At 43.8% G+C, this 249,796-nt stretch overlaps 2 protein-coding genes across 4 annotated transcripts; both read right to left on the minus strand.

The window, feature by feature from the left end:
* Positions 1-14,894: 14,894 nt before the first annotated feature.
* On the minus strand, positions 14,895-167,354 carry htr4 (5-hydroxytryptamine receptor 4). Of its 3 annotated transcripts, none has more exons than XM_040043188.1 (7): positions 167,147-167,354; positions 112,177-112,255; positions 83,479-83,592; positions 75,690-75,890; positions 61,474-61,627; positions 56,950-57,551; positions 14,895-19,377 (listed from the first exon to the last, which is right to left on the minus strand). In XM_040043188.1, the coding sequence occupies exons 2-7, from the start codon at positions 112,230-112,232 to the stop codon at positions 19,290-19,292; spliced, it is 1,215 nt and encodes a 404-aa protein (XP_039899122.1). In that variant the 5' UTR covers positions 112,233-112,255; positions 167,147-167,354; the 3' UTR covers positions 14,895-19,289. The 3 variants fall into 3 exon arrangements, 2 of the variants coding, with proteins under 2 accessions (XP_039899122.1, XP_039899121.1); XM_040043187.1 differs by lacking the exon at positions 167,147-167,354 and adding an exon at positions 166,914-167,125; XR_005697448.1 differs by lacking the exons at positions 14,895-19,377; positions 167,147-167,354 and adding exons at positions 55,279-55,365; positions 166,914-167,125 and having other exon boundaries at positions 55,770-57,551.
* Positions 167,355-231,899: 64,545 nt separating this feature from the next.
* LOC120740702 lies at positions 231,900-234,243 on the minus strand. Its single transcript, XM_040043197.1, has 2 exons — positions 233,047-234,243; positions 231,900-232,607 (listed from the first exon to the last, which is right to left on the minus strand). Exons 1-2 carry the CDS (start codon positions 233,254-233,256, stop codon positions 232,149-232,151), a joined length of 669 nt encoding a protein of 222 aa, XP_039899131.1. The 5' UTR covers positions 233,257-234,243; the 3' UTR covers positions 231,900-232,148.
* Between the last annotated feature and the right edge of the window lie 15,553 nt (positions 234,244-249,796).

The raw sequence follows: 249,796 nt of genomic DNA on the forward strand, positions 1-249,796 counted from the left end.
GTCACGACCGGGTGGCCAGACACAGGTAAGTGGACTCAAATGCAGACACCACACGGAGGCGTAGTGCAAACAAACAATTTAGCACTCAAAAATGGCACACCATGAAAGAGGTAAATGAAACAAAAATGCTATACGTGAACTAAGGGCGAGAGGGAAAACAGACCTCTGAATATTAGTTACCTACTAACGTAAAGTTTCAGATTACGGTACTAAGAATCTGTAGCTACAAACACACTGATTGGCAAGAGCTAGTAGACAAAACTGTGACTAGGGATGCTGTGAAAGTAAACAAGACTTGGCTAGGACTATCTCCACAAGTAAACAGGGGTCACACTGCATGTGCAGCAGCAAAGTCCAAAGGAAATAGTCTCTTTATCCGGCTGGGCGCATTATTTGGTATTTTCCAGAGCAGGCACACAAGGTACAGGGTCACAGGGTTTCTCTCTCTGAATTATTGTAATGAAAGATGTGTAGAGTCAATACGAGCCCCACGCAGCAGTCAAAAAAATGGTGGCAACAAAATACATAGTCTTACTTGTCTGGGTTGAAGGCGAGGCTTGGAGAGGATTAAAAGGTCCAAGTGAGGCTAAACCAGTTCGTGTACACTCACTGTGAGGTGTTGGGCAGGGAGGCAGGCAGGTGAATAACGCCGAGAATAGAAAGCAGACCAGCGACGGGAAGTAGAGTGGTTATTGACAGCAAGATCCAATCCACTGTGAAGCTGCAGAGGCAAGTAGGCAGGGTTAGGGTGACAAAACAGCAAACGGGGGTTTACCGAGCGATGACTCACTCACTAACGTGAGTTAGCTGACATTCTGGCAAGGAATGTTTGAGAACGCTGGTCTTAAGAGCCTCCCAGCAAATTACACACAGGTGCCACAAACGAGGGGTGTGGTGACTCTGCCCAGTGATGGATTTACTGACACGCAGGAAAACCCAGCACTCACCCGGACCATGACACTCTGGCTCTCTGCTCTCTTCATGAACAAACATAAAGTGGTCACTTCTTATGCAGAGAGTCATCGTGAGTGAAGACGATCTCTGAGCAATTAACAGGAAGCCAAGAAGTGTCTAATCCACGCAGGATTAATGAGCCATGACTGCAGCCGCTGAAGCGGCCTCCATTGGGCCGGAGGGGACACTCTCTGGTGCTAAGCAGATGACAGCAACACACGGACACATGAAGGTCCCTCCAAGCTACACAACGCACCTCGGCCAAACGCCGCTTTATCAGCTGACTGTGAATGAGGCTCTGGGTCCAGCAGCAGAGGCTCTGACCACAAGTCAGCTGAATAACATGAGCTGGGCCTGTGGGCCAGCTTGTCTGTGGTCGCTGCGTTAGCTTGTTAAATCACTGCCAAGTCCGACCTCACCGTGCTCTTATGAAAAAGGTAAAATATATGGTCAGTTTGGAAAGTAAGTGCCTTTTATCCTCGGTTCCTTCCATCCTCTGTCAGTGCCTGGCTCCCTCTGAGGTGTACTCTATCATCTCTGACCTTGGTCTGCTCACTAACATTACACACAAATGACTGTTTAATGAGAAAGACTCCCCAGAAAGGTTCAGCCCCCATGTTGCAGCAACACAGAGAAATCGTCTCCTCTCTGTTCTTTAGCGAGTCCTCGCTTTCATTTCCAGGAGAAAATGCTTTTAGTTACGGAGGTTTCCTAATGCATTCAAACCTGGCCTGTGTGTTTTAGTGGGTCAGCCTTAATGCAAATATAGATGCTAATGGAATCTACAGAACAACATTTACACTCCATCCATTTCCATCTTCTTCTGAGGCTGCCCATTTCAGCAACATCTCATTATCCAGAAAGTCGTGGCATGCTGCTACACCACATTATGTATAGCTGGAACATAAACTGTATACGACAGATGGATGTAGCATTTTATCTTAGCTCAGTTTGGGAGCCAGAAGGGACCATATTTGGACAAGAGTGTCTGCATTCACAGACTCAGATATCTGCTAATCAGAAACATCCGATCAAAGCTGAAGCTCAGAGCTCTTCTTCTGTTTGTGCTCAATGCAGATCAGTGCAGCCAAATTATTGGTCAGATAATGCTGTTAATCTATCTCTGGTAAAGCCTAGCACACAGTTCAATTCAATTTTATTTATATAGCCCCAAATCACAATAAGAGTCACACACACGTTATATTGTAAAGGTAACGACTATACAATAACAGAGAGGAACACAGGTTGAAATTCCAACAATCAGGCTTTGGTGACAGTGGGAAGGACAAAGACACGCTGTGCCAGAGATTAATAATAACTAAGGTTTAAGTGCAGAGAGGTATACTTATATAAGAATAAATAAATAATGAGTGAGAAAGGTGACTGAAGGAGAAACACTGAATGCATCATGGGAATTCCCCAGCAGCCTACACCTATTGCAGCAGGGAGGATTCAGGGTCACCTGATCCAGCCCTAACTATATGCTTTATCAAAAAGGGAAGTTTGAAGCCTAATCTTTTAGATATTTTGGATTAACTGAAGTCTTTTCAGGGAGTCTTTAGGACATACTGATAATAATGAATTACAGTAGTCCAGCCTAGAAGTAATAAATGCATTAACTAGTTTTTCAGCGTCACTCTGACGCTGAATTTTTGAGATATTGCACCAATGAAAGAACGCAGTCCTACATATTTGTTAAATATGTGCGTTGAAAGACATATCCTGGTCAAAAATGACTCCAAGGTTCCTCACAGTGTTACTGGAAGCCAATGTAAGAATCTAGTTAGATACCATATTTCTAAGGTTTTCTTGGCTGAGTACAATAACCTCAGTTTGATCTGAATTAAAGTATAAAGTAGTATAAAGCTGCAGTGCCTGTAATACCTACAGCGTGCTCTAATCACGCTAATAGGATATTATGGTCAACAGTATCGAACGCTGCACTGAGGTCTAGCAGGACAAGCACAGAGATGAGTCCACTGTCAGAGGCCATAAGAAGATCATTTGTAACCTTCACTAAAGCTGTTTCTGTGCTGTGATGAGCTCTGAAACCTGACTGAAACTCTTCAAATAAGCCATTCCTCTGCAGATGATCTGTTAGCTGTTTGACAAATACTATTCAAAAATATTTTTTTATATGAAAGGAAGGTTAGAGATTGGCCTATAATTAGCTAAGACCGCTGGGTCTAGAGATGGCTTTTTAAGTAACGGTTTAACTGCTGCCAGCTTGAAGGCCTGCGGTATATAGCCAAGAGATAGGTTGATCATATTGAAGCTTTTTGATAAACCAGCAAAAAAAAAGGAAAATAAATCTGGTTATTGGAGCATCGTTAGCTCCCTGGTGAAAACTCAGGGTGAGGACAGCACAGCTTGCATTTTTCTTGTTGCTGTACTTCTGCTTTCAATTTAGGCTGTTAGCTGCTTTTGGTTCTAAAGCAGATGGTGATAAATTACCACAATATAGAAAAATATTAAGTACTGTTGGCTTATGTAAAGTGAGCATGAATGTGTGTAACCTAGGCTGTAGTGCAGATGTGAGTTTGTAGTGGGAAATGTGGCCTTGGTCTCGACTGCTGCATTTGATCATTTTAATGTGTTTATGCTCTCTTTGATCTAAACTTTAATTTTCCTGAAAATCTGTGCGAATTTGTTGTAAGCAGACACTGACAGCAGCCACAATGGAAGTGCTCTGCTTTCACCGAGCTCGTGCTGGTTTCTTTCTTCTACACAACACAAAGCAGAGTTAGAGAGGTTATCCCTACTGAAAGCTGGAAGCTTCTGCCTACTACTGTGATAGCTTACGTCAACTATAATTTCACTACACAGTTTCTGAAAAGGACTCTTAGTGCTGTTCCAAGTGGGAACTCATCTCCGAGGACATTTATGAAACAGTAGAGGATGGTAGCATGAACCAAAGGTAAGAGATGCTCCCAGAACATGACAGAGGTTTTTCTGGTTTTGATGCTGCGACTGACTGATGACTGCGAAACTTCAACACTAAAGATCTGTGTGAACTTTCGCTGCTCTCATCTCCATTCATCTAAAGCTGCTTCCACACACAGGAAGTGAATCGCAGGGACATGGCGACCACAGACCAACAGACCAATGACATTCAGTGAACTGAAGCAGGTATTGGTAAAAAACTCCCAATGGCCACGCAAAGTGGGCGTGAATGTCATTACTTTTATTTTGCACAAAAGAACAAGAGCATCATGGTGAAGTGCTAACAGCATACAGGAAAGAAACATCTGCATTTTTGAGCTAATGCTGCATGTTCACAGATAGCATGCTAATGTTAAGCTAGCCAAGAACCCAGACTGAATCTGGGTGTATGCAGACCCTGGCCCAGACACCAGAGCCTGAACTTCAGCAGGTAACGGAGGCAGAGCTTCAGCCTCTGTTTCTACTTTCTACAGTAGAATCACCGTGACGACCGCTTTCACCTTTGCTTTATGCTCATAGGTTAAAAATTAAAACAAAGATGGTGTGTGTCCTCTATGACAAGGGCGACTGTATCCTCAGGTTTATGTTCTTAAATGGTGATTGTGAGACAGTTTCAAGTCTTTTTACAAAGTAATGAGCAAATAATGTAACAAATAGTGTAACGAGTTACTTTCTCCAGCTAGTAATTAACTAATGTACTGTGTTAACTTTAAGAAAAGGGCAGAGTAATGTGTAATAGATTACTTCTTGAGTAACAACCCCAATGCTGCTGATTCCTGTGATTTCTCTCACATGTACCGAATCCTAACCTCCTGCATGAGCCAGCATTTTAAACAGACCAGCGAAAGCAGAGCAAGGTCTGAGAACACCGGCAGCTGAGTGCCGCCCTCTATGATCACCTGCTACATCAAGAGGAATCTATTTACCCCGACGCCCCACAGCGATGCCCCATTATCGCCCCGCCAGCGCGTAATCTACTGAGACTTCCCGTTATTTCCACTGCCTCTGACGTTCACAATGAAAGCACATTATTTTACACCATGCTCTCAGAGTATGACAATAAACACACACAAACACCACCTTCACAGCAGATGTGTGCAACGACAGCAGGCTGCGTCCTTCTGAGAAACAGACTCAGAATCAGAGCAGATGGGCACCAAAGATCAGTACCACCAATTCAGCATCTCACAAAATCTCTACTGTTCACTACTTCATTGCACTGAAATGCTCCCAGAAAAGTTAATCCATCCATTTTCTTACTTATACAATGAGGGAGCAGGCGGGGAGTGGAGCCTCCCCCAGGTGACATCAGGTACAGGTACACCCAGACAGGCTGACAGTGAGTCATAGACAAAAAAGCTTTTACTGAAGATGATCTTTCAACCTTCGAATATCATGCAATCTGTTTTGGAAATCTGTGTGGAATTTTGTCCTGATTGTCAAGTATTTTTAATTTTAATTTTCGTTTGCCTTTGGAGCAAAAATGTGCTTTGTGAGGTCACAGTGGCCTTGGCACAGATACACGAAGTATTCTCACTGCAGAAATGTTAAGTCAAAGTCAAGCCAAAAAAACTTTATTTATCCCCAAGGGGCAATTAAGATAGAATATACCTTGCCGACCACACATACAATACACAAACATCACATCGGGGAGACAGGTCAGGCTAGGTAGCACTGGCCGGTCGACCACACGAGCAGCGACCCGAACTGAAACCATAGAAAATGCACAGCATGATGAAAGGCGAGGAGAAAAAAAGAACTCCTCCCAGACTGAGCTCCAACAGGGAGATCAGTTTGAGAACAGAAAAAAAATACCTCAGCACAGACACATAAATCATCACATCTCACAACATAGAAGACATAGCTTCGAAGGCGTTTGGAGGGGGTGGGGGGGTGAGTGTAGGTATGTGTCAGTGTACATGCATATGTGTGCGCGTGTGTGTGTTTGATGTTCCGCCGAGAGAAAGTGTCCCTTCACCCGGTTAGGGAAAAGTCAACAATCTTCGGTTGACGTGGGGGGCCTTGAATGAGGAGGGAGAAAGTCACAACAAACAGTCTTATTATCTAAGGGAGAATTGTTAACGTATGAAAGATGAGTTAAAAATACTGACATGATGAACTATTTTAAACTTAATTACAGAAACTGAAAAGACAGATGAAAGACAGCCTGAAGTGTTCTTAATATTATGGACTTTGAGCTCTGTACTCTGACTAAACAGACTCGATGTTCCTGCGCTGGGAAGCATGGTCAGTCCAGATGAAGATAATCAGGCTCAGCTCTGTAAAGCATGTGTTACCAATGTTATTCCAACAGGACTGATAAATGATATATCTGCCTAATGTCTTAGAGAGCAGCTCCTTTGATTCATGCAGCCCTTTCACACCTCTGACCACATTAACACGTGTACCTGATACTGTCACACATCAAAGATCATATTTAGCTGGATTTATCATAGTCCGAGTTTCCAACAAACTGTTTGGTATTTCTGGGACAATTCTAGCACAAACTCTCACAAAGTTTATTAATCCACTCATCACATATTCTCACTGCCCACCAGCTCAGTTCTCATGTTCTATTTAGTTTTCTTTATATATATATATAGTGCCAAATCACAACAACAGGAACCTCAAGATCCTTTATAATTTAAGGTTAATACCCGACACTAACACAGAGAAAACAACAAAAATCAGATGATCACTTTTGAACAAGCACTTGGCGACAGTAGGAAAAGTCAGTAAGAAATTCACTTTATTTTTTGATACTTGTAGAGGATGCTCTGCCCGCTATCTAATCAAGTTCAGGACAAACCAGACCTTCCAAGTATTTATGTGCTACATCACAATATCTGTCAGTTTAATAAAGAAATACATTATGTTTAATGTCATATATTAGACATTATGAAAAGCTCCCCCTGTAGGAGGATCCACACTGACATGCTGTGACAGAAAACAACCTTCAGCACTTCAGCGACAGCAGGCGTCCTCATAGGATGCTGTCAGCACGCTAGCAATACCGTCTGTCTGCAAAGAAAAAGACTTTGAAACCTAGAAGAGGCTGAAAGTGTGAGAAAAGGCTGCATGAGGTCAAATAATTCTAAAGGTGAGGACAGGTTTGTTTACCTGTGTCGATCAACTGAAATACTAAGACTTAAATCCTTGAATTACTTAAAAATTTGAATAAAACTGAAACTTCAATATATCGTTCTGTGCAAAAGTCCCAAATCACACACTCAAGACTTGGTTCAAATTTTCTAAAGTGCTCTTTCAAAAATTAGGAAATCAGGAATTTTTTGGATTGTTGAGCATCTGAACTCTGACATGTGAATCATTCAAGCATAAAAAGACTCCTAACTCAAGGATGAACCGGTGTTGTGTCTGCACATAACAGACACCTGGTTAAAGAACCAGTTTTAAATCTTAACTTTAGGCTCTTTGTTTCCAGCAAGCAGCCAGTCACACAAACATTTAATTTGTTCCCATTTCTTTAGTTCAATCTTTGAAAAATGTTAAAGATTACAAATTTTGAAATAAAATAGTATTTTTGCTCCATGTAAATTAAATGAATAGTATCTGACACAGGAGCTGAGAGATGATCTCATCAGAAATGTCTCAGTGAAGGACGGCTGTCAGGAGGACATTGTTGATGAAGGGAAACGGGAAAATGACACAAGAGCTGGACTGAAGATCAGAGGAACAGGTCTGATGGAGAGATGGATCCACATCATGGTCAGTATGAGGAGGTCAGGAGGAGGTCTGACGCTGAGTCTGCAGCCATCTGTGAAGCACGGTGGAGGCTCTGTTATGGTTTCAGCTGCAGGTCAGTCAGTGGTGTTGGAGATCTTTGATAAAATGATGAATTATGAAAAGTACCATGAACAGTATCAGTCATGGATGGGCCTCCCCAGAGCCCGGAGCTCAACATCACTGAAGCAGTGTGGGGTCATCCTGACAGAGGACACAATAAGGGAGAAATATCCAAAGAAGAGCTGTGGATCGGTCAGACGAGTGAAAGTTCCCTCGCTGTCAGTGTAAAGAAGTTACACTACTTTAATGTACATTTAATCCTTGGACTTAAATTCACTGCAAATGTCCCATTTTATTTATTTATTTATTCTGACTCTAGAACCAATGTACAAAATAGAGAAAAGAAATTACTGTAATTATTACAGCCAATTACAGTCAACTTAGAAGAAAGTTGGTTTAAAAGGGGGAGTAGTTTCAGGATAAAATAAAGAAGGGTTATTTTGAACTGTGACTCATGCAAAGCTCCTGGAGAGTAGTCCAAGGATAAAATTGATCAGTATAGATCTGCCTGAAGTTAACTACTCCCAGCAACAGCTGCAGGAGGAAATACATGAATATAATGACAGGCTAAACTTTAAACACAGCAAAAACTCAAAATCTTACCAAGTATATGTGTCCTATTTCTAGTCAAAATAATCTCACCACACTTAAAATAAGACAAAATCAGTTAAAGAGTAACATCTCAGTAAGATATATGAACTTGTTTTTGGACAGTGGATCTTGAATCTAGAAGATTTTCACTTGTTCCATTGGCAGATTTCTTCACTTAATACAAAATATTTTGACTAGAAATAAGACAAATATACTTGGTAAGATTTAGAGTTTTTGCAGTGAAGGGCCATGCTTAAGTCAGCCCTGGTATAGTGCTAATCTGACCCCCCTTTAACTCAAACGTCACCATATCCAGATTTAAAGGTGAGTTAAAATTGACCAAGCCTTCTGATATTATTTAAATGTCAGGCTGTCGTGTTGTTATGTCTCCATCCACGGTGGTAAGAGCACAGCACGAGGGTGTTCCCGACCAAAGCCCCAAATCAAAGTCAGGATGGTTTACAACAGCAGCTAAAAATGTGACAATAACTGAAAGCCTCTCCGGGGTGAACCGAGGCCAAAATAACAAACACGGCATCAGAGAAGTGCTGACTCTAAACTCCAACCCAGCTCCCCGAAATAAACTAAACAGTGCAAAAGGAAGTGGAGGTTCACCCCTGCAGCTTCAGCGCTATTTACAGCCAAAGGAGGCAAATATTTGGACAAAGGATTGACACAAATACACCAATCGTCACTAACCACAGGCAGCGGGGCAATGACATTCACACAGGGCTGGAGGAAGCACCCAATACTTTACACAGCACCTCACAGCAACAGTTATCTGAAGATTCTTTATACGCTCAGATAAAGACTGACCAATCAGACGATCCTCTTTAAATGCACATGGTGACACTGGGGAGGAAGAACTCTGTTTAAACAGGAAGAGACCTCCAGCAGGACAACAGCAGGGTCAAAGAGGTGCAGCGGAAGGCAGGACCAATAAACTGACGGAGAGACAAGACAAGATAGTGACAAGTACCTGTGGTGTATAAACACCACATGCAGCACATGCAGTGCATCATGGGAATCCCCCAGCAGCCTACACCTATTGCAGCATAACTGAGGGAGGATTTAGGGTCACCTAATCTTAAAAGTGGAGATAGTATCTGTCTCCTGAATCCAAACTGGAAGCTGGTTCCACAGAAGAGCAGCCTAAAAACTGAAGGCTCTCCCTCCCATTCTACTTTTAAACACTCTAGGAACAACAAGTAAGCCTGCAGTGTGAGAGTGAAGCGCTCTAATAGGGTGATATGATACCAAAAAAAACAGGACTTTGTATATGAGGAGAAAATCACACACAGTCAGAGAGGGAGGTAGACTCAGGTGAAAATGGTGTTCACTGATTGGTTGAGCATTGGATGTGACTGAGAAACCAAAGACACTGCAGCTCATACAGGGGCACAACGTGGCCCCATAAATGACCAAATAATGTAATTTTGGATTGACTAAATCTTGAAACTAGTAACTGAGACCATAAACCCACCTGGGAAGTGTTTACTGAGGTCAGAATACTCTACTCTGGGTGGAGGCTTCATGTTTCAGGCAGCTTATAGAAAACAATCGGTGTGGATCAGAAGTTAGTGAGGGTGGTTTCTGCCTCTGCAGCTTCCTGGAGTTACTCTTGTAAAAAAACAGGAACCTGCTCTGATGGGCGACAAACCAAAGCTTTATTGATATACACCGATGTGCACGGGGAGGTCATCAGATGTCGTCTTTGTGGGGGGAAGGGTTAGGGCTTTGTCCTGACGCTGGGAGAAAGGACCCGACAGCAAGTGGTGCTGATGATGATCCTGAAAATAAATTGACTGTGTTTCATTCAATAATCAGAGCTGTTCCCTGAGCTCATGATGTGCTCGTCCAGCATTCTGTTCCTAATCTTCAGTCCGGCACGAACACACTGAAGCAGCTCGGGTTTACATTCATCATTCAACCAGGATTTGCTCCTGATATTTTAGATGTTGACTCGGTAAACAGAACAAGGAAGCGGGATTTAATATGACTCATCACGGCGGGCCAAACCTCAAATCTGGCAAAACGTCACGAAACACAAGCTGCTGTAAGAGTTCCCGTGTTTACGGGCCTGAGCTAGAGTCTAATTTGAATCGGAGCCGTTCAAGAAGCTGAATGTTTCCATGCTGGGTTTGGCTTTCCGACTGAGGGTCAAACACAGAGGCAGTCTTCTCAGCTCCTGCCCTCTAAGTAGTTCCTCTTGTCTTCCTCTGACTCTGCTGACTTCAACCTCACCTTTACCTCTCCAAAGACATAAACCTGAGAGCTTGGGCGATGAATACAGAGCATGAAAAGCCTGAGCTGTGTCCACCAAAGCTGGATTCACAGATAGACGGATACGCATGACCTAAACATTAGAAACAGTCTATCTATAGTCAATCTATAACTTAGTTCCAGTTCAGCTCAGAAAAACCTCAAATCCAAAATCTGGAGTTTTTAAATAAAACTGCTGACCCAGTCTGACCTGGTTTTTATAGTCTTGTTAGTTTTTTTAATCAAAATGAACACATCTAATCTCAGACTGAAATCTTTTCTTCTTTTACTGAAGGCCTGGCTGCACCACAGTGTTATACACAGCCAATAATAATAATAATAATAATAATAATAATAATAATAATCATCATCATTATATAAACTGTCTCAGCGGTCCTGGTCTGGTCCTTTGCTGAGCACTGCTCCACCTCCAGACCCACACTTCCTATGACCCAACGTATCCTCAAATTTGAGACACTGCCACGATCGTCTGATGTCGACATTAAAACCAGGGTGGGGTGGGGTGGAGAGCACTGATCATCCCGTCACAAACAGCTGGAAGTCATCCTGATGCTCAGGCAGCAGTTCTGATCTGCAGCGATCAGCAATGCATGCGCTGCCCCGAGTCTGAAGGATTAGCTAAAGTAATCACACAAACTTTCTTACCTCTGTGATGACCCACTCCACTCCAGTCCTTCCTTTAGGCCCGTTAGTGTGGCAGGTGAGGGGTGTGGCTGTGTTCCCAGAGTGCTGTGCTCTGTAAAAGCCCTCAGAGCTCAGAGCTGGGTGGCTCTCCTCTCTCTCAGACACCTCCTTGGATGCTGGCTGTTCTTTTGTTTTCAGACTAAACAGTCGTGCAGTCAAATCTGACTGAACCTACACACAACAGGGTCCTTGTTTCTTTCTTTTTAAATAAAGCTTTTTAGGTGAGTTTATGTATCACACAGACGTCCCACATGCTGCACTGCGACTTCCGGGTGGTTTGATTGGATTGATTGGGTGGTTTGGGATTTGACCAATCAGAGTCTCTGCACCTTTCTGAGAGACCTGAGCTGAAGGGTGCATTAAGTGCTGTGGGTTAATTGCTGAACAATGAACTGCAGCTTAGATCCACCTGAGGTTTCAGCAGCAGAGACGCCCCAGCTCCATGTCACACACACACGCTACCGATGACACGAAGGAACAGGATAAATGGATGACTTCAAAGTCATGTATGAGATGTCCCTGCATGAAAAAGCATGGGCTCGTATCTGACAGGTGTTTGATGAATGAGCCGCAGCAGGGGCAGTTTTGCTGCTTTGTGAGGACAGCGGTTGGATTGGACTGTGATGAAGATGAAGCGAGGACATAAAGACAGAGAAGTGTCCATGAAAATGAAAATCTTTAGGATGAGGTTTCAGTGATGAAGTCTGGACAGCAGAACACCGTGACACATGGATGTGAAGGATGCAGAGTTCACAGAAGCTGTTTTCATCACGTCACACAGAGGACTCGGCCTCTTTGTTCTATTTGTTAGCTCATCAAAAGGCATTTTGTGCCTTTTCCCCTCGTCTGCCACTAGACTGTAAATGTCAGGCACTCAGGACAGCCGCCGATGGAGCCGCTCTCTTTGTTTCTGTCTTCTAAAGCCAGAACAATTACAGCGGGGGCTGAAAATGGACTTTTGCTGTGAAAATCCATTCAATATGTTGTTCCAGAAATGAAAGGACTCGGTGTGGATGAAGAAATAATGGCCCACTGTCAGTCTATCTGATGGACCAGAGGAGAGGAATGAGGGTTTCCTCTTTAAGCACACAGTGTGGGAACTGCAGCAGATGTTTTATTAAGTCTGATGAAGGACATTTACATCTAAACGTACCTTCATTCTCTGATGACCTTCTGAGGCCCTAAAGTACTAAAACACACAGAGCAAGTCATCATGAGAGGCAAGTGTGAGAGCTTAGATACAGGCGATAGACATCGGGCAGGCAAACCTTCAGAATAAAACAAGATATAAACAACTCACCGTGTGGCGCACTCGTTGTTCTCTCACAGCAGGCAGACTCAATTCAACCAGAGAAAGTCCACACCCACTCAGTTCATCCGCATCACCTATACTGTAGTTGTTGACCCCACCATTCATCCGTCTGAGTCACGAGAACCGTCTGAGTGTCATCCCTCACCATTGTGAATCCTGCTTTTATTTCCGTTCCAGCCTCAATCCAATCATGCAGCCTTGATGAATCCCACAGGTCATCTGAGTCTCGTTCAACATCATGAATAGTCTCACTAAAGTCTTTGCACGTCTAATTGATTTCATGCTTTACAAGCCTGTGGAGATTTAGCGCTCACATCCAGCCCAGACGTGGACGATGATCACATCCAAAGCTAATTTGCTCCAGTTTATCCAGTTTGCCCGCTCACCTGTCTCTGCTCCTGCCTTCCTCCATCAGTCTCAGTGGACGCCGCTCTTTATCAGCATACACACACCTATCACAGAGTAAAAGTTACTGCTGTTACAATAACTAGTCTGTTACAGTTACTGTTAGCTTCTTAGATTCTCTTACTGTGACGGGGAGTTCTCTGCACACTCTGTCTGCAGGACCTGCAACATACCTGCATGAAAACACGCAGACAGGCACACACCTTTCTTTCCTACATACTGACTGTAATTAATAAGGTAAAACAGCCTCAGTGTGTCATGTTACTAGTGTGCTAACGTCCCTTTCTGTGCTTAAGCACGGCTGAACTGTCATTTGAGCTTTTTAGTTTTGGAGCAAATGAATCATCTTTTTTTCTGTTTCAGGTTGACTCTGAGCCGAGGGGCATAGGCACGCTCCTCGGCTCAGGTTTAACAGAGGGAACAGTGAGCCAGAAGGCGTTCTCAGAAGTGGAGAATGCTTTCCCCGCACCCCTTGGAACACTAAGCAGAGGTCAGTGTGAAGTTGGATGGAAATGGGAACGGTCAGCTCCGTCACATCTCTCTTTCCTGTGCACTCTGTTGGGTCCACAGACAACGAGCTGCCGGTAACCACATTAAACTCTCATCAGGACGGATTTTCTCCTCCTGATTGAATTGACTCGGCGTGTTGACCGGCTGCTTCATTAACTTCGCTGTCTCTGACTGCCAGTCTCAGCCCCAGCTCTGCGCCTGCTGTTTTCGTTGTTCTGTCTGCTTCTGATTGGCAAAGATCTGCTGTTGGCAAAGAGCTCGAGATCACTTCCATCAGCTGTGTTTGAATGTTGGGCAGACATGAGGGCTAACACAGATTCTCTGCAGGCAGTCATGTGGAAAACTGCTGAGACAAACATGCTTAATGTTTCGTTATATTAAACCTCAGAATGCAGTACTTTAATAGCACCACGGATAAAGTACACAGTACACAGATGTGCTGGTTCTGCACACCATCCTGATGCTGCTGCACGCTCACAGACCTGCACAGAGGAGCGTCAGCTGTATCAGACTCACAGGCCTGAATCATTTTCTGCCTTGATTTATTTTTGCATAACAGAGAAAATGTAAAAATAATTTCAGTGTCAGTGAAATCATTTTTTATAAGTGAATGATGCTGAAGCAAGTCTGCATTTCCTCTAGTGATGACTGGAGGGTCACCGCACCCCACTGTTGATCATGTTGTTTCATTCAGAGAACTCAAGAACCTTTGTAATAACTGTAACTGTAATGTGATTACTTGATCTAGTGTAATAACACCATCACCGGCTCTGTCATGTGACCTGTTGAGATGATCTAACTAAGCTGTGGGTGGGGGGTTAAAGTCAACACCCCCATCATCTTTGTTCACACGCAGCGAATAAAAAAGATGGGGCGTGTCCTCATGAGCACAGGGTCTGTGGGTGGGACCGCAGCCTCAGATTTACAACCAAGGGGTGGCTGTAGCTCAGGTGGCAGAGCAGGTCAGCCACTAATCAGAAGGTCGGTGGTTTGATCACAGGCTGCCTCCTGGCTGCATGCCAAGTATCCTTGGGCAAGATACTAACCCCGTGTTTGCCTACTGGTGGTGGTCAGAGGGCCCGGTGGCGCCAGTGTCCAGCAGCCTCACCTCTGTCAGTGCGCCCCAGGGCAGCTGTGGCTACAATGTAGCTTGCCATTGCCAGTGTGTGAATGTGTGTGTGAATGGGTGAATGACTGAATGTAGTGTAAAGCACTTTGGGGTCCTTAGGGACTGAGTAAAAGCGCTATACAAATGCTGGCCATTTACCATTTACCATAATTATAAGACAATTTCATCTTACAGAGTAAGATGACCTGAAGAAAGTAACTAATTACGTTCTTCAGTGAGTAATTAAGTATCATACTCTTAAGAAAAGTAAAGAGTAATTAGTAATCCATTACCCCACACCTTGGCTATGATCATTAGCGAGTCCTCTGAGGGGACAGCTGGGACTCTTAGGCCAAAACAATAAGCACGCCTGACCCTCTGAGCTCTGCTACACCTGTACCTGTAGAGCTGGATGCAAAGGTGTGGGAGATGCACGTGTGCCGAGCCCGGCCGAAGTATCACATGCCCTCTGGCATCCATCTACATGAGTATACCTGCAGCCCTGAGCACGTCTCATCGGCACTTTAAGGATGACTTTGGTTTAAATGGTAAAACACAGAGTGAGAAAGCAGAGGTGAGCAATACTTCCATTCATCACTGACTAGTGATGAAGTCCTGTCTGGGCTTTATCATCAAGTTTCAGTTCGCTAAACTGAAACTTCATCTTTATGAGCTTCACGTATCAAAAAGGAAAGCGAGCTCGGCTTAGCTCGGCGGCGGTAACGAAGCGCTTTCATTACGTTTCGATCAGTCGGCTGATGCCGTCTCTGTGTTCAGACTCACAAAGAAAATCAACAGCAGGCTTATCAACGTTTCTTTAATTCTCCTTTATCAGAACTGTCACATAGCAACAGAAACAAAGTCATACATATGTCAGCTCCCTGAAAGAGAAGCTTTTCTGCTCTTTTAATACATGAAAATACCCATTTTGTTCTGTCAAAATAAATACTGAAGAGTTTTATAAAAGTCATTTTGTCTCCTTTGGACAGGTTATGGGAGTTATATGTTTAGTTTATATACACATTCATGCTGCAGGCTGTGAACAGAAGTTAAAGAACCCATCAGAGGTTTGTTCCAAACCTCTGACGGGTTCTGCAGACGTGATTCAGAGAAGGAGGAAGACGCACCAGACGTGCAGCTGGCAGCTGCTGTTCACATCCTGCTGCATGCATACATTCTGCACTCTGCTGGAAGTCTTTATCCTGATTCTGTCAATGCCATCAATGAAAGATCCAGCTGTGTTTCCTATAAAGCAGGACTTGGACAGCAGCCATGAAACGCTGGAGCATGTGGGGGGCGTCCTCCGCCTGCTCTGCCGAGAACCTTGGTCCCAAGATGATGTGTGAGCTCACGAAAGCAGAACCCTGTTGATCGCGGTGGATAAACTGAAGGTTATGAACACACTGAAGGTGTAGTGCAGTCACAGCCCCTCAAGATAAGATTTGTTGTGTTTTTGTGTTTCTCTCTCTAAATGCTTTGAACAAGCTGAAATTTAACTCATCTGTTTCCTTCCTTTAACCGCAGGAACAAACTTTGTGTGGCCAGATTAATAAATACCCACTACATCCTGCTGCTGCCTGTGCTTTTAGGCTCTAGTGAGAGTAGAAACAGAGAGTAGAAACTGACCTCTGTAGTCACAAAGCCAAATTTAAACGAGCTCCTCTGCAGAACTCTGAGCGTGAGCATGCAGCACTAATCCAAGGCTGTCGTCAGACTTGATAAGGCCTACATGTCCTCACACGTGGGATCATGGAGGTGTTTCCAGTTTGGCTGCATGTCCCTCTGACCTCACACTTGCTCTCCAAACAGACAGGTGATGCTTTTGGTCTGTTTAAAAAAAACTGTCCCATTAGAGTTTGCAAAGGTTGGAGAGCCCAGGTTTCCAACACACACAAGGACGGGCACCGACTGATGTCACAGAGAGACAGTTAAAAGGAAGACTGATGATTCAGAGACACTGTCTGTAGCGATGTTAGCGAGGGACGGATCAGCTGCTTAAAGCCAGAATTCACTTTAGAAGGAGGCGATGCTGCTGCCCGCCAACTGGCTCGGATTATCTTGCCCGCACGCTTCTTGTCACCGATGCTCAGAACACTGGACGACTTAAAGATCAGCTGTGTGAGGACTCTGGTGCCACACTCATAATAACAATAACAATAAATGAGAAATCATTTTGATAAACTGCACACTTCCTGTTTGGGCTCCACATCAGGAACAGTTCAGGAAAAAAGCAGCTTTGAAGAATATTTTCTGTTTGCTAAAATCTTCACGGCCCTTTACGAACCTTTTGCCCTGCTCTCCCGCTCTCAGGGGCACTGGCACAGAAACAGGCAGCCTGGGTTGGAGCTGCACCTTCAGAGAAGCGAGCAGTGAGAACAGCATCTGATCCGGCTACAGGAAATTACTCCAAATTGCAAAGGATTGTGGGCAGAGGTGGAACGCGTCTGAGCCCTGAAAGCCAACTGCTTTTCAATTTTGGAGAATCGATTGCAAGTACATTATGAACCGAGGTCTAACCACGGTCTGGGCACGCTGTTTTCTCATAAATTCTTATGAGTTGGTGTAAACACGGAACAATGAGGCCTTAATTTCAATGTCTTTTAAATTTAAAGTGATTCTCGAGTCCACAGATACGCGTAGGAACAAAACACGCCCACGTTACCGGCCTCGCCGTGCATTTGCAGGCCAAAGCATAACCGAAAAACTGTGTTTATGACCACACTCACCATCTGCACATATCCAACTGCAGCTGACATCCACCCGTGTGCCGGAGCAGCATGGGTGGATGTCAGTCTGGGAACTTGAACGTGGTTGGATATTTCCACTTAGCCATCTCTGATGATGTCTAACTACCTTTCCGTGTCAAGAGCTCCTCGTCTGTCTTTGTGTTGCAGCATCAGCGCTCAGCAGTGTGTCCCTCTGATTAAGAGATCTGAGAGGCCTGCTTGCCTCTGCCTCTGTATGACATCAGCCTTGGTCTCTGAATTTTGTTGCTTTACAGATATCTTTTCATTAACAACTCTGTGCAGTGAGAGGAATGTTTTTATCAGCAAAAAAAGAAGAGCCAGAAACAAGAAGTAGAATTAGCTGAATGTGCTCCAGCACCACTGTTTCCAGTAAAGAGAGCAGGAGGAGAGCCTGCTCCAATGTTAAACTTTCATGTTTGCTCACAGTCAAACCTTCAATCGTTTTTTTGTGAAGAACATTTTGACCAAAAGAGGACCACAAATCTCCACAGTAAGCAGATACTAAGCAGCCCTGGAGTGACCTGGGTTCGTTGGACTGTCACGACCACAATGTTAGCAAAAAGGCCAATTTAAATCAGCGGCAGAGAAGCTGCGGCAGCAACATTAATTTCATCATTGTCCCGCCAAAGCACAGGATCTGCCTCTGGAACGTGCTTGTCTTTCGCCTCCTGCTATTTTCTAACGCTGTGTGTGTTTTGGAGCTGGGTCACCATTTAACCGGGTGTGTCAGACCTGCCACCGACTGTAAAATGAAGATGTACACGTCGCAGAGCTGCAGTTCGAGCCTCACATGCCCAAGTCTCTCAGCCACCTTCAGCACAAGTGAGGGTGATAGGGGACGACAGCGGTGACATTCATGCTCTGGTGAGTTTACTTTTAACCGGCGTCCAGCGTGTCGTAGTGCTCAGAGACTCTAGAGGTGCTGGGCCGCGTAAAGCTTCCTCGACTCGAGGCGTTGCAAAAAACTAAATTTGGAATTTTTCACATGCTGTGATTTGTTATCAAACGCAGTGATCCGATTGGTCAGACTCAGTTTAATCTGGAAAAACAAACGGGACAAATTGATTGTGTGAAATGACACGGCCGATGTGTGACAGCCTTTAATCCGATTTCTTGTGCTAATGAGAAAAAACACAACAGCAGCAGCAGGAAGAGTCCTGCATGGAGGCACGCAGGGAAACAGACGTGACTGCGAGCGGTCGGCTTGTTCAGGTTTCATGAGTGCAAATGCTTGTTTATGCAGAGGGGACGTGGTGCGTCAGGGTGGGATGGATGTAACACGGGCTGAATCACCTTTGAGAGCCTCACAAACACCTCTGACAACACCGAAATGACCAACACTTCCAATCACTCATTGCAGCTCCCACTGTGGAAGAGAGACAATCACTCAGATGGTGGCGTATGAGCACAGCAGCCTCTGTAATAATGCACTTGGACAGTTTAAATCAAGGCTTAAATGCAACGTTTTGCTCTCGGCCGAGTGAGGATTCATGAGACTTTGTGTGGATATTCAGAAAAAGCAGTTAGAAACTGAAACACTTGGTTTAAAGGCTCATTTACAGGGACATCGTGGAAACAACGCAATCACAAACGGGTCTGCTGAGTGTCATCGGAAAGCTTTGGCCACTTCCAAGTCATTAATCACATCCTCCTACAGACGCCACCGCCATGTGCAGTGGCCAGCGGCCTACTGATGACATTGCCGTCCTGGTTCTGCTCAGTGTCATCCGGCCTCTGCAGACGACAGGACCAATGCGACACAGCGCTGGCTTTATATGCTCGCCTCACGGGCGGGTCAAGTCTCGGCAGAGCTTTGAAACCAGATGGCCCACTGGCAGTGCCCCGCCCCTCTGACACACCGCTAAAGTCCTGCTGAGCTCTAGATTCGTAGCATCGATGACGGATTTCAGCTCCAGATGTGTGAAGGCGGCGGTGTCCGTGCTGTTGGTCACAAGCAGGACTCGTGAGACTCTATGTGGGTGTGCAGGGACTTCTTCTCCTGCTCTGAGTGGTTCCCATTGTGGAGCACGCAATACCTGAAAACACAGACGGAGGGAGTTAATTTAACAGGCAGAAAGAAGCAGCCTCCAAAATGACAAATCTGTTCCACTATTCACACAGCTTTCAGTGTCTGCTGAGGAGCACGTCACGGCTGTAAGACAATTCAAATAAGCAGAATACGGAGAATAAGGAGCGCATCGAGAGGAGGAAAGAGCTTTCAGTGAGTCTGTCTGAAACACTAAACCAGCACACATGCACAGGCTTCTGCTTTACTGTTGCATTTATGCTGAAAGCTGACACTGACTGGGCCACCACAAAAATCCATGAGCTCATCGGAGCAAAAGTAAAACACCTGAAAAGTGAAGGAAGGGTCTGAATGAGAAGTCGGAGCTGAGTGGATGAGATAAGTGGTGTGGAGTTACATTAAACCATCTGCAACCTGACCAACACTCAGAGGAGAGGACGGGAAACCCGAGCTGGACTCAGATGAAGCAGCTCTGAGACTCAATTCAATTCAATTCAATTCTATTTTATTTATATAGCGCCAAATCACAACAAAAGTCGCCTCAAGGCGCTTCATAGATGCAGAGAAAAACCCAACAATCATATGACCCCCTATGAGCAAGCACTTTGGCAACAGTGGGAAGGAAAAACTCCCTTTTAACAGGAAGAAACCTCCGGCAGAACCAGGCTCAGGGAGGGGCGGGGCCATCTGCTGCGACCGGTTGGGGTGAGAGAAGGAAGACAGGATAAAGACATGCTGTGGAAGAGAGACAGAGATTAATAACAGATATGATTCAATGCAGAGAGGTCTATTAACATATAGTGAGTGAGAAAGGTGACTGTAAAGGAAAAACTCAATGCATCATGGGAATCCCCGGCAGCCTACGTCTATTGCAGCATAACTAAGGGAGGATTCAGGGTCACCTGGGCCAGCCCTAACTATATGCTTTAGCAAAAAGGAAAGTTTTAAGACTAATCTTAAAAGTAGAGATAGTGTCTGTCTCCTGAATCCAAACTGGAAGCTGTTCCACAGAAGAGGGGCCTGAAAACTGAAGGCTCTCCCTCCCATTCTACTTTTAAATACTCTAGGAACAACAAGTAGGCCTGCAGTGCGAGAGCGAAGTGCTCTAATAGGGTGATATGGTACTACAAGGTCATTAAGATAAGATGGGGCCTGATTATTTAAGACCTTGTATGTGAGGAGCAGGATTTTGAATTCAATTCTGGATTTAACAGGAAGCCAATGAAGGGAAGCCAAAACAGGAGAAATCTGCTCTCTCTTTCTAGTCCCTGTCAGGACTCTTGCTGCAGCATTTTGGATTAGCTGAAGGCTTTTCAGTGAGTTTTTTGGACATCCTGATAATAATGAATTACAGTAGTCCAGCCTGGAAGTAATAAATACATGAACTAGTTTTTCAGCGTCACTCTGAGACAGGATATTTCTAACTTTAGAGATGTTGCGCAAATGGAAGAACGCAGTCTTACATATTTGTTTAATATGTGCATTGAAGGACATGTCCTGGTCAAAAATGACTCCAAGGTTCCTCACAGCGTTACTGGAGGCCAAGGTAATGCCATCCAGAGTAAGAATCTGGTTAGATACCATATTTCTAAGATTTTCAGGGCCGAGTACAATAACCTCAGTTTTATCTGAATTAAGAAGCAGAAAGTTAGCAGCCATCCAGGTCTTTATGTCTTTAAGACATTCCTGCAGTTTAACTAATTGGTGTGTGTTATCTGGCTTCATGGACAGATTGGACTCCAACACAAATAAATAAGAGCAGTCACACACAAACGGAAAAGTCACTTTCTAATTAAAGAGAGAGGGACGTCAGACCGGGGAGTGATCTCAGCTAACGCCTTTTATCGTTGTCATAATGTGTCATAGTGTGTGAATGTGTGTCTGAATGGGTGGATGACTGGATATGTAAAGCGCTTTGGGGTCCTTAGGGACTAGTAAAGCGCTATATAAATACAGGCCATAATGGGAAAAGAAGTATTTCAGGAGCTTTTTAACGCCGACAGCAGTCAGACTGGGAGGACAGTGTTCACCAGCTGAGCTAAAACACACTCCATCTCCAAACCAGAGCTAAATACAAACGTGAAACCAAACTGCTGCACTTCATATCGATATAAAAATGAAATAATGAGAGGAGCTGGAGGGAGCAACCATCTTTAAACACGTGCAAAACCAATGAGATGCAGACTCAGAAAAAAGATCACCTAAAATAAGTTTCATATTAATGTGGACGAACGTAATAATCGAGCAAGCTGTTGTGGTGTGCTGCATTTTCAGCTGTGAATCAGCTGAGAGTATTATTATTAGTATTACTGAGAAGAGAAAAAGGAAACATCAATGAACTTTAAGTTTGAAAAGGCCAGTGAAGATGTGCCTTCTGCAGCTAATAAAAAACAGGTGTCTGATATTAGAAAATGACCCAGCTGGGAGGAGGTCCTGGGTTCAATGTGAGGGCTGACGTTCAAGTGCTCAGTCTCATTCTGAACGCGCTGATTCCAGCATGATTTCCTCCTGCAGCCCGGAGCTGCTCACAGCACAAAAGATCCTTCCAGCAGGAGGACTCACAAACCTACAGAGAAAACTCAGGACCCTGCTCCAAGAAATGTGTGTGCACCATGTGCGGCACCTGTGTACACGCACTGTGTGCACTCACAGGTGTGTGCATGCACAGAGTACGTGATTGCATACATGTTGTGTGTACGTAGACAGTGTGTGCACAGGCTAAAACTATTACGAGCTGTTTACGCAAACACCCCGGCCCAACACACTTCCTGCCGACTAACTGGCCGTGAAATGCGTCTTCCAGACAGCCGCGAACATTTAAAGCTTCTCAAATGCAGACAGCTGCACATTCTCGTCATAGCACTACTCCAAATTGCTGCCACATTGTGGCGTTCAACCCTCGCCAGCCTCGCTGAGGGGGGAACAAAGATGCTGGCTGAATCGGGACCCTCACTTTGATTCCAGGGCCCCCCTCCCCCTTACCTGCCAGCGTCTGCACTACAGATAAAGTTCAATAGGTACAGGATGTGACATCAATGGATCACCCCGTGGGTATTCAGTCTAATTATTAACGTGTTTATGTGAAAGAGGCGGAGTTTACAGTACGTAACCAATCAGGAGCATGGACAGGTGTACAGAGAGCAGAGTATTGTAATTATGTAACAGTTGCCTTAAGGTGCATTAATATCTTTAAAGGCAATAAACACTAAAAAAACAAAGGAAGATAAAAGGAACATATTAGAAAATGTTCCATATTCACTTAAATTAAAAGACGTGTAAGACAGTTAAAGTTAACCAGTCTCAGGGGAAAAATTATTTAAGCATTAGTTTTATTTTATTAGTCATTTTTAGAAGAGTAAATATGCTCAGTTATACATTTTATATGAGTGAAACATGTGCTAGGCTTTGTAGTGTCTCACACAGTCAGCTGTCATCTTCAGTGACTGTGGTGGGGATGAGATGGAGTCAGTGTGTGACTGAATGTGGTCATGGTGCCAATTACACTCGATTACCTGCAAAAATCACAGGAATTCAGTTCAAGCTCAGAGCTCTGAAGCAGAAATTCCTCCACCCACAGTGACGTAGTCGCTAAAGCAGCGGTCCCCAACCCCCTCAGACCGGTACCGGTCCGTGAGTCGTTTGGTACCAGGCCGCGAGAGTTGAGGCTCAGGTGTGAAATGTATGGTTTTCAGGGTTTTTATCGGTTTTCAGCGTTATTTTGTTATCGTTTTTATCGTTAACTCGGTTTTCCTGGGTCTTTTCACGTGTGTTATGAATAAATCTTCTTTTTTTCGGTACCGGTACTAGTTTTATTTTGTTGTATTCATCCGCGACACCTTAAAGGCCGGTCCGTGAAAATATTGTCGGGCATAAACCGGTCCGTGGCGCAAAAAAGGTTGGGGACCGCTGCGCTAAAGAGCTGACCCCAGTCTCACGGATCGTTCGTGATCATGGCGAGGCTGCGGTCCTGTTTTCACTAAGGTCTAAGGAATCCTCCAGGAACCTTTGAACCACAGAGCTGAACCTGAAGCATCCCTCCTGCTTCACCTTGCATCCTCGAGTTTGCTACCGGTTGTTTCCTGGCTTCTGCTCCTGGATTTCAGGCTGCAGGTCTGGTTTGTGCTCAGTTCAGATTTGCCCCTTTAGTCCCAATTATCCAGCCCCGGCCTGTTCACTGGTTTTTCTGTGAGCCTCAGACTGTGGCAGAGCTTCTGTGTTTTTTGTTTCTCCACATTGCCGTTAAATTAGAGCTCGCCTTCTGTTTGCCATCGCTAACTTCGACACCCTGCAGAGGCGTCCTCGTGTCGCATAGCTGTGGATCCTGTGGCAGCGAGCCGTCATGTGAGCAGACTGTGCTGTGCTTTCTGCTTTGCTGGACAGACGTCAGTCCAGCTAGCACCTTTGTGAAGCAGCCCAATCAGATACAAGGAAACCAACCATAATGCATTAACATGTAACAAGCAGCAGTTTCATTCATCAGAATCAATGAAGCATCCCAGTGTTTCGTTGAAAAGCTCAAACTGAAGAAAACTAAAAGCTCAAAAAACCGCTCAGCTCTGCACGAACACAGACAGCGGTTCAGGAAGTCGACCAAAGGCAGGAATGCACTTTCATATCTGGAAGAAGTGAAACTGTGGAAACGGATCCGTCCTGTGTTTAGTCGAGGCTTTGTTTGTACACAGCTGAGCCAACGGGCCAACTGGCAGAGCAGGACGGAGAGGCCGGGGAGGGAGACACGAGGCCCGGATCACAGGCAGACTAAACATTTCTGCACATTCTGGGCACTGGTGTGGCCAGCATTCATCTTGATGAAGTGCCCTGAGCAAAACTTTGAACGTGCTAAGCAACGGACATGATGGCCCATGTGGGCGGGAGTTGAAGACGAATATCAGCCAGATAACGCAGAAACACATATTTCATACGCTGTGATCTGGACTGTGTCACACTTACAGAAAATAAACAACATTTTCTCTGAGCTCACAGGAAACTTCAAGTTCCCGATGTTCCCGATGCTGATGAAAACAGCGAGCATGCACATCTGCGGAAAAAGGAAGAGATGGTGGCATCGTTGTGCCTCTGTAGAACAAACTCTGGGATCGTCTCATTTTTCATTGATTTTCCTGCTGAAATCAGAAGAAAGTTTGATAAATTGAATAACTGAATTTAGAGCCAAGACTCAGAGTTTCAGTAAGTGTCGCCATTCGTCCTCGTGTTCTGTGTCAGCTTATTAATGCTGTTAAAGCTCATCCAATCACTGTGCACCTGCTCTGACACTCACAGTTTCACGTCAGGCGTGCAGCGGTAAATAAATCACTCTGAATGTCGCGGCATCTTTCAAGAGCACAAGCAGGGATGGAGGCAAACCCAGCGTCATGCAGCACCTTTATGGGGGCGTGGCCAGTCTGGCGTGGTAAACTGACGCATGAATAACAGTCTTTCTAAGGCTACATGTTTCTGTTTTTTCACCTGTCATTTAACGTTGTCAAGTATGAAAGCCTCAAATCGCTGCGTGCCGCGGCACATTTTAAACCTCACGACTAACTGAGACACGATCAGAAGGACTGCGGCCACCCGAGGGAGGAAAATTATGTCAGGAATAAGTCGTTTAAAAAAACAGATTAGAAATGAGTTCCTGATCTGCTGCAGTCTCCTCTTTAGAGGCTGACACACTCATTTTAACTCGACATTAATCTTTTAGAAGTGAACAGTGCTGCTGACACGTAAACTCCCTTACCTTTGTCGAGTCCGTGTATCACGGAGGCCTCCAGCAAAGTGCTCTCACAGAGGCTCCACAGAGCTCAGAGGTTAATTAGCATATCCTCAGTGAAAAGTTGATATTTGGAAGAAAAACCTCTGTGTTGGAATTATTATTTTATATTTACACTTATATTCAGGTGCGCACCAGTTTCATGTAATTCACCTTTGCAGTTTAATTTACAGGCTCAGGGATGTGCTTTACTCAAGCTCTCTCAAACTCTTCTCTTGTTTTAATTTCAGGTTACTGCAGACACACAGGTGTGGCCCCACGTTCTCTCACGTTCTCTCCACCGTCTGTGACAGGAACACATCTGCTGATGGTGAGGATCACCAACCCTCACCATCGAACCGAACCGATGTGAAATCAGCTGCTGAGATGTTCTAGCATTTGAAGCAGCCAGCGTCTCCACAACGATCCGACCCCACGGACGGCCGCTTGATGTGTCGTCCCTGCTCTGTTTCCTCCAATCACAGGTGATCGTTACAATCAGGAAGCTCTGTGTGTGTGTCTGTGTGTGTGGTCTGTTTCTCCCCAGTTTAACTGTTAAGAAAGCAGAAGTGAGTCTCGAAAACACGTTGGGGCGCTGATACAGGCGGGGGAGGTGTGTGTGTAATAGATTTGAAGGGAATACAATAGGCAGGAATTTGAATAGGAAAGAGATTACGCTGTATTGAGCTAACCGAAAAGAATGAGACGGAGAATTTTATGCAAAAATTATTCAAACTTCACGCCCACGAGGAATGCCTGTTTCCATCTCAAATACAGTCTGGCATAAGAAATATGAGTTTCTGAGAGGACTGAATATGGAGAGGAAATATATTCTACATAAAGCACTGATGTGAACTCCTTTGACCTTCAGGAAGATTTATTTGTTACTATGCAGGTAAGCACGAGCACTCCGAGCACGCAGAACGCCATCACCTCGACTGCAGTAACGCCAGTTTGGGAACAAAAAGAGGTGATAAGGGACTCATTTACAAAGCACCACTGGAAGCAAACTTTTCCCTCTGAGCTGGAAGAAGAAGCCAAACTTCCTGAGTAAAGCTTCACTGCTTCAGAGCCAAAAGGAAAAGCCTGAAAGTGCTAACACAGCTGACGTCAGGTCTGCAGAGGGCATCAGAAGTTTGGACTTTCATAGGATTACATCTGCTCACATTTTTAGAAAGGATTCGACCTGCCGCACGTAAACAGACACAGGAAATCCTGGAGGTACGTGCTGTCTGCACAGCCATCGAGCACCATGTCTTGTACATGCTCTGAAGGATGACGGTTAAGGAGAAACCGACGATGACTGGAACTTTCTGCTCAAAGCTCACAGAAGCTAAAAAAGAGAGGGTAAAAAGGGCCAAACAAAGGCCCGTCCCAGCTCATTTAAACCTGCACAGCTCTTTCACGATGTTTGAATCGATGCTTTTAACAGCAAGTAGAAAGACAGCGGCTGTGTTCCCGGTGCCACACACAGCTTCAGCTTTTCCTTTATTTCTCCTTGTTTAGCGGTTCGATTAAACTCCTTTCAGCAGGAAATACACCTGTGTCTACTAAAGAGCTCATCCTGGACCAGTCCACAGAGACATTTAACAACATCCTGCAGAGATGCTGCCACGCATATAACACAACTCATAGAACTCGACACAAACAGAACAAAACTCTACATTTAAACAGGAAGTTAAGTAAAAGAGGAAGATATTCAGGAGCAAATAAGAACTGAGCACCATGAATGGAGCTGACGACGCCTGTGAGAGCTGATTAATCCAGAAGTGTTCCTCGGTGTGTCTGCAGCTCCTGCTTTTTGAACCTCCAACCAGAGATGGTCCTCTTTGGCTCCCCCAATTTTTTCAGAGGATCAGATCAGCCAGGCAGCGCGTCGAACCAAAAAGATTGTCGTTCATTTCCTGGGACACACCTGCTTTGGCTCCTCTCCTCTGGTTTCCACCCAGGTATCAATTTCAGGATCCTCCCATTTGTCTAAAAGTCAGTCATGGTCTCCGACCTCTCACACGCCTCTCCAGCTTACAGGTTCCTCCGGTCAGCTGGTCGGATGCTCCTGACTGTCCCCACTCTAGATTTAGCCTGCTGAACAGCATCCAAACATCCTGTGGGCTCACTGTGTCTCCTGCACCTCTTTTAGCCACATCTTTATAATGAGTGTTTCCCTCGTGTACTTGTACCCAGTATAGGTGTCTTTACAAATGCATTTAATCTGAGTTACTCATGCTTGATTTTAATCTTGATCACCTGATTAAAAACCAGCTCTGTGGTCTTCATGAAGCTTCAGCTTTAAATCAAAGAAGTACAGACAGCCTGACTGCAGCGCAGAAATGAAATGTTTATGTAAAAATATGGCTGCGATTCATTAAGTCCAACAAAGTGGAAGCAGCAAGTTTGACAGAGATAAAGCAGGAGGTGTGTGTGTGGTCAGCGTTCCCTGTTAAAGCTCAGACAGCTCATCAGCATGTTTCACCCAGCAGCGTTTAAAGCCAAAAACAAAGCGCAGGGACGCTGCTCAGAGTCTAATCAGCTGCTGCGAGGATGCCTCCTCTGGGCCCGACGTGCACATCGCAGCACACGATGCATCACTGTCTCCCACATCTTCTCTGCTGTCATGGTGATAGCCAGCTCCCCGCTGAGCTGCGTGGGATTGAAGCGCAGCTCGCTGTATGTGGCATCACTCTGCAAACGGAGCTGAAGACAGCAGCTGAACTTCATTTTTTTCTGAGAGGCGACCCTGACCATGTCAGTGAGAAGCAGCTTCCTGAAACAGAACAGCTGCTCATATGAACAGTGACACAAACCAGCCAGTCGCCGGCATGTCTTTATCTGCTCTGTGCAACAAGTTTAACTGCACAGAACAGAACTGCAATTCTGCTTTTTGCTTGAAAGTCCCAGAACCACTCAAACAGGCTCTTATTCTGAAACATCTGAAGGTGAACACTCAGTGCTTCACTGTAAACATTACACCTGGGGTCCCTACCTGACCACTCACTGAAATCTACGTCCTCAGCGACCTGACCAGGTGTGCCCCGCCTCCCAACCCATCACAGCTAGGGCAGGCCCCACACCCTGTGACCCCCAACGGAATAAGCTGAATAAACTTCACAGTAAATAAAATATAGACAGAAAAAATGAAAAAAGTGTAAAAACTTAACATGAAAACACAGACCTTCTTATTAAAAATATAATAAACAACCAGCCACATTTTCTTTGTGTCACTGTTTTTTAAATGGTGTAACAAAATCTCAAAGAATGAGGCAGCGAGGGAAAGAGCAAGAACCGGGACCTGGTCCAGCACCGAGCCTGCAGCAGTGAGTGGTCATACCAGGAGTCTCTGGTACTACAGAGGAGTTATAGCAGAAGACGAGAGCTCCAGACATGACTCTGAAACGCTAAAGTCAATAAACCCGATTGATTTGAGCTGTTTATCATAACTCAGCGTTAACTATAAAACTCAAATAAAAAGCAGTGATTTATGACACTTTCATTTGTCCTCATAAATCACTCGACAGGCGGGGCCAAAAATCTTATTTTGGCACAAACAGGTTGGTATTCCTCTCTCAAAGGAAATGAGCGCTTCTGTTGGTGGTCATGAAGCGTACTGATGGGATGGAGGCACGTGCTGCTACTTATATGAAGAAGTCAGTGTGGAAGCCTCTCAGCAGATAAAACACACCTAAAAAAATATATACACACTCCTGCACAGCCCGATGGTCCTTTGGTTTCTCAGCTCTCTACAGTGAGCCACAGTCTAAATCAGAGACGCTGGAGGCGCGCTGAGCTGAGCAGCACCAAGGCTGAAAACACTCACAGGCAGGAGGAGGGGGAAGAATGCAGGCGGGTCGCAGGGAAGTAAACACAGCACACGTGCATGCTTCACTGCATCTATACATGCATGCATACTGTACACAACATGGGGGTGGCTGAAAGATGCTAAAAATATACAAGCAGAGCTGTCTGAGCTTCCAGGTGACTTTCACATAGTGTGTGTGTGTGTGAGTGTGTGTGTGTGTGTTTTCTAGGAATGAGAGTGCTGGCTCTCAGCAGATCAGAGGTTTGATTATTTTTGGATGACTGACTTCTGCAGCGTTCCTCGGCTAATTGCCTACATGACTGGAATGAGGACAAAAAAGCAGCGTGTGTTTGCACGTGTGCGACTGCACGTACACACTGCTTTAAAACAACGAGATAAAATTACTTTTATAAATACTCTACTCCTTTTTGTCACTACAGATCCCTCAGCCCCACCTAAGGCCTAAACTACAGTAAAGTATTTGGATTACACCACCAAACAGCTTGTTGTTGACTTCAGCACGTTTCCACTGTACACTGCTGACCCATGATAACACTTATCCCTAAAATGGAGATGCAATGAAAGCGACTTATTTTCACGTCACTGGTTTGATGTTGATTATTTGTTGTTGGCTAACCAGTCGTTTTGGTCGTCGGGACAAATAAGCTCCAGCGACCAAAGAGTTCTCTGTCCTCAGATGATGGAGACGATTCACACTGACACCTCTGAGATCTACAAGACTCAGAGGCTAACATGACGAGCTAACACGATTGTGGTCAGGTTTATGCAACTTTATTCATCTACCGTACTTTTCTGTATATATTATCTGGAAATGTTGCACCCTTTCTGCACAATATGCTGAATTCTTGTGTTAAATCCATTTCTACACAGACTTTCAGCAGTAGCAGCAACGTGTGCCTGTTAAAATGCCAAATAAAGATTCATCACAGTGTAAAAGAGGAAATATTAAATATGTTCATTTAGTTGAATCACAATATTTGTACCATACACAAGCACCCATCCATGTGCATGCATGAGAACTGAAGATGGGAATGGAGACCCGGTTCTCAATAGTTAAGTTCCTTGGAGTTGTTAGTCTGCTTGCCTGAGATCCGCAGTCAGCTGATCTCAGTCGGTGTGCTGGAGGAGGAAACAGTGGTGGATATGAAGGGATCGTTTGTGTGTCGTCATTAGGATGGGGTTTGTGTTGCAGTGTGCAACGGCAGCCTCAGGTTTATATTATTAAATGTAATTATGAGACTGTGTGTTTACAGAATAACATGAATATAAGACACACAGATGAAACTACTTTCTCTGGTGAGACACTAAAATAACACGCTGCATCAATTTGATCAAAAGTAATGCTTAATGTGTAATATAATGTTTTTAGAGTAATGACGCCAGCACTGATCAGAACAAAGATGGGAAAACCTCGAATAGGCACAAATGTGCAACGTGCTGTCTCTGATACGCTGCTGAGAGTATAAACTATAATAGTCACATCACTATGAAATATGATAAAATGAGGGGATACGTATGAATGTGCACGTATCACCTCTGTGGTATGTAAAGTACTGCTGATTCAAAGTTAATATGTCGGTTCAGTTAAAGTTGACATTATTTGATATATTTGTGGGAGACAAGTCAGCTCATTCCATTTTACAGTGCATGCCTTCTTCAAGTGTTTTACTGAAGCAACAGAGCATGAATAAAGCCAGAGTGACCAGTAAGGACACTGGAAGTGACAGATCTGGGTCTCCACAAAAGATTTGTTTGTGAAAAAAAAATCACAGAAATCCAAAAATTCATCGTCTTCAGTGGTGAAACTTTCATCGTCCACAGGAACAACAAAAACACCGATGTCAGTGGTGGTTCATGCTCCGACGACAGCTTTCTAAAAATGGACCGGCTGTTTTCTCAGAGAGCTCGGCAGCATTCGAATTTAAACCTGATTCAAATTAAAACTTGATATTTGTGTGGATTTGACAACCAGTCTTTGTTTGCTCGTTTGTGCGACTGGGGATGAATCCAAGCACCAGTTTACAGAAAAGTCTGAAAGCATACTGTGTACTTGTTCTTGGTCCCGGGATGATGACATCTGACTGGACTGTAAACACTTGTTTTGACATGTTATTGTAAATATGTCATGTTTGCCACGGTCCTCTGGTTTTAAAACCAACGCTTGGTACTTTTTCTGCATGAACGATCGCCCTGTGTCACCGGGAGAAGACTCGCTCAGCATTTACGTTGCTTCAGCGCCGCCACGTTTATCGGTGCTGAGCTCACAGATATTTATTCACACGCGGCTTCCTCAAACAGAGACCGGCTCTCAAAGAGCTGATTTTTGATTTACTCTGAGGTGTTAGACAACTCCTGTATACACACCATATTGTTCTGCTAAACATACAAGTGAACACTTGCATTGTATTCTGCAGCCAAGCTGTCATTTGATCCATTCTCAATATGAGAATATTGAACTCCCCGGAGTTCCCCAAAGCTCCCGGAGGACTATCATTAGAGGACTGCGCCTCAGATGAAAGCTACAAATATGTCACTGAAGGTCTCCATCTATCCATCTCATTTATTCCAGCTGTCATAGGCCAGACGTTAGCAACTGCAAGAATACAAGGCAATTAGGGCTGCCACAAACGATTATTTTGATAGTCGACTAGTCACCGATTATTTTTGCAATTAGTCGACTAATCAGATCATGCATCCATTGGACGTAAAATGTACAGCTTATTGCACCAGCATGCATCTGCTCTTATATAACTACCATTAGCTTACAGCTTTAAGTGTTTAAGGTATGTGCTAACTAAAAATAAAGACAAGATGATAGTTTATTAAATTTTAATGAAATCTGCAGATTGTTTAGGTGAAGTTTAATAAACTCAGCTGTCTGCTGAAAATATGCTAAACGTTTATTTTGTGACCCAGAAAGAATAATAAGAGTAATATTAAAACTAACTAGCTGCCGCCATTGTTGGAAACTGAGCAGGGCCGCATTATGAATTCTGGGATACAACTTCTTCTTCTTCTTCGGGGTTTAACAGCAGCTGTCATCCTTCTTCATGCAGTGCTGCCATCTTCTGTTTCAGTCCGTTATTACACTCTTAAATCCTCTTACAAATCTTACAAAGCTTCAAACGACGCGTCGACTATTAAATTAGTCGTCGACGATTTTGATAGTCGACGTAATCGTGACTAGTCGACTAATCGTGCCAGCCCTAAAGGCAATACTAACCTCTATGGGCTGCAGCTTGTAAAGGTTTTCCCACATAGGATATAAAAATTCTTTATTTCTTTTACTATTAATAAAAAGGTAAACTGTCGCACATGAGAGGACTGAAAGACAGAAACTATTAAACAGAGTCATTGTCATTCTTTGATGGCCAAAATTATGTTGCCGTCTCTTTATATATGAAGTAAAGCCAAAAACAACTGACAGCACAAGTATCTGTCCGACCAACAAGAACAATTGCAGCCACATAGTTTCACTATGAGGCCTCAAGACTGTCATGGCAGGTTTCTGGTCAGTCTGGTGGACAGAAGCTCCATCTTTTCCTGCTGTAGAGTTACTCACAGCTGCTATCCAAACGAGTCTATAAAATGACTCGTAAAAACAGTGGATTTAATCTTCATGTTGTGCCACATAGATGAGGTCAGAGTGGATGGTTATGTGTCCAAAGCACACTTCATAAAAATTCTTACATTATTAGAAGCTGCATCCACAGACTGTATGGCAGCATGACACAGACAGGTACCTGCTAATCAGTGGCATCCTGTTAACATGGGAGTCTATGGGTACTGACTCACTGCTGCCTCTGCTGGACACCAGAGGAACTGCAGTTCTTAATGTTTCCATGGTTGAATTTTGTTTTACTTGCAGTTTGTCACCAGCCCACTTTGCAGTTTAAAAAAGCTGCTTGACTCATTTTTGCTGGTGCATATAGATCAATCACTACATAGCTCCCTTTCTTTTCATCTGCACGTTTTACTCAGATCTCTGTTTGAGACGGCGCGAATGGTGGATAGTGAAGGAAGGAGAATGGAAAATTTCCTGCCAACCCGAGCTTTCTACCTGGCAGGGAGAAAAACATTACATTTGTGAAGCCTGGAGTCCCACGAGACCAGGGGAAATATCTTCATATTTATACGACGCTCGGAAAAATAAACAGACCTCCATAAACAGAAGACGGTAATCATGAATGAAACCTCAGAGAGATTCAGTGCGTGTCTGTGTGTCCAAACTGGGTTTGTGTTCAGATTTGTGTGTCAGTAAAATGAGGAAATAGAAGACAAAAAGACTGTGTGTGTGTGTGTGTGTGTGTGTGCATGACAGTAAAACAAAGAGAAGGGAACAGATTCTTTGTTTTCCACCTCATAGTGTGCAGCCTAAAAAATTGAAATGTAATATATATATATATATATATATATATATATATATATATATATATATATATATATATATATATATAGTGCTTTCATGTGTATTTCCAATCACAAACTGCCCAGTGCAGCCATAGCATTACCCCTGCCAACATGCGCCGTTCAATTTCACCATCAGCATTGAAGAAAAGTTCAGACGGCTCATGTGTGACCTTTTAAACTCAAACACTGATGCCGCTGCTGTGACTCATGCCAGCAGGTGTCAGAAACAAATAAGAATGATTTCTTCTGCTCCCAGAAATAAAAATTCAATAATGTGAGAAGTACAGGAAAATCGAGACTGGTCACAGTGTTGGTGTTGATGACACACCAGGCTGTTAGTTAATGTGTGATAAACAAAGTACAGAGTGCTGATCAGCTGTGAAGCTTGAAACTTTGGTTCAGAAGAATCTTTACATGCTCTTCCATCCATCATCATCATCATCCACCTATCCATCCATCCATCCATCCATCCACACAATCACCCATTTATCCATCCATCCATCCATACAATTATCCATCCATCCAACCATTCACGTATTCATCCATCCATCTATCCATCCACACAACCATCCATTTACCTTTGTGGTCAGATGTTTCCATCCACTCATCATTGGCATGAGCGTCAGGGTTATTTTGGAGTTTTAATTATGTTTTTGGGCTGTTGTCATTCTGACAACTCCTCTTGGCAGAACTCTTAGATTTCATTTACCTAGATTCCTGGTATAGATTCTGGCTTTATTAATAGCTGAGATCAGGGCTTTGGGAAGGTCATTCCAGAAGCGTAATGTTAGCCTACTTTATTCAGAAACCAGTTGTGATGTGTGCTTGGGATTATTATCCCGTTGGTACACCAACAAAATCCAAGTTTAAACTGTCTACCTGCTGATTTGAGGTGTTGAAGAATTTTACAGTTGTCCTTCTTCCATATTCTATCCATTGTGTGCAATGTACCAGACCTAACAAAACAGCCTAGAGCATGATGCTACCACCATTCATCTGATCATCAAACTTTTCTCCAGAAGGTGTTTGGCTCATCCATGTGGACAACTGCTCTGATTTTAGTAGATCTCAGTTTCCAGTTCATGGCCAGCTTGAGCCTTGGTGGTTCTTAAATTGATCCTCAAGATCATAACCAATTTACTGTCATCTGACGGTACTGAGTATCATTTTTAATGACAACAACATTAAAATAGATTAGACAACTGTGTAACTATATAACACACACACCAATATTATGATTGATGTAATCAGCTATGAGGTCACCAAGGTCTTAAAACAAGACAGTAAAATTTGGCATGTATCAATGTCTCACGCTCGAGGTAGCTTTTACTTTAAAGATTCTATGTGAATTCGACAAATTTAAGGCCTGCCCTACAGAGCCTCTGATTGGCTTGTGTTTAGGGGTTAGGTTGATGTGTGATAATTGATACCTGGTTGGTTCAGATCTGATGTGTGAATCAGAAGCACCGCAGGGCCAGAGCTACTGAGTAGGTAACATTTTCTATTTAGTTTTACTTAAAGGAATAATTCTGTATTTTGTTTTATGTAATGTTGTAAACACACAGCACTCATCTTCCATATTTCCTATACACAGTTGGTCCTGCAAAAGGTGGAAGCTGTATGAAATGAAGAGCTGTCTTCAGTTCAGTTTATAGAACTGCAGAGAAGACAATATTTCTGATGGAAATCCTGTCTTCTGGGTTTAGAACTACTGGTGAATATACCTTTTGCCTTTCTGAATGGCCACAATAAGATGCCTTCCTCAAATGTACTGTACATACAAGACTTAAAAAGACTTCATTAGGACCACAGATGTTTAGATGGAGGTGATGGACACTAACCGACAGCCACATGTGGCAGCCGTGAACCACATATGGACTGTTTATCCTGAATTTAAATTGTGTGTGTATGCAGATGTGAACCAGATGTATCTATGTTGTTTATGGGGATTGCCATCTTTCATCTGTGCAGAGCTGACAGAGAGACAGAGAAGGAACAAACAGAGAAGAGAGAAGTGAAGTTAGCGAGGCAGCGGCCCACACAGCAAGTCCATTTAATTAGGAAGAGAAAAGCCCTGCAGCCCAGTTTACTGCAGTTACTGACTGAAAACAGCTAGCTGCTCAGTGCACATGTAAAGTACTTACTGCTGAAACTAGTTCTACTGTAGCTGCTGAATAACAGCACCAGAGCTCAGGCTGAAGCTGGTTTAGAGCAGCGATGTTGTTAGGGATGGGTGGTGAAGGAGCGTCGGCTACAACTGCACCAAACCTCTTTATGCAACAGAGCTTTAAGGCCTACTAATCAAGTCAGGACTTCAAGGTGTCAGAGCCAGTTAATGGGGGTCAACTGTGGTGGTGGTTCTACCAAGACAATAAGTTACAGAAACCTGTACCAGTACTGAAGCTGATCTTTATTTTATAATTTTAATTAATATTTTTACTTCTGGTGTGCAGGTTTGAAACATTTAATAAGCTCCAATATCAGTTTTCATTGTCTGTGGTCTCAGTTATCCAAGCCACTGTAGTCTTAACTGCTGAAGACAGCTGGACTTTTATTTGGTTCATGAAGCTTTTAGCATAAATTTCTTACAGAAATTTCAGTTTGACTTTAGTTGGATTGCATTGTGCGAGATGTCCAGCCTGTCCAGGGGTAGTCTGCCTCTCACCCTAACAGCTGGGATAGGCTCCAAACTAACATTATTCGGAATACTTAATCATGCAAAACTGCACTAGTAGACACAAATCCACAGTGGAAGCCACGAAGTAAGAGGAACTTCCTTCTCCTGGAACATGGAGAGAAATCCGAGTTGTCTCATCTGCAGCGTCTGGAGAACTTCTGGTTGGACGTCTTGCTTTGACACACTGATGATGTTCCTGGGTTTCAGATGGCTGCTTATCTGAGTGCATACAGCAGTACCATTTAAAGAGCTATGATAACTTTCACTCTTATAGCTCTGAAAATGGCGCTGTGGTCTGCAACAAGTCTCTCAGTCGCATTTGTTCAGATGCAAGTACATCAGCAATCAGTAGTCTCTTACTCACATGTCACATATGCACCCTTAGAACACCCAGTGACAGCTATTCAGTGCTGGTCAGATGATACTCTGATGGTTTTTAGTTTTGCCCTGGGATTCATTCCAGGAAGGGATAGAAAACAAAAGTCACAACAGAAAGAAAAACAACAGCGAGAGGTTTGCAAAGAGCATTGTTCTGTATGTCAACACGTTTTAGGAGAAGAAAATAGAAAAAGTAAATTAAAAATTATTAATTAAAAAGTAGCAATAAAGAGAATATGCATCTTTTGCCAGTTGCAGATTCAAAAACACTTATACCACATTGTTTAAAAAAAAAATCATAATAAAGAAACTGACAAAACAAGACAGCACCATGCACCACACAGGTTCATACACCAATTCGTATACAGCTATTTAAAGCTATTTTAAATCCTATTACTGGTGAGCCACCAGGTAACTGAAGTAGTTCAATGGATCAGACTGTTGCTGTACACAAATACAGGTCCACATGAAGGAGAACCAATCAGTACTTTGGGCTGTATAAGCTGGAGAAATGGCATCTACTAACTGCTATTTCTTTAGGTACACAGTGCACAACCTGATTTGAGTTTGTTTTGTGTGTGTGTGTGTGTGTCAGTATTAAGAGGTCTGGCAGTCTGAAAGCCCTCAGGAAGGTGAGAAGTGTTGAGGAGTGGTGTAATTAGACCTGAGCATCCTGCCAGCAGCAGCAGAGAGAGGCAGACAGACTCAAGTGGCCAGTGCAGGGTAAATAAAAAAAGATGCTCTCTTTCAGGAGTCTGAAACCTCTCAGTCTTGTCAAGGTTCTTCTAATTCTCCATACAGCTTCCTACTCTCGTTCCAAATTAACATGGAATTATCATCTAAAATGACACCTGTGGTTTATCTGCTGTGTAATCTGATATTTCTGCTCCGAATGACCAAAAATAAAATAACAGAGGAGTTTTCTGTCTGCCAGGCATCTTTAAAGGAAACTCCACCTGTTTGCAGGTCTTAGGGAGCCTGGCTGCATCTTCTGCTCATTGTCCTCATGACACACCAATGGTATCAGTCTAAAGCTCCCACGTCACCTCGTTCACCAGTTTTTACATGCCTGCCCATGCCTGAGGACAATGCCTCATCAACCTGCTATGGCTGAGCGGTTTGAAAAAAGTAAAAACAGCAATACATTGAAATCAGGAAATGCCACCATTTACCCGAGTTGACCAGTTTCAGACCAAAACTCTGATTACAGGTAAAGAAAGAATAATCCTGACTGTGCACAGCCGTATATGTATTAACAACTAGGGCTGGGACATATCATACCGTTCACGGTAATATGGACTGGACTGATTCTTATGTAGCGCTTTTCTACTCTCCCGGAGTACTCAAAGCAACATGCCACATTCACCCAGTCACACCCATTCTCACAAGCACTTTCTCTGTACTTAGTGCAGTCTAACTACATTTACACACATTCATACTCCGATGGATGCATCGGAGAGCAACTTGGGGTTAGAATCTTAACCAAGGATACTTGACATGCAGACTGGAGGAGCCAGGGATCGAACCCCCAACCTTCCGATCAGTAGGTGACCTGCTCCACCTCCTGAGCATACAGCCACCCCTAATACCGGTATAATGTTAAGCAATGATAAGAAAATGAAATATCGCGATAGAATATGGGTAAAACGCGCATGCGCAGTGCCCCTGTTTTCATATGCACATGGCAGAAAAAGCATGGTGCCGACGGAGAATGAGAAGGGCGAAAGCGGATCGTTTAATGAAACAGATGAACCAGAATTGGTTTGTAAAAACGCTGCAACTTCAGTGATGTGGAACTGATGTGATGTGGAGCTGTCCGTCAGATACACACCAAAGTACAATTTTTGGTAGAGCATGCAAGCAGGCTGTCGTTATTACCATGTTTTTTGGAAAATAAGTCACTCTTAAAATCCTTTGATTTTCTTAAAAAATCGACAGCGCCCCTTATAATCTTATGTGTGAATTCCGGTTGTGCTTACTGACCTCAAACCAATTTTATGTGGTACACAGCGCTCGAAAATCTGTCAAAAAATGTCTTAGTACGACTTTGGTAAGCTACGAAGCCGCACCACATGATGGGTTGTTGGAGCATTATGGCTATCGTAGTCAGGCGCCTCGCGGAGTGATACATACAGTGCTTCAACATAATATTACTGTATTGTGTGTGTATAACCGCTTTTTAAGTTTTGTGGATATTATACATGGTTATGCTGAGGATATGTCGGCCAATTTCCACTGCAAATGCCTTTTGGTTAAACTGTCAGCAAGGAATTTACATCTGCACTGTTAAATTTTTATATAACTTTAATGCTCATAAAAACCCAGCTGCTTGTTTAAGTGAAAAATACATTGATGAAGTATTTTCTCTCAGTCAATTATATATCGTCAGTTATATTGTTATCGCAAATTTTCAAATATATATCGTGATAAATATTTTTGGCCATATTGCCCTACCCTATTAACAACCACGTTATTGCATGCATTAAAGATAAAAGAGAATATAACATAACACGTTAATGTTATGTTATATTCTGTTGTATGCAGTGTCTGCTACAAGCTACAGAGACTCTCTTAAATAATTGCCACTGTAATTTCTGAGAATGAGGGCAGACACTAAACAGCCAAATACTATAAAAACATGTAAATGTGAATCCCTAAAGTCATTAAACACAACAGCCGAGGTAAACCGAATCAATTTAAAACAGCCTCTGTGCTTCATCCTCTATTCATCTGTAAAGAAGGTTAGAAAAGAAGAGAGCTCAGCATTAAATTTGTTTCTGCAGCTCCCCCCCCTCTGACTCTCACCATGCACCATTCCTGTATGTTTTGGACACTGATATGTTTCTCGAGGGTTAAAAATCACCAGAATCAAGGAAAAACATATTGGTGGCATACAGAAAATGTTAAATATCACAGAGCTGCAGTTTTATCACCAGAAACTAAAACCACTTTTATCTCACAGTGAAAACAGAACAATATTTTCACTCTGAGCTGCAGTCTGAGGGTCCGTCTCCCTCACTGGGAAACTCAGATGGGCTGCAGATGAGCTGTGCAGACGGAGATGTGACTGTGTGGAGGTTTTCTGGGGTTTAGTCAGGTTTAAGAGGAGGTGGGAAAGGCCAGCAGAGCCACACATGAGGAGTGTCAAGGGGCTCATACTTAAGACGAGCCCTTCAAGGGCTGTCAGTAAAATCTTAATATCAGTTCTTAAATATTGATGTTTATTAGATTATTAGTTTTTGTTAATATCAGCCTGCCTGGGAATTTTATTTGGAGTTTTGTTAATTTTCTTCTTCTCATACCAATGACACTCAGCTTTAAAACAGGAACCACACACACACACGATTCTTCAGTCGATTACACTGTTATCGCTGCAGCAAGAACTCTTTTGTCGGAGCTGGCTGGGAATGAAAAGCCCCCCTCACTGCCATTCTTATCATCACATCACTTATCCTCACACTCATCACCACTCTTCATCCTTCTCACAGGGTAAAGTAAAAGTAATGATCAAGCCGGCAAAGAGCCATTCAGAAACATTTCAGGGAAACCATCTCCAGAGGCATTCATGGAAGGAGTAGCCTTTCAAACAGTCTGCTGCAACAAGAGGACGATTTTTAACAGATAAAAAGCGGCGCTGCTGTTTGGAGCTTTTTTAAGACCAAACCGATCTAAGACAATCGGCATCAACAGGCAGGAAAGATTAGCAGCCACACACACACACACACACACACGCACACACACACACACACACACACACACACACACACACACACACACACAGAGATAAGGAAGGACAAGAAAAACAAAGGGCATTGAATACACAGCTACATTCAAAATAGAAATCCAAATACTGATGCTGTGTTAGAGTGAGGGGCGAGAAGAGAAGATAAACCAAAAGAGGCGTGGAGATACAACACACTCCTACATCTGCATGTACACACACACACACACACACACACACACACACACACACACACACAACTATGAGGATGTCTCCAGACCCAGCTTGTGCAACAACATTTAGCTAAAACACAGACCCCCGGTTGTACACTGAAGTCGTGCACCACAGCAGAGCTCTGTTTACCTGAGCTTTACTTTTCTTGTTGGTGATGAATATTTTCTACTGTTAGGACAAAGAAATGAGAATCTATTGGAGATTATGTATCTGAATTTCAGGAGCGGGACCGCGCCTCCCAACACACTCCTTCCGGTTGCCACCTATATTGGTTCCCCCAGTTCTGCAACTGTTCGTTCTCGTTTACGTGCCCCACCCTCCCTCCCTCCTTTTTCTCAGTTCTTTAACTTCTTCACTTCTATTTAGTACACGGGGATCAGCCTGGCCCGGGAGCCATCGCCAGTCCCCTTCGAGGCCTTCCCCAAGCCGCAGCTCAATTCATGTCCAAGCATTCACCTTTACCTACTAAAACACTGTCAATCCTAAAATGAGGACGTGGGCCCAGCTAGTGAACTGGGATTTTTTAGCAGTACTCATTTATTTCACTCAGATAAAATATCTGCGTGCACATTTGCATGAGGAAATGGTGCGCACTAAAACACGCCTGCAGGTGATTTAAGTTTCCTACACAAAATAACTAGAATTATAATTCCAGCTGTTTGGATTCCAGCTGTGAGTCAAATCATCTGTGGGAGCAGGTTAGCAAAGCATGAAGGAAAACTACGCCTGACTAATATATTGAGACTGCTCAGGTTAGTTTGCAGACTTTCTAAACCTGCATGCAGAGAAAGATTTCACTGCTCTGAAGCTGCACACAGTAAAAACCTGCACAGTGACCTTTAAGAGGGATGATTCCAGCAGGGCCTCAGTTACTTTGGATCAACACATCTACACGTGCAGTCGGCAGTCCACACATGTATGTTCAAAATTAAATACCTGGATAATAAATGCTGTAATAATCTGACTGCTCCCACGACTGAGCCAGAGTGAATCATCTCTGAGTCTCTGGCACTCACACTTTCAAATATTCAAACTTTTTTAACTGTAAAAGATCCAAGAAATACATCACAGTTACGCCCATTTGAGTCCAAGTGGTGTTCAAAATACACCTGATGGCCTTTAAAGTTGGTGCTGGTTGTATTTTCATACCAGATTCAGGCTGACCCTGCGGGTTGGAGGGCGTAAAGTGCAAAAAGTAAATCAAATAGGAAATTAAAAGTCTGCGTTGGTGGGTGTGCAGCTGTAAAAGGTCACGCTTTAACCTCACCGTCCTCTAGAGTTCAACCTTCACCCACGCCTGATGTTAAAAAATACTTTAGAAAAAAATTTGAATACACACATGCTGAGTTATGAAAGGAAAGTATGACTAAAGCTTCGTCACACATATAACTTCTGTCTGTTTTAAAAAGTTCGTGCATGAGTTTCAGCATCATTGTTTATCGTGATCGACACAGTGGGAAATCGATGAGTCTCAGTGATCTCAGATCAGATGTTGACGTGTGTGTGTGTGCGCACGCGCGCGTGTGTGTGTGTGTGTGTGTGTGTGTGTGTGCGCACGCGCGAGAAAGCAGACTCACTTGATAGAGCCTTGAGACAGACAGCAGCTAGACAGGCACTGGTCTGGTGTTGCAGAACCAGAGCAGCAGCTTGGAGGCAGAGGAACAGCCGCTGGAGAGACAGGAGGAGGAAGAGGGAAAAACACACAGGAAGGATGACAAAGCAATATCAGAGGTGGCAGGTGCAGCCGGTGAGGAGAGGAAATAAATGACAAAAGGAATAACAAAAATAGAAAAAAAACATGTGAAAATATAGAGATAAAGGATGACAAATGGAATAAAGAGCAAGAAAGTAGAAACAGGGTGACATCAAGAAGAAAAAGACAAAGTTAAATAACAGAAGGAAGAAATTATGAAAGGATGGCATAAAATTGAGAAAAAAATGTGATTTATGTTCATAATGTAGTAAAAAAAATGAAAATATGAGCAGAAAAACAGCAGGTCAGAGGAAGGAGAGAGGGAAGGAAACAAAATAGGAAAGGAGTAAACAAAGGCAGAGAGAGAGAAAGGGAAAAACAAGGTTAGTTTACACCCAGACTAGCCATTGGTCAGCACAGGTGTGTGTGCGCATCATATTCAGAAAATAAGAACTGAAAGGATAAACAAAGCTCACGCAGACACCACACTCCCTCCGCTGACTTGTTCCCATGTATTTCTCATCTATATTAGCTTATTGGGGGTGTTGGGTGGTTAGGGTGGTGGAGGGTGCGGTGTGATGGTCCCAATGATTCTTACGTTTTCTCTGCAGAGCGTTCAGAGAAAATAAAATACCAGCACATCAGCACAGCTGCAGTCTGACAACTTCTACAGCAGCTTGATCACGATGACTGCCTTTGTGTGTGAAAGGTGAGGTCAGTCAGTCAGTCACACACACACGCACACGCACGCACACACACACACACACGCACACACACACACACACACACACACACACACACACACACGCACACACACACACACACACACACACACACCATGTCCACAATAAAAAAAGTGGTGGTGAAAACACACAGCGAGACCTCAGAGAAGAGCTGTGATATGAGATGTGCAGTCTGTGGGGGATTTCTGGTCATCGGGCTGAACGATTCTGCAGACTACTGGAAGTGCTGTTCCTATAAACACCATCCATCACTGTGATTCCTGTGGCACAGGTAAACGAGGGACATGTAAATGCCCGAACAGCTGTGTATTAGTGCGGTTTAGGGGTGTTGGTGCTTCCACGAAGGCTATAACCTGCTCTGGGAGCTGCAGCGTCAGCCTCGATCAGCTGAATTTTATGGTTTTTTTAAATACTTTTTGGTAAATACTGAAAATCTGACAATATCTGCAGTGCTGTCTCTAATCATCAATCACTCATCAATCCTTCCAGCACTGTGGCTGTTTTTACATCGCTGCCTGGAAAACCACTCCAATGTAAGCTCCGATGCATACGCAATGAACACCAGCTTCAACCTTTCAACCCGAAGGATGAGGGAAGGAGCCAGATCTGGCAATCAGGAAAGGATTTTATCTGGATGTAGCCACACAGCTTGGGTTAAAATCCACCAAGGTTAGAGGGCTCACAGAGGGCAATAAACCACGCTGCTAACGCCACTCGTGCTCATGACCTGATGGACTCCTCTGGGCTTGATGCTGAAAGCATCGCAGCCAGAGATCCACCATGACTGCAGAGATGAATGAAATAAAATTCGGACCAGCTCTAAACACAAGCTGGAGTCTGAGGTTGAAATTCCAGGTCAGCAGGTGCAAGTGGTCTGAGTGGGAATTCCATGGAGTGGCTGGAAAATAGGAGCTGCACTGGAGACACTCCAGAGTTGGATAAGAAGAACGCTCTGAAGGGAAAACAGGGATGGTTTTTAGATCCAGATGCAACAGCCTCCACAAAAACGTCCCACAGAGACGGCAGCCAGGACGATGAGACGGAAACTGTCCAACGGTGTAAGACATGGACACGAGTCCGGCTGTTTCTGGGTCTGAATACATGATGCTGCTTTAAAGCTGCGGCATGTACACGGCGAGGACAGACACAGTCCAGAGTCTGGACACATACGGGCCTCCTCCTCTAGCCTCTCCACTATAAGCTCCTCCCACCCCTTCAAGGTACACCTTGTCCTGCCTTTGTGCTGACATTTCATTGATTAGAATTTTTATAATAGTTAAGCAGTGCCCACAGTTGAAGCCATCAGCTCATCACACATCACTGACGTGCGGTTGCTTAAAAATGGATTGGTTTGCATTTATATAGCACTTTTCAAGGCACCTAAAGCGCTTTACAATTCATTCACTCTCACATTCACACACTGGTGGAGGCAACCTACAGTTGCCGCAGCTGCCCTGGGGCAGACTGACAGAAGCGAGGCTGCCATATCGCGCCATCGGCCCCTCTGGCCAACACCAGCAGGTGGTAGGGTAAAGTGTCTTGCCCAAGACCCAAGGACACAACAACCAGTGGCCTGCAGTTGCTTGAAATCATGCTATATTATTCACCTTTACCTGAGCTTGGAGTCTTTAGATCAGACTTAAATTCAGCTGACTCCTCTCAGCTTAGCCTATCACAGGTTGTTACTGAAGCTGTCATATGTGCAGGCGGAGCCTCAGTGTGAGCAAGTGCAGTAGTAGCTGCAGCTGTGAGTCCGGGGCTGAATGCAGCCGACAGCATTGTCAGCATTCATCCCGGAGCTTGTAGGCACTTCCTGTTTGGATTTTCTCTGATTTTGTTTATATCTGCAAGACAATGCAATCCAGACACACACACACATATGCAGCTACACACATGCAGACAGACAGACAGACAGACACACACACGCAGACAAGCAAAAATGTAGATGTGAAACATGATGCAGAAACAAATATAGGAACTGGAACAAGAATGCAAAAATACAAATTTTGCATCTCTTTTCATCATCTGCAGGAGTGCCCATGGAAAGATACACTAGCCACACACACACGGGGCAGTGTGTGTGGTATTGCTTCAGGTTAGTATCTGTGTAAATTGTGTAACCAAACACAGGGACACACACTGAAAATGTGCCGTCAGTAGGAGAGAAGCAAACAGGGAGAACATCAGGAGAATGGCAAAAAGAAAGAGATGAAAATATGAAGAGGGTGGAAAGAAATGGAGACAAAACAGGAAGTATGCAGGAAAGGTGGAAAAGTTGAAGAATATTTGTAGAAAAACAGAGCAAGACACAAATGAATGGAAACCATGGCACAGTGAAGGGGCTCAGAGCCTGCGCTGTTAATTCAGCAGCTGTGAGTAAAAGCTGAAAGTCACCCAGAATAAGTCCACTCACTTAGGTCTTTGTCACTCAGTTCTACCTCACTCGGGTCTTTGGTAACGAGCACGGTAACTAGTTATTATTCCAAAATCAGGAACGCGTTAGTCGTTACTGGGATTTAGATAGGGTCGTTACTCGCTACTTCGTGTGGTGGCTATCGCGGAGGTGGAGGAGGGAAAGTGGACGCAGAAGGAAAAGAGATCCGAGGCGGCCGCCGGTCCAAGTGTGAACTGAACTTCAGGTAAGAAGTTATGACCTGCAGTCTCTCTGGGTCAGATATGAACCAAGTTTAGGTGGAGTTTATTTTCGTTATTCTGACTTTTTCCGTACTGCGTGCTAGCTAGCATGACGGAGTTTCTATACAGCTGGGTGGGTGCTATGATGTTAACGATGTTAAACTTTATTTTGTTCATAAGTTATTAGAATTGCCAACTGTCCCGTCTGGTATTCAGAGAAAATATTACGCATTTCTTATTGAGGTGAAAAGGAACAGTTTGTCCCGTAATTCAGCTACAATGAAAAAGACACAAAGCTGGAGTTATTCTGTGTCTTTGCTGCACAGCTGCCTCTTCTTCTTTCATTCTCCCCCTCCCTCTCCTGTTTCTACTTCAATCATGAAACTGATAAATGATCAGCTGATCGGCTTTTCTCTCTTGTTTGTTTATCGCCCACTTTGCGCCAGAAAGAGGAAACCAGCCGATGTCGCGCTAAACAACAGCAGCACGTTTAAGCTTGATCAGCTGTTGTTAGAATTTATTTAATATTAATCTCTATTATCAGCTGATGTTTGCTGGAGCCACAGCTGTAAAGCTGCTGGTCATGATGTCGGTTTGGTTATCTGGTGAGAGGGAAACATGAAGATGAAACCAGGAGATGTCCTTACTGAATCATCAGAGCTGAACAGGTGATGGAGAAACAGGTTTACCTTTTAGGTGACATGAATGAGTTGAAGGGAAGTTATGAACTGTTTCTGAGAGACAAATAACACCAGGATCCTTTTTTACGTAGCTGACAGCTGGTAACTGTGCAGGTGCGGATCTAGCAAAGTTTTGCCAGGGGGGCATGTAGGGCATTAACAGGGAGAGGTGGGCACAAAGAAATACTTTTCTTTCTTATTCTCATTTAAAATGTCTCACTTTTAGAAAATAATTATCTGAGTCTTACAACAAACGATTGATAGATTGATACATATATACCATCAAGACAGTGAACATCACTGTTACAACAGCGTTTGTTTTCATTCAAAGGCTTTATGATTTTTCCTATAATGGTGGGCCGGTCTCTAGTCAAAATGCCCGGGCCAATTTTCTGTCCCAGTCCAGCCATGTATGCAGCTCATCCGCAGTCTGGTGTTACCTACATCTTCCTATTCAGAAGGCAGAATTTCAGAGTTCTGAGTACAATCAAAAGCACCACGACTGCAGTTTTTGTGTTGGATGTAAAAGGCGCACATGACTCTGTGACGTAGGCTAGAATCATGGCGGCGGACAACGACGGTCCAGGCGTGGGATTTCTCTCGTGGAAATATGCACATTATCTTTTCCTTTCTATTGGTAGGTGGCGCAGTGCACTTGTGGCAAGTAAGCAAGCTAGAAGACTGGCAAAGTTATGGAAGCAACACATTAACAAGAGAAAAGAGTAAAACCAAAGTTACTTTCCCTAGTAACTAGTTACTTTGAAAGTAACGGGTAACTTGAAGTAACTGAGTTACTTTTGATAGAAGTAACTAGTAATGTAACTAAGTTACTAATTTAAAGTAACTTACCCAACACTGATTATGACCTAACAGTTCTACCTGCACAATCTAATAGAAACAGTTCCAATGAGGCAGAAAATGGCCATTTTGGCAGCAGTGCTCAGATCGATAAATGACACTTTTTATTCTAAGCAACGAGACGCACAAAGCAGAGGCCAAAGGTGAAGATGTACAGCGTCTTCACCTTCTTTCATTTCGTTGAATTCTTTAATGAAGTCAGAATTAAACTTTCATGGAAGATTTTGTCCCTTCTCCCAGATCTGTCACTGCTTCCACAGCGTCCTGCTCTGAATAACGCTCATCACGTCTTCATTTAGAAAACTTTGACACATTTGGCTGAAGACAGCCTGAGGTGGTGTGTCTCAATGTAACACGCTCAGCTGCATCAGTCACATAATAAGCACATCAATAATCCCTCTCTTAATATGATGAGGCGCCGTGTTGAAATGAGCCACTTTTCCATCCAATATGAGATGCTAATGCGCTGATTTTCTCCATCTGAAAAGACAATTAGCTGCTAATTGAAGTACAGAGTGTTTCAGTGTTTTGTGCGTCTGTCAGAGGGAGATTACCCTCGCTGTGCGTCGTTGGAGAGTGCCTCATGTTTTTACAGAAATACAAAAAGCTGCAGAGGAATTCTGTATGCGGAGAGAAAGACCGAAGATGAGGTTAAAAAACATCTCTAAGTGTGAATATCAGAACAGTTCTCTCAGACACAGATACAACATTCATTAATCAGCACGAGGCCCTGGAGTCATTACCGGGAACATTTCTACAGCTTTGGAGGCTCGTTTGAGGGAGTGATACAGGCTTAAAAAGCATCCTTTAATAAGCATTAAAGAGATGTCTGGTCTCCTGGGACCAATAAGTCGTATGGTCGTATGATGGAGATCTTCTCAGCCATGACTTCTGAGGGACAAGCTGGAGCTATCAGGAGTGGACCACCACATGTCCCAGTGGATACTGGACTACCTCACAGGACGCCCACAGTATGTGAGGTCACAGGGCTGTGTCTCTGATACGCTGGTCTGCAGTACGGGGGCCCCACAGGGAACTGTGCTGGCACTGTTCCTCTTCACCCTCTACACTGCAGACTTCTCCATGAACTCCCCATGCTGCCACCTACAGAAGCTCTCTGACGCCTCTGCCATAGTCGGCCTCATCACAGGTAAGGATGTCTCAGAATACAGACAGTGGACTCTGGACTTTGTGGACTGGTGCCAGCAGAACCACCTGCTGATCAACACCGGGAAAACCAAGGAGTTGGTGGTGGACTTCCGGAGACGCAGACCCACCACACTGGCACCGGTGAACATCCAGGGAGTGGACATTGAGAGTGTTCACCTGGGTGTTCACCTGAATAATAAACAGGACTGGAGTCACAACACTAATGCTCTTTACAGGAAGGGTCAGAGCAGACTCTACCTGCTGAGGCGGCTGAGGTCTTTTGGAGTCCAGGGAGCGGTTCTAAGACATTCTATTACTCTGTGGTGTCATCCGTCATTTTTTACAGTGTTGTATGTTGGAGCAGCAGTTTATCGACAGCTGAGAGGAAGAGGTTGGATAAACTCATCAGGAAGGCCAGCTCTGTTCTGGGATGCACCCTGGATCCAGTGCAGGTGGTGGGAGACAGAAGGACTCTGGCCAGAATAACTTCTCTGAGGGACAGAGTCTCCCACCCCATGCATGTAAATGTTGCTGAACTGCAGAGCTGCTTCAGTGACACACTGCTGTATCCTAGATGCATGAAAGAGTGTTTCCACAGGTACTTCCTCCCTGCAGCTGTGAGACTGTACAATCAAAACTGCTCCCAACAAACATAGATGTTCAGTGCTGTAACAACTTCCACTGTTATAACTTGCACATTACTTTTCTCAGTTTATATATACACCCACTTATTGGGAGTTACATGTCTACTTTTTAATGCACAAGTACGATACACAATCTGCAGTTTTCTAATTATTCTAAATATTCCTAACTATTTAAACATCTTTCAGTATCCTGCTCTGTTTGCACACTACAACCTGGGTTAGCCACTTATCTGTACTCTAATTTTAATAACCTACAGTACTCTGCTTTGGTAACTATTGTCCATGATGTAAATATGTAACAATTGTGTTTCTGTTCTGTGTCCTGTTCTGTTTGTATATGTGTGTTTTTGCTCCTGATACAACCAAATTTCCCCTTGTGGGAAAATTAAAGGATTACTCTATTCTATTCTATTCTATTCTATTCTATTGTCCACCTCTCACCGGCTAGTTTGTGATGTTTGGTGTGTGAAGAGTCTGCTAGGATCTGCTGCTGGAAACCAAAACCACCCGAAGGCTCATCAGCACCAGAGACTGTACACGGAGGAATGAAGCTGACGTCACACACCAGTTTAAACTCTTAAAATCAGCTTTTAGAGCCAAAGGTGGTCGTATTTGTGATGAGGGTGGACCACGAGGCAGGCTTTGTTAGCATCCAGCTAAAATGACTCCCTGGTCACCATCACAGCACCAACCCAGAGGTAAATTTTGTTACCATCTTCAGAAAAAGCCCACAAACTGTATTAACTTGGCTTTATATTCATAATTCATGGCAGTGGCTCGTGTTTAGACCATGATCTGGATTTCCTGCCTCGCCGTTGGTCTGCTTGTAGCTGCTGTGTGTTTAACCACCTCTGTGACTCAAACTCAACGTGTCACTAATGATGGAGATCTTCCATTAAGTCAGGGTAAAATGTACTTCAGGTCGCTGTCACGGATCCAAAACAATTATAAATATTCGGATATTAAATTCTGAAATATTTCCATTCATCTTTCATTTCCTCAGGATGCTTTTACCCTCCATCTCATGTTCTTTACTTTTTTCTTTCTTCTTCTCGCTTCCTCAGTCTTTGTTCTGCACCTCCTCTTCCTCATTTTTCTCGCCTCTTAAATCGCACCGGCTCGTTTTAACTCCTTACATTCTCCCGTTTGGTTCTTCTTCCTGCTTCCTTCTTCGTGTTTCTCTCTTTTTAAATAATTTTCTCATACTTATTTTCTTCCTGTTTTTTCCTTCTGCACAGTCAGTGTTTTTCTGTTTTCATCTTTGTGAAGAATTATTTATCCAGTTTGTTCTTTCAGCACCAACGACTTTCAGATATATGACCCCAGAGACCTGCAAACACTCTGCAGGCTAATGTGTGTGTGTGTGTGTGTGTGTGTGTGTGCATAGACTATAAGTATTGTGTATTATGTTTTCCTTCAGCTGCTTCATCATAATCAGAGTGTGTATCAAACAAACAGCTGATCTTCACTACACAATAACACATACATTCATCATCTTATTTTATCGTCAAAGTGAAAACTGGACCAGTCTGCTGACTGTGCATGCAGCAGTGAAGCCTGATGAAGAGGCCAGTAAAGAATAAGAGACAGTGTGAAACAGGAGCCAAAGCACAGGTTGTGTTCACGCTGCTGTCACTGCGACAGGTTTCCTCTGTAACTGTGCGCAGCTCTGTGTGAACGGAGCGGCTTGACTCAGTGTTTGTGTCCTGGTTATGTCTCTGCTGGTTCTAATTATTACCGTCAGATCAAAACAAATTATAAGTCCCAGCTCGTCTTTGAGACATTCATCTTCCTGCGTGAAGCTCCAAACTTTCTTCTTCTTATTTATAGAATCTAATATGTTTGTGTTCATCCACTACATGTGATTTTTTTCCACTAGATTTATTTCCTGTAGCAGGAGCGAGAAGTCACATAACTTCCTTTGTCTCTTCGTATGCGTCAGCTTCCTTCACCTCCACGTTTATCAGCCGTCTCAGTCAAATTCATAAATGTACAGTAACAACGGGACAGTAACGGGCCATGTCATTATCTGCCTGACTGAGTCGTGACTTTCCTGCAGTCTGTGAATAGCTCTGGTACAGAGAGCACGCCCTGTCGAACCGGAATGAACTCCAATCAGAGCGAATGAGCGCCGAGCGCCGCATCTATCAACACGTCATTTCCCAAAAGGCAGCTTCCATGACGTCTTCCTACACATGGCCAGTTTGTTAGATGAAGTGACACCTATGCACACACACACACACTAAGATGGACCTGGTGACAGCACAGGCTCGGGTGACTCTGCATGGAGGAGTCGCTGAAGACGAATGTGTCGTCACTTCCTGTGGATAATGTCAGAGCGCAGCAAGAGCTCGACTCAGCGCCCTGTGTGAATCAGACACGTATTAATCCCGCCGTGGGCCTCGCTCCTGAACACTCGCTGTAATGTTACAGACAAAGAAGCCATCTCAGAGCGTGCTGACACACCTCTGGCATTTGGCAGTGATTCCTCCTCCGGCTCTGTCAGGCTAAAGGTCTGCTGTAAAATCCAGCCGGTGTAGGCTTCAGGGCTGGAACATAATATACATAATTGTGTTTTCATTAGTGTGAAGTCACCTGGAAATAAAAACCATGGTGGTGTAATTACTGCTTTAAACCTCACAGAGTGTGAAACAGTGCAGTGGTGGAAGTGACGCCAGTCTGCTTTTCACATAAATAAACCCGGCGGGTATGACGAAGATGATGAACGAGGTGTACACCCACTCCGTTGTATTTGATGCTGCGATATGTTAACACAGCCTTATGCAATTTTAATAACCGCGTTCCTCCCAGCCACTTTCGCTCTGACTATTTAAATGAATTCACTTCCTGCATGTTGCGGCACAAACGGGTCCAAGACTTCTTTAAAGCAGGATGCCACCTTTCCACTGACTGCTCACAGCAATGCATCAGCAGCAACACCAGGCCAGGTGAAGTCCTCCTAAAAGCAGCTGCTGAGGACTGAGCTCAATCCCACCATCTCATAATGGACCAGAGACGCTCTAAACCTGAAGTGTTCAGCAGTCGACGTGTCAGGCTGCGCGGATGCTGATTCTGACCAGCAATAAGCTTATTGCTCACATTAACATCCACTTATTCATAAAAAGATTTTTGAAGACAGAAAGAAAAAGAAACAGCAGAAAATGGAAATGTTCTTTGCCTCCATTCTCCCCCCCTGCCCTGTGCCTGTTTTGTCCATGAACGATTAATCAGTGAATGACTTCCTGTGTAAACACTGAGCACGGTGTCACCTCACAATGCTGCACCGCAGTACAAAACACAAAAACGCCTCAAAGCTGTGAAAACTGCTTTGGCCTGTTCGACTTCATGAGCCAATGAAGGAAGGTGACATGGGGGTTGTGCCCCATGCTCGCAGATTGTTTTGCTGGCCGTGCATGCAGTGGTGAAGCCTGATGAAGTGGATAGGTACCTCAGGTTACGTTTATATTCCTTTACTGTCACGACGTGCAGGAGGAAGATTACTCAGGCTAAACTTTAATCAGACTCATGTGAGGACATTAAAAAATCCGATCCCAAGCAACAACACAGGAAGTAAAACCAACGAGGAGTGACAGAGTGAATAGCAAAGGCACACACAGACAAAGTGTCGGTGGCTTCTGACTTCCTGTCTGAATAACAGGCTGTGGCGTGTTTCATGATGTGGGCCACAGCCCCTTCAGATACGGTTGAGTCTCCGCCCAGTCATCGTCAGCCTCAGGATCAATGATCACTGGAGACGTCTGTCCGCTTCTTTTTGAGATCTGTTAATCTCACTTAGCTGGACTTCTTTATTTCTTTAATCTCATTTCTAATCCAGACTGAACATATATGATTATTTATATTAATATTTCCACAAATAAGAGGTGATGTGCGATGTCACTGATAAACACGTGTTATTGCCTGCAAGGAGCTTCACATGAATCCAGTTTTTATAGAAAACCTCAGCAGGTTTAACTGTCCCACAAAGACAACCACTGTAAATGTAATCTGATTACATTACTCAATGAGGTGATAGGACTGACACACCTGCTCTTCTGTCTTTGCACCAAGAAACCTGTTTTGATTTGAAATTTTTTCATTATTTTACATTTAATTTTGATGTTATTTTAAACTACTTTGATTATGTAAATTGATGTTAATTACTTGATTATCATCTCTCACACCCAAAGTGCTTTATCTGCGATCAGTGAATCAGAAGCTGATTCGAGTCTCACCATCGCAGACAAGGTGATCGTTTACCTGCAACATGATGCTAAATATTAACTATGGATGCTGCGTCTGTTTTCTCCATGTCTTATCAGCCATATTCATCACTAGTTGTGGGAACAGCAACAACAGGTAATTCTGGTAAGAGTGATGGTAATAAGCTGAAAATGTTCTTTAGCAGTGTGGAGCATACAGAGTACGACACAGAGACATGAGGAGGAAAATCTTGGATCCCAAAGGGATCCAAAAGAAAAAGAAATGATGGACAGAGTGATGCATCATTTATTTGTCACCTGCCAGGTGTGTGCAGATGTAGCTGGTATCCTGGGAATCACATTTGTATGTTTAGGTTCTTTGTGGGTGTTTGAGCGTGACTGTCAAACTCTGAAATGTGGATATTTTTAATCTGAGAGGTCACACAAGCACCAGATACAGTATAGTATACAGCAGCGGTCCCCAACCCCCGGGCCTCGGACCGGTATTGGTCCGTGAGTCGTTTGGTACCTGGCCGCGAGAGTTGAGGCTCTGGTGGAAAATGTATGGTTTTCAGGGTTTTTATCGGTTTTCAGCGTTATTTTGTTATCATTTTTATCGTTAACTCGGTTTTCCTGGGTCTTTTCACGTGTGTTATGAATAAATCTTCTTTTTTTCGGTACCGGTACTAGTTTTATTTTGTTGTATTTATTCGCGACACCTTAAAGGCCGGTCCGTGAAAATATTGTCGGGCATAAACCGGTCCGTGGCGCAAAAAAGGTTGGGGACTGCTGGTATACAGTACATTAGATCACACATTGTTGTGCCTCCACAGAGCCCACAGATCCTGATCATTCACCAGGGAGCGCAAAACTAACTGACTAATGAATGTCCTCCAGTCCAGAGGTGGTGCTGCACGGAGTGTCACACCAGGAGGCTTAATTATGTGTTTGTGGTGAATAACATGCCTATAACACCGGTATTACAGTCAAATATTAGTACAGGATAAGTACAAATATTTTAAAAAGTCACCACGCAGGAAATCCAACTTCTAATGACGTTCATTATGGAACGCCATGGATTCTTCCTCCCGAAAGCAAATAACATGCGCTGTTGGAAAACTCTGCTATGGAGGTATAGAATTTTAATATGAGTGCAAAATTAAATTTAGCATGCAGTTCTGCGGACTAAATTTAATTTGATGTTAAGTTTGAACATTTGTGGATGAAAACAGTTTGATTCCACAGTGGCAGGAACACAGCAGAGCCGACAGGAAACACAGAAACGCCCCGCGACTCAAACATGAAGGCTCCAGCAATATCTGACATCCATGTGTGTGTCCTGCAGAGAATGAACAGGTATGGCAACGGTCGAGAAAACTGAAACCACACAAAAACCGTAGCTCACAGTCGTGTAGAGCTCAACGTCTGCCTGAGCAGGAGCGTGCTTCACATTCTGCACACAGCACCTGAAATACTCCTGAAATACTGCACAGCACCTGAAATAGTCCTGAAATACTCCTGAAATACAACACAGCAGCTGAAATACTCCTGAAATACTTTCGAAATACTGCTTAGTACCTGAAATACTACCGAAATACTGCATAGTACCTGAAATACTCCTGAAATACTGCACAGCACCTGAAATACTCCTGAAATACTACCAAAATACTGCACAGCACCTGAAATACTCCTGAAATACTACCAAAATACTGCATAGTACCTGAAATACTCCTGAAATACTGCACAGCACCTGAAATACTCCTGAAATACTACCAAATTACTGCATAGTACCTGAAATACTCCTTAAATACTACCGAAATACTGCACAGTACCTGAAATACTCCTGAAATACTGCACAGCACCTGAAATACTCCTGAAATACTGCACAGCACCTGAAATACTCCTGAAATACTACCAAAATACTGCACAGTACCTGAAATACTCCTGAAATACTGCACAGCACCTGAAATACTCCTGAAATACTGCACAGCACCTGAAATACTCCTGAAATACTACCAAATTACTGCACAGTACCTGAAATACTCCTGAAATACTGCATAGCACCTGAAATACTCCTGAAATACTACCAAATTACTGCATAGTACCTGAAATACTCCTGAAATACTACCAAAATACTGCATAGTACCTGAAATACTCCTGAAATACTGCACAGCACCTGAAATACTCCTGAAACACTGCACAGCACCTGAAATACTCCTGAAATACTACCAAAATTACTGCACAGTACCTGAAATACTCCTGAAATACTACCGAAATACTGCATAGTGTACCTGAAATACTCCTGAAATACTACCAAATTACTGCATAGTACCTGAAAATACTCCTGAAATACTCCTGAAATACTACCGAAATACTGCATAGTACCTGAAATACTCCTGAAATACTGCACAGCACCTGAAAATACTCCTGAAACACTGCACAGTACCAGAAATACTCCCTGAAATACTACCGAAATACTGCATAGTACCTGAAATACTCCTGAAACACTGCACAGCACCTGAAATACTCCTTAAATACTATCCAAAATACTGCATAGTACCTGAAATACGCCTGAAATACTACCGAAATACTGCAATAGTAACCGGAAGATACTCCTGAAAATAACTTCACGCAACCTGAAATACTCCTGAAACACTGCACAGTACCAGAAATACTCCTGAAATACTACCGAAATACTGCACAGTACCTGAAATACTCCTGAAATACTGCACAGCACCTGAAATACTCCTTAAATACTATCAAAATACTGCATAGCACCTGAAATACTCCTTAAATACTACCGAAATACTGCACAGTACCTGAAATACTCCTGAAACACTGCACAGCACCTGAAATACTCCTGAAATACTACCAAAATACTGCACAGTACCTGAAATACTCCTGAAATACTGCACAGCACCTGAAATACTCCTGAAATACTACCAAATTACTGCATAGTACCTGAAATACTCCTGAAATACTACCAAATTACTGCATAGTACCTGAAATACTCCTGAAATACTACCAAATTACTGCATAGTACCTGAAATACTCCTGAAACACTGCACAGTACCAGAAATACTCCTGAAATACTGCACAGCACCTGAAATACTCCTTAAATACTATCAAAATACTGCATAGCACCTGAAATACTCCTGAAATACTACCGAAATACTGCATAGTACCTGAAATACTCCTGAAATACTGCACAGCACCTGAAATACTCCTGAAATACTACCAAAATACTGCATAGTACCTGAAATACTCCTGAAATACTGCACAGCACCTGAAATACTCCTGAAACACTGTACAGTACCTGAAATATTACAAAAATACTGCATAGCACCTGAAATACTCCTTAAATACTACCGAAATACTGCACAGTACCTGAAATACTCCCGAAATACTGCACAGCACCTGAAATACTCCTTACAGAGATCCTTCTATTAAAACACACTGAAAAAATAAAATATTCAACACACGTGTCCTTATTGCTGTTAAACACGTTTCTACCTTCACACACTGAATTAAGTGGACGAGTCAGAAGCCAAGGCAGCGTTTGAGTGTGCAGGGACAGGAGAGGGTACTTACAGAGATAAGGTCGTCTCTAACACACATGGAAACACAGTTTTCTCAATTCAACCCAGGCGTGATGAAAGATTACTACTGAAATACCAATAAACAGAAATACTGCAGTAATACACTAAAGTCTGGGGTGACTGTAAAACCCTGCGCTACATGTGCTCTAATACCAACAAGCTACATTCAAACTTTAAAATGCCTGCGTGCACCAGTTGTCGTGCAAGTTTTCCTAAATGTTCAATTAGTTTTGAATGTTTTCCCAACATTTAGAGAAAAAAGGGGCAACAGCACCCACACCCACAGCATCCAGGTCAAGCTTGTCTGTGTGCAGACCAATAAACACTGTGCTGTATGACTGTAAATGAGTGGGCCGAGTATGACTGCACACCTTCGGTCTCTGGGTGGGACAGGACTTACTTGAGCACGTGCGTGGAGCCGTTTATCTGCGTGGCCGTGCACGGAGCGCCGGAGCCAAGGATGGACGGTCTGCGGTACCTCTGCCTCCCACAACACAGGATGATGAGGAAGGCACGGCGGAAGGACTTGTTGAGGAACGCGTAGAGGATGGGGTTCAGCATGGAGTTGATGTAGCCCAGCCACAGGCAGGCAGCCCACAGCTGTTCGGGCACGGTGTAGTCTATAAAGGGGTCCACAACATTGGTAACGAAGAACGGCGCCCAGCACAGGCAGAAGCAGCCCATGATGATGCACAGCGTCTTTGCCGCCTTAGTTTCTGTTCGCATGCGGTGGTTGCGCTGATGGTCGGCAGAATCCGGTGCACTGGCGCCAACCCCACCAGAAGTCCCGGCGGCACTGGTACCAGCTCCTCCGGCCCGCTGCAGCATACTGATCTGCAGGGCGTGCGCCCGGGCTGTGATGTAGATCCTCTGGTAGGCCAGCACCATGAGGACCAGAGGGATGTAGAAGGCCACCAAGGAGCAGGTGAGCGCGTACGGCTTGTTGACCATGAAGACGCAGGACGTAGTGTTGCTGCTGTTGTTGAAGCGCCGCTCGTTAATCTGGTGAAAGAGCAGGGAGAAAAGTCAGTGCGCACACAGGCTCAGCTTGCTGCTGCGACCAGCTGACCTTGCTGTCCGTAACATGCGACCAGCTATTCCACTTTATCTGTTTTTCTCTAGTTATACTCTTATTTCATTTGACCTTTGGTTTTAAATTCAGTTTCCTGGGTGATTTTTCTTATTTGAGTTCAGCTTTTGCTACATTCATCGTTTTTAATGATTGTATGCAGGGCACGTGTCAGAGGCAGGAAAATCTGTGCAGGATGTCTGTCTCCAGAAACACATCCATCAAAGCCCGTAATGACTGAACTAACGGGGACCAAAGCGCTCTCTGCAGTCGTTCATTCTAATTTGATCATTTTTATTTTATTCTAGTGCTTTTAGTCTAAAAGCACTAGAATAGTGCTTTTAGTTTTCAAGAGTCTAGTTTGTCTGTTTGGCGTGATACGGGATTTGGGCATTTTTAGGAAAAGCACTGAACCTGCTCAGTGACCCATGATGTGATCAAAAGGTCCATTTACAGTGTAGAAACACGGTATATCTGATATTTATTCCTATAAAATATGCTGCTTACATTTTGTTGGTAGAGCCTTGCTATGCTCCGGTTCTGATGCTCAGGAAGGCAAAAAAATAGAAAACTAATCGTTGGCTGTCAGGCGAGTTCCTTCCACAGTGCAATGATGTGACATTAATCATGGATCAAATCTTTCTTCAAATACTACACGACTGCTCGCTGTACCACTTATAACAGCTCCATTTACAGTCAGCAAAACTCTGGGGACATTCTTATTTGCATGTGTCCTTAAAATGTAATTAATGTAAGCATGCAAAGAAACTTCCAAACTCCTATGAGGACACGTCGGTCTAATTTATGAAGTTACACAAAGCTGAAATGATCAGAACATTAAAAGAACATTATAATAACAGTAAATGTTAGTATGGCAGAGTGTTTCAGAAAACGCTCAGGTGACACAATGAAGGAACACCTGAAAGACTCAAACCTCACTGATGGAAATGATCAGGATAAACCACAGAGCTGTCTTCATAAAGTCATCAGCACATCAGAAACAGCAGTGACACAAGCCCCAGCTGCCTGACAGGTCTGCACAAAACACTCGTTTCCACGTGATCTGTGCCAAAATCACTCGCAACACTCAGCAGCTTAATGAGCCCCACAAGAGCTGCTGCCACTGTGTGAGTGTGTGTGTCTATGACTTTATGTGTGTCTGTGTGACCCCGGTCCTTGTGTTGACAGGCAGCTCAGAGAAAGTTTTGCTGGCGTTTCGATGAAGATGGACGGGGTGAGCGAGGTTAAAGGTGGCAGGGGACAATCTCTCTCTCTTTCACAGTCTCCTCGTGCACTCGCTCTCTAACCTTCCCTCTGTGTTTGTTTTCGGTCACACACACATGTGAGAATGATTTCCACAATGCTCATGTTGTTAAAGACTTTATTTATCAGACTGTTTATGACACCAGAGCCCATCATCTCTGAAAACATCGAGCAGCAGCCGAGACAGCTGGAGGAATATAAATGAGTGTGTAAGGCAGGATGGACACACGCAGACATGCAGACACACACACACACACACACACACAGACAGGGACACACACACCCACACATCTCACTGACTGTGTGGTCACGTCATGGCTACACTGCATCACCTTACACTGACTGATCCACTCATCACAGAGGTAGTAACCTGCTCTCGCCTGAATCAGTGGATTTATACAGACTGACAGTAAATATTAGGGCTGGGTATCGTCACTGATTTCTAGAATTGATTCGATTCCGATTCACAAGGTCCTGAATCGATTCGATCCACGATTTGATTCAATTCGATTCGATTCAATTCGATTTGAATCTGGGAAATTTTGCCTCAGACAATATTATAATTCAGATCAGTACATTTACATATTTTTGCATCTATAAAAAGGAAGCTGACACTTTCCAGTCTTTACCAAAGGTGTGAGCGTCACAGCAGATGCCTTTGTGTCAAAGTAGGTGAAGATAAAACACAGAAAAACATGAAGATGATTTTCCTGGCCTGGGATTTTATAAAAATATTCTGCAGTAGATCAAAAACGAAAGAAAACCATTAATCAATTTATGAACATTACCCCTGAAGTTACAGAGGTTTTATTAGAGACACGGCTAAGCGTTTTGCATTTTGTATAATTTTAAAAAGTTTCAACCTGAAACATCAGAATCAGCGAGCTGTCGGCTTTCAGCCCCGACTGTGTCCGTGCGGGTGAGAAAGGCGACATCTCACTGATTCTGATCTGCGGTCCGCGCTTTGTGTTTACGTCTTTGTGCAGAAGCCGTGTACCTGCTCTCATTTACTGTTTTAAATGTTTGGTGGTTGTCAAAATTTTGTGACATTTCACCTGAGATTCTGGAATTTTGGGCAAAATACATTTATATAAAAAAATCGATTCAGGATTTTAATAAATCGATATCACGTTATCCAAGCCAGAATCGATTTTAATCGATGAATCAATTATTAAAACCCACCCCTAATAAATATGATCAGGGGGAGATGGTGGAGAGGATGAAGGTGCTCTGTGGGCCAGTGCTGCTCTTCAGGCTGTGTGTCGGGCAGAGTGGAATCACTTTTACTGAGTCACAGCTAAGTGAGAATGTTATCTGCCCCGTTCTCGTCCCAACATCAGGGCAGCCCGATCCACATCTGCAGGGGGGCGCAGGAGCAAATCGTCTCTGTTCCTTGTGATCACTGTGGCTTATATGGAGCGAAACACCTCAGTCTCAGTGGACTGTTTTCACCGAGTGGAAGGTGGATGGGTTAAAGCAGAGATTTCCACATTTAAACAGCAGAGAACACAGAGTATATCTGACATGCTTACAAAGCAGAGGTTTGGCAGTAAGGTTAACTTTTTACCCCTGAACTCAGAGCATTCTCCATATTTAAGGCAGCTTATAGTCAGAATGACTGCGTGTGCATCAGAAGGCAGTGATGCTGGTCTCAGGAACTATTCTAATGACTTCATGGATATACACTGAGGGGTCAGAGGTCATCGAGCTGCTGAATGTTGCCTTCACATCAGTGAGCCTCACCTGCAGCTTCACAGGTGTACCTCTGAAGTCAGAGACGCCCACGTTTCTGCACATGACACCAAAGCTGTGACCTCATTAATACTCAGTCAGTTATTCCCGACACGCGGAGAGAAGATCAGAGAGTTTTTACACCTGAGACAGGTAAGGTGTGGTCATCGTCAGGCAGCTGAGCTCCACACTGACCTCTCTGCTCACACTGTTTCCATCTGTCTTACATCTGGATGTTAATCATCCACAGTATAATACACAGGAATATGTAGGCTGGTGGGAGGGAAACACACGTGTAAATATTCTGGGATGTTCCAGGGAAATTAGTGTTTCCAGAGTGTCCCGGGTGCTCGTCTCAGTGTTTAGGAACTCAGTGATTTTATGAATTTTCTTTTTCAGATGGAAAACTTTCAGAGGGCAAGAAGAAATAAACATTTAAAGGGAAGAGGTTTTTCCTGAAAGCCTCATAGACGCCGGTCTGAGTGAAACCCGTTCGTCCAGACTGAATCTGTGAGCGCGTCATTTTGTTTCCGTTCTTTGCATGGCGCTTGTGTCACAGCGGATCTTAAACTGAACTCAAACACAACTCGACCCTGTGTCTGTGGTGTCGGCAGCCTCGTCTGTCTGTCTCTGTGTCTGATATGCTGTTGTTGTTGTTGCCACAGCGACGCATGAAGCATTTCTTCTTCGTGTAAACAAAACTTCCCAGAATCCCATTTTTTTTCTGTTTATGCTAAACATATTTTGTTCAGCTTTTTTCCATCTTTGGCTCGTCTTTGTGTCTCCTCGGGCAGCTTTCACTTCCACGAACTTGTGAAAAAGATCCCCCCTCCCACACGGACGCCAGCCCGCAGCACTCACCAGGTGGTCGATGCCGATACTGTTCCAGCCCTGCATGATGGGCAGGAAGGAGATGAAAGTGGGAATGACCCAGCAGCCGCCGATCATTAAAGCCACTCGCATGGGCGTCATTTTGTTCCGGTAGACCAGAGGCTGGCAGCAGATAGCGTAGTATCTGCAGGGAGATGACAGAGAGAGAGCGTAAGTATGATTACAGGAATCAGACTCACACACACTTATTAAAAATTGCCACAAACACACAGTTTCACCCCAAACCTGACAAAGAGAAGAAGAAGAAAAGGAAGCGAGCTGTGAAATGGTTCGATAGATAGAGCACAGGTAGAGCACGTGAAAGTTAAAGGAATCGACGAGTCCGAGCATCTCTTATTTTATTTTCTGTTGCCTGGAATAAATGAGCAAATCCATGAATAGAGCCAAAAACAAAAAGAGTCACTGTGAATAAACTGGCTTCTGTCCCCCCCCGACCTCCTGGCTCTGTTTTCCAGTTTCAGAGAGCGAGACAAGAGGACATTTCCACCATCCTGCATTTACAAAAACATGCTAACCGCGAATAAAAGCCACCAATTAGCACTGACTTCAGCAATGAAACGGTTCCCATTACCTTCCCGTAATGTCTCTTTCCACTCTGTCTTTCTTTGAGCCTGTCTCTCATCATCATCCATCATCATCATCATCTCTGTACCTCTTCTCTCATCCCGCCCTCACGTCTCGCCTTTCTGCTTTTGTCCTCCATCTGTTCTGCTTTGATCCCACCCTTCGATCACAGTTTTATTGCCCCATTCTGCATCCCGAAGGCTCAGCTGAAGACCAGAGGAGCCATGCTGACACCATCACCGACCATCTGAGGCCTTTTCTCCACACTGTTCAGCCACTTGTCTCCCAGAGGCACAAACCCGGATCCTCTGCTGCATCTGCCAGTAACCCAACACTGCACACAGGGGGCTGGGCCTGTGGTGGGGTATTCCTTTAAATATTATTTAAAATCAATAATAATGATGATTCTGGCCTAACTCTAACCCTACCCTATTAAACACAAACTCCTCCCTGTGATGTTCAATCAAACTTCTGCCTCTTCACACACTTGAGGGAAGCTCCACGTCTCACTCTAAGCAACAGACTGGGAGAGACATGAAACCAAAGGAAGGAGAGGAAGCTATTAAAAAAGGAAGTAAAGATAAAAACAAAGGAGGAAGAGGAAAAGAGAAATGAGAAGGATGAGGATAAAGAGGTTGATTAATCCTTTTATCAAAGCTCTGATGACAGATGTGGTGTTCCTCATGGGAACAAAGCCTCCATATCTGCACTTTTATCTGGTCACTGAGCTCAAGCCTGTTCCACCGTGACAGGAAACAGATAAAGTCAACCAACCAAAATGGACCTCCTGACCTCCTGCACACAAAGTGCTTCTGTGAGCCGCCGTATGTTTGTTTCAGGTGTAAAACTTCTTCCTGTGCTGAAGCTGCAGAGTCTGCAGACTTGTGTGGATGGTTAGAAGGTGAAGACCCAGAAACAGGAACCCGAAAACACACAGTGAGGGTAAGCAGACACCCTCACGCACTGAGGAGTAATGAGGATTGTCCACAGCTGGGAGGAAACAAGACAGAGGCGTACTCAATTATCAGAAATGCAAGTGAAACAGGAAGTGAACAATAAGAACTAAAGAGGGAAATGCAGACCACCAACAAATAGGAGAATGCTGTAAAAGTCCAAAAATATAACTAGAAGTCAGAATACGAGGAATACAGAACAGAAGACTCCCACGAGTTCTTCTACTTGATTTAAGCTATTGCGTTAAAGGTGGTGTTTGATATTCAGGTGATAAAATAGCAGTTTAACCAATCAGTATACTGCAATAGTTTTTGCACATGCCCACAAGTTTTACAGGGTAAAGTAACATGTCAATCTTATTGTAACAGACGTAGCAGACCCAGCCACATATTGCACACGTTGACTTTTCAACACTTTCTTTTATTTCCGGTTGTCGTAACTTACACGCAACTGCAGCTTTTCAGTTGCCAGCCAAACACACCAACAACAACGACGCCCCCAGGACCCAGTTCATTCTGCTTTAAGCAGAGTGTGATTGCTGATGCTGCTCAGGTGTGTCCGCCTCCCCCACAGCTGCACCACAGACCATGCCCTGCCACACTTATATATTTCAGCTCTGTAATATTCTTGATATTTAATTTGAAAATATTTGTATATATATTAGAGCTCTTTGTTATACTTTGTAAACTTTGTAATATAAAGTATTATTTAATTAGTTCAGCCTGTTACTGTTTTTATTGTCTTTCCTCGGGGACTATTAAAGTGTGCTTAATCTGTGTGTGTGTGTATTTACATAGCTACATCCAGCTTGTTGTGTGTGAATTTCCTGGTTTTTCTGTTTTTTGATGTTCTGAAGTTTGGTTTCTTATCTGGCTCTGCTCTGAGTACTCCTGTCTAATCCCATTTCTGTATTTGGTCTCTCGTCCCTCTGTGTCAGGTTGACATTTGAGCGCCTGGTTCTCTCCTACCTCAAGACCCTCACGGCCCCCCTCCTGGACCCCCTGCAGTTTGCATACAGAGCCAACAGGTCTTTAGATGACGCCATCAACATTGCTCTACACTTCATCCTGCAGCATCTGGACTCCCCAGGAACCTACGCCAGGATCCTGTTTGTGGACTTCAGCTCTGCCTTCAACACCATCCTTCCAGACCATCTCCGAGGCAAGCTTTCCCAGATCAATGTGCCTGATCCCATCTGCCGGTGGATCACTGACTTCCTGACGGACAGGAAGCAGCATGTGAGGCTGGGAAAGAATTTCTCAGACTCCCGGACCATCAGCACCGGCTCCCCTCAGGGCTGTGTTCTTTCTCCTCTGCTCTTCTCCCTGTACACCAACTGCTGCACCTCCACCCACCAGTCTGTCAAGCTAATCAAGTTTGCAGATGACACCACCGATATTGGACTCATCTCGGACGGGGATGAGTCTGCCTACAGGAGGGAGGTTGAACGTCTGGTGTCTTGGTGCAGCCACAACAACCTGGTGCTGAATGCCCAGAAGACAGTGGAGATTATTGTGGACTTCAGGAAGCACACAGCCCCACTCCCCCCCATCATCCTGACTGACACCCCCATCACCTCTGTGGACTCATTCCGCTTCCTGGGTACCACCATCACCCAGGACCTGAAGTGGGAGCCCACCATCACCTCCGTCATCAAGAAAGCCCAACAGAGGATGTACTTCCTGAGGCAGCTGAAGAAATTCAACCTACCTACACGGACGATGATGCAATTCTACACTGTAATCATCGAGTCCATCCTCATCTCCTCCATCACCGTGTGGTATGCTGGAGCCACTATCAGGGACAAATAGAGACTGCAGCGTGTTGTGCGCTCTGCTGAGAAGGTGATTGGCTGCAGACTCCCATCTCTGCAGGACCTTTACACCACCAGGACACTGGGGCGTGCAGCTCGGATCTCAGCTGACCCTTCTCACCCTGGACACAGTCTGTTTGACCTGCTCCCCTCAGGCAGGAGGCTCCGGTCCATTCGCACCAGAACCTCTCGCCATAAGAACAGTTTCTTCCCCTCTGCTGTTGGACACATGAACAATAACCGTATGACTGTTCCCACCACTAACACATGACCCTACACTGTGTTCACTGCATCATTCCATGTTTGGCACTGATCACCACCTGCACTCATGTATATATCTATCTACTTAGCACTTTTAATTCTTATTCTTATTTTTATTTTCATGTCTATTTAAGCGTTATATGACAGTATGTTTGCACTAATCACCGCAGCAATTTCCTAATGTTGTAAACCTGCTCAACATTTGGCAATAAAACCCTTTCTGATTCTGACATCATTTCTTAGTGTTTAGAGTTTCTCTTATCTGGGTTTTGTTCTCAGTTGTTTTCGTTATCATGTTTCCCCGTGTTCTCTGTGCGTTGTCTAGTAATCGCCTGCTTGTGATTCCAGGTTTTGTTACTTCGTGTTGTCCGTTGGTAGTCGTTTGTCTCCTGTGCTTGTGTATAGTTTAAGCCTCGTGTCTCTTTTCGTTCCCTTCCATGTTTCTTTGTGTCCCCATCTCATCTACTTTTTCCTTTTGTCTCCCCCCGGTCTAGTCGTCTTGTTCTCCTCCAAAAAGTTGATTCTGTTCATCTGGACGTAGCATTTTGTGGGAGAAACGTTTCGTCACTCATCCAAGTGACTTCTTCAGTCTCAGCTGACTGCAGGTTTCCCAATCTTATAAACAGTACATTTGCATAATGACTGAAACCAGCCCACTGAGGAACAATGGGCTGGGAGGTCAGTTCCTTAATCTTAATTATGCAAATTCTCATGACCATTGATCAACAACCACTGACCAAAACCCACTGACTTACTTGTTGTACGTCAGAAACCGCCGCAAAATACGGAGAGTGTCCTCAGCGACCAGAAGAGACAAGGATGCGACACCGAGGATGTGGGCAAGTGGGTGAAGAATTTGTCTGACAGACAGCTCACCCATACAGAGAAAAACATCCTTGCTAAAGGGCTGAATTTTGCTTTAACACCGAGACAAATCCCACTAGTGGAGCTGATCACAGCCACAGAAACAGCAATTCGTAACAACAATATTGCAGAAGTGGAAGCAGAGCAACTACGGACGAAAGTTTCGGCCTGTCCCAGCAATGCAAAGCCCCCAGCATCCAACATCACCATGGAGGAGAGGAAGGCACTCACATCACTTAGTGATGACAACAACATTATCATCCTTCCGGCAGACAAGGGTAGGTGCACAGTACTGCTAAACCAGAAAGACTATCATGAGAAAATTTTGTCACAACTCAGTGACGAAAATACTTATGAGCCCCTGAAACGAGACCAAGTAAGTGGTTACAGGAAGAGGGTGATAGACTGTCTGAAGCAGTTAGAACAAGACAAGGCTATTGACCGGACCTCGTACCACAGGCTATACCCAGGGGAGTCTACACCAAGTCTGTATGGTTTACCAAAAATACATAAACAGGGTGCACCTTTAAGACCAATTGTCTGCATGATCAACTCTGTCACCTATAACATCTCCATATTTCTGGCTTCGATCCTCAACTCGCTGGTGGGCAGCTCTGAACACCACATCCAGAACACCCTGGATTTTGTTGAGAAGGTGAGAGATGTCATTATGGAGGCAGATGAAACCATTGATCAATGGTCATGAGAATTTGCATAATTAAGATTAAGGAACTGACCTCCCAGCCCATTGTTCCTTCAGTGGGCTGGTTTCAGTCATTATGCAAATGTACTGTTTATAAGATTGGGGAAACCTGCAGTCAGCTGAGACTGAAGAAGTCACTTGGATGAGTGACGAAACGTTTCTCCCACAAAACGCTACGTCCAGATGAACAGAATCAACTTTTTGGAGATTTACTTCCCTGGATGATTGAGAATGCATCAAGACGTCTTGTTCTCCTCTTCCTTGAGTTCCCGTTGTTCCCTGGTCAGTCTCTCTGTGCCAGTCACTCATGTCTCCATGCCTGTTCACCTCTGTTTCTGTGCCAAGCCCATGTGTCTTAGTCCCGGTGTTTATATTAGTTACTTCCTGTTTTGTTTTGATAGTCCCTCCCCTCATGTGCATTATTTTCAGTTTTGCTTCCTCTGTCTTGTTGTCCCTGGTTTGTTCCTGCCTTGTTTCCTGCCTTGCTGTGCATTTACTGTGTCTGTCTCCCTCTTGTCTTTGTCACGGCATCCCTCGCACCTTTCTAGCTGAGCTCCCAGCTCTGAGGTCCCACTGGATGTGTTTTCACTTGTTTTAGTGTTTAGATGGCAAATCTGCTCCACTCCTGAGTTCTGCATTTGGGTCCGGCAGCTGCTAAGATAGTTTGACTTCAGCACTCTGAGTTTAAGAGCAAAGTTCACCCTCAGCATTTGTCAAGCTTGTTTCAAGCAGCAAACACACAGAAAACTTTTCTCTATGATGGTGGAATCAAAGCTTTCATTGATCAGGTCAGCAAACGTGTACGACTTCTACTTGACTCCACAGCGTGTGATGACACAATCTTGTGCTCTCACATTTTGACACACACAGGCTTGTTCTGCTTATACCGGACAGCTGTTCCAGCTGTGGCAGAGACAAGAACATGCTGTATGCAGATGTTTGCACACAGCATAAACTTTTTTATTTCAAATATTCATGTACTGTCACTGAGTGTTTCTGTGGTGTGCACAGTGCGGTGTGGGTCACAGACTTTGCCATCACTCAGTTTTGGCTGGAGCTCAGGTTTGTGCTCAGCTGCTGCGTGTCGATGCTGTATTGCTCCAAAGTGATAAAAAAGCAAATATTGCAGCTTCTAGAAATAATCAGCGCCCGGCCTGACTGTGGTTTGTCCGATGAACTCCAAACTTGGTATTTCTGTGGCCTTTGTGTGTCCTCATAAGTCTGACTGAGGCTGCTCTGCTGCTGTATCACAGCTGTATTCTGTGGACATTTTATTTCTGCCTCCTCTGCTGTGATCCTCCCTCATTACCTACTTGCGGCAACTGGCATTTCACAGCCATCAGTAATTTGGAGTGAGAGTGTGGTCTGCATGTGCAGTGGCATTAAAAAAGGTCAATAAGGCCTTTTCTATCTGAATCCCTAAAATAGTCGTGGAGAAAGGTTGCAGATTGATTATTTAAGTGTGGATGTGGAGGTCTGAGTGACACAGCTCCCCGGTGTGTCCAGCTCCACTGTCAATCCCGGTATTGTATGAAAGCTGAAATACACACAAAGAGCCAACAGTGGGCACAAAAGCACAAAGACACACAGTGCAGTTAAATGTCGTGACCGCGGGCCTCCAATTCACTCCCCCTGTTCATTTTCTACATTTTAATTCATCATTTATTTGAGAATATCAGAGCTGATTTCTGGAAACAAGCAAACCCGCATGCCGCCAAATGTTCCTTCACATGCGTATCTTCTCGGATGGAAATGTAAAAATAGGAAAACAGCTTTAAGACAATTTTCTGCTACTCCGAAGATACACGTGTCTGAGAGCAATGAAGTTTTCAATAAAAAAAGTATGATGCTTTGCTTTAAGACCTCGCTATAGATTTCCTCTCCATGGCCCACAGCAACCTGATAAACCTCATTCTGTTGTGCAGACAAAAATAAAATGACTGTAAAATTCAGCACAAATGAAATCATCTAAAAACGCAAGAATAACTTAAATCCACTTCAGTATTGATTTCTATGGACTGACTCCACCAGGGAGTCTCCATGAATAACACATTTCACATGAATCAATGCAGATAAATATATAATAACAGTCCTGGATGTCATGGATGATTACAGCAGGCTCTTTATTTATGAACTCTGTTTCAGCTTTCAGACCGGCTGCTTTTATTGCCTCTCACTGAGGCTTTGATGGTCATTGGGCTTTATGATCTCTGAACACTGTGTTACTTTCATGAGTTATGTGACTGACAGAGCTGGGGGTGTAATCGCATTACATTTTCCAGTGATGAATTCAGAAACCACACTACAGTTACAATTATGTTGTTACTCACGTTACAAAGGTTCTTCAGTTACGTGTCTGAATGTCAGGTGGGCAGCTGCTGCAATCAGCTGATTTCAGCTCACGATTGACAGCGCTGAGGTTACAATTTTTTATAGCATTAAGGACAAATTTGAGATATGAAGTGCGAACTTTGTCCAGGACAGAAACATCTGTGCTGAACGCATGCTAATGCTAAGCTAACCAAGAACCCCGAGTGTATGCAGACCCCAGCCCAGCAGCCAGAGCCTGAACTTCAGCAGGTAACAGAGGCAGAGCTGAGCAGTCAGACTCATTTCTACCTGTGCAGGTTTTCTACAGCAGAATCACCATGACTACCTCTCTGAAGTCTTTTTGGATGATTTCATATTTGCTTTTAGTTCATTGGGAAAATCAGGTAGCATCAGGTCATTTTATGGAGTAATAAAAAGTAATGTAAGAAATTACTTTCTCTTTGATTACTTAAGTACTATCCTACATTGCTTTTAAGTAAAAGTAAATTGTGTGTAATAGATTACTTTTACATTGGTCATGAACATGACCAACTTGCTTTCAGACTGGATCATTCACAAACCACTGACAGCAAAACTTTCCAGTAATATTATAAGACTGAGATCTGTTTAATGTGTTAATGTGATGACATCTTTGATCAGATTCTGTGAAAGCAGAATTCATGATGATAGAGACTGTTCTCTATCCTGTTCTTTAAAATGATTTGATTCAGCTCTGAGTGTTTTTGTGCCTTTTACTCGTAGCATCGCCCTCGAGGTGTTTCTGCTATTTTTAGTCTTCATTCACTTCTTTTCAGCTCAGCAGATGAATAAGAAGCTTTCTTGTGCAGCTGCTCTCTTCTTTTCTCTTCTTTTCTTCTCCAGCTCCCTTCAAATATATATTTTTGTAAAATTGGCGAAACACTTGATGTCTGATATTCTTTTTGTTGCACCCCTCCAACCTGCACACACACAGCTTCTGTTTGAACTTGAGTGTTTTCAGAATCTCAGCTTTATTTGGTTCTTCCAGCAGCCACGGTGACCTCTGACCTGTTTCAGGCTGACGGAAAAAGAATCCAGCTGCTGTTCAAATGTCCCCGTTCACTCAACATGTTTGGACAAGTTAAGCTCAAATATAAATGACTGGATAATGGCTGAATTCCATTTCGCTTGGATCCGGGTGACTCCAGTCAGACTGTCATGGATTACTGCCACAGCCAGTGAACAGTGGGCAACTCTAGTTTTATTCCAGCTTCTCTGTAATCCATGTTATTAGCCACACCTGTGCTTTTCTTTCTGGTGGCCTTCAGGCAGCAGTACTGCTGGAAACAGGTGCTGTGTCTCAGTTCAAGCACTTCCACGTACGAACTTCCTGTGTATAAAGACGGGTGTAGTCGTCTGTCAGTTAGTGCTTTACCCCACACTGGGAGTTTTCTGGAAGGATCTTGTTTGTGGAGAGGATGGAGTGATACAGTGATCAGACACTAGCTTGGATAGCAAGCTGGAACCACAGACTGTACCGCTAAGCAAAGTCATGGATATCTCCCAGTTTATTCAAACAAAATCCCAAAACCGACCAGCCTTCAACAAACAGCTGCTGCATATTCGTCCACAGCGGACTAATGACCCTGAAGGCTCGAGGACTCTGGATGGACCTAATTATACACTGGCTGGGATATGAAGCTCTCTGCCTCCCTCCACATTTAGTGTGAGACTGTGGCAAAGATGACGGGTCCAGAGGTGTGATTTGAGAGCCAACTTTATTCACACAGTGCGACTACAGCTCTCAGCTGCAGGCCGCACATAGTCCTTGCCACCACACACCCCAACAACCCTGAATGTCTTAACTCGGTGGCCGTGATTGCGGATGACCACGCCCCACCACAGAGACATCCTCGTAGCTCATAGCTGTTATGTTAAAGTAGTTTTCTGATTTCTGATTTCTGATGTGATGATATAACGATTTATAATCAGACTCGATGCTTAAATGTTTAAATGCTTAAACAGTGAACTGTGCACATAAACCTTGCAATTCTGTGAATAACAGTTCAGGATTCGGTTTGTGTCTGTAACATCTAATGAACAGTCATTCCAGCCAATAAAAATGATCCTTGGGGCCTGTATCCTCGCCACTAAAGCAATAACCCAGCATCACGGCTAGAGCTTACATCATTAAGAGGAGAGGAAGCAGGGCAGGCGCTCAGATGAAGGCAGCTAGGAGCTGATCGTGCCTCCTCATCGCTGGATTCAACTCTCAGCTTATTCAGACCCTTCAGATGGAGAGCCAGTCCAGATGGCCTGTACAGGTGTGCCTGGAATCTAAAGGGGGTTATGTACAATGAGCCTGATTATTTGTGAGGTCAAGAAGCTTGTGCAGCTTCTACATGGCTGACGGTCATTTTCTGGACAAATGAACGATAATGAGTGAGCGACCCAGAACAAGAAATACCTATAGCAAAGCAGAAAAAAATAACAAGACGTGTGTTTCTATGAAGGTTTGGCCGAGTCGCCCCATAAAAACGATTCGCTGGAGGCAAACATACACTCTGCCAGTCTGTGTGTCATAAACACGTGAAAAATTTAATGTTAATAATTTTAAAGCTGAAAGGAGAAATGAAAAGTAATTTTTTCACAGATGGAAGATAAAACATCTCTGCATCTTTCATCTGTCTTTCATCACTTCATCATATTTTCTACATACTGAATGTAGTATAAAACAAAGGGGAGAAATGATACGTTAAGATGGAGACATTTGCGTTTCTTTCATGGACATTCTGTTGTGTTCCTGCTGTGTTTATGCTTCCTTCCACACATGCAGTCAGCAGACGCTTCTATCACAGATTTATAATTCATAACTTCTCTGGTCTGACATCTGACATCTTTTTGGGTGCAACAGAAGATCTTCCCTCTCTGTAGTGGTTTTCCGTCTGCTGCTAGCTCACTTCTCCCCACACGCTTTGAGATGTGATGGTTGTTTGAGCTGCAGGAGCACTGACTCTCCCCCCCAGCCTGGTTTCTTTCTACTAGACTCACGATTAGCACTGAGCTCAGCCCGGGTCAAAGTTCTTCCTGTGAAATCCAACTTGCTCCACAGGTTTCTGCACAGTGGAACATGCTTTTGTCTCTGTACAGCATCTCAGCAAGCCGTGGGAGCGATTCAGGTTACAAGTTTCTGTTCAGCATTCTTTTATTGAAAGCAGAGCCAGAACCAGAGCACCCCTCCCCCCTGCAGAACCAGAGCCCCTAGTCCTGTGAAAAACTATGTCCATCGCTGCGCTGCCATGGGAATTAGGAGGGAAAGGAGCAGCTGCTAATCAAAGTTAGCTGATCATCAGCAGTGAACACGTCTATAAAAGCTGAGGTTAGGTATCGTGGACGTCGCAACACATTCAGCCCATCCTCAGACAGTGCAAAGACAAAAACCCAGGAGCACAACCTCAGATCTGTAGCTGTCAGTTAGCAGGTTAAAGTTCATGACAGCACAGCAGGAGAAGTCCAGTCCTGAAGCTACACTGTGAAGAGGAGCGGACCAAAACTCCTGCACAGTGATGAGAGAGACTGATGACGTCTCGCAGGAACCATCACTGTGAGTTACTGCGGCTGAAGGAGGACCTACAGCTGTTGGATCACAGACTTTTTCCATTTTCTGATTTCTCCTGTAACGATTTCTCCTGTAATCTCTGCTGTTTCTACAGAGCAGCACACTGGCTCTCATTAGCATTCCCAGAACATCAAATACTGAAGTTTAGTTAGGAAACTCTGCCCAAGTGTGCCCCCCCCCCCCCGGGTGATCACATACTGAGGATAGTTCACAGTGATTAATGCAACTTAAGCCAAAGCAACTGAAAAACCAAAAGCAAGCCTCCAGGTTAACTTTTATGCATTTCCAAAAAAGGCTAACCCTCAGAGTCCAGAACAACATTTGACACCCTGAGACCAGAGAGCATCGGCGTGCTTTGCCCAAACTTGGATCTATTGGACAGGATTACTGCTTTTATAAGGACCTGCAGACTGTGCTCCACCACGGCTTCAACATGAGCTCAGCTGTACTTTACAACATTCCCTATCAGGTGTATATATTCATGCTCACTATAAATGAGGACCCTCTGGTTCAGCTCCACAGTTTCTCCTTCAGTTTCCGTGCCATGGTTATTCTACACATTCACATTGTCTCTGTCGATAAATGTTTTTCTGACACACATGATTTCTACCTCGAAAGGAGTGTGCCTCCGAGACAACGGGGCACAGCTGACCCGTCGGTTCATGAAGAGGTTTGTTGTCGGGGCTAAAGTGTGCTAGCAGACGCTACGTTACATGTTTTACAGATTAAACTTCATATGAAGTAAAACTGCATATGAAGAATTTCTGCTTTCCAGTTGTTGTAACGGAACCAGTGCTCACATTTGTTTCTGCTGTCCTCTGTCCATGTGTCTGTTTGTGGGATGTTACCTACACACAGTATCAGAGGAACATTTAATCTGGGCACCATATGGAGCTCCAGCCTCTCTCTGCCTGACGGATAGAAAACTGCTGCACTTTCACACTGTGACATCCGTCAGGTTTTCAGCACAACAGGCAGACACATGACAACCTGTGATTATTGCTCTACGGTTTACAAACTGCTCTGAAGCAGCTGCCTCTTCTTACAGTAATGACATGTTATTAAAGCTCACCAGCCTTTCTCATTAATTATCACATTACCTGTAACTCTTAATCAAAATGACGGTATGTTTTCACACGTGTGGACGGTTGTGTCACGTATGCGATTTGTAGCGTGTGCACTTCAGTGGGGTGGCTGTAGCTCAGGAGGTAGAGCAGGCCACCTACTGATCGGAAGGTTGGTGGTTCGATCCCTGGCTCCTCCAGTCTGCATGCCCAAGTATCCTTGGGCAAGATACTAACCCCAACTTGCTCTCCGATGCATCCATCGGAGTATGAATGTGTGCGAATGTACTTAGAAAGCACTACGTTTAGATAAAGTGCTTGTGAGATTGGGTGAATGAGGCATGTTGTATAGAGCGCTTTGAGTACTCCGGGAGAGTAGAAAAGCGCTATATAAGAGTCAGTCCATTTACCATCTAGCTACTGTTAGGAAAGCACAGACTCGGCTGGCCGCATGCGGAACAGCAGGAACTTTATAATCGAGAAGCCGAACAGAATGATGCACTCTGTCACTCACATTAAAAGCAGGAAGTGTGTGTGCAGCTAATTAGCAGGTAGGGGAGGAAAATGCAGCGCACAGTAGATTTGATCATACACAGGGGACGGGGCACTCGAGGGTAACGGGGGGCGATTGCCTTGCCATGAATTGGTAATTGAAGCTGTGCCAGGATGCAGAGATAGCTGTACATACACAGGAATACAAAACTCCTGAAGCCAGATAATTTAATAAAGAAACCATTTCCTCCTTTGCTGTTTGTGGCTCTGCATTAAAAATACATGCACACACATGTGAGAGACGGAGCTCACTGGTGTGAAACAGATAAATAACGGTCAGAGTCATTAAACATTTATTCTGCATTCAGCCTGCAGGCCTCAGACAGGTCACCGAGTCCTGCCTGTTTTCTGATTATGGACACATCATTAGTGAATGATGCACAGCACAGCGCTCGTCAGCATCCAGCACCGGCCCGCAGGGCCACACAGCAACTTGTAATGAGGATTGCTCCACGTGAAATCATTCAAATCCAAACAGTCCAGCCTCGGCCCGCTCACAACCAGCTGAATCTTTGTACAATAACCTAATGAAGACGTGCAAAATGTTCCCTTCATACTGTGAATATTTTCACAGGAGTTCAAGTTACTTTACCAGCCTTCTCATAACTTTGTCATGTATGACATTTTCAGAGCTGAAAAACACATTTAGGCTGTGTTTGCCACTGAAACCGGTTTTATATCTTTTCCCAGAGTCCGTGTGAAGATTAACTGTGCTTTGTCTCAGCAGCTCTGCTTTCACCCACATCTCACTGCTTAGCTGTGATTGCTACAGACTCATTTCAATAGTGCTGCTGCTCACACTTGTACACAGATAGCATGCACCGACTAATCTGATTACTTTCAAACGTCATTAGATTAGATCAAAGTTTGAGTGAAACCAAATACATATTCCACAAACTCTGACTTTCAGAGCTCCTTCAGGTGGAGGAGGCTGTGCAGCTTAATTTGTTCCCTCAGGATCACTTTGGTGGGATTTAAAACTGTGTTTGAAAAGTCAGGAAGAAATGCTGATGTTCACTCCAGCTGTCTGCAAAAACCTAAACAACATGATACAAGCAACTTTAATAAAAGACAAGAAAACACAAGCTATGAATATTTGACTTAAAGGTTAAAACATGTCTTCACCCTGAAATTAAAGAAGAGCTGCTTTTGGCTGCGAAAGCAGAGAAAAACCGTCAAAATATTTCTCTCTCCCTCTCTCTCTTTCGCACATGTGCACACACACACACACACACACACACACCTCAGTCTCCTGCAGGATGATGAATAATTAAGAACAGAAAACGAGCCCCTCCATCAGAGGTGTGGGAATTGATAGCCTCGAGCCAGCCAATCAAAGCCAATGGTTTGATGTGGCCTGTAGCCAATCGTTATATTCAGTATATGTGCACACATGCACGAGAGACCCCGACCAATGAGAATGAGAGTGGTGCAGGTTAAGTGGTAGATTCCAGCAGATCAGACACGCACACACATAGAGGACAGACAGTCAGACGGTCTCACCTGTCCAGGGCGATGCAGCACAGGTGCAGTATCGACGCGGTGGTGAGCAGAACGTCCAGAGAAGTCCTCACCAAACAGAAGGTCTCGCCGTAGATCCAGTGCTGGTGGACCAGCTCAATGGCGCCGAACGGCATCACCAGCACCGACACGAGCAAGTCGGCAAACGCCAGCGACACGATGAAGTAGTTGGTCTTGATTTTCCTGAAGAAAGAGAGGCGGGATCAGTTAGGTCATCATAAATGCAAACATTAGGAGGATGTCCATGCGTTGTCAGAGTTGCACGCACTGACTGAGAGCACTTACTCTCTGACTGAGGTCATACCCATTGGAGCCTGTCAGGTTTAAGAACGTGAAGTATGTATTTTAGAGAGCACAGTGCTTCCATCTGCGTCCTTAGACCCGAGCTGGAAGCAGTATTTTACCCAGCGACCACTAGTCCCTGTAGTCAGGGTCCACACCTATCTGGCTCCTCCCACAGCATGGCTATTTAAAACTCTAAGGTCTTTAAAGATGAATAAATGCCTAAAACTAAAGCTCTTCTCCTGCAGCACACCCTCTCAGAATACTCCTATCAGAGTCAGCATGCATGTTTGACAGGTCAAACATGCATGCTGTCCTGGGGAGGTCAGGGAGGACTGTGACTGGCCAAAGGCTCACAGGTGAGAAGCGGGACAGTGTGTCATGGTTTGCTTTTGGTTTTAAGAAGGATTTGTGTCTGTGCTGTGACCTTACGTTCATGTTATGGGTTTGGTGCCTCAGGTTTGGCTGATTAAAGGTTTGTTGGTTCCCGTTCGCGTGTGTGAGTCTGTCCTCTTACACTGCTCCCGTTACTCCCCCCCCCCCCCCCCCCCCCCCACCCTTTGTTGCGTCCCTTTGTTGTATGTGTGCTTTTCACACAGTGGTGCACGATCAGCTGCTCCTGCTGTAAATGTAAGAAACAGAAGCAAAGGGAATGACAATCTTTACACACACTGAAAAGGAATACACACACACACGCACGCACGCACGCACACACACACACACACACACACACACACACACGTACATGTCTGAGTGAAGAACATGAGATTTTGGGATGAATCCTCACTGATTTCTAAGCTCCTGCTGAGTCTTTGTTCCTTTTTTCTGTGTTAAGTGACTGTCTTTATCCAGCAGCACGGATCCCACAGACGAGTCACACTCCTCCAATTTCACCAAGATAAAGACGACAAACTTTACAAAAACCACAGACAGTTACTCTCATCTTCTTCACCAATTGCTACAGCGGGCTCGTGCTAGTCAGCAGTTCAGAGAGAGGAGGTTGATAACGCTTTGCTCACATTTTTATTGATTTGATGAGTCACATGTTGTCAGAAACACAGCCCATTTCATTCAAAGCATAAACAACCTTCACTTTTTGATGAACCACTTGTCTCTGAGTGATTCTGTGTCGCCTACACGTTTCTTAACAGTTCTGGGCAGGCATGGGGGTCTGTATGGAAATGGTAAATGGACATGTTCTTATATAGTGCTTTTCTACTCTGTCTGAGCACTCAAAGCGCTTTATACAACTACTTCATTCACCCAATCACACAAGCACTTTTTTCTGACCTAAGTGCTAAGTAGTCTACCATTCATACACATTCACACTCTGATGGATGCATCGGAGAGCAACATGGGGTTAGTATCTTGCCCAAGGATATTTGGCATGCAGACTGGAGCAGCCTAGGATCGAACCACTGATCGTCTGGTTAGTGGCTGACCTCAAATAGAGAAATGTGGGTGTGGCTTCAGCACGAGTCTGCTAATGTGGGATGAGCCTGATTTAGTAACGAGCATGTGGCGGCGTCTGTTATCACCATCACAAACCTGATGGTGATTTTGTGTGTTTTAGCACATGTTAGCACATGTCGCACTCTGCAGCATCACACACACAAACAAAAATCACTTATTCTCTCTTATGTTTTGGATTATCTGCTGGAGTTTGAGTCTCTTGGTTATACTTTAGTCCAGTTAATGTCTACTTTCTGTTAGCTTTCTGCTTCAGGTGATTTGGTTTAGTTGGTGTTTTGTGTTTCCTGTGTGCAGTGTCGCCCCGTGTAGGTGTTCCCGTCTTCTGTTACTTCCTGTTTTATTTTGTCACAGCCGGGTTAAAGTTTCGGACGCGTGCTGAGCATGTCTGAACCTTTGGAGCTGCACAGCACACCTCCCAGTTCATCCTCCGTCTGAAACATGATGCTTTAGCTCCTCCCCCTCTAAGACAACTGTAGGTGGGATGAATGAGATGACCTCATTAGAAATAGCCACTCTCTATGACATCACACTGATCCAGGTGTTAAAAAACTACCATAAATCATCTATTTTATCCCACGATGGGCCATCATATTCATCATTTCTAACATTCTAAATGATGGAGCATTCACCCCCCCCTCCCCAAATCAGCTTTACTTCCATCTTTTTAAGTACATTCTATGGATTTCACTCTGCAGGTTTTAAACTGTGCCTCACTGCTCACACACCTTGGACAGACAGACGCACACACACAGACTTACTGCAGTTTGACAAAACAAAGAAATCCTGAGATGAGGTGATAGCTTGCCACTCTCAGTCAGCTGTAAAATCCTGGATTTGTGTGTGCAAGAAATCAATTTCAGCTATTGATTAGTGGCATCACAGTTTGTCTGTGATGCCACTAATAACCTGACGGACAAAAAAGCAGCTGCACAGCAGTCAGCCAGTAATTCACTCAAAGGCAGAAAACACCACCACTAACAGCTCTGCAGACAAAAAGTCGGTCAGTCAGCTGCCTCGTCTCTGCGCTGTCAATGTCCGCGTCTATAAATAACCTGAGTACGAGGGAAAGGCCGCGAAGGCTTTCCATCCGCCTAACCCAAACACTGCTCTGGGACAGGCCGGTACACCTCTGCCTGCAGTAAATCCTGCACACACACGCACACACACGGAGCTGTGTTGGCTATAATTCAGAGCAGTTTAGAAGCATTAAGAAGCCCTGAGGTGGAGGAGGAGGCACTGTGTTTAGTCAGGATGACAGACTGTGTTTAGCTGAAAGTCCTTTGAATAAATAAACTTTATTAGCAGGGACTGTGTGACGAGGACGTCCAACATGTAAGATCTAAGAAAAGATGATTCAAACAGAAAGGTCAGAGAGGAGAAGCAAACATGTAGGAATCATTTCAGATGCTCTCATATTCATCACGTTTCTGTCCTGTCCAATCAAACTATTTCTGGCTGGGTCACCTCCTGATGGCGAAGCCACGTAAACTAAACAACAATCTGCATTTATAACAAATGCCGATAAAAAGCACAAAGCTTGTAATCTTGTTTTGCAGAATAGAGCCGGAGGCCTCGACGGCGTCTGCAACAACACAATCACAAAGACGAGCTTTAATGGGAATGATAAAACCTACAGTTCAATTAAATCCCCATAACTGGATTTTTATTTCATTACTGCCTTTGAGGAATTTCTGAGAGGTGCAGTCTGGAATAATAATAAAGGAATTTAAACTTTAATGTTTTTTTTAAAAAACAGCACGAAACCCTGAAATCAGCAATTACACCGAATTAATCCTTGGAGGATACACAGTTATTTATTTCATTCATTTAAAGCAGAAAAAATCATTTCAAACTCAATTAAGTCAGCCAAATATTTTATGACTACAACTAAAAACACGACTCCAAATAGCACTTTAACGAAGTGCAGGGATAATTTAACGACAATCTCAAAGGCAGAAATAAAACAATGGAAAGAATGAATGAATCGTTTGGAAAGGTCTTTTCTTTCATGTTCTTTTTTACTTTTATTTTATTTGATGAATTTAGTTCTTACTTTTGTAAATGATGTAAATAAACTTTGATGTTAAAAGACAAAATCAGAAATGTGGAAGCAAAGTTTCTGCTGCGACCCGTTTATAACAGCGAGTGCTCGCAGAGCTGCTCAGTGTCTATAAACACACACACTGTGTGGCAGCGTGTGTGTGTGTGTGTGTTCACACACTCGACATGACACACAGAGAGAAACAAAAGGTGGTAACAGTGATTTTGTTTGTGTGATGTTTCATGATGAGTGCTTTACCACCCTCTGAATCACCCTCTGCTGGTGTTTACTGTGTGTGTGTGTGTGTGTACTGTACATTAGGTAAACATGTAAAATGCCTCTAAGCTGTTGAGCTCCCTGCCTCACACAGACCTGGCTGCTGTGGAAAAACCCGACCTCTGCCTCGATGATTTGCTGGTTACGAGAATAAAGCGCTCAGGTTATTTCAAACCACAGATGAAAGATTATAAGAGAAACAGAGACTTACTCAGCAGTTTTTATTATTTATAAATTATTCTGACTGTGACATATTGAGCTGCTAATGTTATCATGGTGCTCTCGTCTCTTAGAGAGCACCAGGTTTACTTGTTGTTCCTAGAGTATTTAAAAGTAGAACGGGAGGCAGAGCCTTCAGTTTTCAGGCCCCTCTTCTGTGGAAGCAGCTTCCAGTTTGGAGACAGACACTATCTCTACTTTTAAGATTAGGCTTCAAACCTTCATATAGTTAGGGCTGGATCAGGTGACCATGAATCGGGGGTTCCCATTAATTTAGTAACTGGGATTATAAATTTGGAAAAGCTGGTCCCAGACTGAGTGAGAGCGACTGTGCAGTGAGGGATGAGGAAGACGTTTACAAAGGCACATGAAAAGCAGCTTCAGGAGGAATGGGCATTATGCTGTAATCTGAGTTTCTCTGACTACAACAAGACTACAAACAGACGGGTGATAGTCATCCATGAGCTGCTGGAACAGTTTTTTATTCATTCACATGGATTCTCTGAAAAACATCTCCTTAAAATAATGATTTCCACCATAAAAATAGGGGTGGGCGATATAAACGATATACGATAGAAACGATATAAATTTGGCCAATGATAGAGATTTTGACTATATCGCTCTACCGCGATAGTGCATGTTGAAGATGTCATCAAGCTGTGTCTGTTTTGGTCGAAAGCATTGCAGCGGCTACAACCATTATCATCTACAAATCATCACGACAGTCATAGCAAAGAGATGAAGCACTTTTGAAATATGGGGAAAGCCAAAAACTGCGCTTCCTCCACTTCCGTAACATTGATTCATTAATGTTGAATTCTCTCGCAGCTGCTCTATTCCCATATTGTTGCAGTATATTAATAACTCGTATTGTGGATGAATAATCTCAGTTGTTCTCCTGACTGAAGTTTGGCCCGTGTATAGCATCCTGCTATGTGATTGCATTTGTCCCTGACCACCAGAATCCCTCACGTTAACTTTTATCAAGTGGAAAAAAAAGTTGGGTTCATGCTCCAGCTTCACTGTGCTAATGTTATGCTAACATAGCTGTGTCGCTAGCAATCACGTAGCACAACATTATATACCAGGTAGTCCAACTTCAGGAACCCTGCAAACGTCACTGCTGTTTAGTTTTCTGTCTTCATTTATGTTGGAAGTGATAGCAGAGCTGTACGTTTTAATTAGTTTCAAAAATCTCTCAGTCGGAAGATGGTATGTCATGTTTAGGTGGAAACTAGCGAGCTAACTTCCTGTTAACTTCTAACTCCGTTAAATTTAATAAATTCTGTTTTCATGGATACATGGATGTTAAACTTAATTGTTACACCTGGTAAAGCACCAACGCTGATGATTTCATTAAAGATGAAAGAATTTAGACCGTTTTTAACTCTCAGTGTTCGTTTGACTTTGGGACCTGAAGTGGACGGAGTTTTGGACCCAGATTACTCCACGAAGCTCCTCGCTACGGCAGCCATAATGCTCTGACAATCCATCAAGCAGTGCGGCTTACCAAAGTTGTACTAAAACATTTTTTAACAGATTTCTGCACGCCAAAATCTGTTCGAGGTCAGTAAGCACAACCAGAATTCATACATAAGGAACACTCTCGATATTTGTGAAAATGAAAGGATTTTAAGTGTGCCTTATACTGTGGAAAATATGTTATACAGAAGAAAAGAATATATCGCGATATTTATATCGTTACCGCACGTGCTTCAAATTATACCGCGATATGGATTTTAGGCCATATCGCCCAGCCCTACATAAAAATTAATTCATTAATTCATTAATCTACTCATCATTGTTTAACTGAGTTGAGATCTGATGACTGCTGTATGATTCACTTTCACTTTAAACTCTTTTAAACTCCCATCAGGACAGAAATATTTGAACGTAAGCTACTGTTCGTCTGTCTCACAGCGACTCTCTTCTCTCGCTGTCAGGTGTCAGCCTCCAGGTCTGAAAAACGAAGCCAACGCGTACCTGCTAAAACACACAGCCCCGATTCTATTGACAGGTGGAGGCGACACAGGCGGCTGGAGTTCCTGAACTGGACCTCTGGGCCAGGTTTGCACTGTTTGAGCCTTTTGAGGCACTTTTAATAACATCATGTGACCAATACCATGGCTGCTGTGAGGTCACTGTACTAACATTATTGTCCAAGACTTTTTGGGGCACAGTGAGATTCAATGATTTTATCTGAATGTTACTGAGCTCAGCATCCTCCAAATATGGTCAGTTCTGGCTCCAAAAAGCCAACATGACTGATTAATGTTAGGCTGCAGAAAATAATGGGAGATGTGACACTGTCCATCTTTTGTTTACAGTTTTTGGTTTGCATAAGTACTTGTCCCACATATAAACCCAAAACCACACAAATCACACACCAACTGTATGTGAGCCTTTACAGACCGACAGGCACGACCACCGTCACAGTGACTGATCTCACCACTGGTAATCTAACAGCTGTTCCTACCTGGGATACTCATGATTCCTGTAAATGATGTGCAAAGAGTTCCTATTTACTTTATCGCCCACGTTCACCAGAGGGACGTCCCCACTGAGCATTTCTGTCTGAGCGATCCCAGTGGACAGAAGGACAAAGACATAAATGTTCCCACCTCAGCAACGTAAGACATCACAGCAGACACGCCGTCACTCACTGACTTCAACATGCCACACACACACACACACTCACTACATCCCATGAGTCAAAGGTCATGAGAGGGGCAAAGAAAGAAAGATGAGAGACGTCAGACAGAGAGAGGGACAAAGAGAAGGGCGAGGTGAAGACGGAGGACTGAAGCACTGAGGTGACAGCAGCTCCCACATGACCCTCCATCCTCAGCCTGACCCTCTGACTCCGCCTCTAATTCCTTCACTGTTCATACACCCTTCTCCTTTGCTTCATGAAGATCAGAGCTGCAATGCTGGAAACCACTTTAGAAAATACAGACACACACGAAGAAGCAGTTTCTGCCACGGTTCTGTAGATGTTACAGACCGTGGAGGCAAACACAAAGTCCATAAAGGAGAAAATAGCACATACACATCACACACTGAAGAAGGAGTGACAGCAAACATTAATACACACAGAGGGGAGCTGGAGGAAGAAGAGACAGCAGGGAGAACAAGACACAACTGAACCAAATCACAGGATGACACGAGGAAGCAAAACTAGCAGCAAGGCACAAGGAACACTATCAAAATAAAGGAAGTGAGATCACTAAATACAGACGTGAACGTAACACAGACTCATCACATGAGGATGGAACACAGGGAGGGATTCACATCTAAAGCAGCTAAGAAAAAACTGAATCCGCTAAAGATCCAACAATAAACATTACCAGGAATCAAAAAAATATTTAAATAAGAAACAGGCAGTGAAAAAAAAATGTGCTGCTCTGACTGTTGCTGATTTACTCTCATGCACATCAGCCAATCACACAGAAGCGCCTTTAAGAAGAAGGTCGTTCCCACCTGAGTTGTCTGTCCTTGCAGACGGCCACCATGACCAGCAGGTTTCCAAAGATGCTCATCAGCATGACCAGAGACAGGAAGCAGATCAGGGCCATCCGCTTTGGCATGCTATCGCTGCAGGGAGATAAAACAACACCATGTCAGTTTAAGTCTAAAAGCCTGCTAGGATTCTGAACTGAGAGGATTCTGTCACATTTCAGGCGCCTTACAGTAAAAGAAGTTAGCGAGGGTGGTCTCTGCCTGCGTAGCTACCCTTGGAAAACACTGCTCTAATGTTTATTGATATTTACAAAGGTGTCAGAACTCGTCAGGCAGGGTACAGAGAGGCCGTCAGCTCTCATTTTATGTGAGAGAGAGTTAAAACTGCAGAGTGACCCCTCATGTGGCATTTATTACAGACAATATTACAATCTTTCTTTCATCGGCCTGCACCACGCGGGGGAGCAACAAGAAATCAGCCCTGCTCCCTGCTTGCGTCGGCTCATTAAGTTCAGCCTCTGGAGCTAGTCATTAGCGGTAAAAGCTCCATTCAGGTAAAGATGGATTTACCTGTTCTTGTTTGGTGTCTCTGGCTAAGAGGATGTCACTGAAAACACTCGGATGCAAATGAGATTTATTTCCATCTCCAAGGTAGCTTGCTGAACCCGAACAAGCAGCCAGGTGCAGCAGTGATGATATCCTGTGTATTTAAAAGCAGAGGTCTCTTCCTCTGCTGCACTGATTGCTTCCACCTACATAAGCACTCGGAGAGGCTTCAGGATGCATGGATACGTTTCACAACAACAAAAAGAGTCACAGCGAGGAACAAACTCCCCTGCAGGTAGAACACTATGGAGCAGAAGCTGAGAGCCAGAAGCATCTGCACACTCAGAAACAAAGGCGGACACATTTATGCTGTACCTATCTGATCAGTTTGAATCGTCACCAAAGTTCGCAGCAGACATTTTGTCATTTGGGTTTGATAAATGAGCGTGAAAGAAGCACTGAAACCAATGCAGTGCAATCGTCTTCTGTGAAACCATTCATCTGCACAACACTGCTGCACGTCGAGGGGAGGCGTAAAACGGGCATTTCACAGGTCTGACCCTTCTTCAGCTTTAAGTGGTCCCTGTGAGCGCCCCCTGCTCCAATCACGGACACTATGTGTGATCATGTTTCATGGTGATGATTCGACGCTCTTAAAACAAGAATCAATGACGACGTGGTACTTCCAGCTAGCTTTAAACAGAACCTCTGAACATGACCTGCTGCCAACCAGGTGATCAGTTCAGCACCAGTTACCATGGTAATCTAGCCAGGTAAAAAGAGAAACCCTTTAAGAAGCAGAAAGCTCACACAGCTCAGTAATACACTAGTCTGGCTTTGTAGCACAGGATAGTCGAATCAAGAGCAACAAACCAAAGTATGAGTGCATCCTATCGAGCAGAAGCAAAATAAATAAAGTCTGCAGCAGCAGGTGACCAATCAGAAACCTGCACAGGTGTACCAACCGCATGGGATTTTACAAAGAAAGAGATAAAACAGAGAATTCAGTCTGAAAGTAATAAAAACAGCGACACAGGAGGTCTAAAAGCCTCCAGGCCCTTCTAGCTATGTGCAGCCCACAGGACCACACAGGGATCTGATGCTAATGTCCTGGTTAGAGGTCTTCAGAGGTCCCGAGTCTGCCCCCGCTGCGTCAAAGCCCTTTTAGTAACAAAGGGGCCTAAATCAAAGTGCTTTCAGCGTTTGGCGGATTCATGCTATTCATGGCAGAGGTGCTCATGTCCTGGCTCCAGCGTTGCTGCTGCACCTCAAAGCTGTGCTCTGATTTTCTATATCAACTTTCATACACAGCCTGTTTGAAAGACCCCATTTCCACCTCCTGGGGTCGAGCTGTGCTGAGCCTGAGACACGAAAAGGTCAAAGCAGGCGAACGATCTTTGTATAATCCACAGAAACCCGGACACAGAAACCCGAACACAAATCACTTCTCCCCAAAACACAACAAACAGCATTTACTGAGGTTAAACTGTCATCATCAGGAGCATAAACACAAAAACACACTCGCCTGTTTGACAAAGCCCATCTTCCAGCGATAACCGAGACATCTTTGGTCATAGATACAGAACTGACATGTTGCGTATTCAGTATCCAACATGGGGAATATGATATGATAAATAATACAGGCTAAAACTACAGGCATTGCATTTTCGCTCCCACATGTGTATAAGCTCTAGAAAATGTCTCGGGTCCAGCCAGCGTGAGTTATGAGTTATGTTAGCTCCTGGAGCCACTTCTGTGGTTTGAGAGATCTCAGAAAGCGACTCTTTAAACTCACACTTGTTTGACATCGGTAATGCATCACAGCAATCCTTCTGAGGTTTGCTGTCTCTCTCACAGCTCACAGCCTGGCGGGGAGGTGGGAAAACACGATGAACGACAGCGACTGACACGGCTGGGTGGGCAACATCTCCCCACGTGAGAAAATGCAAATTTCTACAGGAGAAAGTGACGTTTAGAGACGTTTATCTGTGGCTTTTATGTACTGTCCACATTATCGGTAACATGCAAACATGAGCCTCTGTGCTGAATTCAGGAACCTGTCCCCGTCTGCCAAATGATTTCCCTCTCAGCATCCGAGGTTCAAAGGCAAAGTGATAGTGTGCAAATGAGGCTTGTTCTTTGATCCGTGATGCCAGTGCACTAATCAGATCAAACGGGAACGCTGACTTCTCAACAGAAGCATCGTTACCAAGAAATAATCAAGAGGCTTCACAATAATCCTTCACGTCGAGTTTGTCACGCACACCTTTCCCCTAAATGAGACATTGATACGCTCATTATGGCGGTATCACCTGGCTTCTAACATGGCGACAGGTACGAAAGTCGCTGTGCAAATATTGGCTTTGGTGAGAGAGTCTCGGCTCATTTTGCTTTTATAATTAATGGATCAGCTGCAGAAGCTAGAGCAGTGCTGAGCGCACACACTTACTGATCATTAGCTAGAGTCATGTTCACTCGCTACAACTGCTGGTGGTCTGCTCCTTAATGAACAATTAGGCCACACCGTCCGATGAAAAGGATTTTATTTAGGATTTAAACTCCACTGTCAAAACCTTAAACACAAACTTCCACAGCAAACTTTCAGAGAACTGACGCTTTGACACTTAAACTAAGAGGTTCAACATTTCCAAGCACAACACTGTTGTTGTTATATCATAGTTTTTTTCTAAAGTGGGAGTAAAGTTTGAGTAAATCATATGACGATCCACCTGTCACCAGGTTTACAGCTGTTCTCAGTGTTTATGCTCATGGGCTGGGCACAGAGCTCGCTGCCATAAAAAAGGGACGGTGCAGCAATCACATTAGCACATTAGGACACACACCTGACCCATACCTGGGGATACACACACACCTGAGGACAGCCTGCTCTTGAAGCCATTATTTTAAAAAGTGACAGTGAAGTGCAGCTAATCCAACAGATGGATGAAATATGTGATAACCCTGTGATATTTATACCGTGCTGATAGGAGCATGTCTTGTTCTTGTCTCGAACTTGTTCAAGGTCAGCACGGGACCACATTCAATACTGTTTAGTCTCTGAGTCTGAACCCAAGAGGACGTCTGTTTAGGTTCTCAGTGTTCCAGGTCAAGGTAGCATGAAGAAAACTGCACTTCTTCAGGTTTGTCAGGCCCTCCAGCTCTCATCCAAGTGGCTTCTACAGTTCTAAAGGCTGATGTCCCGCCTATTTAACCCTAACGCCCAAACCCCAATCAGTGTGTGGAGTGGTTGTTCTGTTCTGTCTGATGGAACATTGGTTCTCGCCTGAGCATCTTCGCTGATTTAATAAATGCACAGTTTGGACAAACACGTGTTTTCAGTGGTCACATGATGATGGGGGACATCAAGGTGACAACACCAGTAAGGGTTAAATAGCCGTCACTGTCCATCAGTTTTTAGGATGGAGGACGTCTTCAGGATGAGAAGCGAGAATGAAGGCCAGCTGCTGGGAGGCAAACACACACCAGGACACCTGCATCTGTGTCTTGTTTGGGACTGTGACTACACACCTGACAGAAGGCTACACCCCAGCATCACACACAGTAACCCGGCTCCTGATCACTCTTCAAAACACGCTTAATTAAGCTGTGACTTCTTCAGATTGAGTCTCATCCAAGTACGTTATAAGGTAAAGGGTTTGGAAAGAACACAGCTGACGTCCATTGGAAGCAAATGTGCTTAAAAACAGACGACAGAGGCAGGAATTTCCTCTGCTGCTCCTCAACGATTCTGCAGACGTACAAAAAGGGCTTTCTGCTGTTGAAGCAGAGAGACTGAGAAAGACAAACAGAGAAGCTGTGGAGCTTCTCTGTTTGTCTTGAAGTCTTGAAGGATGAAAGACATCAGATACACGTGAACTTTGACCTGAGTTGAGCTGGGTAATGCTGGGTATGCTAGGTAATCAGCACAGAGCAGCCTCAATTAGGAGCTCAGAGGGGACAGATGAGCGGGGAAATAACTCCATCATCCATGACCGAACATCTGGTTTCTCTTACTCCTCGTGAAGACTAAATGCAAATAAATAATGTTTTTGCACATTCTTGGCTCTGAGCTTGATATTCTCAGTTGGTCTGACTCTGGTGAGTGACAGCTGGAGAGCCAAACCTTTGAAATATGAACACACACGTATAAAAAAATGCTTTTACAGCTATAGGGGATACCATATCATGTGGCTGAACTAAATGAGCTGCCACTGATTGGCTGCATGGAGCTGACTGTTAGTGAGAGCTGGACTGAGCTCTCAGAAGTCTTCACTGAGGTCCTCTCAGCGCTGAAGCTGCCCGACTCTTACCGTGTCAAGCAAAAAATGCCACGTGACAGCGTGCACGGGATCTGTCGACTCAACTGAGGTGGGCCGACAGAACCGGTTCAGAGATTGTTTTGTTAGTTCCACCTGCTCGCAGTCATTTCCCCTCCTCACCACCTGACCGCAGCTGATGCAATCAAATCTGCAGAAACGCCACAGGGTGTGGTGACGCAGCTCGTCTACACAGCATAAAAACACACCAAAACCTTTTTTTTCTGTTCTCTGTGACACACATTTACGCAATATTAAAGAGAGCATTTACAAAATGTTATCAACAAATAAAATGAACAAAGAATCTGAGTGGGGCTGAGTGCACAGTGGTCTCTGAAGTGCAGCAGCCAGGCTTGATGCATCATTTAAATGCTTCTCTAGAAAGTTCATGTTCATCTGAGGACACAGCGTCAGGAAACAAGCTAAATTTATTTCTGGGTGAGACATCCAGCGGGACTCTGAGCTCTCTGTCAGAGAGATGAAAATTAAAGATGGAGGGAGCAGGAAGTCCTGGCCACATCCACGGGGAATTTCAGAGAAGAAGAAGAAGGGAAACGTGAGAACATGTGAATCAGTGATTTCATCTCCAAACTGAACTTCCTCCAGAGACACGGCGCTCTGGCTTTGACAAATTTCCACGATGACGATGCTCGCAGTGCATTAGCGGCTGTGCAACCAATAGACACTGATCATCTGAACCGAGATACCTGAAATGATTATCGCTTGTCAGAAACCTTATTTGGGCTTTCAGCTCATTCATTTTCATTACTTTTAGGTTTTCCTCCATGTCAGCCTGTGAGATGCTTATTTTAATCAGAGTTCACCGAAATCTACTCAACAACTTTCCTTTAAAAATAAAGAAACTGTTTTTAAGCAGTTTTTAAAGAGCTTAATGACTGAGATCTTAGTAGTGACCATCGCTGGCAACAACAGCGGAAATACTCTCAAGAATCGGTCAAGCGGCATTTGCCTCCCTGGTGGGAGCCGTATCTTCATTATTTGCCTCTCCATTGATTTGTTGGTCCTTCGGGCGTCCATGGTACTGATAAAATCTGTCTAAGTTTCAGAAGCACTGATTCATCGATTGTCCGGTTTTCTTTTTTCAGCTTTCACAGCTATAGGTGAGCATAGAGAAAATAAAACTGTACTACAGCCTTTTTAATTTTATTGGCCGAGAAACGTCCTTAGATTCGAAGACTTTATCAGATGACTTCATCATTGCTTTAGCCATTGCGATTCTCCTTTGGCAATTTCTCATGGACAAATAATGATAATTGTTGATGAATAATCACTGGATAATGATCTCACTGATAATTAAAAATTAATCATTAAAATAAAGTTCTTGACCTTTCATTGTCATCTATGTGGAAGCTGCCATCTTTGTAGTTTTCAGTCGTCAGGATTTTGGTTTCAGACATACATATTCCCATGTTCTGGCTTTCTCGTTAAACAGTGGTGTTCTCCGCAAATCTGAGGTTTCCAATATTTCATCCACCAATCAAAAATCTTTCTTGATTATCCGGTCAGCATTCCAGAAGAGCACATTTCAACATATAGGATGATTGGATGCATCCTGTTCTGACGCATGTTCTGAACCATTCAGTGTCTCCATACTCAGTCCAGAAGCTTCTTGGTCTACATACAGCGTTCTTATGAGGTTAATCAGTAGAAACGCACACGACCTTTAATGTCTTCCAAAAGTATTGATGGTCCCCACAGTTAAAACTTTACTGTAATATATAAAGCATAGGTTGAAACTTTGCTGATATTCTTTGGGATATGTCTGGTCACCATGTTGTCGTAAGAGGCTGTATGTCATCCATGAACCAAAACAAGTTTGGTGCCTCTGATTTAACCTTTGGAAGACCTTCAAATTTTAATCAGGAGTTAGTCCTTTACAGCAGGCTCCTAAAACTAATTCTTCTTTAACATCATCTAAACATACCATGCTCCTCTGAGAGCGCTGTCTCTAAAAGCAAACTGTTTCACATTATTTTATTATAACAGTGAGAAAAAGACTCCATTGTCTGCTCTCAAATGCCATTTCAGCCTCACACCTCACCCTGTCCATCCAAACCCGTTTTCTCTGTTCTGCTCACCCAAGCGTGGCCACAAGTTTACGCACACACACAAGAAGAGTGTGTAAACAGCGAGGATGGCCTCCAATTTCCAACCAACAGCTGCCTGTGTGCTGCTCAGTCAGGGTCAGATTATTTTCTTTGCTCTGATGGGTCTTTTAAGTCTGGCTGCAGCTGCTGAGGTTTACTTCTGAACGACAGGTTTTGGTTTCTGAGTTGTGAGACCGGAGTTTGGGTCTAATTAAGTTCTGTTATCTTTACCTCACCAATGAAACGCGTTTAAAGCATAAAGGAGTGCAGGCGAGAAGCAGCAGAAAGGTAGGAAACACAATGTGCTTTCCAAGCGTGGCTGTCAGAGCTGAAAGCGCGGTGAAGTGTTTGTGACAGCTCCGGCAGCCTCAGCTAGGGGCTATTCCCGTATATGCAGACAGACGAACATTGTAAGTGACAGACAGTCAAGTGTGACAGCAAAGAACTTCCTTTATTACATTTTTGTTTTCTTTATAGTCATGAGGGGCTCAAACCGGTTAATTAGGGAAAAATTCTGGTTTTATGACACCCCATCGCTTCATATGGCCGCCCTGAGCTTGGTTCATCCTGGAGGTTTCTTCCTGTTTAAAGGGAGTTTTTCCTTCCCGCTGTCGCCAAAGTGCTTGCTCATAGGGGGTCATGTGATTGTTAAGTTTTCTCTTGTATGTATTATTGTAGGGTCTGCCTTACAATATGAAGTGAGATATATAAAGAATGAGATCACAGATACAAGCAGCAGATGTAAGATGAGCACTTTGCTCATTTGGAAGGAGCTCAGAGCTGATACTGGTGTTTTGGACATGACTGGTACTGGCTTGGGAACACCTCAGTGTCCCCTGAGAAGAAGTGAAGTAAGTGGCCAGAGGATGGATATACAGATGGGTGGAAGTATGTATTGACAGATGGATGGGTGGATGTTAGACATGTTAGAAGGACAGCCTTAGTCTTATACAAATCTGTGGTTGGTTTAGGATTGTAAAGACCAAAGCACCTGTTTTAATGAACGAGAAGCCAGAAACTCCAGCATGTTCCACTGATGAGCTTCTCGCAGTTTGTCAGTAACACTTGTCATTTATGTAATTTCATCACTGCTGTTCCTGAGAATCCATGTTGCTCTGTGCTGGAGCCTCACAAATGGATGGAGACCTTCACACTGTTGATATTTTATCAGATTTTAAGCTCGTTTTGCATTTATTTCAGCCCACTTATTTCAACTGCTGAGACTGGTGTGTGTTTCTGCTACAAATAAAAAAAAAAACACCAGTCTGTCGCAGGGCCCAGAATGAAAGCACTAATATATATTTATAATAATCAGTTTCTATTGTCTGTGATCAGAAACCTGAAGCACTGAAATAAAAGAAGCGCGGTGACGACCTGACTGCACCTGACATTTACAGCGATGCATCATCAGGATATTTCTGGCTGTGATGATGGGTGATAGCAGCACAGAGTTCAGTGGATTGTTTGCACAGATAAATTAAGCTCCTCCAAGCTTTCTGAGTGTCGCTAACATCGTGATTGGAAATGTCAAGTAACTCTGTCAAGTGTTTCAGCTGCAGAGCTGCAGAGCAGAGAAATACATTGTTTCAGTCATCACAGTTTGCTACACAGAATTTCAGTTTCAGAAAATCGAAAACGTTTGAAGGTGTCTGATTGAATACTGTTTATAATCAGACCCAGTGGAGAACTTTGAGACAAATTTTCCTCACAAAACAGATAAAAACCACGAAAATCAGGAACAATTTAAGATTCCACAGGAGAAAAAAACACCACCTGAATCAGACGAACTGCAGAACACACAAGAGAAGCAATCACCATCATGATCACTGCAATCATTCAGACACACACACACACACACACACACACACACACACACACACACACACACAGGTTTATTTGTCTCGATCATGCAGAAACACCCTTCCTTAAAAATCCTCCTCGTGTGTGTTCACACATCTATTCACATCTATTCACATCTTTCCCAACGGCGCACCTTTAATCAGCACAATGGCAGTCGTCCACTTCAACACTGTTTTTAAAGCTAGACCGAATTTACACTGAAAATCCCTCCAGTTCATTTAAAAGGGAGCAGGGCTACAAATGAAAGGTCATTTTAAATTAAACTTCCAGACGCTTTGAAATCCAAACTGTTCCTCAACAACAACCGGTCTCATCATGTATCCTGAACACGTCGCCCCAAGGCTGCATGCCGTCCACTAACGCCATTCTTTTAGGCTTCGAGCAAAATTTTTAGCCAACTGCGTCGCAGTGCTGCCTGCGCTCATTTTCCTCGGCTCATATGCGATGCAGCATCAGTGCTTTCACGTCAGGTTCAGCGATTGGACTGACAGATGACTGGCAGGAGCTCTCTTTGCAGAAACACCAGGACGGGGACCAATGCTTGACTTTGTAATTCATGCTCTGAAACCGGACAGGCATGAAAGCTGTTTAGAAAGATTGACAACTTGCACAGAAATTGGTTTCAGTTCAAGGCGGTTACTCATGCTCAGGTTCAATAAAGCTTGATCAATTTTAGGCACGCAAAGAGACAAACGGCCTCTGAGATCAAAATTTGCTGACTGTCCAAACCGACAGTCTGGCTGTGACTCCGTCGCCTCCATGCAGACGTAGACTATCCAGCTTTGAAACAATTTTAAGCCGATTGGCTCCTACAGTACGTGCTGGACCACCCGGAGACTTGGTATGTTCTCTGTTAGAAATCCAAACCTCCTGCAGATGAGCCTGCCTGTAACCATAGTAACAGTAGTTTGGCCTGTTGCTGTGATTCTGACAGCAGACCTCTGATTAGCTGCCCATGTTTCAGGTACGTCTGCTGCTTTTGTCCACTGGCAACTCTGAAAAATGCACTCATACACAGAAGAAAGTGTGTTCAGATGTCTTTGACAGTAATTAGACATGTCAGACTAACAATCAGTTTATAAACTCATGCGTTGGTCTCTGACAATGAAGCTCTGTTTGGAGCACTTTTCTACAGCACTTTGTACAACATGCCTCATTTACACATTCACGCTCTGAGAGCAGCTCTGGGTTCCTTCTTGCCCAAGGGTACTTTGGCATGCAGACTGGATCAGCCAGGGATGGAACAACCCACCTTCAGCAGATGACCTGCTGAGCTCCAGTAGCTCCAGTAGCTCCTTTTCTACCTTTGAATCTGTATGAAGTCATGAGGGACAGCCAATCAGAAGAACGTTGGTTTGAAATGGGAGGAGCTTGCTCCAGACAGAGAATGAGAGGCCCTTTCACAACAAATATTTCAATTTTTAACAATGGTCGGATAATTTGACTGCCATCATTGATTACAGTCCTCTGACATGCTGTAACACATGCACTGCCGTTACATTAACCTGACGGTCCTGACGCATCGTACACAACTAAAAGAAGTGTGCCTTGCCCTTATGCACCTGTTTTCATGATGATGACTCATCATCTGTTACTACTTCCCTGACCGGTAGAGCTGCCAAAGCTTTAAATAATGCAGAGAAAGAAGCTAAATTAAGAGAAAAGTCCAGGTCTGTTTTTAATTGAATGATCAATCAACACTAATGTGATAAATTTTGTAATTACTGAATATAGTTGATGTAAAACTTCACTTAAGCCTTGTGAAATCACAGATGTGATTTTCATAAATGGGTTATAAATTAGAAGTACCTTCGAAAAATCCAGTTTGCTGGAAATAATAGAGGATATTTTCAGTGTAATAATATAATCAAGGGCCAAGAATAACTGAGCACATTTCACAGCCATAAAGCTCGTCTAAACTCAGAGGATGATTGCCTGAACATAATGCGATGACCCAGTCTGCCTGAATGGGATAGGTAATGATGTGTGACCAACGGAGGAGGCAGAGAAGGACAATAAGAGTCCACGAACCAACCCAACATCAGAATAGAAAAGGCCCACGCAGTCTGTGTGAAATCTGCCTGGAGATAGAAACGGTCAGGAGGCCTGGGACGCCCACTCTGTGTGATTATGTTAAGACATCATCACTACTGAGTCCTTCTCAATGAATCCTCTGCTTTCCCCGGTGGGGAAGGGTTACTTTGGCCCCGGATAAATGAAAGCGCAACACAGACTGCATGCAGACACAGCCGAGCAGCAGTCCAGATTAATGGCATCGGTAACGAGGTCCGTTTTCTCCTGAACTTCCTGGGTGTGATGAGTTTAGCAGCTCTGGTGCCACTGGCTACACCTCTTCATTTTGCTAAGCAATACTGGCTCCAAAGTGAAGGTTTCATTGGGTAAGCAGACCAGTGTCATGTGTGAAGGAATGTGGACCCGAAACCTTTATTTAGGCGAAGAAAGAGTCCACAGATATAAACAGAAGACACACTGGAGATAAAAACTGCTGGGAAATAATAACAGACATCACAAAGAGCAAGGCGAGAGCTGGAGCTCTGAATATACAAAAGCTGATTGGGCTAACACGTTAACACCGGTGTGGACAATCGCCACAGCGAGGAAATAAAACTAAAGACGGTAAAGTGAGGAGCAATAATTAACATTCATTTAAACAGAAGCCCACGAATATAAAACACTGGTTAAAAGAGCCAGGACCACGAAAAGCAGAGGACATGATTTATCTATGAGGAGTTCTCCCTGGGCAGCCGTGATGGTGGGAGTGAACCAGTCTCAGTCACTGTGGGAACCCACAAAATAAAAAGAGTGAAAAAGATTAACACAGGTGGAAAATTTCACCTTAGGCGGGCGTTCACGTAGTCATTTCTACTGTAAAACATACCAAAATACCTTCAAATAAATCCTCAGTGGCTCACTTCGACGACCTCTTTCTGATCACAGAGCAAATCTCTGGACACTCCATGGTTTTGGTTTAAACATGAAAAGTGCCTTCAGGTTTGCACTTACTTCATAAAACGTCTTAAAACAGAAAAGCATCTCCGTAAAACTCTGTTTTCATTCAGCACAAATGTTAATATTGTCATTTGTATTTATTGAAACACAAAGACCGCTCAGTGAGTTTACTTCACTGTCAGCAGCACAGTGAAACAAACCAGACTGAGCTCTAAATAACTTCCTCCTTTCAGCTGCAAGTAAGATAAACCTACCAAATGTAGGTCGCCAAAGGTCACGTGTTACAAAATGCACTTTTAAATAAGTGAGAACACAGAGACCATTTCAGACTGAGTCACAGTCCTGAACTAAGGCATCAGCTCCCCACCATAATAAGAGTCACTGACTAATTCAAACGTTGTGTGATTCAAACTCAAAATTAGTGACAGAGCAGCATGAGCCATCAGTCAGCCGTCAGTGCTAATGTGGAATAAAAAGCCCTGCAAGTCATTTCAGGCTAATTGTCTCATAACGATTTCCCGAAGGCGCGAGGCGTGATTCTGGCAGCTTCCCACATAAATGCATTCCAAAGGCGAGGAAACAGGCTTCAGGCAATCAAATATGAGCTCAGCTACTTTACATCAGCTGGTTTGGTAGGCCGTTTCCTCCCAATTATCAATCATTCATTGGCCTCTTCTTGCAGGCTTTGCCCTGTAAGGGGGGTGTATCTGGAAATGGGTTGCACCTGGGGCCAGGTCTAAGCTGATGTTACCACATGTGACCCACCGCACGTCCTCGTCTCCGCCCACAGACCGGGTGAAGGGGTGAGGACGCCCTGACAGGTATGCCAGGAAGGAAGGAACAGGAAGTGTGTAAGTCCTAAACAAAGCTTTAGCTGACCATGTGTTTGAAAGGAGAACAAATGGCTCCTCAGACAGTGGAGCGTGGGACAGACTGAATCCATGAATTATTCCACCAAACACGGCATAAGGAGACTCTGGGACAAAGTGAGGCTTTATGGTAATGTACCGGTACACAATGATAATGCCCACATCATCATGCTGATGTTTACCAGGTTCAGTGTTAACCCTGTTCACCGTTTCAGTTTAGGGTGTGACATCACCAAGGGCCTTGTGGACTGTAAGATGTGGGCTGTCATCATTTTAGGAGTCATAAAACGTGTTTTTTAAAGTGGGATAGTGGAGCGCATGGTTTGAGAAAACAAACGGAGGTGAGCTCCATTTTTGGAGAGTGGGAAAGCGATCGTTGTCGGCACCGACTTGTCAGAGGAGCTGTGGTTCTTCGCGCTCTCATGTCTGCTTATTTTCCACAAAAAAAAACAAAGGAAGTTCTCTATGCTGCTCCGACCTGCCAGCTATCTCGGAAACTGGCATATAAAGTGTTTACCTTGGAGGCGTGGTGTAACGGTAAGGTTCAAATCAGGACTTCTGGTATAAAAAAAAAAAAAAAAATATCCAGAGGTTTTATTTTGGTGCCTCAGAGGTTTGTGTAGGTTCTCACAAATATATAATATAAAATTATGCAACACTGAAAAGAATTCCCTTCTAATGGTGAGCAGCCAACAGCCAAGTTCTCATAACAGGAACACACAGCAGACTCAGTATAATGTACTCAGCGTGCCGCGTGATGATACGTGCGGCAGAATTCTTGAAGCATCTTATTTACATACTGACAGAGTGACGATAACACTTTCTTAGTAATAAACTGCATCCATCTGCTGAAGGCTCCTGGCAAAATTCAAACTGGCGACAGCCGCAGTCAAACACCGGGTTGGGTTGCCAGGCAACATGTTTTGACCAAGTGTACATGAGCCTGATTTTGTTTGGTCCACCAGCAGAGAGATGCCCACAGACCAGCCTGGCGATTAAAGTCACCCACAGAAGACTTTGAGTCACAGAAGGTGTGGAATCGTATCCGAGTGTCGCTTAAATGTTGAGCATGTGTCCCGACATGATGGTGAAACAGAAAATCAGGAAAAGATACTGCATGATCTACTAAAACAATACTGTGCTAGCGTTTAATGACTCTGGCTCCCCTGCACTGAAGCAAAGGAGTTTGCAGTACGTTTGCAGCGCTCCGAGTTATTTACTACCTCTGACAACTAACTGACTGACTGACTGTCACTGACTGTTTACTTATCATAAAAAGTGTAATTGGGAGTCACAGCTTGGGCATGTAACACGGTCAGTTTATGCTGCAAGCACAACAATTATCCACAACTGTGTAACTACACAAAACTTCAAAATGTCATTTCAAAGGACTTATTTATGAAAATTATTATTTGTAATGAAAAAGAAACTTCTCTTCTAACATGCAGAGAAGGGTTGAAATTTGTAATCAATATGCAGCACACACACACACACGCGCACACACACGCACACACACACACACACACACACGCACACACACACACACACACACACACACACACACACACACACACACACACACTTTCAGGTCTTTACTTGTTTTGAAGCACATGTGAGGGGAGACGTTCAAAACACTCACTGAGGAAGATTAAGGTGGAAGCTTCTTTGTTTCTGTCTCCAGGAAAGTACCTGACATTACCAATGCAGTTATGGGTGTACTGATATTCCCTGAACTTGTTTTATGGTTTTTTCATCCTTCCACCACCCATCCTATCATACACATCACATGCTCAGCCATCAAATATCACAATCAATCCATCTCTACCTCAGGCTTAACTGGTTAGGCTCTGACCAATCAGCTTCAATACACGCTCAGATGGACTCTGTGGATGCTAACCCATCAGATAGCACCTGGCTGCATGCAGAGCAAACACCTTTGAAATAACGTGAGAGTTTCAGTTCCAGTCAAACAATCAAACAGCGTCTTTGCTTCGAATCATGACACGCAGCAGCAGCAGCAGCAGCAGCAGCTCTGACGGCCTGCTGGAAATTTCACTCAATCATAAACACTCCTCTCTTTTTCAAATTTAGTCTCATCTGGCAATTAGAAAGAAACTACACATGGACTAAAAAAGGCTTCACACGTCTTCAACATATTATTCATATTAACATCCTGAAAAGGAGGTCATTCATAGAGTCATTTACGTTTTCTGTTCTGGACTGAACAGAGAACTGCAACTCCAATCATCCATCCAAGTAAAATCCAAAAATGCAAATACCTCAGAGCTAATCAACATCCTGCACAGAGAAACATGATAATCTCCCAAATAAGTAACTCCTGGAGTCACAGAAACATCGATTTCATGGTGAGGAATGCAAACCTACAACTCAGACAATATAATTCACAGAGGGGGGGCTCACATCACAAAACACACCACATGACTATATCCACATAGATGGCTTTGCACATCAGCGAGTCGCCTCCCCCCCTCTGCACCCATCCATCCGAACAAACAACCTCAACGTGGCTGGTTACGCTCCGGTTCTAAGGAGGCGGAGCTCTCATCATCAGCAGGAAAACTACAAGTGTGGTCAGCATGGAGCGTTCGCACGAGCAGTCTGACAAAGTTTTCCAATGCATCAAGGACGATGACTTAACTTACTCGACTTCCCTCTGGGCTTAATAAAGTCTCTCTGATTCTGAACGTTATGCATGCGTGTATGTATTAACACAGGAAAACAGACCTGAAGCATAAAAATATGCATTAAATTGTGTTTGCTGGACTGATTCCAGTGTTATATTCTATCAGTTTCGGAGAGGAAGTCTCTGAAGTAGAACAGAATGAAATTCACTGCTACTGAAACAAATTCCTGCTGATCCATTTTTTACTGCAGGACTTTGGGAGGTTGCTTTGTGTTGTAGAGGAGTCTCCTGCCTGGGGATTAATGTCTGCTGATGCTTTTTAAGTTCTGATATTGAGTGCACATAATGCCAAAGGGATTCCCAGACAGTATTCACTGAGCCCAGAGAAACTGTCAGAGTCACTGAGAAGATTAATAAAGGGGAGACATAAATAGAAAGACAAGCAGACAGAGTAGAGAAAAAAAAAGCAGCAGTCCCAGGACATTCTCCGGAATAGACTGAACAAATAGAGGTGATGGAGGAGAAGCAGGACTGGAGCGGCAGCTGCAGACTCTGTCCACATCTTACCTCAGTGTGACTGACCCACATTAATCCATCATTCTGTGTCATTTCATTGGCTCAGTCCAGAGAGGCCTTCAGACTTCACCTCACGCAAAAGAATTGGGGTCAAACTAATGTGAAACTGCTCCTTCCACCGTTTCACTCGTGCACAGAACAGCATCTTTATCGAGTATCTGAGTTCTTCAGACGACTGTGACTGCAGGAAGCAGAGCTCATTTCCTCCTTACTGTTCACACTGTGGGAAAAGTGAGTCTTCCTGATTTAGAAGAAATGATGTGATCCACATTACAGCACATTCACATGTGGCTATTTTAATGAGGAGCTGGTAACATGATAATTACTGAAGCATTTAGTTTCATGCACGGCGACATGGTGCTAAAACTGTCACCTCACAAAGGTTAAAGACAAAATCATCTTTGCATTTGTGATGTAGTTCAAACTTTAGCAATGAAACACTTCTTTGTTGTTTTCTTAAATTATGGCTGGAATTCCCCAAATGTTAAACTCTGTCTGCTGAATTTCTTGGAGCATTTAAGTCATAAAATACTGACTGATAATATTTGTTCCTCAGAAAGGACGATGCTCCAGTGAGCATGGGGTTCTGACAGACTCCTACATGTGTCACATGTTTTTCTAGTCTTGTGTTCTTGTAAATGCTGTTGCCCAAAGTCCTGATCTGGGGAAATAGCTGAAATTTGGAGAGCTGCAAATGAGACGTTCTGGAGACCTGATACATCATCATCATCAGAGACCTGCAGCGTGCACCACCTAAGCTTTGCCAGAGTAATCAATGAAAGCTGGTGCACCTCCTACAGAGAGCACACATTCCTGCTGCTACGCCACACTCCAAAGTATGAACTTCTCGTTCCTCTGATGGACTCGAGGGAGCTGACGCTTACCCGTCGCTGCCTCAGGCAAAAGCTCTGCTCTCATGTTGAGGCCGAATATTTGTCTTGTGCACGGAGCTGGATTGTACAGCGAATGGTTTATTCACCAACATTAGACTGACTATAGATTTGAAAAGATTCTTTGTGGCACAGGTGGACAGAGACACAAATGTCCTCACTGCCAAAGCTCTTTAACTACTGTCCACCCCGTGACCCAACAGCTAGAGATCCTCCTTCAGCAGCAGTAACTCACAGTGATGGTTCCTGTGTGACGTCATCAGTCTCTCTCATCGCTGTGCAGGAGTTTTGGTCCGCTCTTCTTCACAGCGTAGCTTCAGCTCTTTGAGTTTTGCAACATTTATTCATGCACATGCTGAGGCCTGGACTTTGGACCACTAGACCCCACATGGGGCGATCGTGGCTCAAGAGTTGGCAGTTCGTCTTGTAATCGGAAGGTTGCTGGTTTGAGCCCCGGCTCTGACAGTCTCGGTCGGACCGAGGCTGGGCAAGGCACTTCACCCGTTGTCTACTGGTGGTGGTCAGAGGGCCCGGTGGCGCCAGTGTCCGGCAGCCTCACCTCTGTCAGTTCGCCCCAGGGTAGCTGTGGCTACAATGTAGCTTGCCATCACCAGTGTGTGAATGTGTGTGTGTGAATGGGTGAATGACTGAATGTAGTGTAAAGCGCTTTGGTGTCCTTAGGGACTAAGTAAAGCGCTATACAAAATGCAGGCCATTTACCATTTATTCACTGCAGCAGCTCCGTTCTTTCCTGTTTCAGCCGTTCTAGTGGAGATGTGCTGCTGAGCTTGGATCTTTGTCCGGGTTGGTCCGAGCTTTAGCTGTGGGACAGACGGCCTCACGCTGACTCTAGAATACTTGGTGCACTCAGGTCATCATCCCTCCACCGCCGTGCTGCCGTTCTTTTGGAGACAGACGCTTTCTTCTGCAGCCCTTCAAACCAACCGCAACTTTTTTCTTTACACCAGTTCAGCACTTTGTTTTGTTGGTGTGTTCTGACATGCTTGTGTTCTCTCTGTTGCTTAGTTACCTGATTTTTCCCCCCGTGTGTGTGTGTGTGTGTGTATTGCAGGTTATCTAGTATCTTTGTTTAACAGCTCAGTTCAGAGCACTCTCATTTCTCAGAGTGGAATTAAACTAATTAAATAATAATAAATTATCTTACAAAAGGAAAAAGTTCAACATTCAACAGATTTTTTTTGTTTGACTGCTGCAACATCTCAACATGTCAAACACTGGTTTTACCCAATGCCACATAGCCAGGGGATAATGCAGTACTGTTACTGTATTGTTACAGTACCTTTACTGCAGTATCAATCAGAGAATTCATAAGAATAAAAACATAATTCATGCATTTATTAGAGAAGTTCTCGTGCTACAAATACAGCCTCGGCATTAATTTTTGGCCTTTTGAGATTCTACATAAATCAATATCATACTGTCATCTTAAAAGCATGCTATGGTCTGTGTTGAATCAGCTTTAAGCTCCACCTTTTCACCCACTTCTCGATCTGGTTGGAGCAAGATCGCGGAGCTTCTCTGCGAGCCTCCATGCCCACTCAGCCGCCGTCGAGCTGAGACGGCAGCGAGCAGCAAACCTGTGCCGCTGTGGTGGATCAGAGCCTGACGTGCTCATGTCCAGCCTTCATGTTTGATTATTAATAAACCACAATGAAGGCAGGCAGCTTTTTCCTACACAGACACACACCATTTTGCATTATTACCTCTAGTCTGACCTCCTTGTAGGGCTTGAATGATTTCTTCATTAATGGTAATCCCTTCATATCTGCATGTGCATATCTACAGGTTTATGAATCTATGTGTAATGTTTTGTTTCACAAGCAGTCAGAGTTCCCCAATATTATTTTGACTCCTCTGTTGCTTTATGTCCACAGGATGAATATTATAATGAAGGAAGGACAAAGAAAGGAATCACCCGCTGAGCCGCTCACATAACTAATATTAACTATGGCTGCTTTGACACCACAGGAACTTAGGTCCTCTCTAAAGGACACTCCAGATGGATGTGACGAGATGGTCCTGCAGCTGAAGGACAACTGTCTTCGTTACTATGCAGCACTTAAGCAAATATTAAATCAAGCTGAACAATTAGAATTGACTGGAGGTCAAAACAGCTGTTCTTTCCACAACTCAGGACACGTTATTTGCCTTTCAAACTCATCACTTTGAAAAACTGGCACACACCGAGCACAAAAAGCTTTCAGAAGGAGGGAATGAAAACACATTCAGACATTAATAAATCATAAAAAACCCACCAAATCAGACAATCTTTTATTTCTGGTCAGGAAACACATCGTCAGTGTGCCTCTCACACATATTCACTCAAAATCCCACAAAAGCCAGACTTTATAAAGTTTTCTGTGCAAGTTGACATCAGCTTTCTAAAATCACAATCACAAGAGGAGATAAGGGGAGCCGATCGCTTTGAAGGCAAACTTTAAAATGAACTAGAGAAGAAGAAGCAGTTATGAAAACACTGCAGGTGTAACAGCAGGAAGCCACTGGTCTTCTTTCCAGATGTGCGAGTCGTCACACATTTCATTTTTTTTGTCTTTTATCTAAAGAGAATGAGTCTCGTCCACTAAATGTTCTTACACTTTATGCAAAATCACCATCAGATTCGGGACATGACTGATCGCAAACAAGCGGGCTCATGCTTGCCGTCCACACACCATCACACCTGCATTACTCTAAATGAGGAAACAAGTTTATGTTCAGGTGAAGGGCAGAGAGCAGTGACGATGTTGGAAGACTGTCATGAAATTCAGACTGAAGAAACTTAACTTTCCAAATCAGAGAGACATTGGGGATGAAATCACACGGATAATAAATATTTTAAAAAGAGAGAAAAACTTGAACATCAAAGCTGATGTGAATAAAAGAGTGTAAGACACGGACACGGAGCAGGGGATCTGTCAGATGGGAGACAGGAGACAAAAATCCAGATGTTTCACAGTTGTGGGACACAGTCAACAGTTTGTAATGGAAGACAAGATCGTGTTTATCAAGATTTAACTAAACTCAACTTTTCCTACAAAAACTAAATGATTGGTATTATTAGGAGTAGCAGTAATAGTAGTAGGAGGAGGAGGAGGAGGAGGAGGAGGAGGAAGAGTATTATTAGTAGTAGTAGTATTAGGAGTGATGTTGGATTTATAAGTGTAAAGAACTTTTCTCTGACTGTCAGACCTTTGTACTTTCTCGACGTGTTTGTAAAGTGTGAACACATTCACATATAGAAACAGTGATGAATGTGTGAAACATACAGGAGCAGCACACAGATCTGTGCACAGCTTTAATGCAGCGTGATGGGCAGTGCAGGTATGGAAGAGTGTGAATAAAGTTTGTGAGGACGGATAGCAGACGCTACGAGCAGCATGTTTCAAACCAAAGGGCGCCATTAGCCGTCCAGCGGGTGAATAAACGATGGCATCAGCGCTCTGATGTGATAACAGAGGATGTGGTTTTAAATAAATTCTGGACGCCGTCTCCAGTTTCACTCTGTTCATGTAATGAAGGAGCAGGTGTCCCGTTTCTGAGAGGGCTGTCCGGAGATCACAGGTCTCTCTTTTTACTCATATCACAGGATGTTGCTGCAAACTGAAAACCTAAACCAGGTTTTAGCTGAATGTGCATCAGGACAGACTGCAGGCTCGGTTGCTGCACGCTGCGCTGTGCTAGATTCAGTTACTCCAACTCACTCTGATTCCTGGCGTATAGAGAAGCGTGGCGGTAAAATTCTTGTTAAATAAGGCCGTTATAGCGTTACATACAACATCAGGCAAAAGGAGGAGCTTCCTGTCAGGTTTTTAAAAAAAGAAGCCAAATGAGTCATGATGGCAGGAAAGCGTGCACTCATGTTTCACAGCTCTGACTTTAAACTGTGCCTGATACCGACCTCAACATGTCACAGTGTGGCTCCTCTTCCAGCACATCAGAGTAACTTATTTATTTGAACTGCTGATCTTGAATCTGCAGCTGTGTGGAAACAATTTCCTTCCCAACTTGTGCAAATCTGCAGTTCTCCTTCTGAGAGTTCCTCAGATTCCTCGAGCAGGCCAACGAGCTGCAAAGAGAAACTACCAGCTGGACTCAGTCATGCTTATTATCAAGAAGTTAACAGGCCTTAAAGTCACTGCAGAGCTATGTATGGGTGTATGGGTGTATGTCTATGTTTGACCCTGTGTGGATTAAATCCTAAATAAACACAATTTGATGACAAAAGTCATTAAAGATGTGTGCTGCACCATCACTCCACCCTGGGAACACCCACCCAGGTCCACGATGAGTTGATGGAACCTCTGGTTATAACTGTATATACATATTACTGCCTGCTGAAAGCTACAACGCTGAGAGACTGCAGTCACATAAATTTGTATGAAGCTAAACACAAAGAAATGAGAGAAAAACACGGAGCAGCTTTGGTCACATAAAGAAAACAGCTGATAGGAAAACGATCAGCTTCAGCAGCAGCAGCAGCTCGTTACCTTCGGTGCTGGTCGGGTACAGCGGAGGTTTTACTGAGCCCAGAGGATTTACTGCTCGGTTTTTGTTAGAAAATAAGATTCATGACTGTGAGGCATCTTTGATGAAGAATACAGAACTAAAATACAAAGTAGATCTGCAGGCCTCAGAGTTTCTGCCAGCAGCCCCTCGTATATCACATGGAGTCATCAGTGGTCAACAACTCTAACAAAAAATGGTGAAAAAGGATCCTGACGGGATAATCACCTGGTCGGGCACGAACGGGAAGGGAACGATGGAGCGCTCTGGCTCAGACTCATCTCCGTGGGAAGGAAGAGAGATTCAGCTGCTTCACAGATCCCATCACTGCAGATTTTGACAGCATCGCTATGTGTGCGCGCTCAGCTTTTATGCATCAGCAGGTGCCTTTTATATGAATGGAGGGTTTCTTATTGACATTACATAAGCAGTTGCTGAATGAATTATTTAGTCTGTGAAAAGTGACGGTGCAGTGCGTCGCCTGCCAAGTCCTGACTGTGCAGCACAGCCACCATGTGTAGTCTGAACGGATGGATAGAAAAACAGTCAAATACACTGAGACTGTGCCGTCAGCTGCTGCCAAAGTGGCAGCGACCAATCAATGTGGCAAAATGATGCCTCGGAGGAGAAGCCGAGGGATGCTGAATGGATTTCTGATGCTAGCACGCCTGGCAAACATGCAGTATGTCATGAGTCAAAATTCAGGCTAAATGTTGGACTTACATCTGGGTTTTCTTACTGTTTTCTATATCTGTGTAACCCCCGGCAGCAGCCGTGTGTGTCGTTGTGTGTGCCGACCTGCCAGCGCTCTGATCGGATCATTATTCCTGAAATACTAATGCCACTGCTTTAGTTTACAGTCTGTTGTTACTGTCAGAGATTTTCTGCATCTCAAAGTCCCTGCATTGTCAGGCACGAGCTTTTACTTTTCATACTACGACAAGAATTTCTGGTGTTCCTGATAAAACGTACTCGGTGGGCTCGGCTGGAGCTCAGCTGCGTCACAGTGCGAGCAGTTCCTCGGTTTCGTGTTGGCTCATTTCTCTCCAGCGCTCTTTATCTGCAGCGCTGTGCTGGAATTTGTAGCAGAAGAAGAGTGTGGCACGTCTGCTCGCCCTGATAGTGTTTGTTAAAGTTGTGCCAGCCGGGCAGTGGCAGGACGCACGGCTTTGTGTTTAATTTTTCCTGGTGTGCAAGAATAAATACTGTTGACTGCAATTTATCTCTCGTCTGTCCTTAAAGGAACCCACAACTAGAAAAATATCTTCTTAACAGGAAAAGGAGAAAAGGAGAAGACGGCGGTGTGGGATTTAGAGAACAATGACTTTGTGCTCTTTATCTTTCGCCTCTGAAACATTTGAACTAAAGGAAGGAGCGAAGTGCGCTGACAAATGTGCTGTACGGACGGACCAGGCGGAGGCGACCTGAGGCTTCGGGTTGGGTCTTCTAGAGCTTGAGGCTCCTGTTGGAAGCAGTCATGCAGAAAACAGGATCTGTCACAGGACACCTGAGGTGACGCGGGAAGAGGCAGTAGCTCATTCGACGAGAGGGAAGAGAAGCTCTCTCTCCGGGATGACTCCTGCTGCTGAAAGTAGTGACTGCACTGCAGGATGTAAGCTGAGGAGAGCTCTGCACACATCTTTGTGGACTCCATGAACACTTTATCTTTTCTTATCACAGTCTGAGTTATGGACCGGCCGTCTGTGACTTACAGCATGAAATGCACACAGCTTGACTGAATTATACAAATAAACCTCAGATAAGCTGCATAACTGTGCACCCACAGCAGAAGCTGAGAAACTTTGGTGTCCATTTCTAGAACTCAGTCCTAAGCATCGACATTCGATGAACTCCCTGAAGCCTCTCACACCTCAGTATAAATCAATAAATATCAATAAAGTCGAGCTTTGACAACCAATAGGATCATTTCTGTTTTTTCCAGGGTGGCTGCACAGGCACAGACCACCCTCACTAACTTCAACTCAGGAGAGAGAAACAACGCTTAGTCCAACAGCTGAAAATCTGCACATCTCAGCTTCCTCATGTCATTTCACGGAAGCAAAGTTAAATATTTAACCTTCTTGGACGTGTCTGCATTCACGGATTATAGCACAGCATAACATAGAACAGCATAGCATAGCATAGCATAGAATAAAATAAAATTGAATTGAATTGCCCTTTATTGTCATTGTACATGCACAATAAAATCGTGTGTACTCCACCTGACTACTGTGCAAGAAATATAAAGAACAAAACGGATTCTGTACACTTCGTTAGTGTGTGTAAAAACTGAAACACAGTTTATTATCAATGTTATTATCATTGTTTCGGATCAATGCACGCTCAGCACTGACCTACACTGAGCTACTTTACAAAGTCTAACGGCAAAGAGCTCCGGCGCAGTGTCATGCCCTGACACGTGGAACGTAAATTTAAATTTAAGTGAACAAATGACCGAGTGGAGAAAAACACGCAGCTCCAGTTTGAGGGTGGAGCTGCTGGCACTGAGGCTGAGTCCATATCCAGCTGTTACAACAGCTGTATTACACACACGCACACACTGCTGCCTGTGTGTGTCAGTGTTTAAAACCAAACAGTAACAGCTGGGTTACATGATCAGCCTCAGCTCAGCGTGCACGACTCTCTGCAGTAACAACCGGCAGCACAAAACATGATCCCAAATCACACGGCTCAGGCTGTCACTGTGAAAAGGCCCCACTATAACAACCACTCACATACAGTACACATTCATAAGCAATGAAAAGATGATGAATAACATTTATGAATAATTATCAATGTTGAAGGGCAGTTTGAGTGAAGTGGCGGGAACGAGACTGAGAATCTCCAAGACTCAAGCTAGAAAATGGCGGGGACACCAGCCGGCATGAAGAGGAGTGTAAGTGCTTCCCATTCCCGGGGAAACACGAGTCTGCAGCTCACTGTGGGAACGACAGAATTGACCTAGTGATTTACTGCTCAGTCTACAGTCACACCCTCACCGATGGCCACGAGCAGCAGAAATGAATTTCTCTGAAGGTGTCTGCACTCAGAGAGAGGGTGAGGAGGAGGAGGAGTACACCTGCTCCTCCTTAACATAAGGAGAAAGTCGTTGTTGCTCAGCATCTGACCAGGACGCCTCCTCGGTGACTGTCCAGGGTACTCAGATATTGTTCTAACCAAAAATCAACCAATCACTGAACATCCATATGACTTCAGTGCTTTTAGCTTAAATGAATGTGTGTTATAAATTGTCACCAGTGGAAGTGTGATTGTGAGGAATGCTCATTTTTGTGTGCTGGACCTTTACACACACGCACACTCTTCTTTAAGCCAACAGCACACAGTGGGGGAAATAAGTATTTATTATCACATCGTTACCACATTAATGTAAGTTGAAGCCGAGCTGTTCAGAGTCAAATTTCAGTCTCCAACAGGGACCCCATTTGGCATCTGTATGATTAAAAACTGTGAGACACAAACTGAGTGCCGTGCAGAGACAGATGTCTGCCCCACAGCAGCAGCTCCAACAGGAAACTGTGCACAGAAAGATTTTCTCACATGTTTCCTGCATCTGCGACTGAGCGTGCCTCTCTAGGATGATGGATAAAGACTCAAAGCCAAGGCTGGAGAGGAGATCAGACCACAAACCTGATTCCACCTTAAGCCCATCACTCTATAAGTTGGAGACAGAAAGTCAAAGAGCCACAGGTACTCTGTTCATTTTTATTCTGAGTGCACTCGTTTCATCTCTCATCATATTTGAAGGTAAGTCACCTGCCCACCACCTCTGACTGATATGTGCCACTCGTGTGACCACATTTAATGTATACGGGCACACGCTATGATCTCATGTATGTCAAGTGCAGCGTGAGCCTCTCCAAACGCTGCTGGAGGCAGTCATCACATGACACGGACCCCATCCATAACAGCACAGCACACAACTAGGTCATGTAGTACTACCTCATAGCTGAGCCTGAGTAACTACTGTACTGCGACCTCCTGCTTCACGTACAGTGGGGCAAAAAAGTATTTAGTCAGCCACCGATTGTGCAAGTTCCCCCACCTAAAATGATGACAGAGGTCAGTAATTTTGCACCCGAGTACACTTCAACTGTGAGAGACCGAATGTGAAAAAAAAATCCATGAATCCACATGGTAGGATTTGTAAAGAATTTATTCGTAAATCAGGGTGGAAAATAAGTATTTGGTCAATAACAAAAATACAACTCAATACTTTGTAACATAACCTTTGTTGGCAATAACAGAGGTCAAACGTTTACTATAGGTCTTTACCAGGTTTGCACACACAGTAGCTGGTATTTTGGCCCATTCCTCCATGCAGATCTTCTCGAGAGCAGTGATGTTTTGGGGCTGTCGCCGAGCAACACGGACTTTCAACTCCCGCCACAGATTTTCTATGGGGTTGAGGTCTGGAGACTGGCTAGGCCACTCCAGGACTTTCAAATGCTTCTTACGGAGCCACTCTTTTGTTGCCCGGGCGGTGTGTTTTGGATCATTGTCATGTTGGAAGACCCAGCCTCGTTTCATCTTCAAAGTTCTCACTGATGGAAGGAGGTTTTGGCTCAAAATCTCACGATACATGGCCCCATTCATTCTGTCCTTAACACGGATCAGTCGTCCTGTCCCCTTGGCAGAAAAACAGCCCCATAGCATGATGTTTCCACCCCCATGCTTCACAGTAGGTATGGTGTTCTTGGGATGCAACTCAGTATTCTTCTTCCTCCAAACACGACGAGTTGAGTTTATACCAAAAAGTTCTACTTTGGTTTCATCTGACCACATGACATTCTCCCAATCCTCTGCTGTATCATCCATGTGCTCTCTGGCAAACTTCAGACGGGCCTGGACATGCACTGGCTTCAGCAGCGGAACACGTCTGGCACTGCGGGATTTGATTCCCTGCCGTTGTAGTGTGTTACTGATAGTGACCTTTGTTACTTTGGTCCCAGCTCTCTGCAGGTCATTCACCAGGTCCCCCCGTGTGGTTCTGGGATCTTTGCTCACCGTTCTCATGATCATTTTGACCCCACGGGATGAGATCTTGCGTGGAGCCCCAGATCGAGGGAGATTATCAGTGGCCTTGTATGTCTTCCATTTTTTGATGATTGCTCCCACAGTTGATTTTTTCACACCAAGCTGCTTGCCTATTGTAGATTCACTCTTCCCAGTCTGGTGCAGGTCTACAATACTTTTCCTGGTGTCCTTCGAAAGCTCTTTGGTCTTGGCCATGGCGGAGTTTGGAGTCTGACTGTTTGAGGCTGTGGACAGGTGTCTTTTATACAGATGATGAGTTCAAACAGGTGCCATTCATACAGGTAACGAGTGGGGGACAGAAAAGCTTCTTACAGAAGACGTTACAGGTCTGTGAGAGCCAGAGATTTTCCTTGTTTGAGGTGACCAAATACTTATTTTCCACCCTAATTTACGAATAAATTCTTTACAAATCCTACCATGTGAATTCATGGATTTTTTTTTCACATTCTGTCTCTCACAGTTGAAGTGTACCTCTGGTGCAAATTACTGACCTCTGTCATCATTTTAAGTGGGGGAACTTGCACAATCGGTGGCTGACTAAATACTTTTTTGCCCCACTGTACATCATTTTAATTCTGACTCAAACGTCCTGAGGGAATCAAATCCTGTGTGTGCCTGGTTTAGTAATGAACTCTCTTTTTCCATGAAGCTGAAAGGAAACGTTAATGTTGGATCCACATTTTATATTTCATGCTGTTGCTGTTTGTGTCACAGTTCTTCTTTGGGTTCAGCATTCGTAGTTTCAGTTTCAGATTCACTGTTGACACGCAGGAAATATCTGAACGTGAAAACAACACGATGCGCGATCAGCAGGTCTCTTTAACCTTCTTCTGATCAGCTGACCTTTGGAGTGGGTGGAGCTTGTGTGTTTAATAAAGTGAGATAAGCTTAGTGGGATAACCATCTATGCACCCACCTCATTATTAGAAACCTTATGACTAATATGGAGCAGGAAGCAGAAGCTTACCCATATGGAAAAGAAATAGTAAAAACATATATGATTTACTCATGAAAGTGGCCACTTTCATGAGTAAATCATATATGTTTTTAGTAAGTATCCAAAACATACAAGTTTCATTATATAATTTTTCAAGGGATCTTATATGTGTTTTCACTCTTGTATGCTTTTCATACAAGTTTCATACAAGACAGATAAAAACTTTATAAGATTTATATATATCTTTTCCATATGGGTAGTGCAGTTAGAGGTGCTGAGTGCTGCTTCACACAGAGTGGAGATCACACTGAATAATCACACCATCAACGATGTTTTCTCACAGAAAGGCCCACAGCAAAGAGGAAATATTTAATGTAGAGATGTAAAAACCTCAGCTTTCACTTGGTTCTGTGCTCCAGCTCCAGACTGACGCTCCCTGTCTCTGGCTTCTTTGAGAATTGTGTCTGTGGATCTGTGAGGCAAAGAAAAGGAAGCCTTCCCACTGATGATTTCTGAACAAAGTCTCATCCGTCTCTCATCCTCCAGGCTAAAAGTTGTTAACCAAGAACAGAAAAATGACCTCTTTGCATCCCAGCACAGCAAAAACAGACCAGCCAGCACTTTCAGCAGGATCAGTGTTTTAATCAAACCCACAAGCCGGAGGCAAAGACAACTACAGAGGCAACGAGAACCCCCGGCTAGCTGATGTTTCCTCAGCTAAACCAAATATCTGAAGATGAGGATGTCCCTGAAGAGGAAACCAGAGCTGTCAAAATACATTTGAATATTGCTTTTACATAATGGACACCAGCGTGTGTGTGAAACCATGAGCACTTCACACTCAGCGTGACTTACAGGACTGAAGTGTCTGTTGGAATGAGATTAATTATGAAGCGTTTGGGCAGTCGGTTATGTTTCACAGTGTTTCATGTGAACATTAGTGAATTCATTCAGGTCTCAGAGTGAAGCTCACCACTGCAGCTCAGCTGATACACATGCATATGCAAATCTGCAAGCCACTTTGTAACTGGCCTCTGCACCCTCTTTTCTTGCTGTTTCATATCTGTTGTCAATGATGCTGTTTAGTTCTGTGTTGTATGAACCTGAAAGGCTGCAGAGCCACAGTTTCCTGTACAGGAGTAAGATGACATATCCAAACTCTCATTTTTGTCAGGCAGCTTGCCTGACAAAAATGAAGAAAACGTTTTGATTCGTACTATAAAAAAGAAGCGTCATGTCACATCTCTGATGCATCCATGCAGCGTCAGCATCTACGAACAGTCAAAGCTCTCATCACTGAGTCTGACTGAACTAACAGCTAAAAGGTGGATTTTGTGTTGTGTATTAATCAGCGTGACCATTGTCAGGAAGTGTGTAATCACACATGGTGTGATTATTCTCCGTAAAAGTTGATTAACTCTCACCTCTCACCGCCGAGCTCCGCCATCGCCGGCATCTGGCCTGCAGCGCTGACATTCATGTGACCATAAATGCTGAGAGTCCCTGCAGACAGAAGACCACTGTTAAAACATGAACATGATGATTTACATTATTAAAGAGGGAACTTTTAATTACAACTATCACACCAGTCAAGGTCTCAGCAGATTACATTAACATAGGTGAGTTAAACCACATCAGGATTATGCAAATGCAACAATTTTGGTTGACATTTGCCGTGTGCTGATGAACGACTTGCCGCTGCACGTGCAGCTTTGGATTTGGGTCGAACGAGTTTGAATTCAGAGGATTTCAAACTGACTGTAAGTCTGAGTCTGTAAGGAAAGGTGATTACTAAACATCTGACTGACCAGCAGTTGGAGGTCAAAGACTGAGGATATAACATCCAATGTTTTATGAAATCGACTGTCGATTTAAGCATTCAGGAGACTCAGGTACCACAGTAACATTTATTACATTTCAGCACCAAGGATAAGAACAAAAAACAGAGCAGAGTCCAGGACACTCACTGAGTGGTTGAGATCAAAGCCACTCAGGCTGGCCTTTAAGTCTCCACAGATATAAATCTAAAAGAAGACCACAGAGCAAAGGTCTCGAGGTCATCCACGGAGTCAGGGCATCAAATTTCAGAAAGCAGATCTGCTGTGCAATTCAATTCAGTTTCATTTATATAGCGCCAAATCACAATGACAGTCGCCTCAAGGTGCTTTATATTGTAAGGTAGACCCTACAATAATACATACAGAGAAGAACCCAACAAACACATGACCCTCTATGAGCAAGCACTTTGGCGACAGTGGGAAGGAAAATCTCCGGCAGAACCAGGCTCAGGGAGGGGCGACTGGTTGGGGTGAGAGGAGGAAGACATGAGCCTTTCATTTCTCCAGTGGAAAATGCGACGCTGTCAGCTGATTGTGTTTTTCCAACATCGAGAAGAAAGTCGTTTTTACTTTTAAAAAAAGACTTTCTCACATTTAAGAAAACATGCTTTGTGTTTTGGAGTATCAGGAAACCCGGATGTTCAGTCAGGTAAGACAAGATCGCCGACGAAGTGCAGCATCAGTTAAAAATGTTCCCAAAATAAAAATCCATATAAAGCAAAACTCGTTTCTATTCATGCAGAATTAAACAGAAACAGTATTGGAAGGCAGCCCGAGGCTGCAGGTGGGATGAACGGGGGCGGGGCAGTGAAGGTCAGCCTGGCAGAGAAAGAGGCAGAGGAGGGTCACGCCCCGCAGATTTACCCCCGTTCAGCCGAGCTGGCAGCTGTCACGGGCGCTTTGCCGTGTGGACGTTTATATCTGCACAAAAACGAAGCTGAAAGAACAAAATCCTCACCTAATCTACATCCCATATGCTGACAGCTCAAAGTGTTGCACAGCATTGCAGAAAAATGTCTGCACAACCACTTATTTTTCTGTCACAAGGAATCAAAATCTGCTGCACACAATCTCCCTACACCAGCGTTTATATTACATTATGCCAGGATCATGTGCAACCACACGCACAGCCAGAACGATCTGCTGCAGTTATTCTGTCCAGAAACAGTTGATACAGACTGATCTGAGCTCTGTTAATAATCATACTGTCACATGATTCACCAAACCTCCCAGACGGCTCATTTATTACAGCATAAACAACAGCTGTACTGAAGAGCAGTGACCCTCTCCGTTCGAGGACACGCAGGCCCAAACCGTGCCAATGAAATGCCACTCGCAGCAAAGCAGGGCCCCAGGTTGACCTCCAGGGGGGGGTCAAAGGTTCAGGGTGTTCTCTCTAATCTGTGACCCATCTGTACGACACGGCAGTCGTGAGAAAGGCGCCCGAGCAGCAGAAACGATCCTCGCGTGTTTGTGTGATGGTGACTGAAAAACCTTCTAATCTGCACAAAATACTGAATGTTGCAGGAACAAGGAGGATTACAGATTTAAAAAGTGCTCTGTGATATATGATTAGCCAATGTCTGTGCATCACGAACGAGAAAAAACTGCTTTTATGAGATTTTAAATAATTCACAGTCCTGTCACAGCAGAGTCCAGCGATCTGTTTGTGAGGAAAGGACAAGTGTTAACACAGAGCCACACCTACTGGGACCCCGTAGAGAGAATAAAAGCTGCTCTGGTGGTTAGAGGGGATTTTATTGTTGTGGCTGATCTGTGGTTGTATGCAAGTGTTAGTACGGAGGACGTGTTGTTTACATATTCCATCCACATGTGAAGAGAAAAGCCTGGATACACAGAAACTTACAGCCTGCTTTGGTTTTAGCCTTAACCTCTAAATATATTTAATCTATCTTCAGTCAGAGAGAAGGTAATTTATCATATAGAGTCTGAGATTTATTCAGGAAGCGTGATGTACTAAATGTAGATGCAGAGCTCTTTATTAGCTCTGCAGCATCGCTAACAATGCAACCATGCCACCTGCACATGTGAACAAACAGCTCAATGCATGCGTAATGTGCACAATCCATCACAATACACATCTGTACAGTCCAGCTAATCCATAACTCATCTGCAGACAGGTTAACACAGACTGAATGAACCCAGCTCAGTCCATGTAGCCTCAGCTGGAGCTGCTCTTAATTATTCTGTCATGAACCGGGTTTCCATGCGCTCACATAAACTGGAGCACACGTCACCTTCACAACAAAAACATACTGACCAAGAACATTCCTCTTCAGGACTTTATCATCTCGTCTCTAATCATTATTATATCATCACTGATTCGCTGTGAGTCAAAAACGCCTTGGAACCGTCTCCAGGTCGCTACGGGCTGCCGACTCTGTTCTATAATAGCCTCAGTCGGGGAGGTGAGGTGAGCTGAACGCATGACAGAGCTAATGGGCAAGGTTGCTAAGAGGGTTTACTGGAGTCTGTCAGCTCTCTTCCAGTCACACGGAGCTCAGAGAGTAGAAATACAAGCAGAGCTAAGACGGTGGGAGATGCTGACAGGGAGTCCAGGGAAGAAGATAAAAGACTGCTGAGCAAGAAGGAAATGAGATGACAGCAGCTCAGGTGAGCTCAGGCTGCAGGGCTGGGACATGCAAGGCTTCCTTTTGAGGCATCGAAGTCGGCCCTGACAACACGCTGAGGCAGGCCAGCCAGGAAAGCCTCCAGTGTTCCTGCTGCCAGCTGCTAAAGCGGTGGGAGGGACATCACAAGTGGACAGAAAGATGCTGCTAAGAGATTTATTCACAGCGACGTGAATGAGAGTCTCGGCACGGAGGATCAGAAGTGCACATCAGCGTTTAAAATGACGACCCTGAGTCGAGCCAACAAGCCAGTGAATGCAGAGATGTTTGGATGTTTGGACTGAGTTACGATGAGTCTGGCAGGAATTCCTGCATGTAGAGCAAGAGCTGGCAGACTGGACCTCATGAAGTCTTCCACATTCAGCCACGGGCTGCCTCTTACGTTCACACAGCGCCGCCATTGTTTCGATGGGATATTCCCGTCATGGGGTGACTTTAACACAGCTCTGCCCACATGCAGCGGCCTGAGGGCAGGACGTGCACGCGTGTGGCTGGGCGAGGTGACGTCTATCAAAGCACATTTACCTCACACACACTTTCACATGGATCTTTGTTCACCACAGCTCTGCACTTTAGAGTCATCACGTTATCTAACATAACCGACACATCGTGCAGGCATCGTCTCACTACCACCACCACAGGAGGTCTCGGTGAGTTTGAGCTTATCACCCAACTCCCCAAATGTGCTTCCACACCTACGTCCCTCAGTTACCCTCACCTGCATGTGATTGGACTGTGTGGGGAAGCTAAAGAACTCAGAGAGAAGCCTCACACACACAGAACCCAGCTGAGCCGGTACCTGACGTCACTTCACATCACTAATAACATCTGTAAGAACTTTGTCATGTGATGCTATAGACTTGTAGTCAAGACCGCCTAAACCAAGACCAAGACAATACCAAGACCAGAGGGTATCGAGACCAAGACAAGAACAAGACCAAGACAAAGTCGAGATGAGACCGAGTCAAAAAAGTCTTTAAACTGCAGCCAGATGCTGCTTCATTTACAGGTGTCAGGCATATTTATGTGTTTTTGCGATGCACTCGCACGCTCCACTTGACTGTCGCGTCTCTCACCCTCTCTGTTTTTCACATAATGATATTATCCTATATCCTCGCATGTGATTGGCCACAATATGGAGGGATTGGAGCATAGCTGAGCCACTGTGTGAGAGCTGAGCAGTGAAAGGAAATCAAGTGAGGAGCCGGCTCTCGCTCAATGGGAGTCGACTCTTCTGATTCACTACTAAGCACTCTCTAAGCACGGCTCTTAGAGCTGATGCTTTTGCACATGACACATTATCGGACGTTACGTTGTGTGTCATGGATACTGTTGACTCCAAATCTCCCGACCACTACGTGGATCTGAGACAGCAAGACCGAGACAGCGAGACCAAGGCAAGACCAAGACCACGTAAAAGGGGTCCGAGACATCCAACTCTATGTGATGCTTCCGATGACAGCCGTGCAAAAGTTTCTCACATTTTCACAGGATCAGAGCACCTGTCATAAAAAGAAAACTCTGTCAAAAACCACTTTAAAGTTTATAGCCAAACACAAGCCGGCACACTGGACGCCAACATGCAACCTTTAACATATCTGGAATCTGGCATCTTAATAAAAATAATATGCTTTTTAAAACAGTAAACAGCAATAACTCTATTATAACTCTAATAATAAAAATTAGTAAGCATGAACATAAATGCATAAAAATATTAAGTAAGTCAACCCTTTTAACATTTTTCGTGCCACAGCGCGAAATGCTGAATATTAGCGATGCCGTGTGTCACATGACGTGCACTTTCCAAACGGCAGCACAGCCTGTGACCCTTCCTGGGCCCCTGTGTCCTATTTAGCTTTGCTTGAGTGTTGCCGAGCATGGATCACTGCCTAGGGCTTCAGTGTCAGTAAAGCTGGTTTTCCATATAACCCACAAGTGTTTGTGCAATCGGCGTGATTTTATTTCCTGTGTGATGCAACAGCAGGATGCTCATCTGCAGCTGGCGCTCCTGTTCTGTCACGGCCATAAACCGGCATTTAAATCACCGGCGTTTCTTTAACACATCATTAAACAAATGCTTGAAACTGGGTTAGGACAGAGCTTTCTGAGCGCACATGCAAAGCTTTCTGAGCATAAAGCTTTGAACATGAGAAAAAGAAAAATGTGAGAGAAGAAGAAACTAGTGTGGAGAGGCCAGAAAACATAAATGTGCACAAACAGCCAAGCCACGAAAAACTCGAGAAGAGTCCAGACTGAGTGACGGAGCGTCGCGAGGGTGGAGGGTAAGTGAAGTTCAGCCAAAGTTCAGCCAGTGCAGGTGGGGGGAGACGAACAGCACGCTCCTGTGTGCGGGAGATACTCAGCAGCCTGCAGGAGGCCATGAACAGTGCAATAACCAGCAGGGTGGAGTAACAGGGTGGAGTTGTCCAACAATAAAATACAACAGAAAGCACAAATATTCAGATAGACCATGGATCACTAAGGGTTTACAAAATGCATGTAAAAAGATAAAATACACTCTATAGGGAATTCCTAAAACAAAGAACAAAAGGTGCTGAAAATAAATATAAAAAAATACAAAAATAAGTTGACCAATATTATTATTTATTACGTTTATTACGTGTATGTAGAAAGGAGTATTATAGTAAAATATTGAACAACAATAAACATAATATGAAGGGAATATGGGATGTTTTAAACGGTATCATTAAAAATAATTCTGGACAACCAAGTTATCCGCAATACTTTATCGACAATGGCAATATTATGGAAAACACTGCTGATAAGGTCAACAGCTTTAATCATTATTTTGTAAATATTGGACCAAAACTGGCAGAACAAATTCCTGAGTCACTGCCATCAGTAGACTGTAGTGAAAACCTGATTGATAGGAACCCTAACTCAATGTTCCTCACATCAGTGGAGGAAAAAGAAATAATTGACATTGTACACATGTGTAAATATAAAACATCTACTGATTGTAATGATATTGACATGAAAATCGTCAAGAAGGTCATTGAAGGAATTGTAGGACCTCTAACATATATTTGCAACTTATCATTTCAGACAGGAAAAGTGCCAAACAAAATGAAAATAGCTAAAGTTGTGCCGCTGTATAAAACCGGGGATAGACGCCACTTCACAAATTACAGGCCTGTTTCTTTACTACCACAATTCTCCAAAATCCTAGAAAACCTGTTTAATAAACGATTAGACAAATTCTTAGATAATAATAATAATAATAATAATACATTTTATTTGAGGGCGCCTTTCAGAAACCCAAGGTCACCTTACAAAAACACAATTAATAAAAGGAACAATAGTCATAAAATACATAAAATAAGTTAAAATTACAAAACAGAGCGTGACAACAGATAAAATCAGCATTAAAGCGAATAAGCCAGTTTAAACAGATGTGTTTTGAGGTGTGTCTTAAATACGGAGAGGGAGTCAATATTTCTTAGTGCAGGAGGAAGAGAGTTCCAGAGCCGAGGAGCAGAGCGACTGAAAGCTCTGTTCCCCATAGTGATAAGGTGTGAGGACGGAACAGTAAGATGAATAGCAGATGATGATCTGAGAGTGCGGGAAACAGTGGTGATATGAAGCAGGTCACACAAATATGAAGGAGCAGATTTATGGATACACTTGTATGCAAGAAGTAAGATTTTAAAATTTATCCTGGCTTCTATGGGCAACCAGTGAAGCTGCTGAAGAACTGGGGTAATATGAGCACTTAACGGAGTGCAAGTTATGACCCGAGCTGCAGAATTTTGAAGAAGTTGGAGTTTATGAAGGGACCTTTTAGGGAGACCAAATAGGAGGGAATTACAGTAATCAATACGGGATGTAATAAGACTATGGACAAGGATGGCAGCAGCATGGGGAGTAAGGAAGGGACGGAGTCGGTGAATATTACGTAAATGGAAGTAAGCAGACCGTGTTATGTAATTAATGTGAGACTGGAATGAAAGAGTATTATCAAGTATGACACCCAAACTCTTAACCTGAGGGGAGGGAAGGGTGGGAGAATTTTCAACGTTAATGGAAAAGCTGTGGGATTTGGTTAAGATAGATGGTGTACCAACAAGTAAAACTTCAGTTTTATTACTGTTAAGTTTGAGGAAATTGGAGGAGAACCAGGATCTAATCTCAATAAGACGGTCTGAGAGGGAGGTAGGTGGGAGGGATGAATTGGGTTTAGAAGAAAGGTAGAGCTGGGTGTCATCGGCATAACAGTGAAAATTTATATTATATTTTCGGAATATATAACCAAGAGGAAGCATATAAATAATGAATAAAAGAGGCCCCAATACTGAACCCTGGGGCACACCAGCAGAAACAGGATAGAGAGCTGAAGAATGGGATTTAAGTTGGATAAACTGAGTGCGGTCTGAGAGATAGGAGGTAAACCAGGTAAGTGGGGTATGACTAATACCAATGGAAGCTAACCGGTTCAGGAGAATGTTGTGAGAAATGGTATCAAACGCCGCACTAAGATCAAGAAGGATGAGAATGGATAGGAGACCAGAATCAGCTGCCATCAGAAGGTCATTGGTAATCCTTAACAGAGCAGTTTCTGTGCTATGATTGGGGCGGAAACCAGATTGAAATTGTTCATAGAGATTATGGTCATTGAGATGTGAATGAAGCTGGGCGGCGACAACTTTTTCAAGAATTTTTGAAATAAAGGGGAGATTTGATATAGGGCGAAGATTATCAAAGTTATTGGGGTCTGCACCAGGCTTTTTGAGAGTTGGAATAACAGAAGCCTTTTTCAGTGCTTCAGGAACAATCCCAGTGTTCAGGGAGGAATGAATAATATTGGTTATGAGAGGTGCTAAAGAGGGAAGACAGGCTTTAACTAACACAGTAGGGAGAGGGTCAAGTTGACAGGTGGATGGCTTAGATTTTTTAATGAGATTGGATACATCAGTTATGGAGGGAAGAGTAAAGCTTGAAAATAGCTGACAGGAAGACAGTGGGGGAACCAGGAAGTCTACTTCAGAGTCAGGAGCTCCTAAAGAGTTAAGTTGACGATGAATGTCTGAGATTTTACAAGTGAAAAAAGAGATAAGAGAATTGCAAAAATCAACAGAATACATCTGGGAGGGGAATGTGTCTGGAGGTTTTGTAATTTTACTGAACAATGAATAGAGGGACCTGGAGTTACCTTCATTAGAACTAATTAAACCAGAGTAGTAAGCAGATTTGGCTGAGGCAATGCAGTCCTTATAGAACAAAACATGATCATTGTGCATTTCTTTATGTACAGTAAGTCCGGTTTTCTTGAATAGACGTTCGAGTTGGCGTCCTTTAGCTTTAAGATGACGCAGGTCGGAAGTAAACCATGGAGCTGAACGGGAAAATGAGACAGTTCTATGTTTAAGGGGAGCAAATATGTTAAGAAGGTTATGAAGGTTGACATTATAATGACAAACGAGTTCATGAGGGGTTGAGGAGCAGTGGATAGATGGAAGGTCATGGACGGCAGATGAAAAAACAGCTGGGTTGATATTACTAATTTTCCTAAAAGTGATATTACGAGAGATACAGGTTTTGGAAGCGGTTATGTTTGCATCAAAAGAAATAAACATATGATCAGACTGGGGAAACAATGTGGCTTTACAATGGGTGGGGGTAATGCCAGAACAACAGACCAAATCCAGGATATGACCTTTGGAATAGGGTAGGAAATTTTATGTACTGTAGAAGCCCAAAACTTTCCAGGCAGGAGGTAAAATCTCTGGAAAGAGGGATTTTATTATTGTCCATATGAATATTGAAGTCACCAGCAATGATCAGATTTGGAGAAAGTACAGAAAAATGAGTGAGAAGAGCAGAAAATTCATTTAAAAACTCCTTGTTTGGCTTAGGTGGCCGATAAACAGTACATATGATGGTGGGGGTAGATCCAGGGAGCTGTAGTGCAGTGTATTCAAATGAATGGGAGGGAGGGGCAGAGACAGGGAGCACTTTCCAGTGCCTCCGGTGAATTATCGCGAGACCTCCGCCCCTCCCCGAGATGCGAGGTTGACAGGTGTAAACAAACTCAGATGGAGTGGAGTCGTTGAGAGAAACAAAGTCATTAGGCAGTTGCCATGTTTCAGTTAAACAAAGAAAGTCCAACTTACGATCACAGAGGAGATCATGGACGAGATGTCCCTTACCAGTGAGAGAGCGGATGTTTAATAGACCAAACTTGATGCTGGAGTTACCATGCCTGACAGTAGGCTTAGTCGATCTAGCCAGGTGGGCCAGCACACTGTGGTCAACAGCCCGGTCAGTCTTGCAGGGAGGACGACGAGACAGATAAATATAAATTACTCTCTGACAGTCAATATGGATTCAGATCAAAAAGATCAACATCTCTGGCATTAATCAAATCAATTGAGGAGATTACAAATGCTATAGATCAGAAACAGTATGCAGCTGGAGTATTTCTGGATCTCAAGAAAGCATTCGACACAATCAATCATGACATATTAATTAATAAACTGGAACGGTACGGGATCAGGGGGGTTGTACTGCAATGGGTGAAAAATTATTTAAGTGACAGGAAACAATTTGTGAAGCTGGGTGTCCATTCCTCATCATGCTTGGACATTGCTTGTGGTGTTCCACAAGGCTCTGTACTGGGTCCAAAATTATTTATTATTTATATAAGTGATATTTGTAAGGCATCTGATATATTAAAATTAGTATTATTTGCAGATGACACAAATATTTTTTGTTCTGGGGGGAATCTAAAGGAGCTGCTGGATACAATTACTTCAGAAATGTGCAAAATTAAAAAATGGTTTAACAGGAACAAACTATCGCTAAATCTAAGTAAAACTAAAATGATCTTATTTGAGAATTCCCTTAGAAATGCACAAGTGCAGATTCATTTAGATGGTGTAGAAATTGAAAGAGTACTTGAACATAAGACTCATATAAATCATATACATAAAAAAATTTCAAGAAGTGTCTCAGTCTTGAGTAAAGTAAAACACATTCTGGACCACAAATCACTCCACATTCTCTATTGTTCCCTGATTGCATCGTATTTGAATTACTGTGCAGAGGTTTGGGGCAATACTTACAAATGTTCGCTATCATCAATCTTTATATTACAAAAAAGGGCCATAAGGATAATCCATAAAACTGGTTACAGAGATCATACAAATCCACTATTCTTAAAATCAAAAATTCTAAAATTCACAGATCTGGTTCATTTTCTCACTGCACAAATTATATATAAAGCAATAAATAACCTGCTTCCTGACAATATTCTAAAAATGTTTTCTAAAAGGGAACGGGGATACAATTTGAGGGGGGAATTAAATTTAAAACATCCTTGTATCCGTACTAAACAACATTAAAAAGTTTTTGCATCTCTGTGTGTGGAGTGAAGCTGTGGAACAGATTAAGTAAAGATATGAAGCAATGTCCAAGCATGGCGCAGTTTAAAAAGCGGTTTAAGGATATGGTTTTTACAGAGTACAGGGAAAAGGTAGAGATTTGATAGGGTGTTCTTGTCTAATATTTTCATGTGTGTGCGGGTGCACAGGTATGTTGGTATGGGTGTATATATATATATATATATATATATATATATATAGATAGATAGATATACATACATACATACATACACACACAGGGAGTGCAGAATTATTAGGCAAGTTGTATTTTTGAGGAATAATTTTATTATTGAACAACAACCATGTTCTCAATGAACCCAAAAGACTCATTAATATCAAAGCTGAATGTTTTTGGAAGTAGTTTTTAGTTTGTTTTTAGTTTTAGCTATTTTAGGGGGATATCTGTGTGTGCAGGTGACTATTACTGTGCACAATTATTAGGCAACTTAACAAAAAACAAATATATACCCATTTCAATTATTTATTTTTACCAGTGACACCAATATAACATCTCCACATTCACAAATATACATTTCTGACATTCAAAAACAAAACAAAAACAAATCAGCGACCAATATAGCCACCTTTCTTTGCAAGGACACTCAAAAGCCTGCCATCCATGGATTCTGTCAGTGTTTTGATCTGTTCACCATCAACATTGCGTGCAGCAGCAACCACAGCCTCCCAGACACTGTTCAGAGAGGTGTACTGTTTTCCCTCCTTGTAAATCTCACATTTGATGATGGACCACAGGTTCTCAATGGGGTTCAGATCAGGTGAACAAGGTGGCCATGTCATTAGTTTTTCTTCTTTTATACCCTTTCTTGCCAGCCACGCTGTGGAGTACTTGGACACGTGTGATGGAGCATTGTCCTGCATGAAAATCATGTTTTTCTTGAAGGATGCAGACTTCTTCCTGTACCACTGCTTGAAGAAGGTGTCTTCCAGAAACTGGCAGTAGGACTGGGAGTTGAGCTTGACTCCATCCTCAACCCGAAAAGGCCCCACAAGCTCATCTTTGATGATACCAGCCCAAACCAGTACTCCACCTTGCTGGCGTCTGAGTCGGACTGGAGCTCTCTGCCCTTTACCAATCCAGCCACGGGCCCATCCATCTGGCCCATCAAGACTCACTCTCATTTCATCAGTCCATAAAACCTTAGAAAAATCAGTCTTGAGATATTTCTTGGCCCAGTCTTGACGTTTCAGCTTGTGTGTCTTGTTCAGTGGTGGTCGTCTTTCAGCCTTTCTTACCTTGGCCATGTCTCTGAGTATTGCACACCTTGTGCTTTTGGGCACTCCAGTGATGTTGCAGCTCTGAAATATGGCCAAACTGGTATCAAGTGGCATCTTGGCAGCTGCACGCTTGACTTTTCTCAGTTCATGGGCAGTTATTTTGCGCCTTGGTTTTTCCACACGCTTCTTGCAACCCTGTTGACTATTTTGAATGAAGCGCTTGATTGTTCGATGATCACGCTTCAGAAGCTTTGCAATTTTGAGACTGCTGCATCCCTCTGCAAGATATCTCACTATTTTTGACTTTTCTGAGCCTGTCAAGTCCTTCTTTTGACCCATTTTGCCAAAGGAAAGGACGTTGCCTAATAATTATGCACACCTGATATAGGGTGTTGATGTCATTAGACCACACCCCTTCTCATTACAGAGATGCCCATCACCTAATATGCTTAATTGGTAGTAGGCTTTCGAGCCTACACAGCTTGGAGTAAGACAACATGCATGAAGAGGATGATGTGGACAAAATACTCATTTGCCTAATAATTCTGCACTCCCTGTATATTTGTAGGTTGTGTATCCTTGAGGTGTTAATGGGGTTATTGAAAATGTGTATATACGTATGTATGGATAGATAGAAACATATATGTATATATATATAAAAAAAAAAATGACACATAACATATAATGTAATTGCAAGGAGGTATTTCTGTAGTCTATTGATACTAGATAGTGGAAAAGGGGTGGGATTAAATAAGCTTATGCTTCTTCCTGCTCCTTTTTGAACATGAACGTTATTTGGAGTTGTGGTTGCTCGTTTTCCTTTTGTTTTGCTTTGTTCATTTGTCTCTTTTAATTCTATTTTGTTGTACTTTTTCAACATGTTCAAAATAAAGATTCAATCAATCAATCAATCAATCAAACATCCATACCGCATGCATTTTTCATTTACGAGGCAGGCCCATGCTTACGATGAAAACCATGTTTCTGCATGTATGTTACTTAAAGCTACTGCATGGATCGTCACCTGGCTGTGCTGACAGGTTTACCTGTCCAGGTGCTGTTTTGATTCAAGAGGCCCACGATGGCGGGAACAATGAGGAGCCAGGATCAAGAACACCACCCAGGACTGGGTGAAGGGAACGCCCATAGCCGGGCCCTAACTCTGAAACCACAGCCAGGCAAAGTGGAGACTTTGATGGTCTGAACAAAAGTTACCCAGACTGACCTACAGGAGATTTCACTAGGTCTGGATGGGTTCTCCTGGACTTCCACTTTAAAGGTGGCCTCAGTGAGGGGTGAGCAGGTATGAGTGTACATGAATCTCCATGTATGATCTCTGATGAGATCTAGGCTGGCTTGGATCACCCCAGTGTGCCCTGAGAAGAGGTGGAGGAAGCGGGGAGAAGGAGACAGTCAGTGTATTTTTATTCTTTCCACTTTGAAGTTCCAAACTCTCTGAACGAGAACACCAGCTCCATCCCTCCTGATCAGAGAAGAGTAGTTTAAGAAGAGCTCTACAGATACCTCTTCCAGCTTTTCTGAGGAGAGATACAAGCTCGGGTGAACCCCAGGTCTGAACCACCTCAGCCAGATCCTTTCGATGCCGAGGACCAGGGGCTCTAATCTAAACTGACCTGAATTACCGAGGTTGAAGATGAGCCCATACACCCTCTGGGGAACGCTCATCTCTTGTACATGAGCTCGCCTCTTCTTCTTCTACAACTTCATTCAGGACTTTTTAACTTTAATGAACATGTATGGTTTCCCTGCTCAACACAACCAAAATGTCCCCATAAACTAACAAGACTGCTGAACAAAACCAAAGTCAGAACAATTCTTTTGTAGTAAACTTTAGAGCCAGTACTGCATTACTGTGACAAGTATTGATCCACTTCCTGTTCTACCATCTTGTCTATATTCATGTTCAGCGCCAGTCTTCATTATGCTTAAAGACTGAATGGATGTGAACTCCAGCATGAAGACAAAGATAATAATGTAACAAATCAAAACAATAAATCATGATGAAAATGTCAGAGAATCACAGAGACGACCTCAGACCACAGTCCTCTCTCAGTATTTGGACTCCAGGTCAAAAATCCAGTTAAGCTGCTTAACATCATTTCATTCAATCCAATATTTGTATTCTGGAGCTTTTACTGAATATTGAGGCCCAGTGACATAAACAATTACTACCTCAGAGAGCCATTTGTGACATTTACAGACAGTAATCTGATTTTATCGGGTGATACAAACACCAGCGCTTCGTGATGTTGTTATATTACACACGATAAAAGGAGCGATGTACATGTCAGCCATCCACACAAAACTGCAGACAGTGAAGCCGCTGTATTTAACATGTGAAGCACACAGCCTGTCAGCTGGCTCCGTGGAGCTAATGTGAGGCCACATGGGGACACCCTGCATGTGTTCGGGGGGCTTTGTGGTCTCATCGAAGGGAACAAATGGCGCCAAACAACTCACCTGCAACGTTTGTGGCCCCCGGATCTGACCCTAACCACGCCCCCTCACATCAGCTGACAGAACAATCTGATCTCTGGCAGCTTTTTACGTCATATAATGGTGTATTCATTGTTTGGTAATATTTGGAAGTTTTAGGATATGGTCTACGCACACCTGAGGTTCACCTGCAGATTGAAACCACTTGCCTTAGCGTACCTTCAGGCTTGAGGATGCTGTCTGTTGCCATGGTTTCAAAGCCAGGAAAACAGTTACCGTGCAGAAACAGGAAGAGAGCCACCTTTCACCTGCTAACTGACCGACTCACACCAGCAGCCAATCAGCTCCCAGCTTTTCTCACATAACATTACTGTCTGCATCAGGACGGCCTGGAGACTGAGAAGGCAGAGGAAATGTGTGTGTATTTATATCCCTGTGGGGACATCTCATTTACATAATGAGATGTCGCATACCCTATCACTAACCATCAAAAATGAATGCCTAGCCTAAACCTAACCATAACCTAATTGTAACCCTGACACTAAAACCACATTTTGAGTCTCAAAAATGCCTTCAAACTCGTGGGGACCGGGATTTTGGTCCATTAATAACCCCCCCCCCCCCCCCACACACACACACACACACTTTAGAACTTTTATTTCTGGATTCGCACTGAAACTCTGAATCCTGATAATCTCTGATATGATCTGATTTACAGGAAATGCAGGAAGTGAAAAAGTGAGGAGGGCCCGAATGTCTTTCCAGAGAGACTTGTCTCCAACTGAGAACAGCAGCAGCTTTCACTGACAGCGCCACAGACTGGGACGCTGCTGCTTATGCTCACGAGGAACTGCAGGGGAAAACTAAAGGTGGTGCAGAACCTGTGATGTCCAGTCCCAGCACCAATGAGAAGACTAATCTTAAATACAATTATCAGTTTCTGGTATTCAATACCTATTGCACAGTCATCTCACTTAAATGTAATTGCAAATGACCACTTCATATTGTCTCCGTCTTTGTTTATTGTGATATAGTTAATAGCAGTACCTTTTTATCTCTTAATTTTACCCAAATTTAGCGAGTTATTATTTACTTGTAGTTTCTAGTTTTATATCTTGGAGATATATATTTTTTTAATTCTTATAAATGCACCATGGGGGGTTTGGGGTGAAACGGCATTTCATTACGGTGTATACTGTGTACAGCATATTGTTGTATTGACGATAAAGAGCTTGAATCTTGAATCAATAAAATGTTTTTGTTCAAGAGAATAACACAGTGTTCTTCTGCTGCTTGATGGCCGGTGATGCATTATTCATATTTCATCGACACTCTTATCAGATTTGGTTTGCTGGGTCATTTCATAAAAATGGTGTATGTAATGTATGTTTCAGATAATAATGTGCAGAATATTACAGCCTCCAGCTGAGGATTCAGCTAATTTGGTGCTTTTTGCACCCACAATTTCACCTTCGAAATATCATGTTTTGGCATTTATGCCTTTATTTGTTCGCAGTAATGGAGGGGTGTGGGAGTAGGAGGGATATGAACAGCAACAAAGATCACATTATCAAAGCCAGATAATTAATTCATTTTTTTCCTCCCAGTTCTGAGTCTGCCTTCCAACATTGAGACATGATAATGAAGATTATTGCAACAGGTTCTGTTTCTCTAGGCGCAGCCAAGTGGCGGAGGGCTTTCGCTTTGGTGGCCTCAGAATCTCATCTCTGATTTTTGCGGATGATGTGGTTCTGCTGGCTTCATCGGGTGATAGCCTCCAGCTCGCACTGGAACAGTTCGCAGCCGAGTGTGAAGCAGCGGGAATGAGGATCAGCACCTCCAAATCTGAGGCCATGGTTCTCAGCCGGAAAAGGGTGGAGTGCCCACTCCAGGTCGGGGATGAGTTCCTGCCCCAAGTGGAGGAGTTCAAGTATCTCGGGGTCTTGTTCGCGAGTGATGGGAGAAGGGAGCCGGAGATCGACAGACGGATTGGGGCTGCAGCTGCAGTAATGCGGACGCTGCACCGGTCCGTCGTGGTGAAGAGGGAGCTGAGTGTAAAAGCGAAGCTCTCAATTTACCGGTCGATCTACGTCCCTACCCTCACCTATGGCCACGAGCTGTGGGTAGTGACAGAAAGAACGAGATCGCGGATACAAGCGGCAGAAATGAGCTTCCTCCGAAGGGTGGCTGGCCTCTCCCTTAGAGATAGGGTGAGAAGTTCGGCCATCCGGAAGGGGCTCAGAGTAGAGCAGCTGCTGCTCCACATCGAAAGGAGCCAGCTGAGGTGGTTCGGGCATCTGACAAGGATGCCCCCTGGGCGCCTCCTGGGTGAGGTGTTCCAGGCATGTCCCACTGGGAGGAGGCCCCGGGGCAGACCCACGACACGCTGGAGAGATTATATCTCTCGGCTGGCCTGGGAACGCCTTGGTGTTCCCCCGGATAAGCTGGAGGAGGTGGCTGGGGAGAGGGAGGTCTGGGCCTCTTTGCTTAGGCTGCTGCCCCCGCGACCCGGCCTCGGATAAAGCGGATGAAGATGGATGGATGGATGGGTTCTGTTTCTCAGTAATACTGTCATTCCCTCACATCCACGGTTAGTTTCCATCCGTGTTTATTCGTTGACTTGCTCGCTGTCCTCAAATCAAAGATTAACTGACTGAATTAGTTGTATTATATTTATAGAGCAGCAGTCATCTGAAGGTGCTTTAGAGAATCAGATAAAGGACAGGACAGGAAGGGCTCGGGAACAGGAAGGGAAAGGAAAAGCAGAGCAAGTTGAGGACAAAACACAAACTACAGAAGAAGAAACTCTCAATGCATCATGGGAGACCACCATGCAGCCGGAGACTAGAGCAGCGCAACTGAGGACCTGATCCAGCCCTAACTATAATACGCTTTATGAAAAAGGAAAGTAGAGATGGTGTCTGTCTCTGAATCCAAACTGGGAGCTTTTCTTTAACTCTCCATCCATTCCAGCATCCACCTGCCATCATCCTCATCCTTCCTCCTGGCAGTGTCATCAGGTTTTTATCATCAGCAGCGCGCCGGTCTGAGCGTATCCGTTTACGTCTCGTCGCAATAACGGGACGCCTTACACTTCTACTATTTGTGAATCATGCAGCGTGACCGACACTTGGCACAGCTTTGCTTTTCATGCGCGATGGGTGTCGACCTGCAGAGTCAAATGACATTTAAGGCCACAGAAATACTTCCTTTGCCAATTTTCTTTCCCGCTCTCATGCATTTTTCAGCATTTGGCTCTGAGGCAATAAGATGACATTAACACTGTCAGTATTCACAGCTCAGGATGGGGGCATGCATCACCAGTCATCTATGAAAATAATAACAAACTGCTCAGAAGTGACACACTTTAAACTTACTACATATTCCTTTAGATTTAGTGGAAGGCTAGTGATTAGGTTTTCCTGTCTGGCTTGTTGGAAATATGAGCTTGAACTGAAACAACCAATAAAAATGTCTCTTCTAAACGATGCTGGAGGTCTTAGACACACTCTCAATATTACCCTAAACCCGTTGCATCATGGCACCCGTGCCAAAGGACCTGTCGTGGATATCTGTGAGATGAGAGGGGCTTTGTGGAAACTGCAGTATTTTATGTCCTGGTGCTGGAAAGAATTCAGACTCCATAAAATCACCCCCACTGCCACAGTAAATACTCTGTTCACTCTTCTGTCCTTAGAGTAGAATAATAACAACAGGAAGCTGTCTGACAGAGAAACCTCGGCCAAGCACTCTGAGCAGGATTTCCTTCTAAGGCAATAATCTGATATTTAGAATACATTCACTTTATTTTATTTGTCCTTCTTAAATGTAATTTTTAAAAGTTTGCAGTAACAAAAGAGTGCAAAGTGCAGCTTTGGCCTGTTTTAAAACCATTTTAATACACTTGACATAATTTTGACTATAATTATTTTTTATGTGGATATAAAACATGTAGCGCTCATGAAGTTTGTTTAAATGTTCAGTAATAATACTTTTAAATGGCCTGTATTTGTATAGCACTTTACTAGTCCCTAAGGACCCCAAAGCACTTCACACATCCAGTCATCCACCCATTCACACACAGGTGATGGCAGCTACATTGTAGCCACAGCCACCCTGGGGCGCACTGACAGAGGCGAGGCTGCCAGACACTGGCGCCACTGGGCCCTCTGACCACCACCAGTAGGTAACAGGTGAAGTGTTTTGCCCAAGGACACAACGACCGAGACTGTCCAAGCCGGGGCTCGAACCGGCAACCTTCCGATTACAAGGCGAACACCCAACTCTTGAGCCACGATCGCCATTAAACATATTCATATTGTTATGTATTTAAACTGTTACAGACTGGTACTGTGAGGTACATAACAAAGTACATAATAAAGTAATGTAATGAAGAGAAATATGTTTAGTATGGCTGCAGGTTTGTTAAAGGAGAACTCTTTAATGTCTGACTTTGGATTGATTAACCAGCATTCCCACATGGAAACACATGACGCGTACTTGTGAAATATCCCAGCGGGTGTGAGAGGGTGAGCCGGTTTCTGTAACAAGAGCTCACGGTGTCAATACTCAATCAGTTCTTGGTAGCCTGGAGTGAAAAACAATGAAAATGAGAATCAATAAAAGCCAGATGCATGGCTTTGCTCGCGCTGTGGGTCTGTCAGCCACACCATCTGCTGCCTGTCCTCCGCAGAGAGCCACAGTGCAGGGCACACTGTGACCTGAACCGGGCCCCATCGGAGCCCGACAGACTGAACCGGGACCTCTGGCAACAACTGCACATCCAAAATGAACCCTTCATCATCCTGCCAAGAATGAGAAAGGCAAGAGAAAGTTTTCTGGCCAGTCATCTCATCTGCCAACTGTTCCAAATAAGGAAAAACATTCAGTTTAGGGAACAATAAATGTTTCTAAGGCTGCTTTTGGAAATGTTCATAGCCACTATCAACTATTGGTTTTTTAACTCACCTTGAAGCCTCAGCGTGAGCGTTTTACTGCCACTGAGAGCCAGAAGTAACCACAGACACTCAGACACTTGCTAATCATCCAAATGAAATTCTCAAATTTCACTGGGCACCAAAACTGGAGCTCAGACTTTGTAGATGGGACAAATTGTTATTGGTCAGATGATTGCATTACAAATGCTCCTACCTGCCACACACTGAGCTCCTGTGCAGTTGTCACTGAGGCTGAGCTAAACGGACTGTTTCTAGTAATCATATACACTCTGAGGAAAGCACAGGGATGGACCCACCAACCTTCAGCGTTAGCAGATGTCCTGCTGTACCTCCTGAGACACAGCCAGCCCCGACTATTCATAGAGACCAAGCTGCTTGTTTGTGTGTAGCAGGGTGTAAACACGGCTTTAATGCTGTGTATCGGGGATTTTAACATGCGAATCTGAGGGCTGCCTGGCTTTTGGAGCCAGCCTGTAACCACAGTTTTTGGAATTTCTGTGTTGGCTTAATTTCTCAGTCCCGGAGGTTGCTGCTTGACTGAAAATACAACCTGGATTATGTTAGCGGTAATGTAATAAATAATAAAGTTCTGCTTCTGGAGTGAGGCCATATAAACAAACAGATTTAGTGCTTCCACTGCAGTGCTTAAAGAGCTGCAGTTTCGTGTCAGAGAGTTTGCTGTGACTCATGGTTGAGATTAAGTCTGGATTCAGAGAAAGTTTTTTTGATGAAGCACCGCACAGAGCATGATTTTATCTCAACACAGAGCAAAATACAGAAAATATATTAGTACAGATACAAGCAATAGATGGGCGACAAAAAGGTCTTGGGTTTAAGGCCAGCATCTGGCTCATTCTTTGACCTGTACAGGTGTACCTCTCACCCTGTGGCAGCTCTGACTGTGAACTGATAAGGATGGGTGGAAAAAACGGATGGACAGATGAATGGCCGGATGGACGGCTGGATGGATGGACGGACAGATGGTTGCTTGTTTGGTTTCAGACTGCGTAATATGGGGAATTCGGACTCGGTGACGGTTTTTGTTAACGAGATGAATACATTTGATCTGCTGTGCAGCTCATTTTAATAAGTGCAGAGGGCAGCGATGAGGTGAGGTTTAGGAGGTTAATGGGTGTTTCTAGTTTGGGACACGATGATGTGATACTTTTACTCTGCTCTGTCTCCTCACAGGGGGGTCAGTTTCTATCTTGACATTGCCATCCAACTGAAAATACCCCATCCCTTTTCCTTTCGCTTCAATTATCTGCCTGCCTCAGTGTGCTTAGGGGCCTCCAACCAACCCATAACTTTCCCCTTCGCTATGTTTTAAATAGCAGAAATTACCCAGTAGACATCTGGACCGGGTGCTCCTGGGTTTCATTCCAAGTGCAGGCCCACAGATGACTCCGTTTGCTTTTATTTGACAGCGGTAATTAAATTTGTCTGCCTTTTGTTGAGGGGCAATCCAGCTGCCAGCCGTGTGGGTATCCGGCTGGGGTAATACTTCACAGTGGCAGAGCGGCGTTCCGCTTAGGATGCTGCTCTGCTGTGCTCGTGTAGAGGTAGAGCCGTGTACACACGACTCTACCTCTTGATGAATTTTCCAATTTGATTTAAATGCTAATTTGAGTTTGATGGCTTTCTCTGGGCTCTTCTTTCTCAGTGAAAGATGGATGCTTCTCCTCCAGTTTGTGCGTTCTATTGGGCTTCTATTAAGCTTCTATGCATTCTCAATATGGCTTCTACACATAGATGAGATCTACCATGTGTTTTTGCAGTTTTTTGGTTTGCGTGTGATTTTCACATTCGTTATGCGTTTGATCGAGAAATTTAAATCGGTGAGTTATGATGAGAGTTTTAAAGACTGAGAAAGAGGCAAAGGAAAAGGGAAAGAGAGGTGAAAGAAGAAGACGTATCAGGCATAAAACACAGGTGATGAATATCAGAGGCGAAAGGAGGGAGAAAGGAAGAACAGAGCAAAAGGACAGCGAGCTGAAAGGGGCTTGTTGGACCTTGCTCTGAGTTATTTGAGTCTGCATCTCTTCGTCTTATTGACTTCTAATACCAGCTGAATTGGGTGACATTTCATGGGAATTTGTCCTGTTAAATGTCAGCATGGTCTCAGTTCAAGGCCTCTGAACTTTTAAAGGAAGAGAGCATAGAAAGATAAGGATAGGCTAATTGAAGGTGTCTTTCTCCTCCTTGCCTCTTACAAATTAAAACTTCACTGACTGGCTTCAAACAACTACACAGAGTTTCGCACGGTTTCAGAGTTTATTCTAAATAATCTCTGATGCACATGAAAAAAAAAGCCCTGCACGCACACACACAGCTCTCCAAGCAAATTAATGACTTTGCAGATTTAAAAGCAGCCAGTTTGGATCTGATACTTGGTGATGATTAAATCTATGAGCTGAGACTGTCACGGCGGGTGAGGAGAGCCGTGTGAAAATAATAAATGAGGATCCAATGGCAGGCAGTAGTGGAGAAGTGAAGGTGGTTTGAACACGAAATAAATATAGACAAACAGCAAATGGAGCACGAACTAAACTAGACTGGAGACAACTAAACTACTGAATACGAACCGGAACTCAAACATGAAGCAAGGTGGACAACGGTACAAGATGGTGACAGCAGGGAACACACGGAAGAAACATGGTGAATACACAGACAGACCAGCAACTACAATGACAGAGGACACGACTTAAATACACAGAGAAACACAGGGGAATTACACACAGGTGGTGGACACAGCTGGGAATAATCAACAAGACGAGACAGAGGTAAAACTGAACACACTCACATGACACGCAGACCTTCACAATAAAACAGGAACAAGAAACCATCACACTAAGACGCAGACTCGACGTAGAGAGACAGACAGAAAATGACACATGGAACTAAACTAAACCTGCAAAAACATGACAACTCAAAATACTGGGTCAAACTGACCCAGAACCGTGACAGAGACAATCTATGTGACAATGAGTCTGTGTGCAAACTCAGCAGCCTGCAACAAGTGCTTTAACCCTTTAAGACCTACTATAGAACAAAGTCCGCCAGAGCTTATATTATATTTTTACATGGTGTGGTGCCATTTTTGGGAGCATTTCAAGTTGCTATACATCAATACAATTATAGCCCAGATTTTAATAATATGTATTCATTAAGTGCATAGTAATTACGTAAATTGCAAAAAAGTGCAATAAACTACAAAAAAATTGAAAATCGTTTTTGCTTTTTTAACATATATTTGTAGTTAGACAAATTTAAGAGGCTTATCCCTCAAAACTGTAAATACAAAAAAGTTGCACAAAATAGTTTCCCACCACAGGAAATTTATTTTTAGTGTCTTCATAGTTTTATTTTTGAAATACACCAATTTTTATATACTGCACGAAAAACGAAAATAAATATTATACTGCAAATTTGCAAAAAAGCAGCATATGCATCAAAATAAACTATTTCCAGCAGTGCAATATGAGTCCTAAGCATCCCAGAAACGACACAGAAAGTCATAAAGTCAAAGATAACTTTTAAAAATACCAGTATAGGCCCTGAGGCCCTGATGGTAAAAAAAAACTACATTTCCGCGAAAATGACGTCACTTCCGGTTTCGGGCAGGTAATGGTGGACATGCAAAAGTTCGCGCTGACGTCTATTCCAACGTAGGAAGTGTTATGAACAGCTGATCGGATCGGCAAAGCGTGTTTCTGGAATATTATGTTTTTGTTGCTGCAAGTGCTTTTTATGCAGTTTTTGCAGAGCTATATGTGGAAGGAAACTGTGACCTAGGACAAGCTGATGGCATAAGATGTAAGTACAACTCCTCCGGTTTCATATGCAAAAAAAATTATTGCGCTAGCTTACGTGGTTGCAGAGCTACCTGGATTTAAAAATAGTTACGCAAAACAGAGCGTGCCCGCTCCGACCGGCTCTAAAGGGTTAAGCTGATACTGTGTAAAGGACTTAACTCCTCGAATCTGATGAAACACCTGGCGACGTACAGCATTTTGTTAAAAGCCGAGAAATGCGCCGTATTTGATAGCTTGCTACGAGCCCTCACACCGTGCACATCTACTGCACGTGTGTTGCCTGTTATCTGACCCGGAGTTAGCAACATCCCCCAAAAACCCAAAGAGGAGAGTCCCCTAGACCTGCCAGTGTGGCAGAAACGATGACGGATGATGATGGCAGCAGCAGCCGTTCTTCTCTGCGTGAGTAGCTTAATGTTGTTTGTGTGTAATTTACGTTGAGTAGGCTAACCACATTATTAAATTAATGGATGTAAGGTGAACTAGCAAACACCGTAGTAGTTACATGCAGCTGTCTTCTTGTTTGATGGCAGATACTCCCTTCACCCTTGCCAAAAAGGCTAAAATGACCAAAGAAAAAGTGGAAAACAGCTAAACATGAGAGGTTTTTGGACAAAGTTTGTTTTTTCCATTGTTTAAGCACTGCTTCCAGCCAAGAGTGATGCCATAAATCCCCTATAGCTGCAGAAAAGGCTAACATTGTTATCTCTTTACAAAAAAACAGCTGAACATGAGAGGTTTTTGGACCAATTTTGTGTTCTCCATTTTTTAAGCACTGGCACCGTTTCAAAAGTACCGGTTTGGTACTGGTATCGGATAAAACCTAAAAGATACCCATCCCTAGTGACAATAAGCCAAAATTTCTGCACTGTATTGAGATGATGAGAACAAAGCTCTACTAATAGGTTCTATTTCTGGAAACTAAAAGCTGGGTTCCTTGAAAACGTAAATAAATTGGTGGAGGTTGTCAAGTTTGGTGGTGTCAGGATCTCACCCCTGCTTTTTGCAGATGATGTGGTCCTGTTGGCTTCGTCAGGTGATGAAGTCCAGCTCACGCTGTGCCGAATGTTAGATAGAAAGTGCTTCCATGAAGCAAAAAGTGCCTGAATGTGTGTGCGGTATAAAGCACTGAGTGCTCAAGTAGAATAGAAAAGCCAGTCAATTTAAAGCCATGGTCCACAGCTCGGAAAAGGTGGAGTGCCCACTCTGGGTTGGGATCCAGCAGCTGGCCCAAGTGGAGAATTCAGGCATCTCAAATCTTGTTCAGGTGTTGATGGATTTGTGCCTTAGAGATGAGGTGAGGAGCTCAGACTTCAGCTGCTACTCCTTCACATCCAAAGGAGACAGCTGAGGGAGTCTCCTGAGTCTCTTCTAGGTGAGGTGTTTGGGAAGTATCGAAGTGGAAACAGGGCTTGGGGCAGACCCTGGGCATGTTGGACTCATTATGCCTCTCGGGTGCCCCAAAGAGTTGGAAGAAGTGGCTGTGAGGGGGAGGTCTGGGGGGAGGTCTCTGCTCAGACTCCTGTCCATGTGACTCGGACCCAGATAAGAGCAGGAAATGGAAGGATGGGTATAAACACATTTGTATATTCATGCTTTTAATTCAAACATTCACTGTAGCCCTGAAACACTCTATAGAGAACTGATTGGTAATTTTAATCATTGTGCACCAGACATAATGAAAACAAAAGCCAGAGATCATTTTCACTAATTGCAGCCTTTCAAAATGAAACTTCCCTGTAAGCAATAACTTTGGACGGCTGCTTGAACAAAACATTTTTAAGTGCTTCGTTTTACAAAGATGATCAAAAGATTCATCAAGATAATAATCCGCACGAAGTTAAAATACCTGCAAGTTGCTGAGATGTTACTTAAAAAAACACAGAAAGAAGAAAAAAACACACTTTTCAGCCGCTCTGAGCTGAACAGCAGACTGAGCAAGTTGAGGAATAACTATCGCTGGGATTTTGTTCAGATATTGGCTTGAACTGAATGTCAGAACACTCAATAACACAGGCAATCAAGACTGGTCCCTGAGCTCTGAGTAGTCATCACAAAGTGACCTTTCATACTAACGGATGGGTCTGACTATCTGTCCGTCTGTCTGTCATCGGGAAGTTTCTCAGCACTGTGCTTCATGGTGACTCAGTGGAGATTTGAACAGCAGAAGCCATAAAAACCCTGCTGGGCTTTCCAGAGTGCACACACAGATCTAAACGTCGGGCTGAAGACAGGAGCGCCACGATGGCTGAGAAACAGAGTTCGTCCTCATTTTAATGGCAAACGAAGAAGGAAAGAGGTCTGATGATAATTCAATAGAGCACTCCTGAACATCTTGATTATATAATAAGTCAGCAAGTCATTACCTCGTCAGTCTCCTTGGCTTCACATGGAAACACTGACAGAGACAAACAGTTTTATCCTTATTACGCTCGTGTAACCTTGTGCTGCCTCATTCACCGAACACAAACAGATAAACTTAATCACGGTGCTGATGGGGTTGGCAGGCCTGTAGGGGGAGCTACTGATGAAATACTACTCTATAAATAGAAGCAAGAACAGTATTCTGTCCAGAAACGTGTGACTTCCTGGCAGCTCGAGTTGCTGTAACTGCTCTAATAACAACAGCAGCACCATAAAAATGGCTAATCAGTGGGAAATATCTGCTATTTGCCCTCCTGATCTGCAGTTTACAGAAGCCTTCAGATATGAATGTTTGGAATAATGAAGTTCACACACTCATTTTAGGGATGCCTCAAACGGCACTGAACTCTCTCTGATCTTTTTTTTTATTTATTATTTTTTTACTAGTCCTTATCTATCCAGGAAAAATCTCATGGAGATTAAGAGACCTGGCATCATGGCAGCAAAAATTTGTATGTATGGCCAAACACGGATGAATGCCATAAGATAAAAAACCTTTAGAATTAATTAATTAATTTAATTTGACTGTAATTCTTTAATAAAGATATATGCTGTTATGTGGCAAAAGAAAAAATATTAATTATAATGCACTGCTCGCGCTGTTCTAACAACACAAAGATGAGAAGTAATAAAGTCTGATTTGCACACGAATAAAAAAGATCATAGAAAGCTGAAGATAACGTGCATATTTACTCCACTCGGGTTTGTCTTTTATTCAAACAGTGGCTGCTAATAAATAACAATCTGCTTCAGTGATGATTTCTGTAAGTATGTTGTTCACAAAGACAAACTAAGACTTCCAGTCACCACATTACACGACGACCCACCCACAAGGACACCAGACTTTATGATCCTTCCGCTGAGAACAAAGCACCCTCTTGTCTCGTCAATTATTTAACACCTTCAGGCCGCCTTTTTATAGCACCCTAAACACTTAAGCAAGTCATTACCAACAAGCCTGGTTCATCTCATTTAGCAGTGGGCAAAGTCCAAAGTCAAAGCCAGGCTCCCAAACCCTTCGCTTTATAACAGCTTGAACTAGATAAAACTCCAGCTTTCAGGAATATTCGAGATAGCCTGTTTTCTCTGCTTGTGTATTTTTTTTTCATGTCCAGTAATAAATAACTTTTACTATTTTTACAAACTTGCTTGCTGTTATGAAAATTAAGCTTGGCGAGTCCACACAGCAAACAAATCTTCCCTATTATTGCTAAACATGTCTGTAAAACCATGTCGTTGGATAAAGTATTCTACAAATCAAAGTCACCGCATCCCTAACAAACACCTGATATCAGCAGCATATACATCTGAGGTCTTATTAAGTATATTTGACTGGGTCAGGATTAACATTACAAAGATTTGTACCATAAGAGATTTTATGGTGTACTAAAAGCAGTGTGGCCATCCTCTACATCATCAGCTGGTCATCAGAATAATCACACTGTCTGATTATCAATCAATCAATCAATCAATCAATCAATCAATCTTTATTTATAAAGCACTTTTCATACAAAAAAAATGTAGCACAAAGTGCTTTACATAGTATATATATATATATTATGCAGAGGAAACACGCTCTGTTCTCTGAGGGAACACCGAAGGAAGATGAACTGTGCTTCCAAGGATTTGTTGGTGAACTGAGAGTCCAACATGCACGTCCTCAAAGCCGGCCGTTCAAAGTGACATTAAACTGAAAGTGAACTCACAGACAGACGAGGGGGGAACGGCAGGGATGAACTCCACTTAATGGCAGCTTCTGTTAAGCAGCATTGATAGAAACTCCAAGCATGTAGGTCACAGACATACAGCTCATTAATGACAGTTACCTGGATGCGTGCTGCAGCAGAAAGCACAGGAAACTCCTGCTGTGCATTTTTGCACAAAGGAGACTCACATCACAGCCGTGGATCGCTGCAATAACTGCTGGGTGACTGAGCAATTATAGTGACATACTGGGCCTTCAATATAATGTAGCCCAGCTCTAACACTCTTCTTCACTGTTTCAAAGTTTCAGCTCTGCCAATGAGTGGCTGCTCTTTGTTTTTTCCCTCACCGTCAGTGTGGTGGATCACTGAGAGAAAAGCGTCCAGATTTTGGAAACTTTGACATCACCCTGACAGGATCAGCGGCATGGACCTGGAACCCCACTACAATAAAGGAAGGAGGAATAGACCAGTCTCTCCAAAACCAGAGTGTGGTCCAATAATTTAGTTTAGTCCCATCCAGCCATCCATCCGTCTCTCCGTCCATCATCCATCAACTCATCCAACCATCCGTCCGTCCATCCATCCAATGAGTTTCTCCCTCTTTTATCTGATGATGCTATACAGGGGCAGCAGTCTAAGCTGAAGACCCCAGACTTCCCTCATCCTAGCCCAGGGGTTGGCAACCCGCGGCTCCGGAGCCGCATGCGGCTCTTTAGTCTTTATTTTGCGGTTCCGGGTGGTTTGGGAAAATAAATTAGAAGTATTCAGCTGAAGTGTATTTTATTTCTGTTTAGTTCTTTTTTTAACTTGTAGTTCTAAATTGGAAGATTATTGTGATATTGAAACATAAAAATAAAATTATATCTTATTATTTTTTTCATCGCTCAAAATAAGCGTCACACTCGCGGAAGCCGGTATACCCACCGAAACGCCATGTATTTATCGAGACTTTCAAACCCAGGTACAGTGGGGCGAAAAAGTATTTAGTCAGCCACCGATTGTGCAAGTTCCCCCACTTAAAATGATGACAGAGGTCAGTAATTTGCACCAGAGGTACACTTCAACTGTGAGAGACAGAATGTGAAAAAAAAATCCATGAATCCACATGGTAGGATTTGTAAAGAATTTATTCGTAAATTAGGGTGGAAAATAAGTATTTGGTCACCTCAAACAAGGAAAATCTCTGGCTCTCACAGACCTGTAACGTCTTCTGTAAGAAGCTTTTCTGTCCCCCACTCGTTACCTGTATGAATGGCACCTGTTTGAACTCATCATCTGTATAAAAGACACCTGTCCACAGCCTCAAACAGTCAGACTCCAAACTCCGCCATGGCCAAGACCAAAGAGCTTTCGAAGGACACCAGGAAAAGTATTGTAGACCTGCACCAGACTGGGAAGAGTGAATCTACAATAGGCAAGCAGCTTGGTGTGAAAAAATCAACTGTGGGAGCAATCATCAGAAAATGGAAGACATACAAGACCACTGATAATCTCCCTCGATCTGGGGCTCCACGCAAGATCTCATCCCGTGGGGTCAAAATGATCATGAGAACGGTGAGCAAAGATCCCAGAACCACACGGGGGGACCTGGTGAATGACCTGCAGAGAGCTGGGACCAAAGTAACAAAGGTCACCATCAGTAACACACTACAACAGCAGGGAATCAAATCCCGCAGTGCCAGACGTGTTCCGCTGCAGAAGCCAGTGCATGTCCAGGCCCGTCTGAAGTTTGCCAGAGAGCACATGGATGATACAGCAGAGGATTGGGAGAATGTCATGTGGTCAGATGAAACCAAAGTAGAACTTTTTGGTATAAACTCAACTCGTCGTGTTTGGAGGAAGAAGAATACTGAGTTGCATCCCAAGAACACCATACCTACTGTGAAGCATGGGGGTGGAAACATCATGCTATGGGGCTGTTTTTCTGCCAAGGGGACAGGACGACTGATCCGTGTTAAGGACAGAATGAATGGGGCCATGTATCGTGAGATTTTGAGCCAAAACCTCCTTCCATCAGTGAGAACTTTGAAGATGAAACGAGGCTGGGTCTTCCAACATGACAATGATCCAAAACACACCGCCCGGGCAACAAAGGAGTGGCTCCGTAAGAAGCATTTGAAAGTCCTGGAGTGGCCTAGCCAGTCTCCAGACCTCAACCCCATAGAAAATCTGTGGCGGGAGTTGAAAGTCCGTGTTGCTCGGCGACAGCCCCGAAACATCACTGCTCTCGAGAAGATCTGCATGGAGGAATGGGCCAAAATACCAGCTACTGTGTGTGCAAACCTGGTAAAGACCTATAGTAAACGTTTGACCTCTGTTATTGCCAACAAAGGTTATGTTACAAAGTATTGAGTTGTATTTTTGTTATTGACCAAATACTTATTTTCCACCCTGATTTACGAATAAATTCTTTACAAATCCTACCATGTGAATTCATGGATTTTTTTTTCACATTCTGTCTCTCACAGTTGAAGTGTACCTCTGGTGCAAATTACTGACCTCTGTCATCATTTTAGGTGGGGGAACTTGCACAATCGGTGGCTGACTAAATACTTTTTTGCCCCACTGTAGGCCAATTATGGATCTTCGGGTCCACATTATGTCAGCAGCTATTCTCCACCTTGAACTATGTTAAAAACAGACATGCCTCACAGATGACAGCTTACAGTCCTGCGTAAAGATGAAAGTGACTTCGTACAGCCCCGATTTGCAGACGCTGTGCGCAGAGGTTCAGGAGCAGAAGTCCCATTGTAAACATATCACGGCAGACCCGACGATGTTTGCATGAACATGCTTTTCAGCATCTCTTTATCGACCGCTTTTCACACACGGTTGATGTACGCATACAGCCGGCTGTAGCTTTTCAGCTCACAGCCCGACAACACAACAGCATAGATGGCACAGACTTTCAGGCGGCGAGGTGTGATTGCGGGTGCCGGTCAGGTGCGTCCGCCTCCCCTGCAGCGTCACTGGAGACCACGCCCCGCCACACACATTTACCAGGTAAAATACATATTTAGGCAGAATTTTGCAAATATCTTTTTTTTTCAGCAGCATAGTGCTTTTTTTCCCAATTATTTTTTAAAAGTCAGGTCAAGGCTCCAAAAGCCCAAAGGCGATATAAGGGTGGCGGCTCACAACAGTTTTTGTTTGCTACATGGATCATTTTAGTTCAGCTGGGTGTCTTTCCTTTTGTTATATTTCTTTAAGAGTTCAAAATGTGTTAATTACAGAAATAAAATGTAATTTTCTCTGTAGCACTTCATGGATTTAAGCAACACACTTTAGTTGCTCTGTGGATTCTTTTAAAAAGCAGTTAAAAACTTTTCTGTTCAAACAAGCCTTTTGTTGATCTACGTATTTTATATTCTTTACATTATTTACATTTGATCTTTTACATTGTGTATAATGTCTATTGATTGTATTGTTTATTTTAATATTTGTGTACAGCGCTTTGTGACTGCCTGTCTGTGAAAAGCGCTTGATAAATAAACTTTACTTACTTACTTTAGTTGTTCACACAAAGCACAAAGGTAAAACAAACAATATATACAGTGTTATCTTCATTTTAGATTTCAAAAAGTATTTGAGGCTCCCAGTGTTTTCTTTTGCGTGAAAACCGGGTCCAAGTGGCTCTTTGGGTGTTAAAGGTTGCAGACCCCTGTCCTAGCCTCTTCCAGGTCATTCTTGTGGACACCGAATCATTCCCAGGCCAGTCGAGAGATATAATCTCACCAGCAAGTCCTGGTTCTGCCCCCGGGCTCCTTTCAGGTTAGACATTCCCAAAACAAATCACTTAGCAGGTTTCACGGAGGTGTCTGAACCACAGCAGCTGGCTCCTCTGAGGGAACGGTTCTAAGTCTGACTTTCTAGCGAGTGACTGAGCTCCTGAGCCTCTAATGGAGAGCCCAGCCACCCTTAAAGGGAAGCTCACTTCTGCCGCTTATACAGGTGACCTCATTGTTTTGGTCACCACCCAAAGTTTGTGACCATAGGTGAGGGTAGGAACATGGATTGACCAGTAAATCGACACCTTTGCTTTAAATTTAATTCAGTTTTATTTATATAGTGAACTGTTGCTATTTTGTGCTTTTACAAAACACTGACTCGAGGCTCTTTAGTGGTACACGTTGTTAAAACTATGCCCCATGACTAAATTACAATTTAACCTCAAATTCATAAAGGTGTCCATGGCACTCTGTAGTGATTCAGCTTCAGAAAGATTCACAATGATCAAATTTATAAGACAAACAGCCTCATTGGACGGCGGCAATAAAGTGATTATGAAAGACACTCTCTCTACAAACATCCCCACACAGCACACCGTCCAAGCTGCTGCACCAACACTTCCGTGTCACATTAGTCTGCATGTGTGGGTTTATTTAAAGCTCTCTCTGAGTTCTTTGTGGCCTGTTTGCTCTTTTGTCTCTGTGAATTCTCGTACTTCCACCTCTTTATGGCAGTGTCATAATCCTGCTCGTCTTAAGCAAGTGATTCCTGGCACAGGGACACCTTACAGTTGATCTCAGAGTCCACATGTGTCAGAGTATTATAAACCATCTATCTTCAAAGCAACTATGTATTTGCTATCTGACACATTAGATTCTTGATTGTGCTGACAGCTGGAAACCTTTGACAATAAAAACATAAAAGACTTCATACAAAGGGCTTTTACCAGGAAAGTTTTCATTTGGAAAAAATGAAAAAGGAACGGGACGTTTTCTTACTGAGCTGCAAAGTCACAACTGGTAATTTTATTGTGACAAGTTGATCATCAACTGAGGCCAAGCCCTGGTCTCACAGCCAGGAAAGATAAATGAGAGAGTCCTTACAGAAGTCATAATCAGCTCTTAAAATGATGAAGAACCACTTCATGAAAACCATTACATTAGATTGCTATTTTTTTCTCCAGAGTTCTTCAGGCATACTTTAATCATCTGTAATTCATGTTTCAAAAACTGTAAGAACTGTGGTGAAAATGAGCAGACAGGTCCTCAGCCACAAACACAACATTTTTAAAATAAATTTAACATTTAAAAATTCAAAAATATCCATCAATCAGCCATCCATTGATCCACCCATCCGTCCATTGATCCTTTAATCTGTCCATCCATCCATCCATATTATCATCATTATCCATCCATCCAATCATCTATCCTTCCATCTATCGTCCGTCCATTCATCTGTCCATCTGTTGGTCAGTCCATCCATCCATCTATCCTTTATCTATAACTTTAACCTGCTGCCTGAACAGTCCAAGCCTGACGTGAATCACAGCTGAATGCTGCAGACCTGCACACTGCTAAAACTCTGCTTGTATAGAAGTGCTCACACTCCTGAGTTAATCATGTTCACCTGATTAGCAGCACCCGGGTGTCCTCCTGATGGAAGCAGTAAGGGTGGATTTTATTTTTCACAGGACAAAAACTCTCTGTGCTCTGCCATCACTGGTCACTCAGACAGCTTCATCCAAGTTTCCACCTGCTTTATCTCCACCTCGACCACCAGGGTCTAGCCTCCAGGGAGTCCTACCATTGCTGGGACTCCACTGTGCTATGAAGTCACCAAATGGTTTATTACTAGAACACTATTACTAGAAATCTTCAGCTCAGTGCCATCAGACATCAGATGGACTTTACCCTCCCAGCTGCCTACAGTCTGCATCATGTCCAATTACTCCATGTGTGTCAAGCACAGGTAACACATCTAACCCTAACCCTTCACATACACAACAGAGAATACTCCTTTTGCGAGCAACATGTGAAACAGCAGCAGCACCCCTACCTGCTCCTCAAACTGTCCGAAGTTCATGTGTGATGTGATTTTATGGTTTGCAGGAATTATTTTTAGATTTGTTAGAGCTGCAAGCACACGCTAAACAGTGAATGACCCATAAAACCAAGACGTGCTTTAAACGGCAGCACAGGGGTCCCTACGATTATTAATCCTAACGATAAATAAGTAAAAAGCACCATAGAGCTGCAGCGTGGCTGAAATAGCCTGTTTGTGTGTATGAACCTCTGATTTATTACTAATTTAAAGACAGAGATCAATAAACCCAGATCATAAATAAACACAACTACTGTTAACATCATAAAGCGGGGCTTTGATGTTTGCAGTTATACTGCAGGTCACAGGAAGCCATCATTTAGGCGCCGCAGTTTGTGTCGACACACAGTGCAGAGTATGAATAAATTTAACCGTCCCCATTTGAAACAGCACAATGGCTTTTTGTGCCACAAACGGAACAAATTCAAATGTGTGTAGGAAGAACCGGCCTTCAAAACAGAGCTGCCTCAGTGGGGTCTCAGCTGAAAATAGAAGTCATTACATCAACTCATCAGCCCACAGGCTGACTCGTTTCAGCGTGGCAGTAACGAGGCATCGCTCAACGGGTCATCAGACGCACAAGCAGAAACGCAGAGCGAGGATAGCGACCAGCTCTGAGCTCCCACCACAGAGGACAAATACTGGGATCAGCTTCAGAGCCTTCGATAAACAGGGTGATTCTGACCTTTCCAAACTTCAGATTCATTTCTTTTGTTCCACCCACTGAGACGTAACTGCACCAGTGAGATTTTTTATGCCTCCAGAGCAGAGCAAAGTTTGCATAACTAAGAGTCCAACCTGCTCAGGTAAATGTCAGAGACTCTTATGTTCAACACGTCCATAACTTTAGTTTGGATGAAATGTTGGGATTTGCCTCTTTGTTACTGAACTGGAGCTCCATTTATCGATTACCTACAGTTTGAAGAAATTATGACAAAAGCACTTTCCCACAGTGCAAACTCATCGCAGTAACCAGTTGCAGCACTATGGAGGCAGAAACCTGAAGGACAATAATTGGTGTTACCAGATAGGGGTGGGCAATATAAACGATATACGATAGAAACGATATAAATTTGGCCAATGATAGAGATTTTGACTATATCGCTCTATCGCGATAGCTCATGTTGATGATGTCATCAAGCTCCGCCTGTTTTGGTCGAAAGCATCGCAGCGGCTACAACCATTATCATCTGCAAATTATGGCGGGCGACAGTCATAGCAAAGAGATGAAGCACTTTTGAAATATGGGGAAAGCCAAAAACTGCGCTTCCTCCACTTCCGTAACATTGATTCATTAATGTTGAATTCTCTCGCAGCTGCTCTGTTCCCATGTTGTTGCAGTATATTAATAACTAACCTCGTATTGTGGATGAATAATCTCAGTTGTTCTCCTGACTGAAGTTTGGCCCGTGTATAGCATCCAGCGATGTGATTGGATTTGTCCCTGACCACCAGAATCCCTCACGTTAACTTTTATCGAGTGGAAAAAAAGTTGGCGTTCATCCTCCAGCTTCACTGTGCTAATGTTATGCTAACACAGCTGTGTGTTTAGTTTTCTGTCTTCATTTATGTTGGAAGTGATAGCAGAGCTGTACGTTTTAGTTAGTTACAAAAATCTCTCAGTCAGGACATGGTATGAAATGTTTAGGTGTAAACTAGCGAGCTAACTTCCTGTTAACTTCTAACTCCGTTAAATTTAATAAATTCTGTTTTCATGGATGGCTGGATGTTAAACTTAATTGTTACACCCGATAAAGCAGCAACGCTGATGATTTTATTAAAGATGAAAGAATTTAGACCGTGTTCGTTTGACTTTGGGACCTGAAGTGGACGGAGTTTTGGACTTAGATTACTCCACGAAGCTCCTCACAACGGCAGCCGTAATGCTCTGACGATCCATCAAGCAGTGCGGCTTACCAAAGTTGTACTAAAACATTTTTTAACAGATTTCTGCACGCCAAAATCTGTTCGAAGCACAACCAGAATTCATACACAAGGCACACTCTCGATTTTTGAGAAAAATAAAGGATTTTAAGTGTGCCTTATAGTGTGGCAAATATGTTATACAGAAGAAAAGAATATATCGTGATATATATCGTTACCGCACATGCTTCAAATTATATTGCGATATGAATTTTAGGCCATATCGCCCAGCCCTATTACCAGATAGAGACAGAAGTACAAAGATTATCTGCACTTGAGAGTAACGAACAAGGAAAAACTGTATTTCCTCACGTTCACAGGTTTTTACAGAAATAAAAATCTGCCTGCTGTTGTCAAAGCAGCTGCCGTGGCTCATTCACCGCCGTGGTGTGTAAATTTAACCAAACCGTCTCTCCCGATGACAGCCGAATTATTTTCAGAGTCTAAACCAAAGCAGCGAGTCAAAGACTAAATAAATCAGCGCGATACACAAAGGTCAACAGTATGTGAACACGCTTCAAGCTCTGAACGCAGACTTTACTGCTCAGAATTCAAAGCTCTGTGCATGAACGTGCATGATCGAGGAAACAGCAGCGCAACAGCAAGACTGCACAACTTCACACATAAGAGATCTCATGCATCCACACTCTGACAGTGAGACATACAGACACACACACTTCCTGCCTGCTTCTTACTGAAGGCATGGTGACACAGTTTAATATCTGCCTGCAGGAGGATAATAAAATCAAACATATTGAAGCCAGCCTCCTCCACTGCGTGCTTCTGATAACAAAAACACTTTGACCATTAGATGGAAACTTTCAAATTCACTGCAGGAAGAAACCATCCCTGATTTTAATCATCATATCTGATCATCTCTGTGCATCTCATCTTGATCGTTCATTAACGAGCTTCTCGAGAAGCATAACTGCCAGATAATTCAGGCACGATTAGACTTCATGATGGCAGAGCGACGCCTCACTGAGTGAGTCCCAAACTACAATTTAAACCTCAGTTTATACATGTCTCTGTGTTTTCTGAGGGGAAACAGCTGCCCTCTGTCTCAGCCTGTTTAACTAAAGGTCTGGAGGAACTACTAGTGATAGTACTACACTTCCACACTTAAATCACAGACGTGGAAGTGAATCCATTCATAGATCACGTTTACGTGTCTGTCTATGTTAATGTGACGCACATCTATTCTCCTTGTGATTCTGGTTCTATACAAATAAACTTTATTATTCTGAATATTATAAAGTGCAACATTCAAATGAACTTTAAACATGAAACAGAGAGCAGCTCTGATATCACAAGCTCAAGATTATCTGACAAAATGAATTGGATTTAAAAAATAATACTGCTGGGAGTCCTCTAATCAATCCCTACATTCACATGTTCAGCATGGCTCTGCTCTCAGGTTAGAGCACCGCCGTCACCCCAGGACCTAACCACGCTGATCTCTTTGCACATTCATTAGAAAATTGTTTCAGACTGAAGAGGCACTTGAGGAGCGCTTGGATTATCCCCGCAGACGCCTGAGCCACCGTGGAAGTGTGCGTCAGGTGCACTTGATTGAACTTGTGAGATGAATTTCTCTTCAATTAGAAAAAAAGGCTTCCTGACCGTTTGTGCTCCGAGGATTCACAGATTTTATTTAATCATCAGCAGAGCTTTCCAATCAGGAAATGATTTAGGTCACATTTTCTGCTGCATCATCACCGAAAAACACTTTACTTATGGAAGATCTCTCAGTTTAGTCAGCACTCTTTGCTTTTCCAGACAAAGTCTTTTTATTGCCTCGTCTGCTTTGAAATTATTTGCTCCTAAAAAATCCATAAATAAACACCAATAAATCCACATACTACCCCGTGGTCACTGAGGGAACCATAAACTAATTTTAATAGAGGACATAGCTTCACGGGATGTAAATAACAGGAAGTTCCCTCCCTTCAGTTTCTCACCAGTAATGATTTTTATTTGGAAAGAATTGAGTATTTTTTATTTTTTATGACCTAAAACATCTGCCAGGTCACACATATCCCACTGTGAGATCACAACATTCATATTCATGCTAATATATTAGCAGATGACAGTTTGATCTCCTGGGGAGCAGCATGCGGTGGGAACCATGTTCTCCTAAATCATCTCTTAATAGTGCCGCTCCAATGCATACAGATGGGAATGCTGCGAGGAATCCACCATGTAATGGATGCTGCTATGTCCACTCTGCATGGGTGCAGTATTCTTAATGTGGACATCCATCCAACCATTTAGCTGAACATCCAACCTGAGTGGGACGTCGGTCTATGCCGAGGTGTGCCAAGTACGGATTAGTTTCAGTTTTGGCTGCAGTCGGGTCTCATGTTAAGTCCAGGTTACCACTAACTTGCCTCAGTTCCTAAATCAACAGATCAATTAAAGCTCTTCATGCAATGAAGAAATGGCAACAGGAAACAGATTGGATGTTTGGAAACTCGTTTGCAGCTGCACGGAACAATGCTCTGAGCCCAGCAGCTGCTCACATCCCACAAAGCTTGTATTTTACCTGCTGCTCAGCTGCTCTTTTTTTATATACCACAAATTTAAAGGAAATTGAGTTAAATGACTGCTGTCAAAAAGGGAAGTGAGATTGAAGCTCAGTCCACGAGCAATTAAAAAAAAAAGCTGACACAGAGGGATGAGCGCATCATCAGAGTGCTGTCATGCTAACCTGTTCACAACAACAACAACACTGATTCCAGGTTATCGTGTCTGCTTCAGTCTCTGTACGAGAGTTCAGGCTGAGTGCATTACGCTAACGGCACGCCGTTGTGTGTGTTTTTCCGTGGAGTCAGGTCCTCGGGTCTTATTGGTGCCACCTCAGCCGCCTGTTATTGACTGCTCACGCGGCACTGCCAGGATAAACCAATGAGTTCGCACCAAGCTCCCAACCTAAAGTAAACAGTCGCGCAGTTTGCAGATGCTTGTTCACAGACTGATGTTGGCATTTCACCAGCTCCGTCTCCTTTCCTGGCTCCTGTGGAGCTCAGGGACAGGCTATCCCCTAGCCACATCTCTCCTCTAACAGTCTGGAAGAGGCAGGTTTCGCTCCCACGGAATAGAAGTCCAGGCAGTGAACATGTGGACGCATGGATGTGTCTTCCAGGCAAAGTGCAACTAATCGATCCATCTGTTATGGATCCATTGTCTCTCCATCAAAGTTCTCTTTCTTTTTTCCTATTTGCCTTCGCTGGATTTCCTTTTTCCCCAAATGTATCCAAACTAGCTCAGCTCTCCACTCGCCTTGCCCTTTCCATTTCCATCACCTGTGGTGTGACTGAATCTCCACTTGAGCTGAAAGAGACCAACACCAACGAGCTCATCTGTGACAAAGTGCCAGCAGATCAGTGCAGACTCTGACAAATACACGGGCCCCAGCTGCTCCCACTTACAATCAGAAAGTCCAAAGCAATCTCATCTGTTACTCAAACATCTTCAGTGACCCAAAGAGGGTAAATGCTCCTCTTGTTTTCCATTGTGATGGATTTTTTATTTCCACACATAAGAAAAACAACAGAACGAGGCCTTCGATGACTCTGAGCACGTGGGTCAAGCACACATCTCCCTCGCCTCTCCAGCCTTTGGCACACTCAGAAAGAGTTTCTGCTCAGAGCTGGAGGGTTCGATGAGGAATAAGGCAGGTGGAGTCAGATTGAACCTGTGCCCGCCGTGGAGGTCGGCTTGCTCCAAACCAGGACATAGCAAAGAGGCGTTAGGTGGAGAAAAGTGACTGCAGCTGGAGCTTTAAAGAAGTTTTCCCTCCAGACTGTTGCACCGACCTTACAGAATATCATCTGTGGGATTAATAGCAAGACAAAACCAGAAAGCAATCAGGTTCTTCATGGCCCAGCAGGTGGGCAAACATATGCTACAGAATAATCAGAGCACACAACCCAGCAAACAATTTCATGAAGTCTGTTTCATGAAGTCTGGGATCAATCCACTTCAATGCAAAAACAAATATGCAATTATTCCCTCTATTCCTGAAAATCAGCTCTTATTCTAGAGCTGATCAGATAATAAAAAATAATGTCAATTTTATTGGGTTTTATTTTCAGATTACAGAACCTGTAATGTCAATTATAAGAATAATATGATAAGATATTCACGTGGCAGCAGCTCAGCGGTCAAGACGAGCTGCTGAAGTTCAGACTGAGCATCAGAAAGATGAAGAAAGAATATGGCATGGTTGTTGGTCTGAGTGTTTCACACGCTGATCTCCAACCATCTCTGAGCTCAGAGGAAATATCCAGCCAGCAGCATCTCTGTGGAAGGAAATGACTGGCTGACCACACCGGTGTCAATGCTGTCAGTAAGAACAGGAAACTGAGGCTATGGCTCACACAGACTCTCAAACCTGGACAACATAAGCTGGGGAAACGTCTCCTGGTCTGACGAGTTTAAAGCATGGATCCATCCTGCCTGTATCCGTGTTCAGCCTGCTGCTGCTGAGCATCATTTAAACTCCACAGCCTCCCCAAGTGCTGCCGTTGACCACACCCATCATTTATGACCTCACTGCACCGCAGTATACAACAATTTGTCTCCATATGTGAAAGCTGAAAGTACTGAATAGCAGAAACTAGGTTTCCTTCGCTGAGTTTTCTCAGATCAAAAAGCAGACGACCACATTGTACACATGGCAGACTGCTGCGTAAAGAAGTGATGGGAAACTGCTCGTGAAGCACACTGTGCAGGAAGTGTGGTTTTATCACGGTGGAGTTTTTAGAAGCAAGACAACAAAGGTGATACAGAATTCGTGCTAATGTTTCAAACGTGATGCCTAATTTTGGTTCAGGGAAATTTAAAATGTGAGGGAACATCTCACGAGCCTGTGAGATGTTTGCAGAGAGCGGGGGAATCTGCACCTTGTGTTTACGTCTTTGTGCAGGATGTGTTTACTGGTTCTTTAATTGTTTCATGTTTCAGCTGTTTGCTGCTCATGGAAATGGTTTTGTGGGCTTTGAGCTGAGATTCTGATGTCTCTGTCAATGCCACACACGTCTGTATTTAAATAACACACAGCCCGTGGTCTATTTTCAGCGGCTGCTTTTAAAAAGTGTTCACAGAGAGACTGTTAACAGTTAGATCCTCCAGTTTAAAACACCGTCACAAACAGATGTGTCCATGAAATTCAAATCCTGGATGGATGCCACATTCGGGTCAGGGGAACAGCAGACGGGCCTCGCTGTCTCAGCACACACAGACTCTCACCGTTGCCCCCGTGTTTTACTGTGTTGGCCTTTTTTCTCTGTGCACTATTTTCAGTTCTACTTCCTGTGTCTTTAGTTCAGCTGTGTTCTCACGTGTTTCCATTCATCACCATTATCCAGTGTATTTCAGCCCTGAGTTTCCCGAACTTCTTTGTCTCATCATCGTCGATTCCTCGTGTGTGCTTTCCAGTCCAGCTCAGTCACTCAGTTCAGTTCATCCTGTCCTTATAATAAACACCGTGCTTGCTCTCAACTAGCCTGCGAGTCCTGCATTTGGTCCTCTCTTCCATTCCAACACACCTGAACGCGACAGGCCAGATGTTTCAGCCATGCATGAATCCAGATGTTTTTGTTTAGGGGAACAAATCAAAGATCAGCTGAACAATTTCAACTTTACAGCTTCAGACATGGCCGGGGCCTCGCTGCTTCCACAGAGACACAGCTCAGAGACCACCTTTCCTCTCCAGCCCAGTTTCTTACTTTATTACCTTCTTTAACATAACAGATATTTTAATCGTTGCTTCATGATTTGAACCCGACCCTGCATCATTTTATCTACTCACTCACTCACTCACTCACTCACATTTTATTCTATTTTATGATGTAATTGGTTTTTAGTGAATTTCATTCATTTATTCTCAGTTTTGGGAAGGTTACTTTTAAAATGTATTCCACTACAGATTACAGATTACATGCCCCAAAATGTATTTTGTAATGTATTCTGTTACGTTACTTAATGAGAGTAACGTATTCTGAATACTTTGGATTACTTAATATCATGCTTTTTACAACTACATGAATGTACTACTGCTGTGTGATTTATTACTATTACTGAAGGTCTGCGGCTCCGAACCGTAGTAAAGGGACCTCTGGCTAATACGTCGGGCTCCGTGTTGGGCTCGTAGCCGAAAAATAGCTTTACTTTGTTGTCTGGGTCAAGTTTGAGACAGAGAGAGATGTTGAAAGGCTGCTCCAACGGAACTTTTTGGTCGTGTCCAAATTCACGGGCTGCATCCTCCTGAGGACCCGGCCTTCGCGGTCTACAAAACACTGAAAAAAGCCCAACAATAAAATTTTTAGGTTGTCTAAGTGACTTATATATTACGTTTAACCCGAGCAGTGAAAGTCCGCGGTGATCTGAAAATGATGTGCCGGGAGTTGTGCCGTTCTCGGCCGCATCAGTAACCCTCGAGCTCCCGGCTAGCTATCGAGCTGGTGGGTAGCAGACGTCTCCGAAAACGTTGAAGCACTTTTGCAAATATGCGATATCTTGATAAACCAAGCCGATATTTGATGTTTACACAGCTACTTTCTCGCCTGAAAATATGTTAAAAGTTTATTTTGTGACCCAGAAAGATTAGTATGAGTAATTTTAAAACTTAGTAGCGGCCGCCATTGCTGGAAACTGGAGTTTGGCTGGGCCGCGCTATGAATTCTGGGATATGGTAGGCCACGAAGGACACACCCGACCCATCCTTCAAATTCGGAGAAAAGGAGGACGCATTTGTCGGCTGCATTCGGAGGAGTCTACGAATTTGGACAGCCTTCGGCGCGTCACTGTGACGTAATCGGTCTACAAATGCGGCCTCAGGAGGATGCAGCCCATGAATTTGGACACGACCATTGTTTCAGAGGAAAACACGAACACGGTGTTCAGTCGAGTCTTAATAGCTTACTTACAACTGGGCTCGTCAGGCACTCTTCTTGGCTGCAGTAGTTATTGTTATATTTAGATGCTTCCAGCTCCCGTTTCTGCTCGATGACAACTCGTACTTTCCCACTCTCCTTTTTCTCCCTCCTCGCGCTCACAGACACATAACAGGTATGGCAGTCCATTCTCTCTGCAGCACGGACTACACTGCCCATGAGGCTACATTCTTTAGGGCTATGCCTGTAGCATTCTGCCTATCCGGTTGTTAAGTCTGACGTCACTAGCCGTGTCTGGGCCTAAACTCCGCTGCAGGTCCATATATCAAACGATCACTATGGCATTACTGAGAGTTGAAAAACTGTCTAAAGTCTTTCATCTTTAATAAAATGATCAGCGTTCTGCTTAGGGTTGCCAACCGTCCCTTAAAATACGGAATCGTCCCGTATTTCGAAACAAAAGTACACGTCCCGTATTGAGCTAATAAGGGACGCACTTTGTCCCGTAATACAGTGAGAATCAAAAGTAGTCTATAACTTTTAATGGAATTAACACTTTGTTTGAAAACATAATTCCCAGCCCCTCTCCTGCTTTGTGACCAATGAGCTGACAGCACACTTATGACAATTCGAGTATGACAATTCAGATTACCGCTCATCTCATTGGTCGAGGAAAGGTCGCTTGCGGAGAAAATACCGGAAGACAACAGATGACCACAACAACAAGCATGGCCAACAGGGAAACAAACGCCGACACTGCGGTGCAAGTCTCGGATGTCAGTACACCTAATGCTGGGCAGACACTGTGCGATTTTTTCAGTCACGTTATTCAGCTCCTGCTCAAACTGCACGATTGACTCACAGGGGTTAGAAGTTCGTAGGTCACGATGTACTCTCACACTATACCGCCCGATGCTCTGATGCGACCTGAGTGCTCACACTGTGCCTCCATAAAATGAAGGTTATAACAGAAAATCTGTCGCTCGCTCTCTCTGTCTTTCACTCACACAGACACACCACCACCATCAACTTTGCTAAATTGCTAATGAAAAACATTGATCAGGCAGCTGTGATTGAGCAGCAGTGTAAATCCAACTATTTTCACGGTTGTTGTGGTCGTGATAATTTTGTGATGCCACATGGAAAAGGCTCGGATGAGCTTTCCAAAGTTCTACAAGTTGTGCATCCATCGCTTGTGTCCAGATCACACGCTGCACTGCTGTGCTGCTCCGTCTTTTTCACCGACATTTACGTGTTTGCGCGTGAGCAGTGTGAGCGGCTGTGGTGACACGTCACGAGCGATTGATGATCGGGAGCTGGTCGTGAGGTGTTAATCACTTCTCGTTAACCCACGTATACTACGACGCACGATGAAGGCCAAAATCGGTCCGATCACTCAAAAATCGGCTCAAAATGGGCCTAAAACCGCACAGTGTAAGCCCAGCATTAGAGCAGCAATGTTTGTTCCCATCAGAGAAAGGGAAGAATGGGAAAAGGAAAACACCTGGCTGGAAAAAGTTAATATGGGTATGTGCAGTGAATATCAGCGCTATGTGGCCAGAAGTGTGATAATATAACTTATTTTGTGTAATAAACAACTGCAAGGATAGATGATTACAACAAATTGATGACTAATACATAAAAGTAATACATAGATGAATAATGGTGATGAGTTATGATGCGTAATCATGGGAACAAGCGGGTTTACAAACAGGAGCAGCTGATGAGCGTCTGAAATAATACCTCAACTGAAGCCAATTGTACTAAATGCACTAAATGTGCACTGTTACAGGAATATTTTTCTTTCTATTGTTTTCTATTATTTTAAGTTAAGCAGGACAGAGTTCTTTTAAAGAAAGATTTACTTATATTCTCAAAAGTTAAGCATGACAGGCTTCTGTTTAAGAAAGAGGCCTGTTTTATTGTGTTAATGTTGTCATTTTGAGCTAAAAATAAATGGCTAAATGATCATTTGTTTCACATGTGTTCATATCACAAAGAATAGAATATGCATCTACTTAAATCAACTTCAAGTCAAATGGTTAAAAAAATAATTTTACACACAAAAAAGAGCTAGAAAATTCAACAGAAAATTCACTGGGAAGGGTGAAGACAACTGGGTCACCCGGCCCTGGCCACGAGGTGTCCCTTATTTATTTTTCAGGGAGTTGGCAACCCTAGTTCTGCTCTACCAGGTGTAACAATTGAGTTTAACATCCAGGCATCCATGAAAACGGAATTTATGACATTTAACGGAGTTAGAAGTTAGCAGGAAGTTAGCTCGCTAGCTTCTATCTAAATACAATATAGCATGTCCTGACTGCGGGGTTTTGGAAACAAATTCAAACATACAGCTCTGCTATCACTTCCAACATAAATGAAGACAGAAAACTAAACAGCAGTGATGTTTGTAGGGTTACTGAAGTTTGGCTAGCTGGTATATAATGATGCGCTACGTGACCGCTAGCGACACAGCTATGTTAGCATAATATAAACAAGCTAACTTTTTTCCCACTCGATAAAAGTTAACGTGAGTGTGTTCTCGGTGGTCAGGAACAAATGTAATCGCATGGCAGGATGCTGTAAAAGGACCAAACTTCAGCCAGGAGAACAACTGAGATAATCCATCCATAATACGAGGTTAGTCATTCATATACTGCTGCATGGGCTGGGCTGTAGTTACATCCTAAGGTTTTAAAAACTGAGCTTAAATAAATGATTAGCGGTAATAAAAGCCGAGGGAGGTCAACAGTGATCACTGACTGTTTTAGGAGCTTTTTGAGATTAAATAGAAGAAAATACAAAACATTAAACATGTTAACAACACAAAAGCCATATTAAACGCAGACTACTTTAGTAGGATTTGTCACGTCATCACTTAACGACCGGATTAGCTTAGCACAACAACAACAACAAACTGGTCTCAACCATGGCAACTGTAACGCTGCCTCCTGGAACAACAGAACATAGCTGTCAAAACAAAACCCAAACAGTCCTGACCCGCCACAATATGAAACAGGAAAATACTGCCGTGTAATCCATTTATTTCAACAAAGTAACTGTATTCTAAATAAAACCGTTTTAAACTGTAACTGTAACGGAATACAGTTACTCATATTTTGTATTTTAAATACGTAACGGCGGTATATGTTTATTCTTTATTGGCTCTTACCGTACTTATTTAATTCACTGATATTTTGTGTTTGAACGGTCACATATTGATGTTTTTTCAGGATTTCTCCTTAAGTCTTATCAGCTTGTGAATAATGTGTGAAGCTCTTCGAACATCGCCAACATGCATGAAACATTGTGCAGGTAAAATCTGAATCGTTGATCTGAGCAGCCCTGCCATTTGATTCTGTTTGCTTTGATTTAGTGGGTCAGTTCATGAAAAAGGTCACCTGTGATGTCATAAAAGGTAAAACTGGAATTATTAAAGATTATTATTATTTATTAAAGATGACTCCAGCATTTGGCGACTGTCGGGAGGAAGAACTCCCGTGGAAAACCAGCACCAGCATATGATTATAGACTCTTGATCTTAATCCCATTGCTTCTATTGGAAACAGTATCATGTGACCATGTGACAATTTCAGGTCACTGTGTGTAACGCCACCTGACAAAAAGGCAGGATTATTAAAAACCAATATGATATCTGTAAATGCAGATTATCATTAAGTTTGACTTTGTTGTGTCGTTGCTTCATCCTGTTTGTATGCTGCCCTTAGAATGTGACGGTAAACACTGTCCTCGCTGATCACTGCTGTACACCATGATGTTTCCGGTAGCGTCACTCGTATGTGTGAGCTGAGCCGCACGCTGTGATTGGACCGTTTATGTTTCTGTGACTGAGACCCGATTCCAGCCTCTGTGACCAGCACACACACACACACACAGTCATGCCATCGTGTAAACACGCCCCACTCCAGGCTTCTCTTTTCTCATGTTCCCTTCCAAACTATTTATTAGACAGCAGCAGCTTCTTCCTCACTCTCAAAGCCAAATGTGAAATGAGAAAGCCCCGGAGAGCACGGCGCTGCACAATAGACCAAACTCAGCTTTTAACACAGAAACTCTGCATGTGGCTGTGTGACAGCCTCAAGATTAATGTTTGTGCTCATCAGGTTGTGATTTCATCAGGCTACCTGTCCAGGTTTAAGCTTTTGGGGTTTTGCACAGCCACATAACTCACAGCAAAACAGATCTACATTTCATTTCCATCTTTACGTGCACCAACTCTGAAATTTAGTTGCAGCATCTCTACGTTTTCCTCTATGCTGTCCACGAGAAGAGGAAGATGCTGAAATAGCTGCTCTTGCCCCCCGGATGCTGCCCTCTTTCTGCCAGTAAGACCCGGCGGTTATAAACAGTTGTCAGGGAGGAGTTTAAACAGCGGCTCCTCGCACACATTTAAACGGGCTACAGTACAACCATCTCATCACTCACATCATCTCTCACAAAAGGCTCGGATGTTTGTGACAAATAAATAGCGTGAAGCTCAGCGCTTGACTCCTGGCTCCTGGCTCCAGACTCCTACACTACGCAGCCTCCACCCCCACTTGAGATCCATTTTGCTCTGCTCTGCTTGGTTTTTGGGGTGAATCTCAGCTCGCTGTCCTGAGAGAACAGAAATGGAGTGTGGATCACATCACCGCGTACGTGACAGGAGGAAGCTGCTCTCAAACCTCGCTTTAGGAAACATGATGGTGTCTCAGGCAGTCGTTTCTGACTCACAGCTAAAGACGCTTTACAGGAACAGGACAGGCTAATAATGATGTGTGCACATTAAATCAGTACATGCAACTTTAAATGAGAATGAGCGGCAGGGTCTGTGCACCTGTGAAATCACAATCAGCGCTCAGGAACCAGTGAGCATCCTAAATGACCCTCGGTGCACTCACAGTCCTAGTTCATCAATGACCGGAGCAGCACGCCCTCAAGTAAACCTTTACCACTGCTGAACAACAGTATCAGAATATCTGAGTCAAAGACAGCAGCATTGAAACACAAGCAAAAACAAAGACTAAAGAATCAAATCAGAAAAGAGAAAAAGAGTCAAAATTAAAGATGTTAAATCTGCAACAACAGCTGCTTTTTAAAATCACATACACACCTGTTCAATTATGTAAAAAGGACTTAAAGGCTTTTGAACCAAACAAAGGAATGACAGCTCTGAAGCTCCTGCGGCATCATTAAAGTGGATTGGAACAAGTCCCTCAGAGTCTCCGCCCACCCCCTAAAAATGACAACAAGATCTACGACTTTCTTTTCTCCACATTCAAAGACGGCAAGGACAGTGTAAATCCAAACAGAAGCAGAATTATATCATGCTACTCAAAAAGCATCCACCTCAGGCTCTCCCAAAAAAAGCACTTAACGTGTGCAGATCCAGCACAGACACGCGTCAGCAGCAACGACTCTAACGTGAAACAGCGATGCAGGAAAGCAAACAGACCCCGGAGTCTTCCTGTGTGCTTCAGCTGGAACAAATGGCCTGAGTCTTATTGAAGGTGAATGCAGACTGGAGCAGCCTGATGCATAAATAATGAGAGACGACATTTACTTTCTCACATTTGGGGAATTTTGCTGACTTTCTTATCTGGACTGACTTAGAGTGTACCAGCTCACTGAGTTCACCTCCACGTGTGATAACTGAACAAAAAGATCAATAAAACAGAGCACAGATCAGAATAAAACAGCTCAGTCCACATAAAGACTTCGAGTACCTGAACTCATGCAGCTGTGCAGCACGCCAACACCAAGGACACTCAAAGTCGCCCATTGCATCCTGCAGGGATCCTCTCTGTCACACTTTATTTCTTTCACTGATCAGCAACGCGAGCCAAAGGCCTCCTCCTCAAAGTCGTTCGCTTTTATTCTCTGACACCATCCCTGAGCTTGAACTTTAAGATTTATGTCTCTGCAGAGCTGTAACATGAACAGAGAGACTGATTCAGTGAGGTTAGCCTCCTGAATACTAGAGGAGAACACACCGAAGAGCAACGTCCAACTAACCCACATTCACAAGTCCTTTTATTCATCCAGCAGCTGGATTCATTATACTGAGGCTCGGGAATCAGAAGGTTGGCGGTTCGATCCCTCGCTGCTCCCGGTGCGTTTATCAGAAGAAACGTGTTCGTGTGAGTCAGGCACGACACCCAGAAAACGAGCCACACGAGAATAATACAATCATAACAACAATGTAATAAATAAGAACCATATACAGTACACACGCACAGCAGCATGACAAGCTGGTTGTCATGAAGCGTCTCGCAGTGTGAGTGAGGTTGTCGAGCGGAGTGTCTGAGGTTAACCTAAAATAAATACCCTTTCTCTCCCACAGTGCACCTCCCTGCCCCTGCTCCTGCCCCCGGCATCACCTCTCCTGCCCTTCATGCTCTTTTTCTTTCACATACGTGTCCCCTTTTGTATTTTTCGTGAACTCTAGCTACCCCAATTGTCTCCCTCGCCGCCTCTCTGTCTCTGTGTGACTCTCTCTTTAACCCTGCTTGCTTCATTATGCCTCTTTATTATCCTCCTCCTTCTGCCAGTTTTTGTTTCTAAATGTCCTTTTGTTACCCTCTGAACGCACAACAGTTTAACAGGTCATGGCAATAATACCCTACACACTGCACACAATGGGACTAACAACATGGGAAAGCTTTTTTGTTTACACCATTTTTGGATATTTTGTGGAAACACAAACAGCCAAATAACTTTCTCCAGTTTTTGTCTTTTTTTAATTTGAAATGAGCGTGACCTCTCCTGCCGCCAACCACATTAAAAGAATCTGTAGCAAACCGGAAGTGAAGCGCTGTCTTTACAACAACCTTTACAGGATTTTATCAATCTTCCACTCGATCCCCATCGCGCTCTGCATCCACGCACATCTTTGTGCTCCTGTGTTTCCCCATGAAACAAGTTTAGGAGCTTCAGGTTTGACATTTCCTTCTTTGACTGAAGTGTGTCAGGCTGTGGCGCAGTGTGCGGGTGCTCTGCTCGGTCTCTTAAAGTGCAGTTGGTTGCAGCAGGCTCTGGTCAGGAGTGACCCTCTGTGAGGATGACGCTGTCTGTGTAAGAGACCCTGGCTGACCCATCACAGCAGTCACAAAGTGCTGTACACGAAGGATAAAAATAAATAAATAAATAAATAAATAAATAATAAAAAAGTAATGAATAGACAACATAAACAACACAAAAGGTTAAATGTAAAAAATTTTTTAAAAAATGTAAAAAAAAAAAGAAAAAGAAAAAGTAAAACGCATTGATCAACAGAAGGCTTTTTTAAATAGAAAAGTTTATAACTGTTCTTTAAAGGATTCCACAGAGTCAACCAAACATAGTTGTGGTGGTAGACTGCTCCACAGCCTTGGTGCCACAGACTGAAAGGCTCTGTCTTCAGTCGTCTTCAGTTGTGTACGGGGAACAACCAAGAAACTCTGAGTCTGTGAGCGAAGACAACGAGCAGCAGTGTATTTTGTAAGAAGCTTGGATAAATAATATGGGGCCTGGCCATTCAGTGCTCTGTGTGTTAAAACAAGAATTTAAAACAAATTCTAAAATCTATTGCTAGCAATGTAAAAAAATTATAAAATAGGAGTAATGTGAGCTTGCTTGCTAGAACGTGTCAGTAGCCTGGCTGCTGCATTTTGTATAGCTTGGAGGTGAGAAAGAGATGATTTGTCCAAGCTGGTAAACAGGGCATTACAATAATCTAAAGGCGATGACACAAATGCATGAACAATTTTTTCCAGTTCAGCTAAGGAGATCATATGTCGCAGTTTAGAAATGTCCTTAAATGAAAGAAACAGGAACGAGAAAAGATTTTACATGTGAGTCAAGACCCAGAGAAGAATCAAATATTACTCCAAAATTTCGAATATTTGACTTGGCAGAAGGACAGAAAGAGTCAAGAACCTGACTGATTTTTGAATGTAGTTCAGGAGGAGCTACAATCATGTTCTCGGTCTTATTTGTGTTTAAAACAAGGTAACTGTTTGAAAAACAATCAGAGTTAAACACTGGACTAGGGTGGACAGCCTATGCAGCTGATGAGGCTGAGGACATATGCAGTTGAATCATCAGCATATAAATCATACGAAATGTTACTAAAAGATTGAATAATGCCAGCTAAAGGAAGCATGTAAAAATAAAATAAAAATGGACCCAAAACTGAGCCCTGTGGAACCCCACAGGTTAGGGGGACAATGTTAGAGGTGAACCTGTCAGTCCTAACAGAAAAGGTCCTTTCAGATAAGTAGGAAAAAACAGTCTAAAGCAGATCCATATATACCAGCCAAAACCTTCAGCCTGTTAAGTAGGACTTTGTGGTAAATGGTATCGAAGGTATTGCTGAGATCAAGCAAAACGATCACAGAACAATTCCCAGCATCAGAAGCCATTAATAGATCATTATAGACCCTTAAGAGAGCAGTCTCAGTGGAGGTCTGCTTTTGAAAGCCAGATTGAAAAGGGTCAACAATCTGTAATCTGCCTTAAGGACCTGAATTAATTTTTCTACAATTTTTTCTAGTAATTTGCTTATAAATGCAAATTTTGAAATAGGCCGGTAATTACTAGTAGAGACTTACTACTAGGATCTACTAGGAACTGCATTATTATATTAAACTCCTCACTGGAGGGGAGAGGGAGGGGAAACGGGGGGACAAAGGAGGGCGAGAACAACTGAGCTGTAGTGTTTTTTTACACTGTGCAATATTTGCAATATTTTTTTTTCTTATATTCAACTGTGCAATAATCACTGTGCAATATACTCACTCAAATGTGCAATCCTATTTATCCATATGACATATTCTGTATTTATATGTGTAAATACATATAAATACTAAGAGTGTGTAAAGACTTCCCCAACACATCCACCCTGACACTGCTGTTGATCATCTATGTGCAATATCTCAGTCTTACCATGTTCTGTGCAATATTTTTGGCTCATGTGCAATTATTTTGGTCCCAGTATGTTTCAATGTTTCCTACACATACACCATGTATATAGTTCCACTCACATATGTATACATATACACTGTTTTTTATTTTATTCTATTTATTTAATTATTTATTTATTTTCCGCCTTCGTTGTGTATTGGTTTCTCTTCTTCTTACTTTAGCACCTTTGTGGTTCAGCTACCCAATTTCGATGTGCAAGAAACTGCACAATGACAATAGAGCTCTAAGTCTCTAAGTCTAAGTCTATATGGCATATTTATGCTTATATCCTTACTCTCATTCCCCTTATTGTATCTGTAACATGCAACTTCTGTCGGTGCCGTGCTACTGGAAACTGAATTTCCCGGAGGAACCCACCCGAGGGATTAATAAAGTTTCATCTAATCTAATCTAATCTAAACATCGTGCAGTTACTGGACTTTAAAATGCCTCTTTATGGTCCAACTTCTTCTAGTTACTTCTGCAAATTTAGAGCACAATGACATACACCAGTATGTCATTGTGCATTGTGAATATATTTGTCAGAGAGTGCAACACTGACCCTAACCTGCACTGGATGTTTGTAATACTGAATCTGATGCTAATAGTTAATACTGCTGCAGGTCTGGGTGGAGGTTCAGCCACCAGCAGCTGACCTCCATCATACTCAGGACGTTAATCCACTCATCGTCTTCTGGGATTTTTGTTGTCCTCCATATTAACGTGCTCTTTCTCTCTCTCTCTCTCTCCTTTGATTTGTTCTAAGTGCTGATTGGTTGCTGAAGCTTGATGGATGTGTATAAAAGCACGGCACCTTGGTCCTTCTCTCCTGCTACATGATCTCCATCAGCACCGTCATGTTTCTGTTGATGCTGTGGTGGAGGGAGTTACCCACAGTACTGTTCTGGTTTCTTCTTCTTTGGTTCCCAGGTCGAGTTTAGGGCTCGTGATCTTCTTCATCTTTCATTTGTTTTAGCCGGGCTCTTTTCTTTGGGAGTATTTTCAATGTTTCCATTATTTAAAGCAGCGTTGTGGCATCTCATGTGCTGTGTTGCTTTGAGACATAAATTTAGGGAGCGTAACCACTCAACTGAAAGAAAACAGACCCACTCCATGTCCTGGAGCCTGACACTGTGGATGCAGCGGGTAGCTGTGCTTATGATAAACTCCACATGAGTTTAATGAGTCAAAGTGGTAGCCCCTCCCACAGCTGCTGGGTCTTTCAATAATCACCACCTCTAATAAAAAGGAGTTGCTTATTAAGGAATCGACTAATCAAAGTCTGTTAATGACTGCTGCTTCTACTCTGCGTACATCGAGACACAGTAAGGGACGCTCTTAGATCTGCTGTAGAGCAGATCCTCCAGGTTTCTTTTTCACTGTGCAAAATTGACAAGACGTCTGACATCGAGTGGTTTGAATATCAATAAACAGCCAGAGCGATAACACATCAGCTGGGTTAATGAATGTCACAGCCACGATACAACATATGGAGGAAGCCCCCCAGCTCCTATCGCAGGGCCACAGTTTAGGTTTCACAGTTAATTACAGTCACTTTTATTGGCATCGTAAATCATCATTACTATTAACAACTGTGTGCCTTTTATGATTTCTCACCTCACAGTGAAGCTGATTTAGTTACTGCGTTTGTTCCTGTCTCACACATGAAACACGTAACCGCAGCATCCAGAGCCCAGGAGGCTGAAAATACATCTCATCAACATGCAAATGTTGTAATTGATCAAAAGTGTGATTTAAATCCAATTAATTATGCAGCTAGGTTCATAAGAGCTCTGCTGTCAGCCTGCCAGGTGTGAAGCTACAGCACAGGTGGAGGCAGACAGCGACCACGTCACAGAGACGACTGGCTATAGATCCTCAGCAAATGCTGTGTGTGTGTGTGTGTGTGTGAGGGAGAGATCCAGTTATTGATCCAACCTGCTGGACTGTTGCATTTGGTCATTCTGGTCACACAGATGGTAAACGGGTCACATTAAAGCTCTTCTTTAGACTTTAGCCACACTCACAGTACAGACACAGAGCTTCAGCAGCCACCGTGGACAGTGTTGTGCGTTCACTAACTTTCCCACTTAGACGTGCAGACTGTTCAGATGACCACACACGTGCATGTTTATTTGTTAACAGCCTGTGTGTTATCCTCCATAAGGGCCTTCATAAAGTGTTTGTGAACCAACATCAGAGCTGGGAGAAAAACCCATCAGATTCATTATCATGCAGTAGAGACATGAAACATAGTCGATATAAAGTGGACAGAGCTCGTCCATGCATGTTCTGACAGACAGCACAAACAGCCGGTGACAAAGAGAACAGCGCCGAGCTGAACCAATCATGCGGCTGGGACAAAGCCAGAGAAAGAGCACAGGCGCTAATGTTTGGGCTGTTTGGACACCTGAGTGTCAGTGTCATGCTCTTCTTCATTTACATGAGAACGATTCTTAAATAAGTACGTGTTTCCTGTTTGGCTCTATTTCAAACATTTGGACACACAAAAATAACAATTTTAGTTTGACTTTTTTGTATTAATAATTATTTTATGTCTTTGATTTTTCCTTAAAATGCAGCTCTACATTTTATCGTGTTCAACTTCTGACAGAAGATAAAGATTTAAACCTTTTTAACCAGCAGTAAAAAGAAACCTTTATATTTATCAGAAACTTACTTACATAATCAATTTACTTCATTATATTTATCGATAGTGACGTGAAAAACGTATAATGCTGCTGGCAATTTTATCTATTTAGCACATTTCATAATAGCAAGCTCAATGTGCTTAATGCAGAGGATGAAACCATAGAAACCTGTGTAGGTTGATTGTGCCTTAAGGCAGTGAAAACAGACAAAGAATTATAAAACAATTATTGAGTGCAGGGCCCAGTGAAAAACGTCTGTTTTTAAATGTATGCATATCCATGTGATGTCATGTCTGCTGTTGTTTTTCATGCACTGACATATTTCTGGGTATCTGTAGCTGCAGTCTTATTCCCAGCTTTGCCGAGATTGTTGCACTCCTCTCGTTTGTCTGAATGTGACGACTTTTCTCTGACATTAGAAATCAGACAACAATTCAAAGCTTTTTTTTGCAGGATTAAGAACTCTGACATGAAAGGAGTAAAAGTATGAAAGTACAGAAAAGAGTAAGACAGTACAGTAAAAGTGTCAAATAAATGTACATACACTCGTCCTTCCTACTAACTGCAGCAGCTGTTACAGCATCTGTACAAGTCGGGGAAATGACACCGACAACACTCGCTCTACTCACTCGGCATTGTGTTAAGATCATCAGCGCACTATATACGTATAGTTTGAGCCAAAGTTCATCTTCTACGAGTCATCCTAACACAACACAACAACTTACAGAATATCACAGAAAAGATCAGCTGCCATACTTCCACCACCACAGCATGACTCTCAATGCTTTGAGCACACTCGCTCAAACACCTAACACTCAGCGAGACGGAGCAGCGGCTGGAGCGCAAACATGTGGATGAGGTGGGTAGGGTCTCTGCTGCTGCGAGTCTACACTCTGCCCTCTGATGGACTAAAACCTCCCAACAAAGCTTAAAGTAAGAAGAGGAGCTGTTGAGGAGAAGACTCTTCGCTGGAAATGGCACAGTCTAATCACCATGAGGAGAAAAGGCGAACACTGGAATAGGAAGGGAATCAGCGGCTCTGCGCTGACCCGAGGAGGAACCCGGTCACACCGAGGCCACAGCAGCTGACACTAACACTCCAAACCTGCACCTTTGATCGAGTCGTGCCAATCCCCTGCAGAGCCATAAACGTTACACAATAACGACGATAACAGCAGAGTGCGCAGAAGGAAAAACAGCCAAGTCCAAGTTTGACAAGAGTGAAGGAAGAGCCTGACTCTGCCTGCACACGGGGGTCCTTTAAAAACTGCCTCACACCCACTGCTCATTCAACATGAAGAGTCTGCAGGTAGAAGCAGGTGAATGTGTCACCTCAGGATCAACCCAACACTCCCCAAATCACGCGAATCCAAACGGACCCACACTCAGAACCAACAATCAGGGACACGCAGTTCAGACGCGCTAACTTACAGGATCCGGTTCCGCTGCACTCACAGTCCGTTACCGATCAGTGTCCGCAGACAGGTGAGTAATCCCCGCTGCGTGATCGCGTCTGCGCTTCACACGGAAACTCGCAGAAATCTGAGCGTGACATCGCTCCACGGCCAAAGAGCTCCGACTCCCTCACACACGTCATCCCTGCGCGCTTCCTCCGTGCGCGCGCGGAGGTCACGGCAGAACACAGCGAGAGACGTTTCACTCACCGTTCCTGCGCGAGCATGTCACCACATCCCCACGAGCCACGGTCACTCTGCTCCACTCCGAGCTCACAGCCACGAGCACCGAGGAGCGCAGACCCGCGGGGACGCGCAGAAGGCGATGCGCGTCCGACGCGGAGAGCCGGAGAAAGGGCCAGACAGGTGGAGGAGGCGAGGGGGAAGCTGGAGAAGTGCGCGCAGCCGGAGCTGAACTCAGAACATCCACCCGCTGCGCTCTGGTCCCTCCTCCTCAGGCCTCAGCCGAGGGAAGCCTGCCCCCCACTCACACCCCCACCTTCGTCACTTGACAAACGTGATCCGTTTGGTCGTTCCTGATGACGTGATCGGGCGAGAGAGACCAAGCCTGACCTAACATGATCCTTACGGGTCAGGGGTCATAGTGGGATCTGTGATCACTGTCAATATTAGAGTGTAATGTTTCTTATTCTGTGTCTGTGGACAGTCTTTAAAAAGTGTTTCTGAACCAACTTCAAACAAACTCTTTCTGGGGTCAAAATAAACAAAGGCAGAAACACAGTTTAAAAAATTATTATTGCTTTGATGCAAATTAGCATCCACAGCGATCGATAAACGTTTCATAGAGCTGAGCATCAGGCAGCATTCAGCCTGCTGTATGGTGGAGCAGCTGTGAGTGCAGCAGGGCTTTCTGAGGACACAGCATTTTACATATTACAATGGGCCTTAATTAGAATAACACTGAGAAATGTTTGTAGGTCATCAGAGGCTTTTATTTAACAGCAGGACTTAGTACAGCCTCCTCTCATAAACATTTTCATGTCTTACTACATCACTGACAAAACATAATGTATCTGTACGGCAATGTTCCCTCTAATTTGCCATTTATCTGAGCAAAAAAACAAACTCCCTGAGCGGTCCCTTGGACCACTGTGAGCAACAGCAGACGTGTGCACTGTGGTCACGCCAGCATCAAATCCATGCGAGTTACATGGTTTATTAAAATAATCAAATTACATAAATTTACATTTATGTTAGACTACTTTTAATTAACTGGTTTAGCCCACTTACAATGAAAACTTAAAAAAATCTTGTTCATGACCTGTGTAGTATGTTAACACTATTGGAAGTAAAAATAACTTGAACTCCAATTTTGAAAACACAACTTTCTTTCTTTCTTTTTTAGCAAAAGCTCTGACTTGTATTATGAGTATGAGTCTGTGGTCTGGGAGAGAGTCCTGTAACTCTGTGTCTGCAAAATACAGTATATAATGACCAATGTTGGGCAATTAATTATATAGTTGCTTCTTCAAAAAAGTTACTGAGTTTTGCAAACAACAAAGTTTTTTGCGGCTGTTTACCTAAAAATGCAGCCAAGGCGTTTTTTTAAATAAACATTTCAAACTATTTACAGAACAATCAGCTGTTCTGCATCAAATCTGATGCCACACAAATTATTTGTGCCACTCCAAAAATAATTTCTGTCCACTATGAGATAAAGGAGAACAACAGGCCTGACAACACGAGATGTATCACTCCTGTAACACCTGTAACATTCAGCAGTCGCCTCATTGTTCTGACACACACAACAAAACTATTGACTACACTACACACTAACTACACAAGATTTGCGCTAAACGTCGCAAATCTCTCACATCTCCAAAGGTTGATTCTGTTCATCTGGACGTAGTTTTGTGGGAGAAACGTTTCGTCACTCATCCAAGTGACTTCTTCAGTCTCAGCTGACTGCAGCTTTCCCAAATCTTATAAACAGTACATTTGCATAATGACTGAAACCAGCCCACTGAGGAACAATGGGCTGTGAGGTCAGTTCCTTAATCTTAATTATGCAAATTCTCATGACCATTGATCAACAACCACTGACCAAAACCCACTGATCAAAGACCACTGATCAATGGCCATGAGTACCATTCACAGAGAGTTGGGGAATGGCTGCAATCACAGCATTGTAAGATGGCGAAAGATGTACCCTTAGGCCCCCTCCTCAATTCAGAGATGGTCTTTCCCTTTTCACGTAAATGGCCTCCTTGACTCCGCGCTCAAACCAGCATTCCTCCCTGTCCACGATGTGTACATGTTCATCATTGAAACACAGCCATCACTCCTAAAACGTCCCCCTTCCTAAACACTAAATGCCATGTTGCCATATCATTTTTTTATTGGTCAACATGGTACATTTTTCAACCAATAGGAAAGGGTGCGGGGTTTTTTGGTTTTGGTGTTGCTCACAGGTGGAGAGTGCTTTCAAGCGTTTTCCTTATAAAACGCTGTTTTTACCATTTCTTCCCGCAGTAAATATAAACAACAACAGTATTCAGGAAGAAAACCAAACATTGCATATATTTTTATGATAACTGGTTTTACGTGGCCTATCAACACAATTTAAAAACTGGTATAAAGTCCACACTTTTTCCATCAATTGTTCCGTCTGTCCTGCTCACATCTCCAATGGTTGTACACGTTGTCATTAACATGGCTTCACTCCACATCAGCCACACTGCTTTGCTAGCTAAAACACTGGTGTCGGCACATAAGGACGCTGTCATAGACTGTTGACGTTGATTAGCTGTGTATATACGACTGTGAATCGCATCATTGGCTAGATTATGGGATAAGGTGGCATCGTTCTAATCCCATGCGGGAGCAGCCAGTCACTTACTGACTAACACTGCAAAACAGAATTGTTAAAGTTTTAATTTTAATTTCAATTCAGGTTAGATTTTTTTTTTGTGCGTAACGCAGATTTTCTGTGCGCAGAGACCGTGCCAGCAGTGCGCAATTGCGCACGTGCGCAGCTTAGAGGGAACATTGCTGTACAGTTAGTTCATCAACACAAATACATTTGGATTGGTAGTGAAACTTTCACAATGATAATTCTTTTATTTACACTCTTTTATTGATAGTTTCATTCATTTTAAATGTCTTTAAATGTGATCTCAGAAACTTTATTAACAAGAAAACGTTTCAGGCAGCATTACCTGGGGAATGCACGTGAGCATCATTTGTTAATGTTTCAGATTTACAACGTTTGAATTATTTGACCTCCAAATAATGAACCCTCTGCTCTTTAACATAGACTCTCTCCACTTTAACCTCTCACTGATTTCATATCCTGTAAACTTGTTTATTATTTTTGATGTATGGGTTATTTCCATTGTTTTAACTCCAGTTTTTAGTATTATTATTGTTGTTGTTGTTAAAATGGATTTCAAACTGCGCAGTTGTAGATTTTTATTAAATATGGTCTATGAGCGGTTCATTATGGCCCCTAATTCCTGCAGATTGTTGTACAGCTGTTGCTTTAATTATTTGTTAAAAAATAAAAATAAAACGATGGTGAGATAGATTAGGAACAGAAGGGGCCCGCAGACAGCCCACGGTGCCCAGAGCTCTGTGTTACGGCCTTGTATATGGGATCATTACTTTCTAACTGTGATGTTCGGGCCTTCTTTTTAAAGTAATTCCTTCCATGTATCAGAGATGGATAATAAAATAGGGTAATAAGATAAATATTTAAAGTAGATGACGTGTCAGTGACATATTTGTATTATGTCTGTATATTTCTGTGCAGCTAATCAGATCAAAGTCCTGCAGTGAAACCGGTTTAGCTGTGGTATCTTTGGTATGTCAGTGATGCGAGGCCGCCGCGGTTTATTTCTGTCAACAGAACAGCATCTCAAGGTGCTTCGTTGTGTGAGATGAAGACCTGATAACATCACAGAGTAAACCCACCAATCAACATCACCACTGTGAGCGTCACTCGATTACAGTGGGGACAAAAACACGAAGAAAGAAAGAAAACTCCTTTGAAACCTCGTTTAGAGACAGCGTCTGTCTGCTGATGGTTTGGGCCGAGACAAAACAATAAGAATAAGAATAATACATTTTATTTGTAGGGGTCTTTCAAACCCCTCAAAGTTACCAAATGAAAAACATACACAAATAAATGGGAATAAAAAAAAACATGTAAAACCATAAAACTATAAAAACTGATCAAGTAGAGAGAGAGAAGGACCTGAAGACCATAGTATCAAAACATTCAATCAAAGGGAAACTGTGTGTAGTCTCTGTCGTAGGGATATATTTTCTACAGACACATACAGAAGGAAAAACAGAGTTAATCCTGATGTTACCTCTGTGACTTCAGGAGGATGTCAAACTCATTCAGGTCAGAGGGATTTCCAATAAAACATGTAAATGAGTCCCAGGAAACAACACAAAGATTTTTATGTTTTTTGTCTCTTATATTTGAATCCTTTGTGGTCACAGAGCAAACTCTGTGTGTGTGTCCACAGTGATGACGTGTTGACCTCAGTGAAGCTAAACTTTATTCACAGCTGGATGACGTTAACATTTAATGACACTCACTGTGTGAGTCTTTTCTTAAGACTCAAGATGCTGATCTGTTGGTTTAAACTGAGTCTACTCTGTAATATCAGGTTATTTTCTAGGGACGGACGATGCTCCTGCATTGTGTGTGTGTGTATAAATGTTTAGACATCTTTGCGTGGACAGAAAATTGGCATGTTACTATACTTGTGGGGACCAACAGTCACTTATGGGAACAAAATGTGGTTTTAGTGTCAGGGAATGCATTAGAATTATAATAATAAAACATCTGAAGCTCAGGCCTACTTCTTCCAGCCACTGCACCCAGCTCTCCCAGGGGACACTGAGATGTCCCCAAACCAGCAGAGACGCATCATGCATGTCCCAGCTCTGCTCCGGGGCCTCTTCCCAGGTCGAAATGCCTGAAGCAGCTCACCTGCAGGGCACCCAGGAGGGCACCTTGTCAGGTGTCTCTTATTTCTTCAAATAATGGAAGAAAAACTCAACAAGCACATCACGTCAGACCCGCAGGCCTCTACAACGACACACATCATTTTCTCATGTGTCAAACTTTCCAGATACGGCATGACAATGATTTCCACCTTCAGGCCAAACTATAATTAACAATAACACTAAAGCCTAGCGACAAAGATCATCCTTCTCTGTCTGTCAAGATTTGACAAGTGGCGTCTGGTGCATGACAGCTGGATAGATGGCCCGAGGCCGAGCCGAGGTCCCACCCACTATTTTTCAGCGGAGATGGCAAACGATGAGAATGAGCAAAGAAACAATACCGACACAATCGTCCGTTCACTCTGAGTCAGCATGTGAAGAGCTGGAGTTACACTCAGAGAAATGAGCTCTGTGGTCTCAAACTGGGCTGTGTTGACTTAAAGCTGGTCACAAACACATCCTGCTCACACAATTGTTAAACATCAGATATACGAATCAAAGTTTTTCTGTGGTAGTTTTATTAACTGTGCTTTAGCCCCGCCCAGCGTCCTTCGCAGCACAAACAAGCACGTCCATCAAGTGTAGCACTCACCATCCCTCTGAACTCTTTTGTTCTTGCAGATCACAACAGTTTATACCTGCTTGCAGCAGGATGATGAGCTCCGAAGGCAGGTAAAGGAGCCAGAAGAGAGCACCTGCATGCGTCCCGGTCGTCTCACAGCCAAAACTTTAACATCAGTCAGGAGACAGCGAAGCTTGTTTTAGGAGGAAAGCGTCTCGTTCTGCTGTCTCCGTCTCCCTCTCTCATATCCCGCCACAGATAATTTCTGAGCATGTCATCCTCATCATCATCCATTAAGTGCCATTCTGGTTCTCTGACTCTGATAACTCAGTCAAGATTAGACTTCATGAAGGCAGACTGACGCCTTGGTAAGTGAACACAAACTCCAGTTTGTTCTAAACAGAGGTTTGATTTAGTGCAGTTTATTTAACCTCTTTGGTTACAACTGCGTCAGCCTGACTCACGAACTGAAGTAAAAGTGCATCATTTCTGGAGGATGGTGCATAAAACTAATTTAATAATTCTGTAATAAAATATTGATTTCACGATAAAAGTAAATTTCAGGATCTCAAAATAGGACACAGAGTCAGATTACCGGTTTGAAAGGTTTCCATCGACACGGGAAGAAACAGTTGGGCTGAGGAGAGGCAGGTATGTGAGGTCAACCACAGGTAAGCTTCCCTCCACACAGGTGTGTTTTCCACACAGTGAATACTTGTCTCTGTGACTGTGGAGGAGAGGGCTGGTACACTGGAGGAGGCAGATGGAGACAGCAGGTAGGTACACAGAGAGAACTTCAGCTGAGAGGCTTTTTTAAGGCTGGAGTAGTTACCACTCTGACACAGTTACAACTCTGACAACTGTAACCATCAGTGAATGGATGGAGAAACTTCTCATACGTGTGAAGGTGGCTGGATTGATGGAAGGCAGGCTGCTGCGCGGTGCTGTCATGTTTGCTGTGTGCGACAGGCAGGAAAGGACCTAAAATGCAGACTCACCGGAAGAATTTAACTCAAAACTCGGTTTTATTGCTGGACTCCAAAAGAACAAAACAATGGTCCGTGGGAGTTTCCATCTGTGGCTGCTGGTCCCCTCTCCTCCCCTTTGGGGTGGAGCCTTCCAAATCCCACCTGGACCTCATTGCATGCAATCAGCAGGAGGGCTTCTTAAACCCTGAGCAGTCTACCATGCCTCACTAGTTCATTGTGTGCCATCCAGTGGTAACTTGGCCTCTAGTTTTCTTAAACTCATGATCTTGTTTTTTCCTGGTGTAACCTGATCTCTCCGTGTACAGAGGTTGACGTGGCTTGAACTGCCTGGAGTGTTCTCACCTACCTGTCCTGGTGATCCTTGGCTACTTCTCCTGCTCGGTTACCTGCCCTCGGCCTGCCTCGACCCCCCCCCCCCCCCGGACCACCCCTCCTCAGTGCACTCTGTATCGGGCCTTTTAAGTAAGGACAATTACTATCTCCAGTCATCCCCCCCAGTCACTAACTCATAATCTCGTTTTAATTATTGTTCATCGTCTCCTTATAGACCCTCCACGGTTCCCCCGTTGGTTCCCCCTCGTTGTTCCCCACACCTGTCGGCAGCTTGTCCCTCAGTATCCCTCCCAAACCTTTCCCTCTTTTGTGGCTTCCCGAGTTAAATAAAGCTTTTCCTGAACTGCTCACCTGTGAGTATGCTTTTGAGTCCTTTCCCTGGGCAAAACCGTCGGGTTATGACAGGAAACACATGAACTAAACGGGCAGCTGGGCAAAACACACAGCAGGGAACGAGGAAGAAATACAAGAGGCTAGCGAGGGAAAACTCAGCTCAGACTAATCACACACACAGACACATGAGACCGGGCAAAACACAATACACTAACCCAGTGGTTCCCAAACTTTTTTTTTTGCTAGGCCCCCCTTTGTTTTACCAGAAAAATGTTTGCGCCCCCCACCACCTAACCCCCCCACCACCACCACCACCCCCCCACCCACAAACACATCCTCCAACCACACACACCCATATTTTGTTTTCAAACTCCATTGCGGTTTATTTCACACCTCAAACATTTAGTAAACAATTAAGCAAATACTTCAAATACTTCTAATAAATCTTCAATAAATTACAGACCGTGAGTGAACCACTTGTGTTCTGTTTCAAGATGACTGTACCCCCTCCACGGGGCATGAGGGGTCACTGAGCGGTTTCGTAAATATTAGTAAAAGAGACCAGAGGTCAAGGAAGTTCAACACGTGGGAGACTTTGGACTGACGTGGCAGCTTCCACCATCAAAGCACATTGAGAAGGAGGAAGTTTGGGATGAAACATGTCCACCGACGTTTAGAGTCAGAGCCAAGAAGCAGCCAAGCTGCTCTGTCTTCACATGGAGACCCGATGATGTTCTCAGGCACCGGGTGTTTGGATTTTTATTCATTTACCATTAAATGAACCAACAGTAATTGTCTTATGCCTCTAATGTTTAAAAATTAGTTTAAAAAAATGAATAGATTGAAAACACAAAAGTGTTATCTCAAAAGGAAATCCTGTGCAGACAAGCGAGCTGCCCTGTGAGGTCTGCACTGTCAGAGTGCTTATTGGTGGGTTGGAGGTCAGCAGGCACCAAAATGGTTATGCTTTGGAAATATTGCAGTTTTAAAGCACAGAGTGTGTGACCTCAGCAGCTGCATGCATGCATGCATGCATGCATGCATGAGAGATGAGCTCTGAGGAGGCAGTGCTGTCACGCCACATTAATGACGCGCCACAGCAGGGGTGGGAATTCCAGGCCTCAAGGGCCTGCAGGTTATACATCTCATCCTGGGTCAACACACCTGAATCAAATGATTAGTTCATTACCAGGCCTCTGGAGAAATTCAAGACATGCTGAGGAGGTCATTTAGCCATTTAAATGAGCTGACACGTCTAAAATCTGCAGGCCCTTGAGGCCTGGAGTTCCCCACCCCTGTGCTCCAGCTTCAAAAACACGTCTGCGTGTGGCCTGTCTCTCTCTGTATGAATGCTTTGGCGATTAAAGTCAAAATTTGAATATATCTATAGAGTTTTATGAGTTAGTCTGTCAAACACATGCATTGTGCACAATGGCAGCTTTCTGCTTTGCCTTCTGCAGCTCTTTTCTGTCCACCCAGCTCTGGCTGCTTCAGCCTTTGTCAGCACTGCTGCTGAAAATGAAATTCATATTTGTGACCTGGCTGTGACTTCTTCAGAAATAGATTTCAGCTGGTGCAGACCGTGAGCGAACCACTGGCTGTCTGTGGTCCATTTCACTGAGATGACTTCAAACACCAGAGCTTTCTGGGTCACAACTAATTCTTGTCATTTCACACCAGCGTTTCTACAACAGGTTTTAAGGTTGTGAGCAGCTCTCTGCTAATAACCACTCATCACAAGTTAGCTTCAGGCAGGATGAATATTTCAAAAGGACAGCTTTATCCAGTCTTATTCATCTGACTGTAAATAATGAATAGTTTAAACACACACACATACACACACACACACACCACCACCACACAGTACTGACCCACACATATAGTTCTTACACACACACTGGACATTCTGGACATTGTTTTCACTTCATCACTTAAATCACTTTAAGCATATTTGCACTGCACAAGACACTAAATAATGTGGATTGCACAACACTGGTCATTATATTCTTCATTTCCAGTTAATACTTGTACAGCTGCTGTTGTTGTGTATATATATATTTATATTTCTTCATACATTCTTATATATTTCTATACTGTGTATTGTGTATTTTGTTGTACAGTTATTTTATTTTCAACTTTAATTTATATATTTTATTTTATTCCTTCCTAGTTAAATTTACCCTTTTTAATTTTCATATTTATTTCCTATCTTATTCATAGCCTTTTCTTTTCTTCTTTAGGTCACGAGCAGTTGTCTAAGCATTTCACTGCATATCGTACTGTGTATGACTGTGTATGTGACAAATAAAATTTGAATTTGAAATTTGAATTTGAACACACACACACACACACACACACACACACACACACACACACACACACACACACACACAACTGCAGCTGCCCCACATCAGAGGGGAAACAGTAAAAGTTCAACAGCCCAGAGGTTTCCCTCCTAATTCTACCAGTTTTCTATAAATTCATACGCAGCACTACTCAGAGGGTTGGACTTTTCCTTTTTAACAGTGCTGAATGTAGTTAATCAGGATGTTCCCCACACATGAAAAAACCTAAGCCAAACCAACATAAAAGAATCATAGACATAAATAAACTAAGTACTGTGTGCTTGGGTTATGCATACTGTTGTAAAGATAAAACATTCAGAATATGAGCGTTATGGTATAAAATGATATCACTGTATTATAAAAAATAGGAACTGCAGCAGCACTGCTTTTAGCTAACGGTGTTCATTTGTCAGATGGATTTGTTGGTTGGTAATCTCAGAGATTCTCGGTGGGCTTCAGGTCTGTGGGAAAATGGTTCTTTGGTTCCGGGTAATCTGATGTGGATCAAACCGGAGTCCGATGAATCCCAGCTTTGTCATCCTGGATTATCCATCAGGAAATCCTGCTGACTCAGGATGTTCACTCAGTCTGCTCGTCTCATTTTCTTTCCATGACGCAGTTTCCTAATGCTGCTGTGAACTTTGACCTTACCATCTGAAGCAACCCTAGAAACTGCCCCACCAGCAGTGACGACGACCTGGCAGAGAACTGTTCCAGCCTCCAGCCTGATCCACATCAGATCACCAGGACTCGGACTAAGTGACTGTCTGAGGACCCATCTTCAGATGTGTTTAAGAAACTAGAGGCTGCTTACTGCAGTCAGGATGAAACAGCCTGAAATCAGCTGAAACACAGCCATGACTGCGATCATGGTCCACAGAAGATTCTCACATGTATGCTCAAATTCACAGGCAGGGAGGCATTTAACCTTATCTGTGTATGTGTGTGTGTGTGTGTGTGTGTGTGTGTGTGTGTATGCGTGTGTGTGCGCGCGTGTGTGTGAGTGTGTGTGTTTCCTTCGTCTTTCTTCGTTGATTGTTGTGTTCGTGCTGTTTGTTGTGTCACATATTTTCATTCTCATGTCCAGAAGCTTGCAGCTGAAATCACACAAAACCCATGAAACAGCCTGTTGGAAAAAAGGCTTTTTAATCATGACGCCGTTTCCTGAAACTTCGTAATATTTACTACAACTAAACATCCAGCAGCTACTGAATCGACTAATTGGAAACATGAGACAGTCCCTGGCAGCAGCAGGGACCTGCTGAGCTCTTTCAAATCCCTCCTGTTTCTGCTCAGATACTCCGGTTAAAGAGCTAATTATGTTTGGGAGCGGTCTTCCAGCCGCTTAACACACACCGAAACATACGCACAAGTACAGATGCACGGATATATCTGAAACCCCTAAAAATGTTTTCTCTGACCTTGGTGCTGTGAAAGTGTCCATCCATCATGGGTCAGTATCCGAAAGTTCTCACAGCAGTACATCAGGCAAACACGGACAGAAAAGCCAGAACGTCATCAAAGAGTGAAAGCAATGTTCTGATTGCACACGATTGATCGCAGAGCATCAACTAAAAGGAACAGCAAGTGTGCAGCTCCTTCTCTTTGATAACACAGTGACAGTGAGAAGGCAGCGCTGATGGCATCAGAGAGCAACTCGGGCTTGGTATCTTGCCCAAGGATACAGACTGGAGCAGACAGGGATCGAACCACCAACCTTCCCATTACTGGTCACCTTCTGAACTACAGACACCCACTGTGTGTGCGTGTGTGCGCGTCTGCGCGTGTGTGAACGATTTCTCGGATGGATGCCAGTGTGATTCCTCACCTGCACGACCAATTCCAATAAATTCAAGTGACAATGAATGACAAATGGCCATTGCAGTAATGTGAACATCTCTAACGGGTGACTGGTGTGATGAGCAGAGCATTCACAGGGCGCCCAGAATAAAACAGCATAAAGAAAGAAACACGTGACTCAAAGGAAAGAAGCGCTAAACCAGTTTTACACACATTTTAAATATGAAAAGACAATAAAACTGTGATTACTAGATGATATTCTGGTCAGAAACAATGTCAGATTCTTATAGGTTGTATAAGGTGATGTGGCCGTTTCTTGGTCCGGATGGTGTCAGTGCTGCGAGGGTGCAGAAGCTGCATCATCATGGAGACGAGACAGCCGGAAAAAATGAGGAGCCATCAGAGTTTCTCTCTAAACAAAAGAAGCAGCGATGTGCCACGCTGCTGCACAAGCTCTATAACCACAGAGGCTGCAAAGGAAAGAAGAGGTCCGTATGGTGAGTGCAGCAGCTGTTTTATTGTTATATTGTGTGAGAAGAACTGTGGAGAAACGCAGACTTAATAAGACAGAAACAACATAACACTGTGAGGAAAAGAGAGATGGCCAAACCATCTAATACCAGGTAAATTATGAGATTATTTAGCCCTGAAATGAACCGATTGTGGCTGAGCGAGTCTGTCTGGAGGCCTGAGCAGAGATGGATGCTGGCCAGCGTCAGGCTCAGAGCCCACAGTCCATCCGCTGACACTGAAAACTGCAGAAAATACGAAGCAAAGCAGCCAATGATCACCCGAAAACAGGAGCAGCAGTCACACTTTCTGCTGCTGCGCTGAAAACCTTTTCCAGGGAATAAAGATCCGTGGCAACGCTGTTTGATTTACACTTCTGTTAAGTTTTCTGTCAGCTCTGCACTGTCTTTGCCATGACCTCTCTCTCTCTCTCTCTTTGTCTTGGTCATAAAATGGAAAATATTCAGTTATTCTATCATATATATATATATATATATACACACACATATATAGTATACATTATAAACTGGTTATGGAGACTTTTCTAAAATCATCATAGGGTTGCTTTTGTGTGAGACCCAAGTGCAGGACTCAAAACTCAAAAGCTGCTTTATTGTTAAACTAATGAAACATAATCAGTCTGACAAGCCAGGAACCAGGAAACAAACAACCAGGAACCAGGAAACAAACAACCAGGAACCAGGAAACAAACAACCAGGAACCAGGAACCAAGCCAAAGGACCATGGACCGTTGGCTTGGAGTTTTTAATGCTGAAATGGCGCTCTTATTATCTGCCAAGGGAGTTCTCAGCTGTGTTTTTGGCCATTGTTTACATCCCGCGGCGAGCTGACTCCGCGGCAGCGCTCGGCAAACTCCATGACGTCATCAGTGCATTAGAGACGCTGTTTTTATCGTCGCTGGTGACTTTAATAAATGCAACCTATGGACAGATCACCTGGACCTGCCAGAACCGCCAGACCACCCAACCCCCCCCCCTGCCAGAGGTCACAATAGACCAGGTGCATAAAGCCCTGAGGAGGATCAACCCCCGCCGCAAGGCAGCAGGACCAGACAACATCCCAGGACAGGCTCTTAAAGCATGTGCCAATGAGATGGCGGAGGTTCTTTCTTCAACTTCTCCCTCAGCCAGAACACTGTCCCCACATGCTTCAAGACCACAACCATCATTCCTCTCCCCAAGAAAAGCCCAGCCACCTGCTTGAATGACTATAGGCCAGTTGCACTCACTCCAATGATTGCGAAGTGCTTTGAGAGAGTGGTGCTGGCCTACATCCAGAGCAACATCGCAGACACTCTGGGCCCCCTGCAGTATGCCTACCGGTCCAATAGGTTCACGTCAGACACCATCGCTGCTGCCCTTCACTATTCACTCTCCCACCTGGAAAACAAAGACTCATACATCAGGGTACTTTTTGTTGATTATAGCTCTGCTTTCAATACTGTCATCCCACACAAACTCACTCACAAGCTGGCAACACTCGGCCTACATCCCACCCTATGTGACTGGCTACAGGACTTTTTGACTGGCAGGCCCCAGTCCGTCAGGATCAGCAACAGGACTTCAGCCAGCATTATTACAAAAACTGGCGTCTCGCAAGGTTGCGTCCTCAGTCCCATCCTCTACCCCCTGTACACCCACAACTGTGTCACCTCCAACAAAGATAACATAATTTTGAAGTTCGTGGACGACACTGCAGTGATCGGCCGCATCACTGGAGAAGAAGAGGCGGCTTACAGGAGAGAGGTGACCGGTCTGGTGTCATGGTGTGAGGATAACAACCTCACCCTCATCACTGGCAAGACAAAAGAGATGATAGTGGACACGACGGAGAAGAGGAGGCCTCACCAGCCACTGTTTATCTGGGGACTTGAGGTGGAGACGATGAGCAGCTTAAGATACCTGGGCGTCTACATCTCTGAGGACCTTACCTGGACACTGAACACCACACAGCTGGTCAAGAAGGCTCAGCAGCGGCTGTATTTCCTGAGAAGGCTGAGGAAATTTGGTATGTCAGCCAAGATCCTCAGCAGGTTCTACAGCTGCATTGTGGAGAGCACACTGTCCAGCTGCATCACTGCCTGCAGAGAGTGATAACAACCACGGAGAAGATCACCAGGACCCCGCTGCCCTCTCTGCAGAGCATCTACAATCGCAGAGTCCAGAAGAGAGCTGCCTCCATCCCCAAAGACCCCCCACACCCCGAACAGTTCTGGTTCCTCCGGTTTCCCTCTTGTGTGTTCTGACACAGCTTAGCAGGCTATGTTCAGAGATGCTGAGCACATCACCCGGTAGGGAGCAAGTGGTCTTCAGAGTTTTGGCTTCTGAAGCGCTGAATGAAGCTCGTCTCCAAAGCTCACATCCATGAATCTTCTCTGTGGTCTTCCTCTTTCCTCCTGCCCGGCATCTCCATCATATTCACCTTCCCTCTTCTGCGCACGTCCAAACCATCTCAGCCTCTCTGACTCTGTGCTGGCCCTCATTTCTAATCCCGTCCATCCTCCTCACGCCCAGTGAACATCTGCACATACTTCTGTTTACACCCTTTAGCACATTTCCATCTCTATCCTTAATCACGTTTTCTCTGGATTACTATGGGCTCTTTACCTCACAGCAATAAGCACAGAAGCACTGAATGTTTTTTAGATCAAACACAACGAGTAGTAAACCAGTCTAAATCATGCTGGATGAGTCCGCCACTCGTCCAGCATCCTAACACGGCAAGTCTAGCTCCCTGAAACAGACATCACGTGTGCAGTAAAGAAGCCAAAAATCAGGCTTTTGAAATCCAAAGAACCACAGAGAACTGAAATGAACCAGGAATAACTGCTGAAAGTAACATCAGACAAAACTCAAGCTCCCAGGAACCCCAGCACACGTATGTCAAAATGACCACGGAGTCTGCTGAGGTGTCATGATGAGACGCTGGTAAACCAGGTGATTATCTGGACAACAGTCACACACCGCAGGACAAAGCAGCTTAAATGACATGGACGCTACATATTAATTATTGTATGGAAATATACATATCTCAATATATGATACATTAAGTGGGCTTGTGAGCACTTATTAAATGTGCTTCCTTTTAAATTTTCTTGCGCTCATTTGTGTGAATTCTTCTTTCGTGCAGGGTGTCGGACAGTTTGGCGCCCTGAGATTGTGACATAAGCGAGCGCCTCAGACTTTGGACTTTTATTAACGATGAACTAGTGAATTTCTTTGACCTCCTGGATGATTAGTCACACTGTATATCTTATCCACACCCTCCATAAACTCTGACTTCCAGCTCTCACTCAGATGAGCCCATCAGAGGTTATCAGACCCGAGGAACCTTTAGACCTGTGTAAAAACGAAAGACCTTAAGCTGACTTCATGTTTATGGCAGATTAGAAAATATTTGCATGGAGATGGTGATGATAATGATTATGGCATCACAGCGAGAGTAGCAGACTCCTAATTGAGGTTCCTTCATTACAGTTTTTTCTGAATGCTTAAACCCTAACTGTGATTCTTATAGCACAATTTCTAAAACTATTAAAACTTATAGCAAAACCACTCACTGAGTTTGCAAAACTAAAAGCACAAACACTGCTTTGCACTCAGTTTGCCATTTTGTAACACACACTTTGCAAACCTGTAGCTACAATCCACTGCACAGCACTCTTTTTGCACAACTGTAAACACAACTCACTGCACAACACTCAATTACCAAATGATCAATGCACTCCTAGCAAAACTATACACATTTACGGCCATTATTTACACTATTTTGCCAACTGTCTGGCACACTGTCACATGTGAAAACTTTTTTAGATAATTAGTTCACTTTGCAATCAGCCTAAGCACTATAATACAGGTAAGCTGTGTGTGCGGAGTACAATGGAGGGAGCAGAAAGAGTGAGAAGTAGAAGAGGCCGAGCAAGAGGACGTGGAGGTGAAGAAGTAGGATGAAGAGGACGACAAGGACAAGGAGGAACAAGAGGAGGACGAGGAGGGGGAAGAGGAAGGGTAAGAAGAGTAAGAAATAGAATTGCTGATGACATCAGAGCTACAATAGTGGACCATGTAATCAACCGTGGAATGACCCTGAGGGTAGCTGGCCAACGGGTCCAGCCTAACTCGAGCCGCTACACTGTAGCAAGTATCATAAGGACATCTTGAAATGAGAATCGGTTAGTACAGTCACTTTGCACAAAGATTTGTAGCACTGCAATATGCCAATGAGAAACACAACAATACCATAGATGTAAAAATACTGAAATTGCTACTTTACAGAATTGCTAGACGACCAGATGCTGGGGCAGAGGAAGCATGTTCACTGCAGACCAAGTAACCCATATAGTCATTATGGCGGTTGCAAATAATCCTATACTTGGAAATAAACACTTGTGTTTGTTTTGATGTGTTTGAATAAACACCAGTACTTGAAGTTTGGATCCCTCCATGTTTACAGACCTATGACAAAAGTATGAGCTCAAACTGACATAGCCTACCTTGTGCACAGAGAAAACAAAAGCCAGATGTGTTTTTTATTCATACCATCAGTGTGTAGTTGGTGCATTGTGTGCTTATTAATATGATGGCTTGTGTGTACTGTTGGATACGAAAATACCATTTTTACAAAGGTGTGGAGAGTTAAGCAAGGGTTATTCGCTTTTACAAGAAAAGTACAATGTTTTGCTGATTGGGTGAAGGGTTTTCTTATTTGTGTGTAGAGTTTTGCAAAAATAGCCAATAGTTACAAAAAATGTGCTTAAGCCATCAGAAAAGACGGTAAATAACTAGATCAGCCTGTTTCACACAGAGTCTGAGGTGTCAGGGATCATTCTAGAGGTTTGTAAAGTGCTTAAAGGGATTTCTGTGTGTGTGTTTGTGTGTGTGTGTGTGTGTGTGTGTGTGTGTGTGTGTGTGTGTGTGTGTGTGTGTGTGTGTGTGTGTGTGTGTGTGTGTGTATGTCTGCGTGTGTGCATGTGTGTGTGTGCGTGTGTGTGTCTGTGTAACTTGTATCAGAAAGGTGGAATGTTTTTAATGATGATGAGGTCATGTGTATTGTGAGTTTGGTGCAGGAGGGTGCAGATGTAACACACACACATTAATAAATGAAGCTCATCCACAGACAGAAACCTGCACAGATCTGCAGCTCGTATTGAAACAAATTACCATCATATGTTTCCTCCTCTGTCGACCTGCTGTGTCATCCCTCATTGGTGTAATGAATTTAATTACTTTGTCATTCCTTCCTCTTATCTGTTGCTATTCAGCTCATTACTCATTATTCATCTGCATCTCAAAGCTGTCGTGACTGCCAGGGTCTGCGGCTCCACAGGTCACTGAGCTTTTTTCTGTGGATTCCTCTGTGACAGCGAGAGACAAAATCTTTGTGCTGTTTCTGTTCAAGTTCTTCTATCTGAAAAAAAGTTCCCACTTCACCCCCTCAGAATCTGCCGTGCAAAATTAACATGTCCATGCTATGAAATGTTACATGTTGCAGGTTTTTCTGTAGAGAATGAATGCGATGCTGTTAATGTGATACATGTGATCACTGAGCCTGATTCTGCTGCAGATGCTGAATCTTAGTGAAAATGCCCTTGTTAGCAGAAAGAAGCTGTAATCAGATTGTGCTCAGCTGAAGAGGCAGAAACAAAGCACAGAGAGGAGGCTACTTACTCTGTGCAACCAGAGTAAGTAGCCTCCTTTCTGAAGCACATAATTACAGCATAGAAGCTCGATCTTCTCGCTCTGTTTTGCAGAACACATTGGAGGGATTTCCAGCATGAACGGCTGTTTAAGGTCACGCTGAAACATCTGGGTCTGATATAAGTCCAGACTTTTACTCGACATTTGTTTTGTGAGTCACATAGAGGTGAACCTGCCGCTGTGCTTGCATCATCATCCTGCTGCATAACCGGAGTGCTCCTGAGCTTCTGTCTCATCAGTCTTGAGTATTATCCAGATGTTTGTTGGCAGATGTGAGACCAGCATTTGTATTCTTCTTGGTCAGCAGTGATTTTCTCCTTGGACTCTCCCATGGAGGCTATTTTTGCCCTGCCTCTTTCTTATGGTTGAATCATGACCTCTGACCTTAACTGAGCTAAGTGAGGCTTGCAGGTCTTCACATGTTGTTCTGGGTTCCTGAGTCGTCAATGGACTTTTGGAGTAATTTGGCAGACCAGTCGGTCGCTCCCGGGAATGATCAGCACTGTTCCAGGTTTCCTCCATGTGTGGCCCTCACTGCAGTCCCACATCCTTACACATGTCTCTGTAACCTTTCAGACTGAGAGATATCGGTGAGGTCATCTCAGCTTTCTAAAAATGGTACTGACTGATTAAACACAGGGTGTGTGACTGTTTCACAAAACACAGGTACATTTGTTTAAAAAGTGCATTTTGTGCTTGGTCGAGTTATATTTGCCTAATATTAGAATTTGTTTCATCTTAAACATTTAAGTGTGCCAAATATGCAAAAACTAAGAAATCAGTAAAACGAGTAAATATATTCCCAGCACTGCAGAGAGTTTACGTTTGATATCTTCATATTTATATTTTAACCTCCTAGGACCTGGCGTCCACATATGTGGACATCACATTTTGGGTTATTTAGACCAAAATACTAAATTTTGCTCTACAAGGGCCTGATATCCACTTATGAGGACATTATATTGCTACTGTTCTATTGAAATTTTAAACGAATATCCTCTTATGTCACTCTCATTTTTCTTAGAAACAAAAAATCTGGTAATTCTTTGTTTTTACGTTCATCAGGTCCCAATCAGCCCAAATATCAACGAGAAATGCATGCCATGAAAGAGTTCAGGTCTTAGGAGGTTAATGAAGTTTTAACTGAGCTTCTATGACAAAATAGTCTCATCCCAGGGTTAATGGAGCTAAAGACAAAAATGAGAAAATGCTGCAGTGAGAAAACAACTACATGAAAGCTGAGCGTGAGCAGATATTTGATGTCTTTGTTTTTGATGACTAAAGAAACAGAAACACGCTACAGCTGTGATCAAATCTGTGAAGCAGCTGCTTTTCTCTGCACTCATGTCACAGTTTAACATGCTGTCATTGTTTGCAATCACCTTACGTTGTAATATTAATAACTCTGTGGATTATCAGAAATGCTGTTCATTTGGCATTTCCTTTTGTGGTTGCAGAGAAACCGCAGGAATCTGACCGTGTTATTATTGTTGCAATCAAAAAAGTCTGAAACAAAACGCTGAGACACAATAAGAAGCGAACGGAGTCTTTCTGTTTTTGAAACTCCTCCTTTATTCATAACGCTGTCTCACTCTTTGTTCTGCTCGCTCACATTTCTGAAATGAAAGCTCGCTTCACACCACCTCTGCCTCGCTCTTTTGTTAGTGTCACCTTTTTATTCCCAGCAGGGACAGAATGAAGTGTTTCCCACTTATTCCCACTGTGTACTCTGCTTTAGCAGGAAGAATTCATGCTCGGGTTTTGGACTTTTAAATATTTGCTTTTTACAGTTTTTTCTGATGGCTTAAGCACATTTTTTGTAACTATTGGCTAATTTTGCAAAACTCTTCACACAAATAAGAAAACCTGTCACCCAATAATCAAAACATTGTAGTTTTCTTGCAAAAGCAAACACAGCTAGATTAACTCTCCACACCTTTGTAAAAATGGTGTTTCCGTATCAAACAGTACACACAAGCCATCATCTACTAAGCACACAATGTGCCAACTGCACACTGATGGTATGAATACAAAACACATCTGGCTTTTGCTTTCTCTGTGCACAAGGTAGGCTATGTCAGTTTGAGCTCATACTTCTGTCATAGATCCATAAGCATAGAGGGATCCAAACTTCAAGTACTGGTGTTTATTCAAACACATCAAAACAAACACAAGTGTTTATTTCCAAGTATAGGATTATTTGCAATCGCCATAATGACTATATGGGTTACTTGGTCTGCAGTGAACATGCTTCCTCTGCCCCCAGCATCTGGTCGTCTAGCAATTCTGTAAAGTAACAATTTCAGTATTTTTACATCAATGGTATTGGTGTGTTTCTCATTGGCATATGGCAGTGCTACAAATCTTTGTGCAAAGTGACTGTACTAACCGATTCTCATTTCAAGATGTCCTTATGATACTTGCTACAGTGTAGCGGCTCGAGTTAGGCTGGACCCATTGGCCAGCTACCCCCAGGGTCATTCCACGGTTGATTACATGGTCCACTATTGTAGCTCTGATGTCATCAGCAATTCTATTTCTTACTCTTCCTACCCTTCCTCTCCCCCCTCCTCATCTTCCTCTTCCCTCTCCTCGTCTTCCTCTTGCTCCTCCTTGTCCTTGTCGTCCTCTTCATCCTACTTCTTCACCTCCACGTCCTCTTCCTCGGCCTCCTCTACTTCTCACTCTTTCTGCTCCCTCCATTGTACTCCGCACACACAGCTTACCTGTATTATAGTGCTTAGGCTGATTGCAAAGTGAACTAATTATCTAAAAAAGTTTTCACATGTGAAAGTGTGCCAGACAGTTGGCAAATTAGTGTTAATGATAGCCATACATGTGTATACTTTTGCTAGGAGTGTGTTGGAAATTTGGTAATTGGGTGTTGTGCAGTGAATTGTGCCTACAGTTTTGCAAAGTGTGTGTTACAAAATTGCAAACTGAGTGCAAAGCAGTTTTTGTGCTTTTAGTTTTGCAAACTCAGTGAGTGGTTTTGCTATAAGTCTGAATAGTTTTAGAGATTGTGCTACAGGAATCATAGTTAGGGTTTAAGCATTCAGAAAAAAACTGTAAACATGAGATTATTTTTAATTTGTTGCAAAGTGAAACAGATTGATTTATTTAAAGTGGAAGGTAATTTATTCATTTTCACAGCTTGTGCCTTTAATTATATTCCCTGGGCACCACTGACAATCTGTGTTTATGGGAACTGCAAGCAAAGTTGCAGCTCAGCGAAACTGAGAAAGTTCTCAAAACTTTATGCAGAGTTGTTATCTTAAAAAAGACCCGGTTAGAGCAACTTCCTCAGTGAAGATGTACAGTACTTGGAGCAACTTGATTTTCCTGAGTGAATGATACAGCTGACACATGTGTCGATATGAATCAGCTGACCTGGCTACAGGTCAGAGGATCTGAACCTGCACTTTAAGCTGAGCTGTCAGTTGGCTTTTAAACAGCAGCTGGTTCATCCTGACACTAAACTCCCCTGATGTGAGCGCAGATGCTGAAACTACAACATCCTCCTCTCCTCTCATGAAGGATGCTCCAGTGTCTCCTCTGCTGAAGGAGGTAACAAAGGGGCACTGAAGCTCCTTTCCTTCTTATTTAGAGGATCCAAGTGGCTCGGATATCTAACTCGTGCTAACTGATGCTCAGCTTCCATCACAGCATAGGTTGGTGCCCCGCCTTTGCTTTTTCTTTCTCAGGCTCCTCCCACCTCAAAGAAAATGACCTCACCTGTTTGGGAGTGCGTACTCACAGGTTTCCTGTCTGTCTTCTCCGGTAAGGATACTGCCTCTGAAACACTCAGTTTGTATTTGCTGCAATTTAATTAAAGCCATGTTTATTTTAAAGATCTACATCATTTGCTTTCTTTGATTTATTCTCGTTTTTGACATAGTAAACATGATTTCTGTGAGGATCTGAAATCTTTATCATGTCCTTTATCACGTGAATAACATACACGGCACAGCTCCCAGGATCAGCAGATGACCTTTAGCTTTTTAAATGTTTGACGTTTCCTCTTCACTTCAAATGTGCTTCCTGGTTTGTCTCACCTGTGGATATTTTACCTGCATTGATGAGACAGAACTTTTAATTTTGGAGGAGGTCAGCAGCCCTGATCCATCACCTCTGGGGTGATGGATTAAACACATTTTAAGGTTTTCACTTTGCAGCATTAAAGGACGTGCAGGAAGGTCGGGCTGTAGTTAGGGGCCTGATTAAAATAGAAGAGCATCTGCTCTTTAAATGTCATCGTACTCGGGACGCTCACGGACGCTCCTCTGCAGACGTGCATGAGTACATGTCACAAGTCGTGTGTCACATGTTCAAACGATTACTTGGACGGACAATGTGTTTACGTGAAGCCTGCTGGCAGACAGTCTCTCTGGAAGCAGGAACAGCTGTGTAGGTGTTTCAGGCACTGCTGAGGACAATGAAGAGCACAGAGAAGCAGACTTAGGGCCTAATTTCTGAACGTTTTTCCAGGCAGTAACGCAGAGCCTCCAGTGACCTCTGAAAGGTCACCAACAGGATGGCTCGTGTCTCCACTCTCTTCAGAGCTTCAGACTTTTGTTCTTACCTTTCCTCGGTGTAATTTCGCCCACCGCGCTGTCTCAAAGCAGCTACTGTTTCCCCCATTACCCTCCCTCCGGTTCGACTTTTCTCACTAACACAAATATTTTCATAGTTAGGAGCAATCATTTTCTCTGAGGAGGGGGGGCAGTTTGACAGAGCCCAGAGCTTCACATGTGACTGAGTGCTGGTAAGAGGAGACTTCCACACGGAGGCCTCTTCAAACTTAGTTTGACTTCTTTCTCCAAAAGTTCTCAAAGTCTGATTGCTGCAGAAGTATTTTGGTCTCTGAATGTCTTCGCAAACACCATCTGTGCCACGTAGGTGGCGAGAGGTAGAAAGCTGAATTGTTGCATTTATATTTTTCCAGTTTTTCCTCACAGGGAGAAGATGATTGGGACTGATGACTCACATTTACATACTGTTGCCACAAAGCTCAGCGTGATGCCTCTTTCAGATGCCTGATTTGATTCGCTGTACCTTTTTACTCTGTCTGCTTTCTTTCAGCCTATTTTCATTCTCACGTTCTCTTTAAACAATCAAAGACCTATTTCTTCCACCTTTTAATTACTGTGGCTCATTCTTCAAATAATCCCAAAACGTTTTAAACTCCAAACTTTTGTTGAAAGAAAGAAGAAGCCATGATCAGATAAATTCAAAGATCGATAAACTTGGACTCACCCAATGGTGATATCAGTGCATAGAAACGGGAGCGAAGATTAAAGACATTTAAGAAGAAAAGTTGCTGCATTTGTTGTAAAAGTAAGATGAGCTCAACATGAAAACAAAATCAAATAAAATGACAGCTGTAAAAACTGCGTCAGTGTCCACCAGGCTCAGGAACTGTCACTTTATCAGCAGGCTTCATTCATGTGCCACATTCTCTTTGTGTTGCTCAGACCTGCACTCTAGATCTCTGTTAGCACCTGAAGGTGTCATTGTGAATGTGTTTGAATGCTGCTCGCTGTTCTTGTTGAATTCTTCTCCCTCTGCTCTGATTAAGTGACCTGATCTGACTTTGTAGGCCGCCGCTGTCAGAGCTGACTCCAGCTCTGACAGCGGCGACGTATCCCTCCCCTTTACACACAGAGTGGACCAGCTGTGACTCTAACAGGGAACAACTTTTAGCCAAAATCTGAGAAGTGCTCATTAAAGGCTGAAGTGGACCAGAGAGCCAGACTGAGCCTGCTGAAACATCAGTGATGAAGGACAATTACTGCATGGAAACATTAAGAGCCTGGGGGCTTGGAGTGGGCACGGTGCACTACTTCTACCGCTGCCTACAATCTTATCATCCACAATAAAATGTTGTGGGCCATGGCAGGATGGAGGAGTGTAGACAAAACCGCTTTAAAGAGCAGACCGGGCAGGGTTTGTTGGCTGGAGCAGAGTGGACTGTCTGAGCTGTGGTCTGGAGGTAAAGTAGTTCCACCATGAGGGAGGAGAGCAGAGGCACTGAACTGTGAAACAATAATCTGAGGAACGTGAGCAAGGCAGACTGTAAGAGGGAAAGATCTAGGATATTGGGAAGGTTGGTGACTGCATGGAGGGAGACACAGCATGCGACCAACCAAGATGAACTGCAAACAGACCTTCAGGGGGTCTCAGGTTGGTGCCACCGATCCTTAAATGTTGCACCCGAAGCTCAGATTAAACATTAAGCACAGGCTCTTCCTCACAGACCTTGAATATGACCCCATCCACGAGCTCCTCTTTACCGAAAGCCATGAAGGCTGTTTGGTAAAATATTTATCAGTGCAGAGTGGACTGTAGCTGCTAGATAAACTTTCCACCAGCAGCATAGTAACAGTGGTTGATTTAAAGAAGTCAGTCAGAGGAAAGGAATTTAATTCAGCTCTAATACGCGTGTAAAATCCCACAATTAAACTCAAAGTGACATCGGCTCCATGCTGTGCACTCATAAATCAGGCTCCCCGCGTCCTCTGTGATGGTGCCAAAGCTGTGTTTGTGTGTCTGAGCTGCTGGATGATGACACATACATCTAATTTATGTCCCGATGAGCTTCATTCTTCCTCCCACGTCACACCTGCAAACAAACAGTAATAAAGTGCCTGTTGGTGAAAGAAGCGTGAGCTGAAATCAATAAGATTTCCAATCGACTGTCACCCTCATTTCCTCTTCTGACTCTGTCTTAGCCGGGCTGCGGCTGTATGGAGTAATTCAGCCGTAGACAAGCATTTCCTGACAGCTTTATTTTCTGCTCTGTGATGAATTCTGCATATTTTCTTACATGATTCATATAGCTCAGATGGTGTATCGGTATTCTACAAAAAACACAGGATACAGATTAAAAATGACACGAAGTACTTTGTAAGGTTTAAACCATTTAATACCTTTTATATTCCCACAGACTGCTGCTAAATCACAAAGGAGTTGAATTTGAGATTCGTTTATTTTCAAAGCCAAGACAAAAAAGCCACGTTCCTGTTTTTTTCATAGACAGATGAAAATCTCTGTCCATGCTGTCTCTGTCTGCCGGGTCCACCGGGTCCGCTTTAAACGCACACTTTGGAAGTCCTGGCTTTTCCAAACCAGATGTACTGGATGTCATTTAAAACCATGAAATAAGACGGAGACACTGTTCCTTGACTCAGCCTCCACGGAGGCCCAACCTTTCTTTAGAGGTTTATGAAGTAAAGCGTGTGATAGGTGGAAATTTGAGCCACATATGAACAACGTGCTATACTTCAGATAAGCATATAGTTAGAGCTGGGTCAGGTGACCCTGAATTCTCCCTTAAATATGAGATTCCCATGATGCACTGGGTGTTTCTTCTTCAATGTGTTTATGTTGGGTTTAAGTCAACCCTGCTGGTAAACAGAACCTGTTACTGAAAGCAACCACATAGACACCAGAGATGGGCAGTAATCCGATTACTTTTTTCAAGTAACGAGTAAAGTAAGGGATTACTATTGCAAAAACGGTAATTAGATTACCGTTACTTTCCCGTAGGAACGCTGCGTTTCTGCATTACTAAAACCGTGATTTTTTTGCGAGAATGTCTCATGACAGTGACGTAAGCGAGTGCGACGTTCGTGACAACAGCTGTGTGCAGATCAACAATGGATAACATATTGAGTGCGGGAGAGAGTATGAGCGTGCAGCGTTTAAAGTGTGGAAGTACTGACCTTACTTTGAGTTTGATTCCATAAAAAGTGACAAAAACATTAGCGTCCGTTGTGCGTGGGAAGAAAACTTCTTTTTAAAAAAAAAACCTAAACTTCCAAGCAAGCACCGAGTGCGCTACGACGTAATGGGAAACTCACAGAGAAACTCGCGGATTCTTCCACTGACCGCTGCGGCACACCTGCACCAGGGCAAACCTCCGCCTACCCTACTCCTGCTTTACAGGTGAAAATAGAGCAACAGGACCGCTGAGTCTTTGACTTTATTTATTTTCTGCTGTGTTTTACTTGCATCTATTTGAAAGACTGAGTGTAAACACACACACACAAAAAAAATTATGTGCTGGAATGTGCAGAAAATAGGTTTAAATATTAAACAAATTTCTTCCAGTCAGAGAATGTTGCAGATAATTTAATTTTTGCTTGATGCATAAAGTTAAAAGATTAAAACTAATAAAACAAGTTTTAATGTGTGCTTGTTTCTAGCCATACTATACATAGACATACGACCTTTTAATGAACTTAAACTGTGTGTATGAGGTATGCAGAAAAGCAGAAATAAGCGTCTTGCTAAACTATAAAAACAGGAACTTGCAAGGTCTAAATAGGTCTCAAATGCACATTTAAAGGTGTGAAGTCCTGCACTTTAAAAGAAACAGAACACGGTGCTTTCCAAATGTATAACATAGCTCATCTCTGGACTAAGCTGCACTGTAAATAAAGAAATCACATTTTGTCAGCACAGACACAGATAAAGGAAATGTTAGAAGGTTGAAAATAAATCCTCTGACTGTCTGGCTTTTTCTTCAGAGCCATATTAGGACACATAAAGGCAATGATTTTAAATCTATATATTTTAGCACAAATGACAATATAAAAAATATCAATTCCAACAGTCTATACGCCTCTCTGCATTTAATCATTAGTGATTATTAATCTCTGGCTCTCTTTCACAGCATGCCTTTCTCCTGCCTTCCCCTCCCCACTCCTAATGGCCGCCCGTCTCTGAGCTGGGAGGTTTCTTCCTGTTAAAAGGGACTTTTTCCTTCCCACTGTCACCAAAGTGCTTGCTTGAACAAGATAAATAAATATAGTTGGAGACATTGTGTTTTCACAATAATTGTCATAACTGTACCTACTGAGGGACAGTGCAAGGTAGAGTTAAATCAACACTGCAAACACAAAAACTGCTTGATGTTATTAGTAGACTTCAAACTCAGCTTCATTCACATCATTTACACGAGAAGCTTTTACTTTGAAGCTTTTATTTTGAAAGTCTAGCACACGTCCTATTATAAATATGTATGTTTATAGATTTATAATGACATTGGCAGAACTGAGTAAAGTCATATACTCTTTCACTTCCTGTTCAGAGATTCAGCTCAAAGATTTTATCATTTCTGAGTGTGGGGTATGTATGTATCATGCATGTAGAAGAAAAAAGACATTTTTTTAGAGGATTTTGCAGTTTCTGTCATGTGAGGCAGGACATGATGAATGGCCCAAACGCAGAACTCGTAGACAGACTCAAAATGGCAGCTTTATTGCTGGAAAAAAACTCTAATACAGAAAACTAAACCAAAAACCAGAAACGATAAACTCAAACCAAAAAATTAAGAAACCAGGGAACTAAACTGAGAAATACCAGGAGCACAGAGGAAACACACTGTGAGGGTACGACACAACAAAGGGACACAGGAAAACACGGGGCGTAAATACAGAAGGGAATGGGCGACAGGAGGCAAACGCAGCTGGGACTAATCTGGCTTAACGAGACGAGGGGGAAGAAAAACTCAAAACACTGAACACAGGACGCGAGTCTATCAAAGTAAAACAGGAAACACAAAACAGACATGAAATTTAAAGTGCTCCTATGAAAATACAATAAATCTGAAATCACAGATTCAGTCAAGAAAAGTGCAAAGTTTGAAATTATGTCTCTATGATAAAGTTCGGTTGAGAGGGATGGCTCCGCAGTGGCCTGGGTCTGTGCACCATTAAAGTAAATGAGGTAGAAATGGGTAGGTTTTTGTGAAACTGATAAAAACTGTACGACGAATCATTCCCAAAACGATGAAATGGTTTCGTGTCTCTCTGCGTTGGCCCCATGAGAACTGCTTATCCATCCTCCCAGAGTGCGCGGCAGGAAGATCGGCCCGCCGCTGGTCGACGAGTGACGACTGACTCATGAGCAGCAATGTTTGGCAGGAGTCACTAGGTCAAGCGGACACGACCCATAATGCATTAGTGTTTGTACTGTGGCAGCGCAGGTATACGATGTTAGCCACTAATCAGACATGAGAGGATGGTTTCTGATCCAGCTGCTGGTCTTTACTTTATCCCGGAGGCACTCGGCTCTTTGGTTTCTGTGCGCTGACCTCTGAGCTAGTTATTGTTGCAGACTGCATTAATGCTGCTTCATAAATTAGGAAAACACAGGCTGGACTTTAACCAATAAAGGCATCATTCAACAAGAGCAAATGGTCCTGCTGGAGCTCTCTGAGCTGCATGCTGTGCTCTGACACAGCATTAATACTACAAGCTCATTGATCTCAGATCAATCATGGCCAGATAATGACAGTGTATTTTTGCAGGGATGTGATCAGAAACCTGCCACACCTGCAGCTGTAAGTGCAAACTCACCAAATAAAATTCAGAGACTTTATGTTGTGAGGAATGTTCTTACATATGTTCTTACTCTTTGTTTTCCACATCCCAGCTGACTGGTGAAGCCATGCGCAGATTTGCCTTCACACTTTGAATGTTTTCAGGTACAGGTGCAGAGTACACAGGTCGCGTCCAGATTTGGTGCTGACACAGACCTGATGGGTTTCAGCTCAGCAGGGTGTTTTTCTGTGAGTATCAGTGTGAATAACTGCAGCAGCTTCATGTCTCTGATGCAGAGCAGCAGAAGCTACTCATTTACTACAGGAAACTTCAGAAGTGCATTCTGGGTAAACTCATACCAGCAGGTAGGATAGGTGTGTGTTAAGAACAAGTGAGAGGATCTGAAACGTCTCCTTGTTATATTCATTTAGCGACCAGGATTATGATTAAGGCTGTGGTTGGGGTCAGTGCTGATGATGACTCAGAGCTTAGGGTCAGGGGTTAGTAACTGCCTCTGCTGCACCCACGCTCCACCCAAAGGGAACATTTAAGTCACCATCATTAGACATCAGATTTCAGGAAACATGCTATCACCAAGAAAGACTGGAAAAGTGTGTTTAACTGGGTAAAGATGGCAGGTCGCAGTGTTGGGAGCTTTCTGTCAGGCAGAAATATATTTCTACATTTATCCTTGACATGTGCAAAGCCACTGTAAACTGCACACTTCTTGTGAGGAGGTTTAATGAGACTGAAATTAAAAGTCTGAATGTAGCTGACCACCAAACTGAATGGAGCCTCTGGGTTATGCACCTCAAACAGGATGGGTAAATGTAATCATATCTCCTGAATGCAGTCAGAGACATGAGAGGTGGAGGTATAAAGTGGGCCTGACTCATGGAGCCATGTTAAAGGACTGCTGTGCACACCAGGCTGAAAGAAACTGATCTATTCCCAGCTGTAATCGATTCTGTGATCCTCACCAAGCATGAAACATGTCATTCTTCAAATGTCGTGTAAAAATGAACCGCAGCGTCCCATCACATCAGTGCTGAGTTGACAGTAAGACTGTGGTGTGAATGGATGTTTAATACGACTCACTAATGCTGCTAAACGCTGGGAGGAGTGTCCAGTCTCCTCCGGTCTCCCCCGGTCCCTCCCATAACTGCTCAGTGTGTGGGTAACAGCTGATGGCTTCATGTCCTCCCTGCTCTCATCTGCTTCTCACACTTTTCCTCCCATCTTTTATTTTGTCTCTATATCTCTGTAGAAACATCTTTTGTCTTCTTTCCCATTTAAAATAGATTCATTTCTTCCCGAGTGTGTGGGTGAGATGACCCAAGGCCACCACAGTCTCTGCAGGAATAACCTTGGTTCCTGAAATCTGAAAGGTTTGCATAAACCAGGAGATGTTGCAGAACCTTCCGAACACAATGAAACCCTTCAGTGTGACGACAGCAGTAACATTCACACGCAGTGGTTCTGTGAGGATTTTCTACCACACAGTGGTCCTCAGACGTTCCTGAGACTTAAAGAAGCAGGGTTGGAGAATGATTCTGTGTGTTGTTGTTCTGCAATGATTTTGCTGTTTCCTGCACCTCATTTTATATTCTACCAACTGGAAATCACCTGCAGGGAATTCAAGGAAAAAACTGTTAAAATGTAATCAGGAAAACACAACTCTGAGTCTGAGTGAGTCTTCTTCATTTTTATGTGTTCAGGTAAAACCTGAGCTTGTTTTTGAGGTGTGACATGGAGCGCCGGTGATTTTTGATATGTTTGCTGATTATTTTCTTGATTCATTGTTTGATGGACAGAAAATACTTGAGGACAAATCCTTTAAATGTGCTCAGCACATATTTACTTTTCTCTCTTTAGCTGCTCGCTGTGCCATTTCTCACCCAGCTTATCTGTATCTGTCAATCATTTGCTGGTGGAAATTTCACGTACAGCTGTCTGTTGCTTATCTGAGCATTTACAATTATGGAGATCACCCAGATTTAATTAAATGGCACCTGAAGGACAGCACTGAGGTTTGAATTGGAACCATTGAAAAACAACATAATTAAGACAGAAGATTGATTTGACCACAGAGCGTAAGCGTTACCTCGCAGCTGGATGAGAAGAAAACCTTCTGGTCACGAGAATGACTTATTTAGATATTTACATAATGGTTTGTTTAGTCTTTTTTTAATTGAAGAAATAATTCACCTCAAGGCCAGAGCTCAGAAAAAATAAAATCATGGAGAACTTAATTAGGGTTTAGGAAGAATTAAGTCTCGAGTCCAGAGGAGAGCTGAGGCAGAGCGCCAGTGGGGACGTTTGGAGCAGGCAGCTGGTGGATTAACGAGCAACCCGGCCACAGAAACAGTCCCAACGGGCCGGGACTGGATCAGCGGTTGGAGGAGACTGAACACAGTGAGAAAGTTTCAAAAAAATGTGACAGAGCAGCTGAGTCAACAACCTGGTGTCATGAAGAACACAAAGGCACCCCTGATTCCACTCATGCAATCAGCTCAGAAACCCACTCACAGTTAGCAGCCCTTATGCATTCATTCAGGTTATTAGATCTTTATAAGTGATTCTACTAAAGGACTGCACGAAGGCAGTTTTGTACTAATAAAAAAAGAACCAAGTGCAAAAATCTCCTCCATTGTTTCAGTGAAATGATTAATTATTAGATGAAGGCTGCAGACTGCAAATATTCATCAAATACGTTTCCGATTTAAAGTGAGCAGGTGTGCTTCGGGCAGGGCTACAAATGAAGGTGAGGTCAATCTGCAAAAACAGCCCATCAGTGTGCATTTGTCCGTATTTATTCTCAAACATGTTCCCTCAGGTGACACTCAGTGTTGAACTGTGTCAGACTGCGCTCTGATTGGCCAGTTTAACCCACCAGCCTGGCTGCTGAAGCACTCACAAACTGACCATAATCATGACAAACAGAATGAACTGCAGCATTCATGATCCTCATTTGTCCTGATGAGTTTACGGTCTTTATGCCTCCCACAAATCCTGCGTTGGTTCCAGAGGATGTTCGCCCACTGAGCCCGAACCAGCTGGTAGTGGAGGCATGTGTGTGACATGGAGGGGAGTTCAGGCCGTTTCCTGGCACAGAACAGGGCTGCATGTACCCACAGACTCTAACATTAGGTCAACAGAAGTTTGTTGTGTTTCTTGTTATTTTAGGGTATTTGATGGATGAAGTGCATCAAATTTTCATCACCATCACAGTGATGGCAGGCCTGAGGTTTCTCCTCTTTCCCCCTTCTTTCTTTCTCATCCTCTCACTCTCTCTACTTTCTACTCTCAGGTGGAGTTGTGGGCTGGTTCTGCTAACTGGCACACCTGTGGGTGGAGCTAACCAGTTCCCAGACGCTTGCCTTCGCACCTGTTCTGCATCCACCATCACCTCATGTATTTAAGGAGTCTTTTCCCTTGTCTTTGAGTTTTGTGCTCTTTAATCCCACTCTCACGGTTGTTCTCTGGTAACTGCTGCTGGGCTCCTCTGTACCTTTTACCTGCCTGCTCTTCACCTGTCTTGAATCACATCTGCAGTTACCTGCTCATGAATGACACTTTAGCTTCACCAGTTAAACCTGTGACACTGAGCCGAATCTTTGGCTAAGCATGACACTCACAGTTCTGAAATGATGCCACCTAACTGGTCAGTACCAGATTTGTTTCTCTGGAGGATCTCAACAGAATGATAGCATCACGTGCTGCTGAGGATGATAGCGATGTCATTCGTTTTGCATCAGGAAAAAGGAGCAGATTACCCAAACTGGATTCGTTTCACAGTGACAGAGCCAGATGACGGAGGATGACCCCATCATAAGGATTACTTATAAAGGACTCAAAGTTCATGAGGATGCATGGTTGAGATATTAAGTCTGGACTGAAGCAGAGGAGCAGCGCTGTGGCTCTGCGGCATGTATGGAGAAAAGAGTAATTATGAATCTGTTGCATGAGACGTCACATAAGTAATTATCTCTGTTATCGCTCTGATAATGAAGCCTAGTTTCCTCAGCAGGGAGTAAAATGAGACGCGACTGCACGTCCATCAGCTCTGACATTTAACAGAAGTGACTCACAGTATAACTTGATTACAGGCATGCACACTCCCTCGGAGACCTTTATTCGAGAGGACAGAAGCAGTCTGAGGGGCGTGGATGTCTCTGAGGAGGGTGACAGACATCACTCGCTGCTGTCATCTAGTAGATGTCACTTTGATTGCTGTCCTTTAAGAAAGAGGACTTCTGAACCTCGTGGGTCACACAGCACAGAGTGTGTTAACACGGAGTGTTAGTGCGGTTTCTAAATGTCAGCGGTTAACCTGAAGTCTCTGGTATTCTGACACTAAAGGGATTTATGATGTTGGATCAAAGAGATGGAGATAGAGGCAGAATGACCAGGAGGTAACTAAGGCAAAAAGATCAATACCAGCATAACACGAGTGAGGAAGAACCTCAAAGATAATGAGGTTCTTCCTCATTATTAAGGAAGGACTGAATCATAAAAGTTACACACTGATCCGTGTCTGCATCTTCCACTTCCACATCTTCCAAAACAGGTCTGAGAGACTTTTTATTTGTTTTCTTTCAGAGGAGGGCAAGATATCACTTGTCTTATCCATCCGTCCGTCTGTCCGTCCAGTGAGTGATTTATCTGAAGTCAGGTTGCCGTGGCAGCAAGCTAAGCAAAAGGGAGGCATCCTAACTAGATGTCCGTAGTCATTAAACATGGTTAAATTAGCGCCGGTCTTGGGCTAAGCAATATTTTGTGTAGTGTGGTGACTGTGTCACATTAGATCAGCGGTCCCCAACCTTTTTTGCGCCACGGACCCGACAATATTTTCACGGACCGGCCTTTAAGGTGTCGCGGATAAATACAACAAAATAAAACTAGTACCGGTACCGAAAAAAAGAAGATCTATTCATAACACACGTGAAAAGACCCAGGAAAACCGAGTTAACGATAAAAACGATAACAAAATAACGCTGAAAACCGATAAAAACCCTGAAAACTATACATTTCACACCTGAGCCTCAACTCTCGCGGCCTGGTACCAAACGACTCACGGACCCGGGGGTTGGGGACCGCTGCATTAGATGATCACTGTCACACTGTTTGAGGCCCTGGTGTGACAGCAGATTAGATTTTATCCTGACCTGATCAGAGGCAGCAGGTAGTGTCGGTCTTCATTTACACGCCACATACAGACAGAAACAGATAGAAACAGAAGAGCTGTGGTTGGAAGCTGTCCTGTGGAGGAAGAGGATGAGGCCGGGCAGCGTGACCGACATTCATGTGTTTTAAATTAAAAAGGATCTCAGACTTCACATCTCTCGTTCCAGAATCACTATCAAGTCACATGATATAATGTGTGTGTGTAAGCTTCATATGTGCAGGAGGAGATGAGATAACGAGCCTTAAATTGACACACAACAAACATGAGACGTTAAAGTGTGTCACACCACACGATGTGTGCTGGAGTTAAAAATGAACATCCTGACCACATATAGGATGGAATTCACCTTCACCTGATATAAAATAACCTCTGAGGCTCTCCGTTAACCAATTACACAAAATACACCGAACTAATCAGAAAGCATGATCACAGGTTAGTGACACACACATTACTGACACATTGTGCACGGTTCCTGTTTTTGTTCCCGAGCTGAACTGCGTCTGCTGGATTGGGTCATAGCTGGGCTGATATTCTCCTGCACTGGTTGCCATAAATTAACAGCAGGGGCTTTGGGCTGTTTGCACTTATAGATATGCGTAGCATGGATCCTCCATCCCTTCAAAATGATCAAGAACTTCATTTTGTACCAAAGTATCTGAGTTTTTACTCGTAGTCTGCTGAAATAAATCAAAATTTGTAACCAATGTGCTCAGCAAGTCCAGGAGGCAGGAGAAACACTGAGAGTATATTTGAAGATAGATCACGCTGTGACAGTTCATGATTCTTATCCAAAGTTACCCTCACAGAGGGTTTGAAATGCACACCGAGGAAAAGCAGGCAAGCAGATTTGTCATGTTTTCAGCTAAAACAGCAGCACTTACTGCCAGCATGGCACGCTGTCAGGTGACAGACGAGCAGCTACAACCAGAAGAGGCAGAGCAGCTGAAGTTCATACTGCTGCAGGAAGCTACACACAACCTCCCACATCCAAACACATGCACAGAGGGGAGATGGTTGCCACAGATGGAGTTCTTAGTGTTTAACCAACTCCATCCATAGACAGGTGTACAGGTGCTTCACACAGACATCCGTTAATTACTAATTAATCCAAAACTGCTCCAGTGGGCATAAAGCATTTCCCCTGGTAAAGCTGTTATGAAGAGGGGGAAGCTCCAGAGACTAGAACAGCCTGCAAACATCTGGCACCAGCCTCAGGTGGACTTTTTAGGAGGAGTACAGCTGTGGTTGGCTCCACTTTGGCTTCATTTTTCAGCCCTGAGGGTTCATTGGATCAAAACTTCTGTTTGAGTTTGTTTTTCTTTTTTGTGTTTGTGCATCCCAAATACATAAAATAACAAAACACAACATGTAAAAAAAGCTGGTCAAAAATGCAGGTTTGGCTTAAAAAGCATGAATTTTTCAGTCACATCATCATCTTTCTTCCTCCCAACATGTCCATGTCTTCACTCCAGATGCCCAGCTCTCCATCCTCAGCATGCTTCCCAGAGGAGAAGGTGTCACTCCAGGTTATTCCTGTCGAGTCTCTGGGATTTCATGCTCCTGTATTCTGGTTTATTTCCCCTCAGTGAACATTCCTTTTCTTTTCTTTTTGGGATACTTTTCTGCTTTCCCTCAGTTTGGGTAACATCCTGTTATCTTCAGTGGTTTAACCCTCGTCTGTTATCTTTGATCACAAACAACAAATAATTCAGTGCAGACACTGGATGGTTTTTGGAAGCCCTCCAGAGCTTTGGGTTGTGAGTGATGGAGTTTTGGATGCGGTCTGAGTGGAAAGCCTGTCTCTGTAATGCTGCTCTCAGCAGAACTGCCTTACCACACAGGCCGGCACGTCAGCGCTTCTTTCCTGGTGTCAGTCCCAGGAATAATGAGAGCTGGTTATCACTATAACAGCAAACACACAATCATCATCATCATCACAGCATTCCCGAAGCTCAGCCCCAGCCCACAGAACCAGAGAGGAGGCTGGAGGGGCAGAAACAGCAAGAAACACATGAAGCTTGTCGTTTGGTAGAAGAAAGATATTTCTGATTATGAAGACCTCCAGCACATGAGTGTTAACATGCAATGATTTCCAATGTGCTTTCAACAGACGTGATATATACTACCATTAAAATCCACTGCAGAACCCCACAATCATGCTGAAGCTTTAACTGGAAAGCTCTGTTGTTGTTCTGGAGGAATGCACTCGGCTTCTGTGAGCCTTACACAGCGGGGGAATGAAGGCTGACAGCATTATTAATGAAGGCTGAGCAGCACTAAAGAGTCGGACAGAGGTTGGGTCAGGGGGATAACAGACAGTGAAAATGATAAATTAGAGCTTGGAGCCAACAGGAATGCACAGATAGATCCAGCGGTTGGGACTTTGTGGGGTTTTCAGAGGAGGTGGGGCGCACTTCTTATTACTTCACTTGTTAGGGAATAAAAATGAATCTCACTCACAGTTATTAGCCTGACGTAGCAGCCTGTTTTTCACCTGCAATATTAATAATAAATCCCTCCCATCAGACGCCTTTCAAAACACTCGAGGCTCGAGGCCACCTTACAACACAAAACAGCAATTTAATTTTATTTACAGCGCCAAATAACAACAGTCACCTCAAGGCACTTTATATTGCAAGGCAGACTTTGCAAGCTCCTTTGACTCCCTTTTAACGGGAAGAACCCTCCAGCAGAACCAGGCTCAGGGAGGGACGGCCATCTGCCATGACCGGTTGGGGTGAGAGAAGGAAGACAGGATAAAGACATGCTGTGGAAGAGAGCCAGAGATTAATAGCAAGTGTGAGTCAATGCAGATCAGGTCTATTAACACATAGTGAGTGAAGAAGAAACACCCAGTGCATCATGGGAATCCCCCAGCAGTCTACACCTATTGCAGCATAACTAAGAGAGGATTCAGGGTCACCTGGTCCAGCCCTAACTACATGCTTTAGCAAAAAGGAAAGTTTGAAGTCTAATCTTAAAAGTAGAGATAGTGTCTGTCTCCTGAATCCAAACTGGAAGCTGGTTCCACAGAAGAGGGGCCTGAAAACTGAAGGCTCTACCTCCCATTCTACTTTTAAATACAAGAAGAGTATTAGAAAAGTTTTCAAATCCCAGATTGTAAAACACATAAAACATGATGGTTATAGGTGATATACAGAAGAGAGCAGATGATTTGGGTCCAGCTGATGAAGGCGTAGTGGTGATAAGTAGGGGTGGGGTTTGATTATCGATTTATTGATTAAAATAGATTCTAGCTTGGATAACGTGATATAGATTCATTAAAATCCTGAATCGATTTTTAAATGGAGATTTATTTTGCCCGAAACGGCAGAATCTGAGGTTTAACCTCACAAAATTTCAACAACCACCAAACAGCTAAAACAGTAAATGAGAGCAGGTACACGGATTCTGCACAAAGACATAAACACAGAGCACGGACCTGCAGACGCATCAGAATCAGTGAGCTGTCAGCTTTCTCACCCGACGGCAAGTACACGGACACGCGTGATTTTGATGCGTCGGCGGGTCCGCTCTTTGTGTTCACATCTTTTTTGCGCTAGATTCTGAAGCTGCAGGTTTTATCTCTCCAAACAATATTGACTGAACCAGCAGCAAAAGAAGATCCAAACTACGCTTCACATTTCGCTTCACATAAACATCGTCATTTGCTGTTTTGCTTCCACCACAATAAAAGCACACTTCATGCACAGCTCTCTCTCTCAGGAACAGTTTCCCATCTAAAAATCTCTGTTTTCTGCATTATTCGCTTGCTTATTACCCACCAGTCTACCATTACAGCGCTGTCAGCAGCTGGTTTTTTTGTTTGTTTTTTTGTTTTGTTTTTTACTTCCGACAAGAAAGCCTCATTTCTGCTGTTCAATACTGAACAAATTAAAACTTTTTAAAATTATGCAAAATTGCCAAATGCTTAGCTGTTTCTCTAATAAAACTTTGCTCTGCTTCACTTCAGCAGCATCAGGTAACGTTCAGATATTGAGTCGTGGTTTTCTTTCGTTTTTGATCTACTGCAGAATATTTTTAGGGTTATCTGCTATAAAATAAAATAAAAAACCCAGGCCAGGAGAATCTGCTTCATGATTTTCTGTTTTATCCTCAGTTACTTTGACACAAAGGCATCTGCTGTGAAGCTTACACCTTTGATAAAGTCTCGCAAGTGTCAGCTTTCTTTTTATAGATAGAAAATATGGATATGTACTGATAAGTGATCAGAATTAGACTGTCTGAGGCAAAATTTCGAATCGAATCGGAACCTTGTGAATCAGAATTTAATTGATTCTAGAAATCAGTGACGATACCCAGCCCTAGTGATAAGTTCCAGAGACTAGACACAGGCTCGGGCATCCATGCGTGGTGTTCAGTCTGAAGTCAGGAGACTAGGGATACGATGAGGATGAAGGGGGGCAAGTCACTGATAGCACTGAAAGTCTGTTGGCTATTCTGAGGAACACGGGGGTGAATGGGTGCTGTGGGTGGGCATGAACCAGGACAGTGGACCTAAACCGTGGCAGCAAGACGCACATCAGTGTGATGGAGATGTTGTCACACAGTAGCCGTTAAATAGTGGCGGTCTGGCATGTTATACTGATGCCACAGAGTACCAGCAGCTTTGATGAGGTGGTATCTAAAGCTCCAATAGAACAGAACCTGCAGGTCCCCTCACTGAAGGCGTCAGGTGCTGTGATTTTTGTTTTTCATAATCAGAGGGTGACTGCACTAATAGGATGTAATCAATTACATCTGTATACATGTGCATGTTTCACTGCAGCATCGAGCGCAGAAGAATAAAGACATTAACAGGAGCCATAAATGTATTTAAATATGAGTAACTAGTCTCTTCATCTTGAGCTTTTTAACATGCAGCATCAGAGCTTCTTTAAATTGCTCTGTCTTTCTGTCGTACTCGAGCTGAATCCCTGCCAGAAATTTTCCTCAGCAATTTCAGCTGAAAGGAGGTTGAATGAAGTCGCTGTTTAGTTTTGATGATGGCAGCGTTTGAATCATTGGCAGTGCTCCCTCTGCAGAGATCGCTACATGCTTTTATTCCTCCATTTTTATTTTTATTTATTTATTTATTTTTTTTACACAGGAGGCTGAGCCCAGTCAGACTTGCGAACGCTGCTTCGTTACTTCTTTTGCAGTTAATTAACCAAGTCTGGCGCAGTCCATGTCAGCGGGGCTACGCATCACATTACGTCTGTGTTTTCCAGTAAGTGCTATCACTCCATGACCTAAACTGCAGTTAAAGATCCTGATTGGATCTGTTTGAAGGACGCCAGGCACCGTGACAGAGTGTTGCGACTGCTGTATACACAGACGTTTGCAACAGCAGCGTTTGTGCAGATGAAGCTCTTCTTTATGTTCAAGTTTTAATAGTTTGAGCTGCAGCCATGCATCAATTCACCCACCGTCAATTCCAAACTCTCAAACAAACTTGTGTACGTAAAGGACATGCTCAGAGTCCTCGATTGCCCTGTTACATCATGAACTGAGCTTTAAGACACACTGAACCCTGGATTGTTTGTTTCATTTGTCCAGCCCGGTCCTCTGAAGCGTGGAGATCACTGCTTTTCTTCATGGAGGGCTGCTGCTTTCAACTCTGACTGGAAATGCTGTGCAAAGTACAATCTGTTCCTGTTCCTCTCTACTTGTTGGTCCAGTAAGACCGTCCTCCTGCATAAAACAGCCCTGTGCTGAATCCTAGCACTTTAGTTTACACGGAGCTCCGGTGCTGCCCAACCCTGAGCTGAGCCAGAGAGTGTAATGGTGAAGCAAAATAGAAGAATTCTAAAACATAACACTGGAAAAGAGGAAGAGGCTCAATACGAGTGAAAGACAACAAAAAACTAGAATTATCAAGAATCCAAAGCAGGAATCTAGAAAATAGAATAAACACACAAATCTGAATGAACGAGACAACCGAACCAGAAACTGAAAATATCTTAACCAAGAATTCAGAACAGAAAAGTCTGTCTTATGAATAAAGACATTTGCTTTATTCAAATATTCATACTGATGTTTTTTTTGCTTTTTAAGCAAATGCATGAGCACTTTGTTGGGTACAGCTGTTCATCTGCTTATTCATGCAAATGCCTATGAGCCAACACATGGCAGTGACTCTGAGCGTTTAGGCATGTACAGTGTTGGGAAGGTTACTTTTAAAATGTATTCCACTACAGATTACAGAATACATGCCCCAAAATGTATTTTGTAACATATTCCGTTACGTTACTCAATGAGAGTAACGTATTCTGAATACTTTGGATTACTTAATATATTATATTTACATATGGGACTTCTGCTCCTGAACCTCTGCGCACAGCGTCTGCAAATCGGGGCTGTACAAAGTCACTTTCATCTTTACGCAGGACTGTAAGCTGTCATCTGTGCGGCGTGAGCGGTGTTTGTTTTTAACATAGTTCATGGTGGAGAATAGCTGCTGACATAATGTGGATCCGAAGAGCCATAATTGGCCTACCTGGGCTTGAAAGTCTCGATTAATGCACGGCGTTTCGGCGGGTACACCGGCTTCCGCGAGTGTGACGCTTATTTTGAGCGATGAAAATATAATAAATTATAATTTTATTTTTATATTTCAATATCACAATAATCTTCCAATTTAGAACTACAAGTTAAAAAAGAACTAACATAAATAAAATGCACTTCAGCTGAATACTTCTAATTTATTTTCCCAAACCACGCGGGACTAAATATAAGGACTAAAGAGCCTAACATATAAAACAGGAAAAGATCGCCGTGTAATCCATTTATTTCAATAAAGTAACTGTATCCTGAATACCACCTTTTTAAACGGTAACTGTAACGGAATACAGCTACTCATATTTTGTATTTTAAATACGTAACGGCGGTACATGTATTCCGTTACTACCCAACACTGGGCATGTAGACATGATAGAGACAGAGGTCAGAGGTCACAGACTCTCAAACCAGGACAACAGAAGCTGGTGTGCTCAGAGTTTAAAGCATGGATCCTGCCTGTATTTTAAACTCCACAGTCTGCCCGAGTGCTGCCGCTGACCACGGCCATCCTTTATGATCTCGCTGCACCATCTTCAGCAGGATAACAGCTCCATGTCTCAAAGCACAGATCATCTCAGACTGGTTTCTAGAACATGGCCATGAGTTCACTGCACTCCGACGACCTCCACAGACACAGAACTCAGTCCTGCAGAGCGCCATTAGGATGTGGAGATTAACAGTATGATGATGTCATACCCACATGGAGACACGTGGAGCTAACATGGAGACATTATGAATATCTGTGGGATTACATTGGAGCTTTCACTCTTCCACTGGGACCAGTTTGGACAGTGAGGTGGAGCAGACGCAAGGCTGATGTCTGTGTGGGATCCACATGAACTGGAGACGAACCTGCACAGAGCTGATTCGACTCTAAATCTTCTTGAATATCGTTATTTTGCATTAAGCCTATTATGACTTAATTTCTAGAGTTACAGGAATAACTAACAGTGAAATTATCCGCCGGCGTTTATCATAAATTAGTTTAATTCACCGATCCAGAACAGCACAGAGTGAAATGTACAACACTCACAGACCTGACTGTGGTTCATCCATTACCACGTTCTTCTTAATCACATAATTAAATTAAATGACCAGAAACAGGTCAGGTAACAAGCCTTTCTTTGTCTCCACCTGGCTGAAGAAGCTTTAACCAGACTTTTCCACATTTCTCTGGGAGGAGGTCTACGTGCGGCCAACTTCAGCCAGGCTGCAGTGGAAGAAAAGTAACAAGGGCCAATTGGTTTCTCCGTTTCATTACAGCCTTTGCAGAAAATGGATGACACTCATTCCTTCTTGTATTTGCACCAAAGGCCATGTTTTGTGAGTTGCTATGAGAAAAGTGCAGAAGGGCACAAAGGCTTTCTTTGGCAGTTTTTCTTTATTGTTGCTGCTGAATCAGAAATTCAGAGGAAAACGGGAGGAAGGGGTGAAGATGAGAAGAAGGTTTGAGAAGCTTCTTTGTGGGTCGTTTGTCTTTGACTTTTTCCTTTTTGTAGCTTTTTATTGTTTCTTCTTTCCTTGATGTCATTTCCTCCCTTCAGCACGCTCTGTGTTGTATTTAGTTTGTTTCCTTTAGTGTCTCTTCTTTCTGCTCTGTGTAGTAGTTAGCATTCCTTTGAGCCTTTATGTTAGCTACCCCCACCTGCCCCTTTGCCCCATGGTTGTGTTTCTGGATATTCTTTACTCACCTGTGAAAGTCAAAGAAACGTTCCTTAAATGTTGTCTTAGAACTAACAGAGAACGTGTTGTTGAGATGTTTCATACTTTTGTATGCATGTTTATATTTCTAAATCATTCACAATGAAGCCGCTGAAAGAGAAGCATCGTTATCAATTTCTCCCCTTTCAGGTGAAACAGTCGCAGTACTAGGGTTGCCAACCGTCCCTTAAAATACGGAATCGTCCCGTATTTCGAAACAAAAGTACACGTCCCGTATTGAGCTAATAAGGGACGCACTTTGTCCCGTAATACAGTGAGAATCTAGAGTAGTCTATAAATGTTAATGGAATTAACGCTTTGTTTGAAAACATAATTCCCAGCCCCTCTCCTGCTTTGTGACCAATGAGCTGACAGCACACTCATGACAATTCGAGTATGACAATTCAGATTACCGCTCATCTCATTGGTCGAGGAAAGGTCGCTTACGGAGAAAATACCGGAAGACAACAGACGACCACAACAACAAGCATGGCCAACAGGGAAACAAACGCCGACACTGCGGTGCAAGTCTCGGACGACAGTACACCTAAAGATGGACATACACTGTGCGATTTTTTCAGTCACGTTATTCAGCTCCTGCTCAAACTGCACGATTGACTCACAGGGGTTAGAAGTTGGTAGGTCACGATGCAGGTCTCACACTATACGGCCCGATGCTCTGATGCGACCTGAGTGCTCACACTGTGCCTCCATAACATGAAGGTTATAACAGAAAATCTGTCACGCTCTCTCTCTCTCTCTCTCTCTCTGTCTTTCACTCACACAGACACGCACACCACCACCATCAACTTTGCTAAATTGCTAATGGAAAACATTGATCAGGCAGCTGTGATTGAGCATGTAAATCCAACTATTTTCACGGTTGTTGTGGTCGTGATAATTTTGTGATGCCACATGGAAAAGGCTCGGATGAGCTTTCCAAAGTTCTACAAGTTGTGCCTCCATCGCTTGTGTCCAGATCACACGCTGCACAGCCGTGCTGCTCCATCTTTTTCACCGACGTTTACCTGTTTGCACGTGAGCAGTGTGAGCGGCTGTGGTGACACCCTCACAAGCGATTGATGATCGGGAGCTGGTCGTGAGGTGTTAATCGCTTCTCGTTACCCCACGTATACTACACAATGCACGATGAAGGCCAAAATCAGGCTGATCACCAAATCGGTCGCACGACTCAAAAATCGTCTCAAAATGGGCCAAAAATCGCACAGTGTAAGCCCAGCATTAGAGCAGCAATGTTTGTTCCCCTCAGAGAAAGAAAAAAAAAGGCTGCAAAAGTACGGGGAGGAATGGGAAAAGGGAAACACCTGGCTGGGAAAATGCACCCTTTAAAGCGCACTGCACTGTGTGCCGGCGCACTTTTTCCATAGGCATGCTTCTAGTGGTGGGCACATGAAGAACATGAGGGGCGTGAAAGCTCGGGGAACCCTTAACCAATTTTTTGTCCACTAGGCCACTGCAGAAGCAGATATGGTATGTAAACACTGGGGTTAATATGGGCATGTGCAGTGAATATCAGCGCTATGTGGCCAGAAGTGTGATAATATAATTTATTTTGTGTAATAAACAACTGCAAGGATAGATGATTACAACAAATAGATCACTAATACATAAAAGTAATACATAGATGAATAATGATGATGAGTTATGATGCGTAATCATGGGAACAAGTGGGTTTACAAACAGGAGCAGCTGATTAGCATTAGAAAAGCTGAAATAATACCTCAACTGAAGCCAATTGTACTAAATGCACTATATGTGCACAGTTACAAGAATGTTTTTCGTTCTATTGTTTTCTATTAATTTATATAATTTTAAGTTAAGCAGGACAAAGTTCTTTTAAAGAAAGATTTACTTATATTCTCAAAGGTTAAGCATGACAGGCTTCTGTTTAAGAAAGAGACCTGTTTTACTGTGTTAATGTTGTCATTTTGAGCTAAAAATAAATGGCTAAATGATCCCTTGTTTCACATGTGTTCATATCACAAAGAATAGAATATGCATCTACTTAAATCAAATTCAAGTCAAATGGTTAAAAAATAATTTCACACACAAAAAAAAGAGCTACAAAATTCACCACACTGGGAAGGGTGAACTGGGTTGCCCGGCCCTGGCCACGAGGTGTCCCTTATTTATTTTTCAGGGAGTTGGCAACCCTACGCAGTACAAACCTGAGTCTTTGCTGAAGATGAAGTTGGTCTCTCTAGGTTTACGTTCGCACTGAAACAAAACAGAAGATTCTGAAGCCACTGTTCCATTACTGCTGTATGTTTTGTTTGACGTGCAGAAACATATAATCCACACAGCATGTGAACAATAAACTCAAAAGCATCCTTTTTCTTACCTTGATGTTCTTTGTGCAAACAGATCTCCTGTCAGTGTGGTTATGGAGTGCTGAACTCATGTATTCATCACTAACACTACTTTTGTTTCTTCTGAACAACGGTCAGGCAGATCTGAGGTCAGGTCTTTACAGACATGTCTTCAGGCACACACCCGCCTCCCCAAAAGAGGAGAGGGGACGGGACCAGCGATCGTGGGACCACGGCACTTTATGATAATGGATAATGATAATGGAAATCTGTGTTTGACGTAAAGTCTCTCAGTTGATTGTAATTTTCCACTTTTAACGAGGGTGCGGCGATGCATGGCTGCCAGACCTGCTTCATTTCAAATCTCCCACATCTCCAAACCCAAGCTTTGTGCTGATTTAGTTTGGAACTGAAAACACAGATGTATCACTCTCTGCAGCATCGCTCTCACACTGCTGGCTTGTTGTTCCTATTTGAAAGTAAAATGGGAGGCAGAGCCTTCAGTTTTCAGACCCCACTTCTGTGGAACCAGCTTCCAGTTTGGATTCGGGAGACAGACACTATCTCTACTTTTAAGATTAGGCTTAAAACTTTCCCTTTTGCTAAAGCATATAGTTAGGATGGATCATGTGACCCTGAATTTCACTCACTAACTCACTATGTGTAAGTTACTATTAATCTCTGGCTCTCTCCTCGTCCTGTCTTCCTCCCCTCACCCCTGGCTGTCTCTCCTTGAGCCTGAGAAGTAAACAGGAAGTAAAAAATGACCCAACAGACAAAGATCATTGGTTTTGTTAGTACAGTTTGCTGTTTTTACTCCTGTCGCATTAAAAAGAGTAAGATGATGTCATCAATGATTTTATTTTTACCTGCAGGGAGATTTGATCTGGTGACTCATCCATCCTTACCTGAGAAAACCAGATGAGAATAATAATGAAGATAAATAATAAAGGATTGACAAAAGCAAAATCTGTGAAGATTTTAAAATCTCCGCCATAGATGAAGGTAGCAGTGGGAGATGATAGACATAAAATGATGCTGTATGAGATGTAATGAGGCTGTTTTACGAGGTTCCAACCAAACTAAACACAGCAGCATGTTCACTGATTAGCCTCGCCCCCCTCCCTGTTTAATTTACTATAAATACCACCCTACCCCCCAGCTGTGAAAATCAATTCACGTCGGCCTCCTAGTCATAATCATAAGTAGGACAAGTGGCATTTATTTCTATGATCAGGCTCCCACTTGAGCTTGTTAATTGGGTTGGTAAATTCAAATGGCAAACACTTCTGTCTGCGGTAATAAAGAACGCCATCTATTCATAGTAATGTCATCGTGTCCGCATAAACAGAGCAGCGTCTGCAGCTGAAGCTTGTAAAAGCTATGACAGCAGCATTTTTCCTCAGATGGCTTTGCACTGAAGCAGAGCCGCGACCAACGCTCGTGGTTTTAGACGCAGAGAGTTTCTTTTCCTCCAGACGCACCACTTTATTCGACTGTTTGGTTCTCATGTTCAGCCGTACTGAACATCACAGCCACGGCAGAGCAGACTCCACCTGCACATGCAGGTTTAGGCCTGCACTGCCACTGAGGTCCTGCGGCTTGGCTAGTTTATTAGTGGAATGAGGAGAGAGGCTTTCTGGGTAATTGCATGCTTAGTATGTCTGAGTAAAGACAAACAATAAGAGACATAAAGCAGGAGAAGCAGAGAAGTTTACAGGTAACAGCATGCAGTTAAAGCCAAGCTGTAATCTAAAAGTTGATCAGGAGCTGCTGCATGTGTAGGCGGATTATTCCGTCCACTTTTCCTCCACAGCGTTTGTGGAGCCCCGGAGTCCGTCCCTACACCTTGTCATGTTAATCAATAAATTAAAAGCCGTTAATATTTCATGGACCGAGGCTGGGTGGAGCAGACAGCCTCGTGCTTGGACCACATTTATTTGGGGGGAGATAGGCCTCCATACCTTGGAGGACCTGAGATGTCCCCAGAGAGGTGGCGTCTGATACCCAACCTGACATATAGACACAGACAAACAGGCACACACATATACAAACATCCATTCCCACCCTCATGCTCTCATATGCAATTACTCAACACTCACCCAACGTGGAGACAGACATAAAGAGACGCTGTACACACAATCACACTCCCCAAGCGTACTCTAAGCCCCAGGTCTAGGTACCCTTGCCCCTGGAGGGGGAAACTGCACCCAGACCCAGGTAGTGTTACCCTTTTCCCTGGGGTGGAGAGAAGCAGACCACCCCGACTACACAGCAGCAGGGAGACCCGATATTCCAGACCCCAATCGGACGGCCAACTCCTCCTCCTAGCCCCCCCGCTCCAGCAGGGGGGGCTGGGAGCAGTGTGTGAAGACTCCAAACCTCCCTCTGCCTGCTCATATGTAGTGTTGATGCATGTGTGTTCTAAGGTGCATTTAAAACCCAGGAGGGCATGGAGCTACCTGCCAGAGAGCAGCAGGTAAGCGCATAGTCCCTCCTGATAGCCCTCAATGTATACGTGTATTTAAAATTGAGAGGTGGGCAACGACGCCAGGGGTGAGGTGTACACCCTGATGGTCTTTTGGATTCCATGTAGCGTGCCCACCCCCAAGATCCTATATGTATGTGTAATGAGAGTGTGAGTAATGTAAATGTCTAAGTTGTGAGATAAAATTGAGGCACAGGCAGCCAGAAGGGGACAGGGGGGGGGGGGGGGGGGGGGGGTGCCTCCCCTGCACCCTGGTGACACACCTTTACCCCAAGGCCCTGCATGTGTGGGTGATTGTGGTGGAGTGGGAAGAGGGAGGCAGCTGGAGATGGGGAGGGAAGGAAAGGAGGGACAAGTGACCCCTCCCTGGGGCCAGCTCCCCCGCTGACCCCAGTAGGCACCCCCATACTCTGCAACCCACCAGGGAAAGGGGGCCCAGGCCCATCCGGACTGGGGCCCAGTTCAGCAGCGCCGCCTGGCCCCACAGAGCCCAGGACAGCCCACCCGACCCCACCACAGAGAAAACTGCACCCACCCCATCATCCGCTCATCTTCCAGACTACACAAGACAATAGACGCCCAGGCTGAGATCTTCCTCCACCTCTCCTGTATCTCCCCCTCCTGCAGAGTGAGTTCCTGAAGAGAGGAGACCTCCTGCAAGATGTAACAGCCTCCCCCACCAGTTGAAGAGCCCCCCAGGTGGCTCGATGCACTGGCGGCACCCTGTGCCAGGTCTGGGCACCCATACACCCACCCCCCCACAACCCCGGCAACACACCAACCAGGGCCCAAGCCTCCAAGGCCCAGCCAGGGCCCCAGCCCAGAGACGGAGCACCCCCAGAACCCCACGCCAGTCCCAGACCCACCCAGGGGCAGCCAGGCTACCAGATCAGTAACCCACGTCCGTCAGCACAGACCCTCCCCTAGCCCTGCTGCACACAGCCACGAGGAAACCATCACCTAAGAGCCAACAGAGCCCTTAATAGGCCATGACCGCTACCCCGGGTTGAGCCCTCCAAGGAAGATGCTCCTGGGGAATCCCCCGACGCCCCAAGCCTGTCCCTACCCCCACACCAATCACAACAGCGGTGAGCTGTAGTTTGTGTGCGCAGTCTAACTGCAGCTTGCTTTGTGAACAAGCTGCAGTTAGACTGCCCCCGTCCATCTGTGAGTCAAAGAGGCGAGAGTTTGCATGTGTCACTCAGTGATGGCGTTTCTACAAGCTCTTCATTTCTCTCACTCAGAGCCTCTTTCATCTGTCTTAACTGTGTTTTGTCGTTCCTCCCTGGTAACACACAGAAATCCTTTGAATACCAGTGAAGTAACAGAGTGTTAGATGAGGATCTCAGCCTCTGGAGAACCTTTTCAAATTTAAGACCATTGAGGACAAATGTGAATTCAGACAAAACACAGCTAAGACAGATGAAAGAGGCTCTGAGTGAGAGAAACCAACAGCGTTACTGAATGACACATCCAAACACTCAGACACGTCAGGCTCTTTTTATCTTTGGGACACTAATACGCCAATTACCTCTCACGTCACCTCAGCGCTGCACAAACACTTAATCCAGCTCTACCTGTCAATCTCTATTCTCGCAGCAGCAAAGAACTGACAGGCTTTGGTATCGATTCTGACACACGATTATTTCAAATGAATGCACTTTCAGCTCCAGTAAGTCACCCCAAAAGCAGCAGCAGCTCGCAAGTGACACGCATCAGTAAGGCTATTTGGAAATGGGTTACGCCGGCTGAAGGCACACTGTGACAAACTGCACGCTGCTGCAGATCAGAGAATACCTCGCTGAATTAAACTGTGACTAGTATTATATTGTGATATTATATGTGAGTAGTATTCTGAAGAGGCGCCTTTGAAGCATGTTCAGAACATGGAGAAGAGCTTGTGGATTAGCGGTTCTTCCCTGTTTAAACTTTCATAACCTGAAGCTTAAGTACAGCGATCTTACATCATACAACACCAGAAGGAGACACAACATTTATGAGGTTTGGTGCACGCATGGAACACCTGAAGAAGCACAAAAAGTCCTCTTGGAGCCAACAGGAAGTCAACATTTTGAGTTTAATGGCATCTCTGCACATTTCTGAGCATCACACTGAATGAACTCCGGCAGATGTATTCTATTTGACTTTATATTCAATCAGCACAGTGTTGTGGTGGGTAGCACTGTGGTGTCACAGTAGTCAAACACACTGGTTCCTTTCTCCAGCCTCCACCCACGCTCCAAAGGCCGTGGGGAGGTGTCATAGCACCATGGAGCGGTAAGAGGAAATGTTTTATACTATTACACAGAAGATTGTAGTCGAGGATCAACAGACTCCAGCAGGAAGGGCAAACCAATCAAATTCACCTCGCTCTGAGAAACAGACATGAGTGAATCTGTTGCGATGCTCTGGCCTCTGCAGACCTCCAACACCAGGTCTGTGGTGGCTGTCCTGCCACCCTGAATGCTAAGGGTGGCAGGACAGCACGAAAGCAACAAACACAGCATTGCAGCAATCGCACAAGAGAAAGATGTGAAAACAGGTCTCGACAGAGAGAGAGAGCCCTGAACACCTTCAAGATATTTAAAGTGGAAAGTAGGAAACCTCTGCTGAAACAGCTAAAGTGAGTCATGTGTGAAGACTGACACAAAGCCTTTCCACCATGTCACAGGCTTCTAAAACACCTAACAGCTCCGTGAGCATCAGCTCAGTGCAGTCTTATTTATGTCTTCTGGATGCAAACTGAGAACTGATTCCACAGGAGAAGAGCTCATTTCCATCATTACTGGTTCATTCAGAACCACCTGCTGATTAAAGGATCATCTGGGTCAACCAGGCTTCATTTTCTTCTTCTTTTGCACTCAGTTCTGATCACTTTGGTCATGTCGTCTCATCAGAGACACAGCCAGACAACATCTCTGATGACATCACGATCACGAGCGTGAAGTGGCCCGTACAACTGTGAGAGCATAAACGCCTGCGGTGATAGAGACAGGAGCGAGGGGCATCCTGATACGTCGATGGTTTAAGCCCCGGACCGGGTACGGACATGGACAGGGATGCTTGTCACTTTTCACTGTGTCGTTTTGGATTATTGATTACTGATCTGATGTCACAAACATGTGAAACATCTAAACACGTTCACAGGTTGGTGTAAAATAGGAGTGCGGTTGGGCTGCTGGAGCCTCACTTTCTTCCCTCTGTCAGCGACTTCTTAAATAAGCTGAAAGAGTCGAGGTTTCATGCTGCTTATTTGTCTCAAAAACTCTGTGAACTCTGTGGCACCTCATTACTACACCGTCTCCCTGCTGAGGTTTGGCCTAGTCAAACGAGAGGCAGAGGGGTAGAGGGTGTCAGCAGCACACGGGGAGCCTTCTGAAATTTGAATATGTGATAGACACACCTAGCAGGAATAGATGTCTGGGTCTTCTGGGACAAATGCTCTGACAGATATTATGTTAGAGGAGGAACTTTCTTCTTCGTGTTTGGGTCGCTTCTCTGTGTCTCTGGGGAACCTTCACTTGTACAGTTTGTGTTCCTAGAGGTGAGTGCACTCGGAGCTAAACCTGTTTTTTCCAGCATTGAGGCGCCAGAATAAACAAACAGGCATAAACATGTGTTTGACTTGCTTTCATTGGTTCCCATGTTAAACAGATATTTGGTGTATCTGTGTCAGAACTAAAGAAGTTCAAATGTTTTCATAATATCTGCTTTATTGTTCATCCTAAAAAAGCACTTACTGAAATTAACTTCTAGGACTGTGTGTCGTGGTGTCTCTTCTGTCACCTACACCCACCTGCAGCCGCTCAAGATTCTTAATTAAGTGATTATGTAGAAATATGGCTGCTTCAGGACGCCGGTGCCTTTTTTCTGACAGAAACAGGAACTTCAGCATCTGCTGCCACTCGGATTGTGTCCCTGTCCAGTTTCAATTTCTTTCAGACAAAATTCTCTGACTGCATTGATATTTCCTTCTTTCTTGCTCTTCATTAAAATTTATGACAACAAAAAAAAGAATGAAATGATGAAACACCTTCCAAGTCGGGTAAACATTTCCACAGAAGCCATTTCATTTAGTTTATTACAGCGATGCTGCTGAATAATTAAAAGTGAGCATCTGTCAGTGGTGCAGCATGTTGAGGGGCTTTAGAGCCCTTCATGCTTCAACGACACGTGTGCAGGATGAACGTGGAGGTGTCTGAGACAGACGGTATCAAAGACCAATGGAGTGAAAAGCAAAGCTGAGGCAGAAGTGCCTAAACCTGCATGCTCCCCTCATGTCCAGCAGGGGGCGACTCTGCTGGTTGTAAAAAGACCTCAGGTTGCAAGGAGAAGGCTCCTTTTTGTAAAAACTGTCATTAAAGGAGTGACAGAGGAGCACTGTCCACTTTATGTTCACTGGCTAACAACCAAAGAATCAGAAAGCAGTATTCAGTTTTGTCAGTCAGCTCCACCCCTCACCTTCTAAACACCTAGACAATGATAGGAAATCACTCAGCCTGGGGTTTCATAGTAAGTAAGTAAGTAAAATTTATTTATATAGCGCTTTTCACAGATAAAAATCACAAAGTGCTTTACAACACAGGAAATGGGAATATAAAAACAATATAACAGTCAATAAAATGTAAAACAATAAAACTATAAAAACAGCATAAGAAGAAATTAATCAAATGCTTTTCTAAATAAAAATGTCTTCAGCTGTTTCTTAAAAGAATCAATGGAGTCCGTGCAGCGAAGAGACAGTGGGAGAGAATTCCACAACCGTGGTGCCACCGTCTGAAAGGCCCGATCACCACGAGTTTTAAAACGAGTGCGCGGTACCACCAGCAGTCTCTGATCTAATGACCTTAAAGCCCGAGAATTATGTGGTTTCAGCAGGTCAGATAAATATTGAGGAGCCTGACCATGCAGGGCCCTAAAGGTTAGAACTAAAATTTTAAAATGAAACCTAAATTCCCAGAGGAACCCACCCGAGGGATTAATAAAGTTTTATCTTATCTCTCTCTTCCATCCATCCATCCATCCATCTTCATCCGCTTATCCGAGGTCGGGTCGCGGGGGTAGCAGCCTAAGCAAAGAGGTCCAGACCTCCCTCTCCCCAGCCACCTCCTCCAGCTTGTCCGGGGGAATACCAAGGCGTTCCCAGGCCAGCCGAGAGATATAATCTCTCCAGCGTGTCCTGGGTCTGCCCCGGGGCCTCCTCCCGGTGGGACATGCCTGGAACACCTCGCCCAGGAGGCGCCCAGGGGGCATCCTTGCCAGATGCCCGAACCACCTCAGCTGGCTCCTTTCGATGTGGAGCAGCAGCTGCTCTACTCTGAGCCCCTCCCGGATGGCCGAACTTCTCACCCTATCTCTAAGGGAGAGGCCAGCCACCCTTCGGAGGAAGCTCATTTCCGCCGCTTGTATCCGCGATCTCGTTCTTTCGGTCACTACCCACAGCTCGTGGCCATAGGTGAGGGTAGGGACGTAGATCGACCGGTAAATTGAGAGCTTCGCTTTTACACTCAGCTCCCTCTTCACCACGACTGACCGGTGCAGCGTCCGCATTACTGCAGCCGCAGCCCCAATCCGTCTGTCGATCTCCGGCTCCCTTCTCCCATCACTCGCGAACAAGACCCCGAGATACTTGAACTCCTCCACTTGGGGCAGGAACTCATCCCCGACCCGGAGTGGGCACTCCACCCTTTTCCGGCTGAGAACCATGGCCTCAGATTTGGAGGTGCTGATCCTCATTCCCGCTGCGTCACACTCGGCTGCGAACCGTTCCAGTGCGAGCTGGAGGCCCTCACCCGATGAAGCCAACAGAACCACATCATCCGCAAAAATCAGAGATGAGATTCTGAGGCCACCAAAGCGAAAGCCCTCCGCCACTTGGCTGCGCCTAGAAATCCTGTCCATAAAAATTATGAACAGAACCGGAGACAAAGGGCAGCCCTGGCGGAGCCCATCACCCACCGGGAACGAGTCCGACTTATTGCCGGCAATGCGAACCAAGCTCTTGCAACGGTTGTATAGGGATTGAATGGCCCGTAGCAATGGGCCAGACACCCCATACTCCCGCAACACCTCCCACAGGACACCCCGAGGGACACGGTCGAATGCCTTCTCCAGGTCCACAAAACACATGTAGACTGGTTGGGCAAACTCCCATGCACCCTCAAGTATCCTCGAGAGGATAAAGAGCTGGTCTAGTGTTCCGCGACCAGGACGAAAACCGCATTGTTCCTCCTGTATCCGAGGTTCGACTAGCGGACGAACTCTCCTCTCCAGCACCCTGGCATAGACTTTCCCAGGGAGGCTGAGGAGTGTGATCCCCCTGTAGTTGGAACACACCCTCCGGTCCCCCTTCTTAAAGATGGGGACCACCACCCCGGTCTGCCAGTCCACAGGCACTGCCCCTGATCTCCACGCAACATTGCAGAGACGTGTCAACCAAGACAGCCCTACAACGTCCAGCGCCTTCAGGAACTCGGGGCGGACCTCATCAACACCAGGGGCTCTGCCACCAAGGAGTTGTTTAACTGCCTCAGTGACCTCGCCCCCGGAAATTGGCGGGTCATACCCCTCATCCCCAGACTCTGCTTCCTCCTCGGAAGACGTGTCAGTGGGATTAAGGAGGTCCTCGAAGTATTCCTTCCACCGCCCGACAATTTTCTCAGTCGACGTCAACAGCGCTCCGCCAGCACTATACACAGCGCAGGTAGAGCACCGCTTTCCCCTCCTGAGACGCCTGACGGTTTGCCAGAATCTCTTCGAGGCAGTCCGAAAGTCTTTTTCCATGGCCTCTCCGAACTCCTCCCACACCCGAGTTTTTGCTTCAGCCACTGCCCGAGCCGCATTCCGCTTGGCCTGTCGATACCTGTCGGCTGCCTCCGGAGTCCCACAGGCTAACCAAGCCCGATAGGCCTCCTTCTTCAGCCTGGTGGCTCCCTTCACCTCTGGTGTCCACCATTTGGTTCGGGGATTACCACCACGGCAGGCACCAACCACCTTGCGGCCGCAGCTCAATGCAGCAGCTTCGGCAATGGAGACGCTGAACATGGTCCATTCGGACTCAATGTCCCCAGTCTCCCTCGGAATGCTGTTGAAGCTCTGCCGGAGGTGTGCGTTGAAGATCTCGCGGACTGGGGCCTCTGCTAGACGTTCCCAGCACACCCTCACTACGCGTTTAGGTGCACCAGGTCTGTCCAGCGTCCTCCCCCGCCACCTGATCCAACTCACCACCAGGTGGTGATCAGTTGACAGCTCAGCCCCTCTCTTTACCCGAGTGTCCAGAACATATGGTCGCAGGTCTGGTGATACGATTACAAAATCGATCATCGACCTACGGCCTAGAGCATCCTGGTGCCACGTGCACTTATGAACACTCTTATGTTCGAACAGGGTGTTCGTTATGGCCAAACTGTGATTAGCACAGAAGTCCAATAACAAAGCACCGCTCGGGTTCAGATCAGGGAGGCCGTTCCTCCCAATCACGCCCCTCCAGGTCTCGCTGTCGTTACCCACGTGAGCATTGAAGTCTCCCAGCAGGACAACAGAGTCTCCAGGTGGAGCACCTTTATCTCTCTCTTATCTCTTAAAATTTACAGGCAACCAGTGAAGGGAGGCCAAAACTGGAGTAATATGTGATCTTCTCTTGGTGCCTGCTAAGAGACGTGCTGCAGCATTCTGCACAGTCTGAAGACGATTTAAGGCTGATTTGTTAAAACAAGTAAAAAGGCCATTACAATAGTCTAAACGAGAAGAAATAAAAGCATGAATAATCATCTCAAGTTCAAGCTTTGATACTGTTAGTCTGAGTTTAGAAATATTCCATAAATGATAAAAACAGTTTTGGACCAGCTGCTTAGAATGCTGCTCGAGCGACATCGAGCTGTCAAATATGACACCGAGATTTCTAAGGCTTTATTTTACATAAGGGTCTAAGAAGCTGATATGCTGTCTAATTTCTGGGACCATGTGGTCTGGAGCAATAATTAGAGTTTCTGTTTTATCAGAGTTTAGTTGGAGGAAATTGTCATATAACCATTTGTTGATTTCTGTCAGGCAATTACTTAAATTTGACAATTTATAAAACTCAGACATTTTGAAGGAACAGTATAGTTGGATGTCGTCAGCATAGAGATGATAGGAGATATATTTATAGCGCTTAATAATTTGTCCTAGGGGAAATACATAAAGTAAAAACAGAATTGGACCCAGAACAGATCCCTGAGGTACCCCACACGGCAAAACTGTTGATTCTGATGTGACATGATTCATGCAAACAGTAAAAGATCTCTCAGACAGATATGATATAAACCATTTTAAAACAACACCAGTAATCCCAAACAAGTTCTTGAGTCTGTTCATCATGATACTGTGATCTACAGTGTCAAAAGCAGAGCTGAGATCCAACAGGACCAGCACTGTGTATTCTCCAGAGTCTGCTGCCATCAAGATATCACTAGACACTCTAAGTAAGGCCGTTTCAGTGGAATGCAATTTACGAAAACCAGACTGGAAAGTGTCCATAACAGCATTTTAATCCAGGGAATAGTTAAGTTGTTCTAGTACTACTTTTTCTAAAATTTTCGATATAAAAGGCAATTTGGATATTGGCCTATAACTGTTAGGAAGAGATGGATCCAGCTGGGGTTTCTTTAATATTGGCTCAACAATAGCTTGTTTAAAGAAGCTGGGACTGAGCCAGTATTAAGAGAAGTATTTATTATTTCCACAATACAGGGGCCAATTGAATCAAACACACTAGTGAAAAATGAAGATGGAAGGACATCAAGGGGGCTTGAAGTCTGTTTTATATGACAAAGCAGGCCTCTGATGTCTTGTAATGTAACAGGAGTAAAAGAGCACCAAGTATCAGAGGAGAGCAAGTTGAAAGTTTGATATTGAGAAGATGATGGAGAGATATTAGACCTGATGGCAATGACCTTATTTCTGAAATAGTTCATAAACTCATTGCATTCGGACGTTGAGTGAACTGGTGCACAAGGAGCATCAGGAGAAACAATACTCTTAATTGTTTTAAACAAGAATTTAGGATCTTTCTTTTTTGAAGCTATGAGGTGTGAAAAATACTCTGTTCTGGCATTTTTCCACATGTCATTTAGTAAGAGGATAGATTCTTTAAGGTGTAACTTATAAACCTCAAGCTTGGAAGCCTTCCACAAACGTTCTAGCTTGCGACAGTATCTCCTGAAATTACGAATGTTTTCATTTAACCAAGGATGAGATTTCAAACATAGGACAGTACTTTTTTTTCAGAGGTGCCACTATGTCTAAAATAGAATTACACTGGTTATTAAAGGATGAGACAAGAGAGTCCAAATCATTGTAAGTCATTTCAGCGTCAAACATGGCAGAGAACCCTTTGCCGGCGTTCTGGTTTATGATTCGCCTTTCAATCGTTATTTTGGGAGCCGGGGGATCCAAATAAAACTACAAGTTAAAATATATGCAGCTATGGTCACTCACATGGACATTTTCCACACGAATGTCATTTATATTTAAACCCAAGGAGAAAACAAGGTCCAATGTGTGACCCTTTACATGTGTAGGACCAGAAACATGCTGCATAAAATTAAAAGACTCTGTGATAGTCATGAAGTCAACAGCCATATTACAGGATGCATCATCAATATGAAGGTTAAAATCTCCCAACATTACCACCTTCTCTAATTTAATAATGGATGATATGATAGGAGGTCGTGAAATTCAGTCAAAAAGACTCCGGCAGGGCCAGGAGGTCGGTAGATTAAAATACAATAAAAGGTGTGCAAAGAGCCGATCTTGATCATCTAAAGTTCAAATGAGGTAAAAGAATCTGAGTTCATCAGTCTGCATATGAATCTGTCCTGGTGCACAACAGCGAGACCTCCGCCACGTCCCGAAAGACGTGGAGTTCCGATGACGGAGCAGCCAGTCGAACAAATTTCCTTCAGATGTATATGATCCATGTTTTGTTGCCACGTCTCAGTTAAACACAAGAAGTTGAGAGATTCCTTTATAAAAAGATAGTTTAAAATAAACGATTTGTTTGTGATTGAGCGATTGTTGAGCAGGGCAAACCTGATTGAAGACGTTTGGTTGGTGCAGTCAACAGCTGACTGCAGTGGCACTCGAATTAAACAGCTGTGCGCACCTCTACACCCGTTATGCCGGGCGGGGACTTCAGGGCTAGCAGAAGCTAATATCCATAGTGGTACATCACCTCTGCCATCAAAACGGCGGTCGAAGGAGGGACGCCAAGTGAACATGGGGCCATCAGACCATAGATTGCGAGCTGGGAACTGAAGTGTAGCGTCGGCACCAGGTGACAGTAGATGAATTGGTCGTAGGCACCGGGATTCTTCCCACATCTAAGAAGCTAATCTTCGGTACCTTCTCAGTCGCACCTGGACACCGGCCCTGGTTCCCCTACTTCTTCTTTTCTTCGTGTTAAATCCCACCGATATGTACGGTAACATGCAATCAGGTGAGGAACACACAAAGGGTGGAGGGAAAAAGTTTCCTGTAACTGTCCCAGCTGTCAAAGTAGCTCTCCATTGAATCTTTGATATACAACATCATGCCTCGATCATAAGTAGTGGTGGCAGAGACCAAATCTAAACACAGGACGGTAAAAATAATATTGCAAGTGACAACAGCGGCCAGTATAAAACTATACCAGCGAGCTGTACTAGCGGCACAAGCGGCAAAGCCAAACACAGGCACCTTGTCCTCCAAAGTCGATAGCACAACAGTTTTTTAGAGGTAACAGAGGCAGAGGTGAGTAGTCAGTCTCATTTCTACCTGTGCAGGTTTCTACAGTAGAATCACCGTGACGACCGCTCAAAAGTCTGTTTAAGATGGTTTCATCATCTTTGCTTTGAGTTCATAGGTAAAAACAAAAACAAACTGTAGCCTCAGGTTTATACTGTTAACTGATAATTATGAGACAGTTTCATTTTATGGAGTAATGACAAAATAATGTGGCAAAGAGGGTAACTAATTACTTATTGAGGTGAGTAATAAAGTAACATACTGCGTATTACTTATAAAAGTAAGGAGTAATCTGTAATAGTAACAACTGTCGCCACATGGTGTTTTCTCAGGTGTCCACCATGTTTAGTACCAGGTCTAATGACTCCCTGCTTCAGTCTCCTTCAAATCTGTGTTTAGGACCCTAAACAGTTTATTTATGGTTTCGTTTGGTAGTAGAAAATAAATGAACGCGTTTCACCTGTTAAATCAGTTAAATCTATCATAGCCTTGGATGTGCAGACTGTGGAAGTTCAAATGAAAGTCATGTTTGTAAGATGTGCCATGGCTTAATGTTGTCCACTGAAATGTTTTCGAATCATTAAAGAATCAGATATTTATCATCAGTAAATCAGAGTCGAGCTGGCCTCCATGATAAGACGCCTGTGCCAACATCTGTTTTCGGAAAAGCAGAGGAAGCGTTTCTCCACTCGAGCTCCCATAAATCCACGAAGACAGAGCCCATCATTCAGTCCTTTCCTCTCTGAGTAAAACATAAACACATTAAGCATAAATCATTTTCTCTGACTTCTAGTATTTTTTCAGCTCATTGTCTGTGCCGCTGTAATTCTCAGCTGTTTGACGGGTTTTCTGGCTGCTTCGTTTCAGCAGTAAAGATGTTGAAAGACTCATTCAGGAGCTTTCAGAAAATCCTGGAGGGCAAACCAAATGCTTTCAGCACCGGCCGACTCGACAAGATTCTCTACAAATAAACAACCCACAATGCAATCCACAAACAGTCTCTGCAGAACACATGTTTGATGGTCTGAGCACATCAGCAGGTCCTTGCATACAACACTCTACTTTCAACCTCATTTCTGAAAAAATGGCATAAAGTATGAGACAGAAATGTGATGTTGATCGGTGTATCACCTGTCGTGCATCAGCTGACCCGCCCGTCCCTGCAGGTCAGACGATGAAGTTTGATCTCTGCTAGAAAAATCGGTGACAGAAACAAAAGGAGAGACAGCCAAATTAGAGAGAAACGAACAGCTGACATTTCTACTTCAACACACCAGGAATAAGAAAGGAGCTGTTTGCTGCCGTGACATCTTTAATTCATGTGACAGCGTTTGGGTCTTTTTCTTATCTCGTCCTCTTTCATTGCTCTTTTCTCCTCTCGTCACTCCCGCTCAGTGTAATTTCAGCTTTTCAAACTTCCCACTGCCCTGTAGCTGCTTTCTCATTTGTCCAAATCCTCAGAAACAGACCGTTCATCTTTAAATGCTTCCCAGTCCTCTACAGAAGATTGGCAGAGGGGGTTTATGGGTATTTATCATGCCCGGTGGAGTGGTTGGGTAATCACTTTAAAGCTCGGTGTAATCTATCACATCGATTCATACGGCTTTCCAAGTAGCACAACGTTATCTCCTCATTGCCATGTTTCCTCTTTATCTGCTCCTTCTCTTTGCTTTCGGTTTGCTGCAGAGGTTAATAATGTCCTTGCTGTTTCTGGGCGAGATAACGCTCGTCAGTATTGGGCAGCAAGGACGGGGAGAGGGGATTTTTAATTCTGCCAACGAAAAAGGAAAACATAACTGATTACATTTGTCTCCTGTTGAAGGACTGAGCTGCTTTCATGTGTTTCAGGAAGTCCTGTTCTGACCACATGCTAAATAACTGCCTTTCAACACAAAATTCACTTTGGAGGAGATAATGAAGCTGCAAGAATCAGACCAGCAGGCCCAGAAGTCAGCGAAGATTTTGCTGGTGGCCAGAAATAGCACGTGCAGTGAACAAGTGCACACATTTAGGGTGGTTTGTGCTGATTCGTCCCCTAAAAAAGCCTCAGGATGTTTCAGTGGAGCTTGTTGTTGACAGTCTGACACTGAGGGACACATCAGAAGTGTACAGTGGAAGACTAAAACTCCCCCTTGATGCTGTGTTCGGGCCTGGATGTCAACGGATATTCTTGGATGTCTCCAACATGAAAGTTGGAGACACTGAAGGTGATGTTTGCTCTGGTACAGACAATCAGGGGAGGTGGTCAGAGCTCCATATCCCGGTGGTTTTCTTAAACCTACAGCTGAACACAGACAAACTCAAATTAGGTGTGGTTTTCTTACAAGTGGAGCTGCTTATTGAAATAAAAATAAAAAGAAGACATTAAAAAATATCCTGATCCTGTGAAACACTTCAGCACAAAACTCTATGCACTGACTGAGGTTGTGATCTGCAGCCCCTCACCAACACTGAGCCTGCTCAGGTCTGACTAATGATTTCCACACCTGGGTTAGCTGGCTTTGTGGATTTTGCCCAGTTTGTGCTGAGAATCCATAAATCAGGGGTCTCAAACTCTTGAACCTTGAACCTTACTCCTGCTGCCATCTCCGTTTGAGCTGCCACAGAAACATTTACAGGCATTTTAAATAACGTTATTTCAGTAAAGCTTTTCTCGGATCTCTGTGTTCTCGCATCCGGCTGAGGCTGTGGCAAGACCTCAAGAAAGAGAAGAACAAGAACACGATGCCAATGACGTTCTAGCGTGACACACAATCAACGGTCTCACACACAAAGCAACACAGTTAATCAGAAGAGCTGCTTTCCATCTGCTTCGTTAAACATGTTAACTCTCTTCACTGCTTTGATCCCAGCCAACACACTGACATTAAAGAACCATCAGGCTGTTTCTTTCAGTCCTGAATGGAAAATCAAAGATGTCCTCCGGTGTACAAGAATTGATTCATAATCTTCTTTTAACATTTAGAACATAATTAAAACACATAAAAAGAATATTTTGACTCAGTGGGGACTCTGTTCGTCTGAAGTTTGTTCCCTCACTGAGCGGAGTGATCACAGCTTTATGATAATGATCTGATTATTGTGACAGTCCGTCCATAATCATGTGCTCACATGAAATAAGCTGCTCTGTGTTCGTGGAGAGGATGTACACAGCTGGTTGCTCACAGACCTTTATTGACCAAAGCACTTGCAGATGTTTTGTTTGTTACATTAATCTGACGGATATTTCTGTTTTTTAAAGACACGTTGTGGCTGTACCGCGAATGCAAATGCAAACAGCATCAGCATGTGTCCAGAAATCGTCTCACCATCACACAGCGCTTTTCAAGTCTTTTACAGTTTTTCTCCATTAGTTTGGCTCATCTCTTGAAACAGAAATTACATTCTCAAAACTCTAAGATCATTTGGCAAAACACTCTTACAGTTTAGCACAACACTATAGCTCACCTGCAAAAGCTCATCTCTTCCAAAACTGTTCACTCAGGCTTCAATCTAAATCCCTTTCTCATTTAAACAGTCAGTGTCTCCAAAATGGCAAAGATCCTTCTCAATAGCTTTTTTTTTTTGTGTGTGTGTCCCATTTGGATCTTTAGCCATCAGAATTGTTGTCTTAAGGCCAAGAAAGATGCCAAGCGGATTTATTTTACCAAGTGGATCTTCATGGCCTTGCCATATTGGTCCATTTGATTGACCTTTATTATAATTATGTATTTATTTTATTTTCGGTTGCTACAAACGGGACAGACATGACTGGGGGATAGGACAGGGAGAAAGAATGAAAGAAAGAGAGGGAGAGAAAGAAAAACAGAGGGGAGAAGAGACGGTGAGAAAGGGGGGAAGAAAGAAAGAAAAACAAACAAAACACCTGGATCACCTGTATGGAGAAGAAAAACAGAAGAGAAAGCAAACAAAAAAAAGAGCAACATAATAAATACAGCACCATCACAATAAACTAGCTAGCAGTAGATAACAGTAGATACTAAATATTAAACGATATTGTGCAGCACGCAAGATAGACAGCGCACAATGTGCTTTGAGGCAGCAGCCAAGAAAGGTGTAGTCCACGTCTGTGAACACCCGTGTGTACATCTGTGTGCACGCCTGTGTGCACGCCTGTGTGGATCAGCATGCTTGTTTTCCAAAGATTTCTCCATGTAACGATCTGCTAGGGAGTGTGGGGAGCCATAGCCCCGTCCCCCAGGGCATGAAGCAGGTATGGAGGAGATCCAGGCCCCAGATATCCAGAGGCCCCAGAGTACGAGGACCCGAGGAGGACCACCAAAAGGGGGGGAACCGTGCCACCCTCCTGGGAAGAGCTGAGTAGAGCCCCAAACGAGAGTTCACCCAGCAGCTACGGAGCAGAGGCCAGAGGGGGTTGCAGTGGCGTGCCCGCGGGCTCTGCCGGCAGCCAGCTGTGCCAGAGAGGACCAAGCTTCAGGCCCAGAGGCCAGAGGCCTGAGGGCACCCCACCCCCCGGAAGGGGCCCAGCTGGGCCACAGGCACCAGGCCCCGCCAATCGGCCACCAGGAGTGAGCCGGTACATACATGAGCGCCCAGCCCCAGTTGACTTCTCAATAGCTTTGGCTCATTTCTCGACACAGATCGGACATTCTCATCATTCTTGGTGCTTTTGTCAAAATAAACCTGGATGGTTGATCACAACAATATGGTCCACCTGCAAAAGCTCATATTTCCCCTAAAACAGTTCACTCATGTGTCAAAACTACATTTCTTTCTAATCTGAATAGTCAGTGCCCCCAAAATGCATCATCCCTTTGGTATTGTGTGAGTACTGCCATACAAAATGTTTAGATGTTTTGTCACTATGGCAACAATATACAACAGAAAAGAGTAGCCTCCAAGGTTTGACATCACAGATTGCACTCACACTACCAAGGAAATGATAACCATTTTTTATTCACACGCAAAGAAAGTTTCATACATATGTAAAAAGAAAATGTACATTACAGTAGTAAATTGTATGAACACAAAATCAAAAAACAAGGACTTATTCAGTGGTCGCTGTACTCATTCTCCCGCTCTTGTCCACTGTCTTCACCCTCCTGATTATTTACACGCTGTTGTCCGTCTGGCCACAGATTCTCGTCCACATCACAGGGATACTTTCTCTTGCGATGCAACGAGGGAAGAAATGGCGTGCATGCCGCAACCATCCCCTGCATTGATCTCCTGTAATGTCGTCACACGCTGCGTCCATAGCATGGAGCAGGGACGGCCGATCCTGAGCATGATGCTCATACACTCTCCACCTCCAAGCAGAGAAAAACTCCTCTATCGGATTGAGGAAAGGAGAGTAAGGTGGTTCAAGGTTCAAGGTTCTTTATTTGTCACATGCATAGTTATAAAAGTATAACACACAGTGAAATGTAGCCTGACACGCTCCTCAACATGTGCAAAAATGGGATGGGGGGGTAGAGGAAGAACATTATATGTATATATATATATATATATATATATATATATATTAGTATATACATTGGGTGAATGTGCAGTAGTAGCAGCAAGCAGGTGAATTCTGTACATTAATATGAATAGACATCTGACTATTTTACAGGATAGACAATATAAACATATTTAAAATTAAAGGAATTTGAAATGTACATTGTGCCTTGGTTTAGTGTCTGGAAGAGTCCTGTCTCAGTCAATTAGAGATGATGTGAGAGGGCGGGTGTGTGTGTTTAGGGCCCGGATGGCTTGGGGATAGAAGCTCCTCTTGAGTCTCTCTGTCCTTGCCCGGATGATGCGGAACCTTCTACCAGATTGCAGAAGTAGGAACAGTTTGTTGCCAGGATGGGATGGGTCCTTCAGTATCTGCGCTGCTCTAGTCCGGCATCTCCTGGTGTAGGTGTCCTGAAGCGGGGGGAGAGCAATCCTGCAGCACCGTTCTGCTGTACGGATCACTCTCTGGAGAGCTTTTTGGTCCTTCACACAGCTGTTCCCAAACCACGATGTCATGTTCTGTGTGAGGATGCTCTCCACAGCGCCTGTATAGAAAATCCTGAGGATCTTTGGAGACACCCTGAACTTCCTCAGTTGTCGTAGGTGATACAGGCGCTGCCTAGCCTTTTTGGTCTGGACCTGAATGTGGGCAGCCCATGTCAGGTCTGAGGAGATGTGGACACCAAGATACTTGAAGGACTGCACCCTCTCCACTGGAGCTCCATTGATGATAATGGGCTTGTAGTCTCTGTGCTGACTCCTTCTGAAGTCAACCAGCAGCTCCTTGGTCTTGCCGACGTTCAGCTGGAGGTGGTTGTCCTGGCACCATGATGCCAGATTCTTCACTTCATCCATGTAGGCCGCCTCATCGTTGTTGGAGATGGCACCCAACACCACTGTGTTGTCAGCAAACTTCACAATGGTGTTGGAGCCATGGGTGGCCACACAGTCTGAAGTGTAGAGGGAGTAGAGCAGTGGCGAGAGGACACATCCCTGAGGTGCTCCTGTGTTGATAGTGATGCTGTTAGAGACGCATCTACCCACTCTCACCACCTGAGTTCTGCCAGTGAGGAAGTCCAACACCCATGCACACAGACGGCTGTTAAGTCCCAGATCCCTGAGCTTTGTGAACAGTCTGCAGGGCACTATTGTGTTAAACGCTGAACTGTAATCAACAAACAGCATTCTCACATAGTTACCCTGTTTCTTGTCCACGTTGGCTGAGGGTGGTGTGCAGGACGTGGGCGATGGCATCCTCTGTGGATCTGTTGGATCGGTAGGTGAACTGCAGCGGACCTGTGGTGTCTGGGATGGAAGAGGAGATGATGTTCTTCAGCAGCCTCTCAAACACCTTCATTACTACAGAGGTCAGTGCAACTGGCCGGTAATCGTTCGGGGATGAGGGTTTGCTGTTCTTGGGCACAGATAGCATTAGCCGCCTGGCTAACCTCGAAACGGGCGTAGAACTGATTCAGCTCGTTGGTGAATGCAGAGTCGGCGTTGATCGGCGCAGTGTCCCTGGCTTTGTAGTCCTTAATGGTGCGTAGTCCGTGCCACATACTCCGTGTGTCGCCCTGGTGGAAGCGGGACTCCACACGTTCCCGGTACCGGCGTTTGGCATCTCTCACCACCCGCTGCACGCCGTATGAGGCCGCTTTGTAGGCGCTCATATCGCCAGTGGCGAGACCCGCGTTGTAGGAGGCGGTCCTGGCGTTTACTGCAGTGCGGATCGATCTGTCCATCCACGGTTTCTGGTTTGGGAATGTGGTGACTCTCGCAGTGGGGATAATCTCCTCCGCTAGCATATTGACGAAGCATACTGCTACTTCCGTAAACTCGTTGATGTCGACTGCGCATGCGCTGAACATGTCCCAGTCGACGTCGTTGAGTGCGTCCTGTAGCGTAGCTTCTGATTGGGCAGACCACCGTTTTACCTCCCTCGTGGTCACGTCCTCCCTCCGTATGCTTTGTTTATACTGGGGAATGAGGAAGATGGCGTTGTGGTCAGACTTCCCAAAAGCCGGGTGTGAGACAGCTTTGTAGCCCTGCTTGTATGGCGTGTAGCAGTGATCCAAAATTCGATCCCCCCTCTTTGGACATGAGACATGCTGGTAAAAGTTTGGCATGACTTGTCTGAGATTCGCTTTATTAAAGCCTCCTGCTACAATCAGGGCTGCGCCCGGGTCCTTGTTTTGAAGCAAACTCAGCACATCATGTAATTCGGACAAAGCCATACCTGTGTCCGCTTGGGGTGGGATGTAGACCACCGTGGCGATGACCGAGGTGAACTCACGGGGCAGATAGAAAGGGCGGCACTTAATGCTCAGGAATTCCAGATGTGGCGAGCAGCCGCTGGAAAGAGTAGAAATGCTCCCAGCATCACACCACTTTCTGTTTACCATGAAACACACTCCTCCACCTTTGGTTTTGTTCGACTCTGCCGTTCTGTCCGCGCGGAGCACAAAGAATGAATCCGACGGAGTTACGGCCTGGTCCGGCACGGTGGGGGTCAGCCATGTCTCCGTGAAGCACAGAATGTTGCATTCCCTCATGTCACGTTGGAAGGTGACTCTTGCTCTTGTACATTGGCCAGTAGGATACTGGGCAGTGGTGCGCGATGCGCCTGCTGTCTCAATCTGTTCCTAATGCCAGCGCATTTCCCCCGGCGCTTCTTTATTCTACGCCTCGGATGAGCGGCCCGTCTTTTGTTGTTCTCCGCGCCGCGTAGAATCTCTGGCGGCCAGGATGGGTCGGGTGTCCAAGTGTCCAAGATTAGTGCAACCTTGTCACCGATGTTTACAAGTGATCTGCTGTCGTATTCTATAAGACTAGAGGATTTTGGGATGTAAACCAGAGCAAAAAATAAGTGGTAGGTGGTAGGAACCCCATGACCATCCTTGGATGCATTGCAAACCAGCCCCTAATGAGTGGGCTATGGTGGAAATTGACATTGTCCCACACAATTACATAAATGGGTAGGTGAGGCCCTATGAGACCTCTCTCATTTTCAGGGATAAAATCGGTATAAAGGCGATCCAAGAAGATGAGGAGCTTGTATGTGTTGTATGGGCCAAGACTGGGGATGTGAGTGGCCACACCATTTTCAGAAATGGCAGTACACATAGTTATATTGCCCCCTCGCTGACCTGGGACATCCACTGTGCCCCGGTGGCCAATAATATTATGGCCACGTCTTCGGCCCTTGGCCAGGTTGAAGCCAGCTTCATCCACGAACACCAGGATGTGAGGGGTCTCATGTCCTTCCAATGCCATTATTCTCTAAAATAGAGTAAAGAACATAAAATCAGTCATACAGAAGAGTCATATACTACAGTTAGACAATTACATGTTCTCCCCCACAGGTTCAATATACTACAGGCCACTACTCCAGTGGTTCTAAACTAGTGATAGGCCTATGAGGAAGTACTGCAGGGGTATTTGATAGAAAGGGGAGTGGGAAATACTGATGACTTACTGAGATGTTACAGTAAAACCTACAGTATTAGATAGATTTGATTGGGAGACAACAAAATAAGGATTATAATGAGAATTGTATCATACAGTAAACTGCAGTTTTCTGTTGAAATTGTTGAAGTCAGATGAAGCAAATACTGATTCTGAAATCAGGTAAAGGAGGTATTGAAACCAAGAAAGTGAACTACTGCTTACTGTGATTACAGGTAAGGTTATAATGAGAGACAACCAGTAACTGACTTACATTTACATACTGGTAGCGCAGCTCCTTCACTCTGTCAGAGTTCCTCTCAAATGGTACCCTGTAGATTTGTTTCATTGTCATCTGATGCTTCTTCAAAACCCGGTCTATTGTGGAGCTGCTTATTGTGTTCATATTCTGGAATATATGATTGTCCTGAAGGATGGCATCAGGGATCTGTCTCAATGTGATGGCATTATTTGCCATCACCATGTTACAAATCTCTCTTTCCTGTTGTTCATTGAGCAGTTTTCCTCTGCCACCCACGCCAGGGTGTCGTCCAATCCTACACAAAGAACAGAATACAGTAAGTTACCAGTGTAATTGTATTATTGTTTTACTCACAATCCCAATGCAACATTGCACAGTGACTGGAAAACTACTCTAAACTGTATAAATTATGTAATTCCATAGTTTACAGTAATTTGTTCAATATATTTCTTGTCATATTTAGTATCAAAACATTCCACTAGTCCTCTCCACCTGCTAGTATAGACCCACTACTGTAGGCAGATGCACACAAAATCTCTACAGTAAGTTATACATTTTTTGCCTCACGCACAGTGCCCTGTCCTATACAACATATAATTCCATCATAGATTACATAGAGTACATACCTGTTTTCCCTGCGAAAGGTGTGGATGATGGAGGAGACTGTAGAGCGAGGCACATTAGGCTGCATTCGACGACCTGCCTCTGCCATTGTGAGGCCATGGTTTATGACATGGTCTATAATTGTGACCCGAATTTCATTCGGGACAGCACAGTGTCTTCGCGCACCTCGGCCTCTTCCCCCTATTCCTCCACCACACATTCTCAGTCCTCCTCCTCTTCTTCTTCTTCCTCCTCTTCCTTGAGGAAGAACTTCCCCTTGTCCATTTGCTTGGCCTTGTCTATCCATGTTCAGAGATCGGACTGGCTCTGGTCAAGCTCTATATATCTGTGTTTGGCAGCACACAATCATGGAACACACCTGTGTGTGACACTCCCCCTTTGTTAGTCTAGTTTCACCTGACTGTCAATGACTGTCATCAATTTATCAAATATTCAAAGAAATTCATATATGGTATTCATGGTATTATGTTCTTGACCAATTTTGACAATTGAACAGACAGTTGTGCATGCGAGTACTTATACAATGAAATCATGCTGACATGTTTTGGAGAGAATGATCATTAGACTGAGAATCAACTAATCAGTTTAGATGGATGGATAGATGATGGACAAATGGATGGATGGACGAATGGATGGACGGACAGATGCATGATGGATGCATGGATGGATGGATGGATGAATGGATGGATGGATGATGGACGAATGGATGGATGGATGGACGGACAGACGGATGAATAGATGGATGGATGGATGCATTGACTGATGGATGGATGGATGGATGAACGGATGGATGATGGATGGATGACTGATGGATGGATGATGGATGAATGGATGGATGGATGATTGATGGATGGATGATGGATGGATGGATGAAAGGTGCTTCAAAGTTAGATTTTATTGATAAAGGCAGCATACGGTGTAGATTTGATCCCGTCACCATGACTACAGACACCGGACTTTAAATTGGATCTGCATAGGCTGATTTTAATTGCACTAAATCTTCATAAAAACAAGTGAGAGAGGACGCTGAGAGATTAGAGGGTTTATCGTGTCTTCTGGGAGCCCAGGTGAGTCATTCTTTATTGACACACAGAGCCGCAGGTTAAAAAAGAAAAGGGCGAGACACCAGAGGCAGTATCAGAGAGAGCAGCTGCTGTCTGTCTGTCAGAAGCTGCAGATCAATCAGCTCTGCTCTGAGGACTCAGATAAAACTCTTCATTGTGATGTCATTTAGTCATGCTGAGAAACTGGTTCACCTGTCCTGTTCTTTGATGGTAATGTGTTGTTAGAGGCATCCTCTCATCACTGCATGTGAACACTTGATTATATGCAGACCGTTCTGGGCATTTAGTGCACAACAAACAGAGAAATGTGACATACTTCAGATAAACTCTGAAAAAAAAAAATCTGGCATTAATAAGAAAAACCTGAGAAAACCAAGGTTTCCACACAGTATGTCTGTAAATTTTACTCAGCACGTTTAAAATATGAAGCATATATGAAGTGTGTCTGCATGGAAGCTGGTAGAAACATACCAAGCTGCAGCCACACAAAGTGGGCTCAGTCCCAGCTTTCAATCAGCTCACTCCCAGCAGCCTGAAAGACTGTTACCCCACTGGGCGTGGACACCCCACTTTGTGAAGAGCATAACTCGAGAACAAAGCAAAGTAGGATTTTTCAAATTAATACCGAGGTGCCTCTCCTAAAAATCTCAGATGAGTCTGAAAATCTTGTTAACTAGAGAACGAGGTCACCTGGAGCTTTGAAAATGTGCTACTGGTGTGCTTGCACAGGAAGGATCATCCAGGCCTCTCTCACACTCGGGACTTTGGCAGCCTTCATATGGCTCGTGCAATTTTTATTTTGCAGGTCTCTCAGCGACCCACTATGATATGAAGCTTTACCAGTGCCAAGTCTCTTGATTAATGAAGTTCAAAACTTTTTTCCAGGGGGTGCTTATGGCTGCCCGATGAGTGCACGAGTCCTCTTCAAAGGCATCTTTGTGAAATACGGTCAATAACATGTGAACCAAAGCATGAGGACAATATACTGCATGTATTTATCTTCATGTTGGAGATGCTTTTGTTGGATTCTTTTATTTAGTCGTGCCTCCCTTAAGTCACCTTTAATCCTGTTGTCAAGACTCCATGGCTGTGTCCCAATTCAGGGTCTGCACGCTTGAAGTACGCGCACTACGTGTACTACGTACGGTGCATACTATAAGTATGAGAAGTGCGGAAGTGAGAGGCTTGTGAAATGGGACGGTCTAGCCTTCGTCGCGCTGTTCAGGTTGCCTAGCAACCATGATACTAACCGCGAGAAACGTTACGTACAGCTTTGTGTGACAGAAATGAAGGAGAAAAAATGTTTTGTTGGTCATTCATTATTGTCATGACATCACTTTGATTATATATATATATATATATATATATATATATATATATATATATATATATATATATATGTATATATACACTTTGCCGACATGTGGCCAACAGTAATGTTTTAATGTTCTTCGTTATTAAACATTCGCACATAAATGAGTGACGTCATATTCAGTACTGACTTTTGACAGTTCACTCTTCTTCTGCCGTATTTTGCGGCAAAATTATCCACCCCCACCCCCGCGCTATGAATTGTGGGATATATGGGACCACGAAGCGTGCACCGGACCACGCTTGATATTTGGGGAAATCGACGGCACATTTGGAGTATGCATTTGAAGTACACTTCGGATTGGGACAGCCGTCGTCGCGTGGCGGTGACGTAATCACACTTAAAATGCGTACTTCAAGCGTGCAGACCCTGAATTGGGATACAGCCCATTTCTATGTTTAGCTAGTGACTTCCTGTTTTATTTTGGTAGTCTTAGGTTTACTTCCCCTCTTTTTGTAAGCTTGATTAGCTTCAGCTGTTTCCTGTTACCTTGGTGTGTCTCTCAATGGCTGTATCCCAATTCAGGGTCTGCAGCCTTAAAGTACGCAGCCTCAACGATCCTCGAGGGCCGCGTACTCAAAGACCGCTAAGGCCGGAAGTGCGAGGCTTGTGAAATAGGACGGTCTAGCCTCCGTTGCGCTGCCCAGGTTGCCTAGCAACCATGATACTAACAGCTGGAAACGTGTCATACAGCTTTGTTTGACAGAAATGAAGGAGAAAATCTTTTGTTCATTTGTTTGTTTCTACATGAGCTTTGATCATTCTCTGTAAGATTAAGCTCAACTATTGAACGGCGTATATTTAAAGGCTTTAAAACCAAGTTAGTACAAACATCACTAATGTCACATAACTTTGCCGACATGTGGCCAACAGTAATGTTTTAATGTTCCTCATTATTAAACATTTGCACATAAATAAGTGACATCATATTCAGTACTTACTTTTCACAGCTTACTCTTCGGCCGCTCCGCTTCTGCCGTCTGCGCCAGAATTATCCACACCGACTGCCGCGCTGTGAATTGTGGGATATATGGGACCACGAAGCCTACACTGCCACAGCCTTAAAATTCAGGGAAATGAAGGACGCATTTCAGGGCCGCATTTCGAGCAGCCTTTGAATTGGGACAGCCTTCGGCGCGCCGCTGTGACATAATCGGCCTTGAAATGCATACTTTAAGGCTGCAGACCCTGAATTGGGATACAGCCAATTGCACAGCCTAGGCTTGTCAGATCATCTGTCTCCCTGTATGTTAATTTAAAATGAGGCACTCAGCACTGAAACAGTGACTTTAACGTAACCAGGTACATGAAGAAGTAAGAATAAAAGTATTAACTGTCCCAATTAATGTCATCGAGCTGTTTGTTAACAGCGATGCTTTCTTTTAACCTCCAAAACCATCACTACACACACTAAATTTGGAGAGTTTGGTGACAGCCAGCTTTATGAGAGCTCTCGTTTGGAATAACTGACACTAAACTTTATGTAACCGCTGTTTACAGTGTTTGGCATTTGACCTTTTCTGGTGTAATGCTCCAGTTTATACGTGTGCAGTCATCCATCAGACGCTGACAGTTAAACAGTGAACGCTATCTCAGTGCAGCAGAGGGCCGGCATCACTGGACAATGCTGGCCTTGGGTTCAGAGTGTGTGTGTTTGTGCGTATGTCTGTGTGTCAGGGATCGCTGGTCGCAGGGATTTCGATCGTTTCATTCGGTCCAAGCAAAAGCGTTATCTAAGCTGCACAGATGAACAGTGGAGCGCTGCAGACATGGAAGGTGCTGAAGAGATAAAAACAATAGAAGTAAATAGAAATGTGCAAAAATGAGTTTTATTTTTGCACGCGGCCTTTGAAGGAATCAGCTCTGTACAGGGAGTACAGAATTATTAGGCAAATGAGTATTTTGTCCACATCATCCTCTTCATGCATGTTGTCTTACTCCAAGCTGTATAGGCTCGAAAGCCTACTACCAATTAAGCATATTAGGTGATGTGCATCTCTGTAATGAGAAGGGGTGTGGTCTAATGACATCAACACCCTATATCAGGTGTGCATAATTATTAGGCAACGTCCTTTCCTTTGGCAAAATGGGTCAAAAGAAGGACTTGACAGGCTCAGAAAAGTCAAAAATAGTGAGATATCTTGCAGAGGGATGCAGCAGTCTCAAAATTGCAAAGCTTCTGAAGCGTGATCATCGAACAATCAAGCGTTTCATTCAAAATAGTCAACAGGGTTGCAAGAAGCGTGTGGAAAAACCAAGGCGCAAAATAACTGCCCATGAACTGAGAAAAGTCAAGCGTGCAGCTGCCAAGATGCCACTTGCCACCAGTTTGGCCATATTTCAGAGCTGCAACATCACTGGAGTGCCCAAAAGCACAAGGTGTGCAATACTCAGAGACATGGCCAAGGTAAGAAAGGCTGAAAGACGACCACCACTGAACAAGACACACAAGCTGAAACGTCAAGACTGGGCCAAGAAATATCTCAAGACTGATTTTTCTAAGGTTTTATGGACTGATGAAATGAGAGTGAGTCTTGATGGGCCAGATGGATGGGCCCGTGGCTGGATTGGTAAAGGGCAGAGAGCTCCAGTCCGACTCAGACGCCAGCAAGGTGGAGGTGGAGTACTGGTTTGGGCTGGTATCATCAAAGATGAGCTTGTGGGGCCTTTTCGGGTTGAGGATGGAGTCAAGCTCAACTCCCAGTCCTACTGCCAGTTTCTGGAAGACACCTTCTTCAAGCAGTGGTACAGGAAGAAGTCTGCATCCTTCAAGAAAAACATGATTTTCATGCAGGACAATGCTCCATCACACGCGTCCAAGTACTCCACAGCGTGGCTGGCAAGAAAGGGTATAAAAGAAGAAAAACTAATGACATGGCCACCTTGTTCACCTGATCTGAACCCCATTGAGAACCTGTGGTCCATCATCAAATGTGAGATTTACAAGGAGGGAAAACAGTACACCTCTCTGAACAGTGTCTGGGAGGCTGTGGTTGCTGCTGCACGCAATGTTGATGGTGAACAGATCAAAACACTGACAGAATCCATGGATGGCAGGCTTATTGAGTGTCCTTGCAAAGAAAGGTGGCTATATTGGTTGCTGATTGTTTTGTTTGTTTTGAATGTCAGAAATGTATATTTGTGAATGTGGAGATGTTATATTGGTTTCACTGGTAAAAATAAATAATTGAAATAGGTATATATTTGTTTTTTGTTAAGTTGCCTAATAATTATGCACAGTAATAGTCACCTGCACACACAGATATCCCCCTAAAATAGCTAAAACTAAAAACAAACTAAAAACTACTTCCAAAAACATTCAGCTTTGATATTAATGAGTTTTTTGGGTTCATTGAGAACATGGTTGTTGTTCAATAATAAAATTATTCCTCAAAAATACAACTTGCCTAATAATTCTGCACTCCCTGTGTGTCTCATTCCTCACACTTTCATCCCAAATCTGACTTAGATGTGGTTTTTAGCTCCAAATCTGTGGACTGCGTGTCGGTGGGTAAAATTAGACCGTCACCTCAGTCATGATTAGAGATTATGCTGCAATCAGGCCATGCACTAATGATTTCCAATTCTCGGTCTCAGATGATTTTAAAGGGAAATGGGGATGACATTAAAGAGCCAGTGTGGGTTTTTAATGCATAATGAATATGAGTCGATTATAAAGTTTAGTGAATGAGTCTGTGGTGCGTTTGGAGGAAGCTGCTGGCATTTAAAGCTAAATTTGATTTGTAATTATATAATTATGAGATTTGACTGGAGACATGTTCAGAGTCAAAGGCTTGACAGTCGCCAATATTTGTCAGCAAAAAGTGCGACGGCAATGGAGCGTCCCGCAATCAGCGCTGAATAAACGCCGACGCGAGCCCACACACCGCCACCACTACACCCATAAAATCGGCTAGTCTGACAGATAAGGAGAAGACGAGGGTGGTATGTAAACTGTGTTTTTGTGCTGCGTGTTGTTTGTTTGAACGCAGTTTGGATTCTGACCATACGAAGATGTTTTTGTGACACGCCCACCGCTACGTTTGCTGTTGGATTTGGTGTGTGTGTGTGCTGTGGCTCTGCAGGCGTTCAACTGAGTTTGAAGGAATTGCTGTTGCCTTTGTTTTGGATTTTGGCATGCTGCTTATGTTGAATGCTTAAAATGAGTGGATCGCAGGCTGCATCTGTTGGAAAAACTGAAAAGGATAAAAGATTAATTTCCCTCACTGAGAAAGCTCTTGCAAACAAAATTGAAACCATCCAAACAGATCGGAAAAGGCATGTAAACAAAATGAAAAGTGTTATTATGTCTCTTAAAGAGTTAATGAAAGATGATAAAAATCATTCACAAGTCAAAAAACAGTTTGATGAGTTAACACACCTGTTTAAGGATGCCAGTGCATTGCATGAATCTTTACTTTCTCTAATCTCATTTGATGAGAAAGATAAACAAAATACATGGTTCTCAAGCATCACTAAATACAATAAAGGGTTTATGGAGGATGTTAAAATATGGCTTTCTGAAACTGATAAACGTTCGAGGAGGCCATCATCTCACAAAGCACAGTCACAGGAAACTTCCCTGGGAGGAGAAGTGGAGGTGCGAGAGCACACTGGAAAAGAACCTCAATCATCTCTTAATCCTCAGAATGATGTTAATGATGACGTGTTGCCATCCGACAGTGTGTCAAATCAAGGCAGTAGGTCAAGCTCAAGAGTATCATCTACTTCATCTGCACGTCTCAGGGCAGAAGCTGAAATGGCCGCCTTGCTCGCATGTCAACATATGCTGAAAGAAAAACACTCTCTTGAAGAACAAGAGGAACAATTGAGGAGAAAGAAAGAACAACTTCAGCTTGAAGCGGATATAGCTGCAACTGTTGCAAAGGTGAACGTGCTGAGAACTGGATCCACTATGCGGAGCGTCACTTCACGGAAATCTAATGGAATGGAATCATATTTTAAAACAAAGGGAAACAGCCTTGAAATTCTTAATGCTGATGCAGAGACTTTTGTTCCACAGACGCTTACAAAAGGAAATGCAATCACTGGGAATGCAGAGCTTCAAGTAAAAACAGTGCAACAGAATATGAAAAGGGAAAGGCCTGCACCAGCTCTTATGGGGCCTTCTGACGCTTTTGGATCAATTCCACCTTTGCCTAAGCCACAAGCTGCTCTTCCAGTAGCCAATGAAAATCTGTTGTCCATTATGGAAAAACAAAATGAATTAACTTGTATGTTGGTCCATCAGCAAAGTCTTTCTTCACTGCCCAAAAGGGAGATTCAAACCTTTGATGGTGACTGATAGGTTTGTAGCTTGAACCTATTCGCTGGAACGTTGAAGACAATATAATTACACAGCAAGCAAGACACGAAGTAGGCAAAGTTCTTCATGTTTCTCGTGCACGGGAGAGAACCGGACAAACGCCGTTCCTTCGCTTGACCCCAGTTGCTCTCGTCCGCTCCCCCGTAACACTGCTCTTTTATTGAGGTTACATGAATATGCATAGGTTCATTAACATATGACGTCTACATACAAACAAAGAGTACCTTGTGTGTGTGTGTGTGTGTGTGTGTGTGTGTGTGTGTGTTGTGTGTGTGTGTGTGTGTGTGTGTGTGTGTGTGTGTGTGTGGTCAGAGTGTGACCCCATAAATGACTTCCCTAAACCTACTGGTCTGGAAGTCCAACAGTTCATCTAAACAAAAGGCACTTAGCCTAAAACAGATATAGCCACGTTTATCCTACCATAAAACAATAAAACAAGGTACGACCTCTTCCCATGCTCCCAGGATGTAGGTGTGCATTCCAGAGTGGAATGCACACCAAGCCTTTGCAGCCTGCTAAAGATCACACATCTTATCCCTACACAATTGATTATACACCTCTAAGCATATATGGTTAAATATTTCTAAGCATAAATGACAATCAACAATACAAAACCTAACAGTGACCCTTTACATTTTCAGGCTTTTATGCGCTCGTTTGAACAGGTCATAGAAACAAAGACTGGCGATGCTGGCGACTGCCTGCATTATCTTGCACAGTACACCAAGGGGCAGCCCAATGAACTTGTTAAAAGCTGTCAACATATGTCTGGAAGTGCTGGATATGTAAAGGCAAAGACTCTGCTGTATGAGCACTTTGGGAATGGACATGTGATTGCACCTGCTTATTTGAACAAAGTTCACTCATGGCCACTGATTAGACTGGAAGATGGAAAAGCTCTTCAGGCATATTGTTTGTTCTTACGTGGATGCTGCAATGCAATGGAAGAGATTAATGATCTCTCTGAATTAAATACACCTGCCAATATGCTTGCTGTGGTTAGAAGACTGCCATATAAGTTAAAAGACAAATGGCGAACAGTAGCATGTGACATTCAGGAGAGGCAACATCGCAGAGCCGCATTCATTGACATTGTTTCCTTCCTTGAGCGTCAAGTTAAAATTGCAACAGATCCCGTCTTTGGAAATCTATGTGACGTTCCAGCAACACATCTAGCAGCCAAGGGCAGCAATGGAGGGAAACGTTCTCCACATCTAAGAGCTAAAGGAAGTAGCTTCGCCACAACAGTCTCTGATGTTGAGAGACAGAACCAGACAGGGGCTCAAGATCATCAAAGCACTGTGAAGGCTTGTTTTTTCTGCAAAGGCGGACACACACTGGAGTCATGTGCTCTGCTTGATAAGAAACCTCATAATGAGAAGATTTCTTTTCTTAAAAAGAACAGCATTTGTTTTGGCTGTTTGTGTACTGGGCACATAAGCAAAGAATGCAGAAAACGCCTTTCATGTAAAATCTGTGGCCTCCGACATACAAGTATACTCCATATTCACCACAAAGAGAAGAATGAAGTCAAACCTAATAATGAGGCAGATAACATTCCTGTTATGATCCAGACTTGTGGTCTTACTGGGGCCGGTGAACAGGACTGTAAGCTTGCCATTGTGCCAGTTAAAGTAAAATCAAAGAGAGGTCAAAGAATAGTGGAAACGTATGCCTTTCTGGACCAAGGGAGTTCAGTATCCTTTTGTACAGTGGGTCTTATGGACAAGCTGAATATTGCTGGGAGGAGGACAAAGATTCTCCTGCAGACTCCAGCAGTTCAGGATGGACTTTCCTGAGAGCAGCGATGATGAACAGATGGGGCTGTCAAAGGAAGACTTGAAGTTCCTGGAATTGGCCAGCAAGACGGTGACTTTGGGGGATGGGCACTACAGCATTGCCCTGCCACTGAAAGACCGAGACATAAGAATGCCTGACAGCCGTGCAATTGCTGAGCAACGAGCCTTAGGTTTGAAGAAAAGGTTCATCAAAAATAAAGACTTTCACAAAGACTACACTGCCTTCATGACAGATCTCATCTCTAGAGGATATGCAAAGAGAGTCCCAGTCGCAGAATTAGAGCGCAGTGATGGGAAGCTTTGGTATATCCCTCACCATGGGGTTTACCATCCTACCAAGGGGAAGATGCGCATCGTCTTTGACTGCGCAGCATCATTCCAGGGTGTCTCTCTTAATGCGCAGCTCCTGAGTGGTCCTGACTTAACAAACAGTTTGGTTGGCGTACTGACGAGGTTCAGAAAAGAGCCTATTGTTTTGATGTCTGACATCGAGGCTATGTTTCACCAGGTGCATGTGCCAGAGGAAGATACTGACCTTTTGAGGTTTCTTTGGTGGCCCGGTGGTGACTTCAATCAGAGCATGCAGGAGTACAGGATGGGTGTTCATTTGTTTGGGGCAACGTCCTCTCCGAGCTGTGCTAACTACGCCCTGCGGAAATGCGCAGAGGACAACAAAGCATACTTCAGCCAGCCAATGATTGACACCATTCTGTATAGTTTTGATGTGGATGACTGCGTTGCTTCAATATGCTCTGAAGAAGAAGCCATCAATCTTTATTCAGACCTCAGAGACATTTGCGCCAAAGGTGATTTCCACTTAACAAAGTGGATCAGCAATAGCCGCAGCGTTTTGGCAGTTATACCTGAGGAGGAAAGAGCAAATGAAGTTAAGGACCTAGACCTGGATTGTGACCTTTTACCTGTTGAGCGGGCATTGGGAGTGAAGTGGTGCCTGCAGTCAGATGCATTTAAGTTCTGCATATCTATCCCAAACAGACCATTGACTCGGAGAGCAATCCTATCCATAGTAAGCTCCTTCTATGACCCTCTGGGGTTCCTTGCTCCTGTTATCTTCACAGCCAAGAGAATCCTTCAAGATCTGTGCCAGAGGGGGATAGGATGGGATGATGCTATACCATCAGCAGTTGCTCAAGAGTGGAAAAGCTGGGTAGAAGAATTGCATCTGTTGAAAAGTAATAGTAATAGTGATTGCTATATCACCTGTTCACGGCCCAAGGGAATTTTTGTGAATGAGTGGGTGATGGGGGAAGTCGACTTTCGCTGACCGCTCAAGCTTAGAATGTTTTTGATCACTGTTTTTCTACGGATTTTAAGGATTTGATAACAAATAAAGGAGTTTTAACCTGGAACTTTGACTTACGTTTTAAACAGCGGGCGCGTCAATATTATTCCCCTATTCAGCTGCTCGGCGACTCAAAGGCTTGACAGTCGCCAATAGTAACTTTTATGTCCCCAGTGGAAAATTGATTTGCAGTCTGTCCATACAGAGAGACAAAAACAAACAAACACAACACACACACAAAACAAAACACAAATGACACTCTATGTGGGGCGACCATGGCTCACGGGGTTGGGAATCGCATCTGTAACCGGAAGGTCGCCGGTTTGATCCCTGGGCTCTCTGTCCTGGTCGTTGTGTCCTTGGGCAAGACACTTTACCCTACTTGCCTACTGGTGTTGGCCAGAGGGGCCGATGGCGCGATATGGCAGCCTCGCTTCTGTCAGTCTGCCCCAGGGCAGCTGTGGCTACAACTGTAGCTTTCCTCCACCAGTGTATGAATGTGAGAGTGAATGAATAGTGGTATTGTAAAGCGCTTTGGGTGCCTTGAAAAGCGCTATATAAATCCAATCCATTATTATTATTATTATTATTATGTCTCTTTGTCTTCACTGCAGGCACTATTTTAATAGCTTTTTATTGTGTGTGTTTTATGTGCATGCTTTTATTTTGAAAATTTAGCATCACATCATACCTGCATGTTTTCCAATCAAGGAAAAAGTTCTGATAACTTTATGCATTTTTGGTCAAACTAAAAACTTTACCTTCACCACACTGTTAACTGAAACGTGCATGTGAAATCTTTGTTAACCAGCTAAACCAGGTTTAATCCACATGTCTATTGTATTTCTTCGTGAAAGTAAGAAAGAAACGATGGAGCTCTGAGCCGTTCGGCTGACCTTTGCGGGTGGTTTACAGCCTGGACAGACCTGTAGCAGCTCCACCTGGACCGCAGGACCCTGAGCTGTATGTAGACTCTTATCTCTTATCTGGATCTTAAATAGTTTGGAGTAACCTGAGATGTAAGCAGAAACACCCCGGTAGCATGTACTGTAGGATGGCAGATACAGTCGAGAGACGAAGCACAGTTCAAACCAAAAAACCAGAAAAAAGCAAATAGTTGTAAAAACAGTGGGCCCATGGCCTCCGTCACATAAACACACTGAGGTTTGAGTTTACTTGCTGAGCTGTGAACCATTTTTAGCGGTGCAATCCCTGCAAGCATCTCCTGGATCAGCTGACCTGCACGGTGACCACAGGTAACACTTACCAAACACTGAGGTTTACTCTAAAAAAAGACCTGTCTGTGATTTTAAATGACAGACTGGATCCTCCAGACCCAGCCTGACGATGTCTGAAGGTGAACAGTTTCATCACGTAGATAAAGCGTGGACGTATAAATTCCAGAGTGACCCCGCCCTGCCGCTCTGTGGTCCTGTCACGTCCACACCATCCTCTCAGCCTCTGGCTCCAAACGATGCTTTTCGTAAGTCAGCGTACTGACACGGGCTGCAGTGACTTGCCTTTGGCCCTCAGAGGACTGCTGTGACAGCTCTGCTCCCATTATTTACACGGTTTACACGTGAGCTACAGATGTGTACAGCTGTGGTCTGAGACATCAGGAGTCCAGAGATAACCGAAGAGCAAAACTGAATTTATGTGTGCAGGAAACTTATGATCACTTTGCTCCTCAGACACTTTAACACAGTCGTGTCCGCTCCGCTCTGCTTCAGGCTTGTCCTCGTCTGCAGAAGGTGAAGCTGCTCAGAGCTGGAAACAGGAAGCTTAGAGGGTGATTCGTTTGATCTGTTTCACCTGCTTGCTGTGTGTCTGTGCACTAACATAGAGGTTTTAAAGTCCATTCATTACTTTTCATGTTATAATGTTGGACACAAGATCTTCACTTTGATCCTGGTTTGTAGGAGAGGCTGAATCCACAGACCAGAAATAAACTAGAGTATTGTTCAAATGATTGTTTTAATATTCTGTTGTGGGAAATCATATTTTTCATGTTTTTCTTTCTGCCCCCGGGTAATCTAAAGGGTCAGTCCACCCAAATCACTCAGCAACGCACCCGTTTGCTCGTTAACTTGGAACTGCAGGATTTTTAAAATGAATCAGAGTAATTGTGTTTGATCTCGGGGTGACAGGAATATATTACCAGTTTTTACACTGCCCTCTATTTCATCACCGATCTGTGGAAACGGATGTGTGAGATCTTGAATGAAGGGAGCAGACTGCTAAAGTTTAACACGGAGAGTGAAACATGGAAATCAGCGGCATGTAAAAATGTGTTTTCCATAAATATTTGAGCTGTTTTCCTGTTTTGATTCAGCGCCCTCCTCTTCCTCCCCGCCGCTGCTCCTCGCTCGTTCACTTCACAAGGGCACGCCACTGAACCACAAAGCCATCTGGCTCCGTGTAATCTACTTCAGAACAGGCCGATCTGATGCAATTTAGACAGATGTAAAATGGTCCAAATCAGACGAGGAAGCCAAACAACATGAGAGGGTCATTTCACAGAGAAACACAGCGAGCAGCCGTGGCCTCGGGGCTCAGATGCCAGCTTGTGACCAGAAGGTCGCCAATGAAATCCCCCGATCTGCACAAGATGGGAAAGGGGAGCGTCCAGTCCCAGAGGATGCTGCAGTGCAGAAATTAGCACTCGGATTAAAGTCAGAGGAAAAAAGAGGAACGCTTCGACTCAACTGTTTGACTGGCAGCAAGCGTGTGTGCAAACAGAAAAGACTGACACAGAGGAGAGACGAGTACAGAACGAGACTGAGCAGACTCCGTTCTGTTTCCGGCAGCATGCCAGAGGATTTCCAGGTCACCGCGTCTTCCACAGCGATGGGAGTATGATGAGAAATGAAGGTGAAGTAATAATCAGCATCCCCGCTGCTGTCTGGAGAAGTGATACCTCCAGACTGATGCTTGCATTCCACAGAGATTTAACCTCTGAGGTCATGTGACATTCATACACAGAAAACCTTCATGTAGATTTTTACACCTGAGATCATTCAGAAAAAAATAAATAAATTACCAAAGTCCTGAATTCAGGGTGAAAACCAAGATCGTTCCTTTCCAAATGTCTGTCAGTGTCTGTGCTGACAGCGGGTACAGTCTACGCCAGGGGTCCCCAGTCCCGGTGTCCTGCAGGTTTTAGATCTCACCCTGGGTCAACACACCTGAATCACAGGATTAGTTCTTTACTAGGCCTCTGGAGAACTTCAAGACATGTTAAGAAGGTAATTTATCCATTTAAATCAGCTGTGATGGATCAAGGACACATCTAAAACCTGCAGGGACACCGGCCCTCATGGACTGGGATTGGGGACCCCTGGTCTGCGCCCTCTCTGGGAGCCACATTTCTTTAAACAGTCAGTGAGGTGCTGGTTGTGTCTGACTGATGGGGAATTGCTGACTTTTGTTGTGTGCAGGTGTGTTGCTTGTGCAATACTGATGTGCAGAAAAGCTCCGCGCACTCAGCAACAGCCCAAAACGTTTTGGCTGATGTTGTGGAACCTCTAAACGCTGATGGGAAACTGTATTTTTGTGGCTTACAGTTGAGCTGGAATGCTCAGATGTGACCTGGTGAAATCCTATTCCTCCACGGGGCATGCCTGCTCCCCACATTGTTTCAGTCCAATATAAACGGGGGCAGAGTGCTGTTAAACACCAGCTTCAATGTTTTTTGACAGACCGGTGAGTCACCAAGCAGCAGAGGAGCTGCCGTGGCATTTACGGTCTGATGGAGGTGGAGAGAGAGCCAGACAGAAAACTCTGAAGCTGGACTCCTCGTTTAATCAAGTTTGGTCTCACATTATGAGATGCTCTGCTTATGGGTGACTCAGGCAGACGTGCACTCAGATGACGGGCGTTTTTGATTTGATGGTGTTGCCCTTTTCTGTTTTTCTTCAGTTGTCTGTATATCCTGTGCTTTCATACTCAGGTCGAGTCTCCTCGCAGCAGGTGAGTTTCTCCTCATTTTCTCCAGGAAAGAGTTCCAAGTTTCCAAGCAGGTGAGCAAGTGAAGGCAGGCGGGGTGAGACGGGGTAAGGCAGGTCGCAATGAACAATCACCAACAGGTGTCCTGAGAGGAAGGAGGAGACGGGCAGGTAAGCACAGGACTCAGGTCTGCAAACACACAGGTAAGTTTGTTTTCACAGAGTAATAAGCTGTACAGCAGCTCTCTAACTACAGTTAGACACCCTAACCCTAACTACAGTTAGAGAGCTGCTGGATTCCTCTCCTTAAATGGTGCATGTTGCTGCATGGGGATGGTTACTTTCAAATGTAATAGGCTACAGATTACTAGTTACTTTGTCAAAAAGCTAAATACTGGGGCACCTACATTCTGATTACTTTTCAAACAAATTAATTATCATGTTTTTGAGCTTGTTTGTTTAATTTTTTTTTCCTCGGCGGAAATAAATTCCTGCACTGGCATATGATTATGATCCAGAAGGAGTCACTGCTAAAAGATGCTCCTGATCTTTGAGAACTTTCTTCTGTTCTCACCTTTTCTCACCTATCCCACCTGCTGATGTGAGCTCTGAAGGTTTACCCAGAATCCACTTTGTGAAGGTTCCTGCAGTGAATTATCTGAAACAGATTAAACATAACGCTGGCTTCCGCTCCACTACATCACAGACATGAAGCTGCTGCAGTGTATTCAGACCCTGATGGATCCATCACACTAATGATCACAGCTGCTCAGAGAACACAAACCAGCTTTAGTCTTCAGACTGGGACTCTTGCAGTAAAAATCATTTGGTTGTAGTTTTTTAAAAGTGTAGGTAAGTCAGAGTCATCTGTAGATGAATTAGGATTAATATTAATGTAATGTGTCTTTTACTCAGTTGTGCAATACTATTATTCATCTGTTTGTTATTGATTGAATGTTTGTCTCATTCTCCCATTATATGCTGCTACACTATTTTATTCATTGCGCAACGTATGTCACTTGTATTGATAGGTATGTTATTTTTATTTTATTTTATTGTATTCTGTTTTATTTTAGTTTAGTTTAGTTTAGTTTAGTTGTATTGTATTGTATTGTATTTTATTCTATTCTATTCATGTGCACTCATTTTTTTTTTTCTTTTCTTTCCTCCTGTCGCAGTGAGCATGTTCATGACAAAAGAATTTCCCTCAGGATAAATAAAGTTCTTATCTTATCTTAAATGTGTTCTTCAGAACTGAAAATTTCACGTACCTATCATCTGTATGTAGTTGGAGTGCGTGTAAATATTCACAGTATGAATGTAACATTTG

The sequence above is a fragment of the Simochromis diagramma genome, unplaced genomic scaffold (genome assembly GCF_900408965.1).
Source record: "Simochromis diagramma unplaced genomic scaffold, fSimDia1.1 OVJJ01000433.1, whole genome shotgun sequence".
In the NCBI taxonomy this organism is placed as follows: domain Eukaryota; kingdom Metazoa; phylum Chordata; class Actinopteri; order Cichliformes; family Cichlidae; genus Simochromis; species Simochromis diagramma.

Bases quoted from the DNA above. Each gene is read 5' to 3' on its own strand.
- htr4 (XM_040043188.1), bottom strand. From the start codon at position 112,232: ATGAATGTCAGCGCTGCAGGCCAGATGCCGGCGATGGCGGAGCTCGGC. The intron at 83,593-112,176 runs GTGAGAGTTAAT...ATCTCCCTGCAG, and splicing joins GCGGAGCTCGGCGGTGAGAG to CGATAGCATGCCAAAGCGGA. The intron at 19,378-56,949 runs GTAAGTCCTGTC...CTGTGTTTTCAG, and splicing joins GGCTCCACGCACGTGCTCAA to GTATTGCGTGCTCCACAATG.
- LOC120740702 (XM_040043197.1), bottom strand. From the start codon at position 233,256: ATGGTGATGGCAAATAATGCCATCACATTGAGACAGATCCCTGATGCC. The intron at 232,608-233,046 runs GTAAGTCAGTTA...ACTCTATTTTAG, and splicing joins TGCGCTACCAGTATGTAAAT to AGAATAATGGCATTGGAAGG.